Source organism: Rhinichthys klamathensis, unplaced genomic scaffold, assembly GCF_029890125.1.
Source record: "Rhinichthys klamathensis goyatoka isolate OS25496 unplaced genomic scaffold, OSU_Roscu_1.1 h1tg000262l_1, whole genome shotgun sequence".
Taxonomy (NCBI): Eukaryota; Metazoa; Chordata; class Actinopteri; order Cypriniformes; family Leuciscidae; genus Rhinichthys; species Rhinichthys klamathensis.
In genome coordinates, this window is record NW_026606783.1 from 2,059,098 (window position 1) to 2,320,362 (window position 261,265).

The 261,265-nt window shown below is 41.8% G+C and overlaps 12 protein-coding genes across 15 annotated transcripts; 1 reads left to right on the forward strand and 11 right to left on the reverse strand.

Annotated features, from left to right (window-relative positions):
- Positions 1 to 1,334: 1,334 nt before the first annotated feature.
- On the reverse strand, positions 1,335 to 3,034 carry LOC130101776 (uncharacterized). Its single transcript, XM_056267625.1, has 4 exons — positions 2,890 to 3,034; positions 2,290 to 2,442; positions 1,708 to 1,991; positions 1,335 to 1,585 (listed from the first exon to the last, which is right to left on the reverse strand). The coding sequence occupies exons 1-4, from the start codon at positions 3,017 to 3,019 to the stop codon at positions 1,379 to 1,381; spliced, it is 774 nt and encodes a 257-aa protein (XP_056123600.1). The 5' UTR covers positions 3,020 to 3,034; the 3' UTR covers positions 1,335 to 1,378.
- Positions 3,035 to 5,161: 2,127 nt separating this feature from the next.
- Positions 5,162 to 22,655, reverse strand: LOC130101844 (nuclear pore membrane glycoprotein 210-like). Its single transcript, XM_056267695.1, has 3 exons — positions 22,257 to 22,655; positions 21,476 to 21,685; positions 5,162 to 5,251 (listed from the first exon to the last, which is right to left on the reverse strand). The coding sequence occupies exons 1-3, from the start codon at positions 22,497 to 22,499 to the stop codon at positions 5,162 to 5,164; spliced, it is 543 nt and encodes a 180-aa protein (XP_056123670.1). The 5' UTR covers positions 22,500 to 22,655.
- Positions 22,656 to 23,451: 796 nt separating this feature from the next.
- Positions 23,452 to 28,520, reverse strand: LOC130101769 (nuclear pore membrane glycoprotein 210-like). The gene is made up of 8 exons (XM_056267620.1): positions 28,366 to 28,520; positions 27,579 to 27,728; positions 27,420 to 27,488; positions 27,234 to 27,343; positions 27,014 to 27,151; positions 24,624 to 24,761; positions 24,386 to 24,541; positions 23,452 to 24,295 (listed from the first exon to the last, which is right to left on the reverse strand). Exons 2-8 carry the CDS (start codon positions 27,670 to 27,672, stop codon positions 23,918 to 23,920), a joined length of 1,083 nt encoding a protein of 360 aa, XP_056123595.1. The 5' UTR covers positions 27,673 to 27,728; positions 28,366 to 28,520; the 3' UTR covers positions 23,452 to 23,917.
- Positions 28,521 to 28,815: 295 nt separating this feature from the next.
- Positions 28,816 to 29,553, reverse strand: LOC130101785 (nuclear pore membrane glycoprotein 210-like). Its single transcript, XM_056267633.1, has 3 exons — positions 29,266 to 29,553; positions 29,087 to 29,165; positions 28,816 to 28,989 (listed from the first exon to the last, which is right to left on the reverse strand). The coding sequence occupies exons 1-3, from the start codon at positions 29,537 to 29,539 to the stop codon at positions 28,833 to 28,835; spliced, it is 510 nt and encodes a 169-aa protein (XP_056123608.1). The 5' UTR covers positions 29,540 to 29,553; the 3' UTR covers positions 28,816 to 28,832.
- Positions 29,554 to 29,638: 85 nt separating this feature from the next.
- Positions 29,639 to 32,265, reverse strand: LOC130101845 (nuclear pore membrane glycoprotein 210-like). Its single transcript, XM_056267696.1, has 3 exons — positions 32,019 to 32,265; positions 30,600 to 30,780; positions 29,639 to 29,728 (listed from the first exon to the last, which is right to left on the reverse strand). The coding sequence occupies exons 1-3, from the start codon at positions 32,177 to 32,179 to the stop codon at positions 29,639 to 29,641; spliced, it is 432 nt and encodes a 143-aa protein (XP_056123671.1). The 5' UTR covers positions 32,180 to 32,265.
- Positions 32,266 to 33,082: 817 nt separating this feature from the next.
- Positions 33,083 to 110,462, reverse strand: kcnn3 (potassium intermediate/small conductance calcium-activated channel, subfamily N, member 3). Of its 2 annotated transcripts, none has more exons than XM_056267607.1 (10): positions 109,993 to 110,462; positions 108,301 to 109,378; positions 93,920 to 94,015; positions 62,735 to 63,031; positions 52,875 to 52,996; positions 49,827 to 49,968; positions 42,317 to 42,427; positions 38,283 to 38,410; positions 36,765 to 36,834; positions 33,083 to 34,457 (listed from the first exon to the last, which is right to left on the reverse strand). In XM_056267607.1, the coding sequence occupies exons 2-10, from the start codon at positions 109,321 to 109,323 to the stop codon at positions 34,113 to 34,115; spliced, it is 2,334 nt and encodes a 777-aa protein (XP_056123582.1). In that variant the 5' UTR covers positions 109,324 to 109,378; positions 109,993 to 110,462; the 3' UTR covers positions 33,083 to 34,112. The 2 variants fall into 2 exon arrangements, with proteins under 2 accessions (XP_056123582.1, XP_056123581.1); XM_056267606.1 differs by having other exon boundaries at positions 108,301 to 109,368; positions 109,979 to 110,462.
- LOC130101775 (uncharacterized) lies at positions 78,992 to 120,489 on the forward strand. The gene is made up of 2 exons (XM_056267624.1): positions 78,992 to 79,904; positions 120,402 to 120,489. Exons 1-2 carry the CDS (start codon positions 79,204 to 79,206, stop codon positions 120,487 to 120,489), a joined length of 789 nt encoding a protein of 262 aa, XP_056123599.1. The 5' UTR covers positions 78,992 to 79,203.
- Positions 120,410 to 139,982, reverse strand: adar (adenosine deaminase RNA specific). The gene is made up of 15 exons (XM_056267605.1): positions 139,937 to 139,982; positions 136,043 to 138,192; positions 135,543 to 135,747; positions 131,098 to 131,246; positions 127,241 to 127,376; positions 126,891 to 127,129; positions 126,584 to 126,737; positions 125,202 to 125,373; positions 125,014 to 125,107; positions 124,422 to 124,541; positions 124,202 to 124,332; positions 122,047 to 122,229; positions 121,364 to 121,476; positions 121,144 to 121,271; positions 120,410 to 121,001 (listed from the first exon to the last, which is right to left on the reverse strand). The coding sequence occupies exons 2-15, from the start codon at positions 138,067 to 138,069 to the stop codon at positions 120,650 to 120,652; spliced, it is 4,203 nt and encodes a 1,400-aa protein (XP_056123580.1). The 5' UTR covers positions 138,070 to 138,192; positions 139,937 to 139,982; the 3' UTR covers positions 120,410 to 120,649.
- A 6,011-nt stretch (positions 139,983 to 145,993) lies between these two features.
- Positions 145,994 to 171,079, reverse strand: snx27b (sorting nexin 27b). 2 transcript variants are annotated; one of them, XM_056267664.1, is made up of 13 exons: positions 170,616 to 171,079; positions 164,909 to 165,140; positions 164,614 to 164,806; positions 164,431 to 164,495; positions 156,772 to 156,876; positions 156,605 to 156,683; positions 154,475 to 154,638; positions 154,269 to 154,358; positions 147,245 to 147,394; positions 146,962 to 147,090; positions 146,827 to 146,886; positions 146,688 to 146,750; positions 145,994 to 146,598 (listed from the first exon to the last, which is right to left on the reverse strand). In XM_056267664.1, the coding sequence occupies exons 1-13, from the start codon at positions 170,939 to 170,941 to the stop codon at positions 146,554 to 146,556; spliced, it is 1,701 nt and encodes a 566-aa protein (XP_056123639.1). In that variant the 5' UTR covers positions 170,942 to 171,079; the 3' UTR covers positions 145,994 to 146,553. The 2 variants fall into 2 exon arrangements, with proteins under 2 accessions (XP_056123639.1, XP_056123638.1); XM_056267663.1 differs by having other exon boundaries at positions 146,702 to 146,750; positions 170,616 to 171,078.
- A 33,293-nt stretch (positions 171,080 to 204,372) lies between these two features.
- On the reverse strand, positions 204,373 to 228,435 carry LOC130101907 (ictacalcin-like). Of its 2 annotated transcripts, XM_056267774.1 has the most exons (4): positions 228,297 to 228,318; positions 227,583 to 227,713; positions 227,150 to 227,326; positions 204,373 to 204,398 (listed from the first exon to the last, which is right to left on the reverse strand). In XM_056267774.1, the coding sequence occupies exons 1-3, from the start codon at positions 228,301 to 228,303 to the stop codon at positions 227,183 to 227,185; spliced, it is 282 nt and encodes a 93-aa protein (XP_056123749.1). In that variant the 5' UTR covers positions 228,304 to 228,318; the 3' UTR covers positions 204,373 to 204,398; positions 227,150 to 227,182. The 2 variants fall into 2 exon arrangements, with proteins under 2 accessions (XP_056123749.1, XP_056123748.1); XM_056267773.1 differs by lacking the exon at positions 204,373 to 204,398 and having other exon boundaries at positions 227,133 to 227,326; positions 228,297 to 228,435.
- Positions 204,576 to 206,720, reverse strand: LOC130101909 (ictacalcin-like). Its single transcript, XM_056267775.1, has 3 exons — positions 206,617 to 206,720; positions 204,933 to 205,063; positions 204,576 to 204,730 (listed from the first exon to the last, which is right to left on the reverse strand). Exons 1-3 carry the CDS (start codon positions 206,621 to 206,623, stop codon positions 204,587 to 204,589), a joined length of 282 nt encoding a protein of 93 aa, XP_056123750.1. The 5' UTR covers positions 206,624 to 206,720; the 3' UTR covers positions 204,576 to 204,586.
- Positions 228,436 to 252,932: 24,497 nt separating the features above from the next.
- s100w (S100 calcium binding protein W) lies at positions 252,933 to 254,105 on the reverse strand. The gene is made up of 3 exons (XM_056267760.1): positions 253,964 to 254,105; positions 253,444 to 253,586; positions 252,933 to 253,110 (listed from the first exon to the last, which is right to left on the reverse strand). The coding sequence occupies exons 2-3, from the start codon at positions 253,582 to 253,584 to the stop codon at positions 252,943 to 252,945; spliced, it is 309 nt and encodes a 102-aa protein (XP_056123735.1). The 5' UTR covers positions 253,585 to 253,586; positions 253,964 to 254,105; the 3' UTR covers positions 252,933 to 252,942.
- Positions 254,106 to 261,265: the final 7,160 nt, after the last annotated feature.

Below are 261,265 nucleotides of genomic sequence, written 5' to 3' on the forward strand. Positions count from 1 at the left end.
TTAGTCACTTTTAATAAATGTAATGAATTCATGCTGAATACATTTCTTTAAAAAAATCGTATTGACCCCAAACTTTAGTTAAAGTAAAAATAGTCTGAAAATGAGAAATGATACTCTTCAGGAACCTGAAGTGGTTTGCACGTTTTTACTGCTGAACTGTAGTTTGAACCATGACTAGAGCCTTTCAAGTACATGGTTCTTTCATTTATGACAGAGAGAATAACATAAGTTAGTTAGTATTCCAGAGCCACTGTTTTCTCTGCAGGACATTTTGTGTTTGCAGTGATGGTGTGATCCACAGATAGAAATATTTTTTGTCCTCTTCTGAAAAAAAGTTAGAAAACATTGATTAAAAAAATAAGCATATAAGTCTCGCACTTTTAAACCAAAATAAGCAAATGTAGGTTCATTTAGAAAATAGATTTGATTTCATGCTGACTTTAACATAAAAGTACTGGGTACACCTTTAATCTAAAGCGGCTCTGTCAAATAAAATGTGAGGGGGTGTCATGCACCTCCTTGAGGTCAAACACACCTGTATTAGAGGGTCTGAGGACTGCAGGTACAGTTTGTGTGAGAGGCAGCATGGTATTGTACGCTGTGGAAATTGAACACATTTAATAGAATATAAGATGTGCAGGGCCTGAGTCTGAATCAAATGTCGGACAGCACTGAATCACTGGACAGCAAACATATTCAGTGTTGCTGAAAGTTAAAACTCTTATATGTGACCCTACCTATGAAAAGTGCAGCGGTGGTGGCCAGTACAGCAAAAAGAGCAAATATCAAAATGAACAAAAGCCCAAAATTTGCTCCAAGGTGACCTGAACATTCAAATAAAGAGCACTGTAGTCGTTACAGAAACAAAGATGTCTGTTACACTACAGTTCAAAAGTTTGGGGTTGGCAAGATCTTTTTAATGCTTTTAAAAGTTTCTTGCTCACCAAGGCTGCATTTATTTATTTAAAAATACAGTAATATTTTGAAATATTATTGCAAATGAAAATAACAGTTTTCTATTGTAATATATTTTAAATAATTCATTTTTGTGATGGCAAAGCTGAATTTTCAGCATCATTACTCCAGTCTTCAGTATCACATGATCCTTCAGAAATCATTCTAATATGCTGATTTGCTGCTCAAGAAACATTTCTTCTTATTATCAATGTTTAAAATAGTTGTGCTGCGTACAGGGGCATCACTTTTTGCACTATTTTCAGGAATCCTTTGTAACATCACAAATGTATTTACGGTCACTTTTCAGTTTAATACTTCCTTGCTGAATGAAAGTATTAATTTCTTTCAAAAAAACAAAAAAAGCTTACTGACCCCAAACTGTTGAATGGTAGAATATTGCGAGAAGTGTGTTTGTTGCTCTCTAACCTGACTCCTGGCTGTCCATCACTCTAGTCACCATCACGACGTGTGTTTGTGGAGAAAGATCTGTATACAGGGTAATGCTTGCAGTAGAGGGTACCTGATCCAGGAAATGTGATGCTGAATAGACTCTAATGAGGAGGAGGGTGGGGTCTTCATCTGACCGGACCGGATCAGACAACACAATGTCTGTTGTGTCTGACTGAACCTAATTAGATAAGAGTGAAGAAACAAGAAACTGAAAAGTCATTTAATTTCAAATGCATTTTAAATACAATTAATTCAGTCAAGCAGTATAAGGATTTCTCCCATGATCCCTCTCATTCTCACCCTCAGTGCACTGAGCATGTCTGGGGTGCCAAACACTGTGATTTCAGCCACAGGCTGCTGGGAGGACAGTTTGATCTTGGTGACAGGACAATGGAACGCTGGCACATACTGGAGCCGAACAGAAGATTGAAAAGAAGGGGGTGAGTTAGGAAGTGACGGCAGGGCAGCTGGGGCTGATTGAGTCTGCAGACACGCAGACAGATAGATGGAGACAGGCAGAGTGGACAGAAGATGGAGGATGGAGTCTGACTGGGGCTGCACAGAGATCCTGCAGCTGTACTGAGCTGAAACAGGGCGACAAGACAGGTCAACCATAAAGGCTAGCTTCATGGGTAAAATAATAACATTTTAAAAAATAAATAAAAATGTATTGAAGGATGCTTTAAACATGTTACCAAATTCGAAAATGTGTTCCAAATCCATTCTCATAGAATCAGGATTATTAAGGATTTATCAAATTGATCCGTCAATTGTTTTAATTATTAAAACACAGTTGGAATCTCTCAGACACTAAGCATAACAGAAGGCTTTAAAAAAAGTCAGCATCTTAAAGTATTTTAGGTTTTGTAAAACGTGTTTCACCTGTGTCTGTATTGTAGAAGGGTGTTGAGTGAAAGATATCCTGCAGTATTCTTATCTCTAGGTAGGGGGCGCCAAAGTGTAAAGAGCACAGTAGCTCTGCCTCGGGATGTAGTTTCTCCTCAATGACCTCCCACTGGTCTAGATTGCATTGAGCTACCATGCAGAAAGAAAGAGAAAGAGTCAGTCAGACTCACAACCTCATATTCCATCTGCACAGATATTTATCCATGTCTCTGAAAGTGAAAATCCTGCCCGGATCCAAGATCTAGGAAGATAGAGTTGAGATAATGAAGATGCGCAAGTGAAACTTTCCACCCACCACTTGTTTTAATTGTACTTATTAAACAGTTAGATATAATCACCACTGAGAATCATTTCTAGTCTAAGGATTAAGTATTTAAACAATTAAAGGGGATCTGTGGATCCTCCAGATGGAAATTAATATTTGGAATTATAATCCCTTTATTTCTTTAATCTCCTTAACAGTCTAAATATCCCTCAAGATTCTTTAATAATCTTTACGCAATCGGATTAATGGCATGTCAGACGTTTTGTGTACACTGGCCTTCCTGAATCTCATGTGGAGGTGAAAGGAGTCACCTATGTTGGCAGCAGAGGTGTTCAGATCCACTCTGACTCTGTATTCTGAAGCTTCGGGCCAGTTAGTGAGGAGCCTATCAGCAGGAAGAATGATCACAGGAATGGACGCAGACTCCACTGTTACCTGCATGACACCACAAGAGTCTTTGAAATCAAAACATTCACAATGGGTCTGTTCCAAAACTTAGTGAGCTACCGTGCCACATCCTAACAGAGATGGAACCCCACAAGTGATCGTATTGGAAAAAAATTTTTAACTCGAAGGGCTTCCATTGTCAACTACAATTTATATACGGCTTCACTGTATATAAGGTAAGGGGGAATAGAGCTATTATGTCACAAAATATGAGGACACTTATGTAATACCACAAAGGCACTGATTACCTCTCTGAAGGTTTGCTGCCCACCCTCTAGCCTGTAGTAAACTACTACCGTCCCAGAATTCTTTGCAAATGCCACTCCAGTCTCAGAGTTAATTTGAAGGATCTGACTTGATGACACATCCCATCTCCCTCGCCGACCTTAAAGAGGAAAAAACAAATGCAAAAACGATCTATACAGTACTCTAATGCTCAAAGTATACTTCGGTTTTTATACGAACACAAGGGTATGCGTACAGCATGCATGACATACACACAGCCAGCCTTTTCTAACCATGCATATTCTGTACGTTCAGCTTAAATTTGCACCAAATTGTTTTGCACTAATTAGTTTGTCTTGTGTACCGGTACTTTGACTTGGATGTGGACTTTAAACATAACTTTAATCATAAAATAAACATAAACAACAAAACGAAACGAGCAGCAGCGGCCGACTGCGGCATATAAACATAATTAAAACAGCAATGTGAAATGTCCCAGGCTTTCGGACACGCCCTGCTTCATACCACAGTAACGTTATTAAAACTTTAATCCATTAGTTCATCCATGAACATGGTTTCTGCCTGAGTCCTGTAGCTTTCCATCGGCTGTGGAGTTGAAGATGACAACTCCCATGATTCCACGCACATTCACGCCATCATCAAGCTACGCTTTTGTTATTTTTTTGAAAAAGTGACCTCTAGCGGCGAAACTTACATACTGTGCTTTTAAGCGCATGGTTTTGCACACAGGAGTATACTTTGAAAGGCTACACGCTCGGCCGTACGCATACATAAAGTGTTCACATCAAAAATGGAGTATACTTTGGACTTTATGAAGGGTTTGTTTACGAAAACTAAAACCAGTGCTCTGCTTGCTAGTAACCTACTGATTTACCCTGCTGGTCTGTAATGGGAGCGCTGAAACAGATGATATCCCCAGAGCGCAGGAATCCTGGGGGCTCTGAGATGGCAGGCACCACAAACAGAGTGGTGTAATCACTCAGAAATGGGTTTATAGGGTCTCCCTGCACCCTCAAAACAGTTAGACCAGGTGACACCGTCTGAACCAAAAACGACTGATTGCCTTTGTCAACTATCAGTTGCACCAGGTCATCTCTGAGACAGAGAAAAAGAGGTTAGACCACTTCTGCGAGTACTTGGAGTCATACAAACATGTCTATCTGTATAATTGCCTGTTAGTGGTGACCAGTGTTTGCATATTATGGGAGTGGAATTGTTGTCCCATGTTGTCATAATATAGAGCTTTAATATGGATGCTCCAGCCCAGAGGGTAGGCAGGAAGGGCTCTCTCATCATCACTGTTCACTGATGACATAGTCAAAACTCGTACAAACCACACTGTTGACACCTAAGGAAGGAAAGGTTGACATGAGGATCTAAAATGAGTTACCTATGGTAATAAATTATCATGATGAACACTCACCTTCACACTGATCAACATTGTTTGGTTGATACCACAAATGTCCACGGCAAAAACCTCCAAAAGAGCCACGCCTGTATCAGGTCCTGTTCTCAACACCCCTTGATCATCAAAAGTAACAAGCCCTGCCCCTGAGACACACCGGCTAAAGGTGTAACGGACTGGACAGACTGTGTCTCTGAAAACACACGTTTTAAAACCTGTATGATGTTACCTAGTCACGCGTAACCAGTCCGTTGACTAAACAGCAAAATACCTGTGGTTGTTTCTGAGATTATATGAAACCAACCAGGATCTTCAGAAAATTCTTCAGTAAAATTTAGGGGGGAAAATATGTCAATGTAATTTTGATCAGGCAATGATGTGGAACAACTTCATGGAGTGGATGCTAAATTATTTTTTTCAAGCTAGGCAAAAAACAAATAAATAAATACAAATTTCTGACATGAAACATGTCAGGACATACAAACTCACTTATTGCTCTGCAGGGTGTACTGAGAAAGGGGAGACATGAGGATGGAACCCAGGGTTCCTGTTGTTAATTGCATCTCTTCAAACACCTGAGAAAAGAGGGAGAACAAAAGAGAAGAGATACATTTAGAGAAAAACAAAAACAAAAAAAACAATTAGAGAAACCATTTTTTTTTTCTTCCCTATAGTGATGTTTATCTGAGTGAAACAGCTTCTCGAATTAAAAATGTTGGGTGGGACTTGATTTTGTCCATCGGGAATTGATTGGATGGTTGTTGTTTCTATTGATGTCATGTGCGTGACAGGTTGTCCAGCTCTCGCTAGTAAAGATGTTATCAGAGAAGAGATGTTGTTGCAAGAGGGAGAGGAAGTTATTTTGATTTAAGATTATGAGGCCGCATGAATTAAAAAAAAATTATGATGTGCACGAATAAATCATTAATAATAAATGCTGCAACATTCCATTGTTTATTTTGACTTCATGGTGACTTTAAATATTATTCTTCCATTAACTCATTCTTGAGGATTTTAAACATCCAGATATTCTGGTTTGCTGATTAGCCTAGTTGAATCTGTTTGACTAAAATAATCTGTGATGAATTATGTATTCTGAGATTGTGTGGGTTACAGTACATTGTTATTATTTTATTTTATTAAATCTAATTATAAAAACAGGCCTCTACAGTATGATTTTATAGTACAGTACAGAAGACTTTTATCTCAGAAGATCAAGGAAAATCTGCTTCCTCATGATGTGACTCCTATAAATAGCTTGTCATTGGTGGTTCTTTATGGAGGATGTATTTACCAGTATCTGTATCTCGTCAGTGAGATGATCAGAGAATGAAGTGTTGCTGGTGTGTATTTCTTCGAGCTGCACACGCACTTTGAGGCTGGTCCTGCCTGGAGCTTCGGCTCTCACTAGCACAGAGTAACTGTGAGAGGGAGACACACTAACGCCCACCTAAAACAGACAGCATGATGAAAAAACAAGTGTTCATACAAGTCAGTTTAAGCTGTGTGTGTGCATCTCACCTGTGCATGCCTGGGTTTGATCTCCAGCACACACGGTTTGCTCAGACTCCAGTGGAACCTGAGGCCAGACTCGACACTACCCAGAGAGAGAGGGTTCTGACCGCTGTCCCTCCCCATTACGTAAACCGGCATCTAAAAGGAAAGATTCATCCAAACCCCTCCTTATACATGCAGCAAAAAAACATGGCTGCACACAATAATAATGAGCATGAGAAGGACAAACCTCTGTTCCTACAGATAGAGTAACTAAAGGAGCCTGTATCCTCACTGCTGTCAGGTTAAACACCTCCACTTCATCCTGATCACGTCACATGCAGTTAAATCGCAATTATTAGGTTTATGCGAAAGCATTATATCTTTAAGGGTGTATTCACACTTAGTAGGTTTGGTTTGATTAATATGAACTCTGGTGCTAGAGACCCACCTTTTCTCTTGTGCATTTTGACTAAAATATGAATGCCACACTGACCAAAGGCATCTAAATGAAGCAAAACCAGCACAATGTCACAAGATGCGAGCGACACTTAAAAGGAGACAATGCGCAAGCACACGGAAAATCGCAAACTCTGTTGAGTAGGTACTTATTTTAATTAAGTAATTACTTCACGACCACTAAAAAAGGATGTTCTATATAGTATGAGTGTGTCATTATCATGTGACCTATCGGCGTCAGTTGCGTCACTTCACTGCTATTCATAAATCCTCTCCCGTGGCCTAATGGGATGGTAAAGTGTCCATCTTATGCACACTTCAGAATCTAGTAGTAGGTCATCCAGGTACTTTTTGCCTACTGGACAGACTTCTTTTGTCACATGCTGTTTTTCCGAAGTGTTATTTTTAGTTTGTTTTGATTAAAGAACTGCATGTGATTAGATCCTGCCTTTATTTTTTGTTTTTATTTGAACCCATTGCTGACACAAACATTGAGCTCATTCAGCCCAGCACACAGCATTGTTTTGCATATTCGGTAAGTTCTGACACAAAGTATATATCATAAAAGCGTTTTTTAGTGTGTGTGTGTGTGTGTGTGTGTGTGTGTTTGTATCGATCGGTGTTAAAAATCAGTGTAAACACTAAGCAAACCAGTATTAAATGTATCATTTTCTTTTTTGGCCCAGACAAAAAGAACCAAGAGAGAACCAAACTAAGTGTGAACACACCCTTAGAAATGTGTACATTTATTATAGTAACATTTTAATACAATTTAAATAATAAATAAGGCCATGTAAGAACATGATGTGTGTGTGTATGAGAACAGATGTTAGTGATGGTAGTGGTTACAGCATATAATTAAGGCGGAATGGGATGAAGGTTGGATTAGCTGCAGTAGGTAAGTAGTTAGGCCTATTAATTATTCATCCTGGCTGCCATGGAAATGGAAAATTAAATCATGCATATATGTTTGCTCCTGAGTCACCTTTATAATTATGTGATTAAGGGACATTTCAAACAGAACACTTTTTTGTGTTTAAAGGGATAGTTCACTCCAAAATGAAAATTATGTCATTAATTACAAGCGAACATGCTTGAGCTTCCGTTTACCACAACTAATGAATGCTGAATGTTTAAATGTGAATAAAAGCCTAAATTCATTATGTTCATTATATTAAGCGACCGTGTCTCTTCAGAAAATTTGGACTAAAAACGTTAATTCATATGGATTAGTTTTACGATCTCCTAATGAACTTTTTGAAGCGTCAAAGTGGTAGTTGTGTAGCTGTCAATGGAGAGACAGAAAGCTCTCAGATTTCATCAAAAAGATCTTCATTTTTGTTCCGAAGATGAACAAAAGTTGTATGGGTTTGGAACATAGACTGTAAAAAAAGATGGACGATGCCCCTTCGCTCTCTTCCATTGGTCAGAAGTGAAGCCGCCAGTGTCCCGATATGGCGCTGACATCTTGGAACTTGAGTCTGCGCAGTAGCGATTTCGGGACCAGACCCTATGGACCAGACCTGCGCAGTAGTGAGCAGGAAGTAAAGCCGCGAAATCAAGGCCCGCCCTCACTCTCGCAGAATCAATCGCAAGCACGAGCTCCTGCACTTTTTAAAAAATTAATTATAGAAATTTAGATATTAAATTTAAAGCTCCAATCTCCTCAGTCCTCCGAAGATCCCGAAAAAAAGTCTGTTTGTGGTTCAGTGACTACTTCGCTCAGAGAACCTGTCAATCACAGCTGTCAATCATGACGTCACCACCACCGCATCAAATAACTAACTAAATTTTTTTTTTTAAAATGTTTTAACTTATTTTAAAAACAAACACTTGAACTTACATCAGCGTGATAAAAACTACAGTAAATGATAGAAACCATCTTTAGAAAAACGATATTTGAAGTGTAATTTAATTGTTTAGTTGGTCTCACATATAATGTTGAATAACATGGGGAGGCGGGGTTTATGACCTATACTAGGACCAGCCACCGGGGGGTGATCGAGACGTTTTGGCTTCACTTTTCAGGGCTCTTGCGGCACGCTTGGTTTGGAATGACATGAGGGTGAGTAATTAATGACAGATTTTTCATTTTTAGGTGAACTATCCCTTTAAAAACAAAACACAGTAGTGGAATGAAAAAAAAAGTCTTGAGATGCGACAGTCAAACACTTCTGTCTAGCACATGTTTACATAGAAAACCTATGGAAAAGCAGCACAGTGGAATGCAAAAATGCAAGACATGGGGCAGAGAAATGAAAGAGCATAAAGGCGTGTTGAACTTCTTTTAACTTGTTCACGGTGGAATGCAAAAACTTGTTCTGTGTGAACGGACCCTACAACTACTGCCACAGGTATGTGATCGTCTGTGTAAATAATACTTTTTATGTATGGCCTCAAATCGCAGGAAATCTCTTACAAATCTATGTGTGTGCTACCTGTACAAAGGTAGGCGGTGCTTCTGTATCGTGTGTCTGGAGAGCTCCTCTGAGTTTGACAACACCCACTGCCACACCTCTGACCAGTCCTGTTTCTGTTACCACGGCAATAGAGCTGTCATTCACGGAGAACCTGACGCTGGACTGAGGATGAGGCCCTCCCTCCAATTTCACCTGAACATCAAATACATCTTTATACTCAAAAATGCATTTCTGAGAAAACTAACATATGGTTTGGTGCATCCTGTCACACCCACCTGTCGCACACTTCCAACTGCCAGAGTGAGTTTACTGGGCTGCAGACTGAATGGAGGGTAAACTTGCATATTCTTGTGGGAGGAGCTTATAACACGCCCATGACCATCCACTGCTGAGAGGAGGAGACTGACCATGCCCACTGCCAGGCCTGTCACATGGAACCCCACACTGTACTCATCCAATGGCCCCACCTCCCTGTAAGCATACAGTATATACAACAATTCAAAAGCCATGTTTTAACTATAATTTCTATGTGAAAGAACTAATGACAGAAATAAAAAAATGAATATATTCAAATAATTTTAAAATAAAATGGAAATACCCCATATGTGTATACGATTTATTTGTAATTCACACTGAAACATTACAATAAAAATGACTCCTATAGCAGTTATGTGCATTTCTTTAAATTTCATACCATTTTAATAGTATTTCCATCATTTCAAACTGAATTAGAATTATACATTCTGTTTACTACTTCAGTTTAAATTCAGTTATGCATCCTTAATTCAATTCTAAGCCACTTGCCTCACTCCTTACAATTTTTCCAGCACCTCACCTCACCTCAACTCCAGCATATCTATTCATTTCTATTATGTATTAGATATTACATACTCTTTATTAAGAAGTCATAGGAAAGAATTTAGAGCTTGAACCCTTGCCTTATGGACAGCAAACCTTCATCTCATGCAAATGTATGTAAATGTAAACTAGTGAAATAAGACTGATACAAAACACATGGCCTGGACTCACTCCACAGAAATGATTGATGAAGAAGGGATAAGCATGAGGTTCATGAGCAACAAGAAATTATGAAGAAATGGTTGATTCTTTGAATCCAGAACACGCACTCGTACTACAGCAGAATGTCTGACCTCAATCTAAAAACCATCAACATAGGAGACAAAGATTCAGTGAACATGAGATGATAAAAATGTAATACAGTGTAGTAAAATGCCTAAAAGTAATGCAAGAGATGAGGAGCGTCTGTCTCCGTCATACAATATTAATGAAGTCAATTTGGAAATCTGTGATGTCAGAGACAAGAATGGAGGCCACAGCAGGATCAGAGGTTAGACAGAGGTCATGGGCCAAAATAGTCAAAGAACCAGACTGAAGTGGGGACACCTGGGATAGAAAGATTATAAGTGAACTAGTTATTTATATTGCAAAATATTTACAAGAATTATTTGAACCTGCACAGACTATTCTCCCACCTGTATTATATTGGTGTCCATCATGTGGTTAATGCTGGCCAATTGGTTGTCTTGTAGATTGATATGAAAGACACCTGAACCATAGATCAAGGTCAGATTTTCCTACAGAGATGAATGAATTGATTGAGGAGTCATTAAAATACAACAAATAACAGGCCAAATGAGATATGATGGAGAGGGATGAATTTGCTCACTGTGACTTTTGGATGGTTGAATAAAGTGACAGAGTGTCTGGCCCACTGTACGTCATCTACCAAACGCAGATTCACACACTGAGATGCTGGAGCTGTCAACATCTTATACAGCGCACATAGTTCAAGTGTTACTCAGGCATACAAACATAAATATGGACACATTACAAAAATAAACACAATAAACACACACACACAAAGTCACAAACAAACACATACACAAACAAACACACACACACACCTCTGGACATGTAAGAGTGACACTGACAGTCACGGTTCCTGTCTGTCTGTGGGACTGAAGAACCTGGCAGGCTGTAGAACAGGCGAGTTGATTAGATTAAGCTCAATAGCAAATAAGATTGTCCACAATAAGGAAAGACAAATCATTTTTTTTTTAATCTAGTCTAAATCCTGTGTCTTATAAATGTACTCATATGTTGGTTTCATATAGTATCAAACTTTTATACAATTTTCAAGAAAAGTCTCACTTTAATTACTCTAAAAATGTTATGTGGTGTAACCAAGTAAAAATAAATCTTATTGATTGCTTTCAAACAAGTTACAACATAAATTTAAAAATATATGAATATATATAAAATATAATTAATTATTCATTTAGAAATAACATAATATAATAATATAACATAATAATAAACTGATACTATTTTACCAACACTGCTTCACTGCTTGATTATAATGATTAAGTAATCTCATATATACATGTATATATCTATACTGTACAAAGTAAAGTGTTATTAATCAAATATTATGAACTATTGATTTAGAAATAGCTAAATAACTAATAATATTTTACCAAAACTGCTTCTTGATCATTTTAATTTATAAATAGCATAATAATAATAATAATTATAATAATTTAACTGTTTTTAAGAGATATTACTAAAATATTATGCCAAAGAACTAAATAAAGCATAATTCTTTTTGAAAAAAAATTATGGCATCAGGACAGCTGTGTCCGTCTGACATTTTTAAAATTTAATTCAGAAATTAAAAACTCATAATAGAAGCGGTATATTCATTTCATGCATGAATTGCATTAATCTATTTTTGAATAACTCAATAGATTCGGACAAACAAATGAGTGTCATTAATCAATTTACACAATATTGTGAAAACTAAAAAATGGCAAAATGATACAGTGCAAAGCAAAACACCATGTAGTTTGTAGCCTGTCTGAGTTGGTCTGTCAGCCGCTGTCATTGTGGACTGGGGGCCCAGTGAGAGGAGACCAGGGTCAGAGGAGGACCACCTCACCGAACAGGAAGTGAAATTATCAAACTGCACCTCCTTTTGGTCAAACACAGACAACTGCAATGTAGCATCCCTAGAGCTGGACACAGATAACTGTGAGAGAAAAAGAAAAGAATGACATGAAAGAATATGGTAATGTGATATGCAATTACATCAGAGTAATTCTGAGAGAATAAAAGAAGTCCAAACACTGAAAGAGATAAAGCGTGACCTCGTTAAATAAATAATGATTAAATCATGCTTAACCTATCTCACTATAGAAGACACACAGGAAAAAATATTTGAAATATAGCAGAAAAGCAATAAACTATTGATTTGGTGCTCTATAATCATGAGAAAGAAACTTCTTAAACTTCTGAACCTAATTAATGTGTGAATGAATCTTTGAACAAAGGTGGCAGAGATATCAGTCACAAGAATGTGCAGTAATAGTCCTTTTTTTGCCATCCGTCAGTTCATGACCAAATGGTCACATTATTTATGTAAGATTTATGTAAGACTTTCTTTTTATTCAGCAAGGATGTATTAAATTGATACAAAGTGACAGTAAAGGCATTAATAATGTTAAAAAAAATTTTTTATTTCAAATTCAAATAAATGCTACTCTTTTTATCAAACTCTCTATTCATCAAATAATCCTGTAAAAAATGTATCACGGTTATTAAAAAAAAACCTATTAAGCAGAACAACTGTTCCTCTTCAGCCGGTCAGTCGACGCCACGTTGAGACCGACGAATAGGAATCTCGCTAGAGAGGCCAATCTACTTTGAGTGAAACTAAACGAGCCAATGCACATTGGTGTGCAATCATTTGCATCAGCTGTTCAGCCATGCAGCACGGGTATATAATGAGCAGCAGGTGCGATTGCACTTTAGCTTTTTGCTTCGGAGCCGAGCATTTCGATGCTGTTCTCTTCAGTGAGTGTCTATAAATTAAACGAGCGAGCTCTCCAGGAGGATCTCTCACGTCTGGTGCGGGCGATACAGCACGGCAGCGGGGTTGACTTTTCTCTCTCTCTTTCTGTCTTTTTGTGTTTCTGTTTGTCACTGAGCAAAACAAAAAGGCTTGTACTTACAGCTGGTACGGTGCGCCAAGAGCGCTGAAAAGCCGTTTTTTTACGGCTGGTGAGATCGCCGTGAGAGAGAGACAGCACACGACAGGCTGCACACTTCCCTGTGTGTGTTCGCGGCGACTGTTCCCCTGCGTGTTTCAGCATCAAAGAGAGCAGTCCCCTGTAAGAGCTTACACGGGTGGAGTGCGTCTTTTTAAAGATGTCACTCTACCTGTGTGTTTCTGGATGCGGTCGTTACCTGGGATCGCAGGATGGTCACGATGTTCACGCTGCATTGCGTGTCTGGGCATTGAACATTCTGAAGCAGCGTTCGTGGATGAGTCATGTACCCATTGTGGGAAGATGACCATCTCGGAGTTTCAGTCGAGACTCTCGTTCCTGCAAAGGGGCGGAGTCCCCGCGCCTCTGCCGCGATCTAACCCTCCACAGAGGGTTACTTCAGGCAGTGGTGCGGGTGACCTGAGGATTATGGTGAGCGCACTTTCTTCGGGGAACCAACCCCCTAGGAACCCTCATCCCTCCCACGCTCCGCAGCCAGTAGAGCTGCAGACGGAACGTGCTGGACCATCCACAAGGTGTGTACCAGTCGTTTCCTTCGGCACTCCCCATGATGAACAGATGTCGGTCACTGCATCAGAGGGTGGGTGAGACTTCTCTGTGGATGACGAATCGGCGTAGCTGCCCCCTTCAGGTGTGGCAGCGGAGCCTGTGTCGGACCTGGAGATGATGGCCATGCTTTCCCGGGCTGCCAACAGGATCGGGCTCGTGTTTGTTCCCTTTTATTTGTGTTCCGCCGCTTGCCTTAAAACCAGCAGTACCTAAATTTTCAATTAAAGAGCAGTTTCTTCCATCTCTGGTTCCGAAGAGGGCCCGGAGAGCTGTGGGAGGAGAGAATCCTCACCACTCTCATCCGCCTCTTCTATCGCCAGTGGGCAGCAGCGTGCAGTACGAGAACGCATCCAAGCCGCCAGGTAAGTGTTGCACAGCACACTCAGACCCCGCTATGGGCTGCCTCCCAGAGAGAGCCTTCCGAGCCACGTCCCTGCGTTCCACCTCGCTGCCCCACTGCGGGTACGCTTGTACGGTCCTGTGAGCCTGGTTAGCGCTCCCCAGTCCGTCTCGCTGGCTCATTCGGACCATCAGGCTCGGCTATGTGATTCAGTTCGCCTGGCGTCCCCCCAAGTTTCAGGCCATCCACACCACTACAGTGAGAGCAGACGATGCCCATGTCTTACGAGCGGAGATCGCAGTCCTACTGGCGAAGGACGCGATAGAGCCGGTCCCTCCAGCCGATATGAGGTCAGGGTACTACAGTCCCTACTTCATTGTACCCAAGAAAAGCGGTGGGTTACGACCGATCTTGGACCTGCGAGTTTTGAATAGGAGTTTCCACAAGCTACCGTTCAAAATGCTCACGCAGAGACGCATTTTCGAATGCATCCGTCCCCGAGATTGGTTTGCAGTGATCGACCTGAAGGACGCGTACTTTCATGTCTTGATTCTCCCTCGACACAGGCCGTTTCTGCACTTTGCGTTCGAGGGTACAGCATATCAGCACAAGGTCCTGCCCTTCGGGTTGTCCCTATCTCCCTGTGTCTTCACGAAAGTCACGGAGGGGGCCCTTGTTCCCATGAGAGAACAGGGTGTTCGCATCCTCAACTATCTCGACGACTGGCTCATACTAGCACACTCTCGAGATCAGTTATGCGAACACAGGGACCTCGTGCTCAGGCACCTCAGCCAGCTGGGTCTTCAGGTCAATTGGGAAAAGAGCAAACTCTTCCCCGTGCAGAGGATCTCTTTTCTAGGTATGGAGTTAGATTCGGTCGCACAGACAGCACGCCTCACAGAGGAATGCGCTCGGTCGGTGCTGAACTGCCGGAATACGTTCAAAGGCAGGACTGCGGTCCCACTGAAATTCTTTCAGAGGCTCCTGGGCCATATGGAAGCAGCGGTAACACCGCTCGGGCTGCTCCATATAAGACCGCTTCAGCACTGGGTCAGGGGAGGGACGTGCTGGTCCGTACGGACAACACTGCCGTTGCGTACAACCAACAAGGTGGTCTAAGCTCCTGTCGCATGTTCGCAACTCGCCCACCATCTCCTCCCCTGGAGTCAGAAGCATCTGAGGTTGCTTCGAGCCATTTATGTCCCCGTGTGTTCAACTGTGTGGCCGACGAGCTGTCAAAAGCTGTGCTCCCGGGATAATGGCGACTCCACCCCCAGGCGGTTCAGCTGATCTGGAGAGAGTTCGGGGAGGCTCAGGTAGACCTGTTTGCCTCCTCAGAGACCTCCCACTGCCAGCTGTTTTACTCCCTGACCGAGGGAACACTCGGCACGGACGCACTGGCACACAGCTGGCCCTGGGGCCTCCGCAATATGCATTTCTCCCAGTGAGCCTACTTGCACATACCCTGTGCAAAGTCAGGGAGGACGGGGAGCAGGTCCTTCTGGTGGCTCCCTATTGGCCCACCCGGACCAGGTTCCCCGAACTCATGCTCCTCGTGACAGTCCCTCCCTAGTCCATTCCTCTGAGGAAGGACCTTCTGACTACCCTATGGCACCCGCGTCCTGACCTCTGGAAACTCCATGTGTGGTCCCTGGATGGGACGTGGAGGTTCTAGGCGACTTACCCCCAGAGGTACTTAACACCATCACTTCAGCGCGGGCGCCGTCTATGAGACGTGCGTATGCCTTGAAGTGGAACCTGTTCGCTGAGTGGTGTTCTTCTCGCCGAGAGGACCCCCGAAGATGTTCGATAGGGCCCGTGCTTTCCTTCTTGCAGCAAGGGTTGGAGCGAAGGCTGTCTCCCTCCACCCTCAAAGTACATGCTGCCGCTATTTCAGCATATCACGACCACATAGATGGCAAAACAGTAGGAAAGCACGACCTGGTCGTCAGGTTCCTTAGGAGGGTGAGACGGTTAAACCCTCCTCGACCCCCCTCCATACCCTCTTGGGACCTTTTCCTGGTACTCCGAGCACTCCAGGATGCTCCCTTTGAGCCTTTGCAATCAGCAGACTTAACCCCCTGGGGTCGGCTATCGCGCCGGCGCGACGAGCTCGCTTTTTTTCTTATCAGTGCAAAAGAGACTCAAAATACTCTGTTGATTTTGATCTTACATATACACTCACCGGCCACTTTATTAGGTACCCCATGCTAGTAACGGGTTGGACCCCCTTTTGCCTTCAGAACTGCCTCAATTCTTCGTGGCATAGATTCAACAAGGTGCTGGAAGCATTCCTCAGGGAGTTTGGTCCATATTGACATGATGGCATCACACAGTTGCCGCAGATTTGTCGGCTGCACATCCATGATGCGAATCTCCCGTTCCACCACATCCCAAAGATGCTCTATTGGGTTGAGATCTGGTGACTGTGGAGGCCATTTTAGTACAGTGAACTCATTGTCATGTTCAAGAAACCAATTTGAAATGATTAGAGCTTTGTGACATGGTGGAAGTAGCCATCAGAGGATGGGTACATGGTGGCCATAAAGGGATGGACATGGTCAGAAACAATGCTCAGGTAGGCCGTGGCATTTAAACGATGCCCAATTGGCACTAAGGGGCCTAAAGTGTGCCAGGAAAACATCCCCCACACCATTACACCACCACCACCAGCCTGCACAGTGGTAACAAGGCATGATGGTTCCATGTTCTCATTCTGTTTACGCCAAATTCTGACTCTAACATCTGAATGTCTCAACAGAAATCGAGACTCATCGGACCAGGCAACATTTTTCCAGTCTTCAACTGTTCAATTTTGGTGAGCTCTTGCAAATTGTAGCCTCTTTTTCCTATTTGTAGTGGAGATGAGTGGTACCCGGTGGAGTCTTCTGCTGTTGTAGCCCATCCGCCTCAAGGTTGTGCGTGTTGTGGCTTCACAAATGCTTTGCTGCTTAACCTTGGTTGTAACGAGTGGTTATTTCAGTCACTGTTGCCCTTCTATCAGCTCGAACCAGTCTGGCCATTCTCCTCTGACCTCTGGCATCAACAAGGCATTTCCGCCCACAGAACTGCCGCTCACTGGATGTTTTTTCTTTTTCGGACCATTCTCTGTAAACCCTAGAGATGGTTGTGCGTGAAAATCCCAGTAGATTAGCAGTTTCTGAAATACTCAGACCAGCCCTTCTGGCACCAACAATCATGCCACGTTCAAAGTCACTCAAATCACCTTTCTTCCCCATACTGATGCTCGGTTTGAACTGCAGGAGATTGTCTTGACCATGTCTACATGCCTAAATGCACTGAGTTGCCGCCATGTGATTGGCTGCTTAGAAATTAAGTGTTAACGAGCAGTTGGACAGGTGTACCTAATAAAGTGGTCGGTGAGTGTAAGTGTTGTACATCATTAGATCCTGTTAAGTGTTTTTTTTGGATACTCACAACAAAAACAAAGTGTTGTGCTTTTCGCCAAATAAAGAAAAAAAAACATGATGCGAGTTCTGCGTTCTCTCTGTCAGTGAAGTCCATTCTGAAACGTGTCCGAAAATGAACTGTAACTCAGGGAATACTCAGTCAAGGCACAGGCACACAGGCATGAAGCTTGAATTCTCTTCTTTTAAATTAAGTAATTTATATAAAAAACAAATATTCTCAGTTTATGTAATCTGTATGAAAAGAGAGAGATGTCAGTCGTTTTCTTTTAAGCTCATTATAGCTCATTAAGTGTTAATGTGACCACGGAGAGTGCGCACGCTATTCAAACGCAAATAATCTGAGGCAAGCCATGCAAACGCCCACATCAGCTGGATAAAACACATCAAGTTTAATAAGAATCATTTACTTTACGTTGTCTTGTAGGGATGTAACGATTCACTCGCAACCGGTTGAAAATCAATAAAAATGTGTGACGATTCAAGTCGGTTGAAATGTTAAACGAATCGCGCTACACGTTTTAAACAGCAGAGGCGTTTACTGTATAGCCTACTGTGAAGTTGTGAACCTCGCTTTACAGGCACAATAGCAGCGAGCACACACTGGCGCGAAGCTAGCGAGTGTTTTCACTTCATTCATGGAACTTGAGCTTGTGTGAGCCAAGCTCAACTTCCATAGGAATGAACTGAAAACGCTCGGTTTGCTCCGCTCGTGCTGCGCCAGTGTGTGGCATAGACTGGTGTGCACGCGCCGTCAAACACATGGCGACGGCAAGCGTAGATGTTGACGTTGACTCAATCAAATCGGAGGTGTGGCGGCATTTTGACTTTCCGTAGACTAATAATAATCACCACCGTGAGAAGCACCAGTCACCTCCGTTTTCATGTAAAAGGCATTAATACGACAAGTGCGAGAGCCACGGAGATCACAAGGTGCATCAGTGTATTCGTGGCAACCAGGTGTTGTATTTATTTTACTATCTCTTTCTCTAAATGTGCACATGGATTTAAAAAAAAAAAAATGTATGGATGGTTATGGCATATTTTTCTAAATGTGTTTTTTTTTACTCTTGCTAGTGTAATGATACAAATTATAACAAAATTAAAATCTTAAATGTAGGGTTTTTTTGACAAATATATTTTAAATTTAAAAAGAAATGTGCATTTTTTCTGAGAAATAATAAAAGGGACACTTTTTCATTTATAATTTCTTAAATCTCACTTGTTAAAAAAATCGTGAGAAAATCGTATCATGAAACTAGTATCGTGAATCGTATTGCATCGTGAGTTGAGTGAATCGTTACATCCCTATCGTCTTGCTACATATATATATTCTACATAATTGGTTCAAAGTTAGAGTTGGAAACATCTTGAAAAAATTTGTCTTTTTCCACAAATTTTGTATGCATGCAAATTGTAAACAAAAAGAAAAACAAAAGAAATATATATATATATATATATATATATATATTTCCTTTGTCTTCGCATTCTTTGGTACCCAGTGACACACCTGTGTGAAAGGCTCATTATGCAGCTCATTATGCGGCTCATTATGCCAGTCATTGTATTCTCAGGTGTGAATCGGGGCATTAATCAGGATCATCACAATCATTCACGCCCCTCAAGGGCCCCAAAAACACCTTAGACCCCAGAGGGTTAAAGCTTCTCTCCATGAAGACTTTGCTGCTGGTTGCACTGGCCTCTATTAAGAGGGTAGGGGACCTGCAGGCCTTTTCGGTCGACGAATCATGCCTAGAGTTCGGGCCGGGTGACAACCATTTTGTACTGAGACCCCGGCCTGGCTATGTGCCCAAGGTTCCTACCACTCCCTTCAGGGACCAGGTGGTGAACCTGCAAGCGCTGCTCCTGAAGGAGGCAGACCCAGCCCTGGCTTTGCTCTGTCCTGTCCGCGCTCTGCGTCTATAAGTGGACAGAACTCAAAGTCTCAGGACCTCAGACCAGCTCTTTGTCTGTTACGGAGGCCAGCAGAAGGGAAAGGCTGTCTCCAAGCAGAGGATGGCCCACTGGATGGATTACCAAGCACAAGGCGTGCCCTGCCCGCTCAGGTTGCATGCTTACTCCACGAGAGGCGTTGCATCCTCCTGGGCACTGGCACGTGGCTCATCGTTAACAGATATCTGTAGAGCTGTGGGCTTGGCGACACCTAACACGTTCGCTAGATATTATAGCCTACATGTAGAGCCGGTCTTCTCCCGTGTTCTCACCCTAAACGGGTAGAAGCACTGACAGGTCCGGCTCTGTCGGTTTGCTGCACCCTACTGTGCACCCGTATTGCTCCAGAGTGAAAAACCTGTTGAGTCCTCCAACACCCTCAGCCCGGAAGTGGCGGAGCGTCCGGCGCCAGGCCTTTATCCGTTGAATCCTTGAGAACCGGATCTAGGCTGGGTCCCATATGTGTGACCCTGCTGGGATCCCATATGTGTATTTCTTCCACGGCTGCTCCTAAACGGAAACCCGTGTCTTTCCCTTGAGCTAAGTCACCCAGTATTCATATGCAGTGCAACCTTCGGGTTAGTCCATATGTATATCTCCACATAGCTCCTTCGGGGAAGAATGTGGGTTCCGCAGTGTTCTCCTTCTTAACATAAAGGGCATGCTTTCCCAGTGTTATCCAAGAATTTCACTGTATGGGTTATCACGGAACAACAGTGACAGATATACGTCTCCGATCGCTTGCACAGTGCAATCGCACCTGCTGCTCATTATATACCAGCGCTGCGTGGCTGATGCAAATGATTGCACGCCAATGTGCATTGGCTCATTTAGTTTTACTCGAAGTAGATTGGCCTCTCTAGCGAGATTCCTATCCGTCTGTCTCGATGTGGCGTCTCCATTCCCTCCTTCAGGGAACGAGAGTTACCATATGTAACCTAGATGTTTTCAACATTGATAATAATAAGAAATATTTCTTGAGCACCAAATCATTACATTAATGATTTCTGAAAGATCATATGATACTGAAGACTGAAGTAATGACTGCAGTAAGTCAAAGTTGCCATCACAGGAATACATTAAATTTATTTGAAAATATATTGAAATAGAAAACAGGCATTATAAACAGTAATGATATTTCATTACTATGATATATTACCATTTTTTACTGTATTTTTGATCAAATAAATGCAGCATTGGTGAGCACAAAATCTTACCAACCCACAAACTTTTGAACAGTACAATATATGTGTGTATACATAAAGAAGAAAGTATGAATACTCATTTCTTTGCCAACTTGTCAGTTAGTCCTTAACATATCATTACCATTTTGGTGTCTGCACTGCACTCATCATGGTTTGTAGAAATGTGTGTAAATAAGTGAGCATGCAATCACTGGCATTCTGCCGGCTTGTAATTATTATTTCCATTTTGTGTGTGTGTGTGTGTGTGTGTGTTTCACTTTGACTAATGATATGCTTCAGTAAATTGGTAAATCTAATGCAATTTCTGCCTCTCTCAGTGTGCTGTGACCAAAAAAGGAACATTTATGACCAAAAATCAAAGTTTTGCTCATCACTCATGGGTGCCCTTCAGTTTCAATTAGAGATATGATGTGATGTTTCATTCTCAGAAATGTTTTTAGTATATTACTGAGGGTATATTGATTGCGAGGGTTTGACATTGATCAAAGACTTGGTTTCTAGAGCATCTATGTCAGGAGAGGAAAAGACCTCACGCAAACTTAACACACACACATTGAGGGCCCATGCATGCGGTTACTATGGAAACTGCCATAACACTTCACCCTGCATATCTCACATAATTGCATGGCAAATGAGAGCAGCGAAAAGAGGGAAGGAGAGAGACGGAGTTCTGGTGTGGGTGTAGGGGTGGAACAGAAAGAACACCTGGAGGGTGAGAAAATGAAATAATGAAAAAAAAGAGAGGTCTGGGCAGGTGAAGGGAAAAGAGGAAAATGAGTGATTCATAAAAGAGTTTGTGAGAGGACATAACAGCAGGAAGGGGCAAAACGAGAAAAAGAGAGGATAAAATGGGCATTACTCACCAGTCCACAGGGGTACTGAGGCTGAGTGCAGGAATAGTGATGGGAGAATAGAGGGATGGATGAAGGTGAGGTCGGGGAGGAGGTGGTTGACGAGAGAAGAGAGAGAGAGAGACTAGCGGGGATGCCACACGCCACATGAACTCTGCTCTCCTCGACTGCGGGAATCTCGTTGAACGGTCCTGGAGTATTACCACATCTAAAGACCAACCACTGCACACATAAACACACACACAAGTAAAAAAGCGCTTCACCCACTCAATGCATAAAGGGCTTATGCAGCAGAGAAATGTCAAATTTAGAATGAATTCTTTAATATGAAGAATACTATCTCAATTATTTGGTTTTTGGCATAAAACCCACAAAATATCCATCAAATTGTTTTCAGACAACGATAGTAAATAAATACTGATATCATATTATATATATAATGCAGACTATATATATTTAGAGAGAGAGAGATATTTTTTATGTTTTAAAAAATCTCTTATGCTCACCAAGGTTGCATTTATTTGATAAAAAAAAAACAGTAAAAATAGTATAATTTTAAAATATTATAACAATTAAAAAAAACGTCTTAAAACATTTAAAAATGTAATTTATTCCTGTGATGGCAAAGCATCATTAATCCAGTCTTCAGTGTCACATGCTCCTTCAAAAATCATTCTAATATGCTGCCTGCTGCTTAAGAAACATTTCTTATTATTATCAATGTAAAAGCAGTATTTAGTGTACATATGCAGTACATTTGAATGATACTTTGCAGTTATAGACATTTCCCAACCTGTTTTCCCACGGAGGTGCACATGACCTGATACGCATGTCGAGGTGTCCTTGCTTGGGCCGGACTCAGTGCCTCCACGGTAACACTCCCTGTTGGAAGCACCTCGATGTCACTATAAAAACGGAAGGGGGCCGGGGGCCAGGGCTGAGGCCCCCCCTCGAATATAACCACACGAGATGAGCCCACTGAGAGAAGAACCTCAGACGCAAGCGACTGAGCGAAAGAAGGAGAGAACAATGTCATTGAGAGGTTAAGTGGAGTCAAAAGCTCATGATAATGTCCTTGTTAAATCTGTTGTTGTCTTTCATTAGCGTATGACTGACAAAAGGAAAAGCACTGATCCATCACACTGTCCTATTAAACTCTCATAAGTGTACCAGAGAGCTCCACTGCTCTCTATGTCCCTGACATGCTGCAGAGTCATACATCAGTGATCAGGAGCACAGTTTCACATTAATCTTCTGCTACATCCAAACAGTTCATTATCTTAATAAATAGCCACCATAGGGCTGATAAATCACCCTTTATACAGACATGACACTTACCACAAATCATACACGCGCGCACACACACACACACACACACACACAAACAGCATACTTTAAGAGGGCTGTAGGCCACCAGTGTTGTCGTCTCACTGATGTTGCATGCCTCTGTTACCACTGTGATGGTAACAACAACGTGTCCTTGTGAAAGAGCCTCCATTCGGACCCCTCCACAGAATTCAGAACCTGGAGGCAAAGATCCTAGGAAAGAGGGAGAGAGAGAGGCAGAAATGTAGAAACAGACAGAAAATATTAATGTGGTGTTCTTGTTGGTTTAAATCAGGTAGATACATTAATAGGTTAAGAAAAACCACAATAAATAATATGTGTACATGTTGTGCTACCACATTGATTTAATTTAATTAAATATTGAGTTCATTAGTTTGACAAATCTCCAACAAATCTTCAAGTGAAAACAGGAAATAATTATTTTAAAATAAATAAAAATAATTTTGGTTGGCTTTTTGAGATTGCATGTAACATCTCAGGGAGCTAAATTTAATCTGTCATGTTTCAAGTATTCAAGTATATCTAAATATAGCCTTAAAATTATCCCAGTTGGCAAATTGTTTTTGTTATATCATCATTTTCTTAAAATATTTTTTTGAATGAAAATGGGGTACAACTGTGATGTTGGTAATTTTTATTCAGGTGTAACAAATGCAGTCTCTGTTGTGAATATAAGCCCAAAATTTGACTCTAAGAATGTTCAAGTTCACAATCCAAGTGCTGGTTTCACATGCCAGACAGCTGTGCAAGTTATCGGTACGTAAATCCTCTGTCAAACACAAACACGCATACACTCCATCAACTTGATGTTTACGGGCTAATGTACTAACCGGATTACACAGAGAGAGCGCATATTGACTTTCCCAGTGCTTTAAATTAAACCAAGAGAAATGAACTAATTAATCCTATTTTAATTTGTGCGTGCAGTGGAGAGGAAATCCTAAATGGGGGGTGTCTGTGTGTGTGTGTGTGTAAGCAGTGAGGGGTCTCTGTGTGTGACTGGGAGTAGATGATCACTTATTCTTTATGTTCGATATGTCCAGAGGTAAACAATTAGAGCAGGCGGGTGAATGAAAGGGCCATCAGAGTAAGAGAATATTGAAGAAATCAGTGGAGTGTGAATGGATGAACCATGTACAATTGTAGAGATGGAGATGCACCTGACATGTGTGTAAAGATGCCGGAAGGTTCAGTGTGAACGTCCAGAGAGAGTTGAGAGCAGTCTGTGACGGCCACAAGATTTCTGTCCTCCAGTAGAGATTCTCCACATTGAGGATTTTTTGTATCGGAGAAGTTTGCCAGAGAATTTGTACTGGTGCTCCTGTGAGTGTTTGAATGTGTATCAAATACATAAGGTGTCTGAGAGCAGGTGTTTGGTGGGTCCTGAATGCCCCAAAGAGCCAAGGGAATATCTATCCTGTCCCCCACACGACAATCACCCCTCTGAGGAATTAGCTGCAACCGGTCAGGCCTTACAACCATCACCTGTATACACATAATGAGAAACATCAGACACAGGAGTTTATATATATATATATATATATATATTTGTGTGATAGTGAGTGCAAATTTTACCTTCCCGACTACTTTATGTAGGATGTTTTTGGAATCTGAAACCTGAATTTCTGCCTGGCCCCTCCTCTTTCCTGCTAGGACCACCCCTTTTACTGTAACTGTGGCAATTCCACTATTAGACACTTCCCAATTCACAGAGCCACTTCCTCCCTCCACCTGAAAACACAGTCAGTCATAGCAAAGAGTCATTATGCTCCAACATACAGTATATAGATAACAATATTGATTTTAACGGCACCTGAATTTTGTGCTGATACAGCTTATTGTTGGGTTGCCACGGAAACACAATCACAGAGGGCTGCAGGGTAAGAGGGTTGTAGATTTCGACTTCCTGTCGCACTCTGATTGGTGGGATGACAGGCCACTCTTCACCATCCTGTTACATAAGACGGTTGTCCAAGTAAAATAAAATAAATAAATAAAACTAACAGTACTCTAATGGTGGGTAAAGTACTTTATGAAAGGCAAATATTTTTCAGACAATATTACATTTTTTATATAAAAAAAAATATATATAATAATATATTATTTTTACAGTATAAATGGGACTTTTCAATTTACTAAACTGAACTATATACAGCATTTATATTTTAGAAACACGGCCCCTTACAAAAGAACCATCAAGGGGTCTGTGGAAACAAAAACTTTGAAAACGCTTGGAATAACACATGAAAGTTATTTTAAATAACTACTTTTACAATAATATAAGAGAACATGTCACAGACACACACTCTAGATAAATATCACTTTAAGAAGGATGTGAAATCCCAACCTGATGTAGCCGATACTAACCAGCTCAATAGTCAGCCAAACCAAAAAGCAGCACCACAGCGTTCGCGGTGAAGGTCTGACAGGAAAATGTACATCTGCCTAAAGGATGATTTCCCTTGGAGGCAGTTTGGAAGGTTTTCCCTTCTTTTTTTGTCCCATTAATCGAATGGATGATCCCTATAAGTTTGCGGGGATCGACAGTAAGTTGCAGAACGAAACTAATGAGCAATGTTTCCCCCGGTGCTCATTTCGCAGAACCATAACGCCTGCATGACGATCGGATAAAACTGCCCCCCTCTAAGACGCGTTTCATCTTCTGCCACCACAGTGCCTCCCGCAGATGGAACACGCTGTCTTTTCCTTTTTAAACAATGGGTTTCCCAACACACCCCATGCCTCTCTTTACACTTCACAGTGTGTGTGTGTCCTCATTTCCTGCTCTATGTCTTATCATGCCCCCTCAGGTGGGGCTCCCCTCTAGATCTGCAAACAGCTTGTGCCATTTACTCCAATAAATGCACTTTTGTGAAATAACCCTGACTGAACCCCTCAAACTGACCAATGAACTGAACAAAATCCCAGAAGTAGGATTTTGACATACTGATGACATTGGTATTGTCTAATTAAACCCATGACAATACCCAACAGGGTATCAGTAAAACCATTTTTCAGGGTTCTGGTAATGCAGTAGAGTAAACATTGATATTGATGTCTATGTGAAAGTATATAACCATCCATGTACACATTCAGGTTGCTCACTGATGACAAAAAGACAATTGGCTAAGATTTATCCCCCTTAGTTACTGTTGCTTGCTCAGAAAATGTTTGCAGAACATCCCACAGGAATGAACTGGAGTTAGACATAAAAAACACAAGTCTTGTATTCTGTATTGTAAAATTGTGTTCAAACCTATAACAACGCAAAGTAATTCTATAGACATACACTACAGTTCAAAAGTTTGAGGTCAAGTAAATTATTTTTTTATATACTACGGGGCTGTTAAATGCTTGATTCTGATTCGTTTATGAACGTTTTAAAGTGTGCAATTATTTTTCAGTAAACGCACAGCTGAAGTAGTTCCAGGAAGGTCACATTACAGCTCAATTTCACTTCAGCAAATTACTTCACTTATTTCAAAGGCTTATTTCAAATTGCCTACAACAGCAAAAGACATTGACAAAGCAAATAAATATAACAAATAATAGGATGAAAATGACAAACTATTCCTATGTTTTTACCACGAAACTACGTTTTGTTACCTATGAAGAGCACGCACTTTTTCTCCCGCACTGTCTCCCATACAAACACACACACATACAGACACACACACACGGAAACTTTATCAATACAATAGTTTCGGAACTGAAAAGCGACTGATATTTCTCAGTAGAGAGGTGGTAACATCGTGGAAGAAGGTAAACTTCGCTATTAAAGGACAAGTTCGGTATTTTACACTTAAAGCCCTGTTTTAAGATCGTTTCTGATGAAATAGAACGGTTAAGATTGAAATTTGGACACATGCTGCTGGCCCGAGAATTTTCGGTTTCTGTGGTTGAAAACAGAATCCGAATCCGAAAATACCGAAATTGTCCTTTAAGTAGAGATGCTGCTCCCGATCACAACAGACTGTAAAAAAAAAAAAAAACGTTTTTTTGGATGCATGTAAAAATAGCATACCTTTAAAATAGCACATTAGGGGCACTTTAACTTTTTCCATAAGTGACCATCGCAAAAGGAAGGAAAGAAGAACAAGCTATTACATTTAGAAGATTACAAAAACAAATGATTTCTTTCCTTGGAATAACGTGCACCGATCATTTGTCAAATCTTTGTATATATGTGTGTGAGTATGTTACCTCAGAGACGATGCTATAAAGTGAGGCCTGTATTAAAGTCTTTCCTTTCATGATGGTCTGCAGGAAATGGCAGGATGGATCAGACAAAGACTCGAGTGTCACTAACCCCTCAGTCTCCTCCACAGCAATCACCACATTCTGCACAGGGTTAAAGTTCAGACGTTATGCTCCTGTCAAGAGATGCAGTGGAGCAAACAGTGCAGAAACTATGAAGCACAACCTGTGACAGGTGAACCACATGGCCCTTGCTGTCATGGATACGGACAGTCAAATAATACTGCCGCCCTGTCTCCAACACCCACCTGTCCTCTTCCTCCTCAACACTCAATGCTGAAACACACAGACAAATGCAAATAAACATAAACTCTCATACGGGTGTGTAACTCTCATAATATGTGTAACTCACTCATATAGCTGGGCTTCACCACATATACAGAAGTGCGAGGGAGTTGGGACATTATTTCAGGGGGCAGATCTGAGTCACAATTGAGCTTGGAACCATAACAATATACTCATATGCTCTTCAATAGAATGTTTCAGTGAAAAACACAGTTGTGTCGGATACTGTTGTGTTCAACTGATAGTGTCGCATGACCCGGCTTGAGGGCGGTGACTGTAGCTGTTTCACGCTCAACACAGATGATGTCATGATGGTACATTCTGCCCCTGCATTCATCCACAGCCAGGCCGTATCCCTCCTCAGAGAGAGTGACCTCTACAAACAGACAGGACAGTGAGTGATTAGATGCAGGTGTAAAAAGTGTCACATATCTCTCTTGACATATGCAAAGATGTGTTCATGTGATGCAATATAATTATCTAGAAGTGTGAAGTCATGTGGTTAGGGTGTTAAAGTGTTAACATGCAGTTTAAATGCCATATTGGCATAAGCATACAAAAGCCACTGGCATATTGGTAATCTCAGGTGTGTGTTTATGTGAAAAGGTGTTGAGGACACTTGTAAAATGAGATTCCTGCGTTCAGTTGGCTTTAGAGGAAAGCTCAACACAGTCCAGAGCTTAACCAGTGCTTGAATAACAAACATCATGCAAATATTTTTAACATTTTTCTGTCGAGTTGATTCCTGAACTTTAGTATCAAGTTTTACAAGCACAATATTGTATTTGAATCAGTATGTCATGATAAAAAGACCACCATTGCTGGTTTGGGATGCTGATATGCTTGTGTCCCTATTGGAGGGAGATGGATTGCTTTTTTATGACCAGCAAGCTGCCCTTGGTCAATCAGTTTCACCAGCTTCATCAGCATTTTTCTGTTAGTAAACAACATGGCTATGATGGTTCACCAGCTAAACCAGCACCAAAACAGCATAAACCACATTTTATTTGTACCAGTCTCTCCTCCTTGCTCTGTTTTCCACAGACTGTATCTGATTGTGGATCCCTGTAGCAGGTATGTATCTCCAGCTGGACTCAGGTGTAGTCTGTCTATCACAAACAAAGTCACACTGGCTGCTTCTACATGCTGAACACCCACCCATTCACACACACACACACACACACACACACACACACACACACACACACACACACATTAGAATATATTATCATTATCATCATTATATTTGATCAGCCCATACATTACAAAACAATTTCTACATGTTTTGTTATCTATGGATAACGTGTCTCTAGGGATGCAAAATATGTCAGTTTTATTTCTAGTATGCTTTATTTATTTATTAATTTTTAGGGAATATAGTATAGAATTTTAATATTGGCCATTAAATGGTTACCAGCCATAACTGGCTTATGTTCATCTGTCATAATTTTAAAATCTACCTATAGTGTTATATGTGCTTTCATACCATATGTTCAGAGTGTAGAAAAGAAGCTTTTATAAGTGCTGAGCCACTGTGAATCCCGTACAGCAGGACACTCTCACCCCTCTGACCAACCTCCTCTAGAGACAGGATATGAGGTGGGGGAACGTACCCGGCATCGTGGTGCCGCACAAACCTATGTTAATCACAGAAAACAAGACGTGCTTTATGCTGATGTGTTTTCCCCATCTCGCTCTCTCTCTCTCTCTCTTCACTTTAAGATCCTTGTTCACCTCACTGCCTGTCTTGCATCAGACTCCGTTGCCAGCCGCCAATTAAATTTCAAACCAGCCAGACAGCTAAAAGTATTTCCTGTGGATCAGGCCAAGAACAGAGCACAGTCATAACCTTCTCATTCTCAATGAAATGCATCTTCACAGTGTCCAAGGGAAATTTGTGAAATGAAAAGTACCTTCAGAGTCAAATGCCTGGACAGATAACTGCAGTGGGGGGTCGTCGGTAAAAAGCTGTCGAGCAGTCGTGACGATCTTAATCCTTTCAATCCGATCAATGATGACATCACAGCGCAAAATGTGACCTGTCACTAAAATGGGAATGGGTAAAGTCACACTTTTGAACCCTTCATGTTCTGTTTTGGATCCTAAACATAAAAAAGTCTCATTTTCAACTAAAATTACCCTTATGTTGTCCCAAACCTGTATGAATTTCTTTCTTCTGTGGAACATATACAATAAGAGGATATTTTGAAGTTGATTATTTGATATAAGTATTATTCATCGGAATTATCCACACACACACACAAATTATAGAGTGCTGGGATACACTCAAATGGCCAGTTTGGCATGTCCAATCCACCTAACATGCATGTCTTTGCACTGTTTGGGGGAAACCGGAGCACGCAGAGAAAACCCAAGCTGACACGGGGAGAACATGCAAACTCCACATGGAAAGGAGCAGGGGCTCAAACCAGGCAACTTCTTGCTGTGAGGCGACAGTGCTACCCACTGAGCCATATAAAGAGACATTTTTTGTCCATACAAAGTTCTGTCATGATGGCGCAGGCTGCTAGGTCATTTTTCAAATTTCAAATGCTGGTCATCATTTTCTGTAGCAGTTGCAGTGCGCTTTCAGAAACATCCACCTTCCCCAGCTCCACCTGTTTAGATCTGCTATGGGTAATTCATGTATGCTGTTTTGTACAGCAGCAGCATGTCTTACTTGCTCACAGCAGCGTTTTGTGTATGTATTGGCAGTAGCAATCCCGTCCTTGCTCTGAAGCAGCAAAAAGCAGCAACAGCAGCAGCGTAGCAGATCTATCCCGCCAAACATATCAACATTGTCATATCCATAACCATGCCAAACACTCAAGAGAGTTGTCATGACAGAAATACAATGAAAGTCAATGGGAACCAAAACTGTTTGGTTACCAACATTCTTCAAAAATATTTTATGTTTCACAGAAGAAATAAAATCTTACAGGTTTGGAACGACATGAGGGTGAATAAATCATGACAGAATTTTCATTTTTAGGTGGACTATCCTTTAAATAGATTGAGTACTCTAATGAGATTTAAATGGTGTGCACTGCATTTTAATTCAAGCAGTCAGTGAGCCAAAGAGTGAGCAGGCTGACTGCATTCAGCATTTATTTGTCAATTAAAATGACGGTTAATTTCATATGGAAAATGGCTTCATGATTCATAAACTGCTCATGAAAAAATAACCTACTGCTGTAATGGCTCTGTATGTCCTTCTGTAGAAAGAACATGCATGTCTATTTATTACTGTCTCCTTCTCTCGCTCACCAGGGTCTTGTGCTTGGACCACAGTACGGATAGGGACAGCCTGGGGCGAGGACAGAGCTGACACCAAGCACTGCTGACTGCAGGAAGAGAGGGGCAGCGGAGCCGGAGGGCTGAGTGCAGAGAGAGGATGCACCCTGACAGTCTCAGGCTTAGAGGACACCCTAAAGTCAGACAGACAGCAATAGAGTAGGACACATGACTGCAAGTAAAGCACGCTATTGTCGATATTATTCTTTTCATACTTACTTTTCTGAAAATAATTCAGGCATGTTTCTTTTCAAAAATGTCTTAAATGTAAAAATGTCATGATATGAAACTCTGACACCGACTCAATGAGTTTAGAGCAAAATGAGGCTACAAAACTGTATTAAGGAATTATTTTGGATCAAGAAAATATAATCATAATTACTTAAAATTATACATATAAAAACAAGACTAGTGTTTTTGATGTTAACTCACAGCAGGTGCAACATGGAAAATGTCTTCCTGATGAAGAATGACTTTGATAATTACACTACAGGTAATTAGGGCAAACAGTGCTTTTATTTTAGTTAAAATTATTATGTTAGTTATTTTAAATTGTAAAAATATTTCACAATATTACTATTTTCACTGTATTTTTGATTAAATAAATGCAGCCTTGGTGAGCAAAAGAGACTTCTTTGAAAAACATTTTAAAATCAACTCGATTACAAACTTTTGAATGGTACTGTTAGTGTTTATAATGTAATGCCATCATTCTGATACAATGAAGAGGAAATGGAAAAATTACATGTGTTAAGAACATTATAGTGATCATTCCTCATAGCATATAATTTCACATAAAAACAATTAATAAAATAAAAATAAACAGGTAAAGTTGTGGGACGTTTCATCTCATGTCTAATAAGTGAGGCAATCAAATTCCAGTCTAACTTAAGTTATTTTGATACGTGTCGTACACATTATAATTGCAAATTGCACTCTATTTTCTTTATCAGACTATTTATCTTTATTCTTCCATTTATAAATGGAAAGGCCCGAGTGAACCATTAGTGTGGTCCCTCAGTCAATCACTCTCTCTTTCCCCTTTTCTCCCTCAATCTATTCAGGCTTTCACACTATTACCACACCAAAACAGCACATTACTCTAACCAATTTTAAGTTTTTAACATTCTTCTTGCATTTGCATACATTGGTAGGCCAATTCTTCAGGAAATGCATACTACTGATTTGCAGGGCAGTAAAGGGGCAAACCAAACTTCACCCTGGAGATAATGTCATAACAAGATTGTTTGAATTTTGTTATTCAGAAAAGAGAAAAGAACTGATTAAATTAATTACTTTTCAGACATGACAGCTCGTAATGAGACAGAAAGGCATGTTAAGCTGAGTATGCTCCACAGCCCCTGTCACTCACCATTTGTAGCATCCTCTCTGTGCTGTCAGTGTGATGTTCACAGGCACATGAACGCTGAGAGGTAACAGCAGCTTGGGAACGTTCAGTTTAGTCGACTTACTGAGTGCAATCAATGAGCTCATTAGCAGAATCACCCAAACTGCTCTTTCCATCATAGGCATGTTGATATTGCAGCTCTCAAAACCAACTACAATACACAACTGAATACTGCTGGTGGCTAAACAATTATTGTGACATCATTTTCAAAGCAAGACACGAGCATAAATTGCACACAAGTTAATCTCATGTGTAAGAGCTACATTTAGGGTTATTACGCAAGGCGCTGGTAAACGGCACTAGTCGTTACATTACACTTGTCGATGTTGATTTTTGAAATAATGTAACGTTAGGCTCTTGATTGTAATCATCGTGTTCTGTTTAAACATGACCCGGCCTCAGAACGAGTAGCTTAGCCTGTAAGGTACCGGTCTGCGCTGTTTTCAAAGTAGGCTACATGGGTTTTTTTTCTAAGGAAATAAAAATAATGGAGTTATGAAGTTTATAAAACCGAGAAGGGGGTCAAATAATTTACACGGGTTATTTTATTATAATTTAATCGTCCGTGAATGTAGGCTAAATGTAAATAAATAAATAAAACCATTCTCGTGGCAACGCATAGAAAGCCTATCATAAAATAAGGAATCAATGATTTTGGACCTAGCCTACGGATGGCGGATTTGGCTGTAGAAAAGAAATCTGAATTTCAAACCGCGCGGGTCACACAATAACAATAACGTCTTTACATAAATAAATAATCAAACAATAACAACTTTTTCGTTGGTGATACGCTATATAAATTTATAATAAATCCATAATAAAGGTCATACTTTATCGACACAGGCATAGGCCTACGTTACCGTACGAAACAAGAACGGGCAGCACGGAAACAAAAACACATTTGGTCTTGTCAGTTAACGGTCATTAGGCCTAATGTTAAAACATGAATGTTGATGTGGTTTTAAAGAGACAGATGCTGCTCGATCTGCCGCTGACAGTCACACAATGATACTCACACACAGACACAGTCAAGTATAGATATATACTTTATTAATTCTCTCTGGTAAAATAAAATTACAAAATAATTTTAACCTCAAACGACACCTCCCTTATCTATAATGAGTATTAATAAAATCGTTATTTATACAGCAATCATAATTTCCATGACGAATGAGAAGAATGCTATTGTATAATTATAATAAATATGAGCTAAAACTGCGTTAGTAATTATTAATAGTAAAAAACCGAGCGATACAAAGCTAGTTCAGTAATAGCATACTGTACAATATTCCAAGCGGATGTAATTCAGTATTCCGGCCACAGGATGTCACTATTAGTCAGTTTTCAAAATGGTTTCTCCATTGAAATGGGGTTAGAAGTCTCTTATTCCAACACCATTATAATAGAAGCAATTCCACTAAGAAAATGACTATAATCACTCATTCTACAGTTATTTCCGTGTGAGCAGCTGTTCCACCTTGATGGGGTGGTTTTTATAATGTATCGACTGGCTTCAGAAATACTTCGAAATAATGCTTTGCTCAAATGGCTGTTAGTCTCTTGCAGACTGTAAAAAGTGCTGTCCAGCTCTCTATGATGATTCGCCATCATAACATTCTCGGGCGCTGATTATTTATAATCTCTCTAATCCCAACCACCCCGATCCCTTGTTTTGCAACACACACCTAAGTCCATTTCAGTCAACTATAGACAAAGCACTTTGGTAGCAAAGACGGAATTAGAGAAAGTGTGTGTATGAGTGTCCATGCATGTCAACATGTCTGAGTCAGTCTCTTCTCAAATGTATACATTCATGGTAACAGTAAAGGACGTACTTCTTTTGGACTACATGAAATATGGCAGTTTCGTCATAGGGTTTTTGTGCAAATGTTAGCATCTCCTCCAATTGTGATATATTCTGTGGCGTTAAGCTGCGTAATGCTCATGGTTACAGTGCATCGTATGAGTATGCGTCTATATGGTTATGTCATCACTTCTCTTCATTACGACTAATCATCCATCTCTCCACCCTGGAGGGAACTTCCCGCACCAGTGCTCTCAGCAACTGGAGCTGCTGGTGTTGGGACTGTCCTCGGTGGGCTGAGCCGGGACGGAACCAGAGCCGGAGCCGGAGCCGGAGGGGGGGTTGGCTAGAGGCAGGCTGGCAGCGGTGGGTGAGAGCACAGAGGGCACAGTGGGGCTCAGGACCTTGGCATCACGCTCACGCAGCAGTTGAATGAGTGCGGCATGCTGGGAGCTGAGCGTGGCCGACAAATGAGCGGGCAGAGCGTTAAAGCCGGCCGTCAGCTGCTCCACCCGCTGCTCCAGACTTAACATCTGCCTCTCCAGATCCTCACTGCGGTCATTCAGCTCAGACATCAGTTCATACATGACGCTCTGCATCTATGTGGAGAGAGAATGACAGTGTAGTTAGACAAAAATACTGTGGTAAAGTAAAGGGAGGGATACAGGACAGTTAAAGGACGGGAAAAAGAGTACAAACACTAAACGAGACCATGAGAAACATTAAATAGAAAGAGTAGAGATAAAGGCAACATCGTGTAGGCAATGCATTTTACTTCTTAATGTAATACATTTCTGTGGTTGGATGGGACCCAAAAATGAAAATTCTGTCATCATTTACTCACCCTCAAGTTGTTCCAAACCGGTTTGTATTATTTATTTTTTTCTGCTGAACACAAAAGAAGATATTTTGAAGAATATGGGTAACCACACAGTTGATTGACTTCATTGATTGATCATTGACTTCCATAGTATGGAGAAAAAAAATATATTATGGAAGTCAATGGGGTCAATCAACTGTTTGGTTACCGACATTTTTCAAAATATCTTCTTTTGTGTTCAGCAGAAGAAATTCATACAGGTTTGAAACAACTTGAGGGTGAGTAAATGGTGACAGTATTTATTTATCGGTGAACCATCCTTTTAAGGCCCGTTGTTCACACCAATAACAATAACTATAAATTGTATGAGAACAGGAAAGTTCACACCACAACTGAACTAACAATAACAACACAAAAGAACAATATTATTGGAAACACTTCCAGAATTATTTTTTTCCAGCTAATGAACAATATTTGACAGCCAATCAGTATCCATCTGACTTTAAAGAGCTCGAGCATTTAAAGCGGTAGACAGCATAAATAGAATGTTATCGTGTGTTGGTATAGTGATCTTTATAGTTATCGTTCTTGGTGTGAACTGGCTTTTATCCATCAGAAACTGATTGGATTGTGAACAGTGGAGACACAATCTCCAGCATGTTATATATACCATGCATGGAGTTTGCTAAAAAAAGGAGCTATTTGGTTATTGAGTAGAATTATTCAATAGTGACATCAATGGAAAAGGAAAACAGGAAGAGCAAGTTATAATATTTTGGTTTCTTCGGCTAGACAGCAATACAATTAAATGGAGACTTTTGCTTGGGTCTTCAGCTTCTCCAATTTTTCTTGAGAAAAAAAGACTTCAGTAATCCCAAAAGTTTCTCCTTTCGAGTTTCTCGATGAGATCTTAAACTGTGGACAAAATCTGCAATTTTTTCTAGGATTAAATCATCTGAACTATGAAATTCATATTCATTTTATAGCTCCAAAGTCATACTGTGTGTCAACAATTGTTTCATTTGTGTCCCGTGTTCTGTTTATTCTCAGGAATTTTAAAGACAAAGTTGATACTTGAATAAAAATGTAACAGATCTCCAACAGGTCTCCCAAGCTTTGCAAGGGCACTATCTGAGCAATAAAATTATCCTCTAGGGAAGGAGGAGAACTTACAGTATTCTATAGAAAATATACTTGAAATACTTTAATAGGAAAAACAGAACACTTCGAATTCAGATACAAATCTTCTTAATCACTATTTTTGGATTGTATTTAGAGCAAGAAAATTAGTTAAAATCCTTAAAACCTAAATACATTATAGTTACTTCAGAAGCAAAATATTAAGACTTGTTTTCAGAGAACATATCTTGAATAAAGATTATTTTTCTTGCTATATTAGTTTTTTTTCTTCTGTCTTTAGGCATGGGTCTAGTCAAATTTAGTGAGGAATAAAACTTACCAGACAGGCTCACTGAAAACAAGTGTTAATATCTTATGCAATAAGATAGCCACACATACAACATCTTCACATTTCTAAAGAGAAAATGGTGCACATTGCAGGAACACACAACACACTCTCTTTCACACACAAAATAAATAAAAACACTAGTTACATTCAGAAAAATAATGCCCAAACAGGCACACACCGCCATCACGAATTGCACACATTTTAAGTCACTCTTCAGCTTCCTGTCTCTCTCCCCTCCCACCCTCTCCCTCTCCCCGTCTCCTCGCTCCCACTGTCATCCCTGCTTTAACACTTGCTCAGGTTGCTAGGAGACACAAAGCCACAGAAACAAACGGGTCATCATGGAAACAGCTGAATGCTGAGATATATTTGGGAAAGCAAAGGTATGTGTGTGTCACCGGGCATTATGTGTTCCCGTCGACGTACTTGCAAGCCTTGGGCATTATAAAGTGTTTGTGTGTATGTAGGAATGATAAAAAAGGGAACACAATGTCATCGAAAGTGTGTGTGGGTGTCTACAGTTTCCTAACAGATGTAACGTGCATACGCGTGGGTTCTGATGTGAGACCATGTCTGTGATTTGTGTTGATGATGTGTGTGCATGGACAGTAGTCTTACCTTTGATAAGTCCACCAGAGTATTGGCTTGATCACTGAGTTTTCTCTGCTCCATTTTAACACTTCGCAATCTACAAAATAGGGATAAACACAAACACAGCCCATTAGACCCCCTCCTTATCTCACTAGCACCAAAGGCCCTGAGTTGTAAACCTCAACTAGCTAATTAACTTAATCAGCTTGTTTTCTTTATTTGTTTGTTGTTGATGAGAATCCCCCAAGATGAATACGCAATTACAGCGTAAATCATAAAAGCTTCAGACTTAAAAGGATTCCATAAGTGTAGGATTTCTTTAAAAGAAAGGCTTCGGTTTGAAAGGAGCTCTTAAAATTGGCGGCCAGGACCACAACAAAACAGTGACAGGAGGATTAGAGCTCTTAAAATGATGAGTATGTGTGTGGTGGGCACCCACACATAGACAGAGAATAGCATTAGCCATACAGCAGTCAGTTTGGCCAAACGAATAAGAAACATGGTCGCTTCAGAAGCATTACGACGATCTGAAAAGTCAGAGGGTCATGTTATAACCAAATTGGACTGGCTTATGAATTTGAATTAGGTGACGTAACATTTGCTCAGTAGTTCTAACTAATTTGCTAAAAGGCAAGAGTGCTCTAGCCATTTTAGCATTAGCACTTGTGTATTCTTCCAGTCCACTGCCAAAACAACATTTTGACAGAGACTTCTCATTGGTCTTAAAGGGATAACCCATAAATGAAACAGTCATAAAAGTTTGGGACGACATTACGATGAGTTATTGATGGCAGAAATGTCATTTTTGGGTGAACTATCCCTCTTAAGCCGTTGTTTTAATCAATTCATTTGCTAATTTTAATTGCAGCACTAAAAATGCAATAACCATGTTTCAAACAGTGGAGTGAAACGTTTCTATACACCAATAGATAATAATGTTCTGTTTACTATAAGTCTGCACTGCAGTTTTAATGTCTGCCTTTTAAAATACTCAAGCACTTTAAAGCCAGATTCCGATTGGCTGTCAGTATCTTTATCAATCATCAGCTGAAAAAAAAAACTTTCTGAAAGTAATTCCAACAATACTAAAATGTCCATAAATTGCTATTTGGATGATACAAAATATTGAATTACAATAGAAAGCTTAAGTTTCACGTTTCTACACCGGTTTCTAAACAGGTCTCTGAAGAGATGAATGGTACAGAGTACACAGATTTTTAAAAAAGTATGAAGATTGATAAGTTAGCTCTTACAGCTAACCATTATCAGAAAAAGCTGCCATTCGTGTATGTATTTGTCATGCCATGTCCATGGGCAGGTCAGACATGCTAACTGCCACAATTACACTTATCACACAACTGGCCACTCAGCCCAAATGTGAAGCACTCCAAATGCTTTTTGTGCGGTTTTAGCGCACATCGCTAAAGTTCACTAAGGACTTTTGTTGTTTATCGGTCCATCTGCGTATGTGTTTAAAGTAACAAGTGCATAGATGAGGGCTTAAGTGAAATTGTGGTGTCTGTGAAGGGAGGCTGTTTTTCTCACTGGTGAATGGCTTGAAGGAACTTCCTCTGATGCTTGCGTACACGGGAGTGGTCAATTTTCTTCATCAGCTTGGTGTGCTTGTATATCAGCCAAGTCTCTCGTAGAACATTCGCTGCTGCGTTCTTTATCTGAGGGAACATGTCGCCATAACAACAATATTAGCAACAGGAAAAGCACCTCAGGAGAGAGTATTGACAAGTATAAGCTCTGCTTTGCCAATACACGCACACAACCCCAAACATCTGCCAAATTAAAGGTCTTTTTGGGAGATATTCCAGAGTGACTTGACAACAGACATTGTAGCCCATAATTCTGTCATCTGGTCAATTCATTATTCTGACTGACTGTCCGATAAGAGAGAGTCGTCTCTAAAGCCGTATATTTATATATTTGTGGTAAAGTTTTGAAGGACAATGGTAGTGAAGTAAAGCCACCTTTTAAAGTTGCGATCATCTGCGTATATGGAATTTTTGGATCTGATTTGAGCTTCGAATGTGTTAAAAATATTTTTAAACGGCAAGATCATATGTGACCACCCGACTGGATGTGATGTATTCTGATTAAAACAATGAGTGTAAGGTGAGAGTTACCTTACCAATTTTTGCTCTGGACAAACCCTCCCTTTGCATAATTGAAATTCACAAAAATGTAACATAACTTCATGACTTCAAAATTCATGAGTAAGGATTATTATAAAGTAACTTTACTGGTATAACTGAAGACAATCATAGCATTTATTTGCACACTCGGCCTGCATTTTTTAGCAATTGAGAGCTATGCTAGCACATTTAGTGCCTGATTAATATTTAAATATTTTAAACTCTCGAACTCTTAAAGACCTCCTTGTGCATCGAAAGATTCATTTGTGAGGTCTTGAAGCCACGAATACTCTTTTAATCTCACATATAGCACCAGAAAAGGGAGAGCAAATAAAGGACAAAATTAAATAAGAAAATCTGCTGAAGAAAAATGAACGAGGAGACTTCAAAGGGGCGCCACATCGGTGGAAAGAACAATTACATCCTCTTTGGGCAACGGAGGGATGATAGAACCTTCCCGTTTTTAATAAGCTCCAGATGTGACAGTATTCCTCCACACATAGGGCAGCACCAGGCTCTTTTTTTTTAGCACTGCACAGCTCTGATTAATTAACAGTGGTCAGTGTATTTAATAATACAAGAGTAGGAGCTCTGCTCAGGTCTCATTTCTGAAAAGAGCCAAAGACAAGGCGAGAACGATGATACCAGATGTAATTTAGGCAGGGATGCTCATAGCTGTCTACAAGTGGAGTTTTCTGGAATCTGGAATCCAAATGACAATTAAGCAGTATTACAGTGATTATAAATTGCTATTACAGTGCTATTACACATAAAATAATATAGTTCATAACAGCCCCTGTATATCTCCTAAATATACAAACTAGATCATAAAATGTCCTCATTCATACACCATATAGCATTTTTTCACATGGTAGTAGTCACTACTATGCACTGTACAATCAAACAAAGACAAGATAGAACAAGAGACAGAGAGAGAGAGAGAGAGAGAGAGAGAGAGAGAGAGAGAGAGAGAGAGAGAGAGAGAGAGAGAGAGAGAGAGACTGTCAGAGAGGTCGAAGCAGTTGAAAGTGGACGTCAGAGAGGGGGAGGCAAAGGGCAGGTAACTGTAATGAAGTCTCGGCCATCACTGTTTAATATGTGGTAAACTGAAGCCTTCCCATTATAACAGCTGCCAGACTGGCTCACCTCAAGCTACAACTTCACGGTACAATCTGTTACGGTAATTTCTATTATAACTGTAAAGCTGCTTTGAAACAATCCATACTGTTAAAAGCACTTTATAAATGAAGGTGACAACTGTCAATTCAATCTGAACATTTCTCCAAATACAAAAGATATGCACTATACGGGCTTCGGCACCAGGTAGTTATAGGAACTACTGGGTGCTCCCAGGTCACTGTGATTTTGCCAAGTAAGACATGTTCCTGGATCAACATATTTTGTTGATCCTGGAACAACATTCCTCTGCGAAAATTTTGTCCTAATCATATCCCTACCCCTAAACCTAACCTTATCCCTAAAAAGTTGTTCCTAAAATCAGAGGGAAATTAAACACTGATGTAGAAACATCTAACCCTGGTTGTAAGCCTAAAATTGACATAAACTGTAAGCATCCTTCAAATCTGATTGGTTGATTGGAATGTTGTTCCAAGATCAACAAAGATGTTGATCCAGGAGTGTTGCACTTGGTGAAATCACGTTCACCAGTGGTTCCCCAAGAACTAAATTTCCCCCTGACATAAGCCGACCAACAGCGACGTCATTTAAGCACAGCATTCAACAGCGCAACTGAGGATGGAGGACAGCGTAATTGGAGCTGTGTTTTTGTTGTGTGTCATCTTGTTGTTTTCCATGCTCGTGGAGTTATTTCGTGTTTAAAAATGGCGGGTGGCGTTGTTTCATATGGCATATTAACGTACACATATCACTGGTAGTTATTATTATTGTGCTGGGTTAGACCCTTAGCTGATTTAGTCCCCCCCCCCCCCCAAAAGATGTTTTTATTACTAAAAATCGTTCTTAGTTTCTGTGGCCATAGAAGAACCCTTCTTGGTTCTCCAAAGAACCTTTCTGTAAACAGTTCTTCAAATAAAAATAAATTTATGAGATAGAAAGACCAAAAAGGGGGGCTAAGAGACGAAATCTCCCACAACAACTTGCGGTGCTACATATCATCAAGGCAGAGAAAAGAACATAACGCCGCAGACAAAGGCGACAGGTAAATGCTGTTAAAGTGTTATGTGAACGTAGAAGTGTATGGATGATTTTAAACTTGTATCTTGCATTATTTGAATGTCTTAAAAATAAATGTTTCAGAAAGTTTTTTTTTTTTTTGCAGAGATGCTATAGAAGATCAATTTTGGGTTCCCAAAAGAACCCTTCAGTGAACATTTCTTAAAATAACCTTTTTTTCTTAGTGTGAAGACAATTTCCACTATAAACTCTTTTGTGCAATGCAAAAGTTCCACGGATGTTAAAGGATCATCATGGAACTAGATACCATACCAATAAAGAGCATTTGTTTTAAGAGTTTACTGAATAAACAGGTAGTTAAAAATGATCATTCTGTTGTGTTCATCACACAGTAACCTTTAAAAACAATAATTGCATGAAAGAAAACATTTACAACCCTCATGAATCCACATTAATTATTGAAGACTTATACGTTATTGCTTAATTATAATTATTGCTAATTATTGCTGTTATACGTGTAATCAGTTCAGACGAGTTTATTTACCACTTATGAAAAATTGTGAAAATGGTACCGACGTGATTAGAAAACCGGAATACTTTAGAAAGATCACATTAGCATTTCTATTCAAGGATAGTTTGTGATAAACAATTCTACCCTGAGAAACCTGTCCATCTTCACTGCACTGTCAGTTTCACCTGATGGGAAGAAGGAGGAACAACCTGAACCCTTCCACCCAGTTGAAGGTAAACAATTTTGTTACTGTGTCTCCACGGCAACATGTTTGTGAGGTCAAAGTGACGAGAACATTTTTCTGCTTTTTGTAGAGGTTTGTAACCATAGTAGCGGCAAATTCAATGCATGAGGATGATCGGCGCGGTGACTCTACAGCATTTATCAATCTCTCTTTCTCTTGTCCCCCAACAGCCTGTTAAGCTGAGGCAATTGAGTAAGCTTGAGGTAATAAACTTTTTTAAAAGAGGCTTGTCGTACTCCCTTCACTTGAGGAAGGCATTTACTTTAGCTGCTCATCTGAAGAAGCACTCCACAGCTAAAGTGATTTTTTTTTAATCTGTGTTGCAATTATTGATCACCAGCCTTATAGTCACTGCTGTCAGCCATGATGTTGATATATATTTGATACAGGGAGCTATTTCTGAGTCTTTCAAGTGCATGAAAAATTGAAAAGGACCTATTTAGAAAGAAAACTGGTACATGTATATGGTTCTCTGAATATAAAGCTATGCCTACGTGTTTATTGAAGCGTGTGTGAGTGTGTTTACCCGTTTGGTGAGCTGTGTGTCCATCATAAAGTTGTGCACATGCTTCTCCGCCTTTGTCAGCTCAAGCTTCCTGGCTACCACGGCAACAACCAATGCAGTGCAACCTGCTCCCTGTGAGAGACAAAAGATGAGGTCAAGGTGTGAAAACACAAAGAAGCATAAAAATACTTCATACTTGTATCAATAGCAGAGATCACATGGAGAAACAGGGAAACATGTCTGATAATAAATGTGATGCGATCTTGGAAAACCCGTCAATTGTCAAATTATTTTTTTCATTAAATTATTATTCTATAACATCTTGTCTCTTATCTCTGAAAATATCTTGGCAAAATTCCCTTGTTTAGTGCAGAAAAATAGCTATTTATAGTTGCAAGCTGAAAATGCTCTTTCTCAAATGCGACCATTTCTCTGACGCCCGGCGGAGGTGCAAAAAAATCGCCCATACCTGTCCGTCTCTTAACACTACAAACAAAGATAGTTTACCTATCAAAATAAACCACATAACATGTACAGTGAAGGTGTATCAGTGCGCATTTCGCGCTAAACTTGTTTCAACTGTAACGACACGCAGTTTTATTACGTTATCTCGAGTTGGAGGAGAACAAGAGAACAACAGAGTCTGAAATAGCTGCTCACTTAAATGATCTTGCTCGCCTCAATCTGCTAATTCCTGGGGATGTCAGTGCCCTAAATGATGTCATAATGGACATAGTGTATTATTTATACACATAAAATATGTGATATGAAAAAAAGGCAATAAAAAAAGAGTGCCGGTGACAGTTAATTAAACCTGTTTTTCTCAAAATTCCGTCCCTGAAAATCATAGCGATCAGCCAACTTCAGACAAACATAACTTTTGCTACCAACAAGCTATGAAAAAAAAATAAAAACAGATTTGGAAAGGGCTTGATACCAGCTTTCATGTGTAATAGGTAATAGGCCAAATTTCACTATGTGGTGGGTTTTCCCAGATCGCATCACAAATGATGATTGATAATAAAAGGAGATCCATGTACGGGCCAGGGAAACATCCAGTTCATGAGACCATTAGAAAAAAAATGAAAAAAAAAAAATGCAAAGAGGGTGGATGTGAAGTGTTTTGAACCCTTCCGTAGACGTGACGATTTTTATACTGTCCAAACTGTATATTCTATCCCCTACCCTACCCCTCACAGAAAACTTTCTGCATTTTTACATTTTCAAAACACTTAATTTAGTATGATTTATAATCCGTTTTCCTCATGGGGACAAAAAAAGTCCCCATAAGGTCAACATTTACTGGTATTACCTATCCTTGTGGGGGCGTTTGGTCCCCATAACATAGGAAATACCAGGTACACTACACACACAACACACACACACATTGTGAAATATATACCGACTTCGGAACCAAGTCGGTACTGAAATTTAAAACATGTGATGATACATTCCCTCTAACATTTTGACAACATATTTGTGTTCACGTGCTCAACATATGTGTCTGTGATTGGCTACATTGATCAACGCTACAAAAACATGTCTTCACCGAGAGCTTACACAGATACACATGGGAGCGTTTGAAAGCAGGCGTCTATCAGCGGATTCCTGATATATCCACTGATAGACGGATCTGCTGATAGACACCTGCTTTCAAATGCTCCCGTCTGTATCTGTGTGGCACTTGGTGAAAACCATAGACTGTAAAAAAAATATGGACGTAGTGTCCATGACGCCACCCGTAGGTTTATGAAGAACATTTTTGAAACCCAGTCGGTGGAGCCGGCCGTCGCCATCTTGGCAGCGCGTCACCACACGTCACTCCCTGATAACTGAAAATCGGCAGAGGCGGGATTAGCTGAGGTGAAGTGACGCTAACAGGCAGCAGACAAATGGCTAAGTAGTGACAGCAGCGGCAATCCACCTGTCACTCAAGTGGCCACGCCCTTAATTATGCAGAACTTTAAGGCTTAATATAATTTAAACGGATGAGTTGTACAAAAATTCACCCCCCTCACAGTTGTCATGAAGGGAAAAATTAGCTATATAGACCAAAAGCACTTTTTGTACCAGGCTGTAAACATATTTTTTTCTACTGCAAATTTTGGCATATTTACATGGGGGGTCAATAGGATTGATTCTCTTTTGTAGCCTGTCTCTAGCGGCCAGTAGATGAATTGCAGTTTAAATCACTTCCGTGTTGGATTCAAGAGAGAGACCGGAAGGTTGTTGCCGCATGGTGAAGATGAACATGTTTTTGAAGCGCTGACCATTTTAGCCAATCACAGACATATATGTTGAGCGTGTGAACACAATGGCCTACCAGATGTGTTTAAGAATACATTCATAGTGTTCAAAATGCTAGAGGGAAATGCAGGTAAAGTCACATTTTTAAAATTTCACCAAATTTAAAATTTGACAACACTAATATAAACCAAGCACTACTTAACCTGCTGACAATCAATGTATTTTCATTTTATGAAAAAGAGCTGCTTTGACGATTTAATTAAGTTAATTTCATTAACGAAAACTACGACGAAAAATGTTCGTCGACAACCATTTTTTTTTCACGACTAAAGGTGCGGTAACATTACACTTTTCATTCCACTGACTTGCATTCAAACACATGCAAATGTGAGTGACAGGAAACGCAAGCTCATGCGAAAAAGTTTCGGATTTTGCTGAGTTCCAAACATAGACCGTAAAAAAAGATGGACAGCGTGTCTCTGCTTCCTTCCACTATAGAAAAATTAAGCTAAAATTTCCCAGTAATGGTCGTTTACGTCATTCGGAGCTTGAGCCTGCGTAGTAGTTATCCTGAGGTGGAGCTGCGGTACCAAGGTCCCGCCCACACTCCCACTCTCACAGACTCAATCGTAAGCACAGCTGTCAATCATGACGTTACACCCCGTTTTTTTGGCATCAAATAACTAACTAAAACCAAACTTAGTGGAAAAATTAACACTTGAAAATACGTCTGCGTGATAAGAACTACCTAAAATGACAGAAACCATCTTTGGAAAAAAATTGAAATGTAATTGGATTTTTTAGTTTGGCTCGTGTCTCATTCGATTACATGGAGAGGGTGGAGTTTAAGACCTGTACTGAAGCCAGCCACCAGGGGGTGATCGAAATGCTTTGGCTTCACTTTTCAGGACTTGTGCGCACACCTGGTTCCAAAGTTCTTGTTTGGTGAAAGTCTTAATAAATCCAAACATAGATCGACTACACTGTTTGCGATTGTGATTTTTTTTTTTTGCTGTTGAAAAACATTAATGGAATTTGGAATTAGGAATTTCACTGCTTTAATCTTTGAGGGAAGTTTCTTGTTTTACCAGCTTTCGTAATGTAGAGAGTGTGTTAATTTATATGATAAATAGCCACTAATAAATCAGGAAACTAGATGAGGTCAAATAAACCATGCGTATGAGTTGACATTCTCTTGATTTGTGCTTATAGGTGAAAGTGCAATAATTCTGATGAAATATAAAAATAATTTTCTAAAATGACGACAATCGTTATGACTATAATTTTGAGCAAAATAATCATGATTATCAATTTAACTATTATGCAGCATGACGAAAATGTGACTAAGTTATTATTGACTAAAACTAGACTAATGGCCAGACATTTAGCTGACTAAAACTTGACTAAACAAAAACAGGACAAGGCTGGCTACATATGATAAAAACTAAAAAGTACACTTGACACAGGACTGAGACTAAGACAAAATTAAAAAATAGTTGACAAATTAGCACTATGTGTTAATAATAACTCCTTTTGAGATACTGTTCAAAAGTTTGGGTTGAGATCAGGGGTAAGATTCTGTAATGTTTTTAAATAAAGAAATCCCTTATCCTCACCCAGGCTGTATTTATTTGATCCTGTTATTTTCTATAGTAATATATTTTAAGATGTAATGTATTCCTGTGATGGCAAAGCTGAATCATTACTCCAGTCTTCAGTGTCACATGATCCTTCAGAAGTCATTCTAATATGCTGATTTGATGCTCAAGAAACATTTATTATTATTATTATTATTATCAATGTTGAAAACAGTTGTGCTGCTTAATATTTTTGTGGAAGATAAAAATTTTTTTCAGGATTCTGTGATGAATAGAAAGAACAGATTTTTTTTAATATAATTTCTTTTTGTAACATTATAAATTTCACTTTAATTGCTTTTTTAGGTAAGTAAAAGTATTTTTTTTTTAATCTTCCTGACCCCAAACTTTTGAATAAACCATAATGTAGTTCTCTCATTCATGATATGCAAACAAAATTATATTTTTAAGTATTCACATTGTTGTACTGCCTTTTCCCAATTTAGTCTGATAAAAAAAACTGTATGATAATGAGTATGATTGTCATTACTGTATAAAAGTAATAGTGAATTTAATCAGAGTAACCAAATATAATTTCATATACTTTACATTTAAAAAATGTTTTGATACTGGGAAGAAATATGACCCTGACCTGAGATTCTTGAGATTCATCCATGTACTGAAATAGACTAGGAAACATTAACAGTGTAGACATCACTGGAGAGACTATGATGATACAAAAACAAAACAAAAAACAAACACACACACAAAGGTTTACTCCCATTTGCACATCACACACGTGTAAACTGAAGATATCAATGACTACACCGAAGTAGTAGAGGTACACAGAGTAAAAAAGACTGAGGCAGGTTGAGGGAAAATGAGGAAATAAACCCATTTAGAGGTAAAGAAGTGGAGTGAGGTAGACAGGAAGAGAGGAATACAATTTCTGATCAAGAAGAGAGGAACACAATAGTTTAACGCAGAAAGAGAAGAGGTCTGAAAAAAAAAGATGGAGTGTAAAGTGACGAGAAGAGGAGAGGAAGTGTTAATGAGGTCGGAGAACTACTAATAAGAAATGAAATGGAATTAAAAAGTGACTAATGAAAGTGTGTGTGCTTCCTATGACTGTGTGTGGGGCATATATGTGTATAGTGTATGTGTGTGGAGACCCACTTGTAGGACATACGGAAGAGAAACGTACACCCAAAAATACTCTAGAGCCAGACCTAAAAATAAAACGAAAAAGCCCATTTTCAAGAAGCACTTTTGTTGCCCATATTCACCACTTAATAAAACATGACGACCATCCACGGAAAAAAAAACCCTAGGACATTGTCAAAATGTGTGTTTCCATATGGCAGCTTGTATAAAACTATTCCCAGGCAAAAAAAAACATTAAAAAAAATGTATCTCTTAAAGTGACAAAAGAGTGTCAGAATGATCAATTTTTCTGCAAACATACTCCATTGCAGTTTATATTTCGCCTCTTTCCAGATCTGACAGTTATTGATCATGAGAAAATAAGAAAAACCACCTGCCCTCAGACCAAAATATATCCCCCGGTTTTACAGACAAGGCTTAAGCTAGTCCCAGACTAAAATGCATGGATGAGGTGTTTTATCTGAAAGCAATTTGCATTGATATATCTTAAAATATGTCAGTAACATGGTTTTGTCTCAAGATGCACACCAGTAATGTTTTTTTCTAAAACATGTTTATAAAAGCTACTTAAACGTCCTAATTGAACTAAGGCCTAATCTAAACCCTGTCTGTGAAACCAGACCATTGTGTTAGAGCTCCGGTTTAAAATGCAGAATCTTCACTGTTATGATGCGAGAGAAAGGCTAATACTCAACTATAACAATCATTTATCCTTCAGTTGGTGTTTGAATGAGGAAACGAGTTTTTCAAGACACTTTGACCATATATAATGTCCTCGATTCCACATCTACATTTGCAGACAGGATAGACAGGTGCTTGTTGCATCCCCAAATCCTTGAGCTGCACCAAGCGACTGGCAAACTAAAGCCCTGCCCAAACACTCCTGTTTCCGCAGGGCAGTGGTACAGTCTAACAGAGTTGGCCTTCTATGTTGTCATAGCAACAAGTCCCATAATTCTGCCTATAGAAAGTCATTACAATCACTATCAATAGTAAAAGAAATCTAATCCAACACTCTTTCTCTCTATCCTTCTAGAATTCCTATTCTGTAGCATTTCATCTCTTCAGCAGCTCATATTTAAAAGAAAAAAAAGAAGAAAAAAAAACCAGCAAGGACTGCAAACAGTTTGAAACATTAGACTGTGGGAATATATCAGTATTATCTGGGTCAATTACTTTTTTTTTTCTTTTTTTTTTGGCCAGATCTAATAAATATTCAAAACATAATTCAGTTCACACATACAATAACTTGAATACACCTGTTCTATGATAAGCAGGTTTTTAATTAAAATTAATTTTGGGGAGCATTGAGCCAAAAATGTCAAGATGATAGAACTATCCTGATATCATAATGAAGAAACATTATGGTAGAAAAAAAAATCATTATTAAGCAGCTTGGCTATAATGAATAAAAAAATAAAATATAACAGGAAATTATATCACAGAGGACCCTGCGAACCCACATGACTGAATAAGTTTCTTAAAATATCAGATAATTTGACAAACTTAGTTCAGTTTTTTAAATTAAATGTCATGTGGTGCAACTCCCCGAAAACTGCTATTGATTGATATTTATAATTTAATAATGATATCTATTTAAAAAATAGCTTTTAACTATTTACTTGATAATTACATCACATGACATTTTAGTATCATTAAGTTTAAAATATTCTTTAAAATATTTAAAATATTTTTCCAAAACCACATGAAATCAATAGGAATACAGAGAGAACATTTCTAACAACATAGTTTTTTAAACTAGAGTTTTAAAAGACACTTCCTTTTCTTTATCATGGACATACTTATTTTGTCATTGACATGTAAGTATTGTCATTATTGTATTCTATTGTGTATTGTATAGTGTGTGTGTGTGTGTAATTGAGAGAGAGAGAGAGAGAGAGAGAGAGAGAGAGAGAGAGAGAGAGAGAGAGAGAGAGAGAGAGAGAGAGAGAGAGAGAGAGAGAGATAAAGATCAAAACTAAAATAAAAAGAACCGTCACGTCAAGTTAACCACGCTTCTCCTCTGTAGTCTCTCTGGTAGGATATTTAGAGACACAGAAACTGACAGCGTGTGAACAGGAAGAACAAATACTCCAAACAGAACAACAGAGAGTAGAATGAAACGAGAGAAAGTGGCCTTTACTAACAGATATTTACATCTGCAAACTCAATATCAAAATAAACACACTGCTAAACCATTGCTCTACACCACCTGTCAAGCATTCCTCAAGCACAGAGACATAAAGGCTTGGGATTATAACAAGAAATACCTGGGGTTTACATTAAGCTATCGCCATCATAACGTTATCAGGAAGACCAATGGCAGTCCTAAAACAGCCTAAAAGCTGAACAAATGTGCAGTCCCAAAATACACAAGAGGATTCATCCTAAAAACACTGGATGTTTGCTAGATGGTGCATCCTGGTGTTTGCTAACAGACATGGCTAACGAGAAGAAAAACATATCTTTAGACTGTCCCCTGCCACTGTGGGTGTGAAACCTCTGTGCTATTTGTGTGTGTGTGTGTGTGTGTGTGTTTGTACCATAATTCCTGTGAGCAAACACACTCCCTTGCCACAGTAGGTGTGAGGCACCATGTCTCCATATCCAATGGAGAGGAAGGTGATGGAGATGAGCCACATGGCACCCAAAAAATTACTGGTCACATCCTGAGCATCATGGTACCTGAGAGAGAAATAAAGAAGCAGCGGTTCAGTCTGGAAAGATTTGATTTTTGAAAGTAACTTGGAAGGCTGTGGAAGGTATGGCGAAGCAATAACTGGATGTGAAATAAGCACAAATATCACATCAAAGTTTTCACATCAAATTGTTTCATCCGTTTCCATCCCTTAATCTGATCTGCAAAGCACTTTGAAGGAAATTCTAGAAAGTCTAAGTGTTTGCCAAGAGGCCTGTCGAGAAACTTTGAGACGGTTCTTAAATGTTGGTTATACCTTTGATGCAGCAAAAAAACCAAAAACCTTTTCTTATCCTCCCTCCCTGAGAACATCTCAATAATGGCAAACCAATTCAAAACCAAAACCAAACTAAGAATAAAAACTAAATAAAAGAAAAGAAAACTTAATAAAAGAAAACCAACAAAAGAAAAAAGAAAACATGTTTGTAGCCCATCTTTCCATCCTACTCGTATCTACGCGTTCAGTCAAAGTAACAACATTAAAGGTGCAGTATGTAATACTGACAGTTAGCGGTTGAAAGCTGTGCTGTTATCATTATAGCTGTGATGTGAACTTTGCTATTCTTTAATATTGAAAACGATTTTTAGAATTATATCTTTATCGGTCTTTGGTGTGAACGGACCTTTAAGCAGACACAACATGAACGAGTACAATTATAAGTTGATCAGGTAATGTACAAGGTTTTTTTTTTTATTGCCTAGGCTTTTTAGGTCAGGTCAAATTTGCGATCTCTGTCCCAGTTCATTTGCTGGATTCCATGGCTGTAAAACACTGGGTTTTCCACCAACTGACAACCGGTGGTGTTAAAATAGGCTACTATTGGTAAAATTGGGAGTGGGCGGAATCCCACAGACCAAAACAAAACAGACATTCCGGCACGGAACGCACCTTTCAGAGAAGAATAACTGTATGTAGCATTGTTTTTCAGAGAAAAAAGTATTTGAACTTAGCATGTTTCCTGAATCTTTGCAAATATATTATGGTATTTTATGATTTAGTACAGTAAAAAAAATGGCATACAGCACCTTTATAAAAAGGTATGACATTTAAGACTATTTTGATGAATACAAATATTTTCCACTTTAAAAAATAAATGCTTTCACAAATTCTCTACAGAGCACTTTGAAAGAGAGAGCAGGCGTATTAAAGACTCACTGAAGCTCAATATGACACTAACAACACCAAGGTCGTACTGTAGGTTTGATTCCCAGGAAACCCAAAAACTGATCAATACATTTTTTACTAACTTGAACTAATGAATTGAGCAGAATAATGGCGCTTTTCCACTACACAGTACCAGCTCGCCTCGGCTCGGCTCGACTCGACTCGCCTTTGTTTGGTTTTCCACTGTGAAAAAGTTGTACCTGTACCTGCTTTCGGGTGCTTTTTTTCGTACCACCTCCGGCGAGGTTCTGAGCGAGCTGAGGCGATACTAAAATGTGACGTGAAAACAATGCCGACTGCTGATTGGTCAGAGAGAATCGTCACTATTCACTGCGTCGTCATTGCACCTGCTTTCGGGTGCTTTTTTTCGTACCACCTCCGGCGAGGTTCTGAGCGAGCTGAGGCGATACTAAAATGTGACGTGAAAACAATGCCGACTGCTGATTGGTCAGAGAGAATCGTCACTATTCACTGCGTCGTCATTGCACGCGCCAGATGGAGTATCCAGAATAACCCCGCCATTTTTAAATAGTTTGGCCAGAGATAGTTACTACTAAACTTACTACTATTATTATGGCAACTCAGAATACGCCGTGGTCAAACGAGGAGGTGCAGACATTCCTTTGTTTGGTTGCCGAAGAGAGGATCCAGCGAGAGCTTGATGGGGCAACGAGGAACGAAAGGCGTCGCTATGACGACCGGGTACTATTTGTGGCGGTACTTTCTGCAATGGAAAACGGAGCGAAAAGCGAGCCGAGTCGAGCTGGTACTGGTAATGGAAAAGCGCCATAAGACCAAGAATATATATTAAGAACATAAATAAAACCAATTTCATGTTGACTGCAACAGAAGAAAATCAAAGCCTTTTTAATTTATTTTTACAGTACCATCAGTTTCTTTAAGTCCTCTTAAGGCATAATAGCAACTTCCCGAAGAATATAGTTTACAAAACAAGATCATCCAGTCAGAGGGAGGCCTAAAGCCCACTGTGTGCATGCCGGACTGAGTAAGAGCAGCATACAGCCAGCAGGGAAACTCCTCCTCTGGAAAGGCCTTTAACGTGATGACTTTGAGTGCAGTGCATATAAATAGACCAGATCCCTGTAGGCTCATCTCACAACGACTCTGCCCTGATCACATGTGGCAATTCAAATGCGCAAACCGTCACTCATATCGTGCTGCTCGAGCCTACCGCTATCAAAACAATCATCAAATCTCAAGTCCCCAGTCCGGGGAACCCTCAAAATTTTAAAGCGTATACCCCGAGACTAACACACATCCAGAGTTTGTAACCATGACAACACGGCTGGCAGAGTCGGAAACACCCACTCACTGGCCTGAGGGCCTAGTTTATCCCGTGACCCTTTTAAGATGCAACATGGGAAATCTGTTGATGTACGTCGCGATTGGCTGCTACCCGGAGTGCATATGTGTCTGGAAAAAGGGGAAAGCTGTTTAGATAGACAGGTCTCGGGTTTCAGACAAGGGTGTGAATGAAAGTGCTCCTTTTCTGTCTCTTTCTCTCTGGTCTCTCTCAGAACAGCAGACGTGTAGGAGCAAGTGTTCGCACACGCGAGTGTTTTCATCCAGGCAGTGCCACTTATTGGTGGGGATTCAGGTGAGTCCTCATTAAGCATTAGAAACTTGACAGCGTCTAGACACAATGGCGCAGTTCCAAACACAATGATTCATTTGTTCATTTTTCCTCACGCTCGTTCTCTCTCTCACCTTTCACACACTCTTACGGTCCAGGCAGCGATGATCCACAGGGAGATGCTGAAAACTAGCAGCACCGTGCCTGGGCATATGGTCATCAGGGTCTTCATCACAAACCGTGTGTTAAAGTGCACCTGAAAAGAGAAAAACAACCAGTCGTGTGATTCCTTTCAGTCTGGATTTTACCGTAACAGTAGATGAAGTTACACAAGCAACAAGTTGCAAGAAGCTTTACCTGATGGATATGAGCAGTTTCTAATGATCAGTTAAGCCTTATATCATGAATGTTAAAAAGTATGGTCTATAGCAGGGAATTTTTCATTTTAATTAGATTTTCATTATATTATATACAGTGGGGAGAACAAGTATTTGATACACTGCCGATTTTGCAGGTTTTCCCACTTACAAAGCATGTCAGTCAAGTCAAGTCATCTTCATTTATATAGCGCTTTTAACAATGAATTGTTTCAAAGCAGCTTTACAGAGATAAACATATAATTTAAGGTAACAGATTGTTTTGGCGTTATAGCGGTTCTTGAATAATGTTACTTCCAGCTAAAGTTAACTTTGATTGATTCACCTCCGTCGAAATGATCAGACTTTAAACGCGAACCTGTGATTAACGCTGACGGCGTTCACATGCTCATTCAGAATTCTATAGTTATGTGCTTTTTAAAATATGTGCGCAGGTTTGTAATTCATACAACCCAGCCTAAACAAACTACTTTTCTTGCCTATAAATTTTGATACAGAATTTTGTTTTATTTTATCACTTCGGGGTACGCGAGCCGGAATTCACAGCGCTTTATCTGTAGAGTGGGAAAGGGATCCTCCATAGGGAGAGGATAGTGGATGTAGAAGTCTGTAATTGTTATCATAGGTACTCTTCAACTGTGAGTGACGGAATCTAAAACAATCTGTTAGTTTCTCTTTAAGAAGCCCTCCTGTTCTCCACTCATTACCTGTATTAACTGCACCTGTTTGAACCCATTACCTGTATAAAAGACACCTGTCCACACACTCAATCAAACAGACTCCAACCTCTCCACAATGGCCAAGACCAGAGAGCTGTGTAAGGACATCAGGGATAAAATTGTAGACCTGCACAAGGCTGGGATGGGCTACAGGACAATAGGCAAGCAGCTTGGTGAGAAGGCAACAACAGTTGGCCCAATCATTAGAAAATGGAAGAAGTTCAAGATGACGGTCAATCTCCCTCGGTCTGGGGCTCCATGCAAGATCTCACCTCGTGGGGCATCAATGATCATGAGGAAGGTGAGGGATCAGCCCAGAACTACACGGCAGGACCTGGTCAATGACCTGAAGAGAGCTGGGACCACAGTCTCAAAGAAAACCATTAGTAACGCACTACGCCGTCAAGGATTAAAATCCTGCAGCGCGAGCAAGGTCCCCCTGCTCAAGCCAGCGCATGTCCAGGCCCGTCTGAAGTTTGCCAATGACCATCTGGATGATCCAGAGGAGGCATGGGAGAAGGTCATGTGGTCTGATGAGACAAAAATAGAGCTTTTTGGTCTAAACTCCACTCGCCGTGTTTGGAGGAAGAAGAAGGATGAGTACAACCCCAAGAACACCATCCCGTGAAGCATGGAGGTGGAAACATAATTTTTTTGGGGATGCTTTTCTGCAAAGGGGACAGGACGACTGCACCGTATTGAGGGGTAGAGTGGATGGGGCCATGTATCGCGAGATCTTGGCCAACAACCTCCTTCCCTCAGTAAGAGCATTGAAGATGGGTCGTGTCTGGGTCATCCAGCATGACAACGACCTGAAACAAAAAATCCCTGCTGCAGTGTGTGCAAACCTGGTCAAGAAATACAGGAAACGTATGATCTCTGTAATTGCAAACAAAGGTTTCTGTACCAAATATTAAGGTCTGCTTTTCTGATGTATCAAATACTTATGTCATGCAATAAAATGCAAATGAATTACTTAAAAATCATACAATGTGATTTTCTGGATTTTTGTTTTAGATTCCGTCACTCACAGTTGAAGAGTACCTATGATAAAAATTACTTGTATTGACTTCTACATGCTTTGTAAGTGGGAAAACATGCAAAATCGGCAGTGTATCAAATACTTGTTCTCCCCACTGTATATATATATATATATACACAGAGTACCAGTCAAAAGTTTGGAAACATTACTATTTTAATGTTTTTGAAAGAAGTCTCTTATGCTCATCAAACCTGCATTAATTTGATCAAAAACAGAAAAAAACCAGTAATATTGTGAAATATTATTACAGTTTAAATAATGGATTTCTATTTTAAAATACTTAAAAATATAATTTATTTATGTGATGCAAAGCAGAATTTTCAACATCATTACTCCAGTCTTCAGTGTCACATGATCCTTCAGAAATAATTTTAATATGCTGATTTGATACTCGGTTATTATCGATGTTGGAAACAGTTGTGCACTGCTGCCAAATGTTTTTTTGGAACTTGTAATCATTTTTTCAGGATTCATTGATGAATAAAACGTTTAAAAGAACAGCATGTATTCAAAATATAAATCTTTTCTAACAATATAAATCTTTACTATCCTTGCTGAATAAAAGTATAAATTTCTTTCAAAGAAAAGAGAAAAAACATTGACCCCAAACCCTTTGAACGGTAGTGTATATTGTTAAAAAAGATTTCAATTTAAAAAAAAAAAAACTGTTCTTTTTATTCATCAAAGAATCCTGAAGAAAGTATTACCGGTTATAAAAAAAAAACATTAAGCAGCACAACTGTTCCCAACATTGATGATAAATCAGCATATTACAATGATTTCTGAAGGATCATGTGACACTGAAGATTGGAGTAATGGCTGAATTTAAAAAAAAATATATTTATTTTATATTAGTTTAGTTCCTTTATTGTCCACAAGTGGAAATTTGTCTTTGGCTTCACTATACACCACACACAAGGACATCACAAAACATAAAAAATATACACAAAATAAAAACAGTAACATTCCCATGCAGCTATACATAGCTTACATATCCACCCCTACTCATGTTCATATCTTCTCAGCATTTAAAATTCGAATAGCAGTTGGCACAAATGACATCTGATACACATTTTTACTCGCCCTAGGTTGTCTAAAACCTTCTCCTCGATGGAAGCAACTGAAAGCTAGAGTGTAAGGGATGAGAGGAGTCCTCTATAATAACCCATGCCTTTTCTTTAACTTTCAATAAATATATCTCATTCAATTGTCTTTGTGTCTTACCTACGATTGCGCTAGCTACGTTAACCACCCTAGACAATATATATATATATATAAAGATCTACATAAATATTTGATATTTATCAAACTAAACAGTAAACTTAACAGTTTATATTTCAATATAGCTTAAATGCAAATAAATGCAAAGATATATCTTTTGCATTTTTTTTTCCAAATAGATACACTACCGTTCAAAAGTTTGGGGTCGGTACGATTTTAAATACTTTTAAAAGAATTCTCTTCTGCTAACCATGGCTGCGCTTATTTGATTAAAAATACAACAAAAATCAGTTATAGTATTAAATATTATTCCAGTGTAAATCAGCTGTTTTCTGTGTGAATATATAGTAAAGTGTAATTTATTCCTGTGATCAAAGCTGAATTTTCAGCATCACCAGTGTCAGTGTCTTCAGTGTCAAATGATCCTTCACAAATCAGTATAATATGAGGATTTGATGCTCAAGAAACATTTATTATTATTATCAATGTTGAAACAGTTGTTGGTCTGTCAGTTGTACAGTTTTTTTGTTTTTTTTAGGATTCTTTGATGAATAGGAAGTTCAAAAGACTTTTGTAACATTATAAATGTCTTTACTGTCACTTTCGATCAAATTAATTATTCCTTGATAAATAAAAGTATTGATTTCTTTCCTCCAAAAAATAAAAATAAAATTCTCACTGACCCCGAACTTTTGAACGGTAGTGTATATCCTTGCATTGTATTTAATGTTATATGCATTTTCTCTCAAAAACAAGCTGCTTTGGTGGTGAGATGGGTCCCTATGGTGGTCTTATTCATATTAAGACCATCAAAAGATCATGTTTGATCTTATATGTGTCCTACCGGTTGCACTAGGAAGTTAAAACAGCTGTTTTAGATCAAAGGTTGTTCAGTGTCTTTATTCAAAAGTAAAGACTGTGACCTGAAATATCATAATTTATGTGAAATACTGGGTGTCCAGACTGAAATTTACAAGAAGCCCTTCAATCTTTTCATTTTCAACTCAGATTGATTCTAATGCAGCTCTTCTCCAAGGCATTGTTGTTTTTTTGTACTCAATTTCATCTATACTTTATTGAAAACAATGTTCATCATCGTCATTATTATTATTATTGATTTGTGTTTCTGAAAAGTCAGATAAAGGGCAGCTCTCCAGAGGGAAGGCGGAGATCTCTGAGCTAAGATGGGCCACACGATCATTAATGATAAAACAGCACATGAGAGGAAAGAGAATTTGCATTTACATCTCTTTGAAACAAGAGCTTCTCTCAAAGGACAAAGTGATTACCCTCTCCAATCACCCATTCAAATTAAAGTAAATCAGGACTCTTTTCTCCTGTTTTGGATTATTTCAATGGCACTGAAGGACAAAACTCAAACTTTGAACTATCAAACACTTGACAGCCACGGCAGTCATTCTTCAACCTCTCTTAAAGGGATAGCTCACTTTGAAATTAATTTTTGGTATGTTTTAGCTTACCTCAAGGGCATCCAAGATGTAGGTGTCTTTGTTTCCGCAGGAGTTTCAATTTTGATATTTTTAGGTCAAACCGTTCTTGTCTGTCAGTCATATAATGCAGGTCTATGCTCACCACCTCAAAGAGCATGCACAGAGAAGTCCAAATTAAACATGATTTAATGACTCGTAAATGTAAGCACACATTGATGGCCTAAGACACGAAACGAGCGGTTTGTGTGAGAAAACGAACAGTATTTATATCGTTTTTACCTCTTGTAAACACAGCCATGTCCAAGTGATCTGAGGGCGCGGGCGCTTCGGTCTGCGCAAGCGCCAGAAGTGATCTCTCGCGCGTGTACGTCACTCATTGTTTAGACAGAGATTTCGGAAGTGTTACCTTTCACTGTGAAGATCTAAACATATTTAGATATACAGGAAATCGCAATGGAAGACGATTTCGATATTTCAACAGACAACGTTGAATTTTTTTCACAATCGCGCGAGAGATCACTTCCGGCGCTTTCCGACGCTTTACGGCGCTTGCGCAGACCGATGCGCCCGCGCCCTCAGATCACTTGGACGTGGCTGTGGTTACAAGAGGTAAAAACGATATAAATACTGTTCGTTTTCTCACACAAACCGCTCGTTTCGTGTCTTAGGCCATCAATGTGTGCTTACATTTACGAGTCATTAAATCATGTTTAATTTGGACTTCTCTGTGCATGCTCTTTGAGGTGGTGACCATAGACCTGCATTATATGACTGACAGACAAGAACGGTTTGACCTAAAAATATCAAAATTGAAACTACTGCGGAAACAAAGACACCTACATCTTGGATGCCCTTGAGGTAAGCTAAAACATACCAAAAATTAATTTCAAAGTGAACTATCCCTTTAAGCACAAAGCTGAAGAGATACACAATATTCAGAGACATCAATCAGCCATCTAAAGGGGAGCAGAGATAAACCTGCTTGAAAAACACACAGCCATCAATCATAAAATCCATTACAGCAGAATATTCATCAGTCACATCAACTGACACCGAGCTGTGATGCTGCATCCTAACAATGCAAAAACAATTAGATTAAGCTCCTGTCCAACACTGACCTTCAAAATAAGGTTCGTCTTAATGCTAGTTCACTCTGACCCAACAAATGCCAACACACACACCAAATAGCAAGTGGGTTTAGTTGGATCCAGGGGAGTAACTAAGTAAATGTAGCAACACTACTAGCATTACTTTTAGTAGCATGCATGACAGTAGCTTAGCTGTTATAATAATGTAGCTTTTCCAGTAACAAGCCACTTTTTCCAATAAGTACAGTATCAGTATAGAATAACAATGTCATTATGTCACATTTTATGTCACATTGTGTTGAACACTAAGCATTACAGCTGAGCCAACTAAATAATAGTCAAAACCAGGTCCTCTGCATTGGTTTGATTCGTTTTAGTGAATCCGTTCAATCATAAGGTGCATGTCAATCATCCGGTTCCAAAATAAACTAATCTCAGATTTAAGTCTCTCTTGTGCCGAAGGGCATCTGCAGCCGTTTTGCCTTTTTTATAATTAAATATTTAGTTAAATGCTGCTGTCTGTATGTTTTCAACTAATTTATATTGTTGTTTATTTAGGGCAAATTTACCTGTAAATTTAGCTTGTAATTAAGATTCAGTAACAATTTCTCAAAACCCCCTATTGGTTTTGAGAAATTTTGTCTGATAAAATTAAGATTGATCGAATAATAATATTTTATAAAAAAAAAAAAAAAAAATACTTTCTTGAGAATGTATGTTGAATGTCTTCATTTCTTGACTCTTGTCTTTTTTTTTTTTTAAGCTATTACCCTTCACCCGATCCTTGGCTTTAACTACCAGTTGATGCATGATTGTATCAGGGTTATTTTCGTAAACGAAAACCGAAACTAAGACAAAAACTATTGGTCAAAAAACATTTTCGTAAACTGAAATAAAATTAAAAATTCATAATAAATGAAAAACTAAAACGAAACGAAACTAACAACAGTTACTGAAAAACTAACTGAAATAAAATAATAATGAGCAAAAATAAATAATCGTTTTCGTAATTAATAAGCTCTTTACTTTGGCGGAAAATCTGACCTGGCTGTTTAGGGAAATGCCTGGCGCTTCACCCTTGTGAAGTTGCTGAGGCGATTAACCGCGTGTCGTGACGTGCTCAATGAAGGACCGTAACGTAGAACACATCGTAGAACACATCGGCTGTTCATAAAGGATGCGTTTGTGGCAGTGGAATGGGAAATAACACAAGGTAATGAAACGCAAGTTGAACTTCTTTTAACTTGAGCGCAGCGTTTTTAGAATGCCGTTTGCAATGCGCGGGTGCAACAGCAAACAAGTCCGTCAAGCACAAAAAAACCTTTAATGTACTTCTGTATGTTTGAGATATCATGTTTTCATTAACATTGACAATGTAGGGATTCTAGGAAATACCAGGACACGACACACCAACAAGCACGCGCATACACACACACACACACACACACAGAGAGAGACAGTCTGGTCCACTATTTGTGGGGGGACTCTCCATAGACGTAATGGTTTTTTTTATACTGTACAAACAGTATATTCTGTCTCCTTACACTAACCCGACCCATCACACACACACACACACACTACACAGACCCCTAAACTTACCCATCTTACACACAACTTTCTCCATTTTTACATTTTCAAAAAAAAAAAAAAAAACTCATTCTGTATGATTTATAAGCTTGTGTACCTATAGGTCCCAAAGTGACACGAGTCCCCATGCGTCTGTGTGCATTCAGGTTTAAGTCCCCACCAGGATATAAAGACATGTACACAGTGCACACTCACACACTGCATAGATACTTATTATTTAATTACACTGGCTTCACAGCAGGTTGTGTTGGCTGTAGTCAGATGAATTGAGCTGTTTTTTTGTTATGTTCCAGTGGCCACTCTGCTACATGTACAGCTGAAAAAAAGTAAACTATGTTTAACAAGATTTAATCTTTAATATGAATTAGTTTGTCTGAATTTTTCATATTTTTTTTCTTGTCTACTTTTAAGTTCTATTTATTTGGTGCTTTGTTCAATCTCAAACCATTATTTTATTTGTATTATTAAGATGTCTGCACAAGAGTTAACTGTAATCTGGGCAAACATTAAACTTTGCTGAAATTAATCGTCTCGCTTTGGTCTACACTGGAAGTGTTCTGTTAGCTCTGCTAAACTATAATTACTAAAACTAAAACTGAAACTAAATAAAATAAAAAATAAATAGAAATGTGTTTGCAAAATAAAAACTAAACTAAAACTAACAATACCATTAATGAAACTAACTAAAACTAAACTTAAATTTAAAGCAAAATTGAAAACGATATTAAATAAAAACTAATTTAAAAAAGCAAAACTATAATAACCTTGGATTGTATGTGCTGCCATGAGACACCTGTACCACGGTTTTGATATGGTAAAACTATAAAAACAATTATTTAATAAAAATAAATAAACAATTATAATCCCTTAAAGGGATAGTGCATCTATGTGGAGAGAGAATAGCAGTGTAGTTAGACAAAAATACTGTGGTAAAGTAAAGGGAGGGATACAGGACAGTTAAAGGACGGGAAAAAGAGTACAAACACTAAACGAGACCATGAGAAACATTAAATAGAAAGATTAGAGATAAAGTCAACATGGTGTAGGCAATGCATTTTACTTCTTAATGTAATACATTTCTGTGGTTGGATGGGACCCCCCCAAAAAAATAATCTGTCATCATTTACTCACCCTCAAGTTGCTCCAAACCTGTATAAATTTCTCTCTTCTGCTGAACACAAAAGAAGATATTTTGAAGAATTTTGGTAACCAGACAGTTGACCGACTTCATTGATTGACCATTGACTTTCATAGTATGGAGAAAACAAAATCTATGGAAGTTAATGGGGTCAATCAACTGTCTGGTTACCAACATTCTTTAAAATATCTTATTTTGTGTTCAGCAGAAAAAAGAAACTCATACAGGTTTAGAAAAGCTTGAGGTGAGTAAATGATGACAGAATTTAAATATCTAAAACTATCCCTTTAAGTACCTGGCTTCAATGTTGTCAATTGCTTCATTAATAATTTTTCTTATAGGTCTTGAAACTGAGGTCTGTAAAAGGATGCTTGGAGGTAAAAAAAAAAAAAAGTTTAAAGAAAAATAATTTAGAAAAGACAGTTCTGTTTCTCTTCACATGTATACAGCTAACCGTTCTCGAATGGTGGGTAGTCAACTTGACAGAAAATAAAGATTTTCAAGATAACATTTAATACAAAATTATAATATTCATATTTTTACAGTTCAAATGGGTCTGTATACATGAAAATAGCAGCCTTTTTAGGAAAGGGGTCCCTAGTAAAGGGATCATTATATTTGAAAGTCCAAGGAATTGAAAAGTATGAAACCCTTAGCTTATCTGACTATTAGACTGTAGTGTAACTAGTTTTCATTTTTAGTAGCTCGTAGCAGTTTTAAAGTAGCTTCCCCAAACTGGCTGGATCAGTGTGTTAACCCTGTTGCTGTTTTGTGGGTCAGTGTGAACCAACCAGTCGAATCTTTAAACTGTCAGTAAAGCTGAAAGGTTTATCTTTCTCAAGAGACTGAACAAACCACATAAATCCACACAAAACCTCTTTCCTCTAGCGCAGAAAACCACAGTCCTCGATCCTCGATGCTCATGACTGTCCACATAAAAGGGAACTAAAACATAAAGAGGATCTGTTTATTGAATCTGGGCGCAAGTGGGCCATTGAAGATAGACAGGAAGGGAAAAGCTGACCAGTTGATGAGGTTTGGACTAGTTGGTCTATAATACCTGAAGAAAGCTAGCTGTTAGCATTCCCATTCATCTCAAGGGCAGTTGCTTGGATAGCGCAGAACCCTCCAAAAGTATGTGATTTCATGCTTTTAAGAGACCTTCGAACAGGAATCAGGCGATGTGTTACTTGCAAATATATTATTTAGTCAGAATACACTGCTATCAACCAACAGAGGCTACTGGAACCATTCTAACTAGCCAAAAGAATGTAAACATCTAGAAAAGGAAAACCACACTCAGAAACAAATGCTACACATATAATTAACACCCTAAATTATTTGTTTTGAATCATTGGTTTGACCTCTGACCTTGTTGAGTGCCCCTATGCTGCGGGAGGAGGCGTCGGTGAAGAGCTTGCTATGTAGCAGCATGACTCTGGCGATGAGGTAGAGTCTTAGGAACATGGGTACAGACAGCACCATGTCTAGATCTGCCTCCGCCTGCGAGGGAGCGTAGGAGAAGGCCAGCCGTGCCCGCCACATAAACTTGAAGTCCCCCGGCACCGGGTGAACCGCCGAAACGATCAGCTCCAGAGAGATGAGCAGCACTCGCTCCATGGTCATGGCGATCCGCCAGTCGTCCGCACCATTGTCAATGACAAAGAGCTGAAGGGGAAAAGTCAGAATGGGAATGTTAAACAATGCAAATTGAGCAGAGTTTCCCGGCAAAGTTTCAATTTGCATAATGGATATCAAATTTGTATTGAAATGTAAAGAAGTGCTCAATGGAACACAGCAGCCACTAGCTGTGACAGTGACATAACACATAGAAAAAAAAATAAAGCCCATTAAAACTGTATATATATATACTGTATACATTTTACACTAGAGTTAAAAAGAAAAAGAAAATAAATCAAATCAAATCGAGAAATGACCAAAAAAAAATCAAAAAATGACCTCAGGAACTTCTAATACATTTTTCATTTGAGGTATGGCTATGTGTAATATATGTTGAAGAAAATAGTAAAGTACTGTTACGGATGTGTGTTCTCTTACGAGAGTATCTCTCGTACTGGGTAATAGCTTTACGCTAGGGGAAAAACTCTTTTCCACGAGATATTGAAGCCAAAAATTATCCTTAATTTTTTATTAATGTAAAACGCTTTGCAGCAGCAAGCAGACATAGGCGAAACAGCTCGCGCGCCTATTGGTTGCTCTTGCGGCAAATGCAGCAGCCTATCGAGAGAGACTCTGCGTGACGTAATGACCAATGGGGGCAATTCGCGCCCATATCGTCACGTCCCGCCAGAAAGGGCGTGGTCTCACCCTATAAATATGCTCGTTAGGCTGGTACAAGCTGATTTTTATCTCTTCAGCGACGCACACGCATCGCTGGATCCGGAGTGAGAAGCCGCGACGTCGAAGCAAGCCTTTCAGCGGGACGAGCTCTGGAGTCGCTGGCCTCGCCGCCTTCAACTGCCGTACCTGCTGCGCTTTCCGGCGTTCTATATTCTTTTATACTCTGTGTATCTTTACTCTGCTGAGAGTGTTTGCTCGCTTACTTGACGCGACTCACACTTCTCTTCACAAAAGAGCTGCGTCTTTTTAAAGATGCCATCCTGTGGCTCGTGCCGCGCCCCGCTCAGCGACGGAGACCGGCACGTCATCTGTGTTTCCTGCCTGGGTGAGGATCACGCGGCCCTCGCGCTCGCCGACGGCGGATGCCCTCATTGCGAGCTTTTGCCTATGGTGACTCTGAGGACTCGCCTGGCATCATTCTCCGAGCCTTCACCACAGCCCGCCGTGGTGCCGCGCCGCAAGAAGCGCCGCGCCCAGCGCGCTCCCGAGCTTTCTCCAGCCCGCCAAAGCTCGCCGGTTCGCCCGCCAGCTTCGCCGGCTTCGCTCGAGTCGCTCACTGACGGACAACGGCCGCCGCCTGCCGCCGCGTCCGTCCACGAGTTCGACGAACCCACCGAGGCGTGTTCTCTTCTGGCATCCGATAGCGAGGATTGGGCGAGCTCCGTGGACCTCCCCTCCGCTAGCGTTTCCCGCCAGACCACTGGTAAGAGAACCGGCATTGAGACTGAGCTGATGCGTCTGCTCTCTCAGGCCATGGAAAGCATCGGTCTCGATTGGGAGGCGCCCGCGCAACCGCCGCGCAACAGGCGAGCTCTGTGGACCTCCGCCTTCTGTCCGCGAGTCGTCAAGGAAACGGGCCAGCTGGGCGTGCGTCACCGGCAAATGAGAAAAGAGTGTGTTTTAGTCCCCGCCGAGGCCGGACTAATCTCCATTTCTTAAACATTTCTCAGCTCCTAGTTTGAGCGGCTGAAAATGTCATTATTGCAGCAATGAGCCTGTTGTATAACACGCAACTGTGATGACGCTCTCTTATCTGCTTGCGCTAGTGTAGTTCTCCCTGTGGCCCAGTGGCGGAACCCAAAGCTTTCACGCGAGAGACCCGTGTTCGATCCCGGCTCTCGCAGCAGATAAAAATGTAGTCTCGCCGCGGCCAGACTTCCACCGAAACTTTTCGCTCGTTCAGTTCCAGAAAATGCGACTGTTCCAGTGTATTTTGCAGTAAACAAGCTGGTACCACGGCCCGCTTGCCTGCACATAAATTCTACCAGAAAGACTCGGGAGATAAATTGAATGGCTATATACATTTATTGACAGCTCAGCAAGCATAAATTTATGAGTTCTTTGGCGTAGGCCCCGTCCTTAGCGAGCAAAGCGAGGTTAGCCGAATCTGCATGTCCCGCCTGAGATGAAGGCGGGGGCGCAGCCGACCCCCCCGGAGGTAAGGAAGGGACCATCCTGGTGGCGGTGATGGGGAGGATGGAGGGGAAGGTACCGTCTTGGTGGTGGTTGGGGAGGATGGAGGTGAATGGCAGCGTCAGCATCTGCGAACTCAGACAAGTATAAGTACCAATCTTATATACTGTGACTGTTAACACCTGATTGGATAGGGATGAGGTAATACATGGCGCGCTGATTGAGTCTTCCTGACAGAACTTAAGCTAAAGCTTCCATGGCCGTTTCCACGGCGACCCAGAAAAATCATGTAATCATTGTATTTCTGGTTTTCCGGCCACAGCCGATGGTGTTATAAGTGTAATAAAATGCTCACAGCCCAGTGTTCATTTCTACACACAGACACAGCCCGCCACGGTACAGGGCTCGCACAAATGAAATCGACGCATGTCAATTGTGCATTAAATGTAGTGAATGTGCCCACAACCCAGTGCCCACAAACACTACACACTGCATGTACCACGGTTTCTGTAAAACGAAACCAACACAAGTATTCCTAGCCTCCTAGGAAATCGACGGTGTTTCAGTCTCGCCGTGGCCAGACTTCCACTGAAATTTTCGCTCGTTCAGTTCCAGAAAATGTGACTGTTCCAGTGTATTTTGCAGTAAGCAAGCCAGTACCATGCCCGCTTGCCTGCACACAAATGCTGTTCCCACGGCGACCCAGATAAATCACATAAATGGTGTATTTTCTGGTATTCCGGCCACAGCCGATGGTGTTATGAGTGTATTGAAAATGCCTACAACCCAGGGCTCATTTCTACACACAAACACAGCCCGCAAAAATGCAGGGCTCGCACAAACAAAATCGCCTCATGTCGATTGTGCACTAAATGTAGTGAATGTGCCTACGTCTCAGTGCCCACAAACACTACACACCACATGTCCCACGGGTTCTGTGAAAACGAAACCAACACGCATTCAGTCAGCTCAGGCCGACGGTGTTTTTTAGTGCAGTAAATGTGCCCGCTGTCCTGCGCCCACATTCACTCACAGACATGTTAAGCCCCACGGGGCTCGCCCCGCTCTCTCTCCCTCAGCAAACTGCTATAAGGGTTTTGAGCGCGGCCAGGCTGCCCGCCGCGATCGGCGCGCCCCCCGCCTCACACACTGTAAACACAGTGTCTGCGTTACAGCACGCCGGAGCTCTCTTGCCGTCACTATGTCTCGGCCAGAGCCCAGATCTCATTCTACCCCTAGCTATTCACGCGAAAGTGTGGGCACAGCTTCCTGGGGTATCAGAATGGGTGCTGAACACTATAAAAAGAGGCTATTCGCTCGACGTCCCCGCCGTTATACGGCGCGCGTCGAGACGACGGTGGAAAACGTATCTCATCTACTTCAAGCCGAGATAGCGAAACTACTGAGCAAAGGTGTTTTTAGAACCTTTATCTCAAGCTCAGAGCAAAGGGGGCCTACACAGCAGATATTTTCTGGTACCGAAAAAAGATGGAGGTCTCAGACCCATTTTAGATCTGCGACAGCTGAACAGAGCACTTGTGAAGCGCCAGTTGAGAATGCTTACGACCAGGAAAATCCTCGCGCAAGTGCGCCACGGGGACTGGTTTATGTCAATAGATCTGAAAGACGCCTATTTCCAAATACAAATAGCGTCCCATCACAGGCGATTCTTGAGATTCGCTTTCGAGGGCCAGGCATATCAATACACAGTCCTGCCGTTCGGCCTGTCCCTAGCACCTCGTACATTCACGAAGTGCATGGACGCGGCGCTCGCACCCCTGCGACTTCAGGGCATGCGAGTCCTGAACTACTTGGACGATTGGCTGATTCTAGCTCGATCACGATCGGAGCTCATAGAACACAGGGCCGCATTACTCGAGCACCTCGAGGAGCTGGGCCTCACAGTCAATTGGGCGAAGAGCTCACTGTCTCCCAGTCAGAAAATTTCCTCTCTGGGAACAGTGTTAGACTCGCTATCCATGACGGCACGCCTGTCACCAGAGCGCGGACTAAATATTCAGCGCGTCGCGAATTCCTTCCGCCACGGCTCGATAGTTCCGCTCAAAAGGTTTCAGAAAATGCTGGGGCTGATGGCCTCAGCGGCCTCTGTACTCCAGTGGGGCTTGCTTCGCATGCGCCCACTGCAGATGTGGCTGAAAGCGCGGGTTCCACCCAGGGCATGGACAGCGGGTCTGTTTCGCCTCAGGGTCAACCTACAGTGTGTTTCAGCTCTGGAACCTTGGAAAATAACCGACTGGTATCAGTCAGGTGTGAGTCTGGGGACCGCTTCGAGTGTGAAGGTGGTGTCTACGGACGCCTCCACCTCGGGGTGGGGAGCGCTGCTCGAGGGCAGACCGCTAGCTGGCCTGTGGTCAGAACGGGAAAAGCTCCTTCACATAAACTGCTTGGAGATGATAGCAGTCGACAAAGCGCTACGGCGTTTTTGTCCCCAGGTAACAGGCCACCACGTCTTGGTCCGGTCGGACAACATGTCAGTGGTGGCATACATAAATCGCCAGGGCGGCGTTAGGTCACGAAACCTTCACAGGCTGACGGAACGCCTCCTGGTCTGGGCTCAGCACAGCCTGCTCTCACTGAGAGCAGCGCACGTGCCTGGTCACCTGAATGTGGGACCAGACAGACTGTCCAGGAACAATGTTCCAGCAGGGGAATGGTCGCTGCACCCGCAGACGGTCCAGCTGCTGTGGAAAACGTTCGGCAGAGCACAGATGGACCTATTCGCGTCCCACGAAAACGCTCATTGCCCGGAGTTTTTCTCGAAAAGCAGTGACGCGCTGGCTCATGTTTGGCCCCGCTGCCCCCTATATGCTTTTCCTCCTGTCTCGCTCCTGCCTCAGGTGTTGGAACGAATCAGGGAGAACGGATGCCCAGTGCTGCTCGTAGCTCCGCTCTGGACAAACCAGACGTGGTTCCCTGCCCTGATGCAGCTGACCAGCACTGCCCCATGGCCTGTACCATTGAGGAGAGACCTCCTCTCTCAGGCGGAGGGCTCGATTTGGCACCCTCGCCCGGAGTTGTGGTCCCTGCACGCATGGGCCATCAACGGGTACCCGCTAGCCTCCCAGAAGGAGTGTTAAACACGATCGCGCAGGCTAGAGCTCCGTCTACCAGGCGGCTCTACTCCTCGAAATGGTCTGTTTTCTCTGCATGGTGTCAAGCCCAGAGCTTTTCACCTGTGGAATGCGGGGTTTCGGAAGTGCTTTCCTTCCTTCAAGAGCTACTGGATAAGGGCAGGACCCCATCCACGCTCAAAGTATATGTGGCGGCCATAGCAACGTTTGCAAAACCGGTGTCTGGCCAGTCGCTGGGGAAAAATGACTTAGTCGTGTGTTTCCTTAGGGGAGCTCGGAGGCTGAACCCTCCCAGGCCCCCTTCAGTCCCGACGTGGGACCTTTCCACGGTCCTGGAGGCCATGAAAGGCGCCCCGTTCGAGCCAATCCAGCTGGTGGACATGAAACACCTGTCGTTCAAAACAGTGTTTCTCATGGCTCTCGCTTCAGTGAAGCGCATAGGGGACTTGCAGGCGCTTTCAGTAAGCGCGTCGTGTATGGAGTTTGGGCCTAATGACTCGAAGGTCATTCTCAAACCTTAGCACGGGTATGTCCCGAAATCCCTCAATACACCGTTTAGGGCCCAGGTAATTTCCCTGTCCGCCCTTCCGGTTCTCAGTGAGGAGGAGGACGTGAGTCTCCTTTGCCCCGTCAGGGCATTGAGAGCTTATGTGTCACGCTCGTCTGTTTTCAGACAGACGGAGCAGCTTTTTGTTTTGTTTGGCGGGCGTTCCAAGGGACTCGCCGCCTCAAAACAGAGCCTATCCAGATGGATAGTGGATGCCATTGCGCTCGCTTACTCTGCAAAGGGCCTACAGTGCCCCTTGGGTGTCAGAGCGCACTCCACGAGAGGCGTGGCCTCTTCGCGGGCTGGGCCTCGCCGTCTACATTTATAAAATACTATAACCTGGAGGTACCCGCCTTACAAGCTAAGCTTTTGGCGGTCTAAAATTCAGTGCTATCTGCCCCGCTGTGCGGCCCAGATGCTGGGTTTACTGCAGCCCCATGAGTGTTGACGCACGTATGGCCACCCAGATCAGGCTGAAAGCTTTCACCCTGGCTGCGCGTTTTATTGTCATATGATAGCCCCGCTGGGTGCTTTTTTATAGGGAATGACGCTTCCAGCCTCTCTTCCTCCACTCTATGTGAGTTTATGGTGATTATGCACTACATGAGCCCTGGGCTTCGGCCCTTGGGACTTTGGTGTTGGATCCCTGTACGCACGGCGTGTTGCATTGTGTTCCCCTAGCGTAAAGCTATTACGCAGTACGAGAGATACTCTCGTAAGAGAACGTACTCGGTTACTAACGTAACCTCGGTTCTCTCTAGAGAGGGAACGAGTACTGCGTATCTTGCCGTGCTTGGAATACGCTCTGGTTCGCTTCAGCGATAAAAACCAGCTTGTACCAGCCTAACGAGCATATTTATAGGGTGAGACCACGCCCTTTCTGGCGGGACGTGACGATATGGGCGCGAATTGCCCCCATTGGTCATTACGTCACGCAGAGTCTCTCTCGATAGGCTGCTGCATTTGCCGCAAGAGCAACCAATAGGCGCGCGAGCTGTTTCGCCTATGTCTGCTTGCTGCTGCAAAGCGTTTTACATTAATAAAAAATTAAGGATAATTTTTGGCTTCAATATCTCGTGGAAAAGAGTTTTTCCCCTAGCGTAAAGCTATTACGCAGTACTCGTTCCCTCTCTAGAGAGAACCGAGGTTACGTTAGTAACCGAGTACGTTTTTTGTGTTCTTTTATATTATGCATTTGTTCTTGTTTTTAAATTGTTTTGTCTGTGTGTGTGTGTGTTGTTTGTCCTGAGTAGCATCCTTTAACCAGCTGATTGATGGCTCTGCCTGTCTTCATTGGATTGGATGGCACTGATTGCGGCAGGTTTAAAACCATCTTTTCCGCTCTTCAAGGAGCTGCTGCGACTTCGGGCCAGTCACACTTCTCCTGTCTCCCCACCAACAATGTTATTGTTATATGAGTGTTATATATTTTAAGAAGTTTTGGTGTCCTTTGTAACGTTCGCTCTGTTTTGATAGTGTATTTAGGTTAATCAATTGGATTCTTCTTTGATCTCTCGGGGGAAGATATTTTGTCTTTTTTATATTGACCTTTATATATTTTTTCAACATCTTAATAAAACGTTTATCGTATAACTGTTTAGTATGTGAATTTATTTTATTTTTTCTTAGTCTGAGCACTGGGCGGGGAGTCATGTTTAATTTTCCTGCTTTTTCTTTTTATTTATCGTGACTTAACCCTAGGTCGTAAAAGTACACATAAATCATAATGTGAAGTTGCAAAAAAAAAAAAAATTCCAGAGGAAACTCATGGCTCAAAAATGCTAATTCTCTTCTGGATTTTAGAGCAAAACAAAATAGTATCTAAAATGTATCTAATGTATTATTTAATTATTTATAACTAATTAACTTTAAACTTGGCTTAATATCTAGATATAATGTCTAGAGTAAAATCTCATTTGTCAAAAATCCCGTTCCACTTCTAAAAGCCAGAAGAGAATTAGCAGGGCCATGTGTTCCCTCAGAAATTTATAATGAGTTTTTTGAGGCTTGTCTGTGTGAAAGTTAATAGTGAACAAAACAAGAAATTACTCATAAACAATCATTTCAAATCACAAATGAATACATAAATCAAAAACTGCTATTCAAAAAACATATCCAGAGTCCCAAAAAATGTAAAAGTCTCTTCCTGATTTTAGGACCAAGTAGCTCTAATAAATAAAAAATGTTCTTGTGTTGCATCCCACAGTATTTTTGCTTTAAGCAAAGAGACAAATTCCTTGTCACGCCGTGCTACTTAGGACATGCGAATAAAAAGAGAAAAAACGAACGTTGCGTAACAACTTAAGACCAACAATTCATCATCCATTTAATCAAAAAACTTCAATTACAAATTAATAATTCAAATTACCTCATTAGAACAACTAATAAATAGAGCTGCCGTATGACTAACTGAATGAGTAAAGTGTTTTCTCAGAAGCAGCGCAGGAGGCAAAATGAGAGGGAAAAGGATTGATGAGTCCCACAATGAGAACACGCTCAGATAGTCATTTTATCCTGCCAGGAACGCCAAACAGACAGCAATAAGCAAACAGAATTCCGCTGGCATAATGTGCACTGACAGTTATATGACTCTCTCTCTTTCTCTCTCTCTCTCCCAATGCAACTTCATGTCAGGCGGTATATCAGCAGAGCCTAACGATGGAACGGGAAGCTAATTGTGCTGGCTGGCGGTGTTAGATGTGTTTAATGTTAATTGTAAGTGTTAGATTGGCGAGGTTTGTTTAATTGATAAGCAGAAGGCAAGCAGGGTTTTCCCCACTGAGACATACACACATCCAAACACACACACACACCCACACCCACACACACAGGAGGGGCTGCAAATGATTATACGGGAATCCTGAGACTCATGAATGAAGTCGGATATCTCTTCTGCTATATATATGGCACTCTCGCCAATATTCATCGCGAGGTTGTGTCACAGCGCAACAGGTCTTTCTGGCATCTGAAGAAATTGTTTTGTTTGTCTAATTGCTCGTGCATGTGTGCGTGCCTGACTCTGTGTGTGCGAAGGGCAACGTGCATGTCGTATGCCTGTAAAATGCGCATGTTTTTTTTTCTTCTGGAAAAGCCAGCTTCGTCATGGTGACTGTTGCCTAGGCGACAACATCAAAGACCAGCCAAGCTTAATTAGGATCCCCTGGTGAGAGAGGGAGAGAATGACTGTGTGTTTGTGTGTGTGTGTGTGTGTGTGTGTGTGTGTGTGTGTGTGTGTGTGTGTGTGTGTGTGTGTGTGTGTGTGTGTGTGTGTGTGTGTGTGTGTGTGTGTGTGTGTGTGTGTGTGTGTGTGTATGCAATCACAAAAGAGAGAGAGAGCATGAGGAAAGTGAGAGGGAGCGAGATAGAAAGGAGGTGAAAGGCAGGGAAAGAAGCCGAGAAAGAGAATGAATGTGCGGGAAAAATACACGCGTGTGGGTGGGTGGATGGAGAAGGAAAGATAATGTGTGAGAGTGTGTATGAGAGTGCATGTGAATCTGTGAGAGGTTTGTATGGATGGGTGTATGATTTATGAATAATGGTTGACGAATATGGGTCTTAATGACTGATATTGACATCTACAGTGGACTGTGGCTGATTCAGTGTCGGTTTATTGCAAATAATATAGGAGAATGAGACATAGAATACTGAATTAAATTAAATGAACTCAAAATTAAATACTTATTTAACACATCACAAAAAATTTTTTTTAAAGATCATTTAATAATTAAATGTTTAAACATTTTATGAACACTTTTTCAGAAAGTATTTATGCAAAATTCACTATAAAATACTTGAAAGAGATAAATATTAAATATTATTATTATAATAATATTAAGTGTTTATTAAATGTTTAAACTTTTAGTGAACAGCGATGATACGTTAAATTGATGACAAATTTAATTCACACAACTATTATTCAAAATTCTCTCAAAACATTTGAAAAATATTGTTTATCATTAGAATGTTAATTAAAGGTTACATTTTTTAAACTTTTAAAAACATTAAATTGATTAAATTAAATAAAACACTTATTTAAACAAAATTACAAAATTAACAAAACATTTTGAAAGCAGTTCATGTTCATTAAATGTTCAAATGTTGAAACATTTTATGAATATTAAATTGATCAAATCAACATTTATTTCATTAAAAAATACTTACTCAAAAATTCACTAAAATAATTGAAAACATAATGGTAAAAATGGTAAATGGACTGCATTTATATAGCACTTTCACAGACCCAATGGCCACCAAAGCGCTTGTGTTTATTAAAACTTAAAATGTTTAAACATTTAATAACAATAAACAATAATAAAAAAACAGGCTTAATCACGTTATGCTCAGTGTTATTTTAGTTTAATTTATAGTTTTTATTAAAGGTGCAAGATACTAAATTCAGCCAATAGCCGATTATTCAGAATGATATCTGCAGATACCGAAATAATGCTGCAAACTATACAGGGAACCCTCTCATTTGGTACATTACTATAATATTAGAGCAGGGGTCTCAAACTCAAATTAACTGGTGGCCGCTAGAGGTAGAGTCTGGGTCAGGCTGGGCCGCATCAAGTATTCCACAAAAAAATAGTATTCAAGTATTCCAAAAAAGGAGCACAACTGATCCAATCTTCTCAATATTTATTAACGTTTCTTCTGAACTGTTCCTCTGAATTTGAACATTCCTTTCTGTACATGATTGGTTCTTCATGAGCTGTTCTTCTGACAGTTGAAGTTCATTTTACAAACTTTCTTTGTCTATAACACATATTTGTGATATTTATATTTGCTTCTGTCCTTTTTTATTTTCTTTATACAACACATTAATGATATTGAATGTTTTTTTTGGAAGGCACATTTCCTTTTATTATACTTAGAAAAACAATTATTGCTTTTGAAATACAAATATTTGCAGTCATGTCTGCCCGTCTTATTGAATTCTTTGTATAGTGTCTCAAATTACTGACTGCACAAATCAAAGCAAACCTTCTTATCAACCTGTTGGACACATATTACAAGCTCAAAGTGATTATTCTCACATTGTTTTAGAGCAGTGTCTCTCTCCAACACGTCGCTCGCGAGCTGCCAGTAGCTCGTGGCCTGATTGGTGGTAGCTCGACAAGGGGCCGTTCACATATCGCGCTCACATATTTTGCGCGCTCAAGTTCGTAATTTCAAATGTAGGCGCGCGGCAAGCGCGCTCATAATTGAAGCGACGCGCTCATTTTTTCCAGGCGCCGTATGTTTGAACTTCGCGGTTGTCTATGACAACTATTGACAACAACAACCCCTCCGTAAGCTGTCACGAGACTATCTATGGTAGCTCATAAGGGATACTTTTTTTTTTTTTTTTTTTACGCGGCACACGCAACGACGGGCCGCACTAACATTAAACTTTAATGTCAAGTAGGGGGCCACAAAATATCACCCCGCGGGCCGCAAATGGCCCGCGGGCCGCGAGTTTGAGACCCCTGTATTAGAGGTTTAAATTAACAACAGATATTATATTCAACTGCTATTTATTTTCAGATATACAGTAATTATTACACTCGAATAAAAACTGAAATGTTTGTATGCAACTCAGTTGCACACAAGGTAGTTGTCATAAACACTTGTCTTCATGGTAAATTTACTCAATCATACATAGGCTATAATTAACAGTAAATAAGCTCCTCTCAAATGTTTATTTATAGCTAACTAATATATGAAGAATATATGAACATACCTTCTGATGTTCATGCATGTTTTTTCGAGCTATAACTTGTATTAAAGGCCCTGTTTACACCTGATATTAGGATGCATTTTGTTCGATCGGATCACAAGTAGACGAGGGAGACACTGTTCGAATGCTTTCGACCACATGAGCATTCGCAATCGAAAGCAATTCGGTCGAATAAGTTCCCGAATACCTCTGAAGTGGTCAAAAGTGGAAAAGCTCAAAGCGTTTTAGACTCTGTTTACACCTGTATTTAGCATTGTCCACTTGTGATCTGATAGACCAAAACGCATCTTAATACCAGGTGTAAACAGGGCCAAAGTGGAAGAAAAGGCTCACGCACATGTGCTGCCACTTGAACTGAGGCGCTACAGCGATCTGTCACGTCACATTTAAGAGCGTCAAAACGCCATTTATTGTTTGAATTTCATGATAAAATGACAAAACTTTCTTTCTTATTGCAAAAAACAAAGCACAAAGATATTTGAGATTATTGGATGGGCAATAAATTGGATGCGCAACAAATAATGTTTGGTGTAGGGAAGTGGTGTATGCTATTTTTTAACTGTTAATGCGTTATTGTCATGTTAACTTGCCCTAAATTCAACACAAGAAAGATTTTCTTCACACACAGTATGAGTTGCAGTCTGATCGGCCCTGATTGGTGGCTGATTTTAAACAACAAATAATTGCTTTATCGGCCGATACCGATTATTGTTTGATAGTATACATTGGTGAATCTCTAGTTTTATTAATATTTTGAATTTTTTTTTTTTTTCTGTTTTAAAGTAATCTGTTTTAGTAATTTTGTTGAGTGTTTTGTCATTTTTATTAGTTTTATTTCAACCAGTAATGAAAACTTTTTCTATGGTTTTAGCTAGTCAACTATAATAACCCTGGTTACGCTCAACATATTTAGACAAATATCAACTCAAAATGTCCATATATCAGTTCACACAACATGGCTCAAAACAGCCAAATATCATGCTATAGCCTATATATCTGTCTTTCATTATATGTCTCCTTCCATATTTCTGATATTTCCTGAAAATCATCACAATCTTTATCTGCAGATAAATGGTTCTCATTTCTGTAAAGCTTTGCGTTTATGAGTAATCGTGGGAACGTTCCATGTAACTTTGAGGGATAAAAAGAAATGCTAAAAATGCTGAAATCTCCTTTTTCTCCATCATCATCTCTCCCTTTCCTCCTCCGCTCCTAATTCATCTCTCCACTACCTCACCCCGTCCCCCCATCACCCATCCTGTCGTTCTTTTTTAGGCCAAATCGCCACCAGGATATGCTGAATAATTAAATTCCATTAGTTAAGGTAATCAGTCAACATGAGTGACTGGACCGAGCTGCCTCTCTAAACCCATCAGAGAGAGAGAGAGAGAGAGAGAGAGAGAGAGAGGAGACAAGAGAGAGAGAAACCCAGAACTTCCCAACAAATGAGGGCCAGAGCCAATTAGGAAAAATTAGGGAAAGAAAGGAAGGATGAAAAGGAGAGCAGACACCAAAATGATGAACGGGAGAAAGAGAAAAATGCAGAGGCTAGAAAAAAAGGGAAATCCAGGAGGAAGACGCACACATACACACTGCACACAAACAAACGCTTACATGCTAATTCAGATCAGCACACAATCACCGAAGTCCCGGCTAACATTGTATGATTTTTTCTGTCTTTTATCAGTGTTGCTTGTCAGATTATATACAACCCAAGTGAGATCTTAAGTAAAAGTCAAGGCAGACATCAACTGTCTTTATGTCAGACTGTTTGATGCACAGTTCTGCAGACTTTAGTCAACTGACAGCTTTGACTGGGCAGTCAGAGACTATTCTGACATCCTAACTCGCATACAAAAACAACTGAAGTGGTTCTGCACAAACCCTGGCAAACCCGTAATGATGGCAATATTTTGCCAAAAATCGGCAAAGAAATAGGCAAAGAAAGAAAGAAAAAAAGTGTTGACTGCTATCAGAGGTGTATAGTTCAGTGGGTCAGAAAGTAGAATTCCTGTCATATGTTTATTCCACCCATGACCTCAGCCAGCTGATTTCTCCTGGCTGAAAAACTGTGCTAATGTAGACAAATTACAGAGCTCTTACTTGTACCTCCTGTCCTGACTGCTGCAGATTCAATTCGGTGTTGATAGTTGACATAGAAACGCACAATTCTGAGTCTGAGGATGTGAACAGCTCCGGGTAAAACGTCACGGGTTGCCATCTCGTAATTACGGTTACGACATGGCGTGAACACAGCATAAGCGCATTGTTTTGGTTCAGGAGGAACTGTAAAAAGCGGCTGCTGTTTGTTTTTGGTGCTCGGTGACTGACGTCTGTCTACAACTCTGCACATGCACTTTTACAAGTTGATTGTACTGAAATGTGTGTTGCCAGTGCCTGTACACAACCATCATAAAATGATAAAAATCCATCCAGTGTTTTTGTTTTAATCTCCTTATATGTTTTCCCCTGTCTCAAATCGAGCCGTTCGACCGTGTGACGTCACACGCTCGGAAGCCCCTCCCTCAATTGTCAATCATAGTCTGCGCGGACCGGCGCGGTCATTGTTGATATGCTGGAGCTGTCTATGAGCAGAATGGTGTCTAAGCGATTGTGGTGTTCTGTTCTTGGGTGTAATAATGAACACAGCAGTCATTTTAATGTTCTTAAATCCGTTCTTAAATCCGCTGAAGACGCAGTGGCTGAGTTTGTTTTCGAAGGGAATATTCCCTACGAGCAACGTCAATGCTCTCATGTTTGCGCGAATCATTTCTCACCAGACTGCTTTATAAACGAGGGTCAGTATAAAGCTGGTTTTGCTAAGAAGCTGCTCATGAAAAAAGGATCGGTACCAGCTATTCGTGTTCCTGCTGAACCTCTAGAACAACTGAAGTGAGTGTAACGTTTTATTAAACTTTATATTAATATTTATATTAATCTTTGCAAATCGCTAGCTGCACGCTTCACAATGAATGCGTCTAAGGTTTACACTTAGGGTACATTACGGCATGTTTTCTATGTATGATGTTCTCAATATAATAATCCCACGTTTATACTGAACAACGCGTTATGGTTATTGTGTTATTGTGTTACAAACGGTGTAGCACAGAACAGAGGGGCGGGGTGAGCAAATCTCATTATCGAGTCATATGCACTGAAATGGCGTGCTGAAAACAGAGCTGTTTTTGACCAAGTAAAATAAGTGTTTTCTTACAATACTAATGAGAATTTGTAATTAAAGTATATTACAAACTTTTAATTTAGACCCTAAAGAATCATACTAGCTTGTACAAAAATGGCATTATATGACCCCTTTAAGGAACGCTGAAGACGGGTGATGTCTGCGAGAGCAGGGTGCGCGGAATGCAATGACCGAATGCAATGATTGGATGAACATTTTTTGGTCCTGAGACTTCCACAGAAGATATATGTACATGTTTTAATATTAAGACCACTTCTATTATTGATTGCTATCAGGATGTAAAGAAAGTTTCAACCAGTATAATAAAAAGTGCTTATAAAACAAATTGCCTTCCCTACCTTTAGTAGACTCTATAATACAATAATGTATGTGGGAATCTGACTTAAAAAAATATGCCTACTATGAGTACTATTAACTGAATAAATAGGGTGGCAACTAGCCTCAGTCTGTAGCTAAGCAAAAATGTAGAGCATGTTATATAATAGGACAAACTTTAGTTTCTGCCAAAATATATTTAAAATATACCAAAATATAGTTGTTATTCTTTCAATAATTCAATATTTTTTTCAGAACTCTTTAGTCATGCCATTTTTGAATAAGTTATTTACGTATATATATATATAGTAATGATAATACCAAGTTACCACAGTTTTGTTGTAGCAACAAATAACTGTAAATTCCTGTAAATTTCATTGGAAATTTACCATGGACAATGTCGCGCTGTGTGTCTGTCTCCCGTGAGCCTGTCTCTTCTCCTCCTCCATTACGTCTTATCTGCGTGCCGCTCTGCATTGGTAGCGCGCACGTGACTGTGCGCGCCTTGGCACTCGCGACCAGGTGAATTAAATTGGGGTAATCAGAAGCTCGCGCTCAGTTCAATGAGCGGGAGCACATATAGACAATGCAATCATTTGGTTGTAATGAAATGGACTGAGAGGACGGCAGAAGCATTGTGCATCCACTGTGAGGAATGAGACTTTTGATTGTGACGGGCTATCGGTAAGCTCATGGACTGTCATTTAGATCTTTGTCTGTTTAGGTGCAGAAATGTATTTAATAAGCTAAATGTGTTAATGTGGGTGTGAGTTAAGAGTTGTCACTGCATAGTTAAAGAAATAAATCTAAAACCAAATGCTTGGATGTATATGGTTAAAAAATGTGGGCTTCTTACCTTATATTTGTGAGTAAATACTTAAATAGACTTGTTAATGCTTATTTTTGTATTTAAAGGTTTTTCACCTGTTACTTCTATTACTTCTGTTGAATTGGTCAAAATAAAATCATTTGAGTGAAATCCGAAGTCTGGTCCTTGTCAAGTGTGGACACCTCACAGCTAGAAGAAAACACTTGACAGTGAAAAACCGGCCTGGCCAGAAGGAAACCGGCTGTGACCAGTGAAGACTCCACAAAAGCCCACCGCAAAGAGGGAGAAGACTCCACCTGGGGGCCTGGAGGAAATCAACTACCTGCCGTCCACCTGTCAGTCCAACAGCCAAAAAGGGCAACATGGCCGAGTCCAAGTCACTCGAAGAGCTGAAATTGGAGCGAACTACAGTAAAAAGACTTTTTTCCCGACTCGCCAACCATATAAAGAGGACCCACATGGAGATGTCTGTAGAGGAGCTACAAGATAACTTCAAAAGACTCACAGCGGAGGGCGCCAAAGTGATGGATGTAAATGAGGAGGTTGAGGCTGCTTACATTGAACTCGGCAGAGGAACCGAAGCGGAAGGCGCACCTGAGTTAAGTGACCAGCAGAGAGCCGACCTCGAGAAGACGGAGAAAGAGTGTGAGCAGAAGTTAAAAGAAGGAAAGCACCTAGTTCAGGAGACACTATGGGCCTCATTTGGTGAGAGAGAACTGACCCTTGCTCTAAAAGCTGCAGAGGCAGAGTGTGAGAACGTCTTCTCCGCTCAGCCTAACACACCCCTGGAGGCGTATGACTTTATGCTCCACCATTTAGAGAGCCTGGTGCACAAAGCCAAAGAAGCGCACCAGACCTGGAACCGCTGGGCTCCCCCAGCCGAGAAGCAAGACTCCACTCGTCGGCTAACGGAGCTCGAAACCCAACTTCCTAAGCTGGTGTCAAGGAAAGCCGCCCTGATCGGAGCAGCAAGAATTAAAGAGGACACCAAGAAGGTACCCGTCACAGCCCACAGCGCAGCCCCTGTTGCAGCCATAAAGCTCAAAGCCACAGCTTTACCAAAGTTTACTGGCAGCCAGCGTGAGTACTACAGATGGAGGAAGGAATGGGAGGCTCTGCAGAGGCAAGGTGAACCAACCGGGTCCAAAGAGGTGAAGAAATTTCAACTACTTGATAGCCTCGAGGAAAGAGTGGCCAAGGATCTACGGCTCTCTACTTACACTTCAGCAGACGAGATCTTCAGAGTCCTAGAGAACCGCTATGTAAACCAAGCCACCATCGCCATTGAGATTGTCGAAGAGCTACAAGCTATTCCACCTGTCCGTGGTAACCACCCGAGAAGAATCATAGAGCTCATCCAAGCAGTGGAAAAAGCCCTCTATGATTTGACTGAACTGAAGAATGCAGAAGCCATAAAAAACCCACTGGTGTTAAAATCCATTGAGAGTAAGTTGCCAGAGTCTCTGAAGAAAGACTGGCTTACCCACGCTACTGACCCGAATAATGCTGTGACCCACTGGAACCGCTTTGACAAGTTACTGGCATACCTCCAATCCCAAGAGTCCATCTATGAGCAGTTAGAACAGCTGGGAGACATCGACCCTGCCAAGGAAAAGACCAGGTTTCAAACCAAGCATGCCCGAACACGGACAGTTAAATCCAGCAGTGAAATAGCAGGCTGCATCATCTGTGGAGATCCGAAACACAAAAGAAAACTTTATATCTGCAGGAGGTTTAGGACCACTACAAAGCTCCAAGAAAAGAGGAGCGCAGTGCAACAGCTTGGAGCCTGTGAGGGGTGCCTCGAAATCCACAGCGAACCCTGCAGAAAAACTACTTACCTGTGTGGGAATCCAGAGTGCAGAGACCAACACCACTACCTCCTCTGTCCCTTGCCCAGACACCAGTCCCAAAGACCCAAGTTCGGTCCTGTGAGAGCTGAGGGGAAAAGACACACCGAGGCCCAGGAAGAGTTTCTCTCTAAACTTTCATCTGAGCTAGCGCAGCAGTGTCGCAATGCTTTCTGCAACATCGCATCTCAAGCATATAACTCCACTACAGCAGAGAGAGGCCTTCTAGAGGAGACTGGTCTGCACGAATACCCAGTGCTCCTGATGCTCCTTGACGTCACTGCCAATGACGGGCAAAGAATCGGAACACTTATTGATCTTGCGTCTGACACGAATTACATAACCCATAAAGCTGCAAGCAAGCTGAACCTCCGCAGTGAAGATGTCGCACTAGTCGTCCATGGCGTTGGAGGGATGAAAGTGTCTGTTGCAACCAAGCGCTACCTCCTTAAGATCCGCGTCAGCACTCCGAGAGGAACTTTGAAGTCTCACCAGCTGATCTGCTATGGACTTGACAAGATTGCAGAAGTGCACAGGCATGTTCCATCTGACAAGTTGCAGAAGATCTTCCCCGATGTTCCCCTCAAAGACCTCATCAGACCCAGAGAAATCCAGCTTCTGATCAGCCACAAAGAAGGGCAGCTGGTGCCCCAAAAGGTCCGTTCAGTTGGTGACCTGGTGCTCTGGGACGGTCCACTCGGTAAGACAGTCGGGGGCATGCATCCAGACCTCTTGGAGGAAGTCATCCTGAAGGCACACTCGTCCAAGACTCACTTCGCTAGATCGATGAGAACTTCAGCAGTCAAGTATCGTGAATTCACTATAGACTCAACTTCCTGCCAGTATCCCGACCACCCCGAGATCCAGTCTAGCACAGCCACCAGCAGCAGAGACTTTCTGAAGTGGTGGAGGTGGGAAAGCATCGGAGCCGCCTGCCAGCCGAAATGTGGAGGGTGTCGCTGCGGGAACTGCCAGCCAGGGGGTAAGGAAATGACGATTGCAGAAGAAAGGGAGATGGAGATCATAAAAAATGGCTTGACCTACACGACTGGAGATGTACACAGCACCGAACCACACTGGCATGCTAAGTATCCGTGGGCAGAAGATCCAGCAACCCTGCCAAACAACAGGAGAGCAGTTGAGGCAACATTCCTCAGAACTGAGAAGCAGCTGTCAAAAGAACCTGAGTGGAAGGCAGCCTACGGTGCACAAATCCATGAGATGGTGAACCGCAGAGCTGCAGTGAAGCTGTCCGAAGACGTCCTGCAGAGTTGGACTGGGCCAGTGTGGTACATAAGTCATCTCATCGCACCGAACCCACACTCAGTCACCACCCCAGTCAGACTAGTGTGGAACAGCAGCCAAAAGTGCAGAGGTCTCAGTCTGAACGATATCCTCATCAAAGGTCCTGATGTCCTGAACCCGATCAAAGCTGTCCTACTGAGATTTCGAACTGGTGTCTATGCTGCCCTGGGTGACATTCGGAAAATGTACAACTCTGTCTGGCTGGAAGATCGAGAGGTCCACTTGCACAGATTCCTGTGGCGTGACAGTGAAGATGCTGAAATAGAAGATTTTGCCATAACAAGAGTCAACATCGGAGACAAACCTGCCGGTTGCATAGCCCAAGTCGCCATGCGAGAGACTGCAAACTTGCCTTCATTTAGTCACTTTAAGGAAGAGAGACGCGTGCTGGAAGAAGATGTCTACGTCGATGACATTCTGACTTCACACAACGATCTTGACCATCTGAAAGGCCTCACAACCAACATCAAATACATCCTGAAAGCTGGAGGATTCCACATAAAGCCCTGGGTTTACTCCATTCAAAGTGGGAGGAAAGAACCTGAGAAGGAGATGCCAAAGACTATGATCCTACCAAACCAGCTGACGGAAGGCGACAACAAAGCCCTTGGCCTTGGTTACATCATCAATGATGACAAACTCCATGTCATGGCTGCAGTTAACTTCTCAAAGAAAAGGAGAAATATGCGTCTTGGTCAAAACCTGCTCAAGGAAGAGGTCAGAAATCAAACACCAGATCCACTCACCAGACGAGAGCTGCTAAGCCAGGTTTCTAGCCTGTACGACCCACTCGGCCTTGTGACTCCTGTCAAGCAAAAGGGTGCCATCCTTGTTAGGAGAGCTTTTCAAGAAGCCAAAGTAAAATACTGGCTAGAGGACACGTGGGATGCTGCTTTGTCTGAAGGTCTCAGAGAAGATGCTATAAAGCTATTTGAAGAATATGCTGATCTGAGCCAACTTCGTTTCACCAGGTCCCTGACTCCGCCAGATCCCTGCGCAGAGCCCAGTGCCATCACGTTCTCTGATGGCAGCCAACACGCATATGGCGCAGTGATGTATCTTCGCTGGAGCTGCAGCCATGGTGTCGTTGTGAGATTGGTCGAATCCAAAGCCAAGCTGACCCCCCTTGACCACAAAGGGGATCCTGTGAAAGCTGAGATATGCGGAGCAGTCTTCGCAGCCCGCCTCAAGACCTACTTCCAGAGACACTGCCGACTCCAGGTCAAGAGATGGTATCATCTTGTCGACAGTCAAACAGTCCTGGGTGCAATACAGCGTGAGAGTTATGGCTACCAGACTTTCTTTTCAAACCGTGTTGGTGAGATCCAGAGCAGTACCGATGTCCAAGACTGGTGGTGGATTCCTGGGCTAGCAAACATTGCAGACATCATCACCAGAGGGGCCTGTCCAGATGCCCTAACTGAGGACTCTGAGTGGCAGTTGGGTCCAAAGTTCCTCCAACTTCCTGACGATGAGTGGCCGAAGAAGTCTGCCAGAGATGTTGCAGCCCAAGCTCGAGACAAAGTCACAAGGATCCAGAAAAAAGCATTTGTAGCACTACTAACCAGAAGTCGCCTGAAGACAGCGCACAATCCAGCCCAGCTAGAGTCTGGAAGACCACCAGCAGGAGCAGCAGTGCGACAACTAGTCGATGAAAAGCGCTTCAGCAACCTGAGAAGGCTGGTTGGGACTGTGGCTTGGATCTGGAGAGCAGCTAAGAAGTTCTTGAGTGCCAAAACCAGAGACCAAGAAAAGTGGGAGGCAGTGCCATCCTCGGGTGTCCTTACAGTCAGTGAGAGACGAGACGTGTTTCGAGACCTTTGCCTAGCAGCACAAGAGGGCGTCAACTTCCCAAGCACCACAACAGACAGATTAGTCGTCTACAGAGACCAGACAAGTGGACTTCTAGTTTGTGGTGGCAGAATCCAGACCTTTAAAGAAGATCGCAGAGCTGTTCCACTCTTACCATTCCAAGCCTGGTTATCCACCTTGCTAGCCAGAGAAGCACACAGTGAAGCACATGACGGAGTGGCGGGAACCCTGCTGCGGATGAGGATAAAGGCGTGGGTCATCAGAGGAAGGATCATTGCCCAAAAAGTTGTTGACAAGTGTATCGTCTGCAAGAAAGCAAAAGGAAGAATCTGTAAACAAATAATGGGAAACTTACCTGAAGAGAGGTCAAGTCCTGCAGCACCATTCGAATTTGCATCCGTTGACCTGTTTGGACCTTACCATGTGAAGGATGATGTCAAGAAGAGAGTGACCATGAAAGTATGGGGCGTCGTGTTTTGCTGTATGTCCAGCCGAGCCATCCATGTCGAGCTAGCAAACACACTATCGACAGAGAGCTTCCTGTTTGCTTACCAGAGATTCACTGCTGTCCGAGGCCATCCCCGTAAAATCTGGTCTGATCCTGGTACGAACTTTGTCGGAGCGAGATCTGTCCTAAAAGAGATGTACACTTACTTGGATCAAAAGAGAACAGAGTCACTTGAAGAGTATGCTGCCAAAAATGGGACCACCTGGACGTGGAAAATCCTCCCAGCTGACTCGCCTCACCGAAACGGGGCCGCCGAAGCCGCTGTCAGAGTCACCAAGAGAGCCCTTCAAAGCCTTGGCAATGTAGAAGGCCTTACCTTTAGTGAGTTCCTGACAGTGCTGCAGCTAGCTGCTAATCTTGCCAATGAAAGACCCATCGATGCCAGAGTCGAGAAGAGCGCATCCAGTACATCACGCCGAACAACTTGCTGCTTGGTCGAGCCACACAAAGTGGAGATTTTAAAACTGTCGACTACACCATTTACCCATTCAAGAGGCTCAAAGAAGTACAAACGATGGTAAGCAACTTCTGGAAGTCCTGGAGCCAACTTGCTGGTCCGAACTTGTTCATTCGCAGTAAGTGGCATACTGCTGAGAGGAACGTTACCGTTGGAGACATAGTTTGGCTCTGCGACCAAAACGCACTGAGAGGGCAGTTCAGGCTTGCAAAAGTAATCAGCGCAAATCCTGATTTCAGAGGTGTCGTTCGAGATGTTCATGTGAAAGTCTCTCCAAGTTCTAGCACCTCTGTGAGAAATTCAAAACCTGGTGCCACGGATCCCGAATCGGGTACCATACTGCATCGGGACGTCCGACGCCTTGTGGTCCTCATGCCAGTGGAGGATCAAGTTAGAGACCAGCCCACTTGAGAGTACGATCTTTCTGGGTGTTGCCACGTAAAGATCGAGTGGGAGGTGTCGCGCTGTGTGTCTGTCTCCCGTGAGCCTGTCTCTTCTCCTCCTCCATTACGTCTTATCTGCGTGCCGCTCTGCATTGGTAGCGCGCACGTGACTGTGCGCGCCTTGGCACTCGCGACCAGGTGAATTAAATTGGGGTAATCAGAAGCTCGCGCTCAGTTCAATGAGCGGGAGCACATATAGACAATGCAATCATTTGGTTGTAATGAAATGGACTGAGAGGACGGCAGAAGCATTGTGCATCCACTGTGAGGAATGAGACTTTTGATTGTGACGGGCTATCGGTAAGCTCATGGACTGTCATTTAGATCTTTGTCTGTTTAGGTGCAGAAATGTATTTAATAAGCTAAATGTGTTAATGTGGGTGTGAGTTAAGAGTTGTCACTGCATAGTTAAAGAAATAAATCTAAAACCAAATGCTTGGATGTATATGGTTAAAAAATGTGGGCTTCTTACCTTATATTTGTGAGTAAATACTTAAATAGACTTGTTAATGCTTATTTTTGTATTTAAAGGTTTTTCACCTGTTACTTCTATTACTTCTGTTGAATTGGTCAAAATAAAATCATTTGAGTGAAATCCGAAGTCTGGTCCTTGTCAAGTGTGGACACCTCACAGCTAGAAGAAAACACTTGACAGACAAATTTGATTTCCATGGTAAATTTCCAATGGCTAACCAATGTTTTATTCAAGCAAATACCTGTGAAATTCCACATCAATGATTTATCCTTTTATATAGTCTTTTACAGTGTCTCATGTTGTGTCACCAACCAAATACATGAACTCAAATGCGCAGTGTGTTAAGTCTCCAAGGGCCAAACAGCTTCCAAAAGCTCATCATAAAAACCACTCAAGCAAAACGTTTCTAGAATAAGCCCAACCTTGAAGCTAAATTATACAATTGGCTTCATGTAATACTGGTGATTCACCAAACTCTTTAATAGGTCTTAGCTGAAGCTGCACAGCCATGAATCATTTTTAATGTGGTGAGCCAAGTTCACAAACTTTTGCCAAGGATGAAGCCTGTTGGCTCTGAAGAAGAGTTGCACTCACATTAACACATACACTTGAGTTCAAACGCTACCTTAGAGGTGCTTTCAACCATAACGGCAAAGTGGATTTTGACTGAAATGAAAAGCTTTAGCGTAAGTTCTGCCAGGAAGACTCAATCTTTACGTCACATATTACCTTCAAATCTAACCAATCATGTTCTAATACTTGCAGTATAAAAGATAGGTACTTACACATGTCTGAGTTTGCAGATACTGACGCAAACAATTACCTCCATCCTCCCCACCACCACCAGGATGGTCCCTTCCCATACCTTCCGGGGGGTCGGGTTGCACCCCTGCCTTCGTCTTCAGGCAGGAAATGCAGATTCCGCTACCCCCGGATTGCGCGCTACGGACGGGGCCTTGCTGGGCTGTTAATAAATATATGCTTTTGTTACATTTTATCTCCCGAGACTTGAAGTTCGGTTCGCTTGGTTAATTTGGTCCGGACCAAAACAAACAAACAAACATTTAGTCCTGGTCTAATAATAATAATAATAATAATAATACATAAGTCTTATATAGCGCTTTCCAAGGAACTCAAAGACGCTTTACAAATGAAACAAACAAACAAACAAACAGTCAATGATGAGAGTGCTATTATAAATTGTAGGCAAGGTGAAACAGGTGGGTTTTGAGCAGTTTTTTGTAGGTGGTCAGTGAGTCCGAATTTCTGATGTGGATGGGGAGTGAGTTCCAAAGGGTGGGGGCAGCGATGGCGAATGCTCGGTCCCCCAAAGTTCGGTGTGTTGATTTGGTGATGGGTTTGAGAAAGCCCAAGTCGGCAGAGCGGAGGCGTCGGGAGGGGCAGTGATGCTGCAAGAGGTCTGTGAGATATGGAGGTGCCAAGTTATTGAGGGCTTTGTAAGTGATGAGCAGAACTTTGTAATGGATGCGCTGTTGTACAGGGAGCCAGTGAAGCTGTTGTAGGACGGGGGTGATGTGGTCTCTGGAGCGGGTGTGGGTGAGGAGGCGGGCAGCGGAGTTTTGAACGTATTGCAGTTTTTTTATATCAGAGGATGGGAGACCATATAGGAGACTGTTGCAGTAGTCGAGTCTTGATGTAATGAAAGCATGAATGAGAGTTTCCGCAGCAGATGTGGAGAGGGTAGGGCGTAGACGAGCAATATTACGTAGGTGGAAAAAGGCAGTTTTGGTGATATGACGGATATGGGGCTTAAATGTGAGTGAGGGGTCAAAAATGAAACCAAGATTTCGGATCTGGGGAGAGGTGGTAACTGTATGGTCATCGACGGAGAGAGTGAAATCTTGGAAGGAGGGGAGAAGTGATTTGGGACCGATGACGATGATTTCCGATTTATTGCAATTTAGTTTAAGGAAGTTGGCATTCATCCAGGATTTTATTGCAGAGAGGCAGGTTGTGATGGTTAATACTGTGGCAGGAGTGATGGATCTGGTGCTGAGGTATAATTGTGTGTCGTCTGCGTAACTATGGAATTTTAATCCATGCTTATGAATGATAAGTCCAAGTGGAAGCATGTACAGGATAAACAGAAGGGGACCTAGCACCGAGCCTTGAGGGACTCCGTGATTGACAGGTATGGTGTGGGACGTACAGTTGTTGATGGATATGAATTGAGATCTGTTGGTGAGGTAGGAGGTGAACCAGGATAGAGCTGAGCCAGAGATGCCAAGATGTTGTAGGCGTTGTAAAAGGATGGAGTGGTCAATGGTGTCGAAGGCGGCAGAGAGGTCAAGTAGGATGAGAATGGAAAGGGAACCAGAGTCAGAGGCGAGCAGGAGGTCATTTGTTACTTTGAGTAGTGTAGTTTCAGTAGAGTGATGAGTACGGAATCCAGACTGAAAGGTTTCGTAGAGCTGATTTGATAGGAGGTGGTGTTTTAGTTGAGAGGCGACCGAGCGTTCCAGGATTTTAGACAGGAAAGGTAGATTAGAGATGGGGCGGAAGTTGTTGGGGTTGTCAGGATCCAGGCCAGGTTTTTTAAGTATTGGTGTGATGGCTGCAACTTTGAAGGAAGAAGGAACTGTTCCAGAGGTGAGAGAGGAGTTGATGATAGCCATGATGAGTGGGCTGAGGCAGGGGAGGCAGTGCTTGACCAGTGCAGATGGAATGGGGTCCAGGGGACAGGTTGTTAGGTGAATTTATTTGAAGTGGTTAGTGAGATCGGTTTCTGTAATGACTGATAGGGAGGGAAGAATGATATGAGATGGAATGGATGAGTCAGATTGAGGGTCTGTGCTGGGAGAAATGTTCACAGAGAGTTCTTTGTGAATGCTGTCGATTTTGTATTTAAAGAAGTCGATGAAATTATTGCATTTGTCCATGGTGAATAAGTGAGTGATATTGTCAATGGGTTTGAGTAATTTATTAACTGTGGCAAACAGAGTCCGAGGGTTGGAGGATCCAGAGTGAATGATCTCAGAGTAAAATGTTTGGGTTCAGATTGGCATTTGTCACCGAACCTAAAGGGCATAGGTATACCGAACATCCAAAACAATGCTGTGTGCTGGGCTAAATGCACTCATTGTATGTGCGTAGCCTACATGTGATAGTATTTTGACCAGCTGAGAACTCGTGAAGAGCTTATAAAATGTGTGGAGGAGTCAAAACAGCAGGAATCCCTCCATCACACACACAAACGAAGATCTGCTGCGAGACGCGGTTCTGATCACTGTACCGAACTGTGATGGGTAACATCACGACAATGGTAAGAAAAAAACAGGTATGCGTGAGCATTCTGTCCTTTTTAGGGTTTCATCTTCCTTTTTTTGGTTCGTTTACATGTCCTTAGTACGTGTTGAATTCACATTACATTCAAAGCGAACCAAGACCCATCTTATCAGCGTTCTCGGTCCGCTTGTTTGGTGCACACCAGGGTTTGGATGGCAGCGTTCACACTTATTCAAATGAACCGCACTAACAGAGCAATTGCACAAGGGTTCGTTTTTAATCGAACATAACATGCCAAGTTTGAACACCCTAAAAATGGGATCCATTGAGAGATTCACAGGGACTAGGACTAAAAGGATAGTTCACGCAAAAAAAAAGGAAATATGTCATCATTTAACCACCCCCATCTCAAAATATTTATGACTTTCTTCTGTGGAACACAAAAGAAGATATCAAAAAAATCTTTAGTTGTTTGTTTGTTTTAGTCCATACAGTGAAAGTCAGTGGGGTCCAATTTAGTTTGTTTTGGAATACACTGACTTTCATTGTATGGGCTGAAACTTTCTTCAAAAATATTTTGTTTTGTGTTCCACAGAAGAAAGTCAAATAGGTTTGGAACATGATCACAGAATTACATTTTTTTTGGGGGGAACTATCTCTTTAAGGTGCCAAATAATAATGAATCAATATTGCTACCTTTGTAAATTTGGGAATGTAGGGATGAAGAATAAACAGTCATTCCAGTCGTATTCCTCTCTGTCTCTCTCCTCAAAAACATCCTTAATCAACACCTACTCACATCATGTTTTTATCTCCCTTAAACTGCGTCGATAAACAAAAACACACACATACATACACACACAGTCTCTGTCAAGGAAAGAGCTGCTGAAGTCTGACTCACACACAGGAGGAGAGAGAGTCTCTCATCACCACAAAAACACTTGCATAACGCCGAACGTACATGAGAAACTTCTCAATCCAACGAAATGAATGAAACACCGTCTGCACCTTCACACAACCACACACACATTGGCCTGAAACGGAGAGCCAAATGAGTGCCGGAGCTGTACATCTGTGCATGCGTTCAACAGCAGCTTAAAAGAGCCTGAAGCAGACGAATAATTCACACACTCACAGACAGAGGGGGCAAGGGAAGGTTGAATGAAGGTAAAAAATACAACCAGAGAGAGAGAGAGAGAGAGAGAGACTGAGCAACTAAACATGCAACTAAGGTGGGAGAGAGAGAGAGAGAGAGAGAGAGAGAGAGAGAGAGAGAGAGAGAGAGAGAGAGAGAGAGAGAGAGAGAGAGAGAGAGAGAGAGAGAGAGAGAGAGAGAGAGAGAGAGAGAGAGAGAGAGGAGAAGCAGGGGATGAAGGGAAGGAGAGGAAAACATAACACGGCGTGAGAGAAAGCACACATTGAATTGATTTGAACAGGGAGAGAGAGAGAGAGAGAGAGAGAGAGAGAGAGAGAGAGAGAGAGGAGAGAGAGAGAGAGAGAGAGAGAGAGAGAGAGAGAGAGAGAGAGAGAGAGAGAGAGAGAGAGAGAGAGAGGGGAAACTGAAAGGGCATAATTTGATAGAGGCGAGAATGTTAGATGGCAAAAGAATGATGAGGGAAATTACAAAGTGGGTGGAATACACAGCGATAAAGTGAAAACAAGGGAGAACATTTTGTTTGTATGTGTGAGCTTGTAAAGATATTCTGTTGGATAAATGTATGAACAGATTTCACTATGTAAAGAAACACACACACGTGTGCTAGTCCCAAAAAAATCAACAAATTGTTAGCTTAAAGTCAACATTCAGCATTCACAGTCTATTTTCTTCTTTAATGAGTAGTATTTAAAGGTGAAACAGGATATTCATTGAAAAAGAAGGGTAGGATTAGATCATATTCATTGGGAATTGATTGAATATTTGTGACATCAACTGAAAAGGAAAGTAATTATTACAAGTTCGATTCATTTTGAATCATTCACAATGATGAATAACTTAAAGAGACATTTGTAATTTTCAGAGGGGTCACATGTAATGCTGCTAAAATGGAGGGAAGGACTGATGATAAATCAGCTTTGTCAGACGTGCATATGCATAACCCTAAAAACATACTAAATCTTCCAAATAAACAATGTTTACATCTTTGTGTCTTACTGAAAATCAACTTAAAAATAATAAGAAAAAGATATGTACTATATATATATATAAAGGCCTGTTTAAATCTACAAATGTAAACTTTGTAAGAAAAAAATTATAAGCAACTGTATGTCAGTGAATGTGTATTAGGAGAAGGTACACCACCATTAAACATTTTTTCAAAGAATTCTCTTATGCTCATCAAGGCTGCATTTCTTTGATCAAAATATTTTTAATGTTTTACTCTATTTATTACAATTTAAAATAACTGTTTTCTATTTTAATATATTTTAAAATGTAATTTATTCCTGTGATGGCAAAGCTAGATTTTCAGCATCATTACTCCAGTCTTCAGTGTTACATGATCCTCCAGAAATCATTCTAATGCTGATTTTCATGCTCAAGAAACATTTCTGATTATTATCAATGTTGAAAACAGTTGTGCTGCTTAAGGCAAGACACCCCAGGTGAATAGGGTAAACAAATAACTAATAAATATCACCATACTTCCACAGTTGATTGATTACGTAAATAATTGCAAACATTTTTTGTATTACAAGTTTTCTGCAATTTTGTTTAAATATCCAAATGAGGTGTTATCTAAATATGCACTAATTTGCATACATTTCTAGAACAAAAATCTGAACATTGGATGAAGTCAGGTTCAAAAAATGTTTGTTTTTTTAATATATAACTAATATATTAAAAAAACAAACATTTTTTTAACCTGACTTCATCCAATGTTCAGATTCAAAAAATGTTTGTTTTTTTAATATATTAGTTATATATTTTTTTTTAATTATATTAGTATTATTCTAATATATCAAAAAAAAAAAAAAAAAAGATTTTTTTTTACTCTATTCACCTGGGGTGTCTTGCCTTAAGCAACACAACTGATTAAATTAAAAATCACTTTTTATCAATCCATAAATCAGAAAATACTGTCAACAGCCAGAAATAAATACATTTTTGCCATTATTTTTAGGAATAAAATGTTGTATAAAATCAACATGTTCTTACCTAATAAAAAAAAAAAAAAAAAAAAAAAGTTGTATAAAATCAGGAAAATTATATATGAACAAACCCCTCTGTAAAAACCTTCAGATTATAGATAAGAATACAACTATAAAGTTTGGTGTATGTAAGTGCTACTGAAGTGGAGATTTATGGCTCAATAGGAGGAAAAACTCATTTTGTGAAAACCTTTAAAGATATATACTGTAATTGAAATCTACAGACGCAAATAGATAAGTGCTCTAAGGTACATTTAAAGGTGTATTTTGGATGTTTTCTTTCCACTAGTCTGAAAAAAAAAAAACACTTTATGAAAAGCCAAAAAGCCCAAAATCTCAAAATTGACAGATGCATAAAAAAAAAAAAATTAAAAAAAAAAATTTGCCTGTAGTGTTTCGCCTTAATATTTAGCGGAAATGTTATGATGAATGGAAAGTTCAAAAGACCAGCAGTTAACTAAAATGGAAATCTTTTGTAAAAAAGTAAGTCTCTATTGTCACTTTTGATCAGTTTAATGCATCCATGCTGAATAAAAGATACATTTCTTTAAAAAATATTTTTTTAAAACGTACTGACCCTAAAACTTTTGAGCGGTAGTTTAAGTTTTGTGATTTGATTAACTTGACCTGTTGCTGTACACCACTATTATCATTCATCCCTCATTTTTGGCCTCCAGCAGATAAAGAGACTTTTTTCACGGGCAGACAGCTTATCTTATTCCTATGGTGCAGACAGCGCAAAGTAAAGCCCAGGACACCCCTTGGAAAATGTTTCCAGCTACATCACTGCTCATTTTCAGTTATGGGGACAAGCAGAACAGGGAGTGGGCGCAATTCCATAAAATTGCCCATAACATGGGCTGTGGGACTGAGAGCGGTCTCTGCACACAGAGTCCATGTGCCGTCCCAGAGAACGTGCTGCCCTCGAATGCCCATGTGACATGATTCACAACAGCTTATTCAACAGCTTATCATACTAAGTGTAGGTTTATGAAAATTTTTAAATGCAGAAAGTTTTCTCTAATGGGTAGGCTTATGGGTAGGGTTAGTGTAGTTAGTGGGATAGAATACACAGTTTGTACAGTATAAAAATCATTATGTCTATGGAATGTCCCCATAAAAGACATAAAAAAGACTCGCAATTCCGAGTTATAAAGTTACACCTGTGTGATATTGTCACAGTCTTCGTCTGCACCAGTCTGTCTTTGTCTCTTCACTACACTTCCCAGAATCCTCCTCGTCTCCACACCTGTATTCACTCCCTCACTTACCAGCCTGTCCCTCGTTATCATCATCTGTGTCACCTGTCTCCACATCATTATGGTTCATTTGTCTCTGTATTTAGTTTGCTTCAGTTCAGTTTGTCTTTGTCGGTCGTTGTCTTTGTTTAGTTGTGTGATAGAAGTCCTGGAATGTTTCTCTTCATCTCTTTTCTTTAAGTTTGTTAATAAAGTATCTATATTGAGTTAATTTCGTCCTCGTCTTCTGCATCCTGCACAACGCCTGACAGATATAAAGCCGCAATTGTGAGTTATAAAGTCAGAATTGCGAGATATAAACTCAATTTACTTTGAGTCACAATTATCTTTTAAAATGTTTTATTCTGTGGTGGAAACAAGCTTCCATACGAAGTACAAAAGTCACTTTCAAACCAAAAGATTTCTGTTGTCATCAAATTCATCCAACTTGAACCTGTTGTGAGATCTGCATTGAAAATTCCACGAAATTCCTATTGAAATAACTAGATTTCGCCCACGGATATTCATAGAACAATGGTGAATGTGTCCACACCTCAACAATAGACACTAATGTGAGAACATCATTTGTGTGTTTACCTGCACCTCTCGAGCATGGTAAGCGATGATTAGTCCAAGAAGGATGACGGTGGAAAGGCTGATAAGACACTTCAACGCCAGAGAATACATTGAGCTCTGTAAAACACATACACATAATGTTATTAGTACACACACCATTTTTATTTCACAGAGAAATATTCACTTACATGTGCTAACCCTGTGTATTTGGGAGAGCTAGTTAAGCAAAAAATGAAATGTCTGGCAATGTCATATTTTATTATAACCTCATGTGACTGACTTGACATGAGCTACAAACATGGTTGTTTTTTTCCATGCAATTTCAATGAATGGGGAATGGATTTTTCAAGCTTCAGAAGGATGCAAAAGTACTAGAAGTATTTTAAAAGTGGTTCAAATGACTCGTGCACTACATTCCAAATCTTCTGAAGTCATACGGTAGATCTGTGTGATGAACAGATGAAATTTTTTAATCATGTGATAAAATTCCCTGCAATGACATCAAATCAGAGTCTGTCAGATGTTACATTCCTCATGAATAACAACTGGAATTTCAATCCGTTTCTCATGCAAATCTATCATATGGCATCAGAAGATAATACACTACTGTTCAGTGGTTTGGGGTCAGCAGGATTTTTTTTAAGGCAAGGAATACTTTTATTCAGCAATGATGCATTAAATTGATCAAAAGTGTCAGTAAAGGCATTTATAATGCTATTTCAAAAAATATTAAGCAGCACAACTGTTTTCAACATTGATAAATATAAGAAATGTTTCTTGACTGCAAAATCAGCATATTAGAATGATTTCTGAAGGATCATGTGACACTGAAGACTGGAGTAATGATGCTGACAATTCTGCTTTGCCATCACAGGAATAAATTACAATATACTGAAATAAAAAAGTAAATTGTATTTACTGTATTTTTGATCAAATCGAAAGCATCCTTGTTAAGCATAATACACTTCTTTCAAAAACATTAAAAATTCTTATTAACACCAAACCTTTCACCTCATTATATGTATAAACCACTTTTATGATTTCTCCATAGGCATAGTCCTCATTCACTATCATTAAATCGGGGGGACAAAATATGATATTGTTCAAAAATTAGCCTTTTGTGTCCCATGGAAGACTCCTACCGGTTTGGAAAGACACGAGGGTGAGTAAATGATGAAAGAATTTTCATTTTTAGGTCAACTATCTCTTTAACTAAAAAATTAACAGCACAATCACAGCATGTGCATCTGTGCCATATAGTCTGCCAAGACATTTTTAGTGTCTTTTCATAATCTATGGATTACATGCACACATCACTTCAAACCACACACATACACGCACACACACATAATGTCATGGTAACTTAAATGTTTGTCTGACTGGGTGTGATTGCAGGGATCTCACCTTGACACCTTTATACACTACTGCCTGCTACAAAAATTTGATTTAATTAACACACACACACACACACACAGCTTGCTTAAACTGTCTCTTGACTGAAAAGCTAAAGTTCTTAATCATTTCCAGCCTGAGCCTCGATGCTGTCCAGCTGAACCACACACATTATTAGATTGGCCACCCGTGGGTCTAATTTAAGGCTCTGTACTGGAAGCATTATTCTACAAGGACAGACAGACAGTGGTGTCTGGGGGACCAACGGCTCCTCAGTCTCTCACTTTCACACTGACACACACCCACACACACACACACATATATAAATACACAGGGCTCCTAACTGGAGCACATACACTGTACCCATCCAGGGGCTTACAGCTTATCGATACAACAACTGTTGCGTTTAATTCTCTGTCAGGCTTTCAAACAAGTCCTAAAGACGATTTTCTCTAATAGGTGGAAAGATTGATTGGCCCTATATGCTCAACGTGATTTATCCAAGATGTTCCTTCATCAACCCCACTGTTGGTCCTGGAACAACATCAGGAGATGTAAAGCCACGACTGTCTGGAAACTCATTTAAACGCACCCAAAACATACAAATATGCACAGACAATAATACAAATGCACATTAACTTGAACTTGAACTAAAGTTACACCCCAGGCAAAATGTATAACTCAAATTGTGAATAAGCTGTTGCCCAAAAAATGTACAACTTACAATGCAGTGTTCTTAACAACTTCAATTTAAAAAAAATCACAGGCATGAAGCAACAATTCACAACACTACCTTCTAAAAAGTAGCTAATACTTCAGTATGCTCATTATATGCTATTATTTCAGGAGCAATAAGGAGCATTTTTTGTGTTTTGTTTATGTAAACACATATTTTATGTTTAAAACATGTTTAAATGTTATAGTTTGACACATTTGTGTCATTTTTGTCCTCTAAAATGATATGCCAATTCAATTAAAAATTAAGTAAAACGGATTAAAATAGAATTATTTATATAATGCAATATAATATACAATATGATATAATATAATTATATTTTTAACAAATAATAAAGGCAAAACTAATTGATAATTATAATATATTATACCATACCATATTCTATTCTATATTATTACAATAAACAAATACTTTTGCCTTATATTATATTATGTTAAAATTATAATATATTTAACATAAATAATACATTAATATAATATAATATAAAATTATCATCTGTGTTCGTTTTACATTAAGATCATCACGTTTAGTTCAGTTTCCTGTGTTTCTGTTAGTTGGTTTCTCATTGTTTCATTCTCATTTGCACCTGTCGTTCATTTCGGTGATAGGTTTGTCTATGTATTTAAGCTCTGGGTTTCTTCCTGTTCATTGTCAGTTCTCGTTGTGTGTATAGCGGTTGTTTTGTTTCGTAGTGTTCTGCACTGCTGCGATTCGATTTTTTCTCACATTTATTGCAACTGGAACGTGACAAAAATATATACGATTAGATTAGATTTAGTAGATAGTACAGTGGATATTTAACAGTAAAGTCAAGGGAGAGAGACCCTGTTCATTATATGTAATGAGAAACACACTATCCCCCATAGCACTGCTCCAACATATTGACTAATAAAGACATTTCTAAAATGAAATTAAAACATGTCATGTCAGACATCACACAAAATTGAGAGAGATCTTTACTAGAGGCCTTTTGTTGAGGATGCTATATTTAATGCGTATGCGGTCATGGAGGTCATTTTACTTCCGCTTTCTTCTCACTTTCCCCAACCCTCTCTTCTCGCTCTGTCTGCGTTTTGTTTTTTCTTACCACCCTTCTAAGTGAGTCCTCAGTGTCTGTGACATGACTATCAGAGCTCATGTTATATACTAGCGTGTGAACAGTGAGTATGACGAACAGACTCATGGCTAGATTAGCAGCTATTGATCCAGGTCATGATGAACACCATGCAGAGCTAATAGGGTTTCTGAGCTCCATTAACTCCATCAGCATTCTCTCACACGCTCAAAATATCCCTCCTGCTCTTCTTTTCATTTCTCCTCCATCTATACAGCATCCTCTCTTTACTTCTCTCTGGTCCTTTTATAAACAACGAGCAAAACGGCTCTGACGTCTGAATACACAGTCATCTTCGAGCCTTCTGCCTGTCACGCAGTTACACAAACACATTCGCGCACAAACACATGCACACATTCGCAGTTGAATGTACCGCCACAAATGCACACAGTCATCTGTGATTCTAATGCAATTACTTCTTCTTGTTTCGATTTCATCATACCGCTGGAGTTGGATGAAGTGACTCACTTGAAAAATCTCAAATACAAGCCACATACAACCTGCAGTGCACACACACACAACGGGAGATCTTTTTCAGATCCTGAAACTCATGATGCATAAAGTGGCATGAAATGGAAGTTGCAATAGTCTTTTTTTCCGTATTGTAACTTATATCCGAGACTTCTTGAACAACAAAAAATGTAGGGCGGGACTTTTTGAACATTAATTGGATTGATGGAACGTTGCTCCTGATCTCTTGTGAGTGACGGGTTGTCCCGTCCTCACGTCAGTAAACACATCATCAGAGAAGTCATTGCAAAAGGGAGGGGAAGTTATTTTCATTAATGATTATGAGGTCACATTAATTTTTGAAAAAAAATGTGATGTGCATGGATAAATCATTAATAACCGGGTAGAACAAAAAAAGAAAAGAAAAAACAATTGTCCATTCTGATATCATGGTGACTTTAACCACCAAAGGAAGGACGGTGTGTTCACACACACAAGCTTAAAGGGAATAACAAGTATGACACAAAAATGCTTCAAGAATATTTTGATATCCAAGACCAGAGAAAGTGAAGGGGATAAAGGGGGAGGAGATGGACCACTCATATAGGCTAATCGCCTTTTGATAGAGTTTGTTTATGCGCAGCTGGACCATAGTCATTTTAGCATGATTTGCGCTGAAAAAGCTCAATTTGTGACACCATCAGTGTCAGATATCATTGTTGATTTAAAATGTGCAATTGAGATGGAGATTTATGGAGATTTTGGTCTTTCTGTCTTTCAAGCAGACAGAAAATGTACTTCTTCTGACATAGAAAATAGCTGGTACCAAGATGGCCGCCGTATGGACCGTCCCTTAAAGGGGCTTTTTCCTGGAGAAACACAGATTTGCAGATGATTAATGTCACTGTATGTGCAGTGTTATGTGTGTGTGACCCTTCATTCGGAGCACTTTGTCTAAGTCAAGCAGTCTAATGATCTGAACCCTCTGGCCAAACCAATCGCACACACGCCACACTTTATCATTCACCCTGAGACCTACACTCACCCCATACAGAAACACACAGCAAATAAACCACAATAAACCTTTATAAACACACACATAAGCCAATAAATACATCACCAACACACACACACACCGCCAACCACAGCTGGTAATATGAGAACCTGATCTGTCACCTTTGCTCAGAGGTTGCTCATTCATAGCTCAGATTACTTGGAGTTTTTATTTATAAATTTTTTCATCTGTTTTCTCAAAAAAAAAAAAAATCCTAAGGCACAAATGACACAGCTGTTGACATACAGAAGAGAGCTATGAAAATTGTGTGCCTAGCATACCTCAACCTAGCTAAAGGTACGGTAAAAGTAGCATAGCTATTAGTTTGGCTGATGGTAGCATTGCTACATTTTAAATCATGCAGCTTTTCATGTAGTGAAGCTATGTTATTGATTGCATTGCAGGCAGCGTTGAGTAGTTACATAGTTGATTATCATAATTTCAGCAATAAATATATTTTATGTTGGATGGTGAGAATCAGAACAAACAATATATAATTAAGGAATAGATTACTCTTTTGAATCTGTTTCTTCTCAGTGAAACGGTCAAACAAATTGCAGTTTACAATCTAAATTGAACTTACGGTTTTTAATATGCACATGAAAAATAAGTAGCTTATTGCTAAATTTACACTGCAAATGTGGCACAGAAGCACTTCTGAATAGCCATTTAGGTGTCTTTACACAAATGCTGCTCAGAGGAGACAAATGCATTTACACAGCAATTTCAACTGTATACTTTGATACTAGGGGCTGAGGTGGGTCAGAGCAGGTATAAATTGGTCTGGCTTTTATGCAGTATTATGTCTTTACACAGAATTTTGAGCAGGCACAGAGCAGCCTTAACTATCCTGTGTAAAGGAGCATTAAAGCTGAAGTCGGCAAGTCTGGCAGATTGAGTGGACTTAGGCAAAATTTTGAATGTTTACAACTCTCATGCCCCTCCCCCACTATCAACGGATACCCTCCCACCGAGTTCGTGCTCGTCAGTGCGTGTGCACCAGTTATCTGTGAACGCGCCCGTCTCATCAGCATCCAGCAACACCATGGAGTATTTGGAGGTATGCTGCCCTGGCTAATCTACCGATAGATTGCAATTGCCAACGTCATTTATACTCTAAATGAGCTTCCTTGATTTGTTAGTGTTTTGAAAGCGAGATACATCTGCCATCACTCTTCGTTACTGCGTGAACTTCCGGTGTGTGCATGTGATTGTAACGTGCGCAAGGGGTGGCGTGTGCCCGATCTGTGATTGACAGTCAGATCTCACACCCCCCTGCGCTGATTGGACCCGATGACCTGGGAGCTGTGGATTTTTGCAAAACAAATAACACGCTCCAGGTGGAGTTAGAAGCTCTGATTTTTTTCTAAAACCACTTTATTTATGTTGTTCTGTCGGATTATAGTGTTGATTTCACTGAACATGATCAAAAAAATGTTGCCGACGGCAGCTTTAAGTAACAAGCTTGTTACTTGAAAAAATGTCAATTCCTGATATCAAGAATTATAATTTCATCTAGTGAAGATTGAATTCTAGATATCTATAAATCATATCCAGCAAATTAATTAATGTTAAACTGGCTTTCCATATTCCTTAGGGTTACCGACCAAACTGTTATAATAAACCACAAAACAAAAACGCTACAAAAACACACACCACCACCAAAACCAAATGTTACAAAAACAGTAATGTATCTCACTTAATGAAAAACACACAGATAAGCCCAATTGCACACCGAGTGGCACACACACACACTTGATTACACACTGACATACACCATTACACCCCTGAAAACCCAATTACATACTCCGAGGCCAAGGAAAAAAATGGAAACACACACACAGCCTCACCTACATACACGCAGTCATACAGGCACATACATTAAGCTTACAGCATTAATGGCCATTTGAAGGTCCTTTTAATTCCGTGCACTATTGCCCCCTCGCTCTTTCACTGACCATTCCTCAGGCTGTCCATCTACTCTCATGTTTCCTTTCCTTTTCCCCCTTACTCTTTTTTTTTCTTCATGTACTAATGATTATTGCTCCTGTGAGAATGCTGTAAAAGCGTTAGTGTGGCAGGAGGGGGATTAGGGTCGGGCAGCTCACTGGATCACCCCTTATATATGTCTTAGAGATGGATTACACATAAACACACAGGTTTGTTTTTTCTATGGTGGGGACTTTCCATTGATTCGTATTGTTTTATTAATGAGTAAAATACATTTTCTATCCCCTTTTCACCTAAATCTAATCCCCACAGAAAACTTTACGTGTGTGTGTGTGTGTGTGTGTGTGTGTGTGTGTGTGTGTGTGTGTGTGTGTGTGTGTGTGTGTGTGTGTGTGTGTGTGTGTGTGTGTGTGTGTGTGTGTTTGGGGTTTAATATATTTGAAAATGTTATATATTCCTGTGATGTCAAAGCAGAATTTTCAGCATCATTACTCCAGTCTTCAGTGTCACATGATTCTTCAGAAATCATTCTAATATGCTGATTTGGTGCTCAAACTTAGTCCTCTACACACTTTTCCCTGAATAAAAACCCAGATACACACGCACAGTGCCCCACAACATTGTGCATTGGCAACAGGTTGATCAACCAAGGCATTTTTCATGCTTCCTTGCATCTAATAAAAGAGTCCAAGCTAAGATGTTCCAAAGGGATGCGTGACAGAGTGAGGAGGGTGTGAAAATTAAGTATTGATTTGACAGGAGCTTTTTCCAGGTATTTAGGGCTGTTCAGGGTCGAGCAGACACGTGAGGCTGGAGATGGATGGCTTTAATGCATGCGGCCTCGTGCAACTCTACACGCTATTGAACAATTTCATCAAGACCTAAAATTACCTTTTTATGTTATCCAATGGAATCCAAATACTGACCAATCTGACCACATTGAACATTAAAAATGCCTCAAAATATGACTTAAACCTGGAAATAAACAGAGTTCCAGAATATTTAAAAATGTAAAATGCTGTGCCCAAAAATATTGTAGATTCTGCACTACTTCTAGTCAAATAAATTGTGTCATTGATCATGTGACTCCTTTCTACAGACAGTCTGATGATTTGCTTCCAATGAAATTCAAGAAGCTCTTTGGATCATCTGAAATCATTCTGGAAAACATGATCATCAGGTTTTCATCCGGAGTTTGTGCAGCTTGAGTGCTGCTGTCATTAAAAACAAAAGAGGAAAACCAAATGCTAAGACACTCTTAAACTCATGTTCATGCTAATAATATAATTTCTAATGAAAAAGAAGTCTAAGTAGAAGCCTTTTCATTAGTGAGCTCAGACTTTTGGACCCTACTGTACTGCATATATCAGCTGTGCTTTAGGACAACAATTAAATTATTTTGGATGTAATATAGAACTAGTTAATGTAGACGGCAAATAAAAAGTCAATATGAAAGAGAAAATATTTACATGAAATACAACAATGCTAGTAACCCGCAATGGCTCCGATTTAACACTGCACTCTTTCGTGCTGTTCTTATCAGCTCTCGCTCTCTCCTGTTCCTTTTACCTGTCTATTTAAGGAAGGAAGGATGTGTAAGGAGTGTGAAGGCACCAGACATCTCCGGAGGTACCACAGCTGAGCGTGTAAGGAACACACACATCTTCACACATACAAACACCTATTGCATGTAACATCAGTACCTTTGCACAGTTGTATAAATTATATTTAACTATATACATGATTTGAGGATTAATTCATTAAACTAATTGCAATTAATTGCATGTCACTATTTTCAGATAAAAGCCCCCAAACAAAGATAAGTGAAAGACATTACATAATTGTGTAATGTCTCACTTACATTAAATCACAGCAATAGCAAACCACAACCATCCAATCAACTCCTGATGGACAAAATCAAGTCCCGTCCTACATTTTTTCTTGTTCAGGAAGCCGTTTCACTCAGATATGCGAGACAAGGGGGAAGTAAAGACTAGTCGCAAATTCCGTTTTATGCTGCCGTTTTGTTATTTAAAATTCCTTATTTAGGGAATAAGTGTATGGTTCAGGAGTTGTGATTAATTGCTTTCTTTTTTATTGCATATTTTTTTAGATTTTAGATGAGTAATGCACTAAATCAATGCATTAAATCAACAGCTATAATATGCACATTATACTCCTATCCAGATCAGCATACACTTCACATACCAAACTAATTAAATCTTCTTTTTTATATCCTCAAGCATATAAAAGCCTTCTTCAGCTTCTTTGATTCAATGTGCACACACAACTGCCATTTCAAAAGAGACGAGAGCATTAAGAGGTTAGGAAAATGTTTTGGGCATAATGATGCCTCATCAGGAATTTCCTGCTGGTTTCCATCCTTTCAAAAGCAGCTGTCACACACACACACACACACAGTTCAAGCGGTGCAGTTAAGCCATCAATAGGCGCTTGATGATGTGCAAAGGTGATTATCAATAATCGATATAGCCGGTCACTCAGAGATGTGAGCGTTCGGCAGCATCTAAGCAGTCACTTTCCTTATTTATTCCCTCTGCCATCACTCAATTTTCCATTTAAATAATCTTGTTTCAAATGGGAGTTACCATTCACTATACAGGGGGTTTGAGGAGAGGTAATTCCCCATTAGATGAGTCGAATCAAATTGAAGCAGTTTGGAGGAAGTGGAGGAGCATCAGTATCTCGCATGTCTCTGGACCTTCAACAGTAATGCACTGAGAGAAAAGCCCTTTAATTGCTCTGAGGGGCGATGCAGCACTAACAGGCTTCTATTGTGCTGTTTTATAATGGCTATAATGGTATACAATCAGCATGGCCATTATTCATGTGCAAACTTGACTCACTCACCCGTTTTCCATCTCAAATAAAGAGATTTTATTACAGCCTTTCATTTCATCTCTTCTAACACTCACTCGCTTTTTTCTCCCTCTCCAATAACACTCCCCCGTTCGCCGCCCACTACAATAACAGAGAGAAAGAGAGAAAGAGCACTAAGGATAGTGAGTACAAGAAAGAAAGTGAAAAATATCCAGACCCAGAATAATTACCACGAGAGAAGCGGAAAGGAATCGCCAGAGAGAGGAAAGGGAAAATGAGTACAAGAGAGAGTGAAAGAATGAGAAAAGAGAAGAAAAAAAATGTGTGTGACAGAGAGAAAAAGAGAAACAAAGCGTAAGTGGAAAAGAGCGATAGACAAAAGAGAAAGCCACAGGGAAGACAGACAGCGAAAGAGAGATACTGAGAACAAATTTCCTATATATCTGCCATATCACAAGCACCTGTGCAGAACAAGGACCACAACCAACCACACGTACAAGGGATTTCCAGACTACATGCTGAGACAGATCCATTCAGAACAGTGCCAGATGCAAGAGAACACCTCATAACGCTCGCACAAACCCACTCGCGCACAGACACACACTTCAGATGACGGAGCTGTTCCAAAACCTACTGAGCATTTTAAGCAACACAAAGACTCGGTTATTCTGCCTTCTAAGACACCTTGTTTTAGACAAATTTCAAAGGAGCATTGCATGTAGCGTTCAAGGTAAATGCAATCCCAGAATGCACTGCAGCAAGCTCATCAAAAAATAAATCCAATATGGCAGAAAATGCAATAGAACTATCGATCATAATAATGAAAATTATCAATAAAAACATTACAGTGTCATTAAAATGTACAATTTACCCAATATTTATGTGTGCTGTGTTTTTAAGCTCATTGGAGTATCCAGTGGTCAGCTTAGCAACAGGCTAACGTCAAACTCTATTGGAGTCAATAGAGTTGAGTAATGCTACGTAAAGCGTCCCAAATCGTATGGTTTTACCATAATATTAATGTGTGCTAAGGGTTTTTAAGCTTATAAGAGTACTACGCAGCTTTTAGCTTAGCAGCATGCTAACATCAAACTCTATTGGACTAAATTGAGAGATGAATATGCCTACATATAACGCCCTAAATCATGTATGTTAACTAACATGTGTTTTTAAGCATGAGTATATCCAGCTGTTTTCAACATACTAACTCCAAACTGAATCAATTGAAAGTTGAGTACCTACTGTACATATAAGGTGCCAAATGGGTCACTTATAAGGTTCCATAATGCTTTTATCAGTTAATATTAGCATATTAGCTTCCTGCCATCAAATAAATCAAGCAACTGACACCAAAGTTAAATAAGTTGACAATAAGCTCAGCTCTGTGTGTCTATTTCTTACTCACCCGCACACACATTTAGTCTTCAATCTGAGGCTGTGGCGTTAACAGTGGAAAAATATTTCACCTTGACACGATGTGTCAGTTACATTCAATCATTTTAACGTAACGACAATAATCAGTCACTTACATAACTTCAGCCTCACTGATTTTGAGACTTTGGCTTTATATAAAATGTTACTAGTCTGTAATTCAGCTGAAGTGAACGTCAGTTATTGTCTTGAGTAACACTATGTAGGCTGTAATGGCAGTTACATCTACTTTGATCATCAAGCAACACTTGATGTTTAGCTCAAGCGCAGACTGCGTGGATGCGTGTTCTTGTCTCCCATGGGTTCGAAAATTATGCAGAGCAAAATGGAGGTTTGTCATGCATAAATAAAGAAACAGTATATTCCTTCAAAATGTATAAATCTGTTTTAGGGGAGCTAAACACAGTCAACCCAGACCACTTTCTGTATTAAACTGTGTCAGTATTGGGTTTATTGAGCTCTATCATCAACATGCTTTCAATTTCCACAAACAATTTTGACTCATCTCTCAGTTGTTTACAGTCTTCAAACACTTAATGTAAGTCTAGACAGTGTGGAGGGTTTAAAAGTTGAAATGTGTAGCTTGAATCTTGGTTGGCAGTAAATTATTTATAATTCATTGATTCTCCCTACTACTACTTTATCATTTAAATTTTCAGAAAAGTTTAGAAGGTCTTCCAGGTCAGACCAGCCACTAGTCATACCTGCGATCACTGAAAACTGTGAGCCACACAGCATTTGATCACTGGATTTACAGAAATCATTTCACTTTTTAGAAGAGTTTTCTCAACGTTGCATATCTAAACAACTCTTGAAGAACACTTTAATTACTATTTGAATTATCATTCAGTGAGTCATTTTACTGTCTTTGGAAGGCTTTTGTCTTTCAAACACATTAAAATGTACAAGTTTAGGTTATTTCATATTGTCATTTGTCATGCAATGTAGGCATGGCATTCCCCCAACTTTTTTTTCCAGCTGAACCTCTTTGACCTAATATATTTAATTGAAGTACCCCCTGAGATTTTAAGTTAGATCAATAATAAAATTAAGTCAAAAATAATGTTAAAGGAATACTCCACCCAAAAATGAAAATTCTGTCATCATTTACTCACCCTCAAGTTGTTGCAAACCTGTATGAGTTTATTTCTTCTGATGAACACAAAGGAAGATATTTTGAAGAACGATTGGAACTTTGGCACCATTGACTATCATAGTATTTTTTTTTCTACTATGGAAGTCAATGGTGCCAAACAACTGTTTGGTTCCAATCGTTCTTCAAAATATCTTCCTTTGTGTTCATCAGAAGAAATAAACTCATACAGGTTTGCAACAACTTGAGGGTGAGTAAATGATGACAGAATTTTCATTTTTGGGTGGAGTATCCCTTTAATGTTAAATAGTACAATTCACCGTTCTCTGATGTTGGTTAATTGTCATATGACATGCAGTTAAACAAATAAAATATTTGTATTATTAAAAAAAAATTAATAAAAAAAAAATGTGTGTGCTTTTCATTAAACTCACAAACCCCCTGCCTGATATTTAATGCACTTCATGTTGTTGATAACAAAGAGTGGAATATATTTTCTTTCTTTTTGTATTTTTATATCAATACCGTACAAGATTATCCCATTCAAATCAATCTGATAAAATGATTTAGTTCAAAAGTAATCTAAAGGCAGGCCTAATCAAAAAGTAGTCCGATTATATTACCTTAAATGTGTATAACTAAAATTTTTGTCATGTAATTTTGAATCAGTAACCGACTACAATTTGTTATTACTAGTAATCTGCCCAGCACTGGCCACGGTATGTTTGTGAGGGATGATTAAATGTTCTTCTAGGAACTTGTTTTGGATCCAGAACATTCCTTTAAATAAAGTTTCATAAGCATTTTCTTAATCACACAAATATTACTGATCTCTACTCCATTTAAGAAATCTCAGCTGTCCAAAATTCTTTCTGAGCCTACAGACATCTGATCCTGTCAACATTACGAACCTTGAATGTCTACTGCAATGTGTATGTTCACTAAGATAGACAACTATTTAAAACATTCATGCTCACGCCAGATACACAGGTGCATCATTACTGTCCTCTGTTCCAAAAAGGTGACAAATGCCATACCAATTCTCCACGGATGTTTGTTTTGAGAGTTGATTTTCAGCTTAGCTTGTGAATCATGATATGGCCTTGCACCCTCTGAATAACAGAAGCTCCCGTGATGGGTTTCTGCGATCACACACTTCGTGCCCATTCAAACTGAGAGGGCTTTGAATGCAACTACCGAAAAACATTTATTTATATCTCTGATGATTAAGTCGCAGGATTATTGTTGGTGTTTGTGACAAAACAATCACGCATTCACATTGCACATCTACATATGGTCACTCCAAATGAGTCACACTTTTCGCAGATCACTTGCTTTAAACAAAATTCTGTCATCATCTAATCCACCCTCACGTTGCTCAAAACCTGTGACTTTTTCCAGTGGAACACATAAGCAGACGCAGTTACTATAAAAAAAGGCCTTAAGCTGCTATTTTTTATAAAACGAAAATGCAACTGATCATTGGCTTTGAAAGTCATTCGAAAAATTTAGCTTGGTTTATTTAAGTTAAAAAAACAACAACACTAAACAGAAACTATGGCACGGTGCGGTCACATTTCTGTTAAATTTTCTGAAGAAGAAAAGGTCCATTGACAAAAGTGTAGAAATGTATGAAGCACCATTTACACAGACGTCAAACCAAAAGCAGCTTTCTGTTGGTCCCGATGAAGCCGATGCAAAATCTGCATTGTTAAATGTTTCGCCATCACGTGAAATTCCCAATCGCATGGATACCTACTGAAATGAGGTTTGTTCTCACATGTCAAGCCAGCACTGTTGGGCTGCCATTTTTTTTTACCGTATTTGATGTGCTCAATGCATGTGCATGTGCATTGATCAATGTTTATATATGAATAAAAGTCTAAATTAAATCTTTGTATCATATAAAATGATCACGTCTCATCAGAAGACTTGGATTAACTGCTGGATTCATGGGAATTACTTTTCTGATCTCATTTTGTACTTGTTGATGCTTGCAAGTATTGCTTGCTTGGACTTTCAATGGATGGACAAAAAAAGAGGGTGAATAAATGATGACAGAATTTCGTTTTTGTGTGAACTATCCCTTTGAGTGATTTTTGTGTGGTCAAACATCTGTTCTTGTTGGTTTAATCTCATTATGTAACTTATATACTTCTTGATTTAATAGTCCGCACTACTATATGTATGGCTGCATCCAAGTTTTACCAGCGATATTTTGGGAACATTATATGGGAAGCACGTGCACTTTCATTCTTATTCACACAGACAGAGCAGGACCAGCAGGAAGTGTCCTCGTGCCCGACCATTCACCCAAGCCCCCGGTACACAAAGTCCTCACCTTATTGTAGACACCCCAGGACAGCTCGGTCTCAATCACCATGACAACAATGCCAAACATGCCGAAAATGAGCGCATAGTCACTGAGTCTCTTCCTCTTTTCGAACAGTGCCCTCCTGTGGCCTAGTTTGTAGCCAATGTTCTGATTCTTACGTTTAGAGGCTTTGGAAGCAGTCCTCCCTGGCCCTCCCACAGCACCGCCCCTCCTTCCATTAGTCCCGCCCCCCGCCGCACCACCCAGCATGCCCCTGCTCTCAGAGAGGGCGTGGTTCTGGTGGTAGATGGACATTTGATTGGCTGAGGCCTCTAGTTCGTAAGCGAGTTCGTAGGGCGGATCCTCTTTCGAGGAAATGATGATCTCTGGGGGGTTCTGGGATTGGGGTTGACTGTGCTGAGAGGAGGCCGCGGTCAGCTGGCCCGCGCTCGCCCCGCCCTCTTTGGTGTCGCTTCCACTGTCGGACTCGATGAGGTTCCGACGGGAGGCGCTGAGGCGGCTGAGCGGCTTCATCACACCACCACTGTACTTGCACGAACTCATCGCGATCTCTGTAAAGGGGTTACTGTCCCGCCTGTGCACCAGGGGACTGGCCTGCCTGTGCTTACATCCCCTCTCTCGCTCCCTCTCCCGCTCCCGTTCTCGCTCAGTGGAAGGTGAATGTGAGGAGTAGAACAGCGCATTGTAGACAGGCGACGTCTCCCCGCTCAGGCTGTGTTGGCTACCCAAGCAGGAGGAGAGCGGCGTGCTAGTAGGGTGGAGAGCGTTGGGGATTGGCGTGGACAGCTGGGGCGTCATGGACAGGGGTAATTTGGGCAGCGACGCTGGGGGAAGGTTCGGTGTGGTGGGCGAAGGGGTGCCATTGAGACGCTCCAGGCTGCTGTTGCCTCCCGTATGATTTGAGTGGTTGGTCCCAGGGTAGTTGCTAGAAAGGGAATGGGAGATACCACCGAGAGGGAGGGGGAGACGTTGCTCTTCGTCTTCGCTCCCGCTGAGAAGGACCAGACTCAGAGAGGGAGGGGGATCCATGGCAACCAGGCTCCAGCAGGTTTGTTTGTGCTCTGCTCCTCAACTCTGGAGTTTAGTTGGAGGGAGAGAAAGGAAGAGTGAGAGTGAAGAACGGATCATTACGTTATTTATAACCGAATAAAATTAGCAGGATCAAAAGAAGGCTGGATTAAATGGGGGACTCCCCTCATATTAATAAATGAAGGATGGATTGAAAGTGTTGGGTAACACCGAGTTGTTGCAATGTGAGGGAGGAGTTTGCGTGGAAAATCGTTGTGAGTGAAAAAAGAGAATACTGATGAACCACTGAACCCATCCATATCTACTAATCGCTCTGAGCCTTCTCTCTTCCTCCCTTTCTCTCTCTCTCTCTGACACCCCCTCTTCTCCTCTAGCTCCTTCCAGCAATATCTGTCACATAAATGCATGAAAGATTCTCTCTATTTTTAAGAAACTTATGCAATAGTCAAATTGTGGCCTCTGGACTGACCTGTGACAAATGCAAGACTCATCATATTACCATCACTGCTCTGCACTATTTGGGCATTTGTATAGCATCTAAAATAAATACACGCAAGAGAGCATAATATTGATCATTTTATACATTTATAACCATGTATGAATATTTACAACTAAGATTTGGATTCCATCAAACATCTTTCTCTCTGTCACTTACCTCTCTCCTGTCAGTCTATCTCCACCTTCATATGGTGATTTCAAAAGCAGTGCAACAATATTCCTCCACACTTTTTCTTTTTCATGTTGTCACAATCATGCCATCATTTCTTCTTCGGCTCGTTGTCAAGCTGTGATTCCAGGTTGAGGGTTTTTAATAACAGAAGTATAAAACGGTTTTTATTTAAACGAGACTCCTCCCGACGAAAGCTTTTGCGTTGAACACCTGAACAATGATATAAATAAAAGCGGAAAATAAATAGCGGGAAAGGATTTAGAGCGCTGTTTAATATGTCAGGAAATATATCCACCCGTTGCGTTAATTAGCATTATTAGCCTCCTGTGAAGAAAAGCGCTTTAAAGTAGCGTCTGAATATGAGTAAAGGTAAAAGTAGCGAGAGTCTGATATTGTGTAGAAATGGATGCATGTCCTCCAGCTCTCACTCTGACAGCACGTCTCTCATACTCTCTCTCCCTCTCTCCCTCTCAACTTCTCTTTTGGGCTCTCTCCGCCCCAGTCCCTCCTCTCTTCTCCTCTCATTGGACACACATCGCTGAACCAAGCAAATAAGCTCTGGAAAAACTAGAAGAACTTTTCATTTAGAAAAACCACCTGCCACCTCCACTCCTCTTTCTGCTTTGATAGCACAAATAATTTTCAATAAAACCTTACAACAAACAATCGAAATAAATAAAAGCCATACATTTTTTGATTATTATTATAATTGTTGTTAATCATAATAATAATAACATTAATAATTATTATAACATCATTAAATAATTAGATATTGATAAAGAATAATTCATGATTAAATAAGCGTGACAAACAAATAAATAACCAACCAAATTACAGTAGCAATATCTGTTGGAGCTATCATTTAAATTTGTCGTTTTATTCTCTATGTTTTTATTTTGAGAGATAGAGAGAGATTCATTGGTATCTTCATCAGTGATTAAATTCAAGTTGTCGAAAAAAGTGCCATGAACTTTTCAGTTCAAAAATTTAAGGCAGCAATTACACTTAAGATTTAAATTTCAGTGGATTGCCATCTTTGCAGTGTAATCTGCACTCCTGCTTCAGGTCACCGAATCATGACATATCTTGTCAACGTCTCATCAGAATATGGGTATAAACACACAGGTGCAGCAACAGCTTGAAGTCCCACCAACAGGTGGCAAAGGGCACAGCACCTAGCCTATTTCCCACAAAGTAGACCTAACGGCCCCTTTGTCTCCAGAAACAACACCTGTCACCAGGAAATACACGGCAGCCGATGCCAGTCTAACAGACATCCCTTAAACTGACAACTTTGTATTCGTTAAAAATTCGTTTAATAATATTCACCCTCATATCATTCCAAACTTGTATGATTTTCCTCATTCTGTGGAAAACAAAAGAAGATATTTTGAGAAATGCCACAGTGATTTATTCTGTCTCCACACTCAATGGTAACCAAAACTGTTTTGTTACCAACATTCTTGAAAATGTCTTCCTTTATGAACTTTAATTGTTGGGAGAACTATTCCTTTAAGATATATACTTCAACCAAACCTTTAAGTGACCTCATTGCCAATGTTGACATCAGCTTTTTACAATGATCACAAACCACAGCTGCCTATTCAGCGCATATGTCCACCACCGCACATGACGCTGACCCTTGCTAATGCATGTCGATCTAGAAAAAAGGGATAAAAAGAAAAAATAGCACTTTAAATGAGTTTCCAGGTGAAAGTGGCTCATCACTTTGCTATCTCACGGCAACAGTGTCCTCTCCATCATGTCATTATGTTCTGGCTCCGGTAATTATACTACATAAAATCCAACATTTCAGACTCCCTAAACCGGATATAGCAGGATGGCGCTCCATCAATGTGGACAGAGAATATTTTACTTGACATGCACGAATAAATTAAATACTCATGTCACCTGGAAATGCGATTTCCCCAGATTTAGTGACTATTACAGCACAAACCATATGTCGACCCAGTGACATCATCGGCAGCAAGCGCTGTCCTCCTCATGCCGCGCGGTAGTCATGGTGATGATAAGGTCACTCTATTCCCATACATGTGTCCGGTATCACATCATCTAAGGGGCATGACACAGGCTTAATTCCCCAGCGGCCAATCCAGTAGATATTAAAACAATGACAGTCCAGGAGATATTAAAACAATGACAATCCAGGAGATATTAAAACAATGAAAATCCAGGAGATATTAAAACAATGACAATCCAGGAGATATTAAAACAATGAAAATCCAGGAGATATTAAAACAATGACACAGAGTGAAAAGTGAGCAGCTCAAAGACTTAAGCCGCAGTCACAGATTTTAAGCATGCAAAATTTCTTCAGACACTGCAGCGGTCGTGATATGATGTCACTTGATGATGTCTTTTTTATAAACATGAATTCAACAAAACAAATAGTCATACACTCAAAATGTAAAAAAAAAAACAATACAATCTACTCGACTTTACTGCAAAAATATTGGTCTTTTAATACAGCCAAGAGGTCGTGCCGTGACGTATCGATCTTCTACTGGTCACACGGCTTCATGTGATGCGACTTCACAGCTCAGAGTTCACCAAACTTGAACTTTTTTTCGCATGAGCCTGCATTTGCAGTCTGACGCGTTCGCATGCGTATGAATGGAAGTCGATGGAATGAAAAGTGTAGTGTGACCGCCCCTTTAAGAAATAAGTGAAAAAAACAAACCAGCCACATTTGAAAGGGAACTAAAGAGAAAGTAGAGTTACAGCTGAAAGCTAGCGGCCCACTGGAAAGGTCAAAGGTGACCGTGCGAGGACAGGGACAAAATGCGACACAGCTGTCCAGTTCTAACCGGAGAAGATGACGGACATGACAGCTAAGAGACCAGCTCAGAGGACATGAGAAAGAAAAAGAAAGGGAGAAATTCGTCATGCCGATTTCAGTCTCTCCGACAGGGCAGATTATGGATAAGCAGAGATGGGGATAGTGACACCAAACAAGTGCTTTCGTTGCTTTTGTGAAGAGAAAAGGTCAGCTCGTTCCTAAAGGACACCTATGAGGTGGTGTATTACAGCTTGAAAGTTCGAGAGAGAATGATAAATGCTGGAAAAACACTGGTCTGATATATATATATACTGTATATATGACCAAACAACAGAATGAGCACAGGCAGAGTGGTTACCATGCCAACACCAAAGTACACAGACATTTGTCTTGTCTTCTCTTTTCCCCCCTGTTGGATGAACTTCTGTCTAAATGCCATATACTACAGTCTGCATCGACACAGGAGGAGGAGCTCTCCATCTCACCTTGATCTTGTTTTATTTTAAATTGCACTTCTCGCTAATAGACGTGTAGGCCCAGCGTGTTTGATCCACGAGTGCGCGGAGGGGAAGGCCGCGTCCACGCATCTAAACAGGCCGTAAAATTCCCATCATCTCCACCTGGATCGAAAACACACTCACACACCCACACATGGATGCTAATCAATAGCAGAACAGCATCACTCGGTGGGCAGCGGGGCGAAAACAAACCCACCTTATTTACTGCTAATGTGAACTCAGCAATACTACACTTGAGCTATGCCTCCGCCGGTCCGTTCAAAACACACCGTGTTCTCGAAGTCAGTGGGAGGCGTTGGTGACCCCTATGATTCAGTGGACATGCCAAACTCATGAAACGATCCATCAAATTGAGTCACGGCCCATAATCTTTCCTCCTTCCAGCCATTCGACTCTTCTCGCGGCTGCAGTGCTTCCACACCGTTTGATGGTAATGAACAAAAAGGGTTCGCGGGGCTGACAGAGGCAGAGAAATTTGAGAGCGAGATAAAAGGGGTGAGGAGTGGGAGCAAGACGGAGCAAGGAGAGAAACAAGGAATAATAAGAGAATGGAAGAAGATAAGGAGAAGAAATGACAGGCAGAGGGTGTGGGTGATGGGGGGCAGAGGGAGAAAGAGAAGGAGAGACAGATGGACAAACAGAGACAAGTAAACAGAAAGAGAGAGGGGTGCCACAGTAACAGTCTGGTGTTATAACGTCAAACGCTTTGCTTTAGATCCCATACGAGTATGAACACACACACACACACACACACACACACACACTGCATATCCCTTTTCCAAACAAATAACTATACCCTTTAATGGAAAGACATGGAGAAAACATGCACATGTTGGTCTAAAAATACACATGGCCAAAAAATAAAAATAAATAAAAATAGCAGGAACAGCAGGCGCAGAGTCTAAATAATCCACACAGACAAATGCAACACAATCGCGGTGACGTCCTCGCTCTTGAAACAAACACACTCAGAGAGAAGTATTCTTCATGTTCGCTAATGGACTTCCTTACTGCCCCCACGCTCAGGCTCAGTGCTACATCAGCACTCTACACCATCACATCCGGCCATAATGTTCTAGCAGGGTTCGCTCAATGTTCCCCTACTGTTGGCTGATGAAACATGTCTTAAGTGTTTTGGAAGACAATTTTGAATGGACAGAGTAACAAAAGAGTAGAATCCGTGGCTCGGTGATGCTTTCAATTTGTGATGCACTCACTGAATGATTGAGGATCATTGGCATTGCCAGTATCACTTTTGTTGCCCCAATACGAGCAAAAGCTAGATTCTTTTGTGATTACACTGGTCTACAGCCAAAATACTTCTGGAATAATGTAGTCAAACTTGACTTATTCTGGGTCACTGAGAACAAAAACAATACTTCAAATTGTTGATTGCTCTAGATTTCAAGATATGCTATTGGGTCAGGCTACAACCCTTGACTTGGGAATGGGAGAGGAAAAGTGAGTTATAAAGGGAAGGGATCTCATTTTAATTCAGAAATGACTAAAATACATCTTTGACTGGATCTATGAATGAACCTATGACTGGTTTTGGACAGTACTTGCTTTTTAAGCAAAACAATGAAAAATGCAATCTGAAGCTGGTATACATCCTATGAATTGCATCATGTTATTCATAAAAAAATCATGGATGATGCCATCACAATGAAACTTACATCACTCGGCTGAAGAAATTGCCTAATATCTAGAAATCATACAGAAGGGGGACAAAACTGGACCACAGCCCTGCAGATTTTATGTCCAACCCTGCTCCAATACACATAACTGTATAGTTTTCAAATACTATCAAAATCTACATAGATGTAAAATGTAAAAACTTAAATATTTTGGAAGCAGTAGCCAATCAGTTGTTTAATGATCATATTTGAATTCAGCACATCAAAATACATAATAAATAGCACATTTTATCTCTGAAGCAGATGACTTCTAAAGAATTGTAGACCAGTGTTATTAATGAATATCTATCCTCATCCAAATATTTAAAATCAGATCTATAACAAATAATTTTTGCAACCTTTGCCACCCTGCATATGATTTTAAAAAATCAGATGTATGACAGAATTTTGTTTCTCAAATTAGCATCTGTTGCAAACATCATGAGCCGACTGTTATTCTTCACTCTAATTAAATATTACAGGTGTTCTGATTGAATGTACATTCTAAGATGTACTTCCACTGGAATAAATGAGTTAACATAGTCAACAAATCTTGTTAGGCAGAAAATATCTATCAGGATTTTCAACCACTCACCAAAAGTAATAACAGCAATGAAAATCCTATTTTAATTCTATAATAAGGGACTCCACCATAACCCTTGCCACAATTTGAACACTGCCAGCTGTTGTTTGGCGTGTAAGGACATTTGCTCTGTTCTCTCCCTGCCATGTGAGACATACCACCTGCAGCCCCTGGAAAATTCCCTAAACTAAAGGTGATGCGGTCAGGGTTTGCCTACTATAAACAGATTACTACCTAAATACCAGTCCATCATCCCTACACTCTACTCTCACCTTTTCATTCCCCACTCTCTCCATTTCAGCTCCTCTTTTTCAGCCACTGCCTTTTGCTTTCAACCTCTATTAAATGTTCATCAACCTCTTCACTCACCTTCTTTTTACTGTCACAAAATTAGTTAATTATAAGATTTAATTTATTAACAACAGTTAATTCATTAAGTATCAACAATTAACAATAGGCTACTTGTATACCATTTATTCATGAAAAAGACACACAAATTAAAAAATGTATAGCTTTAGAGCATGCTGCTAATGGCAAGGCATTTTGAATGAACTATCAAAGTGTAAGTTTATAATTAACATTAATGTGAACATGATAACAGTAGGGTATATTTATACATTACAATTAACAAAGATTAATGCTTTAAATATTGCCTAATAGGGACATGCTAGCTGTCCTTGAATTGTTACAATGAATACAATGCATTCTGTGAGTTGTTCTGTAAAAGAATATGTAGGTTCGTCACTTCTCAGATATTTTTTCTTTATTAAAAACACTTTTGAAAATTACAAATCCTGTCCATGTCCATGTCCTCAGCCAGATTGGAGCTACAGCTTTCATAGTTTTGTTATGCTAAAAACTGTTATTTAGGAAAAAATACTCCATCAATAACAAGTTTAAGCTGTTATAACTTATCATCAATTGATCAAAAACATGAAATTATATATAAATTCTACAAATAAATACTATTTTACAACTGTCCTCATGTTTTCGTTCAGTCCTGTCACGTTTATAAAACCAGTAGGCCTATAGAACCGATTCCTAATGCACTGACTGTTATGTTGTGATAGCTAACCATCAAATCTTTAGCCTGTTTCTGTGACACCCAAATGATGTCCTTTGAGGGAAGGTTAGTGGTTCAATATAAATTGGATTAATTTATGAAAGAAACTCCATATATTTGGCATGCAGTGCATATAGCAGCACATTATAACCTCATTATGTAAGCCACAGATATGCACAGATTTCTAAATACAGTAATAACACTTGCGCTGCGACAGTTGGTGTGTAGGTGGAAGTTTGAAGGGAAAGCCCTCAGAGGTTGATCTCTCTCTCTCTCTCTCTCTCTCTCTCTCTCTCTCTCTCTCTCTCTCTCTCTCTCTCTCTCTCTCTCTCTCTCTCTCTCTCTCTCTCTCTCTCTCTCTCTCTCTCTCTCTCACACACACACACACACACTTCACAGTAGGCTATATTCGCGCATTTGTCATTATAGCCTATGCAAGCCTGCAGTGCAACTTTGATTCTACTGACTCAGCTGGTGAAAGGACCGTGTGTGTTTTCATATGCTGTGTGACGACCTGCAATGTTCGAGCAGTCTTAAATGTTTCGTTTCAGGGCTCAAAACAGTGTCAGCTGTTGCGATACATAGGATGCCACGAGTAGACCTGTACTGAGAGCAACACCCATAAACACACAATGCTAGCGTTTAGCGACCTTTACTTTAGTAGCCTATACGTTATAGTCCGTGGACGGGCTCTGCCTACTCATTAACCAAGCTCAGTTAGCTTTAGTTCTGCGTTTCCCTGTTGTTTTCACCTGAGGCTTTCCTGCTACCCACACTTCATCTTCGCCCTCATTCCCTCTTCTCATTCATTCTTCTCACGGGCATCGATCACCTCAATTAGGCTACACGGCGTATAGACCAGACTAATATTTCATATGCTGTGCACTTGTTTGACATATCCGTCGAAATATTCGCGCGAACCCGGAGTAGCCCAGATAATGACTTTTTTTAGTTGGAGTCTGACAGCCCCGTTTACATGGAGCGTGCGGACGCGACAAAACGCGCTAGGCGTCGTAGACACTATGTATGGACGCTTGATGTGGACGTGACAGCTGTCAGTGTGCGTTATTAAGCTCAGGTTATAGATACTCCACGTGCTCTTTTTAATAAAGTGTGAAATATAAATAAATTTCACAACCGCAGCTGGTGGCATTTTACTCATAACCCATAAAAATGCTCTCAGACAGAATCAGCAGACTTTCCAGTGAAGTGAGGGGAAAATGAATAATTAATTCACACTAATGTTCTCTCTTTTACTGCAATCTCGTCCAGGGGTTTGATCCTTCTCAAACCTGTCACCTGTGAACTACACGAAACAGGGAAAGGTCGCCATCCAGCGGTTGTTTAAAAGGTACACGGTTGTGACAAGTTTGAATTCCACTTTCAATGTCACATTTACGCTATATTTATGCTAGCTGTTGGGTAAACAAACGTCACTGGCATACATTCAGGCAAGAATCAACTAAGATGAAACTGTGTTAGGACAAAGTTTTTGATATTTATTTGCTTTTATTAAATTGTTAGGCCAAGGCTGTCATCTTTTTAATGTCATTTCATACAATGTATTAATTAACGTTACAAAATTGCTTGATATTTTGAATTAACTTAGATGAAATGCTTAATTGTCTACTCAATTCCACAGAGGCATACAAGGAAAATAAACACCCTAAATACTTATTTCTAATTAAATGTATATATATTGGCCTATAAGATATGAGGATACTCTGGCCAAGAGAAACCCATCATTCCAAAAAAAGAAGAAGATTTTCCTCACAAAGTTAAGTACTCTGAAACTGCTAGAACAGGAACAATATATTTTTTGTTTCATTGCAATCTTGAGAGATGGATGTCTGATTTGCAGTCCAATAAAAAAATATTTTTATACACGGTTCTGTTATTTCCCCACCCATCAATGTAACCATTTGTTTTGCTAGTTTTTCTAATATATTGTTTTTTCCCCACAACATTTCATTATTCACAATATTAAACATTATGAATGTCTAAAAAATGTGAAGAATGTGCAGGAAAATAAGAAATAGTAGAGCACCTAATTAATGATTGTTGTGTATATATATATATATATAAAATCATACTATTATTACCATAAATTAGTTATTTAATAAATGTAAATCATTCACATATTCCCCACCTGTCAGCTCACTCCTAACAAGTTGTCATGGAGCACTTTTTCCCCCTACTAATTTTTCTGACCTAGTTTTCAAGATTCTTCTTAGTTTAGTAGATCGCAGAATATTTATATTTTATACTGAAATATAATTATTTAATAATATTTCAGGGTATATATATACACACACTGAAATATAATTAGGCATATTAGTTTTAGCCATTTACTCCTTGATTAGAGGTAAAGTAAATAGCAGCACTCTGACCTTAATATCCCCTTCCACCTCTCCCGAGGATAAACATACCATCACAATTGTACTATAAACAGAGCGCGTTAACCATTTGCTGTGAAATGCAAAAACCACGAGACATTAATCTGCAGCTCATGGAAAGAAAATGCTATTTTACTTTTTTTAATAGAACAGAACTTATCTTAAAATAATTTGAGTAGGCTTCAATGGTTTGATGACAAATGTTTGAGGCATACAGATTCACATTTGCTGGAAGAAGGAAACAATGTTAATATTGCTTTAGTCTCGAAGCAGTGCATCAATTAACAGTGTCTGAACACATGAAACAAGCAGTGCAGACTTGAGCTTACAATATAAAGGGTAAAATAATATTCCAAGAAATAGTTCAGATCCACAAAGGTACACACACACACAAACAAATGTGCCGTTCACCCATAGCTTTCACCACTCAAAATGTAGACTGTTTGGCTGCATGCATTATCTACCACAACAAGCCCCCCACCCCCCCTGTATAACAATGCACATCAACGATAGTCAAAACAGAACATACACATCTCATAAAAAATTACATCCAAATAATTAAAAGATAGAAAATAAATTGGATTTCAAAGTTACGAATCATTACAAAATATATACATACAATATATACACATACATAAACACACACGCATATGTATAAACTCGTTCAACAGACCTTATATATACATCTGTGTGCATATGTATCTGTATGTACATTATGTATATATTTCAAGCAGTCTAGTCAAGTGTTGTTATGTGGAACTTCACATAGTGCAACAAAAATAAAATTAAAGTAAATACAGAAGCAGTTTATTCCGTTTATTCAGATTTAAAGCAAACTGAGCATTTAAATGGATAAAAAAGTGGGTAAATGACAAATTGGTACATGATGAGCAACTTAAAAGTGATAGTTCACCCAAAAATGAAAATTCAGCCATCATTTACCCTTCATGTCATTCCAATCCAAACCTATATACATTTCTTCTTTTTTTTTGAAAAACACAACACATCTCTTTTATGATATCTTTCACAGAAGAAAAAAAAAAGTCATACAGGTTTGGAACAACACTGAGGGCAAGTAAATGAGAATTTTAATTTTTGAGTGAACTAACACTTCAAAACTCACAAATGACCAGTATATGAATGTCAGTAAATATATCCCTGACTAGCAAAAAAAAATCTGTTATGAAAAATCTCTCTTGAATGAGAAAGACCTAAATGTAGAATTCGAATCAAAAATACTACGAGAGAGAGTGAGAAACAGAATTATCCCTCAGCTATGTGGCCACACAGTATTGAGATGGTCGCAAATGGGAAGAAAAAAGAAACCCGCTAAAACAAATGCAACCCTCTAGTTGAAACTTTCAAAAAAAAGAAGAGAGAAAAAAAAAAGGGCCGAGATTCTACTTCATGTCTCATCAAGTCCAATTTTCCTTGGGTTTATGGCTCTGTTGCCATGGTAGCATCCGTTACTGCTTTGTCATGATGGTTAAAGTTCAAATCCAAAGCCACAGGCTTACCCTGTTCCTCCCTCTCTGTACCTCCTCAATTCTCTCTTGCTGCCAGGCACTCTTCCACTCCATCCATCCCTTAATTTGTTCTCTCTTCATCTTTCTCTATCCCCTAAAAGCCCTGTGCTGCAGACTGTAAATTGTTGTTTGAGCTCAAGCAGCTATTGGGGTCAACTACGCAACCCGGAGCCCGCATGTCCCCGGTTCCTCCCCTTAGCTCTGAGCCTCTGGCTTCTCCCTCGAAACTTTTTTCTTCCAAGGGCTTCCCGATCCAGGAGCCATATCCATGTTGGTTCAGCGCCAGGAAGAACAGCCTCTTGGCGTCCTGGAATGAAGTGGCAGCCATCTTAGCGTGGGCGTATGACGGCAGTGCCAGCAGATCGGCTCGGCCTGCACGCTGACACAAAGCTTGGAAGAGACGGAACAGATTGGACTTGGAAACCCGTGATACCTCCATCTTGGTACTGGCATAAAGAGAGAAAGATAGATCATGAACGCAAGCAGGTGTCTAGGTCTCGAAGTGCTTCGGATAAATATTCAATTAGCTAGATAAGCTGGAGTTCCTTTTTACAATGGTGATGTATGACGGATGGGTCCGTCTCTCACCTGTCCACTTTGCCCTTGGTGCCATCCAGTACCTCAACGCTGACCTGGTCCGGGTGACTCCAGTTAACGCTGGACTCTTTGGTCTTGTTTGTGTGGCGTGCCGAGTCATACACACTCACCCTGCCCACCTGCAGAGAGCAATACAGAAAAAAAAAAGAGCATGAAATCGAAGTAAAAACAAAAGTTTCATAGTACTAAATGCATTGTGTTGTGCGTGTACCTCAGGGTGGTTGAGAGTAAAGTTTGCTGGTAAACTCTTTTTGAACGCATCACCGTCTCTAGCCATTCGGCAACATACAGCTCGAGTCAGGTGACCATGGCTGTAGAGATAACCTGAACAAAAGCATATAAAAAAGAAAATAGTCAAAAAGCTCTAACTTTGACGCATTATAATACAATTTATAATAAATTATAATTTTAATATAAATTTTTTTAAACCATTTGAATGGTAACACAAAATTGTGAATTTTAATATATAAGCAATATAATTTACTATTACTACTATTAATGATAAAAAAAAAAATTACAATTTTTTTTTACAAAACAGTATTTTTACATACATTTTTATAATGAATTGTCAAAAAATATATAATTTAATTATTACTATTATTAGATTTAATTTATAACTTAATATATAAATAATTTTTAAATAATTGTATACTTCTTTTTAATAATTATTCAATAATAATAATAATAATAATGCATTTTATAATTAATCTTAAATGTTTAAAAAACATATTTTAATTATTATTAATATTAAATTTTAATTATTATTAATAGTATTATTAATTTTTCAATCAGTTTCAATTAAATACCTTCATTGTAAATGTAATTTAAAAAAAACACAAACAGATGCTTGAAAAAATTGGATATCATTACTCAAAGCATGGCAGCAGTGTTTACCAAGAGTGACTGAGCGCAAATAAACGGGGTGGATGAAGTGGCTAAGGAGCGCCCCCTGTAGGCCGAGCACATTCCAGCGCAGGATCTTGTCGCTGCAGCTCATGGTCCTCAGGCGCTCACCATGCTGAATGCCATCCCAGGTGGGCACAATGTCACTGGACTCCACTGGGATGGTGCCTTCACCTGAGAAAAGGTAAGGTTTAATGAGAACAGAAACAGGAAAAGGTGAGAAATCTTGGTTTATTCAATAATATGCAAGAATGTATGACGTGACGCATGTAAATGGAATGTACAGTTGAGGACCAAATGAGAAGACTGTAGCATTGTCTACGGTAGCTCTAGAAAACTAGCTAACTAAACAAATAGCATTATCTGTAAGCATAATCTGGCTTATATCAGGACTGTCAGAAAAATGTCTGTCACAATACATCATGAGGCTGTTTTGTTTTACTTCCACGTCAACAGTCAGGGTCAGCACAACAGCTAACCAAGCACAACTGCCAACATCATGTGCAGACTTGTCAAGTTGAATTCAAAGAAATACATCCGCTTACCTGCCAACCGCTTTTGCCACGTAATTGCTTTTCTACTATCCCACTAGACAATGGCTGTTTTGCCTGGCAAAAGGCCACGTTCACGTGGCTATAGAGAACCTCTTTGGCAAGATAACTGCAACCAGATGGTACGACAAACACTGCTGAGTGCGTCTTATTTAATCCGACAGTTAGCGGACTAGAGTTGTGTACCTGAGGTCCTGGAATTACGCCACAGCATGTGCATACAGTAGTTGGCCACTTAGAGTCACCATGAAATCAAAATGGACAATACTTGTTTTTTTTAATGGAATATTGTATTATTTATTATAAATAATTTATCCGTGAATATTCTAATTTTAATTCATGTGCCCTCATAATCTTTAATCAAAATAACTTTCCCTCCTGGTTTTTTTATTTTTTATTTCTTACATTAATCGATTCTCATTTTGAAGAACCAATAACGATTCTTAAATCCCAAGAATCAATCTTTCAGTCTATGCGTTTTTTTAGTTGAACTAAATGTACGAACTAAAAGCACGACTCCCATCCAATAAATCTCAATAAGCTTTGCTACTTCTGATATGAAGCTTTCAAATTCTTTCAATTTTATTATGAAATTCAAACACTAAATGCTGTTTTGGCGCTCTCTAATGTGGCATGACAGATAGCTGTAGCGCTTCAGTTCAAGCAAAGCAGCAGCGCCGGGCGCACATGAACTGTTCATCTCTTCTGCTTTATTTCTAGTTACAGCACGAAATAAACATGAATGAACATCAGAAGGCATGTTAAACAATACAGTACACCTTTCTGAAATCCGTATCATGTCACATGCAATCGTTCAATCCGCATTTCAACCGCAGAAAGAGGTAGAAAAAAAACAGCTTATAAACAATATCACGTAATGTTACTTTTACCTCACTCACTGTCACCTACAAGAATTTACTTGAAGAGGAGCATTTTGTTAAATATATGCACTATATTGGATATTCATTGTATTTTTTACTTGCCTGTTCTTCAATATTTAATGTGTTTGAACAAAATTCATCATGTTTTTATGACAGCCACCATTTAAGCGTAAAAATAATTTTCATTAAAAATGTATTATAACGTTACTATTATAAAAACTTCCTTGTGTAATTTAAATATAAGTAACATTTTATTAAATTTTAACATTTAATATTATTATGAAGTTCAAAATCAAGTCACGCCAACATTTATTCTTGTTCGAGATGCTGTTTCACTCAGATGTGTATTGCAATATGGAAGAAAAGACTATCGCAACTTCTGTTTGATGCTGACTTTAAGATCGGGAAATTCAAACAGAAACTATGACAGCATGAGACAGTTGACACTGATAGAAATGTTGTTTCAGGGGTTTCAGCATTAAGACAGATTAAAAGATTGATCTTTGAATTTTTAAGTATAGGTATCAAATCATTCAGGAGATCTTTATTTTTTATTTTATTTTTACCCCATTTATGCAGTTATTTACAGTTCTTTTTTTACCCCATTTATGCAGTTATTTACCGTTCTTTTTTTTACCCCATTTATGCAGTTATTTACAGTTCTTTTTTTACCCCATTTATGCAGTTATTTACAGTTCTTTTTCGGTCGCTTACCGTTCTCCACCTTGGTTCTGAGCTTGCCCTGTTTTAAGTTCTCAAAGAGAGGCATGTGTCCAGAGAGATTTTCTTCAGCAGCCTCGCTACACGACTTATCGAACAGAGCGCCATCGCCACATGGAGCAGTGCTTTGAGACAAAGAAAAAGGCATGCGTTATGTTTGCAGATGAATCTCTGTTCTAAAACCAGCTCGGATGAGAGGAAATGCAGGTCTCACCTAATATAGAGATGAAAGGTGATGTCAGATTTGATCTTCAGCTTGCCATCATCTGCCACCTCAAAAATACTCCCATCACCAGGGCTTTCCCAATGTTTCATCAGCTCACCGTACAAAAACCTGAGCCATACAGATTTGACAAATAAGTGTTTTGTTAATATATTGCTTTTTATTATTGCACTAATAGGGCTGATCAAAATCTAATTTGTGTAACAGTTACAAGTTGGTTCTTTTTGTGCATTTGTCAACCCCTTTTTTAAATTCTAGATTAAACTGTTAACTGTGTAAAAAAAGTTACATAAAGTTTATTACTGAAATATTAAGAAAATAAATAAAATGATATATATATATAATTATATTTAAAGTACATTATTAACTGTATTGTTACTGTTATTTTTTATTGTTAAATTTTGATCCAGGTTTTAACATTTTCAGAACACTGAATATATAGTCAATATAATTTATGAGCTGCTGTGAAATAAGACTCCTTTATCTTGAAGAATGAGAAGGAAAAAGCTGTAGAATGAGAGGAAAAATTAATTATGGGATTGAGAGTGAGGGAGAGAGAGAAAGTTCCGCTGCAAGCTGATACCGGATAAAGCCTCTCCTGGAGATGATTTCTGCGTGGCAGTCATTAACGGTGTCCCCTCGAAGACTAAGCTCCTCTCCCTTAACACAGCGGTTTCCTACAGGCGTAAGACAACAATTATGGCACATCTCTAATTACAGTGCATACATCATGTTGGCTCTGTCTGTGTTTAAGTCTATGGGTCTATGTACCTGTCCCAAGGCTGACAACTGTTCCAAGTGTATCTGATCCGTTTCTCATAACAATGGTGGCAAGAATCTTCCTACCCAGAAGGCTGTGCTGGATGCGAGCTGTGAGTGCATTAAAGCGCTGATGGCTTAGCATGGCGATCTGATCATGCATCGTACTGCCTGATACTGGCAACTGAAACATACAAAAACTATTTTAGTAACTATTTTATTACACATCTCATTTTAAGATTTTGATAGGTCAAGTGCAGCATTGACTGGTCAAATACTTCTGAATAATGACAGTTGTACAGGGAAATAATGTGCAACTGTCTCTAATCTAGGAAATATGTTTCCTATATAATAAATATATCAAAAGAACAGCATTTGTATGAAAAAGAAAGCTTTTGTAACATTATACACTACCATTCAAAAGTTTGGGGTCAGTAGGATTTTTTTTTGGGAAAGAAATGAATACTCAAAAGTGACAGTAAAAATATTTAAAATGTTACAAAAGATTTCAATTTATAATAAATGTTGTTCTTTTTAACTTTCTATTCATCAAGAATCCTGAAAAAAATTGTACACAACTGTGTACAACATTATTATTGATGATAATAATAAATGTTTCATGAGAACCAAATCAGCATATTACAATGATATTTGAAGGATCATGTGACACTGAAGACTGGAGTAATGATGCTGAAAATCAGCTTTGCCATCACAGGAATAAATTACTTCAATTAAAAATTTAATTTAAAACATTTATTTTATGCAATGAGCAGAAGAGACTTCTGTTAAAAACATTTAAAAAAAATCTCTCTCTCTCTCTATAAATATATATATAAAATAAATAATACTTATACACTACACTATTTATAAATCTATAAATAAATCTATATACATTATAAATATAATATTTATATGAATAGTTATAAAGTATATAATATATAAATCCAATAAATATATGAGTTATATATACACATTTACTTACCTAGTACATGTTAAAGCCTTTCAAACAGGGTTCAAAAATACCAGCCATTTGTGAGTAAACTCTTGTTTTGGCAAGTAAACAACAGAATTAAACAGAACTTTATTATTTAAAGTTTCCTTATGTTGCAGTTTACAATAAGTTTTTTTGAATAAGTCAAATTGTAGGAATTGTAATGACCCTTGGTGATGTAAATGTGTGCAAAATAGTTATAAACAGACAAAAAAAAAATCTGTGTGTGGATTTTTTAATAACAATTTAGCATCAAACACGTGTAGCAAAAAGTTAATTTTGTACTGCTTTCAAATATTTGAAAACCCCTCAATATTTAATGGTATCTTTTTTTTAATGCATAGTTAAAAGCAACTGCTTATTTTATTATGAACTTTTAATAAAGTTTCTGCGTGTTTAGTACCTCTGGCGTGAGCTCTCCAGTACGTGCTGCTTTCTCTGCTTCTCCGATGAGCACTCGAAGAGCAGCGTCTGCTGCCTCCTGCTTCCCCTGCTTCTTATTACTAGCACACACTGCAGGAAACCACCGCCCTCCCAATTTAGCCTGGTAAGTAAACCTGTAAAAAAGGGAGATGAAATAAATTGTGATATGAACTTTTTATTGTGTGCCAGAGCAGTGCAGAGTCAGACACCGAGATGAGAATCCTGCTGCTTCTGTAATAAGGACATAAAGATCAAGAAAATGTGACAAAGTAAGAGTGCAAGTGTACTTGGGCTCGTGTGAGAGTCCGGACTGGCCCACAAGGCGGATTTCAGCAGCGAAGCCTCGAGCACGGGCGTACTCGAGGAGGCCGGACACTGCGTTGTTGTTCAGGTGGTTGATGAGGTCACCCACACCTGCTTCATGTGCCGCCTGGAGCTCAGATGCCGTCAGGGGGGGTAGCGAGGGGCACGCAGGAATCGCTGGCTGAGACTCATTTTCGCCCAGAGCAAAGAAATTACCGGGAGGCTGGAAGAGAAAGATTGAGTTCAGTCTATCAGCATATACAATTCTCTCTTTTTTTTTCTTCCATCTTTCAAAGTGCTCTTTTTCTTGTACTGTTGCCAAACCTCTCTTCACCTTGTTAAGATGTAGTAGTCCATCTCCCATTAGCTCCTTCACGGCCTCCTCCGCTGCCAGCTGCTTTGCTGCTTTCTTACTGGGCGCTGAGGCTTCTTGGAAGAGACGCTCCCCAACCTTAACACGGAACATAAACCTGACAGAGGAGGTAAGAAAAAGCAAGAAAGATGGTGGGAGAAAGGAGTGAAAATGACAAATCAGTCACAGTGGACACTAGCCTATATTTTCAAATCTATTGAGGGAGTTCTATTCCATTGAGCTTTGAATCCTCTATTTAGCTTTTACAAATCGCACTGAACAGAATGGGTCATTAAGTTTTATTAAAGAAATTATTATTTTTATTCAGCAAGGATGCATTCAATTCATCAAAAGACTTTGTTACAAAAAAATTCAATTCAAAAAATGCTTGAAAAAAAGTGTGGTTTCCACAAAAAAATATTAAGTAACAACATTTTTCAACATTGATAATAAAAAATCCTTCTTGAGGACCTAAGAATAATTTTAAAAGGATCATGTGACACTGAAGACTGGAGTAATGATGCTGAAAATTCAGCTTTGCCATCACAGGAATAAATTATATTTGAAAATATATTAAAATAGAAGACAGTTGTTTTCAATTGTAATAATTTTGCAATATTGGTTTTAATTATTTTGATCAATTAAATGCAGCCTGGGTGAGCATGAGCAAAAGACTTCTTTCAAAAACATAATAAATCTTAAGACCCAACTACAACAGGGTATAGAAATTCTTAAAATGAATTTACAACCTTTTAATACTTTTTACAACCCCGCGGACACCCTGTACAACCAACTACCTCTACCTTCTTCAGCCATTCAAATGTACTAATATTTGTTACACTGATAAAGCACACTGAAACTGAGAATGACACAGAAACAAAATGATGCATACAAGCATGCTGTCAATTCCTGTTTTTGCCAACTAGAGCCAAAAAAAATGGCCTAGTAAGGCTAGTTTGGCAGGCAGTGCTACATTTACATCAAGACCAATAATCAGAATCGCTCTTTTGCTAAAGGCCATGAATATCCACTGGCACATGACAGAACTACACATGTATGTTTGTGGAGGCTGTCCTGAACCTAACAATACTAAGATTTCTCATTTAATAAGTTAAACAAGAAATGAGGAGAAACTACATTCATCAACTTCATCAAGATATTATACTTACAGTATGATATTTGCAATAATACAGCTACGAACTGTAACTTACTGCTCAGTCCTAAAGTAAAATAAAGCTTTTTTCCTCAACAGAGATCAAGTTTCTCTGATTTATCGGTTTTGTGTTGTTAATTAGGGTGTGACTGAGGGTTTTTCTTCCACACTTGTACACCCTTCTAGTGATGCATTTGTTTTTAAATCAAATTGTGTTTCGAGATGTGATTTAACACACATTTAACATCTCATATTGCTGCTGCTTACATACCAAGGGTATACAACAGGAGACGATATAAAATCATACTGTATTAGGTAGGGGTGTAACGGTACACAAAAATTACGGTTCGGTACGTACCTCGGTTTTAAAGTCACGGTTCGGTACGTTTTCGATACAGCAAAAAGTAAGAAATGCCAGAGAAATTTCCTATTTGTTAAAAGAAAAAATATTTTTTAAATAAGTTGAGTTTTCCTACATCTTGAAACTTTCAGGTTTATAAATGGGTGTCATCTTTGAAGGATGAACAAATAATGTTTTGGTCATCACATTAAAAATAACATTTAAATATATGTAGAGTTCAGATGCAAAAGCCATTTGAAATTTTCTTCTAGAATGATCATTTTTATCAAGCTTGTATATTTAAGTTCAGTAATTTCACTTAAATGGCAATGAAGATTACCTATTAATTGTCATTTGAGTGAAATTACTGAACTTAAATATACAAGCTTCATAAAAATGATCATTCTTGAAGAAAATTTCAAATGGCACTTAGAGGCTTTTGCATCTGAACTCTTCAAATATTTATTTATATAATATTTGAGTTTTGAAGTGCTGGAAAAAGATGTGTGAAGTACTTGAAAGCATTTCACTATTCCAGCCAAACTGGTTACAGTTATGGTGAATGTTGCTGGTCTGTGGACGTAAAGTATTACTAACTTACGGCGCAATATTTCTCCTGGTGTCCACGTCAGCGCTGTTTGATCTAATAGAGATCTACGGTTAATAACGGAGAAATGTGAATGCTTCTCACTAGATCTCGCAGCGATGTTATTACTTCAGTGGCGAATTCAAATGTTTTCTTTACTGGATCTCTTAGCGCTGTGTAGTAACAGTGTCGCTTGATCGAGATCGGCTCGCACTGCACAGATGTTGCTGGTCCTAGAGGTCCGAACTCCGAACTGATAAACGATCCGTGAAGCACATGAGTAGCGCAGTTTCGTTCCGCTTTCTTTACGCTTGCCATTTGATGTTGCGCAACGTTGTGGTGGTCGCGCCAGCGCGAATTTTGTCGGTAGGAAAAATGGTCCAAGGAATCGTTCGGTTTGTATGCGTACCGAACCGGAAGCCTCGAACCGAAACGGTTCAATACGAATACATGTACCGTTACACCCCTAGTATTAGGGACTACATTGCAACAGAAATTTCTCATTTTCAATAAGCACCTCATATCAAATCTGACTTAGACCAGTTCCTGAGATGGGGTTTGTGTTGAGCGCTCTGAGATCAATGAAAACACCCTGAAGCACGCATGCAGACTATACATTCATTTCATTAAATATTCGGTTTAATAATCACACTAGGTCATATCACGATTTCAATCTTATTTTGATTGTTTCTTTTAATTTGTCAATGCAACTTCCTTTGATGCAGACTCAGTTAAATTCTAATGGACAATATCAATAAAAGAAAAATGAGCAAGAACCAGGACAAAATAATGGCACTTTTCCATTACCAGTACCAGCTCGCCTCGACTCGGCTCGCTTTTCGCTCCGTTTTCCATTGCAGAAAGTACCGCCACAAATAGTACCCGGTCGTCATAGCGACGCATTTCGTTCCTCGTTGCCCCATCAAGCTCTCGCTGGATCCTCTCTTCGGCAACCAAACAAAGGAATGTCTGCACCTCTTGTTTGACCACGGCATATTCTTCCGAGTTGCCATAATAATAGTAGTAAGTTTAGTAACTATCTCTGGCCAAACTATTTAAAAATGGCGGGGTTATTCTGGATACTCCATCTGGCGCGTGCAATGATGACGCAGATTCTCTGTGACCAATCAGCAGTCGGCATTGTTTTCACGTCACATTTTAGTATCGGCTTAGCTCGCCTCAGCTCGCTTAGAACCTCGCCGGAGGTGGTACGAAAAAAATTACCCGAAAGCAGGTACAGGTACAACTTTTACACAGTGGAAAACCAAACAAAGGCGAGTCGAGTCGAGCCGAGCCAAGGCGAGCTGGTACTGTGTAGTGGAAAAGCGCCATAAGACAGACAGTATACAGATAAAACAACATTTCGGCCCAGGATCAGACAAAGCAGGCAGGCATTGTTTCACACCCAGCAAAAATCACACTGTAGGGGCAAAGTGAAGAAAGGACACAGATAAACACAAAAGAGGAACAGATAAAGAGATAAGAATAGCGCTACCAAAACGACAATATAAAAGCTCAGTAGGTTCTGTAGAGGCAACAAAGTATTATGGGGCAAAGAGTTGAGGACTTTAAAAGGAAGAGCAAGAATGAGAGGAGATAGTACAGAATGTGCTTGGAGGTGTGGAGAATGTGAGGAGAGCAAGGAAACAGAAGAGCCTGGCAAATAGAGACACATCAGCATGTAATAAAAAGCATGTGGCTTTCTGTAGCAGGATTAAAGGGATGTAACCTAAAGTTCTTTACTGTGGGATGCATTTTACCGTGGATCATGGGGTGGCCCTTCCTGTCCTGTCTTGATAAACTGGATGGCATGCCCACTGCGCTGACTGTGCTCCATCAGGACAGAAACGGGATTCTTTCCTCCAGGTAGAGACCGAGAAAGAGCCTGGGGCGGAGTATCGGTGTCACCCTTTAGAAATGATATGAAGAGAGCGAGAGAGGATGAATAAATAAACAAATTAATCAATTTTATTTGAAATTAAAGGATTAGCTCACTTCAGAATTGAAATTTCCTGATAATTTACTCACCCCCACGTCACCCAAAATATTCACGGCTTTTTTTCAACAGTCGAAAAGAAATTTGAGGAAAATATTCCAGGATTTTTCTCCATATAGTGGACTTCAACGGTTATCAACAGGCTGAAGGTCCAAATCGCAGTTTCAATTCAGCTTCAAAGGGCTCTACACGATCCCAGCCGAGGAATAAGGGTCTTATCTAGTGAAACTATCAGTCATTTTCCACACACAAAAAAAACGCAATAGGCTCTATGCACGATCGCTTCCGTGTTTTGTTTCAGCCCGCCCAGTTACATCCGGTGCTGCGTCGCAAGCCATTTTTGCATTAGGTGGAGATAATGGCAAATTACACTCGCTGTTTACAAGAACTTCCACCGGTTAACGTGAATGTTAACAATATTGTGAGGCAGTTAGCGGTCACACATAATAGAGTAAGAAAGAGAAGGGCATTAAATTATATATTTCAAGCTACATCGACAACTTTGAGGGTGAGTAATCTCTCATATGATGCGAAATCCGACTAGCGAATCAGTTTCTAAAATTGTTGTCACTTTTCTGAGAAAATTAATTTTATTAAAGTTTGGCCGCTAGTACACTTCGCTATAGAACGCACTATGCGGAGTAGGGGTGGGAATCTTTGGTCACCTCACGATCCGATCCGATTCCGATTCTGGGAGTCATGATCCGATTCCAGAACGATTCTTTATCTACCTTCCCCCCTTATTAATTCATTAGTTTACATAAGTAATTAAGTACTTTTTAAAAAATAATTACAAATTTTTTTTTTTTTATTAAAACAGTTGTATGTTAAGAATTTTAAACTAATATAACAAATAAAGAGGAGCATAGAAAAATATAACAAACAACAAACAAAAAGTGCTTTCAGTAGCCTATAGATAATCTGAACGTTTTCCATTCAAGAACTGTGAGTGATTTTTCTTCATCTTTACTGTTGTTTTTTACTATGACATCATAGACTGCGGGAGATCTATTAAGCTGCATTCACGCACGCATCTCTTTTGAAATAAAAGTAGTAATGCGGTGTGTCCTGTCCGTTTAATCCCTTAAAACACAACTGGCTGTGTTTACGTTAATTTTGCACAAGTACATTACCTGTACATTTAAACTCATGTACATTTAACATTTAACTCGCTAGAGTGTGGAACTGAGAAAAATGACTTTAAAGATTTTTAGTTGTCCCGCCAAATTAATTATAGGTAGGACGCTGAAAATCTGGCAATTAGATGTTTAAGTAATGAAAATTATCTACATAACAAAATTGAGCTCAAACTTGACTTGACCACTATTTTAAAGTTACTGTATTCTGCCTTTGTATTGTCAGCAAAAAGTGAGAAGTCATGCCAAGGCAAAAGGCAGTAACTTCCACATTTTCAATATTTGGTTGCTGATCACCATTAACAAAATCATTATAGTAACACCTGTATAAAATCTAGTGATCATGGCATTTATTTTGCATGATTTACAATTACCTAGCCTTCTAGTTATTGTGCTTTGTTTGCATTCCGGTGGCCCTATTAATACATTAGACATGACAAAATACCTCCATAGCGGTAAAGACTAAAGAGAGTATCTTCAAGTGGTAGCCTACCGAGTGGCATAAGACTTGCTAAACACGCATTATAATGTAATGTAATGATCACGATAAAACCGATCCTCGCGCACATTCGACCCGGAGACTGGTTTATAGCGGTGGATCTGAAAGACGCATACTTTTACAGGCGTTTACCGAGATTCGTGTTCGAAGGTGTCACGCTCCGTTCACGAAAAGTAGCCTATGCAGTGCTTTACCCCTTAGGACTCAGTAGGAAGCGTGTTCTGGACTACTTAGACGACTAATGCATTTATAGCACAACCTTCTGTGTTCTGCGTCTTTTCAGTATGCGTTGGTTTCAGCTGTCTGCCCTATTATTGTGCGTGCACTTTGCTCGTCCCGCGGATTTATTCCGGACGCTGTGTTTTGTATGCATGCTTTTAACAGCTGTTCTGATGTTGTATGCACCAGCACTTCTTGCTTCATTATGTTGTATGCGCCAATATACCCTTGTTGCTTCATTATTATCACTCTGTGATATATTAGTCCCGCGTCGGCTCGACCGTGTTCAGGGCGGAGCTGAAGGTGCCGGCGAAGTTTTGGCACTCTTCCAGCTAGATGCATGATTGTTTCAACTAGGTCCGGTACCCGAACTAGGTGAGGCGGGGCTTTAGTTCTTTGTTGTATTGACCTACTTCGGCATGTGTAACATTTTTCTGTCAACTCTGCATATATCCTTCGCGATCGATATCGCACGTTTGTCGATGGAGCGGGTTAGAGCATACTAAATGTTCTGATCGCATTAGTGCAGGACAAAGCTCTGAGGACATCAGAAGTTACAGGGACGGATGGTAGCTGTACAAAGTACACAGGCTACATCGTAATTTCAATTTTAACGGAGAGTAAAACAAAGGCAGCACACCGTATAATCTGATGGGTAGCATTATTTGATAGAACGCCAGCACAGTAACTTCATATTGACGCGTGGCTAAACAAAGGCAGATTGCCGTAACTCAATATGAGCGTTCCAAAACTAAGCCAAAGAGCCGTAACTGGTGTTACGGTGTTCTGCCTTGGTTTCTCATGGGCTTTTGGAAGTTACGTTTAAGACAACACATTATTTTCTCAAAAAAACAACGGAATTGACTCAAGATACTTATCCACATGATAAAGGAGGTCTTGTATGTGCCAAAAATATCAATAACTCATTTTCGACCAAAAACGAAGTTACGGTCTTTTGCCTTTGCACGGCAGATTAAACCACTACACGGAGTCGCACAGCCGCATGCGCGAGCAGTCTCACAAACAAAGCGCACGTCAGCATTTGAAATTGAAAGCAGCCTTCTGTTAGTGAGGTTCATATTTTAAATATATAAGTCCACTGCATTCCAAACCACATAAATGATGACTTCGTAGAGCATTTGTAAGGAAAATACCGACGGGCGAGACAGCACACTTCAAGTGTAACATCAAAGAAAGCGCGCGTCTCTCACAGCGTATTCTGTGCAATGAAGCCTGTGAATGTCCTTGTAATTCGCTTCAACCTTTCCGAACTTTATGAAAGATTATTTTACGGAAGGTTCGAGTGGTGTATGTGTGTGAGGAATTGGAAGCAAGCAGAATACGGGTGTTTCTAAAGCAAACTCAACGTCATCGCACATCTGGTTAAAAACTAAGCTCAGAATCAATTCTGGAATTCTCAGAATCGATCCAGAATCGTTGGAGAGAGAATCGCGATGCATCGATGGATCGATTTTTTCTCCCACCCCTTATGCGGAGGTAAAGACACTGGCTGAGATTCTACCGGAAACACGTCAGCAGCGTTCGTGCATAGAGCCTATTATATACTTTTTACCCACAAATGCTCGTCTTGCATGTCCACGTCTTCACGCATTACGTAATCACGTCGGAAAGGTCAGGCGGTAACCTGACGTAAACGGAAAATGTAGGGTAGGGCAAAAAACTCCTCATTTTCTTCAACTACAAAATCGTCCGACATCGTTGTTTTACCTTTCATTTATTTTAATTTTTTTGTAAAGGGCGTTTGACTTCGTCTTTGTACGTTCGCTTTGTAAACACTAGGTCGGTACTTCCACCTACCTTTGAGTGACCTTTCAACGTGATTACGTAATGTGTGGCGCATCACAGCTAGTGCAAGACGAGCATTTGCGGTTAAAAGGCATAAATGTTTTTTTTTTTTTAGAAAATGACCTATCGTTTTGCTAGATAAGACCCTTATTCCTCGGCTGGGATCGTGTAGAGCCCTTTGAAGCTGAATTGAAACTGCGATTTGAACCTTCAGCCTGTTGAAGTCCACTATATGGAGAAAAATCCTGGAATGTTTTCCTCAAAAACCTTAATTTCTTTTCGACTGAAGAAAGAAAGACATGAATATCTTGGATGACGTGGGGATGAGTAAATTATCAGGAAATTTTAATTCTGAGGTGAACTAATCCTTTAAATCAATATTATATTTAAATAAATATTTTTTTATTATATGTAATATACAACATACATATATTTTATAAATGCACATTTAAATGAAAAGGCAAAATAGGACATCAAAGATATTATCTGTAGGAGATTAAATTATCAGGTTTCATGCAACTTTGATACATAAAAAGAAAACAAACATACTAGCATATCATCTGACAGGTCAGTGGTTGACTCAGCTCCCTCCATGCTCGGTTCTTCCTCTTCCTCTCCATCTCCACCTGCTCCCTTCATCTCCTTCCAAAGAATCTTCAGGGTTATGGCTGCAGCATCTTTTTTGGCCACTTTTTTGTTTGAACCCTCAGCTGGTGGAAACCTGCGACCATCTAACATGACCTGCATCCGAAACCTGGAGACAAAAAGAAAAAATCTTAAGCTATAAACCGTGTTTAAATGTAAACAGTTTGTTTCTACTAATTCTTAATCATGCAATCTCATTTCACCAAAATTCACCAACAAGAGAACATTACTTCTATAACATCTCCAAAAATAAATTGGCTGTTTCACAAATTCTTAAATTAATCACAGCTGTGTATCTGCCTTCCAAACACATACACTGCCAAAAAAGACAGAGCCAAAAGCTGTCTTAACACAGGCGAACAAATGCTGACATGCAACCTTAAACAAACTTTTCATCTACTAACCGGGGGTCATGTGAGGGTCCAGACTGCTCCAGAAGTAGGAACTCACAAGTGTGTCCAAGATGCTGAGCAAATTCCATCAGCCCGCTAACTGGGTTCTTACTGCGGGCCTCCTTGAGTTTCTGGAATCTGCTTGACTCCAGGCTTTGAGCTGGGGGAGGGGGAGCAGCCAACGAAACGGCAACCTCGGAGTGGATCGTGTTCAGGAATTCTGGAATATCATCAGATGCCCACTGTGAACGTTCTCCTCCATTACTGGCCATATCCTGATAGTATGAGAACTGATGGGGAGGAGGTTGGAAGTAGCGGAAGGTGGAGGAGGAAAGGTCACTGGGTTTGGGGGGTATTGGCTCAAGGCCAGGCATGTCAAGCTCTGAGTTACCAAAAATGTTATTGTTGTCCAACATCTCCACCAATGGATTTTTACCCCCATCCATCGGCACTGCTCCAATATCACCTGAAAATTCAAATACATCATCTGGTTCCAACTTGACTGAAGCTACGTCTGCAATCCCTTCAGCTGCCAAGTTAAACATCTCGGCACTGTTAACGTCCCGTTTTCCAGTCGCTGCAGCTTTTCGTTGGCGGTCCATCTTTTCCTGCCGGTGTGCACTAAGTGACCATGTAGGTGGAGTAACTTCGGTATTGCGCCTTACATCACCTTGTTTCTCCATGGCATAGAGTGTGGGATTAACCTGCTTGGCACTGCGCAGGCCGAGGTTCTTGGAGATCACAAGCGAATTACCCGTACCCACTTCATAGAGGTACTGTAGGATCTTCTCTTTGCCATCTTTAGAATCAGCCATTGTTGACAAGGTTACCAACTGGACTGCAGGTAAAAGAGTCTGTTGATCCTGGACAGGAATCAACGTTTCACAGGTATCGTCACCTTCAGAGTCCTCCGCCTGGTCACTGATATCGCCGTCAGCCTCTACGAGGATCTGTGATGCAGAGGGAGCACTGGTGCTGGTGAAATGCTCTATAGCCTCTTGTTTTATGGATGAACTCTGACCTGGCTCTTTCACCAAATCCTTTGAAGACTGCGATTGGTCTCTTCCTTTGATTGGCTCACTGTCCTCTTCCTTGCAGAGTCTCCACAGAGGAGGAATCTCACCTTGCTTCACTGCTTGGTTTGCCCTTAAGAGGGCATATAAAGCCTTATTAACAATCGTTTTGGGAAGACCAAGCTTTTTGCCCAAGGCTCTTGCCTGAATGGTCTCGTCTGGCCCGAGTGATGTCAAAAAAGCAAAGACCTGTTGCTGGATCTCAGGGGTCAAATACAGAGACTCTCTGACTGAGCCAGAAGAACTGAAAACCTTGCTAGAAATGCTACTGCAGGACAAAATGTCAGAGTTGTCTACCCTTGTTATCTGGTCACTTAAACTCAGACTATGAAGGCCAGAGGACACATCATCTGCCTGTGCATTCCAGTAATGCTTAGTCTGTTGATTTGGATAATACTGTCCCTTCTGATGAGGGTGATTCCACCCTGACTTTTTCTTAGGGTTAAAGTTAGGCTCCCTTTGCCAGTTTCCTCGGCCTCTCGTGTAGCAGTCTCTTCTTCCGAAACTGTTACCACTTGTTTTGAAGTCTCGATAACCTGTCTGGTAGTGGAGAGGCCCAGTTGAGACCTTTTCCCCTTGGCTGGGGGTTTGGGACCCTCGCTGCTGGGGTGCTTTGAACTGCGGAGCCTGTGCACTTTGCCCCCTGAGGAACTGGACCTGGTATTGTCGGAAACTTATACCATTTGGGTCGGAGATCTGATCACTGCTGTGGTGGGGGGATGCCCACAGGGGTGAATCAGAGGGACTAGGGGGAAAAGGATGACCACGTGGCACGCCAGGAGCACCCGGGTAAGAGGAGTAAAGAGAAGGGTGCGGATAGCTGCCGGATACAGAGCCGGGGCTTGGGACACAAGGGCCCCGTTGGTGACCAGTGGTCGTGTGGGAATGAAACTGAGGTTTTCCCTGTTGGGGAGAGAGGGAGAATCGCTGGCAATCTTTGTTAAACCCTCCTCTACCTCTGCTCATAGCGCAGGGGTCGGGGGCGAGGAGGGAGTAGCGTTGGACTTGGTGGACGTGTTAGGATGAGACTCAGCTGTCTGGATGTAATGTCACAATGATAGCAATAGGATAGTCGGTGCACTGGTTCTTCTGCAGAGAGACATAGAACAACAGAAAAATTCATTAAAGAATGCAAAGTGAAAGCAAGCTTTTTGATGTTGCAGTGTCACTGTACAGACACACAAATTCTGTTGGCACATTTCTTGGCAACAGAGCAGACTGTAATTTGAACACTTGGTAAAGGGCTCACAGATTAATTATTCATGCTTATTGTGACAATCAATTTATTTCTGGCTTAGGGAGTAATTTGCGGATCCTTATGGTGAGGGAAAGTGGTCATGGGTATTAGAGGAAAGCATTTTCAAGGACATTCTCTCCGAATGTGAGAAACTATAGTAGCTTAAGCACAATGAGTAAAGCTGTGTTTTAAGAGACTGGAAAAACATCAGAAGACAGAAATAAAAGTGAACCTAACACTTGTTTACAAAATGCAGTACTCTCTACTACAGCATAGTACATGTCTGGTGAATTGCTGTGAGTTTAAAATAAGTTGCTTATTAAGATTCAACAGTCCTCACAATACAGCAGGTCAATAGAGAGTTTAGCCAGCAGCAAATTAATTATTTTTAATAGATTCAGGAAACAATAGCTCAGAAAAATAGCAAGGTTATCACACATTACATAAGACACAAAGTAAAAATTAATGTGAGGTAAATTTTTCTAACCACATAATTTTTGCATGTTACTTTTTGTTACATTCCAGTGTACAATGAAAATTAATATTAAAAACACACATACCTGAACTCATATCCTCCTATCAAACCCTAGCATAGACAAGAAATTCAGCACCTTGGTGCAGCTCCACATTTAACTTCAGACATAATAGCGGCAGCGCACTCTCTAAATAAGCTTAAGTGAGAGGGAAAGTGATTCTGCTGCTCAATCTCTTTCCGTGTGCTCCTCCATGAGCATTCTGAAGTGACAGTCACACTTGTCACTTTTATATCCCCAATACAAATCTGGCATTTAAGTGGCCATTCCTTTCAAAATACACTGAGGTAGCACAGTATAGAGATGGTACCAGATTGTAATTCCATGTTATATTTATATACCCTGGTACCAATACCATGGTACTAACATGGCACTCCAAGGTATTTTAAAGAATACCATTTTCCTTTTACCAAGGAAAAGCCTGTTGTAAGAGCAGAAAGTTTAGCCAATTAGCCATTTAAATAAATGAATGTCTTCAAAACTGAGAGTTGAGGTAGATAGGTTATTAAACATTTATTTAAATATTGGAAAATGACTGATTGAAAAAATAGGAAATGTTACATTTAACCTCTTAACCGAATGGATTTTCACATTATCATAATAATGAGTTTAAAAAAATAGAGATTGCATTCACACAAAGCAATTTCTAACAAACACAATATTTCTAAGAAAACAACTGCATATGCTTGACACAAATGACTTAGAGGACTTCAAGTTTTACACATTCCCATGACTTTGGAAAGTGGTCTGGATTCTGTTTCTGTTCTGTTCAATTTTAAAATTCCCTGATAGTTCTAGCTAAGTGTTCTATGACCGTGGAAAGATGGGAACCATTATACAAATTTTTAATGGCTATCACCCAAAAGCATAAGTGGGGCCCTCTAAGGATGAAAATAATAGGGTGTTTATTACAAAACTATTTTATCTAATGCCTTCTTTAAAATGAATTACTGACTCCTAGTTTTAGCAGATTCTACAGTAATTGTTCAGTCACTTTGGCAACAAGAGTGTTTACCTACACAAGTAAAAACCCATTCAGACGAACCCAAAAAGTTATACATACCACAAAAACACCTGAAGGTAAAAGACAGATGAACTTGACAAATAAACTAGATAGTGCACGAGTTTGGGCCTTGACTAAACGCTGTTCCGCGTGCAAAACGAAAATGAAATAGACGGATTTAAACTCCACCAATACTCCTACGTTTTCCCTGGTGGCCTCTGCAAATGGTTTAGATCCACAAACTCCACAACACGAGATGATCCTGAAACTTGTCTACACTTTTGGAAAGTGTGTTGGAAAAACGATATCAGCAATAAAAGAAAATAGAAACCATTCGTAAAAGCAGAATGTTGCGAACTAGGCACAGACCACTTTAAGTTTCGTTTTCTATTCTCCTCCAAGCTCTCAAACTACTGTCTCTAAAATGCATTGATAACCCGCATTTCGCTAAACTGACAGCAGGCGGCGCCATTAGTCAGAAGCTCTTGAAAGTTTCATAGGCCTATTTTACAGTTTCACAAACTGTAATTACACCATTTAATTATAACAACATCCCAATGGAGTAAAACGTACCTGAAAACACAAATACCAAGAAATCGTTCCTAGCCTAGGTTAATAAACTGTGAAACAACTCGTGCGGGGACGACTGTATTCATATTACTGCATATCAGTTAACAGCGCGACATATTAATACTGCATCGCACTACTCATTTTATCATAGCCGTTGAACTATTGGTTTCGTTTCAGATTTCACCAGCCAGCAGACGGAAAGCAAACCTCCACCTGCGACCCTCCCAGATGCATAATACATGAGGTTACAGTACTGTGACCGACATGAAACTGCACTACAGTTTATAACCTCCTGCTGATGCCTGAGGTAGCTTAACATCTTCAGGAGCTCGTAAGTGTAAAACGGTTCTGAGGATGCGCGTGCCTCGACTTCACTTCTCTAAAAGAAAAGGTCTGGAAAAATACGGGTCATGTACAGACAAATGTCTCCAGAAGGCGCTTAATAACACAGTTTATCCAATACACACAGAGTTGTAACTTAGTAGCTCAGGGCTTTAGGCTACAGAGCATCAAAGACAGAATGACAGCAACTGCTTCACCATATTCAAGAGTTGATGTAACGTTATAGCCTACGAGTATTCTTTAAAATCTTTTCTATTATTATTATTATTATTTTGCGTCACTATATTTATTGTGAAACGAATAACGTACTTTTTAATTTAACGTTAAATGTCTTCATACAGCAGTATTGTAGGGATAACAGTGTGAAGTGAGTGTATAAATAATTCTACGAGTAAATAATTATGGTACTTACTTTTTTGTTATTGACCGGAATACCTATTAGAATTTTAATAGTTTGATTTTTAAAATTGTATTTAGTACGTAACCGCAGACATATTAGACTGCATAACGTTACATTCACCATACAAGTAACGTACATTTCAAGAGTCCCGTGCGAAAAAGAAATGCGGTACTATGTCTTTGCGTTAGGGTAATATCATTGTATTATTTTTGTTCTTACTCAACAAAAACATATTTTTTCTAAACTAATCCCAAAATTATCGTCTTGGTCCAGTATCAACAAGCCCTTTAAGTTGTGAAAACCGATAACTAGTTACAAGGACATCGGAGGTTGCTCAGTTTGAATGTAAACATCGCTGCCTACGCAAGTAAGCAAATACAACCCGCTATAAATCATTTGCTAATCATTAATTCAACTGCAAGCATGCAACAGCATACAATTAGAGTTAACTAGGGTAAAAAGACTCAATGGACACGGCATATGGACTATTCTTTCGACAGCCATCGACAATCCGCGATCGAAGAAGCTTTGAAGCATTTCTCTCACTCCAGGACAATCCACTTCCCACTCCGTTCCGAAAACGCGTTGATATAGTAAATAACATAAAACTATGTAAGTTACATGGAGTAAATATACTTACATGCGCAGACGACGTAAACAATCCTGCAACGTCCCTGCAAGAGGCCACATGCAGATTGAAAACACAGCGCTGGTGAATGACAATGAAATGTGGCGCGTAGCTGCGACAGTGTTTTTGACGCTCTCTGATGACGTAGAGGCTTCGCAAGAAACCGCAATGTGATCCTGAAAACACGATCGGTTATTAATGAAATGAAATAGCGATTTGTGTAATGCATGACTTGAAATTGTTTTAGTAAATAATGCTCGGTATGGTTTATAGCTAGTAATATTCCCAGTGTCGATCAGTAAGAAAGAATGTAATATGATATCATAATATATATAGTAATATTCAGGTGCCTGATTTTCCTCACTCTGGAGCTTGAGTTTTCAAACTGGGGGCCGCTTGGGAGTACTAGGGGGTCCGTGGACAAGTTTAGAGAAATGCAGTGTAAAAAAAATGTAAAAAAACCAAATACAAATTAATAATAATTAAAAAAGGATTAAACCAACCAATAGTTAAATATATAAATAAATGTAAAATAAATCAAGATGAATTAAAATACATAATAAATGAATCAATTACATTAAATAACTCAATAAATAAAACGTTTTATTAAAATAACAGTACATTAATTTAGATTTAAATAAATAGGCTACATTTTGATTTAAATAAATAAAAATTGATCTGAGGAGGAAAAAAAAAATCAATGATGTAACAGCACAAATTATTTTACAAATAATATTTTACACATTTAAAATAGGCCTATATTTTCCCACAGTGTTAATTGGGTCTTTTACCAATTTTGTAGCTGCCTTTAAAAATGTAGGATGAGGATCAATAGTGATTGCAGGAGTCATAGCCTATTTGGCAGTTCATGGCATCTAAAAGATTAAAAGATAACCTGTTCTGGAGGTAGCGATATGTCCAGACTGTCCGCTGCAGCCTTGTTTTGTCTGATTTGGTGAGCAAACCTAACCAGACAGTTCTAAAGGTGTACATGACAGACTCTGTGACTACTTAATAGACCCATATCAGCAGCTTCAGTGGCAGGTTGAACTTCCTCAACTGGCAAAGGCAGTAGAAACTTGTACTAGGCCTGACGCTCATGCTGCTGCTGAAGTGACACAAGCCGTCTTGTGTTTCAGGTCCCATTTGTTCTTTAATTGTTAAATGCCTGATAAAATCACTGGGGTGAAGGTCAGTGACATGACCCACAGAGAGCAACACTACTGTTACAAATCCCATTCACAATTTATACAGCTGCTAAATTATTCCTGCGTTGGCACCTCTGCCCACATCTTTTCGATGTGTATAAGATACACTTTTCAGTGTATCTGTCACTGGTTCTCACTGAGAGGCCACCAAAAGGTCACACAGACAGAAGCTTTGGGTCAATAAATCAATTTATTTAAAAGAATATGTTACATTTTATTATAATGCTATGAACAAACGTTTTGCGTTTACATTAATTCATATCAACTTGAGATTTTGATTTCAAAACCTTCTCCAGGTATAGTTTGTTTTGTTTTATTTTCTGTGTCCTACATTGCTTCTTTAGGTTTATACTAGTCACTTTGTGCCTGCTTTTTTGAAAAGGTTACCCAAAAACTCACAGCGCTGAAAATACTGTACAGAGATATTTGAGTTTGAATTCCATATTCAAATAAATTAAAGTTTTCACCAATAGAGAAAAACAACCAGAGCAAACAAACGGAGAGAATGAAAGAGTAAAGAATGAGAGAGGGGAGAGACGAAGTTAAAAGTCTCATCTTAAATCTATGACAAGCCATCTGACAAGAAAGAAGAGACATTTGTTCCGTATGCTTGCGCAGAGGCTTTGCGTGAATCTGTGAAATCCCATGATAACCAACATAACTGTTATATAAGACAATCCAACACAACATAAATCCACTGATGGTTCTGTTCAAAGTCGTTGCTTACTCAATTAGTCTATTAAAGGAATATTCCTGGTTGAATACAAGCTAATTCATTTCGATTCATCTCTTTAGTAAAAAAGTTAATAAAATAAAAAAGCTACAATCAAGGATATGGTGGGGCCATATTTAGAGGTTTTAAAAGCAGAAATATGAAGCTTATAAAACATGAATTCTTCTGGTAAAACTTGTGTATTATTTGAACTGTAAAGTTGTCATAGCTATGAAACTATAAAGTTGGATATAACATTACACAGAAAACAAACAATTTGAGACACACACACAAAACACGTGTTAATACACATTATGCCTTGTGACTGTATTAAAAGTCAGTATTTAACTTTTCCATATTGGCCCCATTAGTTTCCATGATAAGTGCCTCACTGTAACCCAGATTTTAAATTTGGTAAACAACATTGTGGCGATTAATATTAATTTGTATTGAACCAGGAATATTTCTTTTAAGTCAATGAATGTGCTGAAACTTTTAAAGGAACAATGCAGTTTAACAACACACATCACACATATGTTATTTAAAAAGTGCAAAACATGTCCTGACTTGTCTGGTCCGACAGATTTGTATGCGCCTGCGCTACAATAAGTAAAATTGGGGCGGAAGGGGAAAAAAATTAAATGCTCACACACTCACACATGGTTTGATGTAGACAGCTTCCTGTGCGGTCAGAGCTATGGGTCAGAGCCACCTACTGCTGGATGAAGGCATGACAGCCTAAAGCGCATAAAACAAGCAGCCCAATATTCACGATTAACACTATTGGTTTTCCAATTCAGTGCCTTACATTTATAACACTGTTAATACTATTAAACTGAAGTTATATATGAGCTGAGTGAACACCCACACAGCTCTGTTACAGATGATTTGTGCGCAGGTGTTCAAGATTGATGGCCAGATCCACACAGGCTCTCTGCAGATTTACAACAACACTCATAATTCACAAGTTTTTCAGCCCTTGATTGTTCACTTATTAATTTAAATCATACATTTAGCTACCAATATAGGTACTTTTAGCTGCATGTGTTCAGGTCAATGACATGCAACAGTGTCCATGAGGAGAAAATATATAGAGCCTATTAAAATAATAACTTAATTGAAATAAAATACAAAAATCCAAGTATAAAAAAAAACCATTATTATTTTATTTAAATATGTATGTTTTTGAAAATTCTGGAATTATAAATGATTCTGGTTAATTTATTTAATATATGGACACTCCCAGTTTTGACAAAAAAGTTTGAAAACAAAACATGGGCTTTGTAATAATTACACCAAATTTATCAGTAAAAATGTAGCAAATATGAGGGGCCTTTGAAAATGGTGTAAGGCAAGTCGAAAAAGTTGAGAATCACTCATTTAAAACTTTTTTTGAAAAAGTATTTTTTAAATTAAAAAAGTATTGTTTTTACCATGTTTATTTGGGGGGGGGGGGGGGTGGGAGTTACACCACATGACTTTAAATCCAGAACCCCCCCCCCCAAAAAAGAAGGAAAAAATTAGTTAAACTTTAAAAAGATGTGTATTTAATATCTTTATATATGAATCGCATTTTTAACATTTTGATTTGAATAAATAATAGATTTAAAAGGAGCGTCACGTCATTGACCCATTTAACACATTTTACCAAAAGAAAAATCCATTAAAATCTGCACAGAAATTACATCTGGACCTGGCGATAGCTAATGCAACCAAATACTGCTTTGAAGAATAAAAGACAGATGAGAGCACAACAAAAAACAATTAAATTAAAAATCTCAGTTCAGCTAAAGGGCTGAAAATCTGTACAAACCTACTACCAACACAGTGGCAATAGTGAGGTAAGAGACAAATTAATGTGGAAAAGCATGGAAAGTATTGATCTGTCTCTTTTGCCCTCGTTTCTACTCGCTTGAAAAGCCTTTTTTTTCCTCTTTCTCTTTCCCTCTCTCACTCTGATTGTCCAAGTGGAAAATGCAGTAATGTTTTTGTTTTATATTCTTTTTTGTTTAAAGGTGCACTATGTAACTTTTTGGTTTTCAAAATATATATAATGAGCGAGCACATCATTAATCCATCTTCCAAACCGCGTTTGTCTTATCCTGAATCACTTCGGTACGCCTATAATAAGAGTTTATATTCGGACTATTTTAGACCGAGCAGGATGCCATTACTGGCGTGACCGGTATAGACATAAACTCCGGCCAGAATGTTCTTCCGCAAGACTCATGCAGCTTTGTTTATTAACCGCTAGTTACACAGTGTACCTTTAAATTGTCACATTCTGAGAGAGCATCTCTGCCCTCACATGTGTATGTGTTAGTGTCAGGATGATACATTAGTCAGTTCGCTGACGTTTCCATGTCTTTAAATTGACACACTCCTCAGAAGCACAGTTCAGTCTCTCAGTTGTCAGCATCTGAAGACCTCGTCTTGTGACCAGTCACATGACATGAATTAGTCACAATGCTGGTGCCATGTCAATGACCACGTCTGTCTCCTGGAGCATTACAGTCTTTGAGTGTCGTCTCTTCTGTCCTGAGCTGGCGGTCAACTCCAGTACGTACAACATAATTCTGTCCAGTCCAATGAAATGAAATGATGACGTAAGTCTTTAAAAGTCTCTTGTAGTTTCTTATTTTCATCATTGCACTGTGATTGTGTCATTTCCCGCTTCATATCTTCGTATTTCAGCATGTGTGTATCAGTGGTGGAGTGCATGTAAGCATATGGGACTGGTTTGAAATGTTTTCTGAGTCACTGTATGCAGCTTTTAGTGTACGTGTGCATGTATTCAAGAGGAGATGATCTCTTCATTCATGTGCCTCCATCCCTTCTGTGTCTCAACAGCTGGAAGATATTCTGTCAAAGATAGACAAGCTTCAGAAGAGCACACATTATAGATGGACATTAATGTCCACAATTCAATATGGAGGCAGGCATAGCCTTACCTTACCGCACATACCATCTTTACTGCAGTTTTTATTGTCCTTGTCTGTGGCCTCCTCTTCAACCTGAAAAAATATATCAATCTTATAACAACACAGAGCAAAAGACAAGCAAACACTCATATAGAATATAAGTACCCACCTCTTTTCTCCATTTGAGCTCACAGAAGACTCTCTCAAAGCACTCGTGCATGTAGTTGAACTGGAAAAGAAAAGGCATCTTTAGTGCACAAGAATAAATGCAAGTTGCAAGATCACATGGACGTACAAGACTCACATAAGGAGTAAAGATTTTGACCCAGCGAGGTTTCTTCTCCCCTCGCGCATACTCGAAACAGAAAGCCATTCCCTCTTCATCCGTGTCCCATCTCTGCATCTCGGACCATTCGAACGCTATCACCTGATTCTGTAATCACACAAAGGGAAAATCATTAAGCAGCTGAACTGTTTTTTTCTTACTTATAAAAGTACGTTTCTGAGTGGTATCAACAACATGTACTACAATTCAATTATGACACCTAGCAAGCAATGTTTCACTCCTTCAAAGCAAACACATTCACCTCTAGAGTGCCATCATCTGTGCACGCATGGAGTTTAAAGTGGTGGATGCTTATCGCTGTGACGACGTGACCTTTCCTACGTGAGTCACAGGAGCAGTGCGGGAAAGTGATCTCATTGTAACCCTCACATGTCCTCAGAATACCTAAATACTACAGAGGAAGATGGTACAGGAAGATTAAGATTCATTTTTTCACAATCACTTTTCAATTAGGGATGTACTGATATTAAAACTCTTTATTATCAATGTTGAAAACCGTTGTGGTGTCTGATATTTTTGTGGAAACTACGTTTAAAAGAACAGCAATTATTTGAATTAGAAATCCTTAGTAACATTTTAAATGTCTTTATGGCCACTTTTTAAACAAAAAAAAACCTTACTGACCCCAAACTTTTGCACAGATGTGTACATTCACATTATTTACAGGGCAGTATTACAGTTATACACTACATTGCCTAAATATTAAAAAAGATAGTTTTATAGATTTGCAAATCTTACATTTAACAGTGTTATTAAATTATTGCAGCTATTATGGCTCGTTTCCACTGAGTGGTACGGTACGGTACAGTTCGGTTCGGTACGCAATTATTTGCGTTTCCACTGTCAAAAGTTGTGAATGGTACCAAAAAGCCGAACCGTACCACTTTTTGGGTACCCTTCCGTTGGGGTACCTAGCACAGTGGTACGGTACTAAAAGGTGGAGCTAGACTCACTGCAGAACGGTGATTGGTTGACAGAGTATCGTCACTTTTTTTATTTTATTACAAGATCATCTGTAATGTTGTTTACTGCAACATTTGTACCAATGCAATATGCAATACATTGCCTGGAATATGTTTAATATTTTTAAATTTAAACGAAAAGAGGCAGGGTTGTGTTTTATATTTAGTTTTGTTATAAATATAACGTTACATACATGCAGTGAATATAATCAATAGGCTATGCGTTGCCTGAACCACATGTGTGTGCTTATAATGTTTAAAATGTATTTAAATTAGGGGTGTGACGGTTATTATATAACCGTGAGACCGACGGTTATAGTTGAACACCGTCATTAGAACTCTATAACCGCCAAAACCGTGCTATTAAAATATTTTTTACAAACATTTTTTATCATAGAGAATGTTTAAATACTAATATCAGCTTACGAGGGAAACGGAGGCGGAGTTAGTGGTGCTTCGGAGGTTGCTACTGCTGGAGATGATTCGGGAGAGGTCTGTGCACCTTTACCGATCAGAGCGCGTGCTGACACGGAGTAAAGCCTTGTTTATACTTGACGCGTCCACACGAGCGCAAGGTGCGCACGGCAAAAAATGACGCGCTGGGTGCGCAAGACCGGCAAGACTTAATTTCGCTTGGCTGTGTGCACAGCTTTTTTCGTAACAGCGCGCGCGGCGCCACGTCTGAGGATGACCGACTTCAAGCCGAATCTGCCCGAGCATGTATGTCTCACCGCACCGGCACGCAGTTTGCGCGTCTAAATTACAAAGTTCATTTGTTAAGGTTTTGTTTACTGTGTGTGATTCATTTAATGGAAAGCACATTCACTTTTAGTTGTCTTGCTGTTCATTTTAAGAGCGAGTTGTCCTATAACAGACGAACAGTTATTCAACCGAACGTCCTATAACCCCCCACCCCCGGACGACGACGGTTATGTTACGAACCGTCACATTTGACTCACGTCATAACCGTCATCACCAATTCTGAAACCGGCACACCCCTAATTTAAATGAAATCGAAAAGAAGCTGGTGTAGAAGCGGTGTTTTATAACATATTTCGTTTTATTGTTGCCTAAAATGTACATAACCGGAGTAGCAGAGCGAGCTGAGTGGCGCATTCAAGAACGCGCTGTTCCATCAGCAGAATTACTGGACTCGCGTCCTCGGGATCATTCTCCTGAGTCGGACTTTGCGTGGCTACTTGGTATTGAGAATACTTGGTATACTTGGTATTGTTGCTCTGTTTACCATTTGTCAAGTAAGTAGGGCTATTTTCGATTCTTTGCTTCTTTGTAATTTTTATCTTCACTAAATATCTTTATTTTAATTAGTCGCGTTCCTATTTTGAATATCTGCCATCTTAAGGGTTGTAGTCTGTTTGTTATTGTAGCACTTAAGTATTGCTGCTCATAACAGCTAGTTTCGATTTGGGCCATTGTCGGGATATTTGCTTTCGCTGTGCTAATTGCAAGGGCTGGTAAAGCAGATATAAATTAGAAGTAAATTCAGGTGAAAACCAGGACAAGCAGTCACTCGGCGAGAACGTCAAGAGCGCGTAAGTTGTTTTTTCTTAATATCCAGTTCTCCTGTTGCTCTGTTTACCATTTGTCAAGTAAGTAGGGCTATTTTCGATTCTTTGTAATTTTTATCTTCACTAAATAGCTTTATTTTAATTAGTCGCGTTCCTATTTTGAATATCTGCCGTCTTAAGGGTTGTAGTCTGTTTGTTATTGTAGCACTTAAGTATTGCTGCTCATAACAGCTAGTTTCGATTTGGGCCATTGTCGGGATATTTGCTTTCGCTGTGCTAATTGCAAGGGCTGGTAAAGCAGATATAAATTAGAAGTAAATTCAGGTGAAAACCAGGACAAGCAGTCACTCGGCGAGAACGTCAAGAGCGCGTAAGTTGTTTTTTCTTAATATCCAGTTCTCCTGTTGCTCTGTTTACCATTTGTCAAGTAAGTAGGGCTATTTTCGATTCTTTGCTTCTTTGTAATTTTTATCTTCACTAAATATCTTTATTTTAATTAGTCGCGTTCCTATTTTGAATATCTGCCGTCTTAAGGGTTGTAGTCTGTTTGTTATTGTGGCACTTAAGTATTGCTGCTCATAACAGCTAGTTTCGATTTGGGCCATTGTCGGGATATTTGCTTTCGCTGTGCTAATTGCAAGGACTACCACAGCTGTCCTCACTCAGCTATTGATAGCATTATTTCTATGTAGTGTGCGTGCTGTCGCGGAAGCGTCAGCGGAAGCATTCAGCTCTCGTGTTCAGCCTCCTCGTGTTAAGACCGACTCGGGTAAAGACCTGCGACTCTACCTGCGCGACTCCACCGAGCAAGGACACCTGCAAGGCACTTAAAGTATCTTCTTCACCCTCTCCTTTCCTACCTTTATCTTATTTCCCTTTATCATTATGTGCTTTCAACATATTCCTGTTGTCTCTCGACAACGCTCTCTCACCACGCACAGAAGGCAGCGCAATACTGCTTATCTGCGCCCGTTTCTCTCATCCTCACACTCACCTCTCACTCTTTCTATGGGTCTATGGAATTGTCAATCAGCAGTCAATAAAGCTGACTTCATTCCAGCCTTTGCATCTCATTCTACTCTTAATATCTTGGGCTTGACTGAGACCTGGATCCGTCCAGAAGACTCAGCAACCCCTGCTGCTCTCTCTAACAACTTCTCTTTCTCTCACACCCCTCGCCAGTCTGGGAGGGGTGGGGGCACTGGTCTTCTCATTTCTAACAATTGGAAATATTCACCTCTCTCTTCTCTATGCAATAACAACTCATTTGAATATCATGCTATTACACTTACAACTCCCATGAAGATCCATATTGTAGTTATTTATCGCCCCCCAGGTCAACTGGGAAGCTTTGTAGAAGAGCTGGATGTGTTGCTGTCCTCTTTCCCTCAGGATGGCATCCCACTTGTAGTCTTTGGCGATTTCAACATTCACCTAGCGAAGCCGTATGCAACAGACTTCATCTCTCTCCTAGCCTCTTTCGATCTCAAACGGCTCATCACCACCGGTACTCACAAATCAGGCAACCAACTGGACCTAGTTTACACACGCAACTGTATCACAGACAACATTTTGGTGAAACCTCTCCAAGTTTCTGATCATTTCCTCATTACTTTCAATCTACAACTCACTACCCATGCTCCACCAACCTCCCCACCATTTACTTTCAGACGAAACCTGCGCTCACTTTCTCCATCCCATCTTTCCTCTGCTGTGTCATCTTCTCTTCCCTCACCCTCACATTTCTCATCTCTGGATGTGAATACTGCAACGGATACTTTATGCTCCATCCTAACCTCTTCTTTAGACAATATCTGCCCTCTCTCCTCTAGGCCAGCACGCACCACTCCCTCTAACCCCTGGTTATCTGAGGTTCTTCGTGAACACCGGACCAAGCTCAGGGCAGCGGAGAGGAAATGGCGCAAATCAAAAGACACATCTGACCTCAGTAGGTATCAATCTCTGCTCTCTGCCTTCTCTGTTGATGTTCACGCCGCAAAATCTTCATATTTCCACAACAAGATCAACAGCGCCTCTAACACACGTTCACTGTTCAAGACATTCAATTCTCTCCTCTGTCCACCTCCACCACCACCCACCTCCTCTTTAACTGCTGATGATTTTGCTAACTTCTTCACTAACAAAACTACCACTATCAGCAGTCAGTTCTCAGCACAGGAACCCAGACTAACCTCTCCCACAGCCAATAACCTTCTCTCCTCCTTCACTCCACTAACCGAGGAAGAAGTATCTAAACTTCTCCTCTCCAGTCATCCTACCACCTGCCCTCTAGACCCCATCCCCTCACACCTTCTACAAGCCATCTCTCCCACACTTCTACCAGCTCTCACACACATTATCAACTCATCCCTCCACACTGGCATTTTCCCTACAGCATTTAAGCAGGCTCGGGTAACTCCTCTGCTTAAAAAATCATCATTAAACACATCACTTCTAGAGAACTACAGACCTGTCTCTCTCCTACCATTCATTACGAAAACACTTGAACGAGTTGCTTTTAACCAAGTATCATCCTTCCTGTCTCTGAACAACCAGCTGGATGTCAACCAATCTGGCTTCAAGAAAGGACATTCAACTGAGACTGCATTGCTGTCAGTCACGGAAGCCCTGCGGATCGCAAAAGCTGCTTCCAAATCATCAGTTCTCATCCTCCTGGACCTGTCTGCTGCCTTCGACACTGTGAATCATCAGATCCTCTTGTCCGCCCTCTCATCACTGGGCATCACTGGAACCTCCCTCAACTGGTTTGAGTCCTATCTCACAGGTAGGTCCTTCAAGGTCACATGGAGAGGTGAGGTATCCAAAGCACATCAACTGACCACAGGCGTTCCTCAGGGTTCAGTTCTCGGACCGCTCCTCTTCTCCATTTACACCACATCACTGGGACCTATCATACAGGCACATGGTTTCTCTTACCATTGCTATGCTGATGACACCCAGCTCTACCTCTCATTTCAACCAGATGATCCCACAGTAGCTGTACGGATCTCAAGCTGTCTGGCGGACATCTCGGCATGGATGAAGGAACATCACCTGCAGCTCAACCTGGCAAAGACTGAGCTTCTCGTCCTCCCTGCCAATCCGTCTCTACAGCACGACCTCACTATCCAGCTAGATTCATCCTCAATCACCCCATCAAGGTCGGTCAGAAATCTTGGAGTAATCTTTGATGATCAGCTGACCTTCACAGACTACATTACAAAGACAGCTCGATCATGCAGGTTTGCTATGCACAACATCAGGAAGATCAGGCCTTTCCTAACTGAGCATGCAACACAACTTCTCGTCCAGGCCCTGGTCATTTCTAGGCTTGATTACTGCAATGCTCTTCTGGCTGGACTTCCATCATGTGCAACTAAACCTCTACAAATGATCCAGAATGCTGCAGCTCGTCTGGTCTTCAACGAGCCCAAAAGGGCCCACGTCACTCCTCTGTTCATCTCTCTGCACTGGCTACCACTCGCTGCTCGCATCAAGTTCAAGGCTTTGACGCTTGCTTACAGATTGACCACAGGTTCAGCTCCCTCCTACTTCCACTCACTACTACAAGTCTACATCCCTACCAGAAGCCTACGATCGGTCAATGAGCGACGGCTCGTGGTACCATCACAGCGGGGCACAAAATCACTCTCCAGAACATTCTCATTCACGGTTCCATGCTGGTGGAATGATCTCCCCACCCTCATCCGGAATGCAGAATCCCTGACAACATTCAAAAGACAACTGAAAACTCATCTCTTCCGGGAGCACTTAACATAAAAAAAAAAAAAAAAAAAAAAAAAAAAAAAAAAAAAAAAAAAAAAAAAAAAAAAAAAAAAAAAAATCCTTTCCTCTAAATCCTCGCTTGCCTGGCTTATGCTACTCCGAGCTATGTCTGAACTTTGTATTTTGAGCACTTCTTGCGTTGCTTTTGCCTCTTCACGATGACTCGCTTGGTTTAGTCCTCAGTTGTAAGTCGCTTTGGATAAAAGCGTCTGCTAAATGACTAAATGTAAATGTAAATGTAAATGCCTAATGCCAGCGCTTGTTTCTTGTGACAAACATGCCGAGAAGCAAGAACAAGATCTGCTGTCTGTCATCCATTGTTGTTTACTATGTCGCTTTCTTCGCGCGAAAATGACGTCGATCGCTTCTTTCTGGCAAACACCACGCCTATCAAGTAAGGGTACTGTTGGCGGTGGAAACGCAAGCCGGATCATGCTGTACCGACCCGACCCGTACTGTACTGTACCGTACCGTACGGTACGCCTCAGTGGAAACGAGCCATTAAAGATTAACTTGACCAAGATGATGGTCTAAAAGTAATAATAGACAAATAAATGACAATAATCAATTAAATCCTATTAAAAAAAAATCTAATACTAAATCTTACAAAAATAGAATATGTGCATCCTTTTTTATCTTCAAGCCGCTTCAAAAGGAAATTCAGTCATGTACTTCTAATGTTGTTCCAAACCCATACACTTATTTTTTTTCTATGGAAACAGGGAAAAATCTTCTGAATCCTTAAGTTATCTTTCACTATCAAATCAAATGTTTAAACTTCATGATATTAAACTTACGCCATAGGTGCGATATTTGATTTGAGAGCTGTATAATTCAAAATTGAAAGGATTTCAAGATTCAAAACTTATTTTTTGCCTTCCACAGAAAACATAACAGCACGCACACATTTTTCATTTTTGGATGAACGATCCCTTTAACCCCCAGACCTTCACTCGTTTGAATAACTGTGAATTGTTAGGAGACTGACCATGGTCATTTTCCTCTGTTCAGAGAGCTTTTGGAGCTGGTAGGATGTCTCTCCCACTTTGATAAATCCCTTTTTCACATCATCCAGAGCCTGAGAGAGAGGAAACAAGTAAACAGTAAACACCAGTACAGACTGAAAACGCTTAGACACAAAAACACATTTTCTTGAAAAAACACACATTTTCTTGAAAAAGCGCACACACACACCTGATGGAAGCAATAGTTGATAGCCAGCTCGTTGTCATTGAGAAGAATCTCTTCCTCTGTGGTGAAGAGCCACTTGCGGAGTGTGAGGCAGGTGCCTGGGATGGCAGATGTGTAGTTCTGCACATACAGCTTGTGTGGAAACTCATTAGGGGCCAGCTTGCGTGCTGAGAGATTGAGAGACAGAAATATAGAGGTAGATAAGCAGTAAGAAACCGGGACAGAGAGAAAGTGTGAAAAATGATGAGTCCGAGTACAAAATCATAGAAGGACTTTATTATGTACTTCATTTATCATTATATATTACTTTATATCATTAAAATTATATATTGAGGTATGAAAGTTATATAAAACTAATCAATAAACATTGAGCTTGATTTGACCACAAGACCCTGCTACTTAAACACATGAGTTGAGACATGCTGGCCAAACATGTTCATTACAAGTACAGCAATTTTGTGACACATCAAATCATAAAATGTGGATGGGGTTTTGAAGATATTTTAGCATGAATCACACACTGGAAAACCTGAGCAAACAAACCCCATACATACAGATACATATGTGTATGTGTGTGTGTGATGTTGACAAGTGTATTTGATAAAAAAAAAAAAAAAAGGTCATTTGGTCTGTTTCTGCTTCAGACTAAAAAGGTAATTAATAAGGTTTAAAGTACATTTACATTCTGCAAAATAGGTCACAATTGTGAGATACAAAGTTAAACTTTTGTACTAAATTATTTCTTAATCTGTGAAATTGGTTTCCATTAAATTCCTAGTTATATGAAAATGATATGAAAAATATACAAACATGAACAAGAGACTTCAAGTAATGACAGAAACAGTTTGATGCATGTTTGCACTGCATTTCATCTCATATCTTAGGACGCATCTAAAAATATGAATATTAAATTGAATTGCGAAGCGTCCATTTTCAAGAGCAATTATTGTAATTCTGCATCAGTGAATTGCTGTACATTCACAGAGAAGAAAAAGAAACAACAACTCTGTGTAACAATGAACTATTCTGCTTTATGCCAGTGTGCTCTGCTTAATCACTCAACCCCAAGCGAATGTGATCCGCTCACCGGTTAAGCGAAGTTCTCTCAAATCCCGCTCTGACATTAAATTTGTTGTTTGTAATGAATTTCTTGAATAAATGTCTCAATACAGTAGGCCTATAGATAACAGTTATGATATTTGTGGCTTTAAAGCAATATTTTTTAAAGTAGCAGGCTATAAATAAATGTGATGTGCAAACATCCACGCAACACGCAGCACGCATCCAGATGATTTCCAAACTGCCGTTTTCTCATCTATTTTTGTTGTATGTTTATTTTGTTATTGAAAGAAAAGCATGTAGCAAATATTTACATATTCGTCTAAACGGCGCTCCATCAGCGTGGACGTCGGGATGTTCGATAAGCAAACAAATGCTTATTTTGATTCACAAATGCCTAATTTTTTGTGATTTGATTTGTTTTACTTAAATATTACCTTTTATGCAGGGTGTAATATAGCTGTTTGTGAATGTAAAAGGTCTGGAAAGTTTTAAAGATCTAAGTGCATGACAAATAAAGTTATTGTCTCCTAAAAGAAATAGTCGATCCGGAACTGCCGAAACGAGTCAGTAATTCCAGTCTCACTTCCTGTTACACACCTATGTCACAATGAAACAAATTTGCATAATACCAGCCTATGATCTTCATGGGCTGTCTGCGAACAACGTCTACTTTGACCCGCCCTCAAACACTGTAGTTGTAGCTGAGGCCTGGAAGAGTTTGGTTAGTGTTGTTCATGTCAAGAAGTAACTGTTTTCAGGGATGAAAATGCAGACTGAGGATTTGTCTAATACTCGCTAGAATTGGTACAGAAAAACCCGACGCCTTTGTTACTGTTCGTATCCTTGTGTATCAAGTGCTGAGGAAGCCTCTGGAGCTGAAATTCAGATATGGTAATAGGCGTTCCCACCCACCCCTGTAAAACGATTTAAACTGGAACACAATCTAAACCGAACGCGATTTCACAAAATTTAAAAAATCTGAACGATTGCACCCTTAGTTACTAGTAATACTTAACACATATAACAGGTATATAACATTGTCATACAGGAAAAATGATGAAGAGCTCTCACCAAAGGAGTGGTTAATGACTTCAAACAGAGCAAAATAACTTGCAGTAATGGTGTCCATCCCAATCTTCGTTACTATAGCCTGGGGGAAAAAGAGACAGTGAGAATTAATGAAATGTGTGTGGATTTAGAAAATGATTTAGATAACTCAAATGAGTTAAATACATTACCTGGTAGACCTGGTCTGTTGTGCAATTCTTTCTCACCCGGACCGTAACTGTAGTTTTGTCTGGCATTGCTATCCTTAGCTCCACATCAGAAACACCATTATAGTTCTAGGAGAAATGAGAGAGGGACCTAAAAATACAGTCCAAACAGATAGAGCAGCGCTACAGGCTGCTTGTCCATCGTGTGCCTGAGAAACACGCAACATGCAAATGAGTACACAAACAACGACATGACTGCCACATTTTCAAATTAAGGAAATTCAAAATTCCTCAACAAATTAAACCGATATAAGACAAGATCCATCTGTTTTGAAAAGACATACAGGCCATTTTAAGCCCTGAGTGGACTGTTCAGAATGTCTTTTCTCTTTTTCTCTCTCTCTCTCTCTCTCTCTCTCTCTCTCTCTCTCTCTCTCTCTCTCTCTCTCTCTCTCTCTCTCTCTCTCTCTCTCTCTCTCTCTCTCTCTCTCTCTCTCTCTCTCTCTCTCTCTCTCTCTCTCTATTTTAAACAATGTTCTATTATTGCCTGTAGATGACTGTAGCTAATGTTTTGGTATTATAAATGTAGAGTTGCTGTCATGTCAATTATGCCACTCATATGAAAGACAGGGCGCGAGAAAACTGACTCTCTGACAGGATAGCTGCATGCATGGATGGATGGACTGACAGGCTTGTAGTTTTGGGGCCATTAAGGGGAGAAGGATCAATTTAAGGCAGTGGTTCTTAACATTTATGACTGCAAGGCCCCCCACTGTCAAAACCAATATTTGAAGGCCCCTCAAGATATTCTTATACTTCTGTTAAAATGGCAAAGCTATTAATTTTTTTATTTACAGAAAGTAAAAGTGCTCTTTATGCTTTACACTTTTTATTACAAATGAATTTACATTACTTATTACTTTTCTTGTTTTTAACCAGCCCCAGGTTTTTGCGATTCCGTGATCGCAGAATACAACGCAAAATCAACTGTCGCATTTTTTTTGCGAGCTTGCATAATTCGCCATTTCACCAGAAAATAAATCGCAAAAATGAAAAGGTCTCACAAACAATAAATTATAATTATCTTATTGAATTATACCTAATTTAATAAAAGTTGTAATGCATTATTTTGAGGAGGATACAGATGTGTACGTTATGTCAGTAAGTGGTCTGTGTGAAACAAAGAAAGCGAACCTTTCCATGCAAATACTGAATTGTGATCTCTTTCTAGACTCTTTGTGCTTGAATGGTCAAATACACTCATAATTATGTCAGTAGTAAGTGAACAAACAGTCGATCGGGGTGGGGGGGGAAGGTTGTTTGGTCATTATTGCATCTGCACATTGTAGGTCTTAAAGTGACAGAAACCTAATATACCCTCTGCTTTCTGTGTTGTTAATGTTAAACAAAAATAACAGGGAAAAAACAGCACCATCTGTATCCGTTTCTTTATTTTGTATTTATTTGTCCTATTGTTCTTATTTTATTACTGACTGTTTACTTGATTATTTGAGAACTTTTTACTTACATTAGGCAAGTATTTGTTTCGCTGTGGATTGCTAATAAGATTTGGGTAATAATCCCACTCTAATGGATTATATTACTAAAGATAGATAGTAGGCCTACACCACTAGACTAGCCTAGCTAGCTATATGATTGCCAAACAATTTTGAAAAAAACATTATTTGTTCATATTTGTGGCCATCTTTGCAGTCCCTTTAGAAGTGTGCTGAGGCCCCCGGTTAAAAACCACTGCTTTAAAGGTGCAATGTGTAACATTTGAGTATCTATTAACAGAAATGCAATATGACATCCATAACTATGTGTTCAGTGGTGTATAAAGAACTTACTTAATAAACCGTAATGTTTTTATTACCCTAGAATGAGGCATTTATATCTACATAGGCGCGGGAATCCTCTTCTATGAAGGTCGCCATATTGTGACGTCATGTTTCTACCGTAGCCGACAGCGAACAAACAGCGTTACAGAGCGCGTTTCGTCACAACCTTGAAAGAGAAGCCGCAGGAAGCTAGAAGAAGCTAGTCATAAACACCGTGAGTAGTGACTTTTCCCTTGTCAGTGGTGTAAATATGTAGATGGATTGTTTCATGTAACTTAATTCTTCTCCCTCGCTGTGTTATGGCTTTGCTATGTGGGGATAAATGTGCTGGTTAAGTTCGTGAGACAGCTGATTAGTAGGCTACTCTTGTCATTGACCGTAAAACAGTTACAGGAATCACCAACCCGTCGATCTTGGAAGCATTTTAAGTCGATCGAGTTTCCAAAATCAGAGAAAAAAAGCCTATTGTGTGTAGTAAGTGGTGTCTAGGGGATGCGGAGGCGCGCGCGCTGTTACAATCACGTCATTTTTGCCGCACGCACCTTTGGGCTCATGCGGACGCGTCGAGTTTAAACAAGGCTTAACGCTTTAACCAGCTCAGCCACAGTAACAGCTCATATTAGCCAGCTAAACTTTTACTACCCTGTTAGAAAAAATATATAGTTGCATAGTTTCATGTGGTTCTTCTCCCTCGCTGTATTATGGGTTTGCTATGTGGGGAGAATGTGCTGGTTACGTTCGTGAGACAATCAGCTGATTACTATTATTATATTATGTATTAAGACCCTTGATCCTCACCTGAAACTTTATCCATGATGTGGTTTATAATGGACTGTGGTACAGAAACTTGGTTTACGCTGGCTATTCTCTGCTGTCTCAGACGACGATGTTTGTCCCGTTTTAGCCACCGTAGCTTCTGCGAAAGGGAGGGGTGAGCGGTGGGCTGAGCCCTTAGTGTAAACTCGCAACCGAACCGCTAGATGTCGCTAAAAGTCACACACTGCACCTTTAAGGAACACTTTATAATCGACTGATAAAGTACTGTAATTCGATAAACACACTGCATTCAATACAAAAACAGCATATACAGCAACAGAAAAATGAATTGAGTTGAATAGTCTGTAGTTGAATACATAGTGATGTACGAGATCCTCTCTATCAGTTTGTCCTTTTTGAGAGTCAGGACATGTGTTAACAAAGGCTTGTTTTCCTTGCTAACTTATCTATCACACTTTGTCTTTGAAGAGTCTTTGTGACTCAGTCACATTCTTTGATCGGTGGCCATCGTCCATGATTCAATTTTTGAGTCAAGTGAGATTGCAATGCTTTAAGTATGCTCCTTATGTTTATATGCAGTTATAATCAAGATGAAGAAGGTTTTTGCAGGACTACAGTCTTCTCTTTGTCCAAGTACATTTACATTTACTCATTTAGCTGTCTGTGCACAACGCAGAGGCCAGCTGTCGTCTGATTAACTGTATACATGAGGTGAAGTCCAATACAGTGCTGCAAGGATGATGTATTTTTGTAGGCCAAAACACAGAAACCAGTCAGCATTTTAGCACTTCCATCGTCCTAAATTCAATGTGTTTTTTTAAATGCCTGAAATAACGTCTGGGGTTAACGCAAGCTCAAGATACTTTCACGTTTTATTCTACAACCCCATTTCCAGTTTTGTAAAATGCAATAAAATTCACAATCTGTGATTTGTTAATTCTCATGAACCTTTTTTTTTAACTGACAAAAAGTACAAAGAAAAGTTCACTGAACAACATAATTGTATTTTGTAAATATAAACAAATTTTGATATTGATGGCTGCAACACACTCCAAAAAAGTTGGGACAGAGGCAAAATAAAAGTGAAAAGATTATCCAAGTTAGATTATCCAACTCTTTTGAAACAGTCCACCATGAGTAGGTGAATTGGTAATAGGTGTGAGGGTATCATGTTTGGGTAAAAAAGGGAGCTTCTCAGTCTTTGCAAGCAAAGATGGGTCCTGGCTCATCCCTTTGTGCCAAATATCATGAGAGAATTGTTTGACAATTCAAAAATCCCATTTCTTAATGCAAGATTGCAAATAATTTGTCTTTCACCATCTTCCATATAATATTGTGAAAAGATTCAGAGAATCCAAAGACATCTTAAGCCATGTTTCCATCCACTTGTCAATCGAATTATCTGAAGTTCGGTAAAAAACCTCATGCGAATAAAGCTGGTGAAAGTGTGTTTCTATCAAACGGCTTTAAAGCGGATAAAAACCTGTGCGTAATGACGTCACATGCTGTTTTGCGATCAAATTGGTATATCGAATTGATTTGAGACATGTTAAGGTGTTTCCATTCATTTTCTCACCGAATTGCACAACATTCAAGCCAACATTTGCGAACAAAGTTTTACTAGGCAAAATGGATCGCACCATAATAACGTTTCCATCCGCGTTTATCGCATAAGCCGTATATCGATCAAGATAAAATCCGATGAGACCGATCGTATTTCATTTGAGTCGATATTCATGAAATTCAATCGAATTTTACTGTTTCCATAAGGCATTTTTCATTCGATATCACTTAATGCGGATAAAAACGTGTGGATGGAAACATAGCTTTAGTCTGTATAGGGCAAGGCAGGAGACCTCTGTTGAATGTGCGGGACCTTTGAGCCCTCAGATGGCATTGCATGAGAAACCATCATGCTACTGTGTTAAATACAGCCACATGTGCTCGGGAGTATTTTGCAAAACCGTTTTCACTGAACACAGTCTGACGCTGCATCAATTAATGGCACTTGAATCTCTGTTACGCAAGGAGAAAGCTTTACATCAGTTCTATGTGGAGATGTCGGCGAGTTCTCTGTGCCCGAGCTCATCTCAGATGGCCTAGACTCTAGAGGACAGTGGAAATGTCTGCTGTGGTCAGATGAGTCCATGTTTCAGCTCGTTTTGGAAAAAAAATTATCAGTCGAAGTCGAAAGGGACCAACCAGACTTTCATCAGTGACAGGTGCAAAAGCAAACATCTGTCCTGGTATTGGGGTGCATCAGTGCAAATGGTATGGGTAACTAGCATTTGTGTGAAGGTACCACTGACATGGCATATATTTGCATTGTACAGAGACATAAATTGCCATCAAGATGACATCTTTCCTGGGAAGCAAGACAATGCCAGGCCTCATTCTGCACATGCTAAAACTGAGTGGTTTCAGACACTCTGCACCACAGAATGGATGTGCCTGAAGTCCAGATCTGTCTCTTATTGAAAATGTATGACCCATCATGAAAAGAAGAATCAGACAACGATGAATACAGACTGTTGAGCAGCTGTCTTATCAGACGAGTTTGGGCAAATATTCCACTTGCAAAACTGCAACAATTAGTATCCTCAATTCCCAAACATTTAAAAAGTGTAATTAAAAGGAAAGGTGATGTGACAGTGGTAAACATGCCTCTGTCCCAACTTTTTGTAGTGTTGCAGACATCAAATTCAAAACTTCTTTATATTTAGAAAATAAAATTAAGTTGTTCAGTGAAAACATAGGAAATATTTTCTTTGTACATTTGTCAGTTAAATAAAGGTTCAAGAGAATTAACAAATCACAGATTCTTGATTTTATTGCATTTTACAAAATGTCCCAACTATTCTGGAAATGGGGTTGTACAACATAAAATCGATCAGTAATACCCCCTTGTGATTTTAAAAAAAAGCTTTTACTTGTCTTGAAAAAGGCGGGTACTAACAAGTGGCTAAATGGGACTACAGAGGTTGTCAGGGACATAAAAAAAAAAAAAACCATTTCAGCACAAACTCTGCCCCACAGCTGATTCTAAAGATTTCATTGGTCATGTCAATCACAGTCCTGATGCCTACACAATGCTACAACAAATACTAAACCCTAACCCTACCCAATGAAATTGGCTGCAGGGCGGGATTTGCGCTGAACTAGTTTGGGGGGGAAAACATGCCTTGCAAAATATTCTTACTCAAACTTTGAGTTCATTTGTGAAGATTATCATGATAAACAAATTGTGTAAGAACCATAAATGTGTTGTTTTTGATGGATCACAATAATCCAAAGGCCAATGAAAAAATCCTACTGGATTTTTTGTCGAGGGAACCAGGGTGATGAACTTCTGGGTTGACCTACAAAAATACATCACTAGAGTCTGTTGGGCGTGAAATGGCACAAATCGGGAATAAATGGAAAAGAATAAAGCAGGGCAAGAAACATTTTTATAATCATAAGATGCTTAAAACTAGGCCTGGCCTCCCTGCCCCAGAAGACAAACCGTGCATGTCCAGACAGAATACTCATGTGATTAGGATGAATGGCACCAGACATTCCCCATGGTACACAGATAGGGATGGGTATCGAGTTCGATACCTTTTAGGCACCGGCCGAATTGCCTCGATACCATAGAGTATAAAAAAATTACTTGTTGTTCGGTACCAAATTTCGATACCTGAGGAGTTAATCTTGTCAACGTCAGTGAAACAATAAGCATGCAGCATGTATGATGTGCCCAAATCAAGTGCTGGTGATTGGCTGTGGCAAGGGATAAAGGAAAAACACTAGTTTACAACGGTTTGATGGTAACAGCACACGATGCAACGAATGGCGCAGACGAGCACCGTGTGCGTTGTGCGTGCTGTGTAGTAAACGGAACCGCACATCTGCGCCATTCATTGACACAGACACGCAGAATTCATATTTAAATAGTCCTTTTGCAGTATAATATTCTCACTTTGACAACATTTCATTTGAGAGAAACGATCATCACATCACAGAAGAAGGTCTACATGGCAAAATAAAAGTTTGGTTTAACAAAGAAACTGCGATAGAAATATATTACTCTTGTACAGTATAATGTACGTCTTAATGTAAAACTACTACTACTACTACTAATAATTATTATTAAAACAAATTTTCTTCCATGTAATAATTTTAACAGTTAACAATAACAGTTAACCTCTGTGCAGCACTTGTTTGTAAAAAACTTGAAGGGTTTGTTTAATTTGCATTTGATTAAAAGATAAATTAATGTTTTATGCCTTCATTTGATTACCAGATAAATTAAAATACACAACACAGAATTTCTATATAAACAAACATTTCATAGGGCCCTATTATTGTTTACAAATTAATAAATTAAGTTGTTTTTATGAATTCAATTAATTAGATATGTTTTTGATTAAACCATTTGAATGGAATATAGACAAAATAAAATGGAAAGCACTGAACTGGTTAAAAATAGGTTTAATGATTTCAATTAATTATTTGATTAGTAAAATCTAATTTAACCATCCTGAAAAAAAAAAAAAAAACATTAAACTAGGTATCTTGTAAAGTGTGCTTATCCTTAAGGTTGGCTGTATCAACAGTTCAGCTTTCTTGTTTCTTCACATTAATGTTACAGCCTCTGCTATAACATGTTCTGTTTATAAAATTGGTATCGAAAAAGGTATTGTTCAGGAACTGGTAGCGAAGTCATGGTATCGGTATAGAAAATTTTTGAATGATACCCAGCCCTATACACAGATACTTCCCTTTTCTGTTTGCCCAATGACCGTAATCACACGAATCCGCCTCTAACCTATCCTTCCTCCTACTTTTCTTAAGATCAAATGACCCTAAGGGCAAACTTTGGGTAGACTTTGGATAAATTATATCAGAAGGAAAGGCACTGCTTGCCTTTTATACATGAGATACACCCCAGTCTGCAGAAAGTGCCAATCAACAGCAAGTTGTTTTTGTATGCTTTTATACAGTTAAAGTTACAAACTCTATTGCAGTAATTTCATTACTGTGATCTGGTACCGTGCCAGCCCTAATATAGACAATGCCTTACCTCATCAGACTCTGACAAAAACTCCTGCATGACGTCGCTCTCCCCGATTACCCGAACCGAACATACTGGTGAGATGAAGAGGGAACGGCAGAGAAACACAGAGAAAGAATGTTGGAAACATCTGTAAACAGTTATTTTCTAGATTTTCATCTCAAGTCTCCTTCCTGTATCGTTCCCTATTACCTTTCTCCAAGTATTCCTCCAGCCCTCGTCTGCGAGCATCTAGCTGCTGCTCAGACAGGGAGAAAGGCCATTTCCCTGGCAGCTTGGGAAATGCAAAGTTAGCAAATTCCCTCTTCAGATTCTGATGCAAGATGGCAAACTCTCGATAGCGCTTTGAGCACAACTGCCTGCCTGCCATGTACACGTTGTAGACCTGACACACACACAATCACAATCCTTTTAAAAATAATACTGAAATCATCAGGGAAAAAAATACCAGACATGCATAAGCAGGGACAGAGGATAAAACACTCACAACAAACTTCTCCCCGTTCTGCTCCACATGTTTGTAGGTGGGCACTGAGATGGGCACGGCCTGCTTGTCACTGTAGTCATAGCAGGACTGTGAAGAGCCATCGTCCCCGGGATCAAGACTGTCCGTCTCTGGCTGAGGAACCGACAGAATGGCCAAGACCAACTCTTTCTCTCCTGCTCGGATGAGATCTACCACTTGCTTATGAGTGGCCCCTTCCACATTCACCCCATTTCTGCAGATCGAAAAAGAAGAGAGAAGGATCTGGTTACAGAATTAAGCTGGTACTCTCAGCCAATACCTTATAGCAATGTGACGTTAAATGGTTAATGCTTTAAATCTTGCCTTACCAGGACCTTTTAGAAGGTTAAGGTCAGATCAGATATCTCTTAATCCTGAATTACTACTTAGGTGGTGTTCCTGGAGCTCCTATTTTATGGTCTAATCTTTACAGGACTCAACAATAAGGGTGTGAGTTTCGGTTTAGTTGACGGAACTGTTACTTGCCCTTTCAAGCCAGTGCTGTGATACCACTGAAAGTTAGTTTATGCCTGTATAATATCCAATATCCAGCTTGTTACAAATTTTATTTATGTAAAAATGTATTACTGTTCAAAAGTTTGGGGTCAGTAGGATTAATTAATACTTTTATTAAGCAAGGATGCATTTAATTGATCGAAAGTGACAGTAAATACATTTATGGCTCGTTTACACCGAACACTACAGTACTGTTCGGGACGGTAAACCCTGATCCGGTGTTAGATCTTGAAGAAGATCTTGTTCTTGCTTCTCGGCAAAAATAAAATTGTGTTGCAACGGTATTATGTTTCAACTGTATATAAAAAAAGGCGCCTATTTTGTTGTCAATCCCCTTGTAGCATGCGTAAGTGACGATTCCCTATCAACCAATCATCGTTCTGCAGTGAGTCTAGCTCCACCCTTTAGGTACCGTACTACTGTGCTAGGTACCCCAACAGAAGGATCCCAATAAAGTGGTATGGTATTTTGGTACCAATCGAAACGGAAATAATTGCATACCGTACTGCACTGTACCGCTTGGTGGAAACGAGCCATTACTAACATTCTTGCAAAAAAAAAAAATAATAATAATTTTTTTATATATATATATATATATATATTTTTTTTTTAAGTAAATACTGTTATTTCTTTTTAAAGAATCCTGAAAAATATTTCCACAAAAATATTTAGCAGCACAACCATTTTCAACATGGATAATAAGAAATGTTTCCTAAGAACAAAATCAGCACATTAGTATGCTTTCTGAAGGATAATGTGAGGCTGAAGACTGGAGTAATGATGCTGAAAATTCAGCTTTGCCATCATATATTCAAATAGAATAGTTATTTTTACAATATTTTGAATAAAATAATATTCTGAGTTTTTTTTTTCAATAAAAACCTAATCCTTCCTTTGTGGTGGAGCCAGAAATAATGTTGGCAGGTCAAGTAGAAATTTGAACTATTGGTCCAACTAATTAGTAGCAAAAAAAAAACAACTTATATTTGAGCTCTGCTAAAAGTCAGGTTTTATCTAAAAACTGAGCAGGTCTTACTCAAAGTCTCATATCTTCTGCCCTGATAACCTGAGTTTGACCTCAAAATCTGTGCTGTATGTGGTTGATGCGTGCAAGATGTCATTCTGACTGTAATGCAGATTTCAGAGCAGAAATCATTCAGGACAGAAAACAAACCCTGATACCAAAGCGATCATGTGGTCCAAAGAGAACTGAAGAGTTTCAGCAAAAAACAAAACAAAAAAACCCCCAGTAAAACCACTGGAACAAAGTACTTAAGAGTTACTCAACAGCAATCAGCAGTGCATTGACATTCTCAGTCGTCTGTTTCTCATAGACACTCAAATACGCTCTCAGTCAGCCACTCAAAGAGCTTCACTGAACGCTCACTCTTCCTCCTTACTGTACATAAAAAAGCGGTAAATATCGTGTCGCCACTGAATCATAGTTTTGTATTGCCTACAGCATGGGTCACCAAACTAAGGCCCGCGGGCCGAATCAGGCCCGCCACCCCCCTTTGACTGGCCCCCCAACCCCTCTGCCCCCACTACTTGAACCGGCAATCCCCAAAAGTCGTCATGGCCTATTTTTTTTTTTAATTGCTTTTTGGAAAATAATAACATGTCTGCATCTGGTATTTTGTTGATTTTTTTTCAGTTAGAAATTTATATTTAGTTATAAAATGAACTATATTTGCCGAATTTTCGTCACCCGACATGCTCGAGATCACGCAGAGACAACAACGCACGCACAGAGTACTGTCAGTGTTCAGGACAGCGAAATGGCTAGTGTTAAACGAAAAGTTGATAGAGTGCAGAGTTTTCAAAGAACAGTGGACCAACGATTATTGTTTGTTCAGTGTAAAGAAGTGCAGTTTGTATTATATGTAAAGAAAGTGTGGCAGTTTTCAAAGAATATAATTTGCATCGTCACCACGAAACCCGGCACAAGGAGTATGCTAGCTTGCGAGGGCAAGCAAGACAAGACAGGATTCGGAGGATGAAAGTCGGACTGGCTGCACAACAGAATGTATTCCTTCGCCAAACTCAGGTCAACCAGGCTGCTTTTTTTCGAGCTAGCTATAAGCTCACCTACTAGCTACCCATGGAAAGACTCGATTACTACTTTTGCAAACAACTAGATAAACAAATATGACTGTGCCAGGCTAGTAATCTCTACTACACAATGAGGCCTGCTGGTGGTCAGTTTGGTCTGGGTTATACAATTCTATGTTATATAGCTGACCCGCCCCCCCATCACAGTCAGGAACCATAATGTGGCCCCCAGAGAAAAAAGTTTGGTGACCCCTGGCCTACAGTGTGTCATCACACCATCTCTCTCTTTATGAGGGTTCTCAACTCTGGCCCTCGAGGTCCACTTTCTAGCAGAGTTTAACTCCAGCTCAAATCATCAAACACACCTGAACAAGCTAATTAAGATCTTCAGGATTACTAAAAATCAACAGGCAGGTGAGTTTGATCAAGATGGAGCAAAACTAAGTGGACTTTGAGGGCCAGAATTGAGAACCCATGCTGTATCAAATACAAGAGAGTAGGTTAACCTGCTTCCAGACCGCCCAGTTCCAAATGGACTCCCACTTTCTGAAAACTGAGCCCTCCATTATATGTTTGACATGACATTCTTTTAGAGGTTCATAACATGGTAACTGCGGAGCACAGAAGATTGAGCAAATTGAAGGTCTGGGAATTAATACAGATTTAGAAACCATCCATACCAAGTTCTTGAATTGATTCTGATTCAATTGGGTATATTTGAGGGGTTTGTTCTCTCTCTCCGCTAAAGGTGCAGTCACATTGCGAGGCGAAATCCAGTTGTTTCAATAGGAGTCCATGGGATCTGGAATTTCGCGTGAGGACGGAAAAAAAAATCTCCACGAAATGTTCACAAGTTGGTAATGTAAATTCACCATGACGACCAACAGAAAGCTGCTTGGTTTGGTTTGACTTCTGTGTAAGCTGTTTCATTCACCACTATGCTATTGACAATGGACATATTTTGGCCAAAGTTTTAAAATTATCAAAACCGGCACCTGGTCTTTTTGAACTACCGTATTCATTAAAAGAACTGACTCATGAGAGTCATTCGTTCCAAGAATCAAGCCATATTTGTAATGTTAAACCTTTTTGGATACATCAAAAAGAACCGGCTCATAGAGTAATTTGTTTGTGTATCAGCAAACAAAATACGTAAATCATTTCTTGCCATTATTTCGAAGTACAGTCTTTTTTTTTTAAATAGAGAATGCAAACTCACATTCACAACTACATATATTACAAAACTAATAATAAAATAAGGCCCAAACTATGCAGTGAATTATTTCAGTGGAATGCAGGGTGAGCAGATTTGTACACGTTTTAATGCAGCCACTAAAAATAGGGTGTAAACATTTTCTATTTGAAGTTTACGAATAGATGTCATGATTATTCAAACGAAGAAAATGTATACCTGTACCCATTCCTATCAATTTGGGGTGCGTTTCTCTGAGGGTGCTTTGCAAAACTTTGCATTTTGTTTCAACTGCACGTAGAATGTTTTTAGGTGTAATATTTAAACATTCGCGAACAGTACATCCACAGTACAAAAGGAAGTGGAGTTTATAAGATGGATGAGAATTGTTTTGCCTCCATCTCTGTCTTAAGTTTACACTGGCTGATGCTGAGCTCTGTCACCTTCAACGCCACGGAAACCACTTGTCACCATGGCAACCTATGCCAGCATCAATGAGGTGCCCTGTGAATATTAACATGCAACCTGAACCGCTCCAGTGCAGATTAGAGACACAATACCATCAACAAATAATAAATCGCAACAAAAAACAACCCAGACATTCCTCCTAACATCCCCTAATGTAGTCCACAGACAACAAGTCTGCGGTTACATAATCATGCTGCAAATGTTTGAGATCACCACCACGGTTATAAAAAGGATGTGCCGATCACTGAGGAGTGTGCGAATAAAAGCTATTGTTTGCCCAATTGTCCACTGAGATTCATTTCGATTTTGACCCAGTATTGCTCAGAACAGTGCGCAGTCAAGATGAGAAGGAATGAGAGAGCTTGTCTGTTCACTGTGCTGTATGTGACCTGAATCTGCAATGAAGACAAACGCGTCCAAACACAAACATCCTTTATCTGGTGGAAATGAAGCAGCCATTCACGCAGAGACATACACCGATGCATATGACAGGCAGAGACACTGTGTGCAAAGACACGTTAAAGGGATGTTTCAGCCGGAAATGAAAAGCATGTCATCATTTACTCACCCTCATGATGTTCCAAACCTGTATTAATTACTTTATTCAGAGGAACGTTACGTTGAATACAGAACGTTACACAGAATTGGCTTTGTTCGGTTTTACAAATGCAGTCTCCCATTATTCATTATGTCATCATTCACTGCCCCTCAAGAGGTTAGCCTGAATGTGACAGCCTCCATCCACCTTTAATTAATATTTTTTTTCCATACAATAAATGAAAGTCAAACTGTAGTTCTGGTCTATAAAAAAAAGTCATACAGGTTTGGAAATACATGAGGGGCAGTGAATGATGACATAATGAATAATGGGAGACTGCATTTGTAAAACCGAACAAAGCCAATTCTGTGACTGTATGCAATTAGATGGCCTTGAAATCAGTTAATAAAGTCAGCTTAATAATAATATTAATGTTTGCTAAAAACTTAAACGACATGGGATGATTGGGAATGCTAGATGTTTGAATGACAAGCTCTGATGTATTTAGGATATGAAATCCTTCACATAACTGTAACCAATTCCATTTTGTATGCCATATAACGTTAAGTGTTATGCATTGTGAATATACTGTAGCCTATAATATGTCGAGACTTCACAGATGATATGTATAACTGCGGTGAAATGGCTGGCTAACTTTCAACTAACGTTACTCAATTCAATATAGCTAAATCAACAAACTTATTAGCCAGGTTAGCAGTTGTACTGGATTGCAGAGTGATTTATCTTATCGGAAACCTTTAAGTGTCTCAAAAACACTGCTGCCTTTCGCCGCTGGTATTTTTAAATCCGAATTAGGTCCCTTTCTGTCTAATAAGGGACGGCGGCGGTGGTGGTGGACAGCGCGGAAAGCGGCTGCTCGCGCTCCTCACGCGCGTCCACAGATTATTTACATATAAACTTACACTTCAAGAATACGGTCCCCTTTTGAGATTCCAGCTCGATCTGCTGCACCGCCCGGTAACACGGCGCTGACGTGCTGCAGCGGGGCGTAAAGTTCGCCGTTGATGCTTCTCAGCTGCCCTCCTTCGCTCACTTGACCGCGGACGTTAAAGCCGTAGCCCGAATCCGACTTGACGATGCGGACCAGCCGAGGCCCGGAGGTGACCGTGGTCGTGACGAGGCCACCGGCGCACGTCGCCGAGCTCATGCCGGAGCCGTTGCGAGCCGCCGAGTGAAGCGTGGAAGGGGCAGCGGAGCGAGTGCCGTCTCCTTCGACAACATCTGCCATCTTTATTTGAAGAAATCCTGCCTCCACAGCGGGTACGGGCGCCGAAGTGCTACATGAGCTTATTGGCTGGCGGAGTGCGTCAGACTCCAGACGGGAAAGACTGACGCCAAACCGCCCCCATCACGAGACACTGCTGCATTTGCGTGCCTTGAAAGTTACTTCTGTCACGTAACAACAAAGCAGTGCACCATGGGGTATGTAGTTTCATTTAACTGCATGTTTTGCATAGAATAGATTCCAGTTCTATTAATAATAGAAAATACATTTTATGTAAATGATATAAATATCATAATTTTATTAAATGAGTCAAATTTCCAACTAGTCAATAAAACCAAATTTCTTCAGTGCTTTTTTAATGAAATAATAAAAAGTATTGCACACTATGCCAACAGTTCCTATTTTCAAGAATTTCAGAGCTTTAATGCGATTTATTTTCTTTGTTTCAATGAATTGCACTTAAACGCATTATGACGTTTCCTGTCAGATGTCTAGTCTAGACGTTTAGAAAATGTCTTTAAGATGTTTATGACTTAGAAAATATGTAAAACTGACATCTTAAAGACGTCTATCAGATGTTAGTAAACTGCAGCTGTGTTTTAAATTTGTTTAAAATTTCCTGTGTGAATAGCCACCGTGAGGTCCGTGACACCCACAATTTTGTCAATGTCACCTCACAAATGAATACATTTATGTCACAATATAAATTTAGTCTCTTTCTATCACAAAACAGTGGCCAAAATTATTACATTGATTCATTTGTATATTCTTTTTCATCAAAGTTACTCGGGCAGCAAGGACGTGCCCTGCAGAAGACGTCATTTTTAGCACCATCTAGCGTCCAACTCTTTGCATCAATAGGCTTTATGCCCAGCTGCACTACTTCCTGAACTTCAGCCAGCTCCTTGTTTCCTGTCTGACATTATTGGACAAACTGATTAACCCAGGTGTGTCTGGTATTTGTTACTGGTCAGGCACACCTGGATTAATCAGTTTGTCCAATAATGTCAGACAGGAAACAAGGAGCTGGCTGAAGTTCAGGAAGTAGTGCAGCTGTGCATAAAGCCTATTTAATTACTAGAACGGAGCCTTTTGGCTGCCTCCTACGGCCGTTTCTCAATACCAAGTACGCAAACTTCGGACTTGCGTCCTTGGTAGTTCAGACTTACCAAGTTCGACTCAGGAGAACGAACTCCCGAGGACGAGAGGACGCGAGTCCAGTTATTCTGCAAATGGAACAGTGCGTTCTTGATCGCGTCACTCAGCACGCTCTGGCTACTCCGGTTATCTCTTTATGTATATTTTAGGCAACAATAAAACGAAATATGCTACAACTCTGCCTCTTTTCGTCAACAATAAAACAAAATATGCTATAAAACACCACTCTGCCTCTTTTCATTTAAAAATCTTAAACAGGCTACTAGCCTGTGGTTCAGGGCAGGCAATGCGTATTATCTTCACTGCATATGTTATGTGGCAGCAGATGAACCCAATAGCAGACAGCAGATAACTTAAACAAGAGGTTTATTAAAGACAAAACAGAAAACAAAACCCACGATGGGGCAAAACAAGACAGGATAGACTAAGACTCTGACAATAAACAAACAACTAAGACAGGAACAAACACTTCTCTTAACAAGACTTCCAACAAGTAACTCACGGTCTGAACACACAAAGTATGTCTCAACATCAAACAATGAACCGACACAGGACAGCATACACAAGGGGATTATAAAGGGAACACTAATGACAAGGACAGGTGAAACTGACTAGACAATAATGACGAGACTAGGATAACAAGGGGGGCGGGGTAACATAACGAGACAGCACAAGCACATGGTCCAAACAATTGGCCATGCGCTTGTACACAAAACATGATTCTGTCATGATCCTGCCTCACGACTAGGAAAATCAAGGATACTAAGGCAGAATCATGACAGAACCCCCACCTTAAGGAGCGGCTACCAGACGCTCCTCAAGGGGACATTAAACACGGGACATGACAGACTGTGACAAAGACACGAACCAACAAAACATGGAAAACCTTAATAATGGCAAACAAGAAAAAACAATAACAGGGCTGGGGTGAAACATCAAATACAACATACAAGGCAAAGGAGGTGGAGGAAACACAGAGTTCATGGGGGGAGGTCCAGGGTGGATGGGAGGACTGGGGGTCTTGGGTCCACGGGATGAGGGCTGAGGACGAGGACTCTGGGCAGGTTTAGACGGAGACACACGAGGAGAGGTCTAAAGCCTAGTTCACACTACAGGATTATAAGCCCGATTTAAGCCCGATTTGCAAATCGTTGAGCTCGCCGACAGGTCAGGGTGTTATTGCGTGCAAATCGCGGGGGAATAGCGGACGATGGACGCTCGCCAATCTGTTAGTATGAAAGAGCCAACAACGCATCAAAGACGCTCGCAGACGCCTCGCAGAGCCCAGAAAAATATCTAGCATGCTAGATATCCAGAGCTGTCGCCCGACTCAACCTCAGGTATGGGTCTTCGTCTTCTTTGCTGGGTATTAGCGCGCGTGATGTTTCGCGTAATTTCCGGTTTCTCTTTATCGCGTGATTTTTTGTGACAAAACGTGGTTTGTAGACAAGATTGAATCGTTGGGTGACAGAGTTGTTGTCAACTCGTGTAGTGCGTTACCTCCTGTTGCGGATCAATCACGTTGTGTCGTGTGGTGTGAACAGCTCAACAACTTGAACACTCCTGATTTCACAGAGAGCAAGTCATGTAGTGTGAACCGGACAGTTCAGCCCGACGTTTTAAAATCATGTAGTGTGAACTAGGGTTTAGGGGAAACAGTCTGGGGCTTAGTGGTGACAGGGACAAACGGGGAAACAGTCCGGGGACTAGTGGTAACTGGGACAAACGGGGAAACAGTCCGGGGGCTGGTGGAGACAGGGACGAACGGAGAAACAGTCCGGGAATTAGTGGAGACAGGGAGAACAGACTGGGATACTGCTTCAGTGGTAGCAGCAACAGATTCAGAGACAGAGGGTGAGGAAACGGGACTCCTGACGGGGGACATAGCAGGCGAAGGGGTAGGACTGGGTGCAGCGCTCACAGCGGCAGGCTCGGGTGCAGCGCTCACAGCGGCAGGCTCGGGGGCTGGGGACAAGACAGACAGGGACTTCGAGGATCTTAGCTAGACAAGACAAATAATCAGAGAGGGTCTTGGCAGCAAGGAAGATGGGCATCTCCTGACGAGCAGAAACCGATTTCAGAACCTCTTTTGCGGCTAGATCAGCCGCAAGTCTCTCAGTAGATTCTGGGACGGCGCTTGCTGGAGCGGGCTCATGGACGGCGCTTGCTGGAGCGGGCTCATGGACGGCGCTTGCTGGAGCGGGCTCATGGACGGCGCTTGCTGGAGCGGGCTCATCGACGGCGCTTGCTGGAGCGGGCTCATGGACGGCGCTTGCTGGAGCGGGCTCATGGACGGCGCTTGCTGGAGCGGGCTCATGGACGGCGCTTGCTGGAGCGGGCTCATGGACGGCGCTTGCTGGAGCGGGCTCATGGACGGCGCTTGAAGTAGCGGGCTCTGGGGCGGCGCTTGCTGAGGCGGGCTCTGGGACAGCGATCGCGGACTCAGGGGGAGACAGAGACGGAGGACAAGAGGCTCCCTTCCTCCTCTTCTTCCTTCTGGGTCGCGGAGCTGAGTCCGTAGCCAGGCTTGAGACCGGTAAGGGGGGCGAAGAGGGAGACGAAGCAGGTACTGGCAACTCCACCGCAGGCAAGGGGAATTCCGTGGAGGACGACTCAGACGCTGACTCCCACGACAAACGTCTTCCACGCTTTCCACGGGGGCTGACGGACACGGGTGGTGGATCGGGAGTCAGGGTGGAAGACGCTTGGTCCTCCTGTGTCACGACGGCTAACATGCGACCCTCAGGGATGACTGGAAGTGTGGCAGGAGGTGAAAAACCAGGGGGACCTGGCTGCTCCTTCCGAGACAAGTAGTCCACCATGTTGCGAAACGGACGGCGGACCAAACTCTCTCGTTCAGCAAGGGGAGGGAGGACTTTGAGACCCGCGACGAGGTAGCGGTTGGCCAGGGTCTCCGGCAGGAAGAACCTCCTCTCCTCAACGACCTGGGCGTACCTCTTCAGGGTCAACTCACCCTGGGGAGGGAAAGGAAGCTTGCCATTGGAACTGTCAGAGATAGCCGAGCGCCACCACAGTTCCGGGTCAGAAGGCTGAAGATCAGCGGAGAAGGACTGAACATCTGCTGAGTTCTTTTCTGGTCGGTTCATTCTGTTATGTGGCAGCAGATGAACCCAATAGCAGACAGCAAAACAACTTAGACAAGAGGTTTATTAAAGACAAAACAGAAAACAAAACCCACGATGGGGCAAAACAAGACAGGATAGACTAAGACTCTGACAATAAACAAACAACTAAGACAGGAACAAACACTTCTCTTAACAAGACTTCCAACAAGTAACTCACAGTCTGAACACACACAAAGTATGTCTCAACATCAAACAATGAACCGACACAGGACAGCATACACAAGGGGATTATAAAGGGAACACTAATGACAAGGACAGGTGAAACTGACTAGACAATAATGACGAGACTAGGATAACAAGGGGGCGGGGTAACATAACGAGACAACACAAGCACATGGTCCAAACAATTGGCCATGCGCTTGTACACAAAACATGATTCTGTCATGATCCTGCCTCACGACTAGGAAAATCAAGGATACTAAGGCAGAATCATGACAGCATATATTTATAACAACATGAACATGATCTTTTTGTTTTCATTTTAAAAATATGAAACATTATTGATTTGATGTTAAAATAAATATAAATATATATATATATATTTTAATGTAGGCTATATAAAATAAAATTACACAACCCTGTCTCTTTTTGTTAAATGTCAGTTTTAATGATCAATAATATCTACAATGATAAATAAGGCAAACAATTCAAACATAAGTAAGCTCTCTAATAGGCTACAAAGTTAAAGTTAAATAGCCTAAATATATAAAGTTATGAAACTTCACTTTGCCCTCAGCCAAAACGATTTTTTGCCATGGAACAAACAATAGTTTAATAAGACCAAAGATCGACTTATACACAAGACGAATTATACGTCAAGTGTATCCACTAGACTAGACTAGCTAGACATTAGAGCCATGCGGCAAACGTCAGAAGCACTAGCCGAGGAAAAGCTGTTCCAGTCGGGGTTGATGAGCGTTGAACACCTGGATGTCACAACTCCGAAAACGTCAGATACATTTTTCAAATAGGCGCTATCTTTATAAATAAACCACAGATTTGAGCTTTAAACAACCACATTCTCGCCTGAAACACTCTCTCACTAAAATTAAATTTCATGACACAATAACAGTAGTATTTTGATATTACGCGGTACCCCGATATGCGTTCTTGTCTGTACTTGTGTTTTTGTGGACTTGTGAAACGTCATCAGTCACCGCCCAAGTACTGTTCCAATTCAAAGTTCACATCTAGCCAAGTCCAGTTCCAAGGGGGTAATCCATCAACCGGAAGTTGAAGCCGTCCGGGTGCCGCCATGTTGTAGCAGAACTTCACTTGGGTTAGCATTTCCATTGACTCCCATTCATTTTGGCGTCACTTTGACAGCGAATAACTTTACATCTGAGGCGTTTAAAGACTCCATTTGTCCATTATTTATTTCTAAAGAAACACGACAATGTATAAAGGGCTCCATTACCTTCTATGTTACATTATGGCCCCGTAGAAACAGATTTAGTAAAAATAGGCTAACGATTGCGTCATAACCACTCGACTCTCTGTCGCGCTGTACAGAAATTACCGTACAGACAGGAGGAGAAGCTCTCAGGCAATCGGGGGGACGTCCCGTCAAGGGAGAAGCCCATAGATAATGAGTCCATAAAAGCAACGGAATACTTACTCCTGCTCACTCACGCCAAAGAACTCTTTGCTCAAGTTCCCCGTCTCTGCAAGATTAACTTTGGCAATTTTCACGCACAGCTACTAGAAGATTAACGTCTGTCAGACAGGTTGCTCACGTCATCAAGCTTAGTTTGAGTCGGTTTGAGTCTGCGCGTCAGGAACGGAAGTGCTCAAAAATCGCTAAAAATGGGCTTCAACTGTCTCAACTGAGTTCCAATGAGATGACTCTGTCCACTTCTTATAGACCAACGCTACTTTTGCGTCATCGAAGGGTAACGCCCCCTTTTGGGGGAAAACAAACTGATTCCCCTGAGAACAGAACTCGCTCTAGATCTGCTAAGTTTCTTGATAGCAAAAATGGCACAAACTTAAAGAAGCTACTGGATACGGGGTTACAGAGGTGTCCCTTTGAAATGGTCGAAAACTGGATTAATGACCCCACGCAGTGGCCAAATATGGACAATTCAGACATCTAACGTTACCACCATCTCGTGGAATCACCAAGTAAGTAACGTTAGCCTATTTTTTTTTTTGTCATTAACACACTCACAGTATGACAAACTAGACGATGAGGCCATGTCACTTGTATCATATTTAACTTGATTTAAGCTATTGACATAGTTTTGTTGTCGACTAGCTATACTAACGTTAGTTAGAAAGACGAAGCTGCTAGCAGCTAACGTTATGTGATTAGCTCTCACTAGGCACGCTACCTTGGCTGTTAACTGATTTTACTGTTGAAATAGTGGCAGGCTAGGACTAAAGTGGACTTGGCTGGTTTCTGCTTGTGTCTAGAAAGTGCTTTAGGCCTATATGACTTTTCGTGTCTTTTTAATGTCACAACATCCAATTTAATAGCCCCGTACATACATACATTGGTCCTATACATATTTTGCCGTACACTGTAAACCTTTTTACAACTTTCAAAGTCCTAGCACTTTCTAGACACAAGTAGAAACCAGCCAAGTCCACTTTAGTCCTAGCCTGCCACTATTTCAACAGTATAGTATAGCTAGTCGACAACAAAACTATGTCAATAGCTTAAATCAAGTTAAATATGATACAAGTGACATGGCCTCATCGTCTAGTTTGTCATACTGTGAGTGTGTTAATGACAAAAAAATAGGCTAACGTTACTTACTTGGTGATTCCACAAGATAGTGGTAACGTTAGATGTCTGAATTGTCCATTTTTGGCCACTGCGTGGGGTCATTAATCCAGTTTTCGACCATTTCAAAGGGACACCTCTGTAACCCCGTATCCAGTAGCTTCTTTAAATACCGCTCACGGTCCTCGGCCGGCAAAGAGAGTGTGTATGTTTGTGCCATTTAAGAAACTTTGCAGCTCTAGAGCGAGTTCTGTTCTCAGGGGAATCCGTTTGTTTTCCCCCAAAAAGGGGCGTTACCCTTCGATGACGCAAAAGTAGCGTTGGTCTATACTCTATACTGTCTATGTTTCAGGTGCAGGTGGCTAGTCATATGATTAAGACAGCATAAATGGTTGTTGCAGCCATAGATATCCATAATAAAGGCTAGATGTCTCATCCGCGCTGCTGGCCAATGGAGGTCGACGTCCCCACCTGGCGGCCATCTTGTCACAGGCAGCTTGCTCACTCGTAACATTGTTTTAATGGTGCATGTACTTTTTAAACAACCATAACTTGCTCAATTTTCTACCGATTTTCAAACGGTTTGGTTTGTTATAAACGTCAGAGATGTTGTTATGGCACTGTATACTTATGAATAATAAGTGTATAAATAAATAATCATCCAGAATTATAGCCACGTTAATAACGCTTGTAAGAAACCAAACCGTTTGTAAATCCGTCAAGATTTCAACGAGATAAGAGTATTTGTGTTCGTGCTGATCATTCATCTTACATCAGGTAGGCTACCATAGAGCCTTGCCTGTGACAAGATGATCGCCGGTGATGACGATAGAGACTCCGCCGTAAGACATCTAGCCTTTATTATGGATATCTATGGTTGCAGCAGCAGATGGTGGTTTCTGCGCTTCTGGCATGTGTTTGATTTCCTCGACGTGCAGCCTCTGTACCCTCTCATGTTATTAGCTGTGTGGTTTTGTTTACATTGAATGACTGTGCCTTGATGGTGCAATTCTATCTTTATGTGATCTTTTCTTCTTTTAGGCTGATTATTTAAAGGAACACGCCGACTTTTTTTGGGACTTAGAGTTAGATAAGTCCATACATACCTTTTTCATCTCCGTGCGTGCTGTAAGTCTATCTGACGCACCCACCGCTAGCCTAGCTTAGCACAAAGACTGGATGTAAATGGCTCCAGCTAGCATACTAATCCCAATAAGTGACAAAATACTGCAAACATTTTCCTATTTACATGTTGTGATTTGTATAGTCACAGAGTGTACAAATAACAAGGTCATATGAGACACAGGCATCTTAACCGTATAAATACTGGGAACTATATTCTCAGAAGGCGAAGCACTGCTACTTGGGCGGAGTGATTTCCGCAGCACCTGAGACGCACCTTGGTGAGGAGCAGAGAGTTCGTTCACAGTTGGAGTAATAAAGTCAGCAATTACTAGATAGTAAAAGCATAGTTTACAATCATGGGTCTTTGCTGTATTGTAAAGAGCTGCGACAATAAACAGGGGAGACAAGGTAATACCATGATGTTTCATAGTATTCCAACCAAAAACGCTGACCTGATGAATATGGCTTGCTCTAAGTTACTTGCTCTGGATAGAACGTCAGATCCAAACACACCTGAAGAGATCATCAAGGACCATCGTGTTTGCTCAGTACATTTAACTGAGGACGACTATTTTGAAAAAATGGAATTTGCCACACGGATCATGAAACGTGTGCTGAAGGATACCATCCCATCGATAGCACAGACAAGTGGATGCTGTTGAATGCATTTGGTTCAGCTGTAATAAATTGCATTTAAAATATATCGATTCCTGTAATAATAATTCTTTATTCTTGTTCTGTGATATTTATTCATCAGGATGTGTTTTTGGTTTGAATTCTATGAAACATTATGGTATTACCTGGTCTCCACTGTTTATTGTCGCAGCTCTTTACAATACAGCGAACAACCGGATTGATGCTTTTACTATCTAGTAATTGCTGACTCTATTACTCCAACTCTGAACGAACTCTCTGCTCCTCACCACCGTGCGTCTCAGGTGCTGCGGTAATCACTCCGCCCAAGTAGCAGTGCTTTGCCTTCTGAGAATATAGTTCCCAATATTTATACGGTTAAAAGATGGCTGTCTCATATGATCTTGTTATTTGTACACTCTGTGACTATACAAATCACAACATGTAAATAGGAAAATATTTGCGTTATTTTGTCACTTATTGGGATTAGTATGCTAGCTGGAGCCATTTACATCCAGTCTTTGTGCTAAGCTAGGCTAGCAGTGGGTGCGTCAGATAGAGTTACAGCACGCACGGAGATGAAAAAGGTATGTATGGACTTATCTAACTCTGGGGGATACGGTGAATAAGCTAAAGTCCCAAAAAGTCGGCGTGTTCCTTCAAGAGGTTTTTTATTCTCTGTCTGGGAGGCGGGCAGACAAACATTTATTGCTGCGGTACCTTCAATAAGCTGACGGCCGTGTTGGAATGCTGAATAACGCTTACGCATAAAGGTAAAGTATACACTTTATTGAGGCCGATCGCTTATGAGTTTGATGCAATTAATACACGAACATTTATTTGTGGTTAATATCTGTGCTCTTGTTTTATAGTACCTTTTATCTATCATGTTTGGTATGTGCATGGTTTCTTTATTGTTAAAGGGGCAGACCAGCCACTGTTTCTTACATTTACATTTTACATTTATTCATTTAGCAGACGCTTTTATCCAAAGCGACTTACAAATGAGAACAACAGAAGCAGTTAAACTAACAGTAGGACAACAAAATACAAGTGCTATGATCGCTCTCAGTTTAATCTAATGCAGTTTTTTTTTTATTAAAAAAAAATAGAATAGAAGAGAAAGTGTTAGTATTACTGGATCAAGTGGCCGAAAAAGATGCGTCTTCAGCCATTTCTTGAAAGTGGCTACGGACTCAGCAGCTCTGGTTGAGTTAGGCAGATCATTCCACCAGCAGGGAACAGTCATGGTAAAGGTCCAAAAAGAGATTTTGTGCCTCTTTGAGATGGTACCACAAGACGATATTCACTTGCAGAGCGCAAGTTTCTGGATGGCACATAAGTCTGAAGTAATGAGTTTAGGTAAAAGGGAGCAGAGCAAATGGTTGTTCTGTAGGCAAACGTCAGTGACTTGAATTTAATGCTAGCGGCAACTGGCAACCAGTGCAATTTTGTGAGGAGAGGAGTGACGTGTGCTCTCTTCGGCTCATTAAAGACCACTCTGGCTGCAGCATTCTGGATCAGTTGCAGAGGTTTGACAGAGCAAGCTGGAAGACCAGCCAGGAGAGCATTACAATAGTCCAGTCTTGATAGAACAAGCGCTTGGACAAGGAGTTGTGTAGCATGCTCTGTTAGGAAGGGCCTGATCCTCCTAATGTTGTGCAAGGCAAATCTACATGACCAAGCAGTTCTAGCAATGTGGTCTGTGAAGTTCAATTGATCATCAATTACAACCCCAAAGGTTCCTGGCTGACCTTGATGGAGTTATGGATGATGAGCCTAGCTGAATGGTGAAGTTGTGATGAAGTGTTGGGTTGGCCGGGTCCACAAGTAGCTCTGTCTTAGCAAGGTTTACCCCGGATTTCCACCAACTGCAGAACGGCTGCGGATCGGCTCCGCTGCGTGTCGGATCCGTGCTCCGCCATCCTTCAATACCTACGGATTTGTTGCGGAACGGCTGCGGCCATGACTGACAGCTGAAGTCACAAGGACACACGATATCTCGCGAATTTACATTTGATCGCGCGATATAACAGGATGTAGTTTCTATAAACAGAACCACAAAACCAGCAACAGTTTGTTTCCATCCCACAGGGGAAACAACTATGTGCTGAACTGCTGATCTCCCTTTTTTGTGGAGATTATTGTGATTCTAGTACAATATTTATAATTAAATATAATCAACTTATAAAATGCTAAATGTTTATTTGGGTTCCTTTTTGAATGTATTGGGAAAGTAGTAGGCTGTGTAAATAAAGTTAACTATTGTTCTTGTTGGAAAAGGGAAAACGTACTCGGTTACTAACGTAACCTCTGTTCTCTCTAGAGAGGGAACGAGTACTGCGTAATATCTTACGCTATGGGGAAAACCTCTTTTCCACGAGATATTGAAGCCAAAAATTATCCTTAATTTTTAATCAATGTAAAACACTTTGCGGCAGCATGCAGACATAGGCGAGGCAGCTCGCGCGCCTATTGGCTGCCCTGCGGCAAAAGCAGCAGCCTATCTAGAGCGGCTCTGCGTGACGTAATGACCAATGGGGGCACTTCGCGGCCACTTCGTCACGTCCCGCCAGAAAGGGCGTGGTCTCGCCCTATAAAAGCAGGTCGATAGGCTAATACAAACTGATTTTTATCGCCGAAGCGAACCAGAGCGTATTTTAAGCACGGCAAGATACGCAGTACTCATTCCCTCTCTAGAGAGAACAGAGGTTACGTTAGTAACCGAGTACGTTCTCTTACGAGAGTATCTCTCGTACTACGTAATATCTTACGCTTTGGGGAACACAGTGTAACACGCCGTGCATACCGGGATCCAGCACCAAAGTCCCAAGGGCAGAAGCCCGGGGCGCATGTAGTGCATAATCACCATAGACTCACAGAGAGTGAAGGAAGAGGGGCTAGAAGCATCATTCCTTATAAAGTAGCATCCAGAGGAGCTAAACATATAAATATTATACCACGCAGCCAGGGTGAAAGCTTTCAGCCTAAACTGGGTGGCCATACGTGTGTCAACACTCGTGGAGCTGCTGTATCGGTCAGTGAGCGATACGCAGGCCAAACTCAGCATCTGGGCCGGCACAGCGGGGCACTGAATTCTAGACCGCCAAAAGCTTAGCTTGTAAGGCGGGAACCTCCAGGTTTTAGTATTTTATAAATGTAGACGGCGAGGCCCAGCCCGCGGCCGTACAGATATCTTGTAGGGTAATCCCGCTAGACCATGCCCACGAAGAGGCCACGCCTCTCGTGGAGTGCGCTCTGACACCCAAGGGGCACTGCAGGCCCTTAGAGGTGTAAGCCAGCGCTATGGCATCGACTATCCATCTGGATAGGCTCTGTTTTGATGCGGCAAGTCCCTTGGAACATCCGCCAAACAAAACGAGAAGCTGCTCAGTCTGTCTAAAACCAGACGAGCGGGACACATAAGCCCTCGCGTCGCCGTTCGCGCATCATGCAGAGCCCTCTCGAGCTCTCTGCATGACCCGGACGGGCATCAACATACGCGACGTACTGGATGCGTGGTAAGAGCAGAAGTTTTTATACAGTTCTGCTCGACCAACGAGCACGCGGCTAGCTCTCTTTACGTTACAAGAGAGCTACCCCGCCCTCGCGTCATGCAGAGCCCTCACGAGCTCTCTGCATGACCCGGACGGGCTTGAAATGTCCCGGACGCCGTCGAAATGTCTCGCCCTGTCAGTCCCCTTAGATAAGGCTACTGCAGCGGTGTATTTGGCAGCCAACGAGCCGGTAATGCAACCTTGCAACCTCGCACATTACAAGTTTTCATAAACGTTCCCCGTTTAAAAGCAGCCGGGACGTCACATGTAAAACAGCCAGCTGTCGCTGTCAGCGAGCCGCCGTATTTGAGTACTCATATTGGTCAGGCTATGAATGGAAGTTACGTGCCCGCTCACGAGCGCTCACGCTTACTAAGCAGACACACCGCCTCCGGCGCTGCTCGCACATTACAATGTTTTCACAAAACGTTCCCTGTTCTAAGCAACCGGGACGTCACATGTAAAACAGCCAGCTGTCGCTGTCAGCGAGCCGCCGTACTCAAGTGCTCATAACTGGTCGGGCTGTGAATGTAAAAAGTCCGGCTCAAGCCGTTGGTGGTTTAAGTGTAGTGAAAGTGCCCATGCCCCAGTGTTCACCCCTACACACAAGCACTTCAAATCTCGTGTCACTCACAGAGCACACTCTCTTAAAGCGCAGAAAAGCCGCTCGAGTGTTGAATGTATGAAATGTGTCCACAGGTCTGTGCCCATTATCTGCCCGCTCTGTTACACGGTCAAAAAACAGGTTATGAATGTAAGTCTCGTGCCCGCCAGAGAGCGTTCACGCTTACTAACACACACCTCCCCCCGGGCGCCGCCCGCGCGTTTAAGTGTTATCACAAAACGCAGGGCATTAATAAGACGCTCCCCATCCATTACGATCGGGGCGTCAAATACACTTGTAAGTCTTGTGCCCTCGCACACGCGCTCACGCTTACAGGAAGCTTTTCCGCCCAGAGCGCTGCTCGCGCGTCAAAAAGTGAAAAGAAAATGTTCCCCATCCCTTATGATTGGGACATCTCACATAAATCAGCCGGTTTCTGTTTTCAGCGAGCAGCCATTGCCCAGAACCGAGAGCGCGCACGCCACGCTTTTGGCTCCGGTTCAGTTTCACAAGCCCGCAAATGGCGGCGATCTGAACCCGGAGGCCATTCGCCCCCTAGCGGCTCACATAGGTGTGTGGGAAACTATCCCAGGGATTTCAGAATGGGTGCTGAGCACAATAAAGCAGGGCTATACACTTCAATTAATTCGCCGTCCCCCGCGCTTTCGAGCCCGGACCGCGACGATAGTGAATGCGGAAGTAGCACACCTACTTCACGCAGAAATAGCAAAGCTGCTGTGCAAAGGGGCTATAGAAAAGGTACCGCCTTCTCTGAGCGAGTCAGGCTTTTACAGCCGATATTTTCTCGTACCCAAGAAGGACGGAGCCTTCAGACCTATCCTAGATCTGAGACATTTGAACAGAGTGCTTGCGAAAAGACCGTTCAAAATGCTTACGACCAGGGAAATCCTCGCGCACGTTCGAGAAGTCAGGGGCTGCGAATAATGAACTATCTGGACGATTGGCTGATATTGGCACAGTCAGAGACAGAACTGCTATCTCACAGAACAGTGCTTCTCAGTCACCTGGAAAGCTTGGGTCTCACGGTCAACTGGACCAAGAGCTCATTAATGCCCAGCCAGTCAATTTCCTTTTTAGGAATAGAACTGGATTCGGTGACCATGACGGCTCGTTTATCGACACAGCGCGCGCGCCGTGTCCGCCACCTAGCTGCATCTTTCCAGAGCTGCAGCGGTGCTTCAGCTGGGCCTACTGCACATGCGCCTGCTTCAACGCTGGTTGAATGCTCATGCGTCCCGCCGAGCTTGGGTTTCTGGCGGCCAGAAAATCAGAGTGACTCAGACCTTAATAGCGGCTCTGCAGCCCTGGTTAGTAGCCGACTGGTACCAGCAGGGAGTGATGATGGGAACCATCTCTTATCGGAAAGTCATTTCGACAGACTCCTCCAACTCGGGTTGGGGCGCGCTGTTCGAGGGCAGACCTGTCTTTGGCCAGTGGTCAGATCAAGAGAAGTGTTTTCACATAAACTCTCTGTAAATGATAGCGGTCGAGAACACGCTGAAGTGCTTCCTCCCGTTCATACAGGACCAACATGTTCTTGTCCGCTCGGACAACATGTCTGTGGTATCCTATGTAAACCGTCAGGGCGGTGTCAGATCCAGAAATCTCTGCAATCTGACGGAACGCCTCCTTATTTGGTCTCAGATGCACCTGCGCTCGCTGAGGGCGGCACATGTGCCTGGGCATTTGAACGACGGCCCAGAGAAACTGTCCAGGGAAAATGTTCCCCCAGGGGAATGGCCCCTGCACCCCCAAACGGTCCAGAAACTGTGGCGCCTATTCGGCAGAGCGGAAGTCGACTTATTTGCGTCAAAAGACAACGCTCAATGCCCGATGTTCTTCTCAAAAGACGTGGACGCGCTGGCCCAGGTTGGCCCAGCCTCCCGCTATATGCTTTCCCTCCGGTCTCTCTGTTACCACAGGTGATCAAGAGAATCAGGGAAACGGGCCACTCTGTGCTCCTCATAGCCCCGCGTTGGGAGAATCAGATTTGGTTCCCGGAACTAGCACGGCTGTCACATACAGCTCCGTGGCCGATTCCGGTGAGGGCAGATCTCCTCTCTCAGGCTTGCGGCGCGATCTGGCATCCCCATCCAGAGCGCTGGTCTCTGCATGCATGGTTGATCAACGAGTACTCGTTGCCCTGCCAGAAGGAGTGATGAACACGATCACGCAGTCTAGAGCTTCTTCCACGAGAAGGCTCTACGCGTCTAAATGGTCGGTGTTCTCCGGATGGTGCACCGACAGAGGTCTGGACCCACGGACATGCGGGGTGGCGCATCTGCTCACTTTCCTACAAGAGCTGTTGGATAAGGGGAGGTCCCCATCCACGCTCAAAGTATACTTGGCGGCCGTGGCAGCGTTCGCAGAATCGACGCACGGCCAGTCACTGGGAAGACATGAGTTGGTCATCCGCTTCCTTATAGGAGCTAGAAGGATGAACCCGCCGCGCCCCCCGTCGGTTCCTATGTGGGATCTTTCATTGGTCCTCGAGGCCCTGAAAGCCTTTCCATTTGAACCGGGGTTGAAATATCTATCACTGAAAACCGTATTTCTGACTGCACTGTCATCAGTAAAACGTGTGGGGGACCTGCACGCGCTGTCTGTCAGCGCGTCGTGTCTTGAGTTCGGGCCGAATGACTCTAAAGTCATCCTCAGACCTAGCATCTGACAGCGAGAGTGATGTGAATCTCCTCTGCCCTGTCAGGGCGCTGAGGTTTCACATTACACGCTCCGCCTCCTTCAGGCGTTCAGAACAGCTTTTGTTTCGTTTGGTGGGCGCACCAAGGGTCTCGCCTCCTCGAAACAGAGCCTGTCCAGATGGATAGTGGACGCTAGAGCAGCTGCTTACGCGTCAAAAGGTCTGCAATGCCCTCTGGGCATCAGGGCTCATTTCTACGAGAGGTGTTGCCTCGTCGTGGGCGTGGTCCAGTGGGATTTCTATCCATGACATATGTGTAGCGGCGGGCTGGGGCTCCCCGTCTACCTTTGTCAGGTTTTATAACCTAGAAGTTCCTGCCTTGCAGGCTAAACTTTTGTCATTTTGAAGGAGATGTGTATTCTGCCCAGATCTTCCTGCTCAGATCACTCTCACGTGACTCAGCTCTCCTGTTTGAGCTGCACCAGTAGGGTATGTGCCATTTGCCTATACAGACCAGCGCGCTGCTCTGTATTCCCTATGTGTGCTTATGTACAAGTAATGGCCCGCGTGGCTGGCCACCTTATTTTTTCCACTTATTGGGTTCCCCTAAAGTACGGGGTCTCATGGTGGATGCTTGGCGTGCACGCCGTTGACAAAGTGTTCCCGTAGCGTAAGCTAAACTTACGCAATACGAGAGAAGCTCTCGTAAGAGAACGATACTCGGTTACTTAACGTAACCTCGGTTCTCTCTAGAGAGGGAACGAGTATTGCGTAACCGGCCGTGCTCGCGCCACGAGCGACTTCGCTTCAGTCGACGAAAAACCAGGGAAGTCAGCCTACAGCCCCTACTTTTATACGCAAAGCCACGCCCATTCTGGCGGGCTGTGACGCTATGAAGGCGCGGGCGCCCTTCATCGGGCGTGACGTCACGCCGGGCTCACTGGTAGGCTGCAGCAGTTGCCCGCAGGGCAGCCAATGAGCACGCGAGATGGCCTGCTCTAGGTCTGCTAGCTGCTGCACTGCGTTGACAATGAATACAAAATTAAGGATAATTTTCGGCTTCAATATCTCGAGAAGAGGAATCTTTCCTGTAGCGTAAGCTAAACTTACGCAATACTCGTTCCCTCTCTAGAGAGAACCGAGGTTACGTTAAGTAACCGAGTATCGTTTCGTTTTACAGAAACCGTGGTACATACAGTGTGTAGTGTTTGTGGGCACTGGGTTCTGGGCACATTCACTACATTTAATGCACAATTGACATGCGTCGATTTCATTTCTGCGAGCCCTGTACCGTGGCGGGCTGTGTTTGTGTGTTGAAATGAACACTGGGCTGTGGGCATTTTATTACACTCATAACACCATCGGCTGTGGCCGGAATACCAGAAAATACAATGCTTATATGATTTTTCTGGGTCGCCCTGGAAACGGCATTTGTGTGCAGGCAAGCGGGCCGTGGTACCGGCTTGTTTACTGCAAAATACACTGGAACAGTCGCATTTTCTGGTGCAAGGGTGGCTCTGTTGGAGCACCCTAAATTTCGTTGTACCTCCACAGTGCAATGACAATAAAGGCTACTCTACTCTTTTCTGGAACTGAACGAGCGAAAACTTTCGGTGGAAGTCTGGCCGCGGCGAGACTAAATTCTTATCTGCTGCGAGAGCCGGGATCGAACACAGGTCTCTCGCGCGAAGGCTTCGGGTTCTGCCACTGAGCCACAGGGGAGAACAACATAAACTTGAGCAGATAAGAGAGCGTCATCAAAGTTTTGTGTGTGTCGCCGTTTGTTTGCAGGTGTGCGTGTTATACAACAGGCTCATTGCTGCAATATTGACATTTTCAGCCGCTCAAACTAAGAGGAGCTGAGAAATGTTTGAGAAATGGAGATTGTTCCGGCCTCGGCGGGACTAAAACACAATCTTTCCTCATTTTGCCGCTGACGCACGCCCATGGGGGGCGGGGGCGGGGGCGGGGGCGGGGGCGGGGTAGATTTCTTATAACGTAAAGAAAGCTAGCCGCGGTTTAGGGCCCACGTCTTGATGCTGGCCCGTTTCCCTGACGACTCGCGGACAGAAGGGGGAGGTCCACAGAGCTCGCCCAATCCTCACTGTCCGACGCCAGGATAGAGCAGCTGGTCTCCTCTACAGATGCAGCTATATCGTCATCATTACAGTTTTTCTCGATTGCTAAGACACATTTCTTGAAAGCTGCTCTCCTTTTCTCTAAATTGTGAACACAAAACCCAATTTTCAAGCTACATTCACAAAACCTCAGTCTCTTTTTGCTAAACCAAATTCTCACCTCAAAACAGTTCGATCTGTGCTCAAAACTGAACTATGTTGTCAAATCGTGCCCCGAGTCAATCAAAATTAAAAACACTACTGAACAGTCACTAAACACTACGTAGAAAAATAGAAAACACAATGCTCAGGACATGAAGCTGGAGAAATAAATGTTTATTGTTCACTGTAGGCTAAATGCATGTTGCAAAACAAAAAAAACCAGTGCATTTAGCACTTGTACAAAAAGACAAAACAGAAATCTTGTGCATTTACACGTAGCACTTGTAAAAACAAACAGAAATCGTATGCGTTTGCCACTTGTGTACAGTAAGTCCATGTAAAAATAAAGTACAAAAATATACAAATAAGTGCATTACTCAGCCACAGCATCATGTCTCCGTTCTGGGTCAGGCCACAGGACTTCATCCACATCACAGGTGATATGGCAAAATCAATAATTAAACAAAGAGCATCATAGTAAGAGACATCAGATTCCAATTGTACTTTACAGTTTTTCTCGATTGCTTAAACACATTTCTTGAAACCATGCCTCGTATTCTCAAAACAGTAAACACAAATCCATAACGTCTCACCCAATTCCCCAAACATCCTATTTTCAGGTCAAAATGAAGCTCTACACTCAAAACCATTCACTCTTGCTGAAAAACCAAACTTTGCCCTCAGACAGGACACACAAGCCCTCAAAAATACACACACTACAATATAGTCTTACACACTGGTGCAATAAATTCAAAACAACATTTCCAAAACTGGTAAGTCATGTTGCTTGTGGTCCCACTCTAACGTAAGATGTGTGTGAGCATCATATGACAGTAAAAGAGCACACACAAACCTTATTCAAATATGGAATTGTATTGGAATGGTAAAGAGTGTTGGTACATGCCTCCACTCAATGATACAATATGATGAACAAGTCTAAGAATGTTCCACATATGGTTGAAATACCATCATTGGCCTAGAAAGATAACATTCTGGGAGTCAAGACTATAAAGGAGAAAGGATGCCCTCCCTTCACTGTCACACTCTGCAGCCACTCTGTGTGACTGTACGACTGCTGGCCTTTTCTTGCATGAACATAAACCTCATCAAAGACAATTGGAAATGTTTGTCTCTTATTCAGTGATAGAAATTTGTTTGCCACCACACCTCCCTGAAGGTTCTGATGATGGAGGCGACGGTGAAGCGACTCAAATTTGGCTGTACTCGTTGCCCAGCCTCCCTCATAGTCATACCATGGACAAGGACATGGCCAACTAAAGTGGCTTGAATTTCATCCGAGACTGCTTGTCTTCTTGCCCTTGCCCTTCCTCCTCCTCTTCCTCCTCCTCTTCCTCTCCCTCCTCCTCCTCCTGCTCTTCCTCCTCCTCCTCCTCTTCCTCTCCTTCCTCCTCCTCCTCCTCTACCTCCTCTTCCTCTCCCTCCTCCTCCTCCTCATCCTCTCCCTCCTCTACCTCCTCCTCCTCTTCCCCCTCCTCCTGCTCTTCCTCCTCCTCCTGCTCTTCCTCCTCCTCTCCCTCCTCCTCCTCTTCCTCTTCCTCCTCGACCTATTGCTTAATTTCTCTGTGGATCCATTGTTCCAAAACTCAGTAAACTGATTTTTATCTTTTATAAAACATTGTATAACCTTTTATCTATCTATTGAAGGATCTGACTGATGTGTGTTCAATTTTGACTCTTAGTGTTTTCACCTGGGTAATTGTGTGCTAACTGAGCTGAAGCTGAGCTGACTTGAGTGAACAATATTGAATGCTAGTGCTTTCTAAATGACCACGTGGTGTAGGCAATGAGAAATGAAGGGATTTGTGTGTAGAGTTTTGCTGTGACAGTTCAACAAATCTGACTAATGTGTCAAAACAGGGGAATAGTGTTCATAGTTTAGTGAAATGGGTGTGCTTTTTGATAAATGGCATTATGGTTTTGAAATTTTAGTTCAAAAGCCTGGTTATAGTGTTTAAGCAATCGAATCGAATTTTTTGTTCACAAAAAAAATACCATGGCAGCTACCCCAGGTAGGAACACAGACCTGAATCACACATCAAGCATACAGCCTTTATATCCCCTTCTTCAGAATCCCTTCTCCTGTAAATTTCCGTTCCCCCAGAGAAACCAGATAAAGCAGGTTTGATAGAGGTACAATGTTCCTTCCTAACCCCTTCCTGGGCTTTACTGTCCCCCCACCTGTGAGGTCAAAAGGCTTTATAATACAGTGGTCCCTCTTACCCCACCCCCTGGGCTTTTACTGTCCTCACGCCCGTGAAGTCAAAAGGCTGAATAATCCCCCTTGTCTTTCCTGATTATCCATGCTAAAGAATTTAGAGGCTGTCTGACCAGAGGCTTTGGGTGTGTGTCTCAGTTTCCACCAGGTATGCAAATATTCCAGGAGAGAAAATACATGATTGAATTAAAGGAAAACCCACACAATATCAAAGTGAAAACTAAAATATTAATTTTTCCACAACACAGGCCACATTTTGTCTGGCCAGGCAACGGGGGAAAAAAACCCTGGCATGCCGTATCCAGGCTTGGCATGCCTCCACACCTGTGTCACCACAGGCAAGTCCCATGGCTTTCAGGAGATTTACCCTGGTGTAAGGTTGGCGTTCATATACCTTCCACCGCCATGAGAAGAAGAATTCCTCAATGGGGTTTAGGAAAGGGGAGTACGGTGGAAGGCAAAGATTGTTAAAACCTTGGTTCATATTGAACCACTCTCTAACCTGGAGGGCTCTGTGAAAACTCACATTGTCCCAAACAACAACATAGATGGGATGCTCATTGGCATGATGGTGGACAACCCCATGATTGCTGATGGCAGCACATAATGTGACATTGCCACCACGCTGCCCAGGAACACCAACAATGGCCCGATGGCCAATCACATTACGGCCTCTCCTTCTCCTTTTGGTGAGATTAAACCCAGCTTCATCCATGTAGATGTATTCATGGGGTCTTTCCATTGCATCCAGTTGAAAAACCCTCTGTAGAAATAGATATAGTTTTGTAAGTGATATGGAAAAAGTGATTTAGGCCACTACAGTAAATCACTACCTAGAGTAATCAATATTGAATGTGTCTGGATATATGCCAACCTGTACATACTGGAATCTTTGCTCTTTGACTCTGTCTGAGTTGCGATCAAAGGGCACTCTGTATAGCTGTTTCATGCGCAGTCTGTTGGGCTTGAGGACATGATCAACAGTAGAGAGGCTGACACTGTTGATACCCTCAAAATTTACATGGTCCTCAATGATCTTCTGCTGAATTTCACTCAGTTTAATGGCATTGTTCTCATGGACCATATCAACAATTAGGGTCTCTTAGTGTGGGGAGAACATACCTGTCAGTTAGACCAACCCTCCATTACAATACTACAGTAACATATATTTACTTTGAGTATTTACATTTACATTTAGCTGACGCTTTTATCAAAGCTTTTACCAAAGCGACTTACAATTGCTATATATGTCAGAGGTCGCACGCCTCTGGAGCAACTAGGGGTTAAGTGTCTTGCTCAGGGACACATTGGTGTCTCGCAGTGGATTCAAACCCAGGTCTCTCACACCAAAGGCATGTGTCTTATCCACTGCGCCATCACCACCCCATGGGGTACAGTATATAGTATGTCATACAGTAATTGCTGTCAACATTTACATACTGTACTATAATGTCAAAAAAAGGTAATTACCTGTTCTCTTCTCTAAATCTTCGGATATTGGTGGACACAGTGAATCTACTGATGTTTGGTTGTACCCTTTGTCCAGCCTCCCTCATGCTCATACCATGGACAAGAACATGGTCAAAAAGGCTTTATAATACAGTGGTCCCTCTTACCCCACCCCCTGGGCTTTTACTGTCCTCACGCCCGTGAAGTCAAAAGGCTGAATAATCCCCCTTGTCTTTCCTGATTATCCATGCTAAAGAATTTAGAGGCTGTCTGACCAGAGGCTTTGGGTGTGTGTCTCAGTTTCCACCAGGTATGCAAATATTCCAGGAGAGAAAATACATGATTGAATTAAAGGAAAACCCACACAATATCAAAGTGAAAACTAAAATATTAATTTTTCCACAACACAGGCCACATTTTGTCTGGCAGCTCTGATTTCAACAGATATTACTGTTCTTTATCTTCGCTGACCACCTCGACCACCTCAACCTCCTCGACCTCCTCTCACACGATCTCTTCCTCTCAGATTTCTATCCATTGTAGGGCCTCACAAACCAGTGCTCTCTGAACTGGCTTACTGTATATGTTCCCTCACATCATTAGCCACAAGTGTGATCAATTTTGAGTTGTTGTGTTCAAGTGGTGACACCAGTGCTTTAATTGTGTTTGACTTTTGTCACCTGTGCTCACCATTATGCAGCACGGGTGCATCACAATGAAAATGTGTTGGCAAGTTGTGTCTAAACAGGTGAAAAGTGCTTATGGTCTTGCCAAAAGAGTGATTGATTCAATCAGTGGGTTCAGGCAACTGAGCATTTGGTTCAGACAATAGGGTTTAGTGTTTTAGCAATTGAGAAAAACTGTAATGGCGGAAGCGGCGGCGCGCGGCGGCCGTTATCCGTCAGTGAGCGACTCGAGTGAAGCTGGTGAAGCTGGCGGGCGAACCGGCGAGCTTTCACGGGCTGGAGAAGGCTCGGGGACCCGCTGAGTACAGCGCTTTTACGGCGCGGCACTGTAGCGGGTGGAAGTGCAGTCTCGCTGAAGGATGCCAGGCGAGTCCTCAGAGTCACCGTAGGCAATAGCTCGCAGTGAGGGCAGCCGCCGTCGGCAAGCGCGAGAGCTGCATGATCCTCTCCCAGGCAGGAAACGCATCACATGGCGGTCCCCGTCGCTGAGTGTGGCTCGGCTCGAGCCACAGGAGGATGGCATCTTTAAAAAGACGCGGCTCTTTTAGATGATAGACGTGTGAGTCGCGGGGAGAGCACACACACACATACACACAGAGCAGAGTAAAGGATATATAGTACGCCGGAAAGCGCAGCAGGTACGGCGGCTGAAGGCGGCGAGGTGAAGGCCAGCGACTTCAGGCTCAAGGGCTCGTCCCACTGAAGGCTTGCGTCGACGGCGCGGCTTCTCACTCTGGATCCAGCGGTGCGTGAGCTTCGCTGGAGAGATGAAAATCAGTTTGTATCAGCCTATCGACCTGCTTTTATAGGGCGAGACCACGCCCTTTCTGGCGGGACGTGACAAAGTGGGCGCGAAGTGCCCCCATTGTTCATGACGTCACGCAGAGCCGCTCTAGATAGGCTGCTGCTTTTGCCGCAGGGCAGCCAATAGGCGCACGAGCTGCCTCGCCTATGTCTGCATGCTGCCGCAAAGCGTTTTACATTGATTAAAAATTAAGGATCATTTTTGGCTTCAATATCTCGTGGAAAAGAGGTTTTCCCCATAGCGTAAGATATTACGCAGTACGAGAGATACTCTCGTAAGAGAACTATATTTTTATTTTGGAAATTACCGGATGTTTTATTTAGTTTCTGTACTAGACTTCCTGCAGGGCTCTCCGGCAACCGGCAAAAATAGAAACTCTGCGTATCTTCTCCGGAGGGCTGCGGTCGCCGGAGCTGTGACAGAGTCGGAACGCAGCCGTTCCGCAGTCAGTGAAAATGCACACATTGACTTTAAAGGGATACTCCACCGGTTTTTCATATTAAACTATGTTATTCCCTTAACTAAGACGAGTTGATACATACCTCTCTCGTCTCAGTGCGTGCACTATATATCGCTCTGTATTGCCGCAAAACTATGTTAGCACTTAGCTTAGCCCAGTGCATTAAATATGGGCCAAAAAGAGAAGCGACCAAACACTTCCTCGTTTTCCCTATTTAAACACAGTTACTCGAGTAGTGTAACTCGACCTAGGCTGGTGACACAAAATAAAACGTTGCGCTTTTCTAAGCGTTTAAAATTGATGACTATATTGTATGGCGGAATACCATAACAAGTGCTTTTGAGCACTTCGACTTGGCGCAATAATATCTTCACTCGTGAAAAGTCCTCTTACCGGCTCCCGCTTCCTCTCCCCCTCCCTCTCATTTCCGTCAATACAACCAACGTGACTTTTACTACCTGTGCTATTAGCAAACTGCAGATCATTTGCAATGGCGGACTTTGTAGATGATTATGACTTCTTTGTAGCAGACCCAGAGCCATATCTGTTTGAACCCGAGTACACGGAGGAGGAATTAGCTCTTATGGACCGTGAGAGGGAAGAAAGATATGATCCAGAACAGACCGGAGCTGGCGAAAGACCACGGGCAAACAGCAATTGGTGGTGCAAGTGTGACTGTTGCGAACAGATGCCGACCGTAATTGAGAGCCTATGCTGTTTAGAATGGGACCAGGTATTGCAATCGAAGGTGGGGGTCAGTGTAGATCCAGAAGACCCTGGACAAATCGCATGTGTCGCGGCAAGCGACGCGTTTGCAGCGATGATTCACCCGGCAATCGTAAAAAATTTTTTTTCCTCTCACGGTCCATAAGAGCTAATTCCTCCTCCGTGTACTCGGGTTCAAGTACTCGTTTTACATTGATTAAAAATTAAGGATCATTTTTGGCTTCAATATCTCGTGGAAAAGAGGTTTTCCCCATAGCGTAAGATATTACGCAGTACGAGAGATACTCTCGTAAGAGAACTATATTTTTATTTTGGAAATTACCGGATGTTTTATTTAGTTTCTGTACTAGACTTCCTGCAGGGCTCTCCGGCAACCGGCAAAAATAGAAACTCTGCGTATCTTCTCTGGAGGGCTGCGGTCGCCGGAGCTGTGACAGAGTCGGAACGCAGCCGTTCCGCAGTCAGTGAAAATGCACACATTGACTTTAAAGGGATACTCCACCGGTTTTTCATATTAAACTATGTTATTCCCTTAACTAAGACGAGTTGATACATACCTCTCTCGTCTCAGTGCGTGCACTATATATCGCTCTGTATTGCCGCAAAACTATGTTAGCACTTAGCTTAGCCCAGTGCATTAAATATGGGCCAAAAAGAGAAGCGACCAAACACTTCCTCGTTTTCCCTATTTAAACACAGTTACTCGAGTAGTGTAACTCGACCTAGGCTGGTGACACAAAATAAAACGTTGCGCTTTTCTAAGCGTTTAAAATTGATGACTATATTGTATGGCGGAATACCATAACAAGTGCTTTTGAGCACTTCGACTTGGCGCAATAATATCTTCACTCGTGAAAAGTCCTCTTACCGGCTCCCGCTTCCTCTCCCCCTCCCTCTCATTTCCGTCAATACAACCAACGTGACTTTTACTACCTGTGCTATTAGCAAACTGCAGATCATTTGCAATGGCGGACTTTGTAGATGATTATGACTTCTTTGTAGCAGACCCAGAGCCATATCTGTTTGAACCCGAGTACACGGAGGAGGAATTAGCTCTTATGGACCGTGAGAGGGAAGAAAGATATGATCCAGAACAGACCGGAGCTGGCGAAAGACCACGGGCAAACAGCAATTGGTGGTGCAAGTGTGACTGTTGCGAACAGATGCCGACCGAAATTGAGAGCCTATGCTGTTTAGAATGGGACCAGGTATTGCAATCGAAGGTGGGGGTCAGTGTAGATCCAGAAGACCCTGGACAAATCGCATGTGTCGCGGCAAGCGACGTGTTTGCAGCGATGATTCACCCGGCAGTCGTAAAAAATTTCTTTCCTCTCACGGTCCATAAGAGCTAATTCCTCCTCCGTGTACTCGGGTTCAAGTACTCGTTTTACATTGATTAAAAATTAAGGATCATTTTTGGCTTCAATATCTCGTGGAAAAGAGGTTTTCCCCATAGCGTAAGATATTACGCAGTACGAGAGATACTCTCGTAAGAGAAATATATTTTTATTTTGGAAATTACCGGATGTTTTATTTAGTTTCTGTACTAGACTTCCTGCAGGGCTCTCCGGCAACCGGCAAAAATAGAAACTCTGCGTATCTTCTCCGGAGGGCTGCGGTCGCCGGAGCTGTGACAGAGTCGGAACGCAGCCGTTCCGCAGTCAGTGAAAATGCACACATTGACTTTAAAGGGATACTCCACCGGTTTTTCATATTAAACTATGTTATTCCCTTAACTAAGACGAGTTGATACATACCTCTCTCGTCTCAGTGCGTGCACTATATATCGCTCTGTATTGCCGCAAAACTATGTTAGCACTTAGCTTAGCCCAGTGCATTAAATATGGGCCAAAAAGAGAAGCGACCAAACACTTCCTCGTTTTCCCTATTTAAACACAGTTACTCGAGTAGTGTAACTCGACCTAGGCTGGTGACACAAAATAAAACGTTGCGCTTTTCTAAGCGTTTAAAATTGATGACTATATTGTATGGCGGAATACCATAACAAGTGCTTTTGAGCACTTCGACTTGGCGCAATAATATCTTCACTCGTGAAAAGTCCTCTTACCGGCTCCCGCTTCCTCTCCCCCTCCCTCTCATTTCCGTCAATACAACCAACGTGACTTTTACTACCTGTGCTATTAGCAAACTGCAGATCATTTGCAATGGCGGACTTTGTAGATGATTATGACTTCTTTGTAGCAGACCCAGAGCCATATCTGTTTGAACCCGAGTACACGGAGGAGGAATTAGCTCTTATGGACCGTGAGAGGGAAGAAAGATATGATCCAGAACAGACCGGAGCTGGCGAAAGACCACGGGCAAACAGCAATTGGTGGTGCAAGTGTGACTGTTGCGAACAGATGCCGACCGAAATTGAGAGCCTATGCTGTTTAGAATGGGACCAGGTATTGCAATCGAAGGTGGGGGTCAGTGTAGATCCAGAAGACCCTGGACAAATCGCATGTGTCGCGGCAAGCGACGCGTTTGCAGCGATGATTCACCCGGCAGTCGTAAAAATTTTCTTTCCTCTCACGGTCCATAAGAGCTAATTCCTCCTCCGTGTACTCGGGTTCAAACAGATATGGCTCTGGGTCTGCTACAAAGAAGTCATAATCATCTACAAAGTCTGCCATTGCAAATGATCTGCAGTTTGCTAATAGCACAGGTAGTAATGTCACGTTGGTTGTATTGACGGAAATAAGAGGGAGGGGGAGAGGAAGCGGGAGCCGGTAAGAGGACTTTTCACGAGTGATGATATTATTGCGCAAAGTCAAGTGCTCAAAAGCATTTGCAATGGTATTCCGCCATACAATATAGTCATCAATTTTAAACGCTTAGAAAAACACAACGTTTTATTTTGTGTCACCAGCCTAGGTCGAGTTACACTACTCGAGTAACTGTGTTTAAATAGGGAACACGAGGAAGTGTTTGGTCGCTTCTCTTTTTGGCCCATATTTAATGCACTGGGCTAAGCTAAGTGCTAACATAGTTTTGTGGCAATACAGAGCGATATAGTGCACGCACTGAGACGAGAGAGGTATGTATCAACTCGTCTTAGTTAAGGGAATAACATAGTTTAATATGAAAAACCGGTGGAGTATCCCTTTAATGGAAACCTATTGACTTTAGGCCGTTCCTGAGCGGATCCGCAGCCGTTCCGCAGTTGGTGGAAATTGGGGGTTAGTTGAAGGTGGTGGTCCTTCATCCAGCCAGAAATGTCTGTCAGGCAGGCTGAGATACGAGTAGCTACCGTCGGATCGTCAGGCTGGAATGAGAGGTAGAGTTGTGTGTCATCAGCATAGCAGTGATAGGAAAAGCCATGTTTCTGAATCACAGATCCTAGTGATATCATGTAGATGAAGAGAAGTGGTCCAAGGACTGAGCCCTGAGGCACCCCAGTAGCTAGATGTTGGATCTTCGACATCACACCCGTCCACGACACCCTAAAGGACCTACCTGAGAGGTAAGACTTGAACCATTGGAGTGCGGTTCCCGAGATGCCCTTCATCTTTAGGATTGACAGGAGGATCTGGTGGTTAACTGTGTCGAAGGCAGCAGACAGATCCAGCAGGATGAGAACTGAGGATTTGGAAGCTGCTCTTGCCAGTCTCAGAGCTTCAATTACTGAGAGCAAGGCAGTCTTAGTTGAGTGTCTGCTTTTGAAACCAGACTGATTGTTGTCCAAGAGGTTGTTCTGTGTAAGAAAGGAAGAGATCTGGTTGAAAACAACTCGTTCAAGTGTTTTCGCGACGAATGGAGGAAGGGATACCAGTCTGTAATTTTCCAGATGTGCTGGATTTAGAGTGGGTTTCTTAAGCAGTGGGGTTACCCGAGCCAGCTTAAAAGCTGTGGGAAAGGTACCAGTGTGAAGAGAGGTGTTTATGATGTGCGTGAGTGCGGGTACAACTGAGGAAGAAATGGCTTGAAGTAGATTAGTGGGAATAGGATCAATCGGACAGGTGGTAGGGCGATTGGAAAGGAGGAGTTTGGAGACTTCTGCCTCTGAAAGTTGAGAGAAGGAGGGTAGAATGTGTGCGTTAGCTGGTAAAATGTGTGTCAGTTTGTGGATTGGTAAATTGGCCACTGATGGTAGTTGTTTTATCTATGAAGAATGTGGCAAAATCGTCAGCTGTTATGGTTGATGGAGGAGGAGGAGGGTTGAGAAGAGAGGAGAAGGTTTTGAAAAGCATGCGAGAGTCAGAAAAATAGTTAATTTTGTTTTGATAGTAAGTCATTTTAGCAGTAGAGATATTAGCAGAGAAGGAAGAGAGGAGGGATTGATAAAGACCAATGTCAGTAGGATCTTTCGATTTGCACCACTTCCTCTCTGCACCCCTGAGTTTAGAACGATATTCGCAGAGAACATCAGATAACCAGGGGGGCAGAGGGTGTGGCAGGGCTGGCCTGGAGGAAAGGGGGCAGAAGTTGTCCAAGCAGGATGTTAAAGTGGAGAAAAGAGTATCAGTTGCACTGTTAGTATCTAGTGTTGAGAGCTGATCAGGTGGAGGAAGTGTGGATGAGACCAAAGAGGATAGGCAAGAGGGTGAAAGTGAGCGTAGGTTCCGCTGAAAGGTGACCTGTTGAGGAGTGTGTGTTGTGTTCTGAGGCAGGTTGAGTTTGAGAGTGAGGAGGAAGTGATCTGAGGTGTGCAGCGGAGTGATCAGTGTATGGTCAGTGGAGCAGTAGCGCATCTAAATAAGGTCCAATTGGTTACCTGATTTGTGAGTAGCCGCAGTAGATACTCGTTTGAGGTCAAATGAGGCAAGCAGGGTATGGAAATCAGCAGCCTGAGGTTTTTCTAGGTGGATGTTGAAGTCTCAAAGAACTATGAGAGGAGTACCATCTTCAGGGAAGGATGAGAGAAGCACATCAAGCTCCTCCAAGAAACTGCCAAGCTGATCTATACAACTACAAAATGGATTTTAATAGGACTAGTGATGGTAATTGAATGTGATTCAAATGAGCCGTTGTCACACAGAGGTGGTAAAGGATCAAATTTCCAGTCGTTTGAGATGAGCAGACCAGTACCCCTTCCAGTCAGGCGAGGGGTGTGTGAGAAAGTGAAGTTAGTGGAGAGGGCAGCAGGTGTGGCAGTGTCCTCTGGTCTTATCCAGGTCACAGTCAGGGCCTATAGGCTAAAAACAGTATGCATACCTGTCAACACTCCCGTTTTTCCCGGTAGTCTCCCGTATTTCACACCCATCACACAATCAATACATCATACAAATTTCAACCCATTTGTGAGCTCAACCTACAACCCAGTTGCGCTGTTGATGTCTGCAGGTAGTAGACACGGGAAGTTGAATAAGCTTCACTGTAGAAATGGGAGGATATATGGCTCTGGAAGAGAGGGGTGTGGTGAGCAGTTGCTCATTATCATTTAAAGAGACATACACCGAAACGGGTTGCTGTGAACAGAGCTGTTTTTGAGGAGGTAAAAAGGGTGTTGCTTTACACAACCATTGAGGAATTTTAACCAAAGTATGTTACAAACTTTACATGAAGACCCTAAAGAATCATACCAACTTGTGGAAAATGGGCATCCGATGACTCCTTAAAAATTTAAGTTCTGAACGTAAGATGAAGTTAATTCTTTATGGCTTTGAGTGCCAAAGTATGAGTTCAAAGATCCCTTATGACGGCCACCACAAGATGGAGACAATTTCTTCAAATATTGCATGAGCTGCAGTGAAGATTAATGTTTAGTAGTTATTTGCAACTTGTCTGATCACTGAATTGGGAAACTTGTGCTTTTTACACCAAACGAAGTCTATAAATTACCCAGAAAAAACCTGTAACGGGTATGGAACGTATTTAATATATCGAATTACACAAAAATGTTTACATGAAGTGACTGTCCATATCTTCCCCTTTAATTTCCCGACTGCAGCGTGTTAATCTTAAAGGTGCCCTAGAATGTTTTTTTTATTATTTTATAATGTTTCCTGGGTTACCCTTATAATGTTAGTATGTTTTTTAGATAAAAATAATCATAATTTAGAAATAAATGGCATTTTTCCTAGCCTGCTTTTAGCCTCTGATTTGAACACTCTGTTTGAAGGGGCGTGTCTGCTGTGGGATTCAGTGTAACCGCGGCCACTGCTGTGATTGGCTGACATGCTTGCATATGAAATAGCTACGCATTACATGTGAAACTCTCTCCCGAATACTTTTACTGCTGCTATTATACGTTTTTACTATAGCAGCTATCGAGATTAACGAATCGTGAGATGTTTTTAAAGTATTTAGATCTATTCCCATCACATAAAATGTTGCCGTGATGAGCATTGAGCAGATGACAGTGTGTTGATCGCGAGAATGAAGATCTTATCATTGCAAAGCAGTTTCTGCACTCTCTCTGCTTTCACCAATGCAAACACGATGATGTAAATACAGTAAGAGCTTCGTTGTGCAGTAACGTGCGTCATTGATTTCATAACGAGTTTGGCAAGTGTCCAGATAAACTCGCGCTGTATGGAAAGATTGTTCTTTGATCGCTTTCTGTATATAATTTGTTCACAATTTAAATACGATTATTTTCATCCTACTAAAAGAAACGATGTGAAGCTGATATTTTAGTCACTGGCTTGACTTACTGATGCATAAACAGTATTGAACGATTTTGAGAGAAAGATTACCTGTCTGAACTTGAACAATTACACATCAGAAAGTGTTGCTTGGTAGCTCGATCCGAGGCCAGCTCTGTATTGGCCCAAGTTGAGGAAACAGTCGGTGAAATGTTTGGAAATTTCCAGAGAAAATAAAATTAACCCATTGTTTCTTCAGAGGCTCAGATGAAGGAACTAAAAAATACTTTTGTGTTCATGTGTACATCCACACTGAGCAACTGCCATGCTTTCGGCTGCGCAGTTCCACCTGGCATTGAGGGCTGGCATTATGCAAATATTTGGAGGCGTACATATTAATGATCCCGACTATTGCGTCACAGTCGGTATTGTGTGGAGAACCGACCGTTTTTCAGGGGTGTTTTTCATAAACGTGAATTAAATGAGAACACGAAAACAGTCCAGTTTGAGATTCACTCTATGTCATGTCCATGCACTGAACTCTATACCAAGGTAAATTCAATTTTGAATTATAGGTCACCTTTAATTTCCTGTATTTGGTCCTGCTTTCTTTTTTTGCATTGATTGTGTTTGCATGGGAGAGGTATATTTCTAATAAGCTCTGGTTAATCTAATTTCATCTTTGCCTTTAAAGTCACTTTTATACTTACATTCTTCTTATAAATCATATTTATGACATTATTTTCCATGTATGTTTGATTTTTTTTTTATGCTTCCGCTTTAAGTTTAATTAATTTTCTGTCATCTGAATTTGAAGCACATGCTAATTCCATTGCAGCTGAAATTTATTTTACAGAAATGTTTAGGGCGAAAACACACATTAAGGCTGTGTTAGCTTTTTATCAGGTATGTTTTTGTTTTTTTGTCATTCATGTTGTTAAATCCTCTCCTCTTCCCTTTCTGCATTATTTTTGCATGGGAGAGAAATGTAAAGGGTGCAGGAATGCAAACATTGTATACAAGACTGTTTTTTTTCTCACTATCAGAGTAAATAAAGGGTCAACCCTGTTGCCGTCCGTTTATTATTTTTTTAATCCAGAGAAAACGCACAACGCAGACAATGAACCAGTTATAATAAAACAGTCCATAATATATATATTGTTACGTCCCAGGGCGTAATTATTATTATGTGTGCAATGTTTTGGTGGTGTTTTTTGTTGTGCTCTCTCTCTTTTTCTCTTTCCTGGGTGCAAATGGAGATCAGCTGACACTAATTAACATCATCTCCTGGTTTCCACTGATTGGCCCCTGACTAGGAAAGCTTGTGGATAAAGCTGGAGAGGAAAACCCAGTTTGTAGAGGCCCTTTTTGACTCCAGGCTGCCAAGACTGTCGTCTCCTGCTTCACACCAGCATGTGTGCTGTACTAAGACCGATTGTACATCTCGTTGATTGTTGTTAACCTGAGCAGACTTGGACTGCAGTTAAACCAGCTTTTCTTAAGTTCTTTAAACATTACTAAAAGAGCCTTGAGTTTAAACCATTTCTAACCTTTTTTGATTTAGTTTATTTGGGAAGCAGTAGGGAGGTGGGTGCCATTTTTGTTTATATCCATATTTTGCTCCTGTGTTTGGCTAGAGAGGGTGTAAGGTAAGACATTTGTTATTCATGTTGAATCTTATTTTGAAATGTTAAGTATTCCCCCTAAAGTCAGAACTTTTTGTTTATTGTTTTGGCCTTGTCACCTCCTGAAGCCTATTGATGCTTTCCCTTTTTTTGTACTTTGGACTAATCCAAATAAAGTCATTGAGTTTTTCAAAAATCTGTGGGGGTTTTTTTTTGTGGAGTGCTGGGACAGGAGAGGAGAGTTCTTGGTTGCCAAACTGTTAGTAATTTTGTGTGTGTGTGAAATGAATAATAAAACTTTGGTGTTAGCTTAATATTATGTGCAGTCTAATAAGTCTTTTTGTTTTGCCTTTCACCCCTGGTGTTTAAGACCAAATTAGGTCCCTTTCTGTCTAATATGGGACGGTGGTGGAGGTGGGCTGCGCGGTTAAGCAGCTGCTCACGCTCAATGCAATGCCCTGGGATTCAGGAATGATGCACAAATTGGCCGGTTTCACAGACAAGGCTTGTGCTAGTCCCTGACTAAAATGCATGTTTGAGCTGTCTGAACTGAAAGCAACTTGCACTGATATATCTTAAAATATGTCAGCGCCATTGTTTTGTCTCAAGATGTACACCAGTAATGTTTTTTTTCACGTTTATAAAATCTACTTTAATGTCCTAATTGAACTAAGGCTTAATCTAAGCTGTCTGTGAAACGGGCCTAAATGTTTCAGAAGTCTGATCTATGAACTGTTCATATCATGACATCTACCAAAATATACATCTCTCACTATAATCAATTCATGTGAGGCCCCCTTTGGTTTGGTGTGGTATTGTTTTCACATTTCCAGGAAATTATCAGTCTATATGCGTCACTGTAATTTGACTATTCATTGTAAGTATGTTGTGTTAGCTGTGTCAATGGAAGTGAATGTTTCCATATAAAAATGAAGCATAGTTTTAATATCCCTAAGATTTAACAGTTTAATTAAGCTGCAGCCACAAACACACATATTGTAAGTTAATTCAAAACATAAAAAAAGTTTATTTTTTTTCAGATGTACCATAACTTTACAGACAAACAATTTCTGTAAGGACAAAGTGTATATACTTTACAGTCCTGTTCCCCATGTACTCATTATAGAAATGGCAAATAACTAACCCTGAACCTACCCCTAAAACCTAACCTTAACCCATGTTATATTAACCTTACCCAGTACTTTCTTAGGTAAGTGGACGTACTGCAACCGCACAAAGTTATTTACCCTTTTTAAAGTTATCATTGCAAAGCATAGTGATGCAGGCGATCAGGGTGACGTACTCCTGGAAGTCCACAACACCATCAGCATTTGCATCCAGATCCTTAAATATCTTGTCCAGAGCTGCCTTGTCTTGGGTTTTCTTTAACACAACACACACAAAAGCGTAGTCAGAGACACGATCAGTGCAGTGATGAATCAAACGCCCCATATTTATTAGCTCAAAATATATTCATTATGAGATTTAATTTCATTTAAAAGGAAATATAACATTGTAATAAAAAAATTATAGAAAGGAGCCATTTTAATACCTAACTTTTAACAAAAAAGTTACTCAGACTCACTCCAAATATGTCTCCTAGCTCTGCGGTGAGCAGGTCCTTCAGCTCGCCTTTGCTCAGGGTCATCTTGTCTCCCTCTTTTCCTGAGTATTTATGAAAGACTGCAATCAGCTGAGACATCGCTTTCTGAGTTTCTGTGAAATTGAGTGATACAAAATAGGTGCGTCATTAATAATAATATGTGTATATTTATAATGTGTATATAATAATAACAAAGGCTGTGTCCACAACATCCAAAATTATTAATAGAGGACAAGTCAAAAATACACATATATGAAATGTCACGCCCAGCAACAGCATAACAAACGGTTAAAGTTACACCCGTCTGGAGTCAAACATTAGAAGGAGGAGAGAAGGGAGGGACCTGTAATTGTCTAAAGAGTGGGAGTTTTCAGAAAAGGGGGATTAAAAACTACAGTTTTAATCACGGCCAACACCCTGCACATACCCTTTAATTAAGACAGAAGTGAAAGATAGAAAGAAAGAAGGAAGGAAAGAGATCTACTCAATTTTGTCATTTCATCCACCACCAACATGCTTCCTCTTCCCAACACACAAACTCTTAAACTATTGCGTCAAAATTGACAAAAGACATAGGCTATCTACCAAATAATGAATGGTTGAAAAACATATAACATCTACAACAGGGCTAAAGACGCACCAGAGGCACATTTGACGGTCTTTTAAACCCCTAGATGACACAAAATTCAGCTCAGCACTTTTCTTAACCAACCACTTTTGATGAGGCATGTGGAAATTTGGCAGTTTTTTTGGTGCTGATTTGATCTAATATTTAATGTTTTTCAAAATGTTGTAGATTTATGTAGCAAAGGAGAATCGATAAAATCGACTATTTTTTGAGACCGGTCCTGTGAATGATTTTCAGTTTTATTCAAGGTACAACATTTTTTCAATAACGGAAGAATCTGTTCAAGTATGGCATTTAGGTTAAGAATCACATTTTAGAGACAATCACCATATTTATAATGAAACCATCATATTTAAAAAAAATGATATATATCATAATAATAATCATATCATAATAAAATGCCATATTTATTTTTTACTACTGTAAAGCTATATTAAATTGTTATGGGATCTCATTTAGTGCTTTCAGAATCTTTACTTTTTAAAATAATTTTGTTTCTATATTTTTAAATTGAACATATTTTAATCAGTTTCTTTACTGAATAAATTGAATTATTTTATTGATCAAAATACACGTTAAAATAGTGCAAACTTTGCTAAAGTGATTGTTTAAGTTTTAACTTAGATATTATTAAAAATTATTTTATTTTAGCTAAAGTATTTGTATAAATGATTTGTGCTTTTTGTCCCATGCTGGTTTTACCCCAGGTCTGGGGCAAAAGGCCCACAATGCCACCTCATATTTATTTATACGATTTTTAAACAAATAAAACGACCCACTTTTATTTATTTTCACACAAAAGCTGTTACTCCATCGATGTTAATAAAAACTACTTTTTTTCTGCAATCAAACCCTATAGGAGTAGTGAAAAGCAGATTTTTCTTAAGATGTGCCTTCAGCCCCATTGTACCATATAAACTGAATATAGGCAATAACTCAATATCAGAAAATGAAGGCTGCAAGAATGCTTAACCCATCAAATACAGCAGTAGTGCACTACATTACAGTGCAGTCAGTAAAAAATTTTAAGTATCTTACGTGACATGGTGTTGCAGAATATTGAAGTGAGCAAGAAGTGATAGAAAAGTAGACCAAGCAAGTGAGGACTGAAGGGACAGATTGAGTGTTATATGCAGTAAAATGCCACACCCCCCGAATTCACTATCCCACCATTCCAACCATTTACACACAAACACACCTACATTCACATCCCTCTCTCTTGTACTCTGCCCTATATGCTCTCTTATTGTTCATCCCCTTAAACCATTGAAACTCCTGTTTGCTTAGAGTTTGCCAAAAATGAAGCAGGTTGGTTTGGCATCTCTTGTCCTTGTAAAGTCTCTAACTCAGGTTAAACCAGCTCCTAACTGCAAATAAAATCTCATACTTGAGCCTTTGGGCAAATTCATTGTCAATACTTGCCTCTGACTGTCAGTGTTACGTGGGCGTATCTGAGAACCACTTTAGTGAAACAGGAATCACTGAAATAATCGTATACTACAGAAATTAAATCTATAAGTAATTATGTTGAAACTTATGTTGTGATATAATTTTACGGCATACTCGCTAATACATGTTTGCTGATATACAAAACTGCTCAAGTTGAATGAAAATGTAAAATATTCTTTTGCAAAGATGTCACCTGTATTCATCAAAACGACAAAGCCCATAATTTGTTTTCTTTTAGACTGGTAATAACTTTTACATAAAACATAGATAGACACAAATATAGTGAGTGACCTGAAATAGAAATGAATACAACTTTTGAATGTTATAACAACAAATTCATTCTTTGAGATTTTAGTTCTGAACATGAGTTACAGTTCATTCCTTATGGCTCTGAGGACCAAAGTATCAGTTTAAAGATCCCTTATGAGGGCCACCACAAGATGGAGACATTTTCTTGAAATATTCCATTCCATGAGCTGCAGTGAAGATTAATGTTTAGTAGTTATTTGCAACTTGTCTGATCACTGAATTGAGAAAAGCACTTAGAAAAAACAACATGTGTTAAAAATACTCCATAAGTAGAGTATCAGTGGTTAAAGCTAAAACGTATATTATACAACTTTGGTGTTATCTTAATATTACAAGGAAAGATGGACAATAACAGTTGTTTGTGTTTTGAAACATAATTTCAACATCATAATAATAACAGTAAAAGAAATTGATGGGAATATTTAAAAGAAAAAAATACAGTTACATGAAATATGATTTTGACTCTAACATGCTAACGACTCGGTTACTAACGTAACCTCGGTTCCCTGAGATAAGGGAACGAGTATTGTGTCTGCTAGATGCGATGGGGAAAACTCCCTTTTCTCCGATTACTGAAGCATTTTATAAAATAACACAGTGCTACTTCACAGCCATAAAAGTGCAGTGATGTACACGCATGCTTATTGGCTTGTCAGTGGGAAATGCACGAGCCTATGGCAGAGTGGGGTAACTGCGTGAACCAATCGTTGCACAGCCCTCCGATCCGAGCGCAGATCCCGCCAGAAGGGACGGGGCATCTGCCTATAAAAGCAGCTCATTTCGCCATATGATTCAGGTTAAATCAACTGGAACGACGAACGCTGTGCACAATACTAGTTCCCTTATCTCAGGGAACCAAGGTTACGTTAGTAACCGAGTCTTTCCCTTTTGAACGGTCACTTCATATTGTGTCTGCTAGACGCGATGGGGAACCAATCCAATCATGCCGTGCTATGTTCAAGCAGAACGACATGTTCTCTGGCCCAGTGGCGTAACGAGTCAACACCGGGCCCTTATGCAGGATTATCAAGGCGGGCCCCCCTACAGCACGTGATGACGCAATGTCCACGAGTAGGCTACCATGAATAGGACAATAGCCGCTTTCCGACCGGTGGGACTTTTGCAGTTCCTAGAACCTAACGTTCCTATAACCTTTTTTTTCGCGTGTTCCGACCGGACTAAGTTGGGGATTTTTTAGTTCCTCAGACCGTAGTTCCTATAACTCTTTCAGTACCGAGTCTAGAGCGAGGACTTTTTTAGTTCCATTTCCCTAGGTCTACGTTGATTGGTTCAACTTATAAGTCACGCCCACGCCCGAGCGCAGATCCCGCCAGAAGGGACGGGGCATCTGCCTATAAAAGCAGCTCATTTCGCCATATGATTCAGGTTAAATCAACTGGAACGACAAACGCTGTGCACAATACTAGTTCCCTTATCTCAGGGAACCAAGGTTACGTTAGTAACCGAGTCTTTCCCTTTTGAACGGTCACTTCATATTGTGTCTGCTAGACGCGATGGGGAACCAATCCAATCATGCCGTGCTATGTTCAAGCAGAACGACATGTTCTCTGGCCCAGTGGCGTAACGAGTCAACACCGGGCCCTTATGCAGGATTATCAAGGCGGGCCCCCCTACAGCACGTGATGACGCAATGTCCACGAGTAGGCTACCATGAATAGGACAATAGCCGCTTTCCGACCGGTGGGACTTTTGCAGTTCCTAGAACCTAACGTTCCTATAACCTTTTTTTTCGCGTGTTCCGACCGGACTAAGTTGGGGATTTTTTAGTTCCTCAGACCGTAGTTCCTATAACTCTTTCAGTACCGAGTCTAGAGCGAGGACTTTTTTAGTTCCATTTCCCTAGGTCTACGTTGATTGGTTCAACTTATAAGTCACGCCCAGTGTCAACACATTTTATTCACTGTCTGTTGCAATTCGCCTATGTATGCTATGCTAACTCATAACATAACGCATTCAACCAGCTAATTGCTATGCTTGCTAAACTTACCCGTCGTTTTGTTTGTCTCCTGCGCTCTGCTCTTCTATCTTCTTCCATTATATTACTTAAGATCATATTACGCTGGAGCCTTCGTCTTCTTTGTTTCTCTGTACAGAACTCAAGCATAGTCTTTAAACGCCGCCGTTCGTACTCGTTATTAAGCTCCCGGCAAGGCAGAACAGGAACATTCCGATAGCCTCCTCCATGCTGGTTTGTTGTTGTTGTATGTGGCGCCGCCGCCGTGCTTGCGTCACTCCCTTACCCCTCCTACCAGTTCCTATGGCCACTTGGCCAGTGCGAACACAAACAGCAAAACCGAGTTTGGGGGAGAGTAGTTCTTAGAACTGTTTAGAAGTGGACAGTTCCTATAACTAAGTTCCTGTAACTACTTGGTCGGAAAGCGGCTAATATGATCATAGAGACACAGCATATAAGAGATGAGATGACTGACAAAATCAGGAGTAGCCTGTCGATATTGTCTGTCTCAAGTTCATCGTTTTTACTGTTTTGCACGCAATACGAATGTTCACTTACCAACCCGGGGATTCCCCAGTCCCAATTCGAAACAAATTACACCAAAATCCATCATTGGTCTTTTCATACTTGTATCTAATGATCAGTACACTATGTTGTTGTCATTATTTATTCAAATAAATTCGCGATAAAGTAAAATGCGATCAGACTAAATGTAGTAAAATGCGTTAGGGGACCCGGCTGTCAATCAATATCTTCCAGTCACGCGCGGGCCCCTGATTGGTCCGGGCCCGTAAGCAACTGCGTACCCTGCTTACCGATAGTTACGCCTGTGCTCTGGCCCCAGCCTGGCACACTTGGACATGGGCCCGGAGGGCAGTAGGGCTGATGGGCTAATCGTGCCCTGAAGAGCGTTCAGAGATTGTTCAGAACCTCCAAGAGTAATGGTGGGCCGGGCTCGTTCAGAGGCCAGCTCCAACTATACAGAGAGGATATGTGCCTGTAGCGCAGGGACTTCCAGGTTATAAAATCTGGTGAAGTTGGACGGCGAGGACCAGCCGGCTGCCGCATATTTATCACCAATAGACACCCCACTGGACCACGCCCAGGAGGAGGCCACGCCTCTGGTGGAGTGTGCTCTGATGCCGATGGGGCATTGGAGGCCCATTGAAGGGTAAGCTAGAGCGAAAGCAGCGGGATAATCAGCAGGATAATCGTTGCTTCATGACCAGAAGCCCTTTGGTGCTCACGAAGAGCTGCTCCGACTGTCTGAACTGTGCGGAGCGCTCTATATATGCTCTTAGGGCCCATGCCGGGCAGAGCAGGTGTAATTGTTGCTTGTCTTCCGACGTGTGAAATGCAGAAAGCAAAATTACTTGTGCTTTGAACGGAGTCAAAAGTCAAAAGAACTTTGGACACGTAGCCGTGCCTTGGCTTGAGGGCGACTTTAGAGTCCAAACTCAAGGCAGAAAGCACTGACAGAGAGCGCTTGAAGGTCACCTACTCACTTGACCGATGCTAAGGCTAGCAGGAGTACAGTCTTGAGCAAGAGTGGCTTTAAAGGGTAACTAAACACTAAAACAACTTTTTTTAGTTAATTATCTGTAAGAATGGAGCTTCATAAATGCTGTTCATTGATTGGAGTACATTTTTTGACATTTGGGTATAAAGTCAAATATATGGTGTAAAAATGTCTGAGTGCTGCCCTCTTCAGGTTAAACGGAAAGCTCCTGCAGTAGGGGTACTCTCTGACGTAGGATACTCTCTGACGTCACTCTGTCACGCGCTTGGTGCGAGTTCACCACGCCCTTGGCAGCCCCTGGTATAAAAGCATCTGGTTCCGTCAAAACTACTGTAGCGAGTCAGGAGTTGGAATAACGAGTATTGAAAACGATCAGGATAGATATATATTAGCATCTAGTTAGCATAGCATTTATATAGTTATTTAGATTATTTCGTGTAGCCTAGGTAGTTAATCTAGCCTATCGCTCGAGTGTGCAACCTGCATTTTACGAGGGATTGCTTCTCCAACGCAATGGAGGTGGAAATGGGCTTCTCCACACAGCTCGCGCTGCCAAACGCTGCTCTTCCTGCATGAACTCCACCACCGCAGCGGCATCATGATGTGAGTGAGGCGAGCATTTTTAATCACAATTTATGTTCCTTCCTATTAGGCTAAAGTTAATCCTCTGGTGTCGACAAACGCGCCGGCGCGATTTGCTGGATTACCTAAAAAAAAAAAAATTACCTCAAAATGACTGAATATAAGAATAATCGGATGCCGATCGCGATGCGGGAGTTAAGACCGCAGTTTGAGCTGGTGTCCACAGACAATTCACCCTCCTCCACTTAGGGTGAAGGTGGGGGAGAAAAGTTCTCGACTTCAAATGACCGCTCTGTTGCAAAGCTACTTGTGTCACTCCATTTTAGCGAGTCTGACAGCAGCTGTCACTGCGGGTCTCAGGTGCACGCCCCCCCTGGCTAGCCTTTACAGAGGTCACGACCTGAGTCCGCCCTGGCAGTTTATGGTTCAAGGTTCTTTATTATTTTTGTCACATACATATACATGTAATACAATGTGGTGAAATGGTTTTCTCCCAGTTTCTCGTCCCACAGTGCAAAAATACTAACAACAATAAGATAAAAAGAAAAAGAAATAAACCAATCAGTATAGCTAATAGAACTAGATGTTTCAATCCCTTTAGTAGGAAACTCTTGACAGTAGCAGTCGGTGTGGAGTGGTGAAAAGGAGGGTAAGGTATGTCATTGGGGTCATCAGGTGGGCACCCTGCTTCATCAACGTTTCGTTGATTGAAGCCCACAACGTCTCCAGAAGGCTCAACGGTGTACCCAGCGTCCCAGGTACACCCCCCTTCATGCCATACCCTCCATATCCCTGATGGGCTTTGCATAGCAGGGGCGTCCTTCTCCCTGAGTTGGGCCTAAGCCTGACCGCATACCATCTGTCTCTACCTCGCTGCCCAGTTGGGGTCCTTACGCTTGATCCAGAGCCAGTTACTGCTTTTTTCGGCAGCACTTGACATGGACTTGATGGCCTGTTGGAGAGAGCGACCCTTCACCCCTATTTTTCTCAGCAAACTGGTGGTAAATGTGGCAATAAATCCCCTGCATCCCACCTCTACTGGGAAGATGCTGGTCTTCCAGACATTCTGGGATGCTTCAGCTGCCAGTTCGGAATATTTGTTCTTTTTTCTCTCATAAGGCTCTTCAACCCCATCTTCCCATAGTACTGTTAATTCCACAACATATGCCAGCTTTGTTGTTAGAGACCACAGGATCATGTCTGGCCGGAGTGTTGTAGCCACTATTTCTGGGCAAAACACAAGCTTCTTATCAAGGTCCACTTCCAATTTCCAATCCAGCACTGACTGCAGGGTGCTTGCATCCTTAGGTGTTGTACTTTGCTCTTGATGTTGGCCAGCTGGTACGAAATTTGTGAAGTTGACCTGTCCTGCCGATGTTTGTGGGAGATTATTTGTGGTGGTTCGCTTCTGTTCCTGTATTGATGCCAGCTCTCTGAGTACTTGGTTATGTCGCCAAGTATAGTGCCCTTGGGTGAGACTTGTAGTGCACCCTGATAGTATGTGCCTTGGGGATGCAGGTACTTGACATCTGCCAGATGTCACGCCAGCTGAGCTTTTTCTTCTCCAGACCCTCCCAGTTGGTCCATCTCCCTTGCTTGGCCATTGAGACAGCTTTGGCATGTCACTCTCCCTCCTCCTGTCTCCTCACTTCTTCTACCACTAGCTGTCTCTTCTGCACTGATGTTGCTTTATGCCACAGAGGAGTTTTTGGGATGTGTCCGAAATGGGACTTTTGGGTTGAGTCCCCATGCTGTACTTGTCCAACCACATCTCTGAAGTGAAGCGCAGACTTTGCACTCGCTGTTCGAATGACTGCATCCTCAGATTCAGTTAGGGTCATGACGAGCCTTGCATTGGTGCATTTGAACTCTTCCACGAGCCCTGTGATTGGTAATTCCAACTTGCCATGTCCATAAAGTCCGACGGAACTTAAACAACGTGGAATTCCAAGCCACTGCTTCAGCTGTGTGCTTATCAGCGGTTCCAACTTTTCAACCTTGGCGATGGGAATCTCATACACAGTTAACGACCACAAGAGTCTTGGGAGTATGCCAAACTGAAAGCACCATAACTTGAGTTTTCCTGGCAACAAGGTCTTGTTGATGCGCTCCATGTACATGCTGGTATCATTTTTTAGTTGTTCAAACTGCTCTGTGTATTTGAGCTTTGCATCATACCAGCTCCCCAAGCTCTTTACTGGTTACTACTCATTTCTGAGACAGTTGGGACAGGTGTTCCGCCGACATGAAATCTTTGGTCTGTGACTTGGCCTTTCACGATGGAGAAGCTTCTGCACTTATTGGGCTTTAACTTCATCCTCGCCCATGTTATATTTTGATGAAGTTTCTCCAGCAATCTCTTGGTGCAGGGGACAGTTGTTGTGAGTGTTGTTAGATCGTCCATATAGGCTTCAATTGGTGGTAACCTCTGATTACATTGTAGTCGTTCTCCTCCCACGACCCATTATGAGGCTCTAATAATGATCTTCATTGCCATCGTGTAGACCAATGGGGAGATGGTACACCCCGCCATGATGCCTACCTCCAGCAGTTTCCAATTTGTGGTGAAGCCTGAAGTTGTAAGGCAAAACTGTAGATCCTGGAAGTAGTGTTTCTATAAATTTGTGATTGAAGTCGGCACCTGGAAGAAATCAAAGGCAGAAATCAAGAGTTTCGCTATCTTCCAGTGGTGAGAAGTGAAGCCGCCAGTGTCCCGATATGGCGCTCACATCTTTGGACTTGAGTCTGCGCAGTAGCGATCTCGGGACCAGACCTGCGCGGTAGTGCGCATGAAGTAAAGCCGCGAAATCAACGCCCTGCCCTCACTCTCGCAGAATGCACTCTCCCTGCACTTTTTTTAAGTGGCCTATGTCTGCTCCGTTCCTCCGTTCTGCTCCAATTTTGATGTCTGTTGATTGCAGTACAACAAGAGGCTTGTTAAAATAAAGTAAATACAATCTCCTCAGTCCTCCGAAGATCCCGAAAAAAGTCAGTTGGTGCGTCAGTGACTACTTCGCTCAGATAACCTGTCAATCACAGCTGTCGATCATGACGTTACATCACCATTTTTATAGCATCACGAAACTTACATCAGCGTGATAAAAACGACAGCAAATGACAGAAACCACCTTTGGAAAAAAGATATTTGAAGTGTAATTTAATTGTTTAGTTGGTCTCACATGTTGAATAACACGGGGAGGCGGGGTTTATGACCTATACTAGGACCAGTCATCGGGGGGCGATCGAGACAATTTTGGCTTCAATTTTCAGGGCTTGTGCGGCACGCTTGGCACAGACCCACGAATGAGGCGTCAAATCGTGCGGATTATTCGGGAATGGTGTGCTATGACTTTTATAAGCGATCAGGGGTACGATGTTCACCCCAGGGGTGAAAAAGCGGCGGAAAAATCCCATAGACTTAACATTGCGACAAACTTTGACGAGTCATAGCTCTGAGCGAGGATTTAGCAGAAACATGTGATTTGCCACATTTGAAGAGGCTGATAGGCTCTGTAAAAACATACCTCACAATGGGCTAAAAGTGGCACCCCTGCGGGGCAGGAGCTGCCCAAAGTTTCCCATTGACTCACTATGGTGTAGGACCACGTCCTACACCCTAGTATCCATTTTTCCTACTATATTAAAATGGCATAGGGATTTTGTATTGAACATAGCTCTGGATCACAGTGTCATAGAGACAAGGGGGCAGGCTCATTTTACTCAGACGACCAATCAGTCTCTCAGGATCATTGTGAAGCTATCGAGCCACGCCCTAGCAACCATTAAGAGCACCTTAGCAACAAGTTCCATAGACTTCCATTGAAAGAGATCAAATAGATATCTCCAGACTGAATTGTCATAGAAACATAAGGGTGGTCTAGTTTGACTCGGGGCAGCAAACAGCCAATCAGGAATCACCTCAACACTTCCTAGCCCCTCCCTAGCAACCATTGTCGAGCACCTTAGCAACCAAAATCCATAGAGGGATATTTTTCATTCTGAATGTCACAGAGGCATGGGAGTTGGTTTCTATCATTCATGCTGACAAGCAGCCTTTGGATTCTCATGATTGGCAGCTGCCGAGCCACTCCCTAGCAACCAAACAGAGTAGCAAGCATTTTGCAAGACCTATATCTCTGCATCAGAACATCATATATATGGGGGTGGGCTCTTTTGACTAAATAATGCTAGAATTATAGTAAATCATCCTAGAACATGGTAAATCATGGTAAATCATGCTAGAATCATAGTAAATCATACTGGAACATGGGAAATCATGGTAAACTCTAGTAAATCATGGTAAACTATGGTAAACTACGGTAAATCATGGTAACCCATGTTTGCAAAACATGGTAAATCGTGTTAAAATCATGCTAGCAACATGCTAATCTTGCTAGCAACATGTTAATAATGCTAGCATCATGCTAACATGATTAGCATGATGCTAGCAAGATTAGCATGTTGCTTGCATGATTTTAACATGATTTACCATGTTTTGCTAACATTGTTTACCATGATTTACCATGTTTTGGGATGGTTTACCATGATTTCTAGCATGATGCTAACAACATGCTAATCATGCTAGCATCTTGCTAAAAAGATGATAGCATGATATTAACAACATGCTTATAATGCTAGCATCTTGCTAAAAACATGTTAGCATGATGCTAGCAACATGTTAATCGTGCTAGCATGATGCTAACAACATGTTAATCATGCCAACAACATGCTAATTTTGTTAGCATCTTCCCTAAAAACGTCTCGGTTACGTATGTAACCCTCGTTCCCTGAGTACAGGGAACGGAGACGTGTCGTCGGGGAGTTCCCTGACGAAATGGGATCACGCTAGGGAGACCAATTGCCTTCGAGTGAATTAAAACGAGCCAATGAAAATTGGCATGCAAGGTTTGCATTCCGCGACCCGCCTACCAACGCGGGTATAAAGGGCGGAAGTAAACATTGCGCAATGCTTTTCGCTGAGGAGCCGAACGGTGTCCAGTCCTCCGCGAAGGTACAGCAACATGGCGAAGGGACGACACGTCTCCGTTCCCTGTACTCAGGGAACGAGGGTTACATACGTAACCGAGACGTTCCCTTTCGTCCTGGGAACTCCAACGTGTCGTCGGGGAGTTCCCTGACGAAATGGGATCCCTAACAAAACGCCATGGTGCTGGCCCCTTCCAGCGCCCAGCTAAGCTACCCAAGCAGTTTCACAAATTGTGGGAGCTAGCTAGGGAGTCACACTGCTGTTCCGCAAGACCCACACAGTGGATTGGATAACACTGGGAAAGCGTGCCCAACCCGTAAAAGGGGGGAGGGAACGCTGCGGAAGCCAGAAGCCTGAAGAAGGCCTGGAATACACATATGTACTAGCCCAGGGGGATAGTGAAACATATGGCAGTCCCTGAGGTAGTCCCCTCCAAGGGGAGTGGGAGCGTACTCAACAGGGACGACAGAACGAGTCTGTCAAGGGGAAGACACGGCTGGACTGCACGTGGCATAATGGGTCACCGAAGAGACCACTGGACATAACACCCAGTCTACACAACAACTCCCTTAGAGGTAGTAGACCTGGCGCCGGCGGTCCGCCACGCCTGGCACCGAAGGGGTGATGGAGGAACTCACGAGGCTAACCAACGTGGGGCGCCAACGGAGCGAAAGACGCACGTATCCGGCTGAGGCACGGAGTGGCGTAGCAAGCCGACACAACCTATTCCCTCGCACCACTGGCCGTAGCAAGTACTCGGGAGGAAATAGGTTCCACACGTAGGCTATAGAATCTAGCGAACGTGTTCGGTGTCGCCCAGCCCGCAGCTCTACAAATGTCTGTCAGCGAGGCGCCTTGAGCCAACGCCCAGGAGGCGGCAACACCTCTTGTAGAGTGAGCACGCAACCTGGGAGGACAAGGCTCACCCGTAGCTTCATACGCTAGGGTGATAGCATCCACTAACCAGTGAGCTAACCTCTGCTTGGAGACGGCCTTCCCCTTCTGCTGGCCTCTGTAACAGACAAAGAGCTGATCTGAGGTCCTGAAGCTTTGCGTTCTGTCAGTGTAAACCCGCAGGGCGCGGACTGGACAGAGAAAAGCTAGGGCTGGGTCTGCCTCCTCCTGGGGCAGCGCTTGCAGGTTCACTACCTGATCCACGAAGGGAGTGGTAGGAACCTTGGGCACATATCCGGGCCGGGGTCTCAGTATCACGCGAGAAAAGCCCGGCCCGAACTCTAGGCACGATTCGTCGACCGAAAAAGCCTGCAGATCCCCGACCCTCTTAAAAGAGGCCAATGCCAACAGGAGCGCTGTCTTAATGGACAGGATATTCAGCTCCACTGTCAGCAAGGGCTCAAAGGGAGGACTTTGAAGAGCTCTCAGTACCAGAGCTAGGTCCCAAGAGGGTACAGAGCGCAAAACACGAGGTGGATTTAACCTCCTAGCACCCTTGAGGAATCTGATGATCAGGTCGTGCTTCCCCACGGACTTACCTTCTACTACATCGTGATGTGCGGCTATTGCGGCAACATACACTTTGAGGGTGGAGGGAGACAGCCTTCGCTCCAACCCATCTTGTAGGAAGGAAAGCACGACTCTGATCGGGCAAGTTCGGGGTCCAATACGGCGCCACTAACAGGACCTGCTTCTCGTCCTCCCTGACCTTGCACAGAGTCTGTGCAAGAAGGCTCACTGGGGGAAACGCATACTTGCGCAGGCCCCGGGGCCAGCTGTGAGCCAGGGCGTCCGTGCCGAGGGTCCCCTCGGACAGGGAGTAAAACCACTGGCAATGGGTCGTGTCCGGAGAGGCAAACAGGTCTACCTGTGCGACTCTGAAAACACTCCAGATCAGCTGAACCGCCTGGGGATGGAGTCGCCATTCTCCTGGCAGGGGAGGCAACCGTGAAAGCTCGTCTGCCACACGGTTGAGCTCCCCTGGAACATGAGTGGCGCGAAGCGACCTCAGATGCTTCTGACTCCATAGGAGGAGGTGGGAGGCGAGTCGCGACATGCGGCGGGAGCGTAGACCACCTTGTCGGTTGATGTACGCAACGGTCGCAGTGCTGTCCGTACGGACCAGTACGTGCTTGTCTTTGAGAAGCCCCTTGAGGCGGCACAAAGCCAAGCGTACTGCTTGCAACTCTAGGCAGTTGATATGCCAATGCAGCTGGGGCCCCGTCCACAGACCCGAGACTGCATGCCCTTTGTACGTGGCCCCCCACCCCATGGCAGAGGCATCTGTGAAAACCACAGCATGCCTGGAAACCTGGACTAGGGGCACTCCGGCCCGTAGAAACGCAGGATCCGACCACGGGGAGAAGGTTTGGCGACAGTGCGGGGTTACTTTGACCCGGAACGTGCCGCTCTGCCACGCCCACCTCGGGACTCGATCGTGAAGCCAGTGCTGGAGCGGTCTCATATGTAACAGGCCGAGCGGCGTTACTGCGGCTGCGGCTGCCATATGCCCCAGGAGCCTCTGAAATTGTTTCAGTGGAACCGCTGTCCTGCCTCGAAAATACCTGAGGCAGGTGAGCACTGACTGGACGCGCTCCTCCGTGAGGCGCGCAGTCTGGGCGACCGAGTCCAACTCCATACCGAGATAAGAGATCCTCTGCACGGGGCAGAGTTTGCTCTTGTCCCAGTTGACCTGAAGCCCCAACCGGCTGAGGTGCCGAAGCACCATGTCCCTGTGATCGCACAACACATCTCGCGAGTGAGCCAGAATGAGCCAGTCGTCGAGATAGTTGAGAATGCGAACGCCTTGTTCTCTCATGGGAACAATGGCCGCCTCCGCGACTTTCGTGAAGACGCGGGGCGACAGGGCCAGCCCGAAGGGTAGATACGCTCAACCCTCGAAAGCAAACCGTAGAAACGGTCTGTGACGAGGAAAAATCGAGACGTGAAAGTACGCGTCCTTCAGGTCGATCGCTGCAAACCAATCCTGTGGACGGATGCATTCGAAAATGCGCTTGTGCATGAGCATTTTGAACGGGAGTTTGTGCAGGGCCCGATTCAAAACTCGCAGGTCCAGGATTGGTCGTAACCCACCGCCTTTCTTGGGTACAATGAAGTAGGGGCTGTAAAACCCGGACCTCATCTCGGCAGGAGGGACCGGCTCGATCGCGTCCTTCGCCAGCAGGACATCGATCTCTTTCCGCAGGACAGGGGCATCCACTGACCGCACACGGGTGAAGTGGATGCCCCTGAACCTGGGAGGCCGGCGTGCAAACTGAATTGCATAGCCGAACCGAATGGTGCGGACGAGCCATCGGGACAGACCCGGAAGCGCTAGCCAGGCTTCCAGGTACCGACCCAATAAGCCCACCCGAACCACCGGTGTACCTGCGGAGGGGCAGCGGGGTGGAAGGCCGGGACCTGGCTCCAGTGGCAATGTAGCCACTGGAAGCGGGGTCTGGGCGGTCCACCGTGGGGCAGACGGCAGAGAGAGCTCGTAGGCTTTCTGCTGCGGGCTGCCCTGTGGCGAAGGGAGGGGGAGAGACGAAGAACGAGGCCCTGACTCCTCGTGTCCTGGTCTCTGCGCCTCCGGGCCCAGCTGCAGACCGGAGTGACGCAGCCGAGGCTGCGTCACTGCTATCTGCAAGCTGGGGAGAGGGGAACGGGAGTGGTGCAGCTCGGGGGCGGCACGCACTGCCATTCTGACCCTCTCGGACGGAGGAAACTGGTCTTATTATACTGCCAGTCTCGACCGTGAGGGGAAACGAGAAACGAGGCCCGGGGGCATCGAGTCCTGGTTTCCCCTCACCCAGCGAGAGACGAGAGTGACAAGGCCGCAGCCCTCACTGCCATCTGAGCGCTGGGGCCCGTGAACGACTCAGAGGAAGTGGACTGCTCAAACTTTGGGTACCGCTGATTACAGGATAACCAGCGCCGGAACAGAAACGAAATTCTCCACCCGGCCCTCCCCCGGGGGAAGGAGTGGTAATGACACGCACTCCCAAAGAGCAGAACGTCACATACTCTGGGTCGCTCCTCTCAGGGTTGTTTCCCTTCCCTTTGCTGGGGGAAAACAAACTCCGAGCGGGCTGGTTTTGAGGTGCTTCTGGACCACCAGTGTGGACATCGTCTAACCGAGGGCCAGCGCTGTGACTAATCACGGTCAGTCACTAAGCACAGCTCAACCCCGAGTTAGAACTACGCACGTGCAGTGGTAGTGAGAGAGGAAAAACTTCTGCAGATTTAGGCATGTTTGGCTTGCCATATTGGCACCAAAATGCTTCCATACTGCCAAAATTCTTCACACACATCCAGGCGCTTTAGAACAGCCCAGGAAAGTGTGGCCGTTAAGTCTGAATCTTCAGCATGGGAACACACCATTGTAGTACGAACTCAGCATCATTTTCAGAGTATAACCGCCCTCTCTCCGATGTAGCGATCGACATCTGTCCTCCCTGGGGCCCCGAATGAAATGCCTGGTCCCTCATGAGAAGGACCAGAAACCCATTCGAAAGCCTCGACGGCACACGGCACGCTGAGCTGCTCCAACCTTTACGTGAAAGGGGAGGCGAACAACGTGCCGACGTGGTCATGCACTCCTAAGAGAACATGAACCACCCACGAACGCAGTCTCACACACTGATTAGGCATGTGAAACAATGAACGTGGCCGTCAAATAAGGACAGGAAACGATCGCATCCAGAAACACACAAGTGAAACGTCATCCTGAAAAGGACGCGATCTTCACTCGTGTTGCTCTTTCAGGAAGAAAGTACTCTCTCTATCGTGCTGAAGCACACAGGGACCCAACGCGGCAACACAGCGGGGAAACTGCAAGCCCGCTGTGCGCACTCAACCGTTTACCAGCTGTGAAAACAGCTTTTTGAATTAACAGCATATAGACGCAGCCGGCAGACAGGAAACCGCGCGGTCGCTGAAACGCCATCTCACCAACACAGAGATATCCCCTCCCGAAACAGCAGACTCGTAGTTGTAAGAAAGATACATTTCTTAAAGCTCACTCACTCAGAGAGGACACAATCGGACGGCTCCGAAGCTAAAAGCATTGCGCAATGTTTACTTCCGCCCTTTATACCCGCGTTGGTAGGCGGGTCGCGGAATGCAAACCTTGCATGCCAATTTTCATTGGCTCGTTTTAATTCACTCGAAGGCAATTGGTCTCCCTAGCGTGATCCCATTTCGTCAGGGAACTCCCCGACGACACGTTGGAGTTCCCAGGACGAAAGGGAACTAGCTAACCACACCCTACCAACCGAGTGGCGAGTTTTGCCACTGCAAGCACCCACTCACATTTTCTTCAGGAAACATGTACATTCTAGTTGTATTGTTATTATTCGTTCAAGCGCGAAAGAGGAGGAGTTTTTACACGGCACCCCTCCTCTCGTCAGACGGCACCCCAGTTGGGAAACTCTGCTCTAGACAACTAGATGCTGTTCTGATCTTGGTCCGTTGTATTTCCAAACCAGGAAATAATACTTCCAGTCAGTAGGCTCTCCACAGCTCCAGTATTAAAAGTCTTCTGCACTTTTTTGGAAACCTTAAACCTGGCCAAACTTTGTAAATTATAGATGCGTTGATTTGCCCTCCTTACGAGGGGATGTGTATGCATTTTCCAGGAAAGATCTTCTGTAAGATATACCCCAATATATTTAAAACTGCTCACCCTTTTCAACTTTGTAGGACACTACTGTCGTGTTGTCTGATAGGACTAAGACATGGTGACCTGTCAGGTTTGGAAGGATGGTTTTGAGGGCCAGCTATCATTTCTAGGCAGTTGACATGCAGCCATTACTCCGTGCTCGTCCAAGAGCCGGAGGTCGGTTTGCCCTCGCACAGAGCTCCCAAACCCGTGTTGGAGGCGTCCATGGTGTCCACCATCCTCATTGAGACTGTCCCCAAGCTTACCCCGGTCTCGTAAAAGCTAGGGTCTCTCCAAGGGGCTACGGCTCTGATGCAGCTGTGGTCCACCTTGACATAAAGGTGGCCTGAGCGCCACGCTTGGGAAGGGACCTGGGGTTTCAGCCAGTACTGCAAGTGGCGCATTTGTAGCAGACCCAGCGGAAGTACTGCTGATGCGAAGGCCATGAGGCCTAGCAGGTTGCGAGCTGCTAAAAAGTCTGGGCGGGCTCGTGTCTCAGCCAAGCTTTAATTTGGGCTGAGTCTATAACTGTAGACAGGAAGGAGATCCTCTGATTGGGGGACAGTGAGCTCTTGGCTGTGTTGATTCTGAGTCCCAGGCATTCCAAATGGGTGAGGAGCACAGATCTATGGGAATTCAATTCCACCTCTGACTGGGCCAGAACGAGCCAGTCGTCGAGGTAGTTGAGGAAGCACATTCCCTTCTGTCTCAGGGAGAAAAGTGCTGCACCCATGCACTTCGTAAAAGTGCGTGGAGCCAGAGACAGTCCGAATGGTAGGACTGTATACTGGTAGGCCGTCCCTTCGAACTCGAATCTCAAAAACGGTCTGTGACGGGGGGGCTATTTGTATATGAAAGTATGCATATTTCAGATCCACTGAGAAAAAACATTCCCCCGGGCGTAATAGCGCGAGGATTTCTTTGAGGGTTAGCATCTTGAACAGCCGTTTTCTTGCTGTGGGGCGGAGGAACTGTTTCCACAGCACCTTTTGCCATTAAGCTCATTACTTTGGTGCGGAGGACGTGAACCACATTGCTCTTCACCAATCCCGCCTGGCCAGAGGATGCGTAGGCGTAAGTCATCCTGCACGGCTTAGATGGATGAGCCACCTTGGATATCCATCCAATAGCAGTGGGTTGGCAAAGGTTCACAGTCACGGCTTCCTCTAGGGGGGGGCAGCTTCTCATATACCTTCTCCACAGTGCCGTCGATGGTCGAGAGCGTGGCAGAAGTAGAAGTGCGTAGGCGGGCCAAGTAGGGGGCGTGCCACGACTTTGTAAGTTCTTTGTGAACTTCAGGGAAGAACGGTGCAGATCGCTGACAAGGGGCCTGTTGGAGCCCCAGCAGGAACCAATCGTCCAGGCGGCTGCGTTTGGGCTCCTCAGGGGCAGCCCAGTCGAGACCGAGCTCTTCAACAGCTTTAGACAGGACGCGGATCAGCTCGGCGTCCAGTCCAGCTCTGGCGACGCTGCATTCTCTAGACGGCAAGGGGGTGGGGACATCCACTGAGCCCGACCAATCCTCTGCGTCCGAAGCCGCCAATGACATAGAGTCATTGTGAAGATCCTTTTCGGATCCACCGAATGAGACGAGACCGCTCGCATCAGATAGGTAAAAAGCACAGGCGAAATCTCTCTCTGTGGAGAAAGTGAGGCACGCGGGGTCTGAGCCGGCGTGAGCACTCTGCTCAACCCTCTGGCCCCGCTGTTTCTTTCTCCAAGGCTCGTGGGAGAAAGGAAACGGGAAGGCGTGAGGGGCGGAGATGCACTCTGAAAAGAATGCGATCCGAGAGCGGAAAGCTGACAGAGGCATGCTTTCGCAATGAGAGCAGCTTGTCTCTGTGAGTGAGGCGTCAGCGTGCGGGTTTGCCCAGGCAGGCGACACACTCGCTGTCCTTTTCATCAGGATGCAGAGGGGCTCTGCATGTCTGCATGTGCCACGACATTTGAAGCAACGTCACTTATGAATTTTTATTGAAATTTTTATTATTAGACCTTAACAATAGAGCACGTTCGCATCAGATTGCCGCTCAATCGCGAGTTACTGTCAGTACTAGGCTATAAGTTACTACAGCCTACAGTTTGCTAGCTAGCTATGTCTTGGTCAAGGAAATGCGTACTACCTGGATGCGATCACGTACAAAACGGATCGGTGTCCTTATTTAATTTTCCGAAAAACGATCACATCAAGAAGAGGATTAATTTTGTGAAGAGCCCCCTTGATGGAGAGCTGAGGATCACCGCCAACACCCATCTCTGTAGTGATCGTTTTACACAGGATAGTTTTATAAACTTTCATCTGAGACAACTGGAATTCACAGATAATCCGCTGTTACTGGTGAATGGGGCCGAACCGACTATCTCCCCCCTCGGCATTCATCCTCCAGCCCCGAAAGCAGTATCACGTAATATCACCGTCGGCAGCTTTCCCGCGAGTGGGCGTGGTTTCAGCGCAGCACACCCCCAGCGTTTGAGAGCAGAGAATACTGCTCATTTTTTCAAGATTTTGATAGCTTATTTTATTTACTTGGCGCCTTTTTTTAACATTCCAATTTGGCTGGGTGGCTAATAACACATTTTTCTGTGGTGTGACAAACTCAAAACACATACTTAATTTTGACTTTACAGGGACTTTAAATGTTCTTCCGACTGGTTGCCCACTGAAGCTACAGTAAGCAGGGTTGAGCCTGATCAGTAGGCTATCTGGATGGGAGACCTCCTGGGAAAGGTTGCTGCTGGAAGAGGTGTTAGTGAGGCCAGCAGGGGGTGCTGCTCACCGTGTGGTTTCTAATGCCCCAGGATTGTGATGGGGACACTATACTGTAACAAGCACTGTCCTTCGGTTAAAACATAAACTGATGTCCCAACTCTCTGTGGTCATTAAAAATCCCATGGCACTTCTCGAAAGAGTAGGGGTGCAACCCCGGTCCTGGTCAAAATCCCTTCATTGGCCTCCTAATAATCCCCCTCATTTGAATTGGCTCTATCACGCTCTCTCCTCTTAACCTATAGCTGGTGTGAACACGCTGTTCATTCGGGTGGATGCTGCACACTGGTTGTGGTTGAGGGAGACTCCTGATATGATTGTTTGGATGTAAAGCAGTATATAGTAAAGCGCTATATACACTCACCTAAAGGATTATTAGGAACACCATACCAATACTGTGTTTGACCCCTTTTCGCCTTTAGAACTGCCTTAATTCTACGTGGCATTGATTCAACAAGGTGCTGAAAGCATTCTTTAGAAATGTTGGCCCATATTGATAGGATAGCATCTTGCAGTTGATGGAGATTTGTGGGATGCACATCCAGGGCACGAAGTTGAGTTGAGATCTGGTGACTGTGGGGGCCATTTTAGTACAGTGAACTCATTGTCATGTTCAAGAAACCAATTTGAAATGATTCGAGCTTTGTGACATGGTGCATTATCCTGCTGGAAGTAGCCATCAGAGGATGGGGACATGGTGGCCATAAAGGGATGGACATGGTCAGAAACAATGCTCAGGTAGGCCGTGGCATTTAAACGACGCCCAATTGGCACTAAGGGGCCTAAAGTGTGCCAAGAAAACATCCCCCACACCATTACTCCACCACCACCAGCCTGCACAGTGGTAACAAGGCATGATGGATCCATGTTCTCATTCTGTTTACGCCAAATTCTGACTGTACCATCTGAATGTCTCAACAGAAATCGAGACTCATCAGACCAGGCAACATTTTTCCAGTCTTCAACTGTCCAATTTTGGTGAGCTCTTGAAAATTGTAGCCTCTTTTTCCTATTTGTAGTAGAGATGAGTGGTACCCGGTGGGGTCTTCTGCTGCTGTAGCCCATCCGCCTCAAAGTTGTGCGTGTTGTGGCTTCACAAATGCTTTGCTGCATACCTCGGTTGTAACGAGTGGTTATTTCAGTCAAAGTTGCTCTTCTATCAGCTTGAATCAGTCGGCCCATTCTCCTCTGACCTCTAGCATCAACAGGGCATTTTCGCCCACAGGACTGCCGCATACTGGATGTTTTTCCCTTTTCACACCATTCTTTGTAAACCCTAGAAATGGTTGTGCATGAAAATCCCAGTAACTGAGCAGATTGTGAAATACTCAGACCGGCCCGTCTGGCACCAACAACCATGCCACGCTCAAAATTGCTTAAATCACCTTTCTTTCCCATTCTGACATTCAGTTTGGAGTTCAGGAGATTGTCTTAGACTTTGATTGTACTTACACCCCTAAATGTATTGAAGCAACTCCCATGTGATTGGTTGATTAGATAATTGCATTAATGAGAAATTGAACAGGTGTTCCTAATAATCCTTTAGGTGAGTGTAAGTGCCTCATTCATTCAAATGGGTCACTGAACACTTGCATAATATTTGTGCAGTTCTAAACCAATTAACATAACATATTGAAAAGGAGATAAACAGAAGGGAATAGCCTACATCACCCATATAATATAATAAGCTCACTAATAATCCATTATTAAAACAAATTGCTTTAGCATTGTTTAGAACAATGAAAGGTAGTGACCACAAGAATACAAGTACAAGACAATTTTTCTACTGAGGCCACTAGAGGGGAGTGGGAGAAAGACATGAGTTTTGCTTTAGTATTCCCTGGCACTACTTTCAACAGCAGCAGACCACATAGCAGTCAGTGTTCAGAGACAATGGTCTGGGATTCAAGAATGATGCACAAAGACTGTTGGCCGGTTTCACAGACAAGGCCTAAGCTAGTCCCAGACTAAAATGCATGTTTGAGCTGTCTGAACTGAAAGCAACTTGCACTGACATCTTAAAACATGCCATTGTTTTGTTTCAAGATATTATTGTTTTCACATTTCCTAGGAAATGATCAGTCCATATTTGTGTCACTGTTATTTTATAGTGTTATTTGACAATTCATTGTATGTTATTATGTTAGAAGTGTCAATGGAAGGTGAATGTTTCCATATGAAAACGAAGCATAGTTTTAATATATCCATAGGATTTAACTGTTTAATTAAACTGCAGCCACAAACACAATAAACACACATTTACAGATAAGAACACTCACACTCACATATTGTAAGAATACAGTTTTAATTCAAAACATTAAAAACATTTATTCTTTTTTTTTTCCAGATGTACCATAACTTTACCATAGCTTTACAGACAAAACCTTTCTGTAAGGACAAAGTTATTTACCCTTAGTAAAAAATTCATTGCAAAGCATAGTGATGCAGGCGATCAGGGTGACGTACTCCTGGAAGTCCACAACACCATCAGCATTTGCATCCAGATCCTTAAATATCTTGTCCAGAGCTGTCTTGTCTTGGGTTTTCTTTAACACAACACACACAAAAGCGTAGTCAGAGACACGATCAGTAGAGTGATGAATCAAACGGCCCATATTTATTAGCTCAAAATATATTCATTATGAGAATTAATACAAAAGAATGAATCTTATTTATTTTTAAATAATGTTATTTATTTAATTAAAAATATATATTTTATTATAGAAAGAAGCGAATTTATGTCATAATGAAAAGAGAAATTATATTTTACATGGACAATGAAACGATTACGCAGAAACTCACTCCAAATATGTCTCCTAGCTCTGCGGTGAGCAGGTCCTTCAGCTCGCCTTTGCTCAGGGTCATCTTGTCTCCCTCTTTACCTGAGTATTTATGAAAGACTGCAATCAGCTGAGCCATCGCTTGCTGAGTTTCTGTGAAATTAGAGTGATACAAAATAGGTGCGCCATTAATAACAATAATCAAGCAAAGGCTATGTGTCCACAACATCCAAAATTATTAGTAGTGGAGATGTCAAAAATACACATATATGAAATGTCACGCCCAGCAACAGCATAACAAACGGTTAAAGTTACACCCCTCTGGAGTCAAACATTAGAAGGAGGAGAGAAGGGAGGGACCTGTAATTGTCTAAAGAGTGGGAGTTTTCAGAAAAGGGGGATTAAAAACTACAGTTTTAATCACGGCCAACACCCTGCACATACCCTTTAATTAAGACAGAAGTGAAAGATAGAAAGAAAGAAGGAAGGAAAGAGATCTACTCGATTTTGTCATTTTATCCACCACCAACTACGAAAATGGTAAAATTGACAAAAGACATATCTACCAAAAAATGATTGGTTGAAAAACATATAACAAAATACTGAACTAGCCTTCAAATCAATATCAGAAAATAAAGGCTGCAAGAATGCTTAACACATCAAATACAGCAGCAGTGCACTACATTACACTTAGTTCACATTAAGCAGATAGTAAAAAAATATAAAAGTCTCTTACGTGACATGGTGTAGCAGAAGTTCACGGTGAGCAAGAAGTGAAAGAAAAGTAGACCAAGCGAGTGAGGAATGAAGGGACAGATTGAGTGTTATATGCAGTAAAATGCCACACCCCCCGAATTCACCCTCCCACCCTCCCACCATTCCAACCCTTTACACACAAACACACCTACATTCACATCCCTCTCTCTTTTACTCTGCCCTATATGCTCTCTTATTGTTCATCCCCTTAAACCATTGAAATTCTTGTTTACATTGAGTTTGAAAAAAAAAGGAAGCAGGTTGGTTTGGCATCTCTTGTCCTTGTAAAGTCTCTAACTCAACTGGTTAAACCAGCTCCTAACTGCACACAAACAGCCTAAACCTTATACTTGAGCCTTTGGACAAATCCATTGTCAATACCCTCCCCTGACTGTCAGTGTAAGATGGGCGTATGAGAACCACTTTGGTGAAACTGGAATCACTGAAATAATCTTATAATGCAGAAATTATATCTAATAGTGATTATGTTAAAACTTATGTAGAATTTTTTTTAAGGCCTACTCACTTATGCATGCCTATGCATGTTTGCTGGTATACAAAACTGCTCAAGTTGAATGAAAATGTGACGAAGTCTTTAAACAAATACAGATGTATTTATCAAAATGACCATGCCCATATTTTTTTCTTTACGACTGGTAATAACTTTTACATAAAAACATAGATTGGTCTAATTTTAATCCAAAAAGTAAGAGTGATTACCCCAGGTCTAACTGCTAGTTGGTCTAGTTCTTAAGACACAGTCTTAACATAAAGGCTGGATTTATGCAATTGGCCTATCTAATTTTTCACAGCTAAAGGGCACAAGTTTAAACCATTAGGTAATGAAACCGCACACTGTATTTGTCATTAATCAGAAAAAGATGTCATGAATATACTGCTTTAAGTTGTGTTGCAATCATAACGGAGCTGCTCCAGCAGTCTTAACCAGCCCCGCATGGTTTAAATGCACAGGATTATTGTGATTATTAAAAACAACAGGAAAAAAGTGCAAAAAGTGCAAAAAAAAAGTATTGTCACCGGGACAGTATCCTCACCTTTGTACCTAATCTACCCTAAAGTGTACATATTAGAGTCTTAAAGGGACAGTACATCTAAAAATGAAAATTCTGTCATAATTTACTCATCCTCATGTTGTTCCAAAATTGTATGACTTTCTTTCTCTCTTTTTTTTTTTTTTTGTAGATACAGTGGAAGTCAGTGAGTGCCAATGTTGTTTTGGACCCCATTGACTTTAATTGACTTTCATTGACTTTCATTGAATGAACAAAAACAGTTCTTTACAATCTGCACTATCCCTTTAAGGTACTGATATCAACACTTTAGGAGTAGATAAGGTACAAATGTATTTCTTTGTGGGTATTGTCCTAATGACAAGATGTTGTACCCCTAAAGAGACAATAATGTACTTTTTTTTCTGACAGTGCACAGCCAAACAAAACTAGTCACACAAAATACTAAATAAGAGGAGAAATAAGGAATACTGTATAAAAAAAAGAGCAAAAATAGCATTCATTCTGATTTGAATGAATGCTAGATGGCACAGTATAATGTGTATCCTGTTTTACAGCTGTGATGCGGAAGCGTGGCCTTACACTTGTTGTACACTAGCTGCAGCTTTTATTTATAGCAACAAACTGCTGAAAAAGTGAATAAAGAAATAGATGGGAATAGAGAGAATAAGGGAAAAGGGGAGGGACATTGCGTCAAGCCAAAATAGTGAAAGTTCATGTGAAAAGCATTCAAAAGTACTGGTATTTCAGGACCAGTGACCGATTTAAAGACAGAGCTAGAAATAAGAGAAGTCAGGGAGGGAGAAGGGGGGGAAGTAGGCGGAGGAGATGACTGGCCTCATTTAACCTCTGTCTTTATGTAATAGTGATGGTGACTCATTCGAGTAGAATTTCAGCTTTTTTTTCTTGCTTTTTTTACCACAGTTGTTCTTTGTGCACGTTAATACATTTAACTTTTTTGGTGTGCTGTTTATTTCCCTTAAAGGGATAGTCCACTAAAAAACAGCAATTTTGTCATCATCTACTCACCATTCTTTAAAATATCTTCTTTTGTGTTCTGCAGAAGAAAGTCATACAGGTTTGGGATGACAAGAAAGAGTTGATAAATCATTTTCATTGGTGATCTGTTCCTTTAAATGAGTGAGAAACATACACACATGCTCACGTGTTCATACAAAGGCAAGTTTGATGCAGCAGCTGGGAGAAGACAAACAAGAGGTTGTGATTAAATCTCATGCACTATGTGGCCAGTTTCCTCGTGAGTCACCATCGAAAACATTCTCTGAGTAAGTGGGACCTCCCTGGCGCCATTTTGACCACGAGTGTTAGTTAGGGTCGGCTTCAGACTCAGTGTGTAAGCGTGGATGAGAACATGAGAGGACAGGACATGGCGGAAATACTTGTTGTGGCAGGAGGTTGGCCTTTCATTGAAGTTATGAATAAATGTGCACAAAAGCATGGTACAAACTCATTCACTTTTCATGTCAAGAAAAAAGAAGAAAGTTATTGTGTATAGATATGAAAACAAGACTTTCCTGCAAGTCAAAAGACATTATCTTTGCTCTGATTAGCTACAGTTGACATGAACCACTTATTATACTGTGTTGACATAGCTAGCATACAAAACACACACACACATCATGACAAACAAAATGAATATCCCTCCCCCTCCCCTTCCCATTCCTATATTAAATACAGACATCTGCATCACTAATGAGAACTTTAAGCAAAATTGGAAAAAGATGTTAGTTTAACAGAAGAGATTTATCTTTTTTCCTGCCATAATGAACAAGCAGTCTTTATGTCAAACACAACATGTTGAAACATAATTTTTTTAAAGCTCACACTAATTTACATAATATCTTAAGCTGCCTTTAAGAGAGACCTGATCAAGGTGTCACACAGGGAAGTTGGCAAAATGCCCTTTTCATAAAAGTTAGGTTGAGGCAAGTTTTAACGTAATTTAAATGTAAAAAAAAAACTATTTATGCAATTTATTAATTATATTTTTTTGGCCAAAAATGGTTTGATTCTTTAGTATGCTATTTTCTATGTGTTTGCTGTTTTGTGAATTATTTTGTATTTTATAATTGTTTTAGATTTGAAAGAAAGGGTTATGTTCTGTTTTTCTGTGTTTTGTGCATTTCCTTTGTTCTAGTTTTCCCGCCTGCATGTTTGATTACCGTGTTTGTTGCCCTGATTTCTGATTTGAGTCACACCTGTTTGGAGTTTCTTTGATTATCTCCATGTGTTTCATTGCCCTTTGTTTTCACATTATTTGGGTTGTTACTTATCCTTGTTTTGTTTCCCCGAGTATATGAAGTGTTATTTTGAGTTAAAGAATATTCTGCTGTGCTCAAATCCTGCCTTATGTTTTCCGTGTTTGCAACCCAGCGTGACATAAGGTTTGTGCCTAAACATAACCCTACCTTGACGAATATTCAGTGTGACAACTAGTCAACACTTGTATTTCTTATCCTGTAGTTCTCTTCAATGAGAGCCATTTCCCAGAGTACCAACTAAAAGGAGATCATTGCATGAATTCAGATCAGCCTAACAATTCAAACAATGATGATTGTAAAAGAAAAAAGAGTACCATCCGATCAGCTGCAAAGGGAAGCACAAAGTGACTTCTTTCATCACAAGTTAATTACAGAGGGGCTGCTTGTGTGACTCAGACAGTTATCTAAAACATTTCTAATAAAGCCCTATGAAGGGAAGCATCCAACCATGTCACGCAGCTGTGTGTGTGTGTGTGTGTGTGATGAGGCCTGGACTGGTGTGAATTTTAGAGGTATCAGTGAGTTCTCTTACGAGAGGTTCTCTCGTATTGCGTAAGTTTAGCTTACGCTACGGGTAAAGTTCATCTTTGCTCGAGATATTGAAGACAAAATTATCCTTAATTTTGTATTGTCAACGCAGTGCAGCAGATGCAGACCTAGAACAGGCTGTCTAGCGTGCTCATTGGCTGCCTTGCGGCAACTGCAGCAGCCTACCAGTGAGCCTGGCGTGACGTCATGCCCAATGGTGGCGCTTCGCGCCCACTACGCGTCACAGTCCGCGCAAAGGGGTGTGGCTTAGCGTGTAAAAGTGGGGCTCAGAGGCTGCTTCCCTGATTTTTCATCTCTTCAGCGAAGCTCTTCATTTCCGCTGGATCTGAGAGAAGCCACCGCCGTCGAAACCAGTGACTGCCAGCAGAGGAAAGCGCCTGAGGAAGCCGGTCGACTTCTCGCCGCCTTCAGCCTTTCCGAGCCAGCAACGCTATCCGGCGACATATATCCTTTTCTGCTCTTGTCACTGTTATTACTGTGTCTGTGTGTGCTCGCCGCTGCGACAAACACTGTTACTAATTTACTGTTACTTTTAAGAATGCCTCGCACGTCCTGTGGCTCGTGCCGAGCCCCTCTCAGCGCCGGAGACCGCCACGTGATTTACGCTCTCTGCCTGGGCCAGGACCACGCAGCCCTCGCACTTTCGTCAGGAGGCTGCATGCACTGCGAAGGGCTGTCCATGGCGACCCTTGTTCAGGGCAAACACTCCATCCCCTAAGTGGAAGAAGCGGTAGCAGCGCACCTTTGCCCGCCCTCCTCTGGATGGCGCTCAAAGTCTGCGCTCCCCTCTAAAGCCTGCAGGACCACATCAGCTCTCGTCGGCCGCGCCTTCTCCGCCGCCGGACAGGCTGCTTCCGCCCTGCACTCTATGGCTGTTCTGCAGATCCTGCAAGCCGACCTCCTCCGCGAATGGGACGAGAAGGGCTCGGATCTAGCTGCGATCGCTGATTTAAGGAGCGTGACGGACCTTTCCCTCCGTGCTACAAAGACCCAGCTCAGGCCATCGGCAGATCCATGGCTGCGCTAACCGTCACAGAGAGGCACCTCTGGTTGACGCTCGCAGACATGAGGGAGTCTGAGCGTGCCACTTTCCTCAACGCGCCGCTCTCCCCTACCGGTCTCTTCGGCCCAGCGGTCAACGGCATCGTGGATCGCTTCTCCGAAGTACAGAAGACCTCGCAGGCCATGAATTTGTTTCTGCCACGACGCTCTAGCTCAGCCACAGGCCGCTCACGTGCTAGCCGCCTGCTAGAAGCTTCACTCACTGCCGCTTCGCAGCGTCGACAGGGCGGCCGCCCTAGATCGCGCTCGGACAGCCGCCACAGGCCGCCTCCCCCGCGGGGACCCCGGCCGAGGATTGTGTTGAAATCCGAGCAAGCGAAGCCCTCCTAACACCAAGGGAGAAGAGACGGTTAAGCCGCTTTATCCAAGCACCGAGGGCGCGCGCACCGCGCCCACATCTCCTTTTCAGTTCCCGAAGCCCACAGAGTGCGGCGACCGGAACCCGGAGGCCATTCTCCCCCTGGCCACACATGCACAAGAATGGGAAGCCATTCCAGGGGTTTCAGAGTGGGTGCTAAGCACAATAAGACAGGGCTATGCACTACAGTTCGCTCGCCGTCCCCCGCGTTCTCACGCTCGGACCGAGTCGACAGTGAGCGCGAAAGTAGCACATCTACTTTGCGCAGAAATAGCCAAACTGCTGTGCAAAGGAGCTATAGAATCGGTGCCGCCTTCTCTGAGCGAGTCAGGCTTTTACAGCCGTTATTTTCTCGTACCGAAGAAGGACGGAGGCCTGAGGCCTATATTAGATCTGAGATTTTTGAACAAAGCTCTCATGAGGAGACCGTTCAAAATGATTACAACCAGGCAGATCCTCGTGCAAATTCGCCCGAAGGACTGGTTTATATCTCTCGATCTGAAAGACGCGTATTTTCAGACACAGATTATACCCCGTCACAGGCCATTCTTGAGATTCGCCTTCGACGGCCAGGTATATCAGTATACCGTCCTCCCGTTCGGCCTGTCCCTGGCACCCCGTACATTTATGAAGTGCATGGACGCGCCGCTCGCCCCCCTCAGGTGTCAGGGTGTGCGAATTCTGAACTACTTGGACGACTGGCTGATTCTAGCACAGTCAGAGAATCTCACAGAACTATGCTTCTCAGTCACTTGGAAAGATTGGGCCTCACGGTCAACTGGACCAAGAGCTCATTACGGCCCAGCCAGTCAATCTCCTTTTTAGGGTTGGAACTGGACTCTGTGGCTATGAAGGCTCAGCTGTCGACAGAGCGCGCGCGCCGTGTTCGACACCTAGCTGCCTCTTTCCAGAAGGGCAGAACCACCTCCCTGAAAAAATTTCAGAGGATGCTGGGCTGTATTGCCTCAGCTGCAGCAGTGCTTCAGCTGGGCTTACTGCTACAACGCTGGTTGAACGCCCGCGTACCCCGTCAGGGGTGGACGGGTGGCTACAAGCGGATCAGGATATCTCAGAGCTGCATTTCAGCTCTGCAGCCCTGGTTAGCGGCCAATTGGTACCAGCAGGGGGTGACAATGGGAGCGATTTCCCACCGGAAAATCATCTCGACAGACGCCTCCAACTCAGGTTGGGGCGGCCTTTTCGAGGGCAGACCGGTCTTTGGCCTGTGGTCAGACCAAGAGAAACGCCTTCACATAAACTGTCTGGAGATGCTGGCGGTCCGCTCGGACAACATGTCGTTTATGTCCTACGTGAACCGCCAGGGCGGTGTCAGATCCAGGAGTGAACCTGAATTTCCCACTTTCAATGTTCCCCGGGTTGGGACTCATAGAGTGGATGCTGGGCGCGCACGGCGTTGACAAAGTGTTCCCGTAGCGTACGCTAAACTTACGCAATACGAGAGAACCTCTCGTAAGAGAACGTACTCGGTTACCCAACGTAACCTCGGTTCTCTCTAGAGAGGGAACGAGTATTGCGTAACCGGCCGTGCTAGCGCTTCGAGCGATTTTCGCTTCAGATCATGAAAACCAGGGAAGCAGCTTCTGAGCCCCGCTTTTATATGCTAAGCCACACCCCTTTGCGCGGGCTGTGATGCGTAATGGGCGCAAAGCGCCACCATTGGGCGTGATGTCACGCCAGGCTCACTGGTAGGCTGCTGCAGTTGCCGCAAGGCAGCCAATGAGCACGCTAGACAGCCTGTTCTAGGTCTGCAGCTGCTGCACTGCGTTGACAATATATACAAAATTAAGGATAATTTTGGCTTCAATATCTCGAGCAAAGATGAACTTTACCCGTAGCGTAAGCTAAACTTACGCAATACTCGTTCCCTCTCTAGAGAGAACCGAGGTTACGTTAGGTAACCGAGTACGACTTTACATCTCTGTGAAAAAACAGATTGCTGTAGACCGGAGAGCTGCACTGAACCTTCTGGCCTTTTCTTCTGTATAATATTAAATGAATGAATCAAAAAGTAGATATCCAGCTAACAGTGAACATTCTCAGAACATTCTTGGCAAGGTTATTTCAAAGTTATGAACAAAGTTCTTCCAGTAACGTAAATAGAACATTCGTTCAAAGTTATCTGGTCTTTAATAACTTTATCAAAACATTATCATAAAAATGTTATTTATAAATGTTTTTCTGAAACATTTTGTTTGAATGTTAGTCTAATGTTTTTTAAACGTTACTACTTACTTTGTTTCAGATGGTTCAGAGAACATTCAAAAGTAACATTCCTATAATACTCGCAAAATGTATATGATAAAAGAAAACATTTATGTTTTTTCTAACGTTTATATAACCAAGAAAAAAATACATTCTTAAAACAATTTAAAACCTGGATGCGTTTGAACTCTCTAAAATATTCAGAAATAACGTTTTCATACAAAGTTCTGTCTCTCTTGACGGCACACTGATAGGTCCTTATTAACTCGATCTGCTTGCAATCACATCATTCTCTTTAAGGCACAGCTGATTGGTTCCTGCTGTATCAGTAGCCAATGAGCTCGCTGCTCAACCTTCAAATACTTGGCCAGCATTGCAGCACGCTTTCAGAAACCCTCCACTGTCCCCAGTGCCACCTGTATAATGATGTAAAGTCTGATTCATTTCCGCGAACCAGTGCTTTCGGACAGTTTGTTTTAATGAACCGGTTCAAAATAATGATTCATCGGTTCCTTACATCATTTGCAATTATGTAACAACACATTTCTTTTCTAACAACTCAGTGTCATGTTATATCAAGGAAACATTCAAATTAAGTCAAAAGTACAAGTTTTTGAAACCGGTCTCCATGTAAACAACAAAACTGCGAATCTGTGAAAACAATGACATCATGCACATGCGTATTACATGTTAAATCTGTAGTGTTTCATCGCCATCTAATGGCCTGGCAGCAGAATACAGCGTTTTTAGTCGTTTTCGTGTATCCGTGTAAATGGGGAACGTTTTGACAATGGCGTCGTACGCGTTGAAAAGAAGTTGAAAAACTTCTCAATTGAAAAATAAGCATACCGTTGTCCTGTGAACGTACTCTAAGTTAATGGTGTTTGTGGTCACAGTTTCATTTGCGGATCCTTTATGTCGGATACGTCTGACCAATATTAAAGAGCCTACATCTTGGATAAGATTCCTAAAAGCTTCTCACCTACAGCACACATTACAACACGCATTGATGCACAAACATGGATATGATCTACATGTCTAAAGTATACAGAAAGAATAATCCAGTCTTATAAACTCCTTGATTTTACAAACACAACATAAAATATGATCTGCATGCACAATAAACTATAGTAAAATGTATCTCACAACAGAAGGTTTTTGCAGGTTTTAGCATATTTCCAGTATGTGACTCAGGCTGGCATAGTATCGTAAACTCACTCATCAGGATGAGCTCCTCTGTAACCATCGGAAAACTTCGACATTGGTTAAACCGGCTCAGTTGGTTCTTTTTGAGTCGGACGTGCTACTTTGGCTGTGCGTCTTGGGTCATCAACCCGGATCTAAAGTTCGATTCAGTTAAATTAGTGAAGCTACTCTATCGGTTACTTCCTGAGAACCGGCTCAAAAGAACGATTTGTTCAAGAATCAAACATCATTACACCTGATAAGATCTGCTATTGTAATTCATGTATGGTGTTTTGTACAGCAGCAGCATGTCTTGCTCTGCAGCAGCAGCAGCAGCAATAACCAACAGCAGCAGCAGCGTAGCAGATCTATTTCTAAACCAAACATGTCAACATTGTCATATCCGTTACCATGCCAAACACTCCGAGAGTTGTCATGACAGAAATAACTTTGTGGGAATGTTAGAAAACCGTTCCCAGAACATATTTTTGTTAGCTATAGGTAGTGTTTGTGTGCATGTATTGATGTTTCCTGTAGGAAACGCTTTGTGTTTTCTTATTTAACTTCTATTCTTTTGTACATCAGAATGGAAAATCACACAGAATGTTCACACTGGCCTCCACCTCCCATGTCTCTCTTTGTCTCTCTGTTTCCTCCTCTCTCGCCCTTTCTCTCTCTCTCTCTCTGTGGGCTGATAAAAGAAAATGTTTTCCTGCTGCCAGCTTCTCCACTCTGGCACACTGGCATAGTAAACTTTACAGAGGAAATCCTCCAGCTTTAAGCTGCTTGTCATGTGCTGTTTTCTACTCTCTTGTGTGCTTCCATTATGTTTTCTCTGCTCTTGAGTACACTAAAAATGAGGTTTGTCTCAAGTGAAATAAAGTCAAATGAAGTTTTGCTTTTGTAATTTGCACAGCTTATAAAGGGTACGCCGCTGGAACTGAAATGCTGCATTACAATCAGATTGAGACAAATAAAACAGTTACACACTGAACATTATACTGAGTATGACACATAAGACCGACTCGGTTACTAACGTAACCTCGGTTCCCTGAGAAGAGGGAACGAGTATTGCGTAAGTAGCTTACGCTATGGGAAAACTCCTTTTCTCGAGAAATATTGAAGTCTTTATGTAAAACGCATTGCAGCTGCACAGCATACAGCAATGAGCGAGGCAGCTCGGTCATTGGCTGTGCTGCGCAACTGCACGAACCTATGACGGGGCGACTCTGAACCCGCTTCCAATGAGCGTGCTTCGCGCCCACGCGCGTCAGAGCCCGCCAAGATGGGCGTGGCCAAGGGCTATATTTTGGGCGCCCCGTCGTCTGAGTTCTTTAGGTTCAATCGACTGAAGCAAACTGACCAAGCACAAGCACGGCAGCTTACGCAATACTCGTTCCCTCTTCTCAGGGAACCGAGGTTACGTTAGTAACCGAGTCGTTCCCTTTCGAGAGGTTCCTCTTATTGCGTAAGTAGCTTACGCTATGGGAACGCCATGTAAAACGTTGTGCGTGCTGACTTCGCTCTATTAAGCCGAAGGCAGATGCCTGAGCCTTTAAGCAAAGTAATTATCCAACGAGCCAGCCGAAGGCGGGCTTTATAAAGGACAACGTGGAACGGCCCAATGGGCGTCCAGAGAAACACACAAGCACATTTTTATGTACTGTCATGCATGAAAAATCCTCTACATCAGTCAGAGACGGATTCTATGAGGGAGGAGACAGTGCTCAGCATGTACACACCCCAGCCTATGCATAGTTAGACCGACAGTATGTTAGAGTGCAATGAGGGGACCTGTAGGTTATAAAACCTGATAAATGTTGACGGTGAGGCCCAGCCTGCTGCCGCACAAATATCTTGAATGGGTATCCCACTCGACCACGCCCACGAGGAGGCCATGCCTCTCGTAGAGTGAGCTCTGATGCCCAAGGGGCACTGAAGGCCCTTGGCTTCATAAGCCAGCGCTATAGCATCCACTATCCAGCGCGATATTCTTTGCTTTGAAACAGCGAGACCTTTGGTGCGGCCGCCAAAGCATACGAACAATTGCTCTGTCTGTCTGAACAGGGCAGAACGTTCCAAATATACTCTGAGCGCCCTGACCGGGCAGAGTAAATCAGCGTCGCTTTCGTCTGCTGGAGACGAAAGCGCGGCCAAAGATATCACCTGTGCTCTGAAAGGTGTAGAGAGCACCTTTGGAATATACCCGTGTTTTGGCCTGAGGACAACCCTGCTGTCGTTAGGTCCAAACTCCAGGCAGGCAGCGCTTGATGACAGCGCGTGCAGGTCGCCCACTCTCTTGACCGAGGCGAGAGCCAGCAAGAGAGCAGTTTTGAGCGAGAGCTGTTTAAGGTGCACAGTTCGGAGGGGTTCGAACGGGGCACGCTTGAGTGCGTCCAGGACCGTGGCCAGGTCCCAGATCGGCACCGAGGGGGGGCGTGGGGGATTCATCCTCCTGGCGCCCCTCAGGAAACGAACGACTAGGTAGTTTTTCCCTAGTGTGCGTCCTTCCACAGGGTCGTGCGATGCCGCTATGGCAGCCACATATACTTTAAGCGTGGAGGGGGTGCGGCCTGCCTCCAACAGCTCTTGTAAGAAAACGAGCACACTCGGTACTTCGCATGTCTCAGGGTTCAGGTTCCTGGATTTACACCAGTCACTGAACACCTTCCATTTCTGGGCATATAAGCGCCTCGTAGAGGGCGCTCGCGCCTCAGTGATGGTTCTTAACACTCCACTGGGGAGGTTCCCGGGAACCCGTTGAGGGGCCACGCATGGAGGGCCCACAGATCGGGGCGGGGATGGAGGATCATCCCGTTGGCCTGCCTGAGGAGGTCTAGCCTCAGTGGAATCGGCCATGGGGCAGATTGCATCATCTGCATCAGTTCTGGAAACCACGTCTGGTTCTTCCAGAGTGGGGCTACCAGGAGCACTGCACATTTCTCCTCCCTGATCCGGCCGATGACCTGAGGTAGCATCGCGACCGGAGGGAAGGCATACAGCGGGCGGCTCGGCCAGACTTGGGCGAGCGTGTCTGTGCTCTTTGAAAAGAAGAGAGGGCAGTGCGCATTTTCCTTGGAGGCAAAGAGGTCGACCTCTGCTCTGCCAAAGGTTTGCCATAACCACTGAATCGTCAGGGGGTGGAGAGACCATTCTCCTGGGAGAACCTTGTCTCTGGACAGCATGTCCGCTCCCTGGTTCAGAACACCTGGCACATGCGCTGCTCTCAGCGAGCGCAGGTTGCGCTGGGACCATAGGAGGAGCTCCCTGGCCATCGAGTGCAGGGAGCTCGATCTGAGTCCACCCTGACGATTTATATGCGAGACTACCGTCATGTTGTCCGTTCGGACTAGGACGTGCTCGTCCTTCAGGTACGGGAGCAGGGCTCTGAGAGCCAAAGCGACCGCTTTCTATTCCAGACAGTTTATATGTAGGCGCTTCTCCGGGTTTGACCACAAGCCGGAGACAGGCCTGCCCTCGTAAAGGGCCCCCCAGCCTATTTTGGAGGCATCTGTCGTGATCATTTTTCTCCTTGTGTTCACGCCCAAACTCACGCCGGACTGATACCAGTCGACAGCTTTCCAGGGCGTCAGGGCTTTTATGCAGCCGTGATTCGCTCTGATTAAAAAGTGGCCCGAGCGCCACGCGTGAGTGGGGACACGGCTTTTGAGCCAGCGTTGGAGAGGACGCATGTGCAACAATCCTAGCTGGAGTACAGCTGATGCTGAGGCCATGAGACCGAGCATCCTTTGAAATCGCTTGACGGGGGCGCGCGCACCCGCTCTGAACGATGTTGCAAGGCGATGACGAGAGGCACGCCGTCATCTGCACTGAGTCTAGCACTATTCCCAGAAAAGAAATATTCTGGCTGGGGGATAGCATGCTCTTTGCAAAATTGATTCTTAGACCCAGGCGATCTAGATGACTGATAATCCAAGACCTGTGTGTCACTAACTGGCTCTCTGATTGTGCTAGGATTAGCCAATCGTCGAGATAATTTAGTATTCGCACTCCCCGCTGTCTCAGGGGGGAAAGTGCTGCATCCATACATTTCTTAAATGTACGGGGTGCCAGTGACAGGCCGAATGGTAGTACTGTGTACTGGTATGACTGTCCCTCGAAAGTGAATCTCAGAAAAGGCCTGTGATGAGGCGCTATCGGAATGTGAAAGTAAGCGTCTTTCAGATCCAGTGATAGAAACCAATCCCCTGGGCGAACTTGCGCGAGGATATGTTTGGTCGTTAACATTCTGAACGAGCGAATCATTAAAGCTTTGTTCAGATGTCTGAGATCTAGAATGGGGCGGAGACCGCCATGCATTTTCGGGACGAGAAAATAGCGGCTGTAAAAACCTGCCTCGCTCATAGAGGGAGGGACTGTCTCTATAGCGCCTTTCTTTATCAGTTTGAGCATCTTGGTGCGTAGAACATGTGAAACATCTTTTCTCACTTTCGTCTCGACCACTGCTGTGAAGCGGGCAGTCTGCGAGCGAATTGAAGCGAGTAACCGTGTTTTATTATGTTCAAAACCCATTTCGGCATGTCGGGGACATTTTCCCAAGCTTTCGCTTGCACAGATATGGGCTGAATGCTGGCTGGGGGCGTGTCGCAGTGACGTATGGCTCCCGCCAGCGAATCGCTCTGTGCTAATGTCGAGCTTACAGCTCTCAGCGGCGCGGGCGCGCGCTGAGCAGCTTTGCTGAATGTTGAGTGCAGGGGTGCGTGTGAGATTACAGGCACGCTCGCCGTAATACTCACAGAGTGAGATGGGGAAATGTTTAACACTGTATGGGCAGTGCTTATGGGTGGGGGTGCATAAACTGTGGTAGGCACGCGCGCCACTTTCATAAAACTTCCCGCTTGTGGCGGGAGGTTTTTGGTCATATAAACAGTGTTTGTGAGTTGGGGTGCATGCATAACAGTGGGCACACGCGCCACTCTTATAAAACTTCCCGCTTTTACTGGGGAAGTGTTTATAACTGTGGGAACAGTGCTTATGTGTAGTGGTGCATCCGTGACAGTTGGCACACAATCTACTTTTATGGGGCGTCCAGCTTGAACTGGGAAAACATTTGGCACTGCGTTGACAGTTTTGATATGTGGGAATGCGCACTTTGGTGTGGACACGTGACCCTTTAATGACACAGGCAGAAAATAGCTCTTTATGTGATTTCTGTGTGTCGCCGTAAAAACGGCGTTTGTTTGCAGGTGGGCGAGCTGTGTGGCTGGCACATTGGCTGCTGTATAGACATTTCCAGCCGCCTGTAAGGGGACTGGGTAATGCTTTAGACGTTTTGGAGAGAACGGTCCGGCTATTGCGAGACACGCGCTCCCCCTTTTTCTCCCTGTAGCTAGGAGGACTTACGAGGCTCTGGGTTCAGCACAATCTTGGGCCGAGGTCCCCGTCGCTCGGGCGGTTGCTTCCTGTTGGCAGAGCGCGAGCGGCGTCGAAAATCCGTTTCAGGTCTGGGCTGAGAGACGGGAGGCGCCGTCTTAGCTCGCTGCTGCTGAGGCGGCCTTTGGCGGCTCTGCGATGAGCTAGATCGCTTGGGCAGGAAGTGACACATAGCCTGCGAGTCCTTACGGGCTTCGGTGAAGCGCTCGGCGAACTCCTTCACCGCTGGTCCAAACAGGCCGCTTTGTGAGATAGGCGCGTCGAGAAATGGCGCCTTATCTGCATCCTTCATCTCTGTTAGCGTCAGCCACAGATGGCGCTCAAGGACAGTCAGGTTAGCCATAGCACGGCCGATGGATTGGGCGGTGGCTTTTGTAGCTCGCAGCGCTATGTCAGTGGCGCTGCGTAGGTCCTTAAATGCCTCAGGATCGGGTCCAGACTCGTCCATACTGCGGAGAAGTTTAGCTTGAAACACCTGGAGGACAGCCATAGAGTGAAGCGCTGATGCAGCTTGGCCGGCAGCGGCGTATGCGCGACCAGCGAGAGCTGACGTAGACCGGCAAGGCTTCGAGGGATGAGAAGCTTTAGCTTTCCATCCAGCGTTGGAGGGTGGACACAGATGATTGGCCACAGCCTCCTCGAGGGGCGGAGTCCCCTCATAGCCTCTTTCTTTCGCGCCGTCCACAGAGGAGAGCGACAAAGAAAAAGAAGGCTTCAGGCGAGCGGAGTGCGGGGCTTTCCACGACTTCGTGAGTTCGTCGTGAACTTCCGGGAAGAAGGGGGAGGGCCTTTGCCGAGGGGCCTGTCGGCGCCCCTGCAGGAACCACTCGTCCAGTCGGCTGCGGGCGGGTTCTTCCGGGGAAGACCAATCGAGCCCGAGGTCTTCCACGGCCTTAGACAGGATGCGGACGATCTCCGAGTCCATGCTGGAGCCCGCGCTCGTGCCCGCTAATGTCGATGGCGCGGGGTCGAACGACGAACCCGGCCAGTCGTCGGATGCAGCGTCACCGGAAAAACTGTCATCCTTGTCATCGTCACTGATTAGCCTTGTATCAGATTTTAAATGGGAGAATCAATGAATTGATGAATTTTATTGAAATATTTTAACAGTATTATGTGGATGTCGATAGAAAAGGACTTAAATGTCCACTACAACAATCATATTAAGACCCGAGCCCTAGCACCTACCCACTACACTACACAGAGCATCCTCACATGGTGAGGAACGTTTCCAGTTATATTTCCACATGAGCATGGTTTAGCACGGTATGATTACCTTCATGATGTGATCATCCTTCATAGCACATCGTCCAAACTCTTGCATCACCAAGGTTACGTATGCCTAATCCTGATTTTGTTGCATCACGCTGCAATACAAACTGTAACCGTATCAACTGACACACACTGAAACTGTTCTGTGCCATATGGTGATAAAGAATATTGAATAACATTCTAATCAATTGGAATTTTTAAAAAAGTCAGATGAGAACTGTTTAATTGTCTTTGTTCAGACACATTTACCTGTAACAAACTGTCCAATTTGTCCCCCAAACAAATTAAATTAACCCCATTTATTCCCTTTTATCTAAAATACTATCTATTTGGAAAGCAGTTGACTACCAATCACGCTTTTTAGAGAACAGCCAAAAGTGTGAGTGTGTGTTGTTTGTGAGCGTGACCTATGAGCGTGACTGAGGTAGTGTTGTATTGAGGTTTATCTGTGTTTCTCATCTCCACCATTGTCCCTGGTTAATTTAACTTTGATCATGCAGTCATCTCTCACTAAACTTACCGCAAAGTCAGCAACCCATTTTAAACTTTCCACAGGATGCATGGTTTTTTTGGCTTGCTATACCCAGAGCCGTAGAGAGAAAGAGTTGCGACACGCTTTGATGTCGCCGCGACGGCTGGCACGTGGTTCATGTAAGCCCCAATAGTTCCAAAACATACGCGGGCTGTCATGTTCTCCTATGGACAGACAGCAGCGATTGCATTATTAAACGGTAGATATCAAATAAAACACACACCCAAGTACTTTTTAAGCTGTTATTGCATTTTGTTAATGTCAGTTTTGCATTTGGAGAGGCAGGGTGACAACTTAGATAAGTTTTAGGCTATATTTTTGGAGGGAAAAGCTTGTTCATGTTCGGATGGGTAGTAGCACTGGCTTTAGCGGCTCTAACTTAACTTTTCCATGTCATTCATCTGATGATGGACGTCTCATGATATTTATTTTAGCACAACTGGGCTGTATTAGGCTATTGATTCCCATGATCTTGCTTATAAATTCCGATTCAGCCATTAGCCTACCTTCGTGATCACGCAAAGAGGTCTGCAGTCCGTTCAGAACTCCAACCACCATAAAATATAAATAATTATGCTGTGCATGTACAAATGAATGATTTAGGAGGGAAATAGACTGCTCCCATAACGTAGAAAGCACCGACTATATACAGCAATGTTCGGTAAATATTCAACCGAAAAATATTCTTCATAAAATTAAACCGGAGAGATAGTTAATGAGTGAATTAACTATGTTCCTAAATACATATAAGCACATATATGCATAACCCTAACCCATTTAAATAAATGAATTGTGTGTGTGTGTGTATAATATTATATATAGGCTATATATATATATAGGCCTATACATACATATAAAATATTATTAAAAATATTATATATTATATACATTACATCAGGTTACTGTAAGTTAGCTAACGTTAGTGAAGTGTTGGTCACGTAAGCTATCGCTGCAATTAACATATTATCTTCCAATAAACATTTACTAAAACTGGCTACATAAAATATAACTACAGACTAGATTCACGAGAGGTCGGCTAATGTGTGTAAAAGTAATAAAAAAAAAAAACAGTAATTTCATTAATTTACCAGCGAGCGTACTTCGGAAGCACTGGAAATGAATGGTGTTCAATGCTGGAACTATCAGTGTTTGGAACTATTGGCTGCTCCACGACACGCGTTACTTCCGCATTCCAAAGTTCCTATGGCGGTCTATGGGAGTGTCGCAACTCTTTCTCTCTATGGCTCTGGCTATACCATGTGATCCATTTTTGCACAGTGAAAGTCAGTATGTTTCTAAAGTACGCCGACATTGTCAAGTCACCTTTATTTATATAGCACTTTAAATACAGATTGTTTCAAAGCAGCTTTAATAAACTGGATAATAATGATCAATGATGCAAACTGAATTCAATTCTTCTGTAATGCAGCTCTAAAGAGACAATAGTGTTATTGTTCTGCATGCTGAGCTCAGTTCAGTGTTGATTCGGTTCAGTTTAATAACTGTGTAAAGTTAATTAATGATGAAGAGTCCAGCTGTAAAGCAGCTCTGCAGAAAACAGGGATGTCATCGTTTAGCTCAGTTCAGTTCTCATCCAATAGTGTCAGTGCATTCAAGTCAATAATATTGCAGAATATTAAGTGTCCCCAACTAAGCAAGCTAAAGGTGACATTGGCAAGGAACCCAAACATCATGTGACAGAAATGGAGAAAAAACTTTGGGAGAAAGCAGGCTCAATCGGGAAACCAGTTCTCATCTGGCAAAACGAACAGACATGGTGTGATGATGATTACAGTCTGCATCACAATTTTATTTTACTGTAGAAGCACCTACATTTGGAACTTGAGTGTTTTTGTACAAAATGATCATACAATTAGTAGGTCTCTGCAGAGTCTGCAAAATGAAGGTGTGTACAGCTGGAGCTGGTGTGTACAGTCCAAGTGACTACAGTGGCTCAACTATAAGTTTATCAAGCGACGAGAATACTTTTTGTGCGGAAAAACAAACAAAAATAACGACTTTATTCGACTATTCCTTTTCTTCCTTGTGGGCCTGAGACAAGAGTTCAAGAGATTTCCACGATGCATGTGCGAGAACTGAGAAGAGAACGTTCTTCTTCTACTACTTCTTGTTCAGTTCTCGCGCATGCGTCGTGGAAATCTCTTGAACTCTCGTCTCAGGCCCACAAGGAAGAAAAGGAATAGTCGAATAAAGTCGTTATTTTTGTTTTGTTTTCCGCACAAAAAGTATTTTCGTCGCTTGATAAACTTATAGTTGAGCCACTGTAGTCACATGGAATATTTAAACATTTTCTTCTATGACTTTCTGGGCCGTCAAGTTTCACTCCCTTAGGAAGCCTATTTAGCAGTGATCCAGCTCTCAAATTTAATCAAAAATATCTTCATTTGTGTTCCGAAGATGAACGAAGGTCTTACGGGGTTGGAACAACATGAGGGTGAGTAATTAATGACTTAATTTTCATTTTTGGGTGAACTATCCCTTTAACCCAGGGTTATCATCGCTCTAAACACCGCTTTTAACCCCGGGTAAAGGAACGTTTCACACTTGTAATTTAGAAGGGGGGTTAGCACCATTTTTTACCCGGGGTTATGAAACTTTTGCGGTGTTAAGATTGTGGTGCCAAACTTGCAGTGTGAAACAATGCAGTGTTAGAATGTTACAGCTATAGACACTATAGCAACAGACAACCAATCGCGTACATATTTGAATGCTTTGGACAGTCAAGGAAACACTTCGTATTGTATAGTAAATTCAGCATTTGAAAGGAAAAATGTCTAATGCTAACAGAAAATGCAACAATTTGAGTGAAGAAGAGGCCGTTTCATTCTTACTTTTATAGTCCGAAATGTCCATTCATTATAAACTCGATAGTACAGTTGCCAATATGAGGATGCACAATGCTAGAGCTTTTATGTAAACAGGTTGCGTGCTGCGTTCATCCAAACAATGACACTGACATCGCTAATATGCAAATAAAACTGTTAACCCATGGTTTAGGAGTGTACAATGTGAAACGTCAGCTTATGAGTACCCTGGATTAATTGTTAACCCTGGTTAAATTATGAACAGTGTGAAACGTGAAGCAAGATAACCCAGAATTCCGAATGACCCAGGGTTTACTATTTCAATATGAAAAGCCCTATTGCCCTAGCCCTGCTTGAACAGTCACTATGTGCACCAATTACCTCCATTCACTTCTCCAAATCCATGTTCCAGTCAGAAGCCTGCGGTCAGTGTTCGATCTGTATATGTAATACTTTTCCCATTACAGCTCTGAAACTTTATATTACAGCATTATTACAGTGACAGTCTTTCTAGGGCAAATCACTTTTGTTGTTGTAGGTGTATTCTTTTTTGCTTCATGGATTTATGTAAATGTACATTTTAAACTCTATTTATCACCTCTGAACATTATGATTTTTATGATTATATCTGTCTGTCTTTGTTCTGTGCCTTTGTTCAGTGTCTTTGTTTGCGTTTAGTTGGCTTTTCTTTCGTTCGTTCTTGAAGTTGAACAATTGAAACTGTCACCATGTCACCACACCTACATCATGCCAAAGGAATGGCATGGGTGGGACAGCAAATTAAAGATCAAGTCTTCAGTGACTGGATTTAAGCTCTGAATTTTGCTCTCTTCTTAATTTAAATAATTGATTTATGGAATTTTTTTCTGCAAGTTATCAGGCATCTAAACGGGCAAAAGATGAGTCACAGCCAGCCAGTATTTGAATGCGGTTTAAAGTCAGGCCTGTACATCTCATGCAATCATCTAGACTGTTTCACATTTCACATAAACAATCAGTCTCTTGCAGACTCAGTGTGTTCTGACATTGAGTTACAGCAAATGATCTTCCAGTAAGAGATTAGCGACTTTATAACATTAATAATTGAATATGCAATGTACTGTAGACTACAAGTCGAAAGATTAGACACACCTACTCAATCTCGTCACCAACAACACAGTAAATACACTCATGCATTCGCTAAGAATATACTTTTAAATGTAATACAAGTGTAATACACATTATGACTTTTTTCCAGGTTTCATCATGTGGGGTGCAGAGTATTTCTTCCAAGCAAATGCCATCTGTACTGTGTAAACAAGCCTAATCGAGATGCTGTTCGTGTGCTTTGTGTGTTTAGGAACATGTGGGTGTGTCCGCTCTTACATTAGACTGCTATACAGGTGTGGAGGACAGGGACTGCACTCTGGGAAAAACAATATACTGCAGAGAGACAGGTGTCCCTGCAGGAAGCTTCCATGCAGCATGTTTCATGAATTGATTGATATAATACATAGTGCGGCTTAATATGTCTATGAACACACTGAAAAGTAAAAAAAGAAATAAACATTATTATGTAAAAATAACTATTTAAGATTCTGCACTTTTTGAATTAATAAAATAAATTAGTGACACTGATTATGTTAACTCTATTGTACAATGGTCACATGCTCTTGATGTTCTTCAGACATTTAAATCATGCTAGAACATGATCATCAGGTTTTACAACCTCATGAGAATGCTGCTTCCATTAAAGTAAAAGGAAGACAAATTAAATAAGACATACTAAAATTCTTGTCTATTTTTAATAGTTTTTCTTTAAATCAAAATAATACTCATCATTTTTGTTTTTTGTTTTTTAACGCAAAAAAGAAGCATTTACATCCTAATTTAGGGCTGCCCCCGATTAAAGTTTTTTAGTCGACTAGTTGTTCATTTCAGCCATTAGTAAGTTTAAGTCTTATTGTCCTTTCAGATATTCTTTTTGTGTCTGTGGCACCCTTCAGTCATCGCCAACACCAAATGACAAATACAGACAAACATCAAAAATACAAAAGTACCTTACAAAAGACATCAACAACATCCCTCTCGCAACAGCAAAATCACTGCCAAAGATGAAAATGACAACTGTGATATCGCAAGGATTTAGGTAACAGAGCTATACTGGAGGATATTAAAGATCTTTGTGCACGGAAAGTTTGTAATAATGGTAGGCCTACCCTATACCTTCGACCAGATAACAACTCATATGCCCCACAGAGGGGAGAGGGGAGAGGGGGGAGGGAGGGGGAGGGGGAGGGGCACTTACTAAACTGCTTGTTTTCTTTATTTTATAAAAATGATTGTTTCCACTGTTATCAGGAAAACGCTGGCGTCTCCATGTTATGCAGTAAGCGTGCTATACTTAGCTTCCACACCGCGCGCACAGACACTTCCTTACTGTATGAGAAAAACAGTACACCAACAGAGTAATATGTCCGAATTAGTATTCGAAATATTAGGCATAAATAAAAAGAAATAAAGTTCAAATTCAAATTAGCCTGCGAGACCTCACCATTTCCTGTGGAGTGTTTTTTTTTAAGTGACAAAGCAACTAAAATATTGGTCGACTAAGCCTCTTCTCGTCAACTAATGATTAGTCGACTATTAGGGGGCATTTCACATGGATTTTTCTTGTCTCTGTGCAGGTACATGTTGTAATGGTTTGGTATAGCCTATTTGTATACACAAATGTGAGAAAGGAATTAGTAGCAGATGGCTGAAACAGGTTCAAACCTTCTCCTGAAATACACATAGGCCTTCTAAAGCTGCTATTATGAAACAATCTATTATCTTGCTCTCTTTGACTGTTATATTGGGAATTTTAATATTGATTTTTTTTATTACAGTCCTAAATTTCATCTTGGGTCTGTAAATGTGACATAGCCTAACTGACTGATCGCCTGACAATCAGCTAAGCTGGATTGCCTATAATCAAAATGGGTGAGTTATTTGCCTTTGCATTGCAGCAGAAACGTCAATTTGAATAAGTCAATGAGATACTTCAAACAAAACTGCCTGCACTCCTGTCAGCACACCTCTGTTTGATCTAGGCTTGTATGAAATGCATACACGATAGGGCAAGGTAGGGTAGGTTAATTGTGTTTGTGCATACATTTGTTTTTTTTAATGAATTTGATTAATATATAGCATATATTTCATGTAAATTTAATTGACTCTTTCAGACAGACTTTTACATGACTTTTTCATAGGGTATGCCAACTTTACCTAAAACATTTTGTGAGATTGTTTTAAGGTTACTGCACATTCACAGAGACAGCATTTGTAAAAAGGTGTGACAGAATCATTTGTGCCAAATAATGTTCCAAAGCGATTCTCCAATTAGAACAGATTTGCATGCATGTTTGCATGGAGGAAGTAGGTCAACTGCCATAGAGTACAAGAGTACAAAAAGTCCAATTAGAAGGAAGAAAAAATATTTGTTGCATTCTTATAACGTTTTTTATATACACTCAAAAATATATTTATGATGAGTTGAAATGAGTAAACTCAAGTAAACTTGCAGCAGACCTCTGCACAGACCCCTATGGCCAGCTTCGACTCCTCCCCAACATATGCCAGTGTGATGTATCCCAGTCTTCAAGCAGAACGAACTGGATGGAATATTCTGAATGATACAAATCCACAATCTGACTTGGGATGCAGCCTGGAATTAAACCACAGTATGTTGGTTCATTTGGTCAGATGAAAACTGATCCCCCGATTGAGCCTGCTTTCTCCAAAGTTTTTTCTCCATTTCTGTCAAATGATGTTTGGGTTCCTTGCCACTGTCACCTTTAGCTTGCTTAGTTGGGGACACTTAAAGGAGAACTCTGGCGCAAAATGAACCTTTGGTCTAATTACACATTGTTACCTAGTCAACCGTTATCTGAGATTTGTTTTCATGATTATCGAATGTAAATAGTTTTATCTCTACAAACAGTTTAGCCTATAAAGCTAGTATAACGCTAGTATATTGGGCATAGTGTAATGACAAATAAAAATCGCTTGTTAATACCACTAACAAGGCTCAAAATAGCCCCACACTAGCACGGTAGCATAATGAGGGTCCCTACCTTCAAACCGAAGCATTGAGAACTTTGTCAGTGTCCAGACAGTTTAATAAGAAGATATTGTATACATACAGTCAACTTCGCGTATACAGGCAGAAGCCATCTTTGAAAAACAGTCTCTACCAGTCGATCTACGAACGCCGATCCAAGCCTGCTGTTCGCGCTCACCTTTTCACAACTTATAGCTCGTTCACATCTCACCAGCGCACTTGGATCGGCGTTCGTAGATCAACTGGTAGAGACTGTTTTTCAAAGATGGCTTCTGCCTGTATACGCGAAGTTGACTGTATGTATACAATATCTTCTTATTAAACTGGCTGGACACTGACAAAGTTCTCAATGCTTCGGTTTGAAGGTAGGGACCCTCATTATGCTACCGTGCTAGTGTGGGGCTATTTTGAGCCTTGTTAGTGGTGTTAACAAGCGATTTTTATTTGTCATTACACTATGCCCAATATACTAGCGTTATACTAGCTTTATAGGCTCAACTGTTTTTAGAGATAAAACTATTTACATTCGATAATCATGAAAACAAATCTCAGATAACGGTTGATTAGGTAACAATGTGTAATTAGACTAAAGGTTCATTTTGCGCCGGAGTTCTCCTTTAATATTCTGCAGTATTTTTGTCTTGGATGTACTGACACAATTGGATAAGAACTGAGCTGGACGACAACATCACTGTTTTCTACAGAGCTGCTTTATATCTGAACTGAACTGTTTGTTTCCACATTTGATGATTTTATTGACTGACTTTGAAACAATTTGTATTGTGTAAAGCGCTATATAGGCTCAAATTATGGTGACTTGACTTGACTTAAACTTAAGGCCCATTCACACCAAGAACGATAACTATAAATATATTGTTCTGTTTATTCTAAGCGTGTGCTTGTCTGTCACTTTAAATGCTTAAACTCATTACAGCAGAATGGATTCTGATTTGCTGTCTGCTTTTATAGTTCAGATGGATTAAATAATTCTGAAAAGGATTCCAACGATATCGTTTCTCTGTGCCGTTATCCTTAGCTGTGGTGTGAAGTCTGCTATTCTTTAATACTGAGAATGATTTTTAGAACAATTTCTTTATAGTTATTTGTATAGTTATCGTCCTTGGTGTGAACGGGCCTATATGTCCAAATAACTTGATTCAATCAAGTTCATCCTGATTTGAGTAGAGATAACATGTTTCCATCATGCAGAAGCACTGTTAATGATTCAGTCGTGTGTTTTTGAGTGTAGGGTGAATTCAGGTTAATTGTCCCGATATTGTCCCAATGTATTTTTTTTTTCACAAGAACCATAACATGCAATAACTGACATAAATATATATTTATATAATGTATCTTACCCCCCAAAATGTGATATAATGTAAATAAATAATATAAATATATTATTTTAGCCCCCCCCCCCAACATACACAAATAATTTAATATTAAAATATAACATGCACTCATTGATTTAAATAAAGTTTTTTGAGCAGATTTAAAAAATAATTAGCCTACGTGATATAATAAATGCAATAATTGGTATATATTATGTCATATAAAAACTAAATGAAGAGCAAAAATTGAGAAGTACACATGAGTGATCACAAGAGGGTTTTATTAGTTTTTCCACAGAACTATAAATTACACTTTTGCAAAATGTCTATAAGTAAATACTGTAGAGAGGACAAGCATTTTGCACACGTCTGTCATAACACCATTTTTTATTGTGCCATTCTGTCTTCCACCATATAAAATTGTTGGCAACATTAAAAAGTACAGTGTGAGACACTGAGAGGTACTTGAGCATGTGAGAAAAGTGTGTGAAGGACGTGTGTTCACTTATCCTGACCCCCTCTGCTATTTTCCTTGCCGTGCTTCTTCATATAGTAGGCCCTGGCTAGACCAGAAATACACTGACTGAATTCACGGAAGTTCACTTCTCCATCATGGTTCTTATCCAGTTCTTCCATCACCTCCTTAATATTCTCTGGATCCACTTTATCCTGAGACAGACATAGAGGGAGGAATGTCAGTCCTGTTATTACTTACATACCACTCATAGCTGCAAAAAAATGATGAAGGGCAGCAGTGCATGAGATACTAAAAAGTATGTTAGCAAAGGAATGAGAGCAGGAATGAAGAGCAGGAATATTTTTGAGTTTCCATCATGCGTGTAACGACTTATTTGGGTAAACGCTTCTCATGCCAGGTTGCCGTAAGGTTGCCATAATAAGCCTTTACAGCACAGTAATTGCACAGCATTATGCAATAGATTTGTTGCAACATGTTGGAGGTGTATACTTCCCCCAACCAATGACTATCTCTCTCATTCTAACCTTAAATTCAGGACTGGTCAGTTGGGCTTTAATGAGCTGTCCGAGTTCAGCCTTACTGAGCTGGGACTTCTTCTCATCTGTTCCTGCATACCCCTCGAACACCTCCACTATGGCCACGATGGCTATCTCCAGCTTAGACATGTCTATGAGAAAGAGATTCATGAAGTTCACAAAGGCCAGTCAGAACCTCTTCATGCACATTTATCATCCTAAAGTCACCATAAAGAAGGTATATGGCCAATGCAAAACAAACAACACATTTATATTTGCTGCAAGCACATGACATGATGGTGAGTAAATAATGACATAACTTGAATGATATATCCCTTTAAATAAGACTTGAGTTAAATAACAAGAGTCATGCATTAAAACATTTTTTTTCATCCATCATATTGTGCTGTAAATTCCTCTAGTCTGTTTCTAAAATCTTCTTCTGTTCTGCTCTATTTTTGTATCTCTATATTTCCTGATTTATGCACTTTCTTTTTCTCTTTCTCTCTTCTTATTTTCTTGCACTTACCTCAGTGTTGTGGTTCCAGAGAAGTTATGCAGATGTTTTGTTGGAGTAAATCGTCTGCTGCTTTTAAAGCACAGATTTTATTCTCCACAGCACACACACGCACACACAGTGGGAAGAATGATTCATTCTTGGGCTATGTAGGATTCGTAGCACACCCAATCCAGTCGGATGAGGCATGGTCTGTAAAATAATACAGTAATCTGTTACACTTTTTAGATTCAAATATGATATTCTGCTGTGTTTTACTATGGTTATGCAATTTGATTATAGTAAATAAACAAACAAAAAATCGTATTGGGTATTTCCCAAGTCAGACTGCATGGGGAATCTGAGTCACAGTAGGACATGAGTGACTCTTTCGCTCTCTTCTGGGTGTTGCCCGTGCATTGTCCTTCCTTCCACGTAGAAAACTGTGGAAGCCTGAACTAACTGGTTTTTTTTTTCTGAAGTGACTGCATGCCCTTTCTTTAAACATTCTTTTAATAATGTTTCATCTTCAACATTTAGGAAAAAGCTGAAAGACTCATTGTGTAGCTATGACGTTTTTGGCTATATTTTCGTGGAGGCTTGAATCACAAGCTTCAAACAAAGCTTCATATTTGCAGTAAACAGTGACACACTTATCCTCTCTAAATCTAGTCTTCAGACATCAGAATGCCTGATATTTGCAAAATGGTCATTTGTAAAGGAGACTATACACTTTATCCGCAGTACACAAAAACGCTAACAATAATGAAGCCATCTGCAGACAATAATGCATGCAATGGTGCAGAAAACCATACTAGACAATGACTGCTCATCTTTATGCTCTGTTGTGGAGCAACATGATTTTTTTAGTATTTCCCAACATGACATACAAAGACACTGACTCATCATCCAGTGTCGTAATATAGTCTACATCTTGGAGACAGTAAACAGACAGATAAACAGACACACCCTAATAACCAAATATATTTATCATATATATTCCATTATTGATCATCACAGAATCTTGTTTATATATTTGTAGAACATAACCAAGATGGTAACACTAACAGCAAAGTAAATGTCGGTGAATGTAAACTCCACCGAAGTCTTTACCTCTAACCTCTGAGAAAGACCTTTAGGCTGTGGAGTATTAAAAATAAGGGCGTGTGCTTTTAAGTGTGCTCTATTTAATTATCTTTTGTTCAGTGCAGTTTCTTCTACATTGTAAGGTAAGCATAACCTCAGGTGTTTTAATATATTTCACAAACACACCTAAGCAAATATGCACACACAAAAAGGAGCATTATAGGAGCCATTATATATGTATAGGTGCCATAGCCATGAGGATTTGACTCGAGAGATCATGAGCTCTACAGAAAAACTGGGTCACTCTTTATTTTAGTGACCGTGTGTAACAGTGACCTTGTTACATATACTTACTAACATACTTAAAGTGTAAATTGCAGGTAAAAATTTTCACGAAGATAATGCAATGTGCTTACTAAACATAAAGATAAGAACCGCCCACCATTGTTTTTTTTTATGTTTTTTATACCAAAATGCTGAATATAATATGAAAAGTTGGTGCGTTTTACAGTGGTTTTAAGCACGCCCCCTCCCTTCCACTAGGCTGGGCGTGACATCATAAAAGGTACTTCAAACTTTTACTGTATATGCTCCAGGCCTGGAGTTACGTTATATTGGAGACCTAGCTAGCAAAAATGGTTAACTATTGTGTTCCACTTTCGAAGGGAACTCAATAATACGTCATCGACGTTATGGGGAACGCCTCAGGCGTGACAGGTGTCTGAAATCAAATATCAACTCACAGCAATCATGTTGACCGGCGACAGCCCGTGCATCATCAGCTCGAATGATGAGCGCGCAACCTGGATGTATAAAAAGGGTGCCTTGAAACCGTGACAACATCTTTTCGTCTTCAGGGACTGTTTGTCTGTTTTGAGTAATCAACAATGAAGCGTGCAGAGAAAAGGAAAAATACTTTCCGCAAGTGTGCCGACCCGTGTCCCAGATATTTGACACCGGAGGATTCACACGATCTGTGCGTTTTTCTGCTTGAGAGAAGAGCACGCGCGGGGAGTTCTCGAGGGAGCTTCCTGCGCAAACTGTGAGCGTTTTTCTCTGAAAACGTTCCGTTCTCGTCTGTCCCACTTCTCGAGTGAAGTGGGCGCGGCATCTGAACCCCGCGGTTTCGGTCCCGCCAGTGTCGCTTCCCGTGCACCCCCTCCTCCTAGCTAGGGGAGCAGTGCGCGCAGGAGGTATAACTCCCGCGGGAGGCAGGATCTCAGGGATCTCACCTCCCTGGATCTTGTCTCCTAACCATTGTGAAACAGTAGAACTCAGGTTTCTGAGTTCCTGAGTCCTGGTGTGCTTCATTCTGCACGCTGCAGGTTTTTATGTTGAGTGAAAATGTTTTTTCTGCGCAAATAACATTTTTCTCTTCTTTTTCAGAACTCGTCTACTGTACAGAGCCGGGGACATGTTTGGCAAGCAAAGGTAATGTATTGTAAGGTGAGCTGAGCTCCCACATGTGGTCGCCAGGTAACAGGCCTCACCAGGCCTTCCAGGCTATGAGCTTCCATATGTCAGGTCACAGGCCTTATCCAGCCTTCCTGAATATGAGCTCCCACATACTGTGGTCGCCAGGTTACAGGCCTCACCGGCCTTCCTGGTTATGAGCTCCCACATACTGTGGTCGCCAGGTTACAGGCCTCACCGGCCTTCCTGGTTATGAGCTCCCACATACTGGGTTTCAGGTTATAGGCCTTACTAGGCCTTCCTGAATATGAGCTCCCACACGGTGGTCGCCAGGTTACAGGCCTCGCCAGGCCTTCCTGGTTATGAGCTCCCACATGCTGTGGTCGCCAGGTTACAGGCCTCATCCGGCCTTCCTGATATGAGCTCCCACATACTGTGGTCGCCAGGTTACAGGCCACACCCGGCCTTCCTGATAAGAGCTCCCACATACTGTGGTAGGCAGGTTACAGGCCTTACTAGGCCTTCCTGAATATGAGCTCCCACACACGGTGGTCGCCAGGTTACAGGCCTCGCCAGGCCTTCCTGGTTATGAGCTCCCACATGCTGTGGTCGCCAGGTTACAGGCCTCACCGGCCTTCCTGATATGAGCTCCCACATACTGTGCTCGCCAGGTTACAGGCCTCACCCAGCCTTCCTGGTTATGAGCTCCCACATGCTGTGGTCGCCAGGTTACAGGCCTCATCGGCCTTCCTGATATGAGCTCCGACATACTGTGGTCGCCAGGTTACAGGCCTCACCCGGCCTTCCTGGTTATGAGCTCCCACACACGGTGGTCGCCAGGTTACAGGCCTCACCGGCCTTCCTGATATGAGCTCTCACCTTCTGTGCTCGCCAGGATACAGGCCTCACCGGCCTTCCTGATATGAGCTCTCACCTTCTGTGCTCGACAGGTTACAGGCCTCAACGGCCTTCCTGGTTATGAGCTCCCACATCCTGTGGTCGCCAGGTTATAAGCCTCACCGGCTTTCCTGGTTATGAGCTCCCATATATTGGGTATCAGGTTACAGGCTTTACTAGGACTTCCTGAATATGAGCTCCCACCTACTTTGGTCGCCAGGTTACAGGCCTCACCGGCCTTCCTGATATGAGCTCCCACATACTGTGGTCGCCAGGTTACAGGCCTCACCGGCCTTCCTGATATGAGCTCTCACCTTCTGTGCTCGACAGGTTACAGGCCTCAACGGCCTTCCTGGTTATGAGCTCCCACATCCTGTGGTCGCCAGGTTATAAGCCTCACCGGCTTTCCTGGTTATGAGCTCCCATATATTGGGTATCAGGTTACAGGCTTTACTAGGCCTTCCTGAATATGAGCTCCCACCTACTGTGGTCGTCAGGTTACAGGCCTCACCGGCCTTCCTGGTTATGAGCTCCCACATTCAGTGGTCACCAGGCTTCAGGCCTCCTTGGCCTTCCTGGTTATGAGTTGTCACATGTCAGGTTTCAGCTTTCAGGCCTCACCAGGCCTTCCTGAATGTGAACTCCCACTCACTGTGGTCGCTTGGGTGTGGTTGTGAGCTGTCACCTGCCAGGTTGTAGGCCTCATTAGGCCTTCCTGAATGTGAGCTCCCACACATTTTGACTATCAGGTTACAGGCCTCATCTGGCCTTCCTGATTATGTTAAAACCATACTTATGGTAAGTCACACGACGAAACGTCTTGTGTACTTTCTAAAATCCATTTTTATGGTAAGGGTCATGCGCTGTTTGCTTCGGTCCCTTCCTATGTGGTCCAGACCCAGGTCTTTCACCGCTGGTCCCACTCTAGATGCGTCCTGTCGTCAAAGTTTGTTACGACAGATGCCTTTTCTGATCCAGGTCTTCCTGGATTCGGAATTACTAAGTACATGCACTTTTGTTTCATGTACTTTCTAAAATCCATATTTATGGCCTTTCTGAAACTAGCCCCACATGGTGTGGTTATCAGGTTACAGGGCTTGTCAGGCCTTCCTGATATGAGCTCCCTCCTACTGTGGTTGTCAGGTTACAGGCCTCGCCGGCCTTCCTGGTTTTGAGCTCCCACATTCAGTGGTCACCAGGCTTCAGGCCTCCTCGGCCTTCCTGGTTATGAGTTGTCACATGTCAGGTTTCAGGCCTCACCAGGCCTTCCTGAATGTGAACTCCCACTCACTGTGGTCGCTAGGGTGTGGTTGTGAGCTTTCACATGTCAGGTTGCAGGCCTCATCAGGCCTTCCTGAATGTGAGCTCCCACACATTTTGACTATCAGGTTATAGGCCTCATCTGGCCTTCCTGGTCATGTCAGAACCATACTTATGGTAAGTCACATGATGGAGCATCTTGTGTACTTTCTAAAATCCATTTTTATGGTAAGGGTCATGCGCTGTACGCTTCAGTCCCTTTCTATGTGGCCCAGACCCAAGTCTTTCACTTCGGGTCCCACTCTAGATACGTCCTGTCGTGAAAGTATGCTACGACAGACGCCTTTCTGGCTAACTTCTTAATTCTGATCCGGGCCTTTTCTGGACTCAGAATAACTAAGTACATGCACTTTTGTTTCATGTACTTTCTAATGTAGCCCCCACGTGGTGTGGTTGTCAGGTTGCAGGCCTTATCAGGCCTTCCTGGTTATGAGCTCCCATATTCTGGGTATCAGGTTATAGGCCTCACTGGCCTTCCTGATATGAGCTCCCACACACTGTGGTCGCCAGGTTACAGGCCTCACCAGCCTTCCTGATATGAGCTCTCACCTTCTGTGTTCGCCAGGTTACAGGCCTCACCCGGCCTTCCTGGTTATGAGCTCCCACATACTGTGGTCACCAGGTTACAGGCCTCACCGGCCTTTCCTGATGTGAGCTCTCAGGTACTGGAGCTCCCCACATAGAGGGTAATCAGGTCTTTGGCCTCAGCAGACCTTCCTGGTTTTTGATCCCTCTCTTACTTCCTCAGTGTTCAGGAGGAGCACTGGGTAGACCCATGGATTGAGTGGACGACTTCCGTCTTTTCTTGAGGTTGAGTTACACTCTCCGGGTAATCCCGTCTCTGTGATCCGGAACTGAATGATTTCTGCCAGCTTTGCAGGCCTTCAGTTTTGGATGCCTTTCCAAGGCAGTTTCCAGAGGCTCTGTCTCGGACAGACAGGCTATGGCCAGACTGTGCGTCTTAGTATAGATCACCAGGCCAGCCTGGTGGCATGTCAGGAGGCATGCTCTCCTGAATAGTGACTGGCTGGGAATCCCTTGAGTCCCCTAGCCACACTCCCTAGAAGGGACCCCTTCTATTTGGAAGTTGTGGTCCTAAGCCTTTGAGCTGGCCCAGATATACCTCCCATGAACTATGTTCTGGCAGTTTCTCGGTTCATTAGCTTGGGCTATGACCGGTAGGGAGTGCGGTCACTGACAGCCCAACGTGACCTAGGGTGAGTGGTTTTAGTGTCCTTTGTATTACTGGTTCTGACAGTTGTCACTGCCATTGGGCATGCACTCCCCTCAGTATGGCGGCGTGGGTATTTCGTTCCCCATAACGTCGATGACGTATTGTTGAGTTCCCTTCGAAAGGGAACGTCTCAGGTTACGACTGTAACCTATGTTCCCTGAGAACAGGGAACGAGACAATACGTCTCCCTGCCATACCTCGGGGCCTGCCTGCAACAGTCCCTTCAGACGATAGGATGTTGTCACGGTTTCAAGGCACCCTTTTTATACATCCAGGTTGCGCGCTCATCATTCGAGCTGATGATGCACGGGCTGTCGCCGGTCAACATGATTGCTGTGAGTTGATATTTGATTTCAGACACCTGTCACGCCTGAGGCGTTCCCCATAACGTCGATGACGTATTGTCTCGTTCCCTGTTCTCAGGGAACATAGGTTACAGTCGTAACCTGAGACGTTTGTGCGGGATGTACGAATACATCAAAAACTGGGGAGAGGCTCCACAAGTTCCCCAAGGACAAACGGCTGATTCGTGCCTGTAAGTGTTAGCATAACCTACCCGAGGTAGAGCTTAGATCGGGCCCAAAAAAATCAAGCAAGACCGTACCCGAGCCCGCTGTGTCCGAGCCCGGTCCGGCCCTGCCGGACACATTAACTGTAATTATGAGCCCGGTTTAAACCCGACTATTTTTTAATACGTGGGTCATTATAACTGACGTTCTCAACTACTTTCTATATTACTTTCTCCCGCCCGCAACATTTATGTTTTGTCCCGCTCCCACCCGCAAAAAGACTTTTTTTCTGTACCTCCAAATACTTTCAAGTTAGCCTACGTGTCGCCACCATACACATCAGCATACATGCTCCTGATCACTGTTATAACATAAAAGCAAGCGGGCTACTGCGTGCATAGTCTGGCATGACTGCTCGCAGAGTGCGCGCTCCCATAATAATTTCTAAAAAGCTGACATCAGTTCATCGCGATCTCACACATCTGTTATTATCAATGAATCTTTCATAATATACACTATGTTTGTTATAATTAGAGGATTTGCCAGCATACAGAATTCAGCACTGAACAAAAAGTCAGTTTTGAGCGGTGAGGGGAGTCCATCGTAAATGCTTCTGATTGGCCATTATTGCGTTTAAGAAATCAACACGTATGTCTGTGATTGGCTACATCGCTCAACGCTGCAGACATGTTAGAAATAGAAACTCTGCCTGTAAACCGTTTCTATTTTGTTTTAGTTGTTCTTATTGCTTTTCTGCAACAGATGAATAAAAATGTATTCGTTTTTAGGTTTTATTCATAGATATTTCGAGTTTGCGGGAGTCTAGTGAGTGCATTACCGCCCGCGCTCCCTGTTATGACGTCATCACCCAGTTAC

Excerpts from the sequence above, each read along its gene's own strand:
- LOC130101844 (XM_056267695.1), bottom strand. The coding sequence starts at position 22,499 with ATGACATTGTTCTCTCCTTCTTTCGCTCAGTCGCTTGCGTCTGAGGTT. Across the intron at positions 21,686-22,256 it reads GCACCTCCGTGGGAAAACAG|TGGTTGGTCTTTAGATGTGG; the intron begins GTTGGGAAATGT and ends TTATGTGTGCAG. Across the intron at positions 5,252-21,475 it reads CTCAGTACCCCTGTGGACTG|GTGTTTGAAGAGATGCAATT; the intron begins GTGAGTAATGCC and ends CTCTTTTCTCAG.
- snx27b (XM_056267663.1), bottom strand. The coding sequence starts at position 170,941 with ATGGCAGATGTTGTCGAAGGAGACGGCACTCGCTCCGCTGCCCCTTCC. Across the intron at positions 164,496-164,613 it reads GGAGGAATACTTGGAGAAAG|TATGTTCGGTTCGGGTAATC; the intron begins GTAATAGGGAAC and ends TCATCTCACCAG. Across the intron at positions 147,395-154,268 it reads AACAGAGGAAAATGACCATG|TATTTAGGTATTCTGAGGAC; the intron begins GTCAGTCTCCTA and ends CTTCCTCTGTAG.
- kcnn3 (XM_056267607.1), bottom strand. The coding sequence starts at position 109,323 with ATGGATCCCCCTCCCTCTCTGAGTCTGGTCCTTCTCAGCGGGAGCGAA. Across the intron at positions 94,016-108,300 it reads CCTGGGGTGTCTACAATAAG|AGCTCAATGTATTCTCTGGC; the intron begins GTGAGGACTTTG and ends TGTGTTTTACAG. Across the intron at positions 63,032-93,919 it reads ACCATGCTCGAGAGGTGCAG|CTCTTTGTCATTGACAATGG; the intron begins GTAAACACACAA and ends TTTCCCCTTCAG.
- adar (XM_056267605.1), bottom strand. The coding sequence starts at position 138,069 with ATGAGCAGAGGTAGAGGAGGGTTTAACAAAGATTGCCAGCGATTCTCC. Across the intron at positions 125,374-126,583 it reads CTGGAGAGCTCACGCCAGAG|TTGCCAGTATCAGGCAGTAC; the intron begins GTACTAAACACG and ends TGTATGTTTCAG. Across the intron at positions 121,477-122,046 it reads TTTGCGCTCAGTCACTCTTG|GTTATCTCTACAGCCATGGT; the intron begins GTAAACACTGCT and ends GCTTTTGTTCAG.
- LOC130101845 (XM_056267696.1), bottom strand. The coding sequence starts at position 32,179 with ATGCCTATGATGGAAAGAGCAGTTTGGGTGATTCTGCTAATGAGCTCA. Across the intron at positions 30,781-32,018 it reads CAGAGAGGATGCTACAAATG|GGTGTCCTCTAAGCCTGAGA; the intron begins GTGAGTGACAGG and ends GTCTGACTTTAG. Across the intron at positions 29,729-30,599 it reads GTGAGCGAGAGAAGGAGACA|CTTGGGTTTTCTCTGCGTGC; the intron begins GTAATAAATAGA and ends TCCCCGTGTCAG.
- LOC130101785 (XM_056267633.1), bottom strand. The coding sequence starts at position 29,539 with ATGTTCCACAGAAGAAAGAAATTCATACAGGTTTGGGACAACATAAGG. Across the intron at positions 29,166-29,265 it reads CCAGGCATTTGACTCTGAAG|GAAATACTTTTAGCTGTCTG; the intron begins GTACTTTTCATT and ends CCTGATCCACAG. Across the intron at positions 28,990-29,086 it reads GATGCAAGACAGGCAGTGAG|GTTTGTGCGGCACCACGATG; the intron begins GTGAACAAGGAT and ends TGATTAACATAG.
- LOC130101775 (XM_056267624.1), top strand. The coding sequence starts at position 79,204 with ATGGCCGAGTCCAAGTCACTCGAAGAGCTGAAATTGGAGCGAACTACA. Across the intron at positions 79,905-120,401 it reads AAAGCCACAGCTTTACCAAA|AAGAGAGAAAAAAAAAAGGG; the intron begins GTTTACTGGCAG and ends TTCAAAAAAAAG.
- LOC130101769 (XM_056267620.1), bottom strand. The coding sequence starts at position 27,672 with ATGTACCATCATGACATCATCTGTGTTGAGCGTGAAACAGCTACAGTC. Across the intron at positions 27,344-27,419 it reads GGTGAAGCCCAGCTATATGA|CATTGAGTGTTGAGGAGGAA; the intron begins GTGAGTTACACA and ends TGTGTGTTTCAG. Across the intron at positions 27,152-27,233 it reads ATGTGGTTCACCTGTCACAG|AATGTGGTGATTGCTGTGGA; the intron begins GTTGTGCTTCAT and ends AACCCTGTGCAG.
- LOC130101907 (XM_056267774.1), bottom strand. Across the intron at positions 227,327-227,582 it reads AGCTAGGAGACATATTTGGA|AAAACCCAAGACAAGACAGC; the intron begins GTGAGTTTCTGC and ends GTTGTGTTAAAG.
- LOC130101776 (XM_056267625.1), bottom strand. The coding sequence starts at position 3,019 with ATGCAGGTAACAGTGGAGTCTGCGTCCATTCCTGTGATCATTCTTCCT. Across the intron at positions 2,443-2,889 it reads CACCTCTGCTGCCAACATAG|CTCAATGCAATCTAGACCAG; the intron begins GTGACTCCTTTC and ends TCTGCATGGTAG. Across the intron at positions 1,992-2,289 it reads CTTCTACAATACAGACACAG|CTCAGTACAGCTGCAGGATC; the intron begins GTGAAACACGTT and ends GCCCTGTTTCAG.
- LOC130101909 (XM_056267775.1), bottom strand. Across the intron at positions 204,731-204,932 it reads AGCTAGGAGACATATTTGGA|AAAACCCAAGACAAGGCAGC; the intron begins GTGAGTCTGAGT and ends GTTGTGTTAAAG.
- s100w (XM_056267760.1), bottom strand. The coding sequence starts at position 253,584 with ATGTCTAAGCTGGAGATAGCCATCGTGGCCATAGTGGAGGTGTTCGAG. Across the intron at positions 253,111-253,443 it reads TGACCAGTCCTGAATTTAAG|GATAAAGTGGATCCAGAGAA; the intron begins GTTAGAATGAGA and ends TGTCTGTCTCAG.